Source organism: Phyllobates terribilis, unplaced genomic scaffold (genome assembly GCF_046119375.1).
Source record: "Phyllobates terribilis strain yellow unplaced genomic scaffold, ASM4611937v1 Scaffold_7__3_contigs__length_470593459, whole genome shotgun sequence".
Taxonomy (NCBI): domain Eukaryota; kingdom Metazoa; phylum Chordata; class Amphibia; order Anura; family Dendrobatidae; genus Phyllobates; species Phyllobates terribilis.
The window spans coordinates 146,539,161-146,827,518 of record NW_027362767.1 but is presented as its reverse complement, the minus strand read 5'-3'; the positions used below and the strand labels follow the sequence as shown (position 1 = coordinate 146,827,518).

General features: G+C 48.9%; 4 protein-coding genes and 1 non-coding gene across 10 annotated transcripts; 2 read left to right on the top strand and 3 right to left on the bottom strand.

The window, feature by feature from the left end:
- Positions 1–17,330: 17,330 nt before the first annotated feature.
- Positions 17,331–20,841, bottom strand: TXNIP (thioredoxin interacting protein). Its single transcript, XM_073639411.1, has 8 exons — positions 20,425–20,841; positions 19,682–19,754; positions 19,432–19,579; positions 18,903–19,005; positions 18,539–18,795; positions 18,240–18,399; positions 17,962–18,113; positions 17,331–17,864 (listed from the first exon to the last, which is right to left on the bottom strand). The coding sequence occupies exons 1-8, from the start codon at positions 20,672–20,674 to the stop codon at positions 17,832–17,834; spliced, it is 1,176 nt and encodes a 391-aa protein (XP_073495512.1). The 5' UTR covers positions 20,675–20,841; the 3' UTR covers positions 17,331–17,831.
- Positions 20,842–63,500: 42,659 nt separating this feature from the next.
- Positions 63,501–88,576, bottom strand: HJV (hemojuvelin BMP co-receptor). Of its 3 annotated transcripts, none has more exons than XM_073639409.1 (4): positions 88,185–88,576; positions 68,588–68,732; positions 67,697–68,199; positions 63,501–66,673 (listed from the first exon to the last, which is right to left on the bottom strand). In XM_073639409.1, the coding sequence occupies exons 2-4, from the start codon at positions 68,676–68,678 to the stop codon at positions 66,053–66,055; spliced, it is 1,215 nt and encodes a 404-aa protein (XP_073495510.1). In that variant the 5' UTR covers positions 68,679–68,732; positions 88,185–88,576; the 3' UTR covers positions 63,501–66,052. The 3 variants fall into 3 exon arrangements, with proteins under 3 accessions (XP_073495510.1, XP_073495508.1, XP_073495511.1); XM_073639407.1 differs by lacking the exon at positions 88,185–88,576 and adding an exon at positions 75,345–75,946; XM_073639410.1 differs by lacking the exon at positions 88,185–88,576 and adding an exon at positions 75,386–75,946.
- A 2,322-nt stretch (positions 88,577–90,898) lies between these two features.
- LOC141154019 (uncharacterized) lies at positions 90,899–125,678 on the bottom strand. 3 transcript variants are annotated; one of them, XM_073639403.1, is made up of 37 exons: positions 125,449–125,678; positions 122,327–122,375; positions 122,136–122,210; positions 121,616–121,706; positions 121,140–121,276; positions 120,827–120,949; positions 120,259–120,328; positions 117,349–117,810; positions 117,202–117,241; positions 116,039–116,078; positions 115,922–115,966; positions 115,746–115,805; positions 115,213–115,365; positions 114,651–114,708; positions 106,188–106,289; positions 106,040–106,090; positions 105,097–105,192; positions 104,922–105,011; positions 104,735–104,833; positions 104,307–104,393; positions 104,111–104,230; positions 103,881–103,976; positions 103,455–103,571; positions 103,037–103,087; positions 102,796–102,867; positions 102,352–102,465; positions 102,156–102,251; positions 101,545–101,625; positions 95,395–95,478; positions 95,039–95,152; positions 94,747–94,842; positions 94,321–94,434; positions 93,496–93,591; positions 92,594–92,707; positions 92,374–92,451; positions 91,934–92,107; positions 90,899–91,083 (listed from the first exon to the last, which is right to left on the bottom strand). In XM_073639403.1, exons 1-36 carry the CDS (start codon positions 125,556–125,558, stop codon positions 91,962–91,964), a joined length of 3,627 nt encoding a protein of 1,208 aa, XP_073495504.1. In that variant the 5' UTR covers positions 125,559–125,678; the 3' UTR covers positions 90,899–91,083; positions 91,934–91,961. The 3 variants fall into 3 exon arrangements, with proteins under 3 accessions (XP_073495504.1, XP_073495505.1, XP_073495506.1); XM_073639404.1 differs by having other exon boundaries at positions 103,881–103,973; XM_073639405.1 differs by lacking the exon at positions 101,545–101,625.
- Positions 125,673–287,902, top strand: KHDC4 (KH domain containing 4, pre-mRNA splicing factor). 2 transcript variants are annotated; one of them, XM_073639406.1, is made up of 16 exons: positions 125,673–125,813; positions 130,892–131,807; positions 279,518–279,689; positions 281,101–281,350; positions 281,756–281,884; positions 281,967–282,043; positions 282,382–282,434; positions 282,507–282,670; positions 282,753–282,964; positions 283,198–283,258; positions 283,788–283,845; positions 284,213–284,472; positions 285,184–285,327; positions 285,683–285,795; positions 286,168–286,256; positions 286,731–287,902. In XM_073639406.1, the coding sequence occupies exons 3-16, from the start codon at positions 279,673–279,675 to the stop codon at positions 286,922–286,924; spliced, it is 1,821 nt and encodes a 606-aa protein (XP_073495507.1). In that variant the 5' UTR covers positions 125,673–125,813; positions 130,892–131,807; positions 279,518–279,672; the 3' UTR covers positions 286,925–287,902. The 2 variants fall into 2 exon arrangements, 1 of the variants encoding a protein (XP_073495507.1); XR_012247386.1 differs by lacking the exons at positions 125,673–125,813; positions 130,892–131,807 and having other exon boundaries at positions 279,536–279,689; positions 285,711–285,795; positions 286,731–286,790.
- LOC141155622 (small Cajal body-specific RNA 4) lies at positions 283,291–283,419 on the top strand. The gene has a single exon (XR_012247549.1).
- Positions 287,903–288,358: the final 456 nt, after the last annotated feature.

The following is a 288,358-nucleotide window of genomic DNA, read 5'->3' as shown; positions in this document are numbered from 1 at the left end:
AGAGGCTCTGCATGAGCTCTGCTCCAGAGGCGGGCCTAGCCAGGAGGCCTGAGCCTGAGAGGAGAGGGAGCAGGAAAGGCTCCAGGAACAAGAAGAGAAGGGACCCTAGGGGTACGGGCCGTGCAGCAAGCCACCCGTACGCCCGCTGCTATCAAGAGGTAGAGGGGTCAGGCCAGATAAGGGGAACCGGTCCCTCAACTAGCGGAGAAACAGCAAGGCTCAACTAGAAACCGGAGGCTGCAGCATTTCATGTACTGTAAGCCAAAGTCCACACCAGTCGCACTAAGAAGGTAGCCACATAGGACCCAGGGGATGAAAAACACGTCGCCCGCCAAGGCCCGAGGGTACCGGATAGAAGTGTCACTAGGTGTGAGGTGCAGGGAGAAGGCCAGAGAAAGGACACACAGAAGGGGGTCCTGCTAAGTACTCCGGAGCTATCTGGGGGTGGACTGAACCCCTCACTGAGTACGCACAGCACGACGGGGGAGATTGCTCTGGTACCTGTAATCTGGACTGCAACAACTGTGAGTAAAGGACCTGAGACTGCATCCCATTAACTCCGTGTTTATTACTGACTCCCTGCACAGCAATCACCATCATCCACACACACTGCCCTGAAGCTAACTCTTCCTGTGAGGAGTTATACCACCCGTGCTGCCAAACCATCAGCTTCAGAGGACTGTTCCGCAGCGGCGGCCTCATTAGCTGCACTCCACAGGTGGCGTAGTCAGACATTATAAACTCTATAAAACCTATAAATATAAATTAACCCTTGGACTGACCGCCCTGGGTCACGGACCGGGTCACCGCCACAGTGACTACAAACCCCCAGCATCTACCGGCCCGGCACCGGGTACCCCACGGCCCAGGGGGCACGTCACTCACATTACAAGTCAATTACCTTCTGCTGTGAGACATGACGAGAGCTTGATTGGTATTAAAATGTGCTAAAATCCAGGTACCATTGTCTTTTTCTGTGACAAAGAAGCCTGACCTAAGCATGGGCATGGCTGCTATCTTTGCACCTCCTATAGCTCTGCCTCTGAAGATCACTACGATACTTTTTTTTTTACATTGCTCACATTACAAGTCAATTACCTTTGCTATGAGGCCTGGCGAGGGCTGGACTGATTCTAAAATGCGTTTGACTTCAAATTCTAATAATGGACATTTCTCTGGTTGCAGTAATTGACCCTATGCAGTGGGGCAGTTCTTCTTAGGGTACGCTTTGTAAGGGGTTTCATAGAAGTTCTGCAGAGGATTCAATGTACTGTATACAAGCAAAGTCTGTGCACTGAGCTTTATACTTAAAAATAGAGCCTGAGTCACATGGCACCGGTCCAGCCAATCAGATCCAGCAGCTGAGCGATTATGTCAGCAGAAGACAAACCAGTTCCCATTTTGGTGTCACCTTTACTCCACTTTCAGCGGTGGCGGCGGCATGAAAAGGCAAGAAGAAAAGTTTCCACACCGCAGGCATAAAATTGATTCCTTTACTTCCTATACTATTTATACAAGTGCAAAAGTATTGGCAGTAAGCGGCTGAGTTACCTGCACTCTATCCTGAAATACTCTGTGCTGCTCATATAGTCTATTTCTTTCTCTATCTGTCCTGTCACAAGTCTCCATTCTCCTGACTAGGTCTGTAGCTACTCCACATTCACTGACAGCAAGCAGATAAACCTAGAGAGCCACTGTCATGGCTCAGGTAATAATAATGCTATTGTTGCTGCTGTAAATTTCAGCACTTTGCGCTCTGCATTCTGCACTGAGCCTTGGACTAGCAAAGTTCCCAGCGTGCTAGCGTGCTAGCGTGCTGCAGCACTTATCTCTGTAATGCAGCTCTGACTGGCTGCACTAGATAAGACGGGGATATTACGCTGCAGATGTGCTATGACTATGCCATGTGGCATGTTCTTACGTTTAAAGGGCCTGATCATTACATAAGAGCAAGATCACCACACTCCTCTCCTGACGTAATCTGTGCTGCTGTGAACTCTGCTCCTTCCACTTTCTATATTGACCTCTCACTTCTTTGCATCCCTAACATTGAAACAGGCCCTGGGGCAAATTGTTTAGCTCCCCGACTAAATTCATTTTGCTCCACCGGGCATATTCCTTCTGTTCAAAGCAAATTTGCTGTACTTCCCGGGCAAATTGCTTTTGATCTTCGGACAAATTCTTTTAGCTTCATGGGCAAATTCTTTTTGCTCCCCAGGCAATTTTGTTTTTTGCTCTTTGGTCAAATTATTTAGCTCTTCTGGCAATCTCTTACTTTGGGGATATCATACGGTGGGTATGGGAATGTACTGTGGAGACATCATACTCTGTGTTGGGGGGGATATACTGTGGGGACTTCATACTGTGTGTGGAGGGAATGTACTGTGGGGGCATCATACTGTGTGTGGAGGGAATGTACTGTGGGGACATCATACTGTGTGTGGAGGGAATGTACTGTGAGGACATCATACTGTGTGTGGAGGGAATGTACTGTGGGGACATCATACTGTGTGTGGAGGGAATGTACTGTGGGGACATCATACTGTGTGTGTGGAGGAATGTACTGTGGGGACATTATACTGTGTGTGGAGGGAATGTACTGTGGGGACATTATACTGTGTGTGGAGGGAATGTACTGTGGGGACATCATACTGTGTGTGGAGAGGGAATGTACTGTGGGGACATCATACTGTGTGTGTGGAGGGAATGTACTGTGGGGACATCATACTGTGTGTGGAGGGAATGTACTGTGGGGACATCATACTGTGTGTGGAGGGAATGTACTGTGGGGACATCATACTGTGTGTGGAGGGAATGTACTGTGGGGACATCATACTGTGTGTGTGGAGGAATGTACTGTGGGGACATTATACTGTGTGTGGAGGGAATGTACTGTGGGGACATTATACTGTGTGTGGAGGGAATGTACTGTGGGGACATCATACTGTGTGTGGGGGAATGTACTGTGGGGACATCATACTGTGTGTGGAGGGAATGTACTGTGGGGACATCATACTGTGTGTGGAGGGAATGTACTGTGGGGGCATCATACGGTGTGTGTGGAGTGAATGTACTGTGGGGGCATCATACTGTGTGTGGGGAGGAATGTACTGTGAGGACATCATACTGTGTGTGGAGGGAATGTACTGTGGGGACATCATACTGTGTGTGGAGGGAATGTACTGTGGGGACATTATACTGTGTGTGGGGGAATGTACTGTGGGGACATCATACTGTGTGTGGGGAGGAATGTACTGTGGGGACATCATACTGTGTGTGGGGGGAATGTACTGTGAGGACATCATACTGTGTGTGGAGGGAATGTACTGTGGGGACATCATACTGTGTGTGGAGGGAATGTACTGTGGGGACATTATACTGTGTGTGGGGGAATGTACTGTGGGGACATCATACTGTGTGTGGAGGGAATGTACTGTGGGGACATTATACTGTGTGTGGGGGAATGTACTGTGGGGACATCATACTGTGTGTGGGGAGGAATGTACTGTGGGGACATCATACTGTGTGTGGGGAGGGAATGTACTGTGGGGACATCATACTGTGTGTGGAAGGAATGTACTGTGGGGACATCATACTGTGTGTGGAGGGAATGTACTGTGGGGACATCATACTGTGTGTGGAGGGAATGTACTGTGGGGGCATCATACTGTGTGTGGAGGGAATGTACTGTGGGGACATCATACTGTGTGTGGGGGAATGTACTGTGGGGACATCATACTGTGTGTGGAGGGAATGTACTGTGGGGACATCATACTGTGTGTGGAGGGAATGTACTGTGGGGACATCATACTGTGTGTGTGGAGGAATGTACTGTGGGGACATTATACTGTGTGTGGAGGGAATGTACTGTGGGGACATTATACTGTGTGTGGAGGGAATGTACTGTGGGGACATCATACTGTGTGTGGGGGAATGTACTGTGGGGACATCATACTGTGTGTGGAGGGAATGTACTGTGGGGACATCATACTGTGTGTGGAGGGAATGTACTGTGGGGGCATCATACGGTGTGTGTGGAGTGAATGTACTGTGGGGGCATCATACTGTGTGTGGGGAGGAATGTACTGTGAGGACATCATACTGTGTGTGGAGGGAATGTACTGTGGGGACATCATACTGTGTGTGGAGGGAATGTACTGTGGGGACATTATACTGTGTGTGGGGGAATGTACTGTGGGGACATCATACTGTGTGTGGGGAGGAATGTACTGTGGGGACATCATACTGTGTGTGGGGGGAATGTACTGTGAGGACATCATACTGTGTGTGGAGGGAATGTACTGTGGGGACATTATACTGTGTGTGGGGGAATGTACTGTGGGGACATCATACTGTGTGTGGAGGGAATGTACTGTGGGGACATTATACTGTGTGTGGGGGAATGTACTGTGGGGACATCATACTGTGTGTGGGGAGGAATGTACTGTGGGGACATCATACTGTGTGTGGGGAGGGAATGTACTGTGGGGACATCATACTGTGTGTGGAAGGAATGTACTGTGGGGACATCATACTGTGTGTGGAGGGAATGTACTGTGGGGACATCATACTGTGTGTGGAGGGAATGTACTGTGGGGGCATCATACTGTGTGTGGGGGGAATGTACTGTGAGGACATCATACTGTGTGTGGAGGGAATGTACTGTGGGGACATTATACTGTGTGTGGGGGAATGTACTGTGGGGACATCATACTGTGTGTGGAGGGAATGTACTGTGGGGACATTATACTGTGTGTGGGGGAATGTACTGTGGGGACATCATACTGTGTGTGGAGGGAATGTACTGTGGGGACATCATACTGTGTGTGGGGGGAATGTACTGTGAGGACATCATACTGTGTGTGGAGGGAATGTACTGTGGGGACATTATACTGTGTGTGGAGGAATGTACTGTGGGGACATCATACTGTGTGTGGAGGAATGTACTGTGGGGACATTATACTGTGTGTGGAGGAATGTACTGTGAGGACATCATACTGTGTGTGGGGGAATGTACTGTGGGGACATCATACTGTGTGTGGAGGGAATGTACTGTGGGGACATCATACTGTGTGTGGAGGGAATGTACTGTGGGGGCATCATACTGTGTGTGGAGGGAATGTACTGTGGGGACATCATACTGTGTGTGGGGGAATGTACTGTGGGGACATCATACTGTGTGTGGAGGAATGTACTGTGGGGGCATCATACTGTGTGTGGAGGGAATGTACTGCGGGGACATCATACTGTGTGTGGAGGGAATGTACTGCGGGGACATCATACTGTGTGTGGAGGGAATGTACTGTGGGGACATTATACTGTGTGTGGGGGGAATGTACTGTGGGGACATCATACTGTGTGTGGAGGAATGTACTGTGGGGACATCATACTGTGTGTGGAGGAATGTACTGTGGGGGCATCATACTGTGTGTGGAGGGAATGTACTTGGGGGCATCATACTGTGTGTGGAGGGAATGTACTGTGGGGACATCATCTTGTGTGAGGGGAGTGTACTGTGGGGGCTTCATACTGTGTGTGTGAGAATGTACTTTGGGGCTAGAAAAAGGGTACTGTACTGTGTGGGGACACTAATGGGCCACACTGAGCAATATTTTTGTGTGGGCACATATAAAAGATTGGGCAAGGTTATGGTCCTGTCTTAGTATAAAATAGAAATCGCTGTGGCGCAATTTGCAGTAAGAATCCCTATTTCTTATCTTTCAGAGTTGAGAATAATACTTTTGAGAGTCAGATTTCAGGTTTTTCCTAGCAAAATTGGGACAAATTAGGTAGTATCTGGAATGGAAATGGGTGGCGCATTGCTAGAGGTCCGAGAGCTCACAGGGTACACAGAGCTGGAATCGGCCCATATCAATGGTCACTCTAGACCTTGTAATGCAGTAGTCATGGTTTGACATGTGGTTCGGTGTATTCATCTACCAGTTATATGATGTATTCTCCACAGTGTAGGATGAGATGTATGGCTTCGTTGCGTAACGCGTTGAGCGATACCAGGAGCTGCCCAGAAGGGCGTCCGGCCTTCCCTTGTAGGGCGATGATCCGGGCTCTGGTTACACTGTTGTAAACAAGTTCTCAGAAGTCCGATTCTCTCTCTCCTGTATCCTTTCATAGCGGCTGCTGGATTCCCGGAGACAGCTGCAGCTTCAGGAATCCATAAACAGCCTCCCGGAGAGGAGAGCACCATTCCTGCTGAGTGAACACCTTCAAATATACTTGTTTTTCTGCTTCCAAAATACACCTGCCCCTGCAAGCTCCAAAGCTGGAGGAGTAGAGGGCGGTGTGCCAAAGTCATCTTATTATAAGAAAGCCATAAATGACTGCAGCAACTGCTACCGGGGAGAGGACAATAGAGCCAGAGCTGCTAACATGGGACTATAGCGCAGTGTACTGCTGAGCCGGTGTATCTAAGCCTATCGAGAGTCATACATGTCTCCTAAGCCTATTATGTGTGATACTGCCTGTTGCCCTAGTGTAGCTAAGTTTTTAGTATGCAATACTGTGTGCTGAGCTGGGGGCATAGCTCCAGGGGGCACAGAAGTAACCATCACCCCTGAGCCCTGGTGCAAAAGTGGCCCCAAAATATCTTTTACCCCATAGGGTGATACAGCCTTGGAGAACAAGTTACATAAAGGTTAAAAAAAATCCAATAATCCAGAAAACTTTTCCGGCATGGTGTACTTTATTGCAGCAGACCTTCCGTCCGACGTGTTCTCCTTGTATAGATGTGCGCTGTCTAACATTGTGCACGGACCTCTCGTCTGACATTGTGCACGGACCATTCTGCAGTATTATACATAACGGCTCCTATGAGGGACGAGTCTGCAGGCATTGCACACAAACAATGGTATTTTCCACTGGTGAGCGTGCCCAGCGATGGTGAAATGAGATCCGGCTCTGGTAATGCAGGGAATGTCATTCTTAGGCCAGGACATGTCACGTTAGGTCACTTTGGGGTCTCTGTAACTTTCTGCACACATGTGGCTCCTTAGATAACCTGTGACATTGAGAAGTATAGAACAAATCATTTGTCATGTCTTGGCAGCCATTTTTTACGACGAGTGTCTGTCAAATGTAATATTGAACACTTAGCCAGCGTTTCTTACCCTATCATGTGTTAAAACCTGGAGGTCTGAACTGAAACATAAATTGATGTGCATTCAAAATGTAAATGCATGTTCACACAAGGCCACTAGACAAAGAAAAAACAAAGACAAGCAAAATACCCAAGTAACTGGAAGTAAATGGGTAAATCGCACAGTGCAAAAATAATAATAAATAATGAAGGGTATTTAGTTAACATAATTTTGATCAAAATAATGTAAAAGCTATCCCGCCACATCATGGCAACCCTTATGGGACAGTCCTAACTCTAATATTAAAACCTTACCATTTGTCAAGTGACGTACATATGGATAAGGGCAGAGAGACTGGATCCCTAGTATAAGCATAGGCCTGAGGCAGAATAAACATTTCAGCTCAGACAAAGGGCGGCCACACCCCTATATGTACTAAAGCACACTGAACTACAAAGAAAAAACCTAGAAGTCTGAACTGAAACATAAATTGATGTGCATGCAAAATGTAAATGCATGTTCACACAAGGCCACTAGACAAAGAAAAACCAAAGACAAGCAAAATACCCAAGTAACTGGAAGTAAATGGGTAAATCGCACAGTGCAAAAATAATAATAAATAATGAAGGGTATTTAGTTAACATAATTTTGATCAAAATAATGTAAAAGCTATCCTGCCACGTCACGGCAACCCTTATGGGACAGTCCTAACGCTAATATTAAAACCTTACCATTTGTCAAGTGACATACATATGGATAAGGGCAGAGAGACTGGATCCCTAGTATAAGCATAGACCTAAGGCAGAATAAACATTTCAGCTTAGACAAATGTTTATTCTGCCTCAGGTCTATGCTTCTACTAGGATAGCTTTTACATTATTTTTATCAAAATTATGTTAACTAAATACCCTTCATTATTTATTATTATTTTTGCACTGTGCGATTTACCCATTTACTTCCAGTTACTTGGGTATTTTGCTTGTCTTTGGTTTTTCCCTATCATGTGTTATAATATCTGCTGAGCCTGTGTATCTAAGCCCATCATGTATAAAAACTGGTGCGCCAGAGTAGCTAAACCTATAATATTTGATACAGCCTTGTTAGCTGATTTATAAAAGCCTACCGTATGTGATACTCTGCTGTATCTAAGCCTATCATGCATGACAGCACTGCAGGAGGCCAATATTCTGCAGTAGTGCTGAGTGCATAATTGAACATCATCATTTTTGAGTTTTGGAGAAGTCCCCGAGGGTCATTGCACTGACATTTTTGATATCAATGTACCCGACAATGGCGGTGAGGACATATCAACAGGGCAACCAAAAGGTAATGATTAAAGTGTAAGAGAGGAAGAAGGGATATGGATGAGGACAGTTGTTATCCAGGAAAAAGTGGCTGCCATGGCTAAAGATAATCATATTCCCATAATCCTGAAATCCAGATGCCTTTAGTGGTGGGAATATCAATAGGGGTGACCATAAGGTAACACAATATTAAGATTTGAGAGTCCTCAGTGGTTGATACCTTTTAATGGCTAACTAAAAAGTTAGCCATTAAAAGGTGTCAACCGCTGAAGACTCTCAAATCTTAATATTTTTCTATCTACTGGCTAACACTGTACAAAGATATACATTTTCCCTCTATCAAAAGGTAACAGTAATAATGATAGCGGGGAGCCCACGGTAGGGATCCCAGCATGATGGGTAAAACATCTCAGTCACAGCAGAGGATAATCCATCCATATAATCCCTAAACCCTGACATCTTCCAGCAGAAACAACAAAATGGGGATGAAGTGGCTCCGTCACGGATGAAAATAATTCATCAACATATCCACGTAATCCTGCCACCTGGACATCTTCAGTGCTGTAGGGGGGAAGTCCACAATCCACCATATGACAGATAAAACAATAGACACAAAGGTATCCAGTACCAACAGTCCTTTAAGAAAGTTTATCAAATCCAGACAACAGATCCCACAACTGTAGCACGTTTATCCAGTCCAGTTGGCAGTCGAGCTTTACTCAATAAGCCATTGATCCATCCATGGTCCAGGTCCTCAGACTAGATCCTATCCCACCGACGACATTCCACCAACTCCCCACTAAACATGTGGCTTCTTTTCTCCTTCACTGGGATCAACCCCCTGAAAGGGCAGAACTGCTCTCACCCTTCCCCCCAAAGCTAAGTGTGCATTAGTGGAGGTATTTTTCTCAGGTAGAACCCATCACCTGGGTCTGCACGTGAGACTCCCTGTGGTGACGGCTATGCCAGATCTACCTTCAACACTCACACAATGGGCTTAGTCACTGTTTGAACAATGGTTAGAGGCTCCTGAGATACTAATGAGATTACTGGAATGCTGGACACTTTACAAGGGAAATTAGTATACATACTGACGAGCAAGCAGAACAATAAAACAGCAAGAAATCACTAATAAAACACAACAATAAGATTGACGAAAATCGGTGCTCCATGTAAATGAGCAGCTCCTCACATCCAGTAACCTAATAGCCAAACATTTTCAGTGAGTAGGGGGCACCAATGGACAGACCAAAAGATACCGATGTTAGTGAGATCAGCGAATCTCAGGTAAGGGTGAGGATAGCCGGTATTGGGGATGCTGCTGCTTTGTCACGGCTGGAGATGATGTATCATCATATTTCTGTAACCTAATAGACATTTTCTGGAGGTAGGTAGTACCTATGGGAAGACCAAAAGGTACCAATTTTAGTGAAAATAGGGATGAGGGTTGCCGATATTGGGGAAGGAGCTCAACTGTAACTAGCCAATGGAAAAGTTTCCCTAACTTATCGGTGGCTTTCTGGATTAAAGATGAGAGTCCTGAGGGGGGTTATAATTATAATTGCAATTTCTAAGAGGATATGATGGAGGAAACGTAAAGCTATATTGTACAGGAAGACATTTACCCTCCCCTTGTGCGTGTATAATGACCTTAAACAAGCTGGCCATCACTTGTAGTAAAATGTAAAAAAAAAAAAAAAAAAAAATTGGGTTGCAGTAACTTTCATGTTCAGTGATTTTTGCTAATGCTGACAAATCAGAAACCCAATTCTATAGCAAGATCTTACCCCTTTTTCCTGGGACCCAATCTGTCACACAAAATGCTATGGCTATGAGTACGCCCTTGTATTTGGAGCTAGGAAAAAAACAAAAACGAAGGACTGTTGCGTAATACAGAGTATAGCGTGAGTCCCGGAGGCCCGTCAGCAGACGACGCTTGTAGATCGACTCAGAAAAGGTACAGTATATCTCTAGTGTGAGAGACGTTTCTGGAATGACGCCAATCCCACATGCCACAATGAAAAGGAACAGAGTCACTCCATTCAGAAAACATGTTTGCAGGTTGTTAAAGCCATTGCCAGGCGGTCCGCAGCTTTGTATCCTGCTGCGGTACAAGCGTCGCATTTAGCACAACAACGATAACAGAGAATATTCACAATAGTGTATAGAGGGGAAAAAGAACTGACTAAATGAAATCCTCAAGTGCTTGATGACTACAGATGGTGGGTGGATGGAAGGTATCTAGTTTATATTGGCTTGGTTTACAATATACATAACTAGTTCATGGAAAACAGACTTCACTAATGGATGTCGCAGGAAATACGAATAAACAATGTCTTCCCTGAAGTTCATTACATTGGTTTTTAAATATCACTTTTTCCAAGAGATTGGGGGAAAATGTCTAAATATTCTTGTTTTCAACTTGTCCTGGAGAACCCATGTAGACATGGAGTTGAAGAATCCAAAGTTTCATCCATGAAAAACACTGATAGTAGTTGGACGAGAAAGACTGATGTCTGAGTCAGCCCTTAGGAATCATTGGAAGAAAGCCTCTCTACAATTTTTGGACAATTTTGTAAAGGTAATTGAACACTCTCTGTACTACTGATGGACCAAAGCAGTTCACTAAACCATGAGCATTCAAGCTGTAGGTCAATTCAGAACTCTGCTCTGGACTTTTGTGAGAAGGAAACTATTTGGTGGGTGCAATTGAATCCATCACATCGCTACATCAAGTTTTTTTCAGGCAAAGATTTGAAAACTGTGCTGAGAAAAAAAAAAAGCCAAATTTCAATTCTTGGATGTGGATTCCTCTTGGAAACCATGTTAATCTTGACACTGAAGACAAAAGGCTGCAAAGAATGGAGTGGTGAAAAAAAATAAATAAAAAAAACTGTATAAGAGGTGATAAAGTGGAAAAAACACTTTGCAATAGACATAAGTATTTCTGACGTGATTCACCTCAACTAAAACTTCATACTCATACACCTTCAAAAGAGCACTTGTCACATACATACTCCGGCGGGCCGAGTGTGCATGAGTTTTAATGGAAATTTGAAGTACACCTTTGATGTTGGCTTATCTCCACTGTGAATAAAAAGATCTGGTGCTGAAATTCAACATGCACGATTCTCCTTTTCTTCTACATGATCTGTTAAGAGTATGTGCACCTTAATTCCTTCTTTGGGCTAAAACAGTCAATATGTAATTATGTCAGATCTAGTTGACTAATTAATCATACTGCTTAAACATCATTATCTTCACTCCAATTAAAAAACACCAAAGGTCTTGATCTAAAGTCTGCCATACACATCTAGTGTAGCCAAATTATGGTTCAGCCGATGGCCAGCTCTTCCAAAGAGTATTCGTTTGGCCACATGTTCCATTGTTCTCAATGAAAGAGCCATTGCCAGACATCTCTGGCGTCAGCTTAAAGCCCACGTCACAGTAAGCGAGATCGCTGCCGAGTCACAAGTTTTGTGACGCAACAGCGACCTCAGCAGCGATCTCGCTACGTTTGACACGTAGCAGCGACCATGTGCTAGGCAGAGGTAGCCTGACTGCCATTAAGTATGGAGATGAGATCCTCAGACCCCTTGTGAGACCATATACTGGTGTGGTTGGCCTTGGGTTCCTCCTAATGCAGGACAATGCCAGACCTCATGTGGCTGGAGTGTGTCAGCAGTTCCTGCAAGATGAAGGCATTGAAGCTATGGACTGGCCCGCCCGTTCCCCATACCTGAATCCGATTGAGCACATCTGGGACATCATGTCTCGCTCCATCCACCAACGTCACGTTGCACCACAGACTGTCCAGGAGTTGGCGGATGCTTTAGTCCAGGTCTGGGAGGAGATCTCACAGGAGACCATCCGCAACCTCATCAGGAGCATGCCCAGGCGTTGTAGGGAGGTCATACAGGCACGTGGAGGCCACACACAATACTGAGCCTCATCAGGAGCATGCCCAGGCATTGTAGGGAGGTCACACAGGCACATGGAGGCCACACACAATACTGAGCCTCATTTTGACTTGTTTTAAGGACATTACATCAAAGTTGGATCAGCCTGTAGTGTGTTTTTCCACTTTAATTTTGGGGGTGACTCCAAATCCAGGCCTCCATTGGTTAATAAATGTGATTTCCATTGATGATTTTTGTGTGATTTTGTTGTCAGCACATTCAACTTTGTACAGAACAAAGTATTCAATGAGAATATTTCATTCATTCAGATCTAGGATGTGTTATTTGAGTGTTCCCTTTATTTTTTTGAGCAGTGTACAATTAAAAGCGCAGAGGTCAGTATGCGGTTCAAACTGCATTATAGCCTCAATCCCCTGAGGACGCCAGTTGTCTGGTGAAACATGTTGGGGAGGCTTAGGATAGCTTTTTAATTGCATTAATCAGGAATGTGGATATGAAATGAATATAGTAGCCTAGGATAGTGTAGGTCCGTGGCCACACTAAGCTATATCTTGAATACAAGAGTGATTGTGACTATGGGATATGTTATGGGTCCGGATGGTGGAACCACTGTGCCGTGGTGCAAAGAGGGACCAGAGGGGCATAACTAAGTGCCTATCCGAATCGACCATGGCTACACGCCAGCTTAGTTGACTCCACAAGCCAAGGAGGGACCAGGAAGGTGGACCAGGTGCCACTCTGGGACCGACCTCGTGTGAAAGCAGACGACTCCCACGGGGCTGATAGCCAAAGCGGACTGGCACGACAGATGGGCAGACAGATGTGCACGGCTGGTAGGCAGGCGGACGGAGCTGACTGACGGCAGGCTGATTGGTAGGCACGGCTAATAAACAGGCTGGCGGGCACGGCAGATAGGAAAGCTGGCGGGCACAGCTGACAGACAGGCTGGCGAGCACGGCTGACAGACAGGCTGGCGGGCACAGCTGATAGACAGGCTGGCGGACAGCACTGGGTCCTGAGAGCTGGAGAGAGTGCTAGCACACAAACTTCAACATTTCACAGGCACCTCCATCTTGGAGGAGGTGCCTTATATAGGGGCAGTCCTCCGGCCGTTGGCCGGGGACTCTTTAGGACGGCGCACGCGGCCCCTTTAAGAGGGAGGGAGGACGCGTGAGCGCCCTAAGTATAGTGCCCGGGGATCTGCGTGCGGCGCGACACCCCGGGTGGATGCAGCGAGGGAGCCGGAGGACGCCGGACTGGGACAGCGGCGGTGAGGGGGTGCTACAGGATACCTCAGAGAGTGATGACTGATTGGTATCATCCTCTAGTTTGTTTGAACCACATACTGACCTCTGCGCTTTTAATTGTATATTCCTCTTAAATATTGTAAATAAAAGTTAAATTTTAATAGTCTTTAGTTAGGGATTATTTTGCCTTTGGCAATTTGATAATAATTGTATTTACCCTACACTGCCTTTTTTGAACATCACAGCTTGTCTTGTGTATTAAGATACACCATATGGATCTGTGAAAATCAAGTCATCAAATGGCCATAATACAGCGACAGTAAATATTTGCCTTTCATCTGCGTGTAGTAAAAGATGGCCCACAAGTGGAAAGCAATAGCACTGCCTCGGATCCATCACTTGGTAACACATCATCCTTTGATAATGATACTCCTGTATGTTATGGCTCAGCCATCTGGCTATCTCTTGCTTGCATTCAAAAATCACTTCTGTGAAGAAGAAAAAAAAAAAAAGAATTCTGGTGGATGGTAGTTAGTAACTTCCTTGGAAAAATGGGTCAAAGGTATGAATACAACTGGAGGCAACATCTTCATGAAATTGGATTATTTTCTTTAAGCCTGTGTTATCTTTTACTTACTGACCAAAAATATACGGATTTACATTTTTGACCCTCGTGTGGGACCAAAGCCCATTTTTAGTATAAAAGACAACAGATTTAACGGATTTATCAAGACCAAAGAGACAGGTGTCTACGGATTTACCAAGAGAGAGTTTTCTGGATGAACACCAGCTTTACCGTGCATTCAGTTGGTCATTTTAAAAACAGTCATTGTACTGGCTGCCCATACATTATAAGATCCAATTTAAATTGCTTGTTCTCACCCACAAAGCTCTCCACAGTGCAGCACCCCCCTACATCTTCTCCCTCATTTCTGTTTATTGGCCTACCTGTTCTCTATGCTCCGCAAGCTATTTTCGACTAACATCCGCACTAATTTGTACTTCCCACTCCCAGCTCCAAGACTTCTCCCGAGTTGCACCAATTCTTTGGAATGCTCTACCCCAAGAAATTAGGACAAACCACGACTTACACAGTTTTAGGCGTTCCCTAAAAACACATCTGTTTAGAGCGGCCTATCACATTCCCTAATCAAAGTCCTTTCATCTATAGCCCATTCACTATTATATAACCCATTCATTCATTCTCTGACCATAATTCCCCCTTAAACTCCACCGCACCCAAAAGCCCTACAAATATTGGATGGAGACTGCTCATGTAGCCTTTATCTATCCCCCATTTCCCCAAGATGGCCATACCATCATTGTAAATAAGCACGGGGACTGCCACCTCATTGTAGATTGTAAGCTCTTACGAGTAGAGGTCATCATTATTTTTGCTTTAAATTATTGTATTATATTTAACTATTTTACTTATGACTGCTGCATATGAACCTCTGAATTGTAAAGTGCTGCGGAATATTAAACAGGAAGATAGTGATTCCCATCCATTGAACTTCTCCCAAAAGGAGGGTGCGAAAGACCCTTTTTAGGTAAAAAATTAGAAGAGGAACAGCGCTATTAACCACCACGGACAAGATCAATATTGACACAATGGAAGAAAAAAAAAAAAAAAAACGCAGCAGGCCATCCACGGAAACATCCAAGATGAGGACACTGCATCTGATGAGCCTCACAGGAATGGTTGAGATGAGTAGTCTGGGATGACCTCTCCTCTGAAAGGTAGTCACTTGTTTGACTGGTAGGAGGTAGCCTTCTTGCTTCTGGAGGAGAGCGAATTTTCAACCGTATCCCCCCCCCCCCATGCACGACTGCTTGAAAATAAAGGCCCTTTGTATGTGAACTAATAATTAAACATTCTTGATCATTATCTGATGCAAACATGGCAGAATGTTTTCTTCGTCAGTGCATCTCCCTAGTGTTCGAAAGTTCTGCCTACAATACTTATTTTAAACGATTTTTGTCCCCATATGGTTTGCATTGCACCCAGCAAGCTGAAAATCGACTCATCTCATTATATTGACGATCGGTGCTAGCTACGGCCAGAAATCTGCTTGTACAATTCCGCTGTAAGTCTCTATCAACAACCTAATCTCTTCAGTAATTTGGTGACCGCCAGTTCCCCTGAGCCGAATTGTTAGAAGGGACAATTTTTCTTTAGTTTGGACAAGTTGATTGAAGCCAAGCGAACAAAAAATAGACAAAAAAAAATATAAAAATATGAAACCACCAGCTAAAATGCTGTCTTTGCTCTATATGGAGCGTATACTCCGAATACATCAGGTAAACCCCGAGGATCAGATCACCTGGATCTTTTAAATGCAGTGAGTGCTCCTATCCAGTGATAAATCATGGTCTACAGGCAAGTGTAGACCTATTCATTCCCCTCACCCATTATTTATTTTGCCATGACATTTTTCCAAAGATCGACAATTAAACTACAACTCCTGCATTGCCAGGCATCCAGCTAAGTTTTGTAATCGTTTCACAATTTCACCTTAAAAAAACTACATAGTGGAGTCCTATGGAAAACCATGATCTTGATCCGCTCGAGGCTACTCTAAAAAAATGCCTACAACTTTCTGCCAGATGAAGCGGCATAAACTTTAGTCCATGTTTTATTTGACTTAAGTCTGACTCTGATTATTCCACCCAGGGGGTAAATGTCAAATTTTTGATACACAAGAAACACTAGGTTTATTATATTGAAAACTTTTATTTAAAAATTAAAAAAAAGAACACCCAAAACTTGGGCCACAATACAAAATAGAATAAAACTCTTTAACAAATATACAAAAAAAAAAAAAACAACCCACAGTCAATTATACATAAATCTCTTCGGTGCAAGCATACAGTCAAGAAATAGTATACAAGAAGTCATATTACAGTACAAATACTATTTTTAAGTGCATTCTCGTAAGAATATGTAAATACTTAAAAGCAGGCAGACATCTGAACACATACAAAAAAAAAAAATAATTAGATAGGTAAAGATTTTTTTTTAAATTAACCAAGGAAACAAGGCAAGCATCGACGGTAGTTCACAATCATTTGCTTGGACATTGCTTGCCTTGAATCTCGGTAACCCATCCAAAACCAAAGTGCATAGAAAAAAAAATAATAAAGTATGGCTTTGAATTACACTGCAGCATTTTTTTTTATAAAGCCCTTTATGTATATATCCCCACTGCACTGCTAGGGGAAATTAACAGAATCCCTTTATTGCCAGAAAAAAAAAAAAAGTTTTCGGGAGTGTCACAGTTTGTGGTTACAAAAAGGCAAAGTAGAAAAGAAGCAGCAGTCCATTTTTGCTACCATAGGACAAAAACCGGTTGCATTGAAGAGACCTGGAAGACCTTCTTGATATAGCAACAGAATATGTCATAAAGTGTAGTGGTTGACTCTATCAGCCCTAAAGAATAATATGAACTAACACAGTTCAAAGACAAGTGCTTAAACGGAAAAATAAAAAGTATAACACTGCTTTACCTACAATACAAACACCTTTCCGAGACGATAAACTTAATGCTTGTTACATAACCATGCAGCACATAATCTTCTAGATTTTACTAACAGCAGTATACAAGTTGTGCTCAGGATTTCAAGCGAGCGCCATGATAACACCGAGATCAAGGAGACATCACAAAAAGAAATCTCTACATTCGACAGACCAAAATTCTTAGTCTATGTAACCTCTTTGTAACGGGAGTCTCAGTTGGAATGACATAATAAAAATGTGTATGAGGGAAAAAAAAAAAAGGCACCGAAAAACATAAGACATGGCAGATTTACACATTTTGCGCTTACTTCAATTGAAATACTTTGACTCAATATAAATATAGAAAAAAAAAAAAAAAGAAGTTGATCTTGAAACCAGTCATTATGAACAATGCTCGTTTGGTATCAAATCAGAACCTAAACACGGCTTTCAGTGAATGAACATGGTTTTTGGAGTGTCCTCTCTATCTGCTATATACCCACGCCAGCCCATGCGACGAGTGAGGCAGACCACAGCCCTATCCTTAAGACTTTGCATTGTGATGGCACACTTGAAAAGAAATAAAAAATTGGACAGTCTTTGGGTGGCAAGTCAGTCAAAAATTTGACTTTGCATCGTTTTCAGCTTCTTGAAACGAACCCCAAAAGGATAAGGCCATTGGATTTCGAGAGCAAAACTGCTCGTAGCAGTGCTTTATAATAAAGTTCGGAATAACTGGTGAGTAACCAGCCAAGTGCTTCTCTTTCTGTTTAATGAAGGCAGGTGTTCTTATTGGCATCAACCTGCAGGGTAGCAAAAAGAAAAGTTTTAAGATTATGTTCCATAATATCTAGAGGTGTAAAAAAATAAATAAAATGGATTTTAGATATGGATTCCTACCTCTGTGTAGGTTGGAGGTGGCATAAACTTGAACTCCGGTGCATACATGAAGATGGGACTGTCACAGACACTGTCAAACTCATCGATCAGAGGAGTTGTTGGGCTTTCTATCCTGTGGTCTTCAGGGATGATGTCCAAATAACATGGTGGTGCTATAATAAGAGAAAAGGTTTAGATGATGGCTCAACTCCAGGCCAAATACTAAAACTAGAAAGATAAAGAAAGGTTTTAAAGAAAAAAAAAAAAAAATATATATATATATATATATATATATGTACCTTCTGGAGTTCCAGGGATGTTCAATTCAACCCAGCTCATTTCAGAGCTTGCCTGACTAGCCATGCTGGAACTGCGGCTGTTAAGACCAGATGAACTGCTGCCGATGACGAGAGGCAAGTCAAGAATGACCTTCTTTGCTCCAGGAACACTGACATAGATCTGTAAATCAAGCAAAGATGTTGTATTAAATGTGTGGCCTTTAGTAATTATGTTTTTGTCTTGTTGTTTAGTAATTAAATTGTTTTGAGCTACAAGCTAAAACAACTACAAAAAAAAAAATAATTGAGGAACTACGTACCAGTAAAGAGTACTCCACACGCAGGATGTTGCACCCAAGGATGGATGGCTTTATCTTTGGTACACGGATGCTCTTCCCTCTCCAAGAGTCTGTCATTCCAGAGATTATGTGATTTCCTCTCACACTGCAGAGCTTCTGGGTGAAGACTTTGGTTAGGCCGTTGGCCAAATAGGTGTGCTTGGCGATAATGGCAGCTTTGGGGACAACAATACGAGAGCAGGTGTTCTCAAAGTCAGCAGAGATGCAGATTTCCTCGCCTGGAACAAATAGGGAAAAATATTATAACCAAGAATTTGAGGATAAGCTGTAATTGAGCTGTCCTACCCATGGTGGAATAATAATAAAACGGCAAGAGGCAACTCACCTTCACAAAATCCTTTGCGGTTAATACTGGCACTCATGGATATGTGTCCGTCAGGAATGAACAAGCAGGTCATCTTCTTGTGCTTCTTGCCAGAAATCGGAGACTGTAAGAGAAGGAAGTTTTGTTAGTTTAGGTTCACTAGCCCAGAAAACTAACACAACAGATGAGGGCTAATGATAATGACACTTTGACTTCTGCTGTTAATTTGCAACCAAAATTACTAAAGAATGTTAGCATTTAACCAGAGTAATCAGGTACCACGATTACAAGAGATTGCCTTCGATTCTGCACAACAGTGAATCCCAACTTGTGGCTCTCCAGCTGTTAGAGCATGCTGGGACTTGCAGATTTGGGGTGTCGGGGACAGGAGAGCCACATGTTAGGAATCAATGTTGTATACCATTCATAACTTGGAATATAAAGACTTGCTAAGGCAGTGCTATATCCATGAGAGACTCCTGAGGGGTTACTCATTTTATGAGACATCTGATGCAGAAGTCAACAAAGCCAATAGATATGTAAAACTTACCAATAAATCTGGAGTGTTAACGTCAACAAAGTCAACCACTTCGAACTTCTTTTGCACTTCCTGAGCAGGGTGTGATGGACGTTCGAGGAATGCCTTCACCCAATACTTTACGGATCCATACTTCCCTTTGAAGGTGGAGCCCAAAGGCCTAGAGGGAAAAAAAAAAATGGAGAAGCTGGATTAGTTCACCTGCATCATCTTCAACCTATTGGACCTACAGATCATCCTCCTGCTGCATAGGATAACTTACCCCTGAGGAAGTTCAAATCCAAATTTGTACTCATATTGATTGCCAGGTCTCAAGATTACGGAGCCATCAGAATCTGCAGAAAAATGGGGAGAAAAAAAAAATGCATTTGTAAAAATTATAGTATCATTAAAGAGCATCATATTATCTAATGGATCTAGATAAACCAGCTGGATCTTCATAGCATAAATTCTGCCAACGCAGCACTCATGTTCTGCCAACAGCCCCCGGATGACCCGTCTCATCACTGCATCAAGTTTCATATACAGTATGTAATACAGTATCTAATGCAACAAGCACGGCGTCTCCAGCCAAGACCTGCTGCTCGTACCGCTGCCACTGATGAGCGGCTGCGGAGTCAGTAATAGACAAAACCTAGCCCTCGTGTACAGGCAATCATTCAGTTTTGCAGCTTTATAATACTCTACTGCCTTTTTTTTTCACCAAAATACACTACTAATACAAGAACTGACTTATCGGAGATAGTGATGCTGGGTCTATGCATTAATATAAACCAAAATTACTACAGTCAACCATGCAATCATTCTCATCTAGCTGATGCGCAGTGCCTGATGCAGTACCATGCTAGTACTTGTAGTTCAACCATAGGGCAGTCTATGTCGTCAACACCAAAACAATCATTTGGTAGCACCGTAAAGCCCAATCAAAATGAATATGCGAAAAAAAACCCCCACAAATTATCGGTTTATAACCCCCCCTCGCCAAAATCTGTGGTCTGCTCTCACCAGTGGGCTGATCCTCCATGTGTAGGGTGTCCTCATATCTCAAGTACTCCATCTCCTGCTTGCAGTGTTGCGATCCAGTGGACCAAAGCACCTTGGCCACTCCGCAGGCTAGAAACTTGACGGCGGTCACCCTGGTGACCTCACAAACTTCCACCAACACCTTGCCCGTCACCTTCTCTCCTCCGCAGTAGACTTTCTCAGGGTCGGTGAAGACCACCTCAAAGCACTTGATTTTCTTGAAGACCACCATGCTGACTATTAATCAGATATGCGGTAGGGAACTAAAAAGTGGTTAGTTTTGGTTGTTGTTAAGATTAGTATCGTGGTTATTGTCTATGGCCACTAGGGCACATGAGCAGTACGCTCCTCATTCGCTGCTGCTTAAAGCACTTGTAAACAAGCATCCGGAAGACCCGCTTATATATCCGCCCCTCTCCAAGCCCCGCCCCGCCCACCATGTGCATCCAGGAGTGCGAGTCGTGCTCACCTCGTGTACAGCGCGCTCATTGGACAACGCAGTGTTGTTCCTCTAGTCCTCAACCAATGGGAAGCTGCGGAGCGCCGCGTGGACAGAGCGTGCAGGCTGCGGGAAGTCCGAGGTAGTAGGCGTGGCCTCCGTGCTCATTCCGCGAGTTGTTTGTGTGAGAGGAGGAGGCGGGAGAGTGTGGGAAAAAGCTGAGGTAAAATGATCTCCGTCCTGTCAGACTGACAAGTGTATGACAGGAATTCCGGCCAGCTCTCAGGTGGGAGCGTTGGTAGGGACCTGCTAAGGGAAGCTGGCAGGGGATTTTCACTCATAGGAGCTATTACTATGAGATGAAGTAAAAATAAAGGCATGTAGATTAGGCCAGGTTCACATTTGGTATTGGATTTTTAGTCACAGGAACCATTTAACTGAGAGAAAAAGACAAAAATGACGTGCAGTTTAGACCAAATGTGAATTTGGTGTTGGATTTTCACTCACAGGAGCCAATACTGTGAGAAAAAGACAAAAAACGAGGCGTAGTTTAGGCTTTGTTCACATCTAGCAGATTGGTTGCGCCTTGTGACTAATAACCTGTATGGTAAAAGGTTGCCGTCCACGAGAAAAATATTTTTTCTTTTGTGACAGAGCAAAGAATTTCACCATTTTCTTAATTATTTGACAGAAATGAAGAAAATTCGGAAATCGCAACTTAGTGACGTCAAGTTCTCATCGATCCTTCCACCTGTGACTTGGGATTCATACGCCATTCATGCAATGGATGAAGAAAAGTGCAGGCGGATGGACTTGGGAGGGGGGGGGATACACCTGATTCAGGTGTAGGGGAATTTTGGGTGCACCTTCAAGAAACTTGGGACAGATTCCTATTCAGAAGCGATGTGCTCAGGACAGATTCCTTTTCAGAAGTGATGTACTCAGGACAGATTCCTATTCGGAAGCGATGTACTCAGGACAGATTCCTTTTCAGAAGTGATGTACTCAGGACAGATTCCTATTCGGAGGCGATGTACTCAGGACAGATTCCTATTCGGAAGCGATGTGCTCAGGACAGATTCTTTTTCAGAAGTGATGTACTCAGGACAGATTCCTTTTCGGAAGCGATGTGCTCAGGACAGACTCCTTTTCGGAAGCGATGTGCTCAGGACAGACTCCTTTTCGGAAGCGATGTGCTCAGGACAGACTACTTTTCGGAAGCGATGTGCTCAGGACAGACTCCTTTTCGGAAGCGATGTGCTCAGGACAGACTCCTTTTCGGAAGCGATGTGCTCAGGACAGACTCCTTTTCGGAAGCGATGTGCTCAGGAAAGACTCTTTTTCGGAAGCGATGTGCTCAGGACAGACTCCTTTTCCGAAGTGATGTGCTCAGGACAGACTCCTTTTCCGAAGCGATGTACTCAGGACAGATTCCTATTCGGAAGCGATGTACTCAGGACAGATTCCTATTCGGAAGCGATGTGCTCAGGACAGATTCTTTTTCAGAAGTGATGTACTCAGGACAGATTCCTATTCGGAAGCGATGTACTCAGGACAGATTCCTATTCGGAAGCGATGTGCTCAGGACAGATTCCTTTTCAGAAGCGATGTACTCAGGACAGATTCCTATTCAGAAGCGATGTGCTCAGGACAGATTCCTATTCAGAAGCGATGTACTCAGGACAGATTCCTTTTCAGAAGCGATGTACTCAGGACAGATTCCTTTTCGGAAGCGATGTACTCAGGACAGATTCCTTTTCGGAAGCGATGTACTCAGGAAAAATTCCTTTTCGGAAGCGATGTGCTCAGGACAGACTTTTCAGAAGCGATGTGCTCAGGACAGATTCCTATTCGGAAGCGATGTGCTCAGGACAGATTCCTTTTCGGAAGCGACGTACTCAGGACAGATTCCTATTCGGAAGCGATGTGCGCAGGACAGATTCCTTTTCGGAAGCGATGTGCTCAGGACAGATTCCTTTTCGGAAGCGATGTGCTCAGGACAGACTCCTTTTCGGAAGCGATGTGCTCAGGACAGACTACTTTTCGGAAGCGATGTGCTCAGGACAGACTCCTTTTCGGAAGCGATGTGCTCAGGACAGACTCCTTTTCGGAAGCGATGTGCTCAGGACAGACTCCTTTTCGGAAGCGATGTGCTCAGGAAAGACTCTTTTTCGGAAGCGATGTGCTCAGGACAGACTCCTTTTCCGAAGCGATGTGCTCAGGACAGACTCCTTTTCCGAAGCGATGTACTCAGGACAGACTCCTTTTCCGAAGCGATGTACTCAGGACAGATTCCTATTCGGAAGCGATGTACTCAGGACAGATTCCTTTTCGGAAGCGATGTGCTCAGGACAGATTCCTTTTCGGAAGCGATGTGCTTAGGACAGACTCCTTTTCGGAAGCGATGTGCTCAGGACAGACTCCTTTTCGGAAGCGATGTGCTCAGGACAGACTCCTTTTCGGAAGCGATGTGCTCAGGACAGACTCCTTTTCGGAAGCGATGTGCTCAGGACAGACTCCTTTTCGGAAGCGATGTGCTCAGGACAGATTCCTTTTCGGAAGCTATATGCTCAGGACAGACTCCTTTTCGGAAACGATGTGCTCAGGACAGACTCCTTTTCGGAAGCGATGTGCTCAGGACAGACTCCTTTTCGGAAGCGATGTGCTCAGGACAGATTCCTTTTCGGAAGCGATGTGCTCAGGACAGATTCCTTTTCGGAAGCGATGTATTCAGAACAGATTCCTTTTCGGAAGCGACGTACTCAGGACAGATTCCTTTTCGGAAGCGACATGCTCCTTAGGTCTGAATTTTAGGGCATCCTGTGTTTTTATCATGGAATACTATGACATGTTTCTGAAGAAATCACAGTGAAAAATCTAAGTTGTTTCGGCTAAGTTCACATCTAATAAGATTGGTCACTCATTGTGATTATTAATCTATGCCGAAAATGGCAGCCATTCCAAGTGAATGGGAATTTTTTTGTGATGGAATGATGACTTTCTCTCTTCTGTTTCACAAATTTACTTCTTACGCCATTTTCTTAGACATTTCACTGAATTGAAGAAAATCAGGAAGTCTCAACTTTTTGCCACCCTGGTTCATTTATTTTGATGTCAAGCTATTAAAGAAGTTGTCCGGTACTTTTTTTAATGTATTCAGCATGTGGGCATAAGTATATTTGTAAATACCTTGTGTTGCTGATAATGCCTGTGAGTGGCGCTATTGGTGGCCGCTCACAGGCATCACGTGACACCGCGCTGACGTCACGACAAGTGAGGCGTGACTCAGCGCTGGGGTCCCCGCGGTGGCTGCTGGGTTGTGGGCGGGGTTATTCCCTGCATCACACCCAGCATCCACTCCGCACTTTCCCAAATGAATGGGGGGGAGAGGGAGAGCGCGCGGTGGATGCCGGGTGTGACGCAGGGGAATAACCCCGCCCACAACCCAGCAGCCACCGGTGTAACATGGAAGAGGGACCCTCGGCTGCAGCCTGGACTTGTGACATCAGCGGATGTCAGAGCCGGATGCAGCCGGGGGTCACGTGATGCAAAAAATAGTCACTATTAGGCCGTCTTCGCACATCTGTGTATCATGATCTGAGTATGGACTATGTACGGACTGGCCACGGGTCTCCTGACCTGGATGCAATGGTTTTGTACCCAGGTTGACCAAATTGAAGATTCGGTGAAGAAGTCGCAACTTGGTTTTCTTGCTCCCTCGTCCTTTTATTATGAAGTGACGGGGTGCTCAGTATTCTTACATCATGTCTTTGTATATCCAGTCCTCAAAAAAAAGTGATAGCATAGGCACTTAACTCATACTAGTTAGTATGGGTGAATATTCAGCGTGCTTTTGATAAACTCAATCATTTCTTCCATTTGGACTTCATGTGAACCTTTTCTTCATGAGAATTTCAAGACACCCTCTATTTATTAGATTATTTGCACAAATCCAAATGAATTTTACCAGCTGTGAGAACTAAGGAGTAACATTTCTCCGAGAGCGACATGTTAAACATGTCATGGTGAGGCGGACGTCTCTCACCCAGCCAAACCTGAACTTACACTTTGCACTGACGAGAGGCAGCACTCCGAAACACAGTGTCTGCAAATTGAGTTTCTGGTTCTGGCTTACATCCTAAGTCATGTGATAAGGCTCGTTAAAGGATCACTATTGACTTCTAGGATTGCTACTTCCTGTAGGTGGCACTACAGTTCTGGTCCTCTTCCTCTCTGAAGAGACAATTTGCACCATCTGTGAGAAACACACCGGTATTTCCCAGGTCATCCTTGTTGCGTCCATGAGGCATCTGTTTTTTTTTTCTAATCCATTTTTTTTGTCACTAACAAGGTGTGCTTGTTTCCAAGCCAATAAAAAGAAACCAATCCGTGAGACTCAGAAGCATGCGTGTTTCACGAATCCTCATTGACTTGCATGGCCAAGTCGGATCAGAATAGTATCTGCTCTGAGTCTCATGGATATCACAGTTGGATCCATGATCTTCACAGATGTGTGAATAGATTCATTCAATTCTGAGTCCGTCTTCTGTCCGATAATTCTTTCCGGACAGCACATGGACATTTCACACAAACGTGTGAATGCAGCCTTCAGGTTCATCCAACATTTTTGTAATGTGTACAGCTTTTTTGCGATTAGAAATTGATCTGTTTGTAATTATATCTATTGTTGTTTAGGATTGGGCAAAAATCTTTTTTCTTTGTGACCTGTTAAAAGCAGCCTAATAACTTTTTGGTAATATCACTAATGGTGAATGAAGCGAGCAGCAAGTCTGATCTGTCTGAAGTATCACTTCCCACTTTTATTCTATGGAATGGTTCTTGCTTAAGCTGCATCAGCGAAATATTGCTTTATTGCTATGATAGGATATTGCTTCAGTCTTTCAACGTGACATGAGGTCAAAACAACCATTCGTTTTTTTGGGAGTCATCGTTAGAACCACATGAGTGATTACTTTAGCTGTTTTGAGGGCTTATTTTGAGGCTAGTTCACTCTATATAGACTGTAGAAAAATTAAAATACAAGCTGATAATCAATACCATATAATAAATCTGATCAATAGGGTATTAAAAAAACACTGGTCAGTTTGATATACAGTGGGGAAAATAAGTATTTGATACACTGCTGATTTTGCAAGTTTTCCCACCAACAAAGAATGGAGAGGTCTGTAATTTTTATCGTATGTACACTTCAACTGTGAAAGAATCTTCAAAAAAAATCCTGAAATCACATTGTATGATTTTTAGATAATTATTTAGCATTTTATTGCATGAAATAAGTATTTGTTACAATAGAAAAACAGAACTTAATATTTGGTACAGAAACCTTTGTTTGCAATTACAGAGGTCAGTTTTTTCCTGTAGTTCTTGACCAAGTTTGCACACACTGCAGCAGGGATTTTGGCCCACTCCTCCATACAGATCTTCTCCAGATCTTTCATGTTTCGGGGCTGTCGCTGGGCAACACTGAGTTTCAGCTCCCTCCAAAGATTTTCTATTGGGTTCAGGTTTGGAGACTGGCAAGGCCACTCCAGGACATTGAAATGCTTTTACAGAGCCACTCCTTAGTTGCCCTGGCTGTGTGTTTCGGGTCATTGTCATGCTGGAAGACCCATCCATGACACATCTTCAATGCTCTTACTGAGGGAAGGAGATTGTTGGCTAAAATATCGCGATACATGACCCCATCCATCCTCCTTTAAATACGGTGCAGTCATCCTGTCCCCTTTGCAGAAAAGCACCTCCAAAGTATGAAGTTTCTCCCACCATGCTTCATGGTTGGGACAGTGTTCTTGGGGTTGTACTCATCCTTCTTCCTCCAAGCACGACGTGTAGAGTTGATACCAAAAAGTTCTATTTGGTGACCTTCTGCCATGCCTCCTCTGGATCATCCAGATGGTCATTGGCGAACTTCAAACTGGCCTGGACATGTGCTGGCGTGTGCAGGGGGACCTTGCATGCCCTCTAGGATTTTAATTCATGACAGCGTTTTGTGTTACTAATGGTAATGTTTGAGACTGTGGTCCCAGCTCTCTTCAGGTCCCAGCCTTGTTCAGGTCTACAATTTTGTCCCTTGTGTCCTTAGACAGCTCTTTGGTCTTGGCCATGGTGGAGAGGTGTCATGGGAGTGTCGCCACGAAGATCGTCGCGACTACACAGCCTGACTTCTCGCAGCTGAGTTTTTGGTGCTTTGTGTTTTTTGGTTGTGAGGGAGTTAATTCTCTCTCTGTGCTTGACGAGGCTCAGCCTTGCCCAGCTGCAGTTAATGCTGCAGTATTGGGATTCCTTCAAATACCTGCTGGTCTGATAAGGAAGTTGTCGGTGAAAGCATTTCTTGCAGACCTTCAGAGTGGATCGTTGTTTGGTGGAGTTCGGAGCGAGGAGTATGCGGTGTGGTTTGTTCCCTTCCTCCCTTTATCATTTATCTCCTAACCTGTTGTTGTTCCCTCTGTAATTGTGGTGTTAGTTTTTGTATGCAAGGTGGTTTTTGGTTTTCCCCTTGTACTGTCTCGTTTGTCTAGTACTGTGTTTTGGGCATTTTCTATCCTGTTCCCCATTGTTGTGATCGGGGTCCTTCTCAGGACTAGATTACTTAGGTTCAGGGATATTCAGGAGTTTAGGGTTACGCTGGCGGCCTGGACCTCTGTACCATTAACAGTACCTCCAGGTTGAGGGATTAGTCAGGGCCCCCGTCTAGGGTCAGCTCAGGTCCCTGACCCCCCTGTACGCTGAGACAGCGTGACAAGAGGTTGGAGTGTAATTGATTGAGTGTGTGGACAGTTAACGAGTTCAAACAGGTTCAATTAATACAGGTAATGAGTGCAGAGGGCTTCTTAAAGAAAAACTAACAGGTCTGTGAGAGCCAGAATTCTTGCTGGTTGTTAGGTGATCAAATACTTATTTCACGCAATAAAATGCAATTTAATTATTTAAAAATCATACAATGTGATTTTCTGTTTTTTTTATTTTTATTTTTAGATTCTGTCTCTCACAGGTGAAGTGTACCTACGATAAAAATTACAGACCTCTCCTTTCTTTGTAGGGGGGAAAACTTGCAAAATCGGCAGTGTATCAAATACTTATTTTCTCCACTGTACATATGTATATAATTTCCAGAAAAATCTGCACTATGGGAATATTTTGTTTGCCTCTTAGGTTGTACTGTGCAATATCTTGACATAAGAAATGAGAAAAACTGAAGCCACAGAGCATGTGCTATCCATTTGTGTGTTTTGGTTTACATGTCTGGTATGGAAGCTATTTTTGTAGAGTATTCCACTAATGCACAGACCGGGGTTAGCGTATCATTGTATTTTCATGGTTTTTACTATACTCTGTATAGTACATGTGTGGACAATGACAAGCGCATTATCAGGGAGACAAATTCATTTGTTTCTGACCACACTGAAAAATGAAGAGAGGGATTTATCAAGGGTATTGTATTAGGTTATTCTTGTAAAAAAGTTCCAAAAGTCCAAATGTTTGACTTTTTTTTTCTTTTTCACCGTTCTGATCTGTTATCTGGGCATGGTTAGCTATGCAAATACGATTTAATACAGATTTATGAACCACAAAAAAAAGTCACAAACTTACTCCAGTAAGAAGGTGGCGTAAATAATTGAAGAATGAGTTTTTGACTGGAGTGTTATATTTAAACATGCGTCAGATTTATCAGACATCTTTGATAAATTTGGCACATATAATGGCAATGCAGCCTCAATAATACACTGACACTGTGTGCATAGGGGCCTTATTTTTTACTGAAATGTTTAATCATTTATTTGATATTATATTCATTGAATATAAATTACTACTATATATGTACACAGATAAGGAAAAAAATATTATATGCTGTATATTGAAAGTATACATCTTATTCTCATTTTTGGGGTGTTTTTTTTTTTTTACAGGGCATTATCGGCAATATGCTTGCTCTATAAGGTAACAGATAATCTATTTTTTTTCTTGGAACACATTAGTTACTGATGACAGGGCAGTCATCCTATATGTTATAAGCTATAAGTACACCACACAAGTAGCCATATCAAGTGTGATGGTGATGACAGGTCGCAGGCTGGACTGATATGTTGGATGCATGTCCATGAAAAGCCCAGTAAATAAACTGACGGGAAAAAAAATAGTGCTGCGGTTTTAGTTTTTATTAACGGAATCCAATAAAATACTTCCTGAAGTATAATATTTACTGTAGCAGGGATGTCAAACTCAAATACACAGATGACCAAAATTAAAAGCTTGGACAAAGTCGCGGGTCAACCTTTTTCATATGGAAATAAACTTAAAGGAGTTGTCCCATGAACAAAGTACATTTTAATTAATAGATATTAGAATAAAATATTTGAATAATATAATAGGTTATGTAAGAGCAGTAAAAAGCATATGGCCCAATGGCCTAATTTACATATTTAATAAGAAAGGAAAAACCTTGAATAATACAGATAATAAATATGATGCCAACAAAAGTACCCCCAAACACCGTATGATACCCTCCCACAGTGAATTCCTCCACAGTACCATCCACACACACGGTATGATGAGCCTACTGTACCACCCTCCCTCAATCTGCCCGACAAAGAATGGTGACCCCATCACAATAAGATTCTCCAGCTCTAATCCGAACACAGCCCTCCATACAGTATAATGGCCACAAAAAGTGCGCAATACAGTATAATGGGCCCCACATAGTCCTTCATACAGTATAACGGGGTCTTGCATTGCTTTCCATACAGTATAATGGCCCCACAAGTACTCTATACAGTATAATGGCCAGAAAAAGTACTCCATACAGTATAATGGCCACAAAAAGTGCTTCATACAGTATTAGGCCCCACATAGTGCTCCATACAGTATAATGGCAACAAAAAGTGCTTCATACAGTATAATGGCCCCTCATAGTGCTCCATACAGTATAATGGCCCCACATAGTGCTCCATACAGTATAATGGCCCCACATAGTCCTCCATACAGTATAATGGGCCCCACATAGTCCTTCATACAGTATAATTGCCCCACATAGTCCTCCATAGAGTATAAATGCCCCACATAGTCCTCCATACAGTATAAGTGCCCGACATAGTCCTCCATACAGTATAATTGCCCCACATAGTGCTCCATGCAGTATAATGGCCCCACATAGTTTTCTGTACAATATAATGGCCACACATAGTGCTCCATGCAGTATAATGACCCCACATGGTCCTCCATACAGTATAATGGCCCCACATAGTCCTCCATACAGTATAATAGCTCCACATGGTCCTCCATACAGTATAATGGCCCCACATAGTCCTCCATATAGTATAATGGCCCCACATAGTCCTCCATACAGTATAATTGCCACACATAATCCTCCATACAGTATAATTGGCCCCACATAGTCCTCCATACAGTATAATGGCCCCACATAGTCCTCCATACAGTATAATGGCCCCACATAGTCCTCCATACAGTATAATAGCTCCACATGGTCCTCCATACAGTATAATAGCTCCACATAATCCTCCATACAGTATAATGGCCCCACATAGTCCTCCATATAGTATAATGGCCCCACATAGTCCTCCATACAGTATAATTGCCACACATAGTCCTCCATATAGTATAATAGCTCCACATGGTCCTCCATACAGTATAATGGCCCCACATAGTCCTCCATATAGTATAATGGCCCCACATAGTCCTCCATACAGTATAATTGCCACACATAGTCCTCCATACAGTATATTGGCCCCACATAATCCTTCATACAGTATAATTGCCCCACATAGTCCTCCATAGAGTATAAATGCCCCACATAGTCCTCCATACAGTATAAGTGCCCAACATAGTCCTCCATACAGTATAATTGCCCCACATAGTGCTCCATGCAGTATAATGGCCCCACATAGTTTTCTGTACAATATAATGGCCCCACATAGTGCTCCATGCAGTATAATGACCCCACATGGTCCTCCATACAGTATAATGGCCCCACATAGTCCTCCATACAGTATAATAGCTCCACGTGGTCCTCCATACAGTATAATGGCCCCACATAGTCCTCCATATAGTATAATGGCCCCACATAGTCCTCCATACAGTATAATTGCCACACATAATCCTCCATACAGTATAATTGGCCCCACATAGTCCTCCATACAGTATAATGGCCCCACATAGTCCTCCATACAGTATAATGGCCCCACATAGTCCTCCATACAGTATAATAGCTCCACATGGTCCTCCATACAGTATAATAGCTCCACATAATCCTCCATACAGTATAATGGCCCCACATAGTCCTCCATATAGTATAATGGCCCCACATAGTCCTCCATACAGTATAATTGTCACACATAATCCTCCATACAGTATAATGGCCCCACATAGTCCTCCATACAGTATAATGGCCCCACATAGTCCTCCATACAGTATAAAGGCCCCACATAGTCCTCCATACAGTATAATAGCTCCACATGGTCCTCCATACAGTATATTGGCCCCACATAATCCTCCATACAGTATAATGGGCCCCACATAGTCCTCCATGCAGTATAATGACCCCACATAATGCTCCATACAATATTATGGGCCCCACATAGTGCTCCATACAGTATAATGGGCTGCACATAGTGCCCCATACAGTATAATGGCCCCACATAGTCCTCCATACAGTGTAATGGGACCCACATAGTGCTCCATACAGTATAATGGGCCCGCATTAAAAAAAAAAAAAACCTCTGCCCGTTCCCCCACTGCTCCAGTCTCTTCAGGGTGTATTTATATCCTCTGTACATCTCAGTACAGTGGGCTCGCTGTAATAACGTCATCGTGCCCGCTGCGCTGAGACGTTGGATGCAGAGGGGGAATGATGGGAAAGGGAGCGTCAGCTAACGCTCCTTCTGCCATCATTGCTTTCAAGTGTATCGGCATCCTAAATATAGTTGAAAGTGCGATGCTGGATGGGAGACCCACCCGGTGTCGTGAGCCAAGTATATTCGAGGGACCTGCCCGGTGTCGCGGGCCAAATATATTCACCCTGCGGGCCAGGTTTGGCATATGTGCTATAGTACCTAAAGAAAGACCAATTACCCCAATGTGCATAATAATACGAACAAAGTGAAAGACACAAAATACATATAAAAATTACAATCTTTATTAGAATATAAAAAATGTATACAATAAAAAGGTGACACTGCACTTGTATTAGGAGAAAGAAGGGGTCAGCTCGATCATAATGTATCTCCACTAAGGTAAGTGTACATCCTGTGTATAGTGGGAATGCATATAATCAACCAAAGTGGTATTTTAATTACCAAAGTCGTTCAATCAAACAGTTCACAGTTCAATTAAGCATTACCAAGTGGACCTGATGAAGATCGTTCAGCCATCCGCAGCCTGGGGCATGTTTCACTTATTGCTTCATCAGTGGTTTTTTAATAATGGGTCAGATGCATGAATACTAATACTATAGTGTAACAACAGAACAGATAGCGCTCACACCAGGTAATGTGATGGCTATAAAATCCTAAAGCTGCAATTTTCATAGTTTTTTATGATTATTGTTAGCTGCCATAATGTGTCAGTATATGTAACATGATATTGAGAGGTACAATGAGCGCTGTTCTCGTAAAGGTGTGTTACTTGGTGAAAAGCCTGTAAATCTACATTGTAATCTCAAGAAGGTTTATGTGAGTTATTTTTTCATGTTCGGTTCCAGAAATAGACTGAAAATTGAAAGCAATACGTGACAATAAAAGCATACATCCAAAAAGGGGAATTTATTTGGAGTATTCATAATAGCAGTCATAATCTATGTTACAGTATATTTGTAGTACTATAGACACAGGTTGGTCCACAGGTCCAACAGTTAAAAAGACAATAATTTTTTTTTTTTATATTTTTAACCTGCACTGTCTAAGAGAGCTGAGATATAAGGAGCGTTGTCCTTTGCTGTTACATCCATCTATAACTTGTGTATGTATTAGTTTTCTGAGCCTTGCTTAAAGGTAACTTATTCCCCAGCGCAAGCACATAGGTGTTCAGGCCAAATCTGCTGGTCTGTACACCGCTCTGCTCCTGAGTATTTGTACCCCTGTCTTTGAGCGATTATCGGTGGTCTCAGGGCTTAGACACCCATCAATCAAAACTACTAAAAAGTAACTGCCAACATCCCAAAACTTCTTAACAAGTTTAGTTACCCCTGAAAATGTTTGTGCCAATTTTTGAAGTTATCATCTATACACAAAATAGAAGGCCAACCACTGGGAATCAGAAGAATAGGGCTCTGAAGAATGGAGATGAGGTTGAGCATGCGCACCTTCACTCCATTCATTCTGGAAATAGCCAAATACTGCACTCAGCTACCTAAGGCAGTCCTATGGCTCTCATCCCCCATCCAGCAATTGAGAAGTTATTCCCTATCTTATGAATAGGGTATAACTTCAAAAATTGGCGCAAAGCCTTTATGGGAATTTTCCAGTCTTGACAATGACTGTCCAACCTTCTATTTGGCTGCACTTTGCTTGATTTGCGGGATTGTCTCACCATAAGTAAGCATCGTTAGAGAGCCGCTTGTCCAACTCCTAATACCAGCTAATTTTTCAGGTGGGAAAATATGCTGCTGGAGATATGAAGGGGATCCTGAGGGTATAATGAAGGGGATCATGAGTGCAGGTCTGCAGAGTCTGATTTTGAGTCAATGGAGACAAAGTCGGTAGACGTGAGACCACTGCAGCTAATCACTGACTCTAGTGACGATGGGGCCAGTGTTTTGCTGGTGTGGGGACATGTCCATTTGGCCCAAGCAGGAAATACATAGGACCCAGGATACTGTACTTACTTGCATCTGTTTGAGAGATTTTTTTTTAAACCTTTTTATCTGCAACATATATTTAATAAACTGTTCCCAATCAATATGCTAAAAATTGCCTACAAAAATAAAAAAAATAGTTGTTTAAAAAATATCTGTAAAACATGCAATCAAGTAAAAAATAATGGTATATTTCCTCGCATTCATCGAAAAGATCTCTACCAGCCTCTCCCACCGTCCTGCCGTAATCTGTGTGCCGTCTGATGACCGCTCCCTCTTCCTGGTATTGAATTCACTCTTGATGACTTGTGAATTCCAGCATGCAGGATTGGTTCTACAGGCACGAAAATCCCCTCGCTTACAGAACGGGACTATTCTGACCATCCAAGTATTTATAACTCTTATCTAATGGTGGGCCTCCCTTGCAGCCTTAGTAAATTATTATGACAGGTAACATGAAGAAGATCCTGGATGGCTGCCAAAAGGTCTCACCAAATAAGGACCAGGCCTGTGCACACTATACCCATGTACACTAACAAACTGAGGGGATTTACAAGAAGTATCACCATTCAGAACATTTTTTTTCTGTGGTGAAATCGGTCAAAATTATTTGGGCCTTTTTTTCGTGGTACTAGTTAATTCCAGCCTTTATGTTGGAGAAGTTGGTGTGAACCTCAGACCAGTTCTTTCCTATTTTATTTGTCCGATCATCAGCGCGTGGTCTAAGTGTGTGGCTTCACTGTGATCCAGGCTATTAACTCCATATTTTCATATGTTCTGGTGGCATGTAGTATATCGTTGCCAACACCTTCCATACTGCACTTGTTTCTGTGTATCTTGATGTGATTTTCTTTTACTTTTATATATTGTAGTTTTCAGGGCTGAAATATGGCTACAACCACTGCATTGCACAGGTATTGAATGCTATCTGCTATCTATGGTGTTTTTCCATTCTGAGACTTACCATGAGGTTATATTTAGGAGGATTATGTATTGAGAACCTTCCAAACATCTCCCTCTGTACATGCAGCTAACATGAAAGATGATCTCCATCCTTCTATATATTTCATCGGCTATATGCTGAGTCATTGTGTATAATCAGATAGACCCTTTAAATGGTACCTCCAATGTGGTTGATATTCCCATATCCTGCCAGAAGTTATATCTGATGGCGAGAGGCTCTGCCAAAACGTGGCGTCCAGAACATGCACCACATAAGAGCTTTACTGGTGTCTTATATTGTTACGTCCATGACTAGGATTAAAAAAACACTATGGCATACAAGCCACACCAGTCACCGTGCAGCTCAAAATACCTCTCCAGCAGTGCAATACGTGTACATCGTGCAGCGATACCACGTCCTGAGCAGTGCAAAACAAGCACACAGTGCAGCACATAATACCTCCACAGCAGTGCAAAACAAGCACACAGTGCAGCACATAATACCTCCACAGCAGTGCAAAACAAGCACACAGTGTGGCACATAATAACTCCACAGCAGTGCAAAACAAGCACACAGTGTGGCACATAATACCTCCACAGCAGTGCAAAACAAGCACACAGTGCAGCACATAATACCTCCACAGAAGTGCAAAACAAGCACACAGTGCAGCACATAATACCTCCACAGAAGTGCAAAACAAGCACACAGTGCAGCACATAATACCTCCACAGCAGTGCAAAACAAGCACACAGTGCAGCACATAATACCTCCACAGCAGTGCAAAACAAGCACACAATGCGGCACATAATACCTCCACAGCAGTGCAAAACAAGCACACAGTGCAGCACATAATACCTCCACAGCAGTGCAAAACAAGCACACAGTGTGGCACATAATACCTTCACAGCAGTGCAAAACAAGCACACAGTGCAGCACATAATGTCTCCTCAGCAGTGCAAAACAAGCACACAGTGCAGTGGTAATACATCCTAAGATGTGAAAACAAGCGCACAGTGCAGCACATAATACCTCCCAAGTAGTGCAAAATAAGTATTTAGTACAGTACATAATGCGTCCACAATAGGGCAAAACATTTACATAGTGCTGCACAAAACACCTCCCCATCAGTGCAAAATATGTACACAGTGCAGCACAAAACACCTCCCCAGCAGTGCAAAACAAGTACTGCAGCGTCACTTAATGTTTCTGATTAGTGAAATGGACTGAACGAGGCCCAGGGAACCAAATTTGCGTTTAATATTTAGTCAACAGGATGCTCCAGTTTCATGTTCATGTTCGTCTCTCTGGTTTTGCTTTCCATTTTAAAGCATTGGAGATCATTTTAGCAGAACATCTGATCACTGTCTGCACTTCTTTATAAGTTTTACCCTCTCCAATCAACTTTTTAATCAAAGTACACTGTTCTTCTGAACAATGTCTCGAACGACCCATATTTCTCAGGCTTTCAAGGAGAAATGTATGTACAACATGTGCTGGCTTCACCCTTAAATAAGGGCCACCATGATTTCTTCACAGAATGATTGACCTCACTAATTGAACTCCACATTGCTATTATTTTGAGCACACCCCCTTACAATTAATTATTGAAATACACAGACTCAAAAACATGCAGCTCATGAATGCGAAGTCTGGTGGTTTTCTTAGAATCTACTGGTAAATTGTTTGACATGTGGTAATATCATTTATACCAAAAACAGTGATTAATCTAGTTAGTCATATTGGACTGCTATTATTTTGAACACTACTGTATAGTAACATAGTTTTAGTTTTTTAAGGTTGAAGGAAGACTAAGTCCATCTAGTTCAACCCATAGCCTAACATGTTGATCCAGAGGAAGGCAAAAAAACCCATGTGGCAAACACTAAGCTCCACATTGGGCAAAAAAATTCCTTCCCGACTCCATACGACAATCAGACTAGTTCCCTGAATCAACGCCCTATCAAGGAATCTAGTATATATAACCTGTAATATTATACTTTTCAAGAAAGGCATCCATGCCCTTCTTAAATGTTAGTAGTGAATCGCTTATTACAACATCATGCGGCAGAGAGCGCCATAGTCTCACTGCTCTTACAGTAAAGAATCCGCGTCTGTGATTATGATTAAACCTTCTTTCCTCCAGACGTAGAAGATGCCCCCTTGTCCCCGTCTCTGGCCTCAGAGTAAAAAGATCAGTAGAAAGGTCTTTGTACTGTCCCCTCATATACTTATACATAGTAATAAGATCACCCCTAAGCCTTCGTTTTTTCCAAACTAAATAACCCCAAGTGTAATAACCTGTCTTGGTATTGCAGACCCCCCAGTCTTGTAATAACCTTGGTCGCTCTTCTCTGCACCCGCTCTAGTTCAGCTATGTCTTTGTTATACACCGGAGACCAGAACTGTGCACAGTATTCTAAGTGTGGTCGCACTAGTGACTTTGTTTCCTATCACTGAGCCAATTCTTAATCCACTTACATCTATCCCCATTGTTCTCATTTTATGTATCAACCTTTTGTGTAGAACCTTATCAAAAGTTTTTGAAAAGTCCATATACACAACATCCACTGCATTTCCTTGGTCCAGTCCAGAACTTGCCTCCTCATAAAAGCTGATCAGATTAGTTTGACAGGAACGGTCCCTCGTAAACCCATGTTGATATTGGGTCATGAGGTTATTCTTCTTCAGATACTCTAGAATAGCATCTCTTAGGAAACCCTCCAGGATTTTACCCACAGTATAGGATAGGACAAATATATTGTGAGTCCCCCCCTAGGCACACGGACTGGTTGTCTAAGTGCAGGACCACTAGTGACGTCTGTGCCAGCACAAAAGACAACACAAAGTTGCTCCCGTACTGTGATAGGGACGATGCGTTGTTTTTCTGAGCAGTAGGTAAACATCCTCTGCTCTGCGTAGGTCCCAGAGATGCAGATCAGCTTCTTGTGGTTTGGACAAGGAACAGAAAACACTTCACAAGCTACTAAGTCTGCTGTAGGAGTGAGAGGGGAAACGTGAATCACAAGTGAATAAAGGAAACATAATCACCCCATAACACACAGCACAAAGTAATTAAAGGGATGGTGTAGTATATAAAATTCCTTTAAAAGATCAACCAATCATTTATTACTACTTGATGATTGGCAGATATCTGACTCCCAAACAATCCTGAAAATTATGTGGCTACTTTGATGGTGTATTGCTGCTGCCCTCACAGTTTTATCACTGCACACCAGTGCCTCGGACACCCAACTGTGCAGGGATAAAACTACAGCATGAGCCAGAAGTGTGTATGCAGCTGTCCATTTCATTTTTAGGAACAGAGGCTATACCCTTGAAGTGTTGAACTCTTTTCAGCACGTGATGAATACAGAGTAGAATGGAAACATCTCCTCCTCCAGCTAAGAACTGTTCTCTGCTCCTCCAGGAAACATTCTGCACATTGTTCTGTGCAGTAAACAGGATACAAACTGTTCTCAGTTTAGAAAACTTTGTAAGTAGAGTTTATGGGATAGTAGTCCGCTGGAAGGAGAATGAATTTACAGAATTATTTTAAGACGATTCTTATCAAAAGAAACATTGTCCTCGCGGATTATTATTTATTATTATAGCGCCATTTATTCCATGGCGCTTTACATGTGATTGGGATGTCACAAAATATAGCTTTACTATAAAATTAGTATAATTTTAGGCTCCTTTCGCACAGCGTTTTTGCCCACATTCATTGGTCTTGTCGGGGTTTATTTCCGGACCCACCTGCAAAATGGGATTAGGGCATATGCGCCGACTGGTCCATAGACTAAAATGGGGTCAACAGAGTCAACGTGTGCTCTGACGTGCATAATTTTCTGGAAAGTACGCCTACTGATGCAGTCTAATACGTCTGGGTGTCCGCTTCCAGTAGGCATATACACCTCTACTATGGAGTGTACTACGTCTGGGTGTTTGCTTCCAGTACAACGTGACTCTGTTGGCATCATTATATTCTATGGAGCTGTCGGCGCATACGTCTGAATCCAGTATTGGGGGAAGGTCCGGATGTAAGCCCCGACAGGACCAACAAACGTGGGCAAAAACGCTGTCTGAAAGGATCATAATCCTTTTTTCTGTTCACACTGGGCAGATACAGTCATAGCTGAAAGTGTTGGCACCATTGAAATTGTTCCAGAAAATGAAGTATTTCTCCCAGAAAATTATTGCTATTACACATATTTTGTTATACACATGCTTATTTCCTTTGTGTGACAGCACAAAAAAAACAGAGAAAGGCTATGGTCATACGTGGCTTTTTTGCTGCGTTTTTTTTCTGCACCAAAACCTGCTCTCTTGGCCGTGAAGTTACTGCCTCAAAAAAGCTGGTTTTCCTGAGATTTTGCTGCGGTTTTTACTGCGGTTTTGTCAGTGTTCATTTATCTCTTTTGCATGCTGATAACGTTTAGTGCCAAAATAAATAACCTGATTCAACTTTCTCAGGTTTTGGCACCAAAAACGCAGCAAAACCTGATACCTGCGTTTTTTCAGTATTTTTTCCACTACCCATTGATTTCAATGGGTGAATAACGCTGAAAGAAGGGACATGCTGCATTTTGCACAAAATACTGAGGACAAAAAATCCAAGGAGTATGCATGAGATTTCTGAAATCTCATTGACTTAGCTGGTACTGTAAAATGCAGGTAAAAATTTGCATAAAAAACACATAAAAAATACGCTGAAAAAATGCCATGTGTGAACCTAGCCAAAAAAAGGCAAATTGAACATACTTTCACGTACAACCCCCAAAATGGGCTGGAAAAAAAAATTGGCGGCACCTTCAACTTAATATTTGGTTGCACACCCTTTGGAATAAATATCCGCAATCAATCACTTCGCTTCCTATAATCATTAACAAGCTTCTTACACCTCTCAACTGGAATTTTGGACCACTCTTCTTTTGCAAACTACTGCGGGTCTCTCATATTTGAAGGCGGCTTCTCCCAACAGCAATTCTTTTCACAGGTGATCAATGGGATTTAGATTCGGACTCATTGCTGGCAGTTCAGAACTCACCAGCGCTTTGTTTCCATCCATTTCTGGGTGCTTCTTGAAGTATGTTTGGGGTCATTGTCCTGCTGGAAGACCCATGACCTAGGACGCAAACCCATCTTTTTAACACTGGGTACTACATTGGGACCCAAAATCATTTGCTAATCTTCAGATTTCATGATGCCTTGCACACAGTCAATACACCCAGTGCCAGATGAAGCTAAACAACCCCAAAACATCTTTGAACCTCCACCATATTTGACTGTAGGTACTGTGTTCTTTTCTCTGTAGGCCTCATTCCATTTTCAGTAAACAGAATGATGTGCTTTACCAAAAAGCTCTATCTTGGTCTCATCTGTCCAGAAGACGCTTTCCCAGAAGTTTTTTGGCTTACTCACGCATATTTTGGCAAACTGCAGTCTAGCTTTACTATGTCTCTGTGCCAGCAGTAGGGTTCTCCTGGGTCTCCTGCTATAGCGTTTCATTTCATTCAAATGTCGACAGATAGTTCACACTGATCCTGATGCACCCTGAGCCTGCAGGACAGCTTGAATTTGTTTTAACTTGATTGGGGCTGCTTATCCACCATTCGGACTGTCCTAAGTTGCAACCTTTCATCAATTTTTCTCTGCCTTTCACGTCCAGGGAGATTAGCTACAGTGCCATGAGTTGTAAACTTCTTGATTATGTTGCGCACCATGGACAAAGGATCATCAAGATCTCTGGAGATGGACTTGTAATTTTAAGATTGTTGATGTTTTTCAACTATTTTGGTTCTCAAGTCCTCAGACAGTTCTCTTCTCTTTCTGTTCTCCATGCTTAGTGTGGCACACACAGACACACAATGCAAAGATTGAGTCAACATCTCCCCTTTTTATCTGGTTTCATTTGAGTTTGAACGAGCGTCACATGCTTGAAACAAAGTTGTTTACCCACAATTTTGAAAAGTGCCAACAATTTTGTCCGGCCCCTTTTTGGGGTTTTGTGTGACATTATGTCCAATTTGCCTTTTTTTCTCTCATTTTTTGTGTTGTTCCAATACACACAAAGGAAATAAACATATGTATAACAAAACGTGTAATTGCAATCATTTTCTTGGTGAAATACTTCATTTTCTTGAACAGTTTCAATAGTTCCAGCACTTTCGGCCATGACTGTGCACCGTGAATTTGGAGCTTTGGATGCTTCCTTGACTGTCACCCTACAACAACAGTCGAAAGATCTGCATGAAAATCCACACAATTTGGTGCAGATTTCCCTGCCGAACCTTGCAAGTGGATGTCAAAGGCTTGACAAAGGAAGAAGGATAAAGAAGATTAAGACAACAGCACAGCAGAGTTGACTGGTCAATGTAGCAGAGCTGAGTAGGTCAGGGAACCCACACTAGTAATGTAACAGAGCCCAGCTATGTATCAGAGCTGAGTAGGTCAGGAGAATCACTGTAGTGATGTAGCATATTTGAGTAGGCTACATGACATAAGTAACAATGCAGCAGAATCCAGTAATGTAGCAGTGTTGAATAGTTCAGGGGACTCACTGTAATGATGTAGCAGAACCCAGCAATGGCAGAGCTCAGTGGAGGAGCAAAGCCGGGTATGTCAGGTAACTTACTGTAGGGACGTAGCAGTGCCTAGTTGAACAGCATAAACAATAATACATTCTACCGCCTGAGCAGGCCGAATCAGGGGACGTGATGCTGGCGATGGGACAGGGGAGTAAGAAATGTGTACAGATTAAGCTTTGCCTTCTGTTTTCAAGTTTGTCTACTTTGGGAAGTCCATTTCAAGTACCCCTTTACAGTACGTGCACTGGAGCAGAGACTGAGTGGAAAGTTTCTACATCCTCCACTAAAGCTCCTCAAAAACTTTGAGTTCTTGCTCAGTTTCTGCTCCAAAAACTCAGCAAAACAAGATTTTATGTGCACATAGCCTTAAAGTATTTATTAAGATCCCTTCACTGGATCAGCGAGTACCTACTAGGAGTGCCTCCTTGTTTGGAGGACCAGTTGTCTCTGTGAAACACATGAACAGTGATCTCAGTGTAGTGCTTCTTTTCCCCGGTGCAGGTGCTGGTGTGGAATTTAACTCCTTTTTAGGCCGCTTCCTCCTCCATATTACAGGTGATTGCTGTAAATCCCTGGTGATTGCTGTAAATCCCTGCAGTGGGACAACCTGTGATCAGCTTATATTTGGGAGATTTTTTTTAACCTAGAAGTGATTGGTCAAAGAGATGCATGGATAGTATCTCATTATATGTTGTTGTCTTTTAAAAAGTGCTCCTTCATGTTTTATGTTGTCATGTTTCTAAGCAGCATAGATTAATCATGTGTGAGATAGCTATTTGTTGCAAATATACAAACTGGAGATTTACTTTAAATTGTGAATTACACATTTACTTTTGAATATCTGTATAAAAATAAAGATTTTTTTTCCCATGCAATTTCACCTTTACTTGAAGCCAGGATGCAAAGTTTCAAGGTCAAAATATGAAGCGAAAAGGAAGTGAATACTACTACATAGAGCAACTGCTCCACCTTCTGGTAAATCTTGTTAGTACACTTGCAGTCCAGAAGAAAACCATGGATGACCTCTACATGCAATGAGGAGACATGTACCTTATAGAGAAGCCATGATGATAAATAGGTGAATGCTATGATGAGCTATAACCTCCATGGATTGGACTTGTTTCTCCAACACATCCCACAGATGAACAATCAGAGTGAGATCTGGGGAATTTGGAGACAAGTTATGACCTTTATCTCAGATCATTGCCCCATCCCACTTACTCAGCTCACTTGTTTTCTTTGCTTCTTGGTGCTATCTTTTCTCCAGATAAGTGTAAAGTGATGTAAAATGTGATGCATCAGACCAGGCCACTTTCTTCCATTTCTCTTTAGTACATTTCTGATGCCAATTGTAGGCACTTTTGGTGATGGACAGGGGACAGCATGGGTACTCTGACCAGTGTGCAACAAGCTGCGATGGTATGCATGTTCTCATAGAATCATAGAATGTTAGAGTTGGAAGGGACCTCCAGGGTCATCGTGTCAAACCCCCTGCTCAATGCAGGATTCACTAAACCATCTCAGACATGTCTGTCCAGCTTCTGTTTAAAGACTTCCATTGAAGGAGAACTCACCACCTCTTGTGGTAGCCTGATCCTCTCATTGATCACCCTCTCTGTCAAAAAGTTTTTCTAATATCTAATCTGTATCTGTCATGGGTGTGTCAGAAGTGACAGACAGTCACCCTGCAGTTGGTTGAAGGAGATCTCTTCCTTGGCATTACAGACAACTTCTTAGAAGCTGTATCTCTAGGACCCAGCGGCTACCTTCCTTTGGCTAATTAACACCCTGGCCTGGGTGTATAAATACCTGCTGTGTGCAAGAGGGAGGTGCCGGCGATATTCATTACTCCTTGTGAAGGCTTGAGCAAGAGCAGTACTTCTTCCTCTCTGGTGCTAGAGGACGTGTGTGCATCTCTCTGAAGTCGACTAAAGCTAAGCTATCTTCCCTTGTTTGTCCCCCCTTGTTGTCTTTAGTTGTCAATGGGGATTGACTATTTCTCATCCCCTCCCTTCCCTAGACTGAGCCCAATGCCAGGAAAGACAGGGCGAGGTACGCGTGCGGCGATTGGTGAAGAACCAATTTAGAGACGTATGTGGAGGCAGGGTGATATTAGATCAGTCTAGGAGGTCTCCACTCCCCCCTTTCCCACTTCCCTTTGTGTTGCACTTTGTCTTTCCCACACCTTGCGTGACATTATCGCTGGCCAAGCACACTTTGAAAAGGAAAAAAAACTGTCACTTTTTTTTTTCTTTTTGTGTTCCTGCGCGTGGACCTTTTTTTTTCCTTTCTCCCTTGGTATGTATTCAGTTGCAGAGCGGCTACACAGTCTGTCTCTGTGTTAGAACTCTCCTGTTAGGTTTTTTCTATCTTGCTGATCACATGACCTTTTTTGCCTATTTAATCCTGCTCCGCCCTCCTGGCCTTGCTGGACTTCATTGTAATTTCTACTCTTAAGTTAGCCTGGTGCTTAGTTTCCTTTCTCAGTCAGTTTAGCTAGGTCTTCGGACCTTTATGTTCTTTGTTGTGTGTTTGTCTTTTACTGCTACAATTTCTGCTAGGAGGTGTCCAACTTTATCCCAGTCCCTAGTTCTTGTAGGGATCCCTCCCTTGCCTCTATAGGTCTTCGTACAGACTAGCCGAGGACTTTAGCCGGTCTGATCGCAGGATCAGGTTCCCCGTTACATCGTAGGGATCTAGCTTAGTTCTATTGCAGGGACAGATCTCCTTTCTTTCCTTAGTGCTTGTAGCAGATCATAACACTCTGGAGGTGAATGACCTCCGCTGTGAGGTTCAGCAGCAGCATCAGCGGCTACAGGTCGCCAATGTGGGGGTCTCTGCAGGTAGGCCTGAACCCAATGTTGCCCTCCCGGACCGGTTTTCAGGAGGTAGGAACAAGTTTTTTTATTTTCAAGGAGGCCTGCAAACTGTATTTTAAACTTCGTCCTTACTCCTCCGAAAATGAGGAGCAACGGGTTGGAATTGTGATCTGTCTACTGCAGGGAGATCCTCAGTTGTGGGCGTTTTTTTTACCACAGGACTCGGTTTGTCTCCAGTCTGTGGATGGGGTTTTTCAGGGCTCTGGCCCTCATCTATGATGACCCTGACCAAGTCGCCTTGGCTGAGTCTAGGCTACACCGCCTTCAGCAGGGGAATCGGTCAGTGGAGACGTATAGTTCGGAATTCAGTAGATGGCAACGGATTCCAAATGGAATGACTCAGCCATTAAAAGTCAATTTTGTGAGGGGCTTACTGAAAGTTTGAAAGATGCCTTGGCAGTATATGACACCCCTCATCCCTTGGAGGCTGCCATGTCGTTGGCCATACGTCTTGATAGACGCCTTTGGGATAGACGGGAGAGACCACCTTCTCCGGGCCTTCTTGTCGGGGTTGTGTACCTTTGCCGGGGGAGCGGTCTGGCGGTGAATCAGTACTGTGGGAGGTGGAGGAACCCATGCAGTTGGGGGGTGTCTCTGCATCATACATCTCCCCGGAGATTCGCAAGAAAAAAGGCGTATTTTTTTTTGCGGGAAAAAGGGACATATTGTTGGGACCTGTCCTTCAATTCCTAAACAAAAGGAGACTCTTTAACTCTTGGTAGTCTGGAGTTGTATAAACAAGGGGTGCATTTGTTGCCAACCTGAAGTTCCCGCTTTGTCCTGACAGCAGATGTGGTGCTAGAGAGCAAAACTGAGAAAGTTTCTGTGTTTGTTGACAGTGGAGCCGGAGCCAGCATGGTTGATGCTTGGTTGATGCTGAGTTGGTGAAAACTCATGGTCTCGCTTGCTGTACTTTAGCTGAACCTATTTCCATCTTCACCATCGATGCGGCGCCACTTGCACAGAAAGCATTTACTCAGATTGTACATAATATAAAACTGAGGGTGGAGTCAGATCATTCTGAAATAATCACTTGCTATGTCCTGGACAATCTTCCCACACCTATTGTTTTGAGTATTCCTTGGCTTGTTAAACATAATCCGTCTGTGGATTGCAAAATCGGGGAAATTATTGAATGGGGAGATTACTGCCATGAGAACTGTTTAGATATTTTCCTTGCTACTGTCTCTACGGAAATATAACCTGCTTTTCTGTCTGGTTTTGAGGACGTTTTTTCTGAGAGGGGGTGTCAGGATTTGCCTCTTCATCGTGCATATGACTGTCCTATTAACCTGACCCCCAGAGCTAAACTACTGAAGTCCAGACTGTATAATCTTTCTGGCCCTGAGAGACAAGCCATGAAGGATTTCATTGCGGAAAGCCTGGAGAAGGGACATATTAGACCCTCATCTTCGCCTGTCATATCTCCAGTCAGCTAAACGTCTCAACCCTAGGCAAGCCAGATGGTTCCTGTTTTTTTACTAGGTTCAATTTTGTTGTCATTTTCTTTCCAGGGGTCAAAAATGTCAATGCTGATGCTTTGTCCTGGAGCTACCCTGGTGATGGTAACATTGAGAACCTTGCCCCAATATTACAGAAAGGGGTAGTCGTTTCGGCACTGTATCCTGAACTGGAGGGTGAGGTGTTGGAGGCTCAGGGGGACACCCCTGCCTCCTGCCCTCCAGGAAGGTTATTTGTACCAGCTAATCTGTGCCGCAAAGTAATTAAGGAACATCATAACTCTGTTCTTGCTGGGCATCCAGGTGGTAAGGCAACTGCGGACCTCCTCTCTCATCGTTTTTGGTGGCTGGGGTTGCATCTGGATGTGATTGAACACATAGCTGCTTGTAGTATTTGTGCGTGTTCTAAGGTTTCACATACCCGTCCGTCTGGTACTCTTCTTCCGCTACCCATCCCTAGTAAGCCACACTTGTCCATAGATTTTATTACTGACCGAGCGTGTCAATCAGAATTTGGAGACCTACCTCAGGTGTTTCATCTCCGAAAATCAGGAGGATTGGGCATCCTATTTACCGCTGGCAGAATTTGCCATTAATAATCATCGTCAAGAATCTACTGGCAGGTCACCGTTCTTCGGTGCAGATGGTTATCACCAACAGTTTGGTACCTTTAGTGGGGGAGGAGCTTCAGGAGTTCCCGAGGAGGAACGGTTTGCTTCTTCGCTCTCCTTGGTATGGCAGGGTGTTCTGAGTAATTTAAAGATCATGGAAGACAGGAATAAACGTATGGCTGACAGAAAACGCTTGCTAGGTCTGGACCTGAATTTGAATGACTTTATGTGGTTGTCTAACAGGAATATAAGATTGAAAGTTGCTTCTTGGAAGCTGGGACCTAGTTTTATTGGTCCCTATAAATAACCGCCGTCATTAACCCAGCAGCGTTTTGTCTTGAACTTCCTCAGGCCCTTAAGGTCCGCAACATGTTCCACAGGTCCTTACTCGAGCAGTATGTGGAACCTGTAGCGTCGGCGTCCCTGCCTCCTGCTAGGCAGGGACGCCGTTCCCCTCACCTCTCCGCTCCGTGCCCGGCGGCTTCCTCCCGCTCTGCTGGCAGCGCGCGCTGCTTCCCGGCCTGTGTGCTTAGGGCGCGCGCTCCCCCTCTCTTAAATGGGCCGCGTGCGCCGTCCTAAGGAGTCCCCGGCCAATGGCCGGAGGACCTCACCATATATAAGGCACCTCCTCCAAAATGGAGGTGCCCGAGCAATGTTGTTGCAAAGCCTTTCAACTCTGCTTCAGTCCCGTTACCAGATACCTGCCAGTTATCTGCCAGATCTCTGCTTGATACCTACCTGATTCCTGTCTATCTGCTTGCATTCCTGCGGTCCGACAGTCTGCCTTCCAACACCTGTCAGTCTGTCTATGGATCTGCCCGCCCGCTCACCTGGGAGCGCTCACCTGCTACCTGCCTGCTAGCCTACCTGGAGGCTCTGCCGTCACTTGCCGTGACCACCTGCCTGTCCAGAGACTCCTGCCCGCTCACCTGGGAGCGCTCACCTGCTACCTGCCTGCTAGCCTACCTGGAGGCTCTGCCGTCACTTGCCGTGACCACCTGCCTGTCCAGAGACTCTTGCCCGCTCACCTGGGAGCGCTCACCTGCTACCTGCCTGCTAGCCTATCTAGAGACTCTTTCCCTGCTGTCACTTGCCGTGACCACCTGCCTGTCTAGAGACTCTTATCCTGCTGTCACTTGCCGTGACCACCTGCCTGTCTAGAGACTCTTACCCTGCTGTCACTTGTCGTGACCATCCGCCTGTCAAGAGACTGTCCCCGTCACTTGCCGTGACCTCCTGCCCTTCTACCCAGAGACTGTCCCTGTCACTTGCCGTGACTACCTGCCCGCCTTCCCTGGGAGCCACCCGCTTCCTTACAAGGACTGCCCCTTTGTATAGTTGCTCAGAGGTTCCACCTCCCAGACCCGTTACAGAACCTCTTGAGTCCTCACCTCTGCCACCGCCCCCAGTAATGGTTGATGGTAATTTGGAGTTCAACATTTCGAGGATTGTAGATTCTTGTCTCCAACGTTGTTCTCTGCAATACTTGGTGCACTGGAAGGGCTATGGTCCAGAGGAGAGGATATGGGTTTCAGCATCAGAGGTGAGCTCTCCCAGGTTGGTTCGTTCGTTTCATACCTCTTGTCCTGAGAAACCCGGTCCTGAGTGTCCGGAGGCCACTCATAGAGGGGGGAGTACTTTCACGGGTGTGTCAGAAGTGACAGACAGTCACCCTGCAGTTGGTTGCAGGAGATCTCTTTGTTTAGCATTACAGACAACTTCTTAGAAGCTGTATCTCTAGGACCCAGTGGCTACCTTCCTCTGGCTAATTAACACCCTGGCCTGGGTGTATAAATACCTGCTTTGTGCAAGAGGGAGGGGCCGGCAATATTCATTACTCCTTGTGAAGGATTGAGCAAGAGCAGTACTTCTTCCTCTCTGGTGTGTAATGCATAGTACAGGTCCTGTGCACACAGAATGTCTGATCACATGACTGTGACATCAGCACAGGTCCTGTATGCATTGGAAGATATATAAACCCTGGTAGTTTTGAGACCGGGCGTGTAAGGCGTGAGGTCTGATCCCGTGTGGGACACTGCTAGAGTGTGAGGCCTATTGAAGCCTGAAAGGCGGAGACTGGATCCTTAGGTGTAAGCAATCCCAGTAGCCTTGGAGGGTCAGAGGCTTGGAAGGCAAGAGTCCTGGAAGGCAAAGGCTGGATGTGAGGTGAGACCACATACCAGTAGCCTTTGAAGGAACAAGGGCTGGAGACCCCCATCTGGGAAGCCGTAAAGCCACAGTGGTGGCAGAACAAGTCTGAAGCAGCTTAAACCCGGCAAAGGTGAAAGCACTGCTTGATGTGGACATTTCTATAAGTGACTTTGCTGGGGGCTGTAACTGGAGCCAAGTGGGCCTGTCTGCCACTTGAAAGGCTCCTGGACATTATATGTAATATGTCGGCGAGTTGGACTCGGTTATAGCAGTTATGATGTATAATAAACTGCTGGAGTGTGAAAACTGGAAAAACGTGGCTGGTGTGCTTTAATTGACCCGGTGCAGCGAGTATCCCCCAGTGGTGCAAGTGGTTGAGACCACTCTGCAGGACACCCGTGATGAAAATGGTGATCTCCGCAGAAAGACCCTAGGTCTGGAAGCTCAGGTGAAGGAGCTGCAGACGTTCTGTGATAATCTCCAGAGGGCAGAGACGTGCCTTAAGGAAAGAATCAGCAAAATGGTAGCTGAGCGGAAAAAGATGGAGGAGTCTATCGGAGAAGCCACGGACCAGGGCCAGGAGTTGGCCACTGGAGATGGGAGATATGAAGCAAATACCTCCTTGAATAATACGAGCTTGGATGATTCGGTGGATGTAAGAGCCGAGATCAAGGAGCTCAAGGAGTCGCTACAAGCCCATTTGAAGCAAGAGAAGCTTGAGAGACTGGCTGCTGAGAGGCGAATAGCTGAGCTAGAGGAAGAAGTTTTCGGGCTCAAAAGTCGCCTGGCAAAGTATCACTCAGGGAACAAGGCCTCCTTGGAGAAGGAAAAGTAAAAACAAGTTGCACTCACTCCCTTATACCATGAGAAGGTGGACCTGAGGAGAGTTAAGAGAGTGTTAACAGAAGATCAATATGAGATGGAAGTGGTCAAGACGAAAATTCTTGAAGTTGTAGCTGTGAGTCAGCTCAGGGGAAGCATACAGGGTGAAGAAGCTGGAAGTCAGTTGTCCCTGAAACCTGAGCTGGTTGATCGTCTGGAAACCACTGGTGAGACAGAAACGTCTCGGTACAAATGCCTCATAGATGTACCCAAGGATTTGAGAGAAGAGTGCACCAGTGCGTCCATGCATGAAGAGTTTAAGAAGGCCGTGGGAGCCTGTGAGGTGTACTCGACCTCAGATGCTAAACAGCTGGTGGTCCTGTCCACGACCGAAGTCACAGTGAAGAGGGTGGCGATCCTAAGTGACATACACTGGCGATGTATTCGCACAAAGTGGTTTCTCCGGTTGAAGACGGAACAAGCCGTTGCACAACTGGAGCTTATGAGAAAAGCTCACAGTCTGCGGGAAGAGGTCATCCGGGTGCCTCTGTCACGCTGTCTCTGTATACTGGAGGTAGGGGGCCTAAGCTGACCCTAAGCTGGGGCCCTGACTAATCCCTCAACCTGGAGGTACTGTTAAAGGTACAGAGGTCCAGGCCGCCAGCGTAACCCCTACCTCCTGAGGATCCCTGCACCTAAGTAATCTAGTCCTGAGAAGGACCCCGATCACAACAAAAGGGGACAAGTAATAATATGCCCACACACAGTACTTAGACGAACGAGACAGTACAAGGGAAAAACCAAAACCACCTTGCATACAAAAACTACACAACTACAACAGAGGGAACACCAACGGGAAAGGAGATAAATGATAAAGCGAGGAAGGGAAAAAACACTCCAAATACACTTATCTCTGAAACTCCAAATACCACGATCCGCTCTGTTAGTCTGCATGAAATGCTTTCACCGACACTTCCCTAACAGACCAGCAGGCATTTGAAGGAGTCTCACTACAGCAGCATTGATTGCAGCTGGGCGAGGCTGGACCTCGTCTAGCACAGAGAGAGAGAGAATTAACTCCCTCACTGCCGAAAAACACAAAGCACCAAAAAGTCAGCTGCGAGAAGTCAGGCTGTGTAATCGTGACGATCTTCGTGGCGACACACCCGTGACAGTACCCCCCCTTCTACGAGGGGCCTCCGGACCCTCAGGGCCAGGTTTATCCGGGTGAGTTGTGTGGAAGGCCCGAACTAATCGGTCTGCGTTAATATCCGACGCAGGAACCCACATCCTCTCCTCAGGACCATACCCTTTCCAATGAACCAGGTACTGAAGGGACCGGCGATTAAAGCGTGAATCGATGACCCTCGATACCTGGAACTCCAAGTTACCCTTGACCACCACTGGAGGGGGAGGTAAAGGTGACGGTACCACCGGCGCCACATACCTCTTAAGCAACGATCTGTGGAACACGTTGTGAATTTTAAACGTAGGGGGGAGGTCAAGACGGAATGCCACCGGATTAATAATAGAACTGATTCTGTACGGCCCGATGAACCTGGGACCCAGTTTCCAGGAGGGAACCTTAAGTTTTATATTCCTGGTAGACAACCATACCCGATCGTTCACACTTAGGTCCGGACCAGACACTCTCCTCCTATCAGCCATACGTTTGTATCGGTTCCCCATAGTATTCAGATTCTTCAGCACCCCTCTCCATACTGAAGCGAGTGATGAGGAAAATCGTTCCTCCTCAGGAACCCCCGAAGAGCCCCCCCTACTGAAAGTACAAAACTGGGGGTGAAAACCATATGCCCCAAAAAACGGGGACTTACCAGTGGACTCGCTCCGCCTATTATTAAAAGCAAACTCTGCCAGAGGTAAGAAAGAAGCCCAGTCCTCCTGATTCTCTGACACAAAACACCGGAGATATGTCTCCAAGCTCTGGTTCATACGTTCCGTCTGACCATTGGTCTGAGGATGAAAAGCCGATGAGAACGACAAATGCATCCCCCGCCATGCACAAAACGCCTTCCAGAACTTGGACACAAACTGAGACCCCCGATCAGACACCACCTCGGAGGGTACCCCGTGAAGCCTCACAATCTCCCCAATGAACACCTGCGCAAGAGTTTTAGCATTAGGGAGAGCCGGAAGAGCGATAAAATGTGCCATCTTGCTGAACCTGTCCACTACAACGAGTATGACCGTTTTACCCGAAGACGGAGGGAGGTCCGTAATAAAGTCCATAGACAGATGAGTCCAAGGACGCTCTGGGATCTTCAAAGGTAAGAGGGCCCCAGACGGACGGGTATGTGAGGTCTTAGAGCGCGCACAAACCCCACAGGACGCGACAAAAGTTACCACCTCCTTATGTAAGTTAGGCCACCAAAACCGACGCGAGAGGAGATCCACATTTGCTCTACTCCCCGGGTGTCCTGCAAAAACTGAGTTATGGTGTGCCTCGATCACCTTTTGTCGCAACTGATCTGGAACAAACAGTCTCCCCAGAGGTCCAACAGGGGCGTCCCCCTGAGCCTCCAATACCTCCTCCTCCAGCTCAGAGCATACTGCCGAAACCACCACCCCCTCCTGAAGGATAGGAATCGGGTCGTCCGTATTCCCGGCCCCAGGGAAACTACGAGATAAGGCATCCGCCTTTACATTTTTTGACCCAGGACGATATGTAACGACAAAATTAAACCTGGTAAAAAACAATGACCACCTAGCTTGTCTGGGATTCAGACGTTTCGCGGACTCCAGATATAGCAGGTTCTTGTGATCGGTGATGACGGTGACCGGATGGACTGCCCCCTCCAAAAAATGGCGCCACTCCTCAAAAGCTAACTTAATGGCCAAGAGTTCCCTATTGCCGACATCGTAATTCCTCTCAGCGGACGACAATTTCTTAGAGAAAAAGGCGCACGGATGCCACTTACCAGGGGACGAACCTTGTGACAATACTGCTCCCACCCCTACCTCGGAAGCGTCTACCTCTACAATGAATGGCTGTGACGCATCAGGTTGAATGAGTATGGGTGCCGAGGCAAAACATTTTTTCAAGGAGGAGAATGCTTGACAAGCCTTGTCAGACCACCTAGAAAAATCCGTCCCCTTTTTAGTCATGTCTGTGAGAGGCTTAACCATGGACGAGAAATTACGAATGAACTTCCGGTAATAATTAGCAAACCCCAGGAAACGTTGTAGTGCCTTAAGATTCTCAGGCCGATCCCACTCAAGAACTGCCCGCACTTTCCCAGGGTCCATACGAAAACCGGACGCTGAAACCAGGAAGCCTAAAAACTGGAGTTCCTGTACGGCGAACACACACTTTTCCCATTTGGCATACAGTTTATTATCCCGCAAGATCTGTAACACCTGCCTAACGTGCTCCTGATGAGACACCAGATCCGGCGAGTAAATTAAGATATCATCCAGATATATGACAACAAACTGTCCCACCAGGCGGCGAAAAATGTCATTAACAAAGTGTTGGAACACCGCCGGGGCATTAGTCACACCGAATGGCATGACAAGGTTCTCATAATGCCCCTCCGGAGTGTTAAACGCCGTCTTCCACTCATCCCCCTCCTTCATCCTAATCAGATTGTACGCCCCCCTGAGATCCAACTTAGAGAACCATTTGGCGCCCACGATCTGATTAAAGAGATCGGGAATAAGTGGGAGCGGATACGGATCTCGGACCGTAATCCGATTAAGTTCACGGAAATCCAGGCAAGGGCGTAGGCCTCCATCTTTCTTCTTAACAAAGAAGAACCCCGCAGCCACCGGTGAAGATGAAGGTCTAATATGCCCCTTAGCCAGACTTTCTGAAATATAATCCTTCATGGTCTGCCTCTCAGGACCAGAAAGGTTATACAACCTAGCTTTAGGTAACTTGGCCTCAGGGAGCAGTTTTACAGAACAGTCATACTCGCGATGAGGAGGTAGTTCCTGGCACCCTTTCTCCGAGAATACATCCTCAAAGTCCGCCAGAAATGGAGGTAAGACCCAAGGAGTAACCGCACCGATGACCGTGTTCATGCAGTTTTTATTACAGAATTTTCTCCATTGGCTTATCTCTCTGGTTTGCCAATTAATAACCAGGTTATGCTTAGTTAACCAAGGAAGGCCCAACACTATAGGAGTGGGAAGACCCTCCAACACGTAGCAAGACAACAGTTCTTTATGTATCGCCCCCACTTGAAGTTTTACGTCATGCACAGCTTGCAAAAAACTTCCCTGACCGAGAGGCCTGGCATCGATCGAGAATATGGGGATGGGTTTAGCCAACTCACTCAATCGCATACCTTGAACCCGGGCAAACCGAGCATCAACCAGATTAGCCCCGGCCCCACTATCCAGAAGAACAGATATCCTCTCAGTTCTCGTACCCACCACCACCTCCGCCGGTACGAGAAACTGAGACGAACCTAGGGACGAAATACCTACTCCCAGATTGCCGTCCACCACACAACCTGGGATCAACAGTTTTCCGACGACTCTTCACTCTGCAAGGGACGGGATGGACACCCCCCAATAAAATGTCCCTTTCTCCCGCAGAAGAAACACCTTCCTGTCTTATGGCGCACCACCGGTCCCCTCCCCCGAAATGATGTCCCTCCTAATTGCATAGGATCCTCTGGACTGACCAGGGGAACCACCATATGAGGGGACCTTGTAGGAGGTGGAGTCATCACAGGGGGTAGAGTTATCCCGCACCTCTCCCGAAGCCGTCTGTCAACGCGAATAGCAAGGGCCATAGCGGCTTCCAGTGACGCGGGAGAGTCATACTGTGCCAACACATCCTGTAATTTGTCGGATAAACCATGACAAAACTGGCTCCTAAGAGCCGGGTCATTCCACTGGGTGTCCGTGGCCCACCTACGGAACTCCGAACAGAATTCCTCCGCCGGACGATCTCCCTGCTGGATCCTACGTAACTTAGACTCAGCAAGGGAGATCCGATCTGGGTCATCATATACGAGTCCCAGAGCAGCGAAAAACCTATCCACTGACTGGGGAGCCCGGGGGAAGAGAGAACGCCCAAGATTGTGGGTCCCCTTGTAGGAGCGAGATGACAATTCCCACCCTTTGTTCTTCACTCCCCGATGACCGAGGCCGCAGCCGAAAGTACAACTTGCATGCCTCCCGGAAAACAAAAAACTTGTCCCGCCCCCCAGTGAACCTGTCAGGGAGAGCTACTTTAGGTTCTGGTCCGGCTTGCTCCTGAGGATACAAAACCTTGGACCTAACGTCCGCCAGCTCCATAGACAAACTCTGCAACTGCCGAGCTAGACCGGCTACTGGATCCATGGTAGCTGGAGAAAAACTAAGTGGTCGGTGAAAATGTCACGCTGTCTCTGTATACTGGAGGTAGGGGGCCTAAGCTGACCCTAAGCTGGGGCCCTGACTAATCCCTCAACCTGGAGGTACTGTTAAAGGTACAGAGGTCCAGGCCGCCAGCGTAACCCCTACCTCCTGAGGATCCCTGCACCTAAGTAATCTAGTCCTGAGAAGGACCCCGATCACAACAAAAGGGGACAAGTAATAATATGCCCACACACAGTACTTAGACGAACGAGACAGTACAAGGGAAAAACCAAAACCACCTTGCATACAAAAACTACACAACTACAACAGAGGGAACACCAACGGGAAAGGAGATAAATGATAAAGCGAGGAAGGGAAAAAACACTCCAAATACACTTATCTCTGAAACTCCAAATACCACGATCCGCTCTGTTAGTCTGCATGAAATGCTTTCACCGACACTTCCCTAACAGACCAGCAGGCATTTGAAGGAGTCTCACTACAGCAGCATTGATTGCAGCTGGGCGAGGCTGGACCTCGTCTAGCACAGAGAGAGAGAGAATTAACTCCCTCACTGCCGAAAAACACAAAGCACCAAAAAGTCAGCTGCGAGAAGTCAGGCTGTGTAATCGTGACGATCTTCGTGGCGACACACCCGTGACAGCCTCATGTTCTGGTGAGAAAGCTCATTGGGAGAAATGGCCGAGCCATGCAGATGATGGTAAAGAAGTCTGGTGTGATGAGAGTAAGCAGTCCACGTGATCGACAGGACTGGATACCAGATGAAGACGGCATGGTGTCATTCTCCGCTGTAGGAACGGAAGAAAGTCTTGCATATATACGCATGCTGATGGAGTACCGAGTGACCTACCTGCGAGAGGTAGAACAGTTGAATCTCGCTAGACTGCGAGTGGAAAGACAGAATCGCCTGAGCGGCAGAAAGTTGCAGCCGTCTAGAAATTGTGAGACCAGACAGAAAGGGCCCCCTAAATAACAGAACAGCTACAGCTGAAGTTAGGGACCTTTCAAAATGTCCTGAGAGTAGTGGGCGTGGGTTTAGAGGTAGTGAGACCTCCAGAAACTCAGGTTTGAGTGGCCCATACAAACGACCCAATAGAGGACAAGACAGTACGGAGTCGAACCGGACCTTAGATACCAGGGCATGTGAGTCACACTGCTGTATTGACCGCTGGGATCGGGGTAGGTCTGACAAGGTTATAACTGACCGCTGGGAGCGGGAGAAGTCTGACAAGGTTATGACCCGGAAATGTGACTTGACGAAGTCGGTGACAATGACGGATGGTAGGTCCCTAAGGAATGGGCTAATGTCGATGACTAAGGTTCCAGGGGCTGAGTAGCGCAATTGTCAAGTACATGGTCTCTGTGTGAACTGGGGGTTATAATGTAATTGTGTTTATTGTGTGTTCAACCCCACAAGTTTGAACAGAGGGGGGGGGATATGTAATGCAGCGGCATTACGGTAATGGTCCAGGATGTGTTTTGGCTGACCATGTACCTCCCCCTCAGGTGAGTGGTCACATGACTGTGACATAGCACAGGTCCTGTGCACACAGAATGTCTGATCACATGACTGTGACATCAGCACAGGTCCTGTATGCATTGGAAGATATATAAACCCTGGTAGTTTTGAGACAGGGTGTGTAAGGCGTGAGGCGTGTTCCCGTGTGGAACACCTCTAGAGTGTGAGGCCTATTGAATCCTGAAAGGCAGAGGCTGGATCCTTAGGTGTAAGCAATCCCAGTAGCCTTAGAGGACCAGAGGCTTGGAAGGCAAGAGTCCTGGAAGGCAAAGGCTGGAGGTGAGGTGAGACCACATACCAGTAGCCTTTGAAGGAACGAGGGCTGGAGACCCCCATCTGGGAAGCCGTAAAGCCACAGTGGTGGCAGAACAAATCTGACTGAAGCAGCTAAAACCCGGCAAAAGTAAAAACACTGCTTGATGTGGACATTTCTATAAGTGACTTTTCTGGGGGCTGTAACTGGAGCCAAGTGGGCCTGTCTGCCACTTGAAAGGCTCCTGGACATTATATGTAATATGTCGGTGAGCCACTGAGTTGGACTCGGTTATAGCAGTTTTGATGTATAATAAACTGCTGGAGTGTGAAAACTGGAAAAACGTGGCTGGTGTGCTTTAATTGACCCGGTGCAGTGAGTATCCTCCAGTATGATGACTAGCGCTGCCTTACAGGTGCTAGAGGACGTGTGCGTGTTTGTCTGGAGTCAACTAGAGCTAAGCGATTTTCCCTTGTATGTCCCCCCTTGTTGTCTTTAGTGTTCAGTGGGGATCGACTAGCGCTTATCCCCTCCCTTCCCTAGCCTGAGCCTAACGCCAGGGAAAGACAGGGCGAGGTAAGCGTGCGGCGATTGGTGAAGAACCACTATAGAGATGTTAGTGGAGACAGGGTGACACTAGATCAGCCTAGGGGGTCTCCACTCCTTTCCCTAGAGTCTGGGCCCCCTTTCCTTCTTCCCTTTGTGTTGTACTTAGTCTTTCCCATACCTTGAGTGACAGTATCTTCTCCCATTCAGTTTCATCCCATTGCTTCTAGTCATTTTTTGTGCAAATGAGAATAAAGCTGATCATTCTACAGTGTGACAGCCCTTTAGATATTTGTAAACAGCTATTAAGTCTGCTCTCAGTCTTCTGTTTTGCAGATTAAACATTCCAAAATCCCCTAACTGTTCCTCATAGGACATTGTTTGTAGACCGGTCACCATCCGGGTAGCTCTTCTGAACTTGCTCCAGTTTTTTTATGTTTTTTTTTTTAGATGTGGTTCCCAGAACTGGACACAGTATTCCAGATGAGGTCTGACCAAAGAGGAGTAGAGGGGGATAATTACTTCACGTGATCTAGACTCTATGCTTCTGTTAGGCTGTGTGCCCAAGATGCAATTCCGCTGCAGAAACGCTTAAAAAATGCTTGGTAGAAGGCCTGCCATGTTCCCCAATGATAATCCGCATGTGCTATGCACATGCTGCGGAAATTTCCGCTGCGGATTATCATTGCGGAAAAAAACGCAGCACTACCAATTATTTTGCGGAAGCGCTGCGTTTTCGCTGCCATTGACTTGCATTGGAATGCATGGATTCCGCATCACTGCATCTGTAGATGCGCATTCCATGCGTTTCAATGTGCGGATGGTACCCGGGTCTGGAGGAGAGGAGACTCTCCTCCATACCCGGGTACCATAGAACCTGTAAAAGAAAGAATAAAATAAATATTATATTTACCTTCTGATGGCCCGCGGTGCGCTTGTCTTCGCTTGCCGGCAGATTGCGGTGGACTGAAGGACCTGTGCTGACGTCATTTAGTCATGTGATGGCAGGTCCTTCAGTGTACCGCGAGCTGCCGGCAAGCCAGGACGCATGGAATCAAGACTCCAGGGGCCATCAGTATAGATTTGTTTTTTTATTTTTTACCATTCTTTACTGTCACACTATATAAATCCATGCCGTTTGCATGGATTTATATAGTGTGACCAAGTTGTCAAGCACTTTCCAAGTGATGCTAAAAGCGCTTGTCAACCCGCATGCGGAAATGCATGTGAAGAACGCTTCACATCCGCATGTCCCTGGCTGAAAAAACGCATGTACAATCCGCATGCGTTTTTTTCTGCCAGGGAGATACAGAAATGCTCAGGAAAAAATCCGGAGCATTTCTGTATCATGGGCACATAGCCTTAATGCAGCCCAGAATCGTGTTTGCCTTTTTTGCTGCTGCATCACCCTGTTGACTCATGTTCAGATTGTGATCTATTAGTCATTTTGACAACCCAAGACCCAAGTCTTTTTGTGTTCTGGCACCTTTCTATCATAGCTACGATGCTTTACATTTTCTGACCCCTGTCTATCATAGCTGCGCTGCTTTTAGTGTTCTGGCACCTTTCTATCATAGCTGCGATGCTCTACATTTTCTGACCCCTTTCTATCATAGCTGCGCTGCTTTGTATCATAGCTGCATTGCTCTACATTTTCTGAACCCTTTTCTGTCATAGCTGCAATGTTCTAGCGCTTTTCTATCATAGCTACGATGCTTTTTGTGTTCTGGCACCTTTCTATCATAGCTGTGATGCTTTTCGTGCTCTGGCGTCTTAGTATCATAGCTGTGATGCTCTACATTTTCTGACCCCTTTCTGTCATAGCTGCGATGCTTTTCATGTTCTGGTACCTATCCATCATAGCTGCGATGCTTTTCGTGTTCTGGCACCTTTCTATCATAGCTGCACTGCTTTTAGTGTTCTGGCACCTTTCTATCATAGCTGTGATGCTCTACATTTTCTGACCCCTTTCTATCATAGCTGCGATGCTTTATATTTTCGGACCCCTTTCTATCATAGCTGCGCTGCTTTTAGTGTTCTGGCACCTTTCTATCATACCTGTAATGCTCTACATTTTCTGACCCCTTTCTATCATAGCTGCAATGCTTTTCGTGCTCTGGCACCTTTGTTTCACATCTGCAATGCTCTACATTTTCTGAACCCTTTTCTGTCATAGCTGCAATGTTTTTCGTGTTCTGGCACCTTTCTATCATAGCTGTGATGCTTTTTGTGTTCTGGCGCCTTTCTATCATAGCTGCGCTGCTTTTTTGCACCTTTGTATCATAGCTGCAATGCTCTACATTTTCTGAACCCTTATCTGTCATAGCTGCAACGTTTTCAATGTTCTGGCACCTTTCTATCATAGCTGCGATGCTTTTCGTGTTCTGGCACCTTTCTATCATAGCTGCGCTGCTTTTAGTGTTCTGGCACCTTTCTATCATAGCTGTGATGCTCTACATTTTCTGACCCCTTTCTATCATAGCTGCGCTGGTTTGTATCTTAGCTGCGTTGCTCTACATTTTCTGACCCCTTTCTGTCATAGCTGCAAGGTTTTTCGTGTTCTGGCAAGTTTCTATCATAGCTGCAATGCTTTACGTGTTCTAGCGCTTTTCTATCATAGCTACGATGCTTTTTGTGTTCTGGCACCTTTCTATCATAGCTGTGATGCTTTTCGTGCTCTGGCACCTTAGTATCATAGCTGTGATGCTCTACATTTTCTGACCCCTTTCTGTCATAGCTGCGATGCTTTTCATGTTCTGGTACCTTTCCATCATAGCTGCGATGCTTTTCGTGTTCGGGCACCTTTCTATCATAGCTGCACTGCTTTTAGTGTTCTGGCACCTTTCTCTCATAGCTGTGATGCTCTACATTTTCTGACCCCTTTCTATCATAGCTGCGATGCTTTACATTTTCTGACCCTTTTTTATCATAGCTGCTCTGCTTTTAGTGTTCTGGCACCTTTCTATCATACCTGTAATGCTCTACATTTTCTGACCCCTTTCTATCATAGCTGCAATGCTTTTCGTGCTCTGGCACCTTTGTATCATATCTGCGATGCTCTACATTTTCTGAACCCTTTTCTGTCATAGCTGCAATGTTTTTCATGTTCTGGCACCTTTCTATCATAGCTGTGATGCTTTTTGTGTTCTGGCACCTTTCTATCATAGCTGCACTGCTTTTTTGCACCTTTGTATCATAGCTGCAATGCTCTACATTTTCTGAACCCTTTTCTGTCATAGCTGCAATGTTTTTCATGTTCTGGCACCTTTCTATCATAGCTGTGATGCTTTTTGTGTTCTGGCACCTTTCTATCGTAGCTGTGATGCTTTTTGTGTTCTGGCACCTTTCTGTCATAGCTGCGCTGCTTTTTTGCACCTTTGTATCATAGTTGCTATGCTCTACATTTTCTAAACCCTTTTCTGTCATAGCTGCAATGTTTTTCATGTTCTGGCACCTTTCTATCATAGCTGCGATGCTTTTCATGTTCTGGCACCTTTCTATCATAGCTGTGATGCTTTTTGTGTTCTGGCACCTTTCTATCGTAGCTGTGATGCTTTTTGTGTTCTTTCACCTTTCTATCATAGCTGTGATGCTTTTTGTGTTCTGGCACCTTTCTATCATAGCTGTGATGCTTTGCGTGTTCTGGCACCTTTCTATCATAGCTGTGATGCTTTTCGTGTTCTGGCACCTTTCTATCATAGCTGCGCTGCTTTTAGTGTCCTAGCACCTTTCTATCATAGCTGTAATGCTCTACATTTTCTGACCCCTTTCTATCATAGCTGCAATGCTTTTCATGTTCTGGCACCTTTCTATCATAGCTGCGATGCTTTACATGTTCTGGCACCTTTCTATCACAGCTGCGATGCTTTTTGTGTTCTGGCACCTTTCTATCATAGCTGCGATGCTTTACATTTTCTGACCCCTGTCTATCATAGCTGCGCTGCTTTTAGTGTTCTGGCACCTTTCTATCATAGCTGTGATGCTCTACATTTTCTGACCCCTTTCTCTCATAGCTGCGCTGCTTTGTATCATAGCTGCGTTGCTCTACATTTTCTGACCCCTTTCTGTCATAGCTGCAAGGTTTTTCGTGTTCTGGCGAGTTTCTATCATAGCTGCAATGCTTTACGTGTTCTAGCACTTTTCTATCATAGCTACGATGCTTTTTGTGTTCTGGCACCTTTCTATCATAGCTGTGATGCTTTTCATGTTCTGGTACCTTTCCATCATAGCTGCAATGCTTTACATTTTCTGACCCCTTTCTATCATAGCTGCGCTGCTTTTAGTGTCCTGGCACCTTTCTATCATAGATGCGTTGCTCTACATTTTCTTACCCCTTTCTAGCATAGCTGCGATGCTTTTCGTGCTCTGGCACCTTAGTATCATAGCTGTGATGCTCTACATTTTCTGACCCCTTTCTGTCATAGCTGCGATGCTTTTCATGTTCTGGCACCTTTCTATCATAGCTGCACTGCTTTTAGTGTTCTGGCACCTTTCTATCATAGCTGCGATGCTTTACATTTTCTGACCCCTTTCTGTCATAGCTGCGCTGCTTTTAGTGTTCTGGCACCTTTTTATCATACCTGTAATGCTCTACATTTTCTGACCCCTTTCTATCATAGCTGCAATGCTTTTCGTGCTCTGGCACCTTTGTATCATATCTGCAATGCTCTACATTTTCTGACCCCTTTTCTGTCATACCTGCAATGTTTTTCATGTTCTGGCACCTTTCTATCATAGCTGCGATGCTTTTCGTGTTCTGGCACCTTTCTATCATAGCTGTGATGCTTTTTGTGTTCTGGCACCTTTCTATCGTAGCTGTGATGCTTTTTGTGTTCTGGCACCTTTCTATAATAGCTGCAATGCTTTTCATGTTCTGGCACCTTTCTATCGTAGCTGTGATGCTTTTTGTGTTCTGGCACCTTTCTATCATAGCTGCGATGCTTTGCTTTTTGTGTTCTGGCACCTTTCTATCATAGCTGTGATGCTTTTTGTGTTCTGGCACCTTTCCATCAGAGCTGTGATGTTTTTCGTGTTCTTGCACCTTTCTATCATAGCTGTGATGCTTTTTGTGTTCTGGCACCTTTCTATTATAGCTGTGATGCTCTACATTTTCTGACCCCTTTCTATCATAGCTGTGATGCTTTTCGTGTTCTGGCACCTTTCTATTATAGCTGTGATGCTTTTTGTGTTCTGGCACCTTTCTATCATAGCTGTGATGCTATATGTTTTCTGACCTCTTTCTATCATAGCTGCAAAGTTTTTTGTGTTCTGGCACCTTTCTATCATAGCTGCAATGCTTTTCGTGTTCTAGCACCTTTCTACCATAGCTGCGATGCTTTTCGTGTTCTGGCACCTTTCTATCATAGCTGCAATGCTTTTCGTGTTCTAGCACCTTTCTATCATAGCTGCAATGCTTTTCGTGTTCTAGCACCTTTCTATCATAGCTGCAATGCTTTTCGTGTTCTGGCACCTTTCTATCATAGCTGCAATGCTTTTCGTGTTCTGGCACCTTTCTATCATAGCTGCGATGCTTTTTGTGTTCTTGTACCTTTCTTTCATAGCTGTGATGCTTTTAGTGTTCTGGCACCTTTCTATTATAACTGCAAAGCAAAAGGCAAAGCAAAAGGCACATTTAAGCAGGCAGCAAAGACAGGCACTGGGGGCACCTGAGACACAGCATTTATATGAAAGACGGAAGTGCTATATACCTTGAGAGGAGTAAAAAATATGGGATTATGAAACAGAGACATTTTAGAGTGAGGCTTGGGTTAGAATTACTAAAGGGGCACATGGGACAGGCATTATAAGTAGCAATAAAAGGGGCAACTGAGACAGAGACACTCTAGGTGGAATATGAGGATGTGGAACTAAAAGAGGCACTTTGGGCAGATTCACTTTAGAGAGTATCTAAGGCACAATCACTCTAGAGAATCAATATGGAGCACCTGAGACACAGCATCAGGGGCAGAAAAACTGTAAGGGACACCTAGGGAAGGGGGAAATTAGGAACAAACATCTGTGACGGAGGTATTATAGGACAGCAGAAATTTTATTTGGGCATCTGGGACAAGCACTGTAAAAGACATTTAGGATAGATGCACAAGAAGGGGCACCCAGGACAGAGGCGCTATAGGTAAAATATGGGGCACTTGGGACAGAGTCACTATATAGAGTATCTGGGGCAGTCATCATAAGGGGCAACCACTATAGGGGGGCACCTGAGACAAAACATAAGGGGACACCTACTTTAGGAGACACTTGGGAAGAGGTAAAACAATAGATATGAGGCAGAGCAAGTTTAGGGCAGAAATAGTATAGGAGACTCTAGTCAGAAGCACAAAGAGGGGCACCTAGCACAGAGGCTTTTACTGGGCACTGGAAACAAAGAAAGTATAGATTTAATATTGGGAAGTGGATCCCGAAGGGGCACCTAAGTCAGAGACACTAAAGAGGGCAGGGGGGGCACAAACACTAAAGATGAAACCTGTATATCCGGGAACTACAGGAGAGCACCTGTCTCTGTAGGAGGTACTTATGGCAGAAGAGCTAGAGAATATGTAGGCATACACCTTTGCAGCAATTAGTTACGTTAAATAATGGCTGTCAGGAACATCCCCCTATTACAATAACATACTTTTAAAGGGCCGTCGTTACTAGTTCAACACAAATACATTCAGTCCAAACAGAGCAATGTGTTCCGTATATATATATTTATATTTCTCTGCATTTAAATATATTTAAGGTTATTTACCAACTAACACAAAATAATATATGTCCAGGAAAACATCTACATTTTTACAAAACTAGATTCCTCTTTTCACTCCGTCAATATATAAAAAACAGTTTGAAAATATAAGTAGTCTCTTTTAATATATTATAACTTTATAGATATTTTTCACCTATTTACAGAGTTACACAGGCTTGTTACTATCAGATCACCTGGACATTGCTGCCATCTTGTGGTCAATCGGCATATTACATAACAGATAACATTGTGAAACTGTACTCATGCAATTTCATCCCTCACAACTAGAATTGTATGAGTCAACCTCTCTTTGATGAATGTTATACAAGCTTTTTCCATTTTGAGTCAGACATAGCTAGCATGGTCAATATTTACTTCTATTGGCCTGCTTAACTTCTTTTGGACACCAAACGGAAACTGCAAATACAATGTGACTGTGCTGATGTTATAAAGCCTGTAACTTAATGATGTGTGAATTAGTGTGCACAAATCTGAAATCACAATCAAGCCAAGATTTTAATTTTGGACACCATTTGACACCTCTTGCCTTTGACAGATGTTAGAAGAAAAAAAATGATCCCCAAGCTTTCTAATCATATGCTACCTAATAACAATGAACACAATAATTGACGTTAAAGTAATTTGAATTTCAATTATTTAGAGAAACAGCTAAGCCCCATCCCTGAGGAGCCCAAGTTTCTCTTCAATCCTATTGGAACAGTAGAAATTCCACTAGAAGTCCTTATTTTTTCAAGCCTGTCTTACCAAAATGGGAACTGTTGTGGGTTAATACATCATTTGGACACTTCAGTAACACATTAAGGTGGTTTAGATAAGGGCAGTGGCATCTGGGTACAAGAGTCATAGTCACTATATATAACTGATATGAAATGTGAACACCGTTCTAAAGGGTTATTCATTTTAGCATCCAGTACATTGATAGCAACTAATCACAAAGCACCTTACATTCTTCTGGGTCAGGTGAGAAACTTATAGCTGTGACCTGATTGCTAAATTAGATCACATCTTTTTTGTCTGCTCTAGCTTTAAAAAAAAGAAGGCCTCCATTACAGCTCCTGTAATGTATTACTCAGTTTTCTCAGTCTCCATATCTGGCTAGTTACGCAGCAACACTAAACAAATATGTTACTTTATAACTAGGCAGGTGATGGCGGCCAAATTGGTTGTTACAAAAATGCATTTATAGGGGTGTTGTTGGTTTAGCAAATAATGAAAGTGGTTGAAGTGACGTCACAGTTACATTACATATTTCTTCATTATTTCATACTGATTTTGAGTTGTTTTTCGGTCCAAAATTACATGCTCTTTAATTTCCTAATTTACCTTTACAGTGATTAGAGCTCTGGTTATTTTTCTGAGACAGAGCTCCAAATCCTCCATAGACATACATATTAAATATTGAACTTTCTGGCTGCCACTAGAGGGCACTGTGGAGCTTGCAGCATACTGTTTGTACATTGAACTGAATTACAACCCCATGTTCACTGAGCTAACACTATTGATGGTGGCTGGTATCAATCATGGCGGGGGGGGGGGGGAGAATTGATAAAATTATTTATGTTACTTTTTGCCATTTAAAAAGTTGCACATTTTTGGCACAAAACTAAATTTGCAATAAAATTTGCAAACTTTTACTCTTCCCACCACATTTGAAAAATGATAAGATTCCTTAGACAGCTTCCTTTTTTTTACTGGAGGAGAGCTCATTTGCTTATTTTTTTTATTGTATGCCAGCTGGCAGTCTCCACAAGAAAAAACTCTAAATTGACAAGGAAGAACAAAGCTCTTAATAAATCTTGTGCATCAGGTGCAGCTCCAATAACAGAACTATTTCTGTCATATTTCAGGACAAATTTGTCAGACTTATGGGGGCCATTCACCTTTTAAAAAGTGGCCAAAGGAGTGAAAAGTCACAAATGTTAAAGAGGTTGTCCACTACTTTTACTTTGATGGCCTATCCTAAAGATAGGTCATCAATGTCTGATTGGTGGGGGTGTGACAGCTGGCGCCCCTCGATCAGCTGTCCTCGATGTCAGCGATGTCTGGAACTGCACAGCACAGCTCCGTCAACTCATTAGAAGTCTTTGGATAGATGATAACGTGTTTTCACTGGACAATCCTTTTAAAGAAATGTAGATTTAAAGATATTATGTTCCCTGAGGACATTTTGGTTAGGCTGAATTCGCATTTCTGCTGATTTCCAGACAGCAGTATATTGTGCGATATAAGGTAAGGTGACATGTTTAACCGAGAGCTAACCTGAATCCAAGGGCAAGCAGCAGCATTTTGAAATTGGTTCTGAATATAAATGAAGAAAATAACATAAAAAAAAGCTTTAAACCAGTCCAAAAACAACACAGTAACTTGTTCTTTTTTTGTGTGAAAAAGGTTGGAAAATACTTTCGATAGGCTGATTAATAGACAATACATTTTTCCAGATTGTTTTATATCCCTGACTCTTCATTTTGGAAGATTCAAGCAAGGTGATTTGTATTCCCAATGATAAAGAGTACAAGTAACAGACAGAGTGATGAAACTGATCCATTCTCCGCTTTGCTGAATATATGTAATGTTCCCGGTTCCGGGTGAAAGTCTCTGGCGTCTTCCAAGGCGTAGAAAGCTGAATCAGTCAAATTCGCATTTCCTGACACCATCAAGTCAAATACACAGGACTCAAAATACATGTCTTCTACGGCCAGTCTCTCCCGGCATAACAACCTGGCGCTCTCCATGTTAATAGAGTGAGTCCTCGTGATGTCTTTAGTCCTAGAGATCTGTTGGTTGGATGGACAGCCACCTACACAAAGCTGCAAGTCCTGCTCTTCCTGGAAAGCTTGAGAGATCTCCTCTGCCATGCGTAAGGAGAATGACAGCTGCCTGCCCAGCTGGCGCACACGGATTGTGGTGCCTATGTAAGCAGCGTGGATCTCTATGTACTTCCCAGGCTCCTTCTCATGAATGGTGAGGGTGCTGCCACCTGCTCTTCTGCCGCCATTGACAGAGCCATCATCGAAAGCCGCTGGAACGTGGCCCACTTCTGCCTGGTACACTTTTTGGTCAATGCACTGCTTCATGTTCTTGAAAATTATTGTTAGCTATGAAGACAAGACAATAAATGAAGCATTAAAGATGGCGCTATATTAAGAAAGTGACTGTATGTCACATGTTACCCCTGTATCTCTTGTTGTATTCAAACCTCTGTCCCATTAAAGTAACTTTTCAATCAAAACTAAAAATTTGACTCTTGTTCCCTGGGCCATCCCAAAAAATATCACAGCATTACAGATACCACAAATTTGTAGGGGGGATTTTGCTGGCTGTATTGGTGTTCCTCACAGAGACACATATTTATTAGTATAGTCTGTGCTGTATAGTCACACTATTTATTCATACACCATGGCAGCCTTATTTTTGTCTACTATACAGTACAGACCAAAAGTTTGGACACACCTTCTCATTTAAAGATTTTTCTGTATTTTTATGACTATGAAAATTGTACATTCACACTGAAGGCATCAGTGTAAGGGCTTTTTGACCGAGAACGAGACTGATGGGGTGCTACGCCAGATGACCTGGCCTCCATAGTCACCAGACCTGAACCCAATCGAGATGGTTTGAGGTGAGCTGGACCGCAGAGTGAAGGCAAAAGGGCCAACAAGTGCTAAGCATCTCTGGGAACTCCTTCAAGATTGTTGGAAGGCCATTTCCGGTGACTACCTCTTGAAGCTCATCAAGAGAATGCCAAGAGTGTGCAAAGCAGTCATCAAAGCAAAAGGTGGCTACTTTGAAGAACCTAGAATATAAGACATATTTTCAGTCGTTTCACACTTTTTTGTTAAGTATATAATTCCACATGTGTTAATTCATAGTTTTGATGCCTTCAGTGTGAATGTACTATTTTCATAGTCATGAAAATACAGAAAAATCTTAAAATGAGAAGGTGTGTCCAAACTTTTGGTCTGTACTGTATATGACCATTGTATATGACATGTGGAGTGTACATAATGGTTGCAGCTACTCCACTTGTTTTTCTAAAGACTTTGCACTACATTTCCATTGCCTGCCACCTTTTGGAAAAAATAATACTATAAACTGAACTTGGTAGCTATGAATTTTACCTTGCTTGTAACTGTAGCATTGGAGGAAAGGTGAAGGGGTGTGCTGGTTGCCTGGACAAACAGATATTCATTGTCAAGAAGAGGCCATGAGCCATTCACCTTACATGTCTGAAAGTCACCACTGAAAGTGCGCACATGGGGATCCCCGAAAACTCCACAGTGCAGGTACTTGGGATCAGTCTCGTGTTTTTCATGGTAGACCTTCTCATAATCACAAGCCTGTTTCACATGACTATCGGGAAGAGGCTGTGGTGGAGGCTGTCGTCTGGGAGGACTGGTAGGCCCCACCTTGGAGCAGTTGTGCTGAATCATACGATCCTCGATGATGTGAACTGCAGAGTGGTATACCAGGTCTCCTCGGCAAGTTCGAGCTGTGTTACGAGTGCACTGAGAATAGGCACGTAAGGCGTTGCAGCATACAGTGTTCTTGTTGGAGATCTTTGGATTCGATATGGCAGCAACATAGTCCGTGTTGCATTTCACAATTTTACACTGTGCGTCCACTGTACAAGGAAGAAAAGAATGCTCATTAGTGGGGGTTTCATCCCTGCATATGTACATAGAACGCAGTGGAAATGTGCCTATAAAGCTCTACCTGATAAACTTGGACTATGGCATGCATTAAGATACTCCACTTTATTTACGGAACAGTGAGTTATTTATCATGATGGTGCTGGGTCAGTGGTAGATTACAGCAAGCTAAAAAAGGGCAAATATCTTCCCGCATCCACGACCCTCCTAAGGACAATCATTATTTGAATACTGTATATCATAGTTTTCATCAAACCACCTTAATTCTACTTTTTGGACAAAGGAAAAACAGTCCATCAATTTGAGTAATTTATTTTACTTAATACAGTTTCTGTAAGTTAAAATTTCCAGCCCACCTACCTTGCTCCCAGAAAATTAGCAGAAGCACAGTCTTGAAGAAGACACTGTCTGTAGATCTTGAGAGATAACGTCTAGTGGTCGGCCTACCCATTCCAGTCCATTCAAATCTCCCGGGATGGTCACTCCTCACAGGTTCTTCCTCCACCTGGGACAATAAAGTTTTTTAGACTTATATCTAGAATCAATTTTTAAGGGAAATTTGTGAAAAAAAAACAACTATGGGCAAAGAGGTTTATAAGCTGGAACTATATGTGTATAGATTTCCTCTATCAGTGCCTTCACCACAGAGTTTCACATTACAGTTCCGAGACAGATAAAATAACCGACAATATTTTGCTATCTCCGATCAACATCTCAGTTTCCTAGCTCAATTTTCAGTTTCCGTGCCTGTTCGGCAACTTGGCAGTTTCTTTTTGTGATGGACCGCTTATGCCATGTATCCCTCGACTGGCAAATGTCCAAATTTTCAATAGCGACTGGCTGATTGCCCAAGCTGTCTCTAAGTGCCTCTTGAAGTTTAAGGAGGGTTGGTGGATAAATATGGGTGACGAAGTGGAGTCTTTCTCGTGGAGTCATAACGAGTGGTAAATTCTTTTTAAGGTGCTGGGATAATTTATCCTTGCCTTTACATAAGTAGACTGATAAGACCTCAACTTTTTAATATTTTTTATGTTTCTAAAATCCTCACATTTGTTTCCCAAATTTAATACTGTATTGATTTTTAGTTGTTTTCCAAAAATGTGACATCTGATAGGCTCTCCACTAATTCTGGGTCAAGATTTGACAAAACATTGAAGGAAAGGCTAACACCACTCCAACTCAATAAAAATACAAAACTCCCCCATATGTATTAGATGCTGAACTATCTTCTAGCCAACAACTATCTCCCTACCTCCCCTTTACACAGGACAGTTCAGCTCATCTGAGTGCTCCTACTGTATGTTCTCTATGAGAAAGCTGTTGCCAGAGGAGTCTTATCTTCCAATGAATAAAAGGATCATCCATTGAAATTCCAGTGGTTGGATCCTTCTCTCTTCTGACAGATGAACTGATGATTTCAGAAAGCCTCCATACCCATCGAATTCGGATGATACATCTGTTATTGTCAGGTTTGTCTGCCTTTATACTAATTACTGTAGAACTTTAAGCCCACATCTAATTACTGACATTCATTTTTGATCAACTCACAACACTAATGGTTCCCATAAACATTCAATGAAAGTGAACCAAATCCGCTGATTTTGGCGGTACAGTCTGTCTATCTAATGTGCATGGGTACCTATTGACTCTCCCACGACAATTGATGTTTGGGTAGATGAGGTTGACCGTGTTTCTCATGTTTGCCAATTGAAAGCACATAAATGGTCTTTCGATCCCGAAAAATAAGTGGATCAAGAGCAAGTAGCATGAGTGTGGTCAGCTCTTACCAATGATTGGGAGCAAGAGATCTAACAAAACACTCATTCGGCCAATTATAGGTCTGTGTTAATGAACATAAACTCTATAGATGTAAATGAGAGGGAAACTACTTCTCCAATTCCATGAAAACACATTACTATGAATAAACCTTGGAAGTCCATCACTGACGCTTTATGGACATCAAAGGTCCTTCAGCTTTGTGCACATCACAAACAATGAATATGATACACTATACATGCACTAAATGGAGCTCTTTAGGTCTCCATTTATCCGATAAAGGCCAAAAGAGTGTTCTCTTAATGTCTGTTGGGTGTTATGCATTGGCAAATGATCTGCTTATGTTATATAGCGTTATAACAGTACACATTGGATCTACAGTACAGACCAAAAGTTTGGACACACCTTCTCATTTAAAGATTTTTCTGTATTTTCATGACTATGAAAATTGTACATTCACACTGAAGGCATCAAAACTATGAATTAACACATGTGGAATTATATACTTAACAAAAAAGTGTGAAACAACTGACAATATGTCTTATATTCTAGGTTCTTCAAAGTAGCCATCTTTTGCTTTGATGACTGCTTTGCACACTCTTGGCATTCTCTTGATGAGCTTCAAGAGGTAGTCACCGGAAATGGTTTTCACTTCACAGGTGTGACCTGTCAGGTTTAATAAGTGGGATTTCTTGCCTTATAAATGGGGTTGGGACCATCAGTTGTGTTGTGCAGAAGTCAGGTGGATACACAGCTGATAGTCCTACTGAATAGACTGTTAGCTGCTTTTTTCTTGCCATAATACAAATTCTAAGTAAAGATAAACGAGTGGCCATCATTACTTTAAGAAATGAAGGTCAGTCAGTGTGAAAAATTGGGAAAACTTTGAAATTGTCCCCAAGTGCAGTTGCAAAAACCATCAAGCGCTACAAAGAAACTGGCTCACATGAGGCCAGCCCCAGGAAAGGAAGACCAAGAGTCACCTCTGCTTCTGAGGATAAGTTTATCCAAGTCACCAGCCTCAGAAATCGCAGGTTAACAGCAGCTCAGATTAGAGACCAGGTCAATGCCACAGAGTTCTAGCAGCAGACACATCTCTACAACAACTGTTAAGAGGAGACTTTGTGCAGCAGGCCTTCATGGTAAAATAGCTGCTAGGAAACCACAGATAAGGACAGGCAACAAGCAGAAGAAACTTGTTTGGGCTAAAGAACACAAGGAATGGACATTAGACCAGTGGAAATCTGTGCTTTGGTCTGATGAGTCCAAATTTGAGATCTTTGGTTCCAACCACCGTGTCTTTGTGCGACGCAGAAAAGGTGAACGGATGGACTCTACATGCCTGGTTCCCACCGTGAAGCATGGAGGAGGAGGTGTGATGGTGTGGGGGTGCTTTGCTGGTGACACTGTTGGGGATTTATTCAAAATTGAAGGCATACTGAACCAGCATGGCTACCACAGCATCTTGCAGCGGCATGCTATGCCATCCGGTTTGCGTTTAGTTGGACCATCATTTATTTTTCAACAGGACAATGACCCCAAACACACCTCCAGGCTGTGTAAGGGCTATTTGACCAAGAAGGAGAGTGATGGGGTGCTACGCCAGATGACCTGGCCTCCACAGTCACCAGACCTGAACCCAATCGAGATGGTTTGGGGTGAGCTGGACCGCAGAGTGAAGGCAAAAGTGCCAACAAGTGCTAAGCATCTCTGGGAACTCCTTCAAGATTGTTGGAAGACCATTTCCAGTGACTACCTCTTGAAGCTCATCAAGAGAATGCCAAGAGTGTGCAAAGCAGTCATCAAAGCAAAAGGTGGCTACTTTGAAGAACCTAGAATATAAGACATATTTTCAGTTGTTTCACACTTTTTTGTTAAGTATATAATTCCACATGTGTTAATTCATAGTTTTGATGCCTTCAGTGTGAATGTATAATTTTCATAGTCATGAAAGTACAGAAAAACCTTTAAATGAGAAGGTGTGTCCAAACTTTTGGTCTGTACTGTATATGTTAGGGAGTTGAGATTTGTATGCTCAGGACAAGTGTTTTAGGAATCACTGACCCATAGATTTCCCATAATATGGACAAAACGTTTTTTTAAGTCACTTCCAGGTTAGTGGTAAGACGCATATCTTGTTAGCAATTGTCCTGACACATCTGAAGTATTGGTGATACAACCATGCTGCATGTGTGCGTCATATGTGTCCTGCTTTAAATGGCCGAACTGCAATCTACCTCCCATCTGTCTCACTAGCTTAGGGTATTAACTGTGCCGTTTGGCCTGTCACGTAGAGGAATGCATTGCTAATACCGCTCAGCTGTGAAAGCTGCCTAGTGCACATGTTGTGCCCTTATGGGTGCGAAGCCTGGAGCGTATACACAGCACCACTTAGCAGGCCACAAGAAGCTGAAGTGACCGATGCAACAATACCACTGTCCTATATAGAAATTGGTGCTATCATTAGAGTCTTATGCAAAACCACATAATAGTGCTTGAAAATATTAGGAGCTAAGTTTTGCTCAAGCTGTTATAACTGTGGAGGATAGTAAGAGGCCCATTACCTTTTTAGCCCAGACCTCAAGCCCTCAGAGGGTCTTTTTTCATAGATAAGCTGCCTGTAATGAGAGCCAATCAGTGATTTAGGAAGAAGATCTGCGCCCCTTTACTTTCATGTTCATATAGCAGTGATTTGGAACGAGGGTTTGTACAAATGATCGTTTGTTCCCCTCCACTTATTTTTGGTGAAACAAAATTTTGTCACATTTGCTCAAATATCTGTCAGCTTTCAACTTCTTGTTTAAAGTTAGTGGGATACGTGGATGAGACAGAATCACTATATTGCCGACTGATTTATTAAAACTTGCGTCAGATATTGTGCCTGCGCTACATCTCAAGTTCTCCAAATTAAATAAAAATTGTACCACCTGAGGAAGATAGTTCACTATCGAAACGCGATGTGGAAAGGACTCATTAAATGTATTTTTTAGCCCTAAAAAAAAAATTTTCACCTCTAGTGTTCATTCTTCTAGCGCCCTATAGACCGCTTTTTTATTTAATTTGGACCACTTTCAGTCCCCCTTTGGGGGTTAGCGGCAGGAGCAGCTTCTAGTTAATCATTCTTAAATCCCCCCACTATAAAATTCCCCTTTGGCTGCTCAACTCAGGACCTGCGGCTGGGGGCTGCACTCTCCTAACTTTCAGGACCTGTGGTGATGCACATCTGATCCTGAGTCACGTGATCTGTGGACGGACACGTGGCCTGCAGTTTTGGAACCTGAAAGCGGTGAGCACGAGCGGCGGTCTGCAGCACACGGCACGTGGTGTGCCAAGCTACCTGTACCTTGCGGTGAGATGTGCCTGCTCCTTCCATCCTCACACTAACACCGGAGTTGTGCAGGGGTGCACAACTCCAATAGGTGAGTGGCCTTTTGGCTGTTTCCTTCACATCTACCTATCAGGTCCTTCACATAGCGCGCTTTTTCTCCCTTTCTCTTCCACATCTCAAGTTCTGGCACAATGATAGCTAACGATGCATCTTATCCCAGCTCCAGTTTCTCCTCACTTCCATCTCTATGCACTGTCCTGATCCTCATTTCTCTCTATCTTCTTAAGGTTACAAATGTTATTTTAGGTTAATCTCATTATTTTCACATTCTTTGGCACTGATCACATCCATTTGTTGACGTTCCAGCTGACACAATTTTGGGGTGACATCATTACTTTTTAGATTTTTTTGCTTGGAAAATCAAATAAAAGATTCCCACACATCTACCCCAGCGCCGGGCGAGCCTTTTACCATCAGCGCACAGCTCTACCATATAATCGCATGAATGCATTCCACTCATCTCACTATGCTCATCTCGTCCCAGCAAAGCAAATGTTGCAGATTTATGTCCAAACTCAGATGTTATAACTAGGAGAGGAAGAAAAAGTCATGTTCTTCCATCGGAAACATCTGTTCCCTCCTTCCCCCACCACTTTTTCAATATATCTCCATTTTTTTCACCTGCACTGGGGACTCAGAAGTTAAGCTCGCTTGCCTTAGACTTGTCTTGACCTCCTTCTAATATAAACCATTTGCTGCCATAACTTTCTATCCATCAAAGAGCTGAGGCCGGCTGCACTATGGGAAGAGGATGGAGATCAGAATATAAAGGATTAAAATTAGTGGCACCCTTTACGTCCACCTGCTGAACACTGGAGGCTCCACAGCTGGGAATAGGAGTTGTCTTGGCCAAACTCTTTTTCTGTCAAGCAAATTGCTCTCTGAAGACTTGGGAAGTATTTCCTTCCAGATCAACATGTGTCCAGATGTCGTGGATGTGGAAGGGGGAGACATCGCAGATGTATATTATCAAGAAAACACTGTGCTCTCTCATAATAGAGGCCTTGCTTACTTTGGGAGATGAAGAAGCTTACAAGACATGAGATTATGTAATCACCAGCAACCTTGTTTGCTCGTTAAACTCGTCATTTTTTGGAAGACAGACGGGGGATGAACTTGAGATCTTCAGGTCTGCTAAGTACAAAGTTACCAAGTTGCATTTTTGACCCAGAATTGTTATAGAAGTAGCAGAATTAATATAGTCATCTAATTCTTTCGACCAACCAAAAATCAAGCAGGCTTAGATTTTTTGGAGATTGTCACGCTTTGGTCATGTTAGGTCATGAGTCACAATGCCAACTATATCTCAGTGCAGCAGCACAATCAACATGCCTTCCTTTCAACCTCAAATCCAACAGATTTTGACTTTTTTTTTTTTACGATGGTCGCTCTATTGTCCTGTTAAGTTGTGAGGCGCAATGTGACCCATGACTTCATTTAACATCTTGGTCCACGTACCACATGTAGAATCACATCTCATCAGAGACCACCATGATATATTCATCTAAGTGGTCAGTTAAGCAGAATTATCTATGACCACCCCCCTTCCCTTTAAAAGCAAGGATTCAGTGCCACTTGGCACCATCTAACTATGTCATCCCTATGAAAAGCACAAAAAATCGTGTAGAAGACGATCCATTTCTCTGAAGCGCCAGAGGTTAATGTTTTCAAAGAGAATCACAATATTGTTGTAACAATGTAAACAATGTATCAACAGGAACCCTGGCTCTCTGCCAAGATCTATGGTTGTTAACGGAAAAGAGGGTGGGGACAGCTCGGAGGCCAGGTGAACCCCTTTAGATCACAAGGAGTCTCTTCAGCTGAAGCTTCAAGGCAACATTATTACAAGTAGAAGGCCACGACTTTCTAATAACTCGTCCATCATTATATTGAGTGAGAATTTCACATACCATGCATAAAACAATATTAGGAGACCTCCTTAAAGTATCTTACTTGAGCTTAGATGTTGTGGTAATCTTGTAGTGAACACTTACGAGGATGCTCTTTTTCTGATGTCCATATTGTGTAGTAATGTGTCCTCTGGCAAGTGTTGAGGTTGTAAAAACACAATCTCCGTCCACCTGAAATATATTTCAAAGACAGCCGGTGTTCATCCCCGGCTACTTTTTTTTCCCAGTCCTCCTTCATAGGAGTGATAATCCAGGACTTTCAAGAGCAGCTGTCTTTCTGTATCTACAAGGATTTCGAGAGCTTCAGTGGCTGTCAGGACTTTCTCTCTAAACCACACACAACCTTCACATAGAACAAATAATTGTATCAGCAGGAGAACCTGTCCAACGGTGTCCAATCTGTAATTGAAGAATAACACCAGTAGAAGTCCTAGAAGTGGTAGATCTTCATCTGTTGAGACTACAAGGGATATCACAGGGCTTCTTTTTGCAGTTGGCCACTTTTATGTGTTTTCAAAAATAATCAGCCCCGAAAAAAAAAATTCCTAATAAACAGGCTTTTAAAGTGCCTCACTCTGAAGTCATTGAGCAATAGCCATGCTTCCACCTCATACACAAAGCTAATGATCAACTGGTTCCCGGTATAGAAAGCAAAAGCCTTGATCTTTGTCAGTCCAGGCCTATGCCAACTCAAAGAAGTGGAAATGACTAGAACCCAGATTGGTCATATTATTATTAAACATAGTTGTGTAAAATGCCCAATGCAAATTCGGTAACGTGAACCCCCAGCTATTGTACAGTTGTCTTCTTATGTGGTTAAGAAGCTTGTGGGCCCCTCAAACACCCATCCCTGAGTGTAACTGCTTCTTCTGCATCATTTATAATTAGACCATACTTGCCAACTTCTTAAAATTCTTATTACAGAAGACAGATTAGGCTTTTAGATGTTGTGACTCAGAGTGACGGCAAAGAAAATATTGGGGTAGCACTGCTTTTTGTGAGCTTCCAGGAGGCTTCTCTAGTACTCGGGAGGTTTGCCAACTCTCTTGGAAGACCAGTAGGTATTCTTTTTTTCTGGGAGTTTCTCAGTCTTTCTGAGAGAATTGGCAAGTGTAAGTTAAGCCCCCATACACAATAAATAGCTGTAGCCTGAACGATTGGTTGTCCTACGGCTGTTTCCCGCGACTTCTCCATACATAGTAGCGCTTGCTTTGGCCAAGTGCCCCTGTGTTCTTGATTAGAGAGTCAGGCTATGTCCACACATCATGGTTTTTTCAGCGTTCATTTTCTGCAGCAAAACCTGATCTCTTGCCAGGAGGTTGTTCAGGAATTTTGTTGCTGCTATCTTGCTTTTTTGCGGTGCATTTTTTTCACTGTCCTTGTGGCTCTGTTATGCATGTACATAAAGTTCAGTAAAAAAAAAATCTCATTCTGGTTTAGGCGCAAAAAACGCTGAAAAAACGCGCTAAAAATGCAGGTGTCACGTTTTCAGCGTTTTTTTTTCACCACCCATTACTTCCAATGGGCAAAAAAACGCTGAAAGAGGTGACATGCTCAATTTTACAAAAAAACATGCAAAGCACAAAATCCTCAACAAAAAAAAAAATGATGTGTGTATGAGATTTCTTGAATCTCATAGACTTTGCTGGTACATCAAAACCCAGCTGAAAATTTGCATAAAAAAGCATCAAAAAACATGATGTGTGAACATAGCCTCAGATTCCTCTGATAGTGGCTTATCTCCCAGAGGATAAAAGGATCAGCCCTTGGAGTTCCAGTGTGCCTTCCCTGTCATCACCTCTCAGGGTGAGAGTCGGGAGGCCCCTCTACACATTAGACTGTTGACCTATCCCGTCAGACTTTAGTGTATGGGGGCCTTTAGACTCTTGATGACTTTATTTACAAGCCCATGATAGGTTAATGAGTTCCAACTGTGGGAAACGTGGCATTGTTAAGAGGTAGGGCTCATGGTTTTAAGGGTCATTTTTGTAACTTTGGTGGTTTCCTAACACATGTAGAAGTGTAATTGAAAATGTGGATCAAGAATAATATTTTGGTCAAGTTTGGTCAGACCTCCTGACCCTCAATATTTTACATATTTAATCCATGCTTGCCAATTCTCCTGAAACGTCTGGAAGGCTCGTAGAAAAAAGGGAGACTTGCCGTACTTTGGAAGAATTGGCACACGCCAAAACCTGCCATTCTTAAGCCCAATACTGAAATCCTCCATCATTAGAATACCCTCTACAATCAGGAGGCAGCAAATGAGGGATACCCTGTAAAAATGGAGCATAGATAGGGGTTGGGAATCTAGAGTCCTGTGAAGCCTACATCCTGTAGGTTTTTCTGGCCATTGTCATCCAGAGCGTGAGGTCGTGTGGTCATGATCTGCTCCGCTCCATCCTTTTTAGTACAAAAAGAGTAAATATGCGCTCTGAGAGGTACAGGTGCATCTCAATAAATTAGAATATCATCAAAAAGTTAATTTATTTCAGTTCTTCAATACAAAAAGTGAAGCTCATATATTATATAGAGTCATTACACACAGAGTGATCTATTTCACGTGTTCATTTCTGTTAATGCTGATGATTATGGCTTACAGCCAATGAAAACACAAAAGTCATTATCTCAGTAAATTAGAATACTTTATAACAACAGCTTGAAAAATGTTTTTAAAATTCAAAATGTTGTCCTACTGAAATGTATGTTCAGTAAATGCCCTCAATACTTGGTCGGGGCTCCTTTTGCATCAATTACTGCATCAATGCGGCAATGTGGCATGGAGGCGATCAGCCTGTGGCACTGCTGAGGTGTTATGGAAGCCCAGGTGGCTTTGATAGCAGCCTTCAGCTCGTCTGCATTGTTGGGTCTGGTGTCTCTCATCTTCCTCTTGACAATACCCCATAGATTCTCTATAATAGATTCTCTATGGGGTTAAGGTCAGGCGAGTTTGCTGGCCAATCAAGCACAGTGATACTGTTGTGTGTAAACCAGGTATTGGTACTTTTGGCAGTGTGGACAGGTGCCAAGTCTTGCTGGAGAATGACATTTCCATCTCCAAAAAGCTTGTCGGCAGAGGGAAGCATGAAGTGCTCTAAAATGTCCTGGTAGACGGCTGCTCTGACTTTGGTCTTGATAAAACACAGTGGACCTACACCAGCAGATGACATGGCTCCCCAAACCATCACTGATTGTGGACACTTCACACTAGACCTCCAGCAGCTTGGATTGTGGCCTCTCCACTCTTCCTCCAGACTCTGGACCTTGATTTCAAAATGAAATGCAAAATTTACTTTCATCTGAAAACAATACCTTGGACCACTGAGCAACAGTCCAGGTCTTTTTCTCCTTGGCCCAGGTAAGACGCTTCTGGCGTTGTCTATTGGTCATGAGTGGCTTGACACAAGGAATGCGACACTTGTAGCCCATGTCCTGGATACGTCTGTGTGTGGTGGCTCTTGAAGCAGTGACTCCAGCAGCAGTCCACTCCTAGTGAATCTCACCCAAATTTTTGAATGGCCTTTTCTTAACAATCCTTTCAAGGTTGACTTTATCCCAGTTGCTTGTGCACCTTTTTCTACCACACTTTTTCCTTCCACTCAACTTTCCATTAATATGCTTGGATACAGCACTCTGTAAACAGCCAGCTTCTTTAGCAATGACCTTTTGTGGCTTACCCTTCTTGTGGAGTGTGTCAATAACTGCCTTCTGGACATCTGTCAAGTCAGCAGTCTTCCCCATGATTGTGGAGCCTACTGAAACAGACCAAGGGACCTTTATAAACGCTTAGGAAACCTTTGCAGGTGTTTTTTGTTAATTATTCTAATTTACTGAGATAATGACTTTTGTGTTTTCATTGGCTGTAAGCCATAATCATCAACATTAACAGAAATAAACACGTGAAATAAATCACTCTGTGTGTAATGACTCTACATAATAGATCACTCTGTGTGTAATGACTCTATATAATAGATCCCTCTGTGTGTAATGACTCTATATAATAGATCCCTCTGTGTGTAATGACTCTATATAATATAGGAGTTTCACTTTTTGTATTGAAGAACTGAAATAAATTAACTTTTTGATGATATTCTAATTTAGTGAGATGCACCTGTATGTAGGACAAAACAGCATGGTATGAATCAACTCATCTTGACGTGTCACCATGAATGCCCTCTGGTTATTCCCCTAACCTCACGGTCTTCATGTAGCTAACCATTTTTGCATGTCTGGAGCCATCATGTGATCTCATAGTCATCTTGGATTCTTAGAAATGCATAGTCCCTGCTTTCTCCTCCCCTTGCCTGCTTTCTTCTTGTGACTCCTCCTTCATGTCGTCAACTGTCTTAGTACTCTACTAGAGTCTATTATATTATTAAACAGCCATAGTATTATATTCTAGTATTACCCACAATGCAGTTCCCCGATCTGCTTTTTAAAGTGTCTCTATGTTCCCACTGAGACCCGCACGCTGCCCTCCTGCTTACGTTTATTTTGGTAAAGCTCCAAGCCTGCACTAAATTTAGACTCTACTCCGGAGAGGGCCAATTAAAACATGCACCTGGCAGGCAGTCGTAGAAATAGCTGATGCGGCGGGCAATGCCTGTCCATGATGTAATTGAAACACAGGTTGAAATTTGTGGCAAATTTGCAACAAAATTGTCTGCAAAATTCGAATGTAATATTCTCGGATTTTGCTGTGGAAAAATCTACAGCAGGTATGAATGCACCTTGAAATCCACAGCGCAGATTTTTTTCACCACAGCGTGTACACACGTGGTCATAATTGTTGGCACCCCTCGTTTAATGAAAGAAAAAGCCACAATGGTCACAGAAATAACTTGAATCTGACAAAAGTAATAATAAAATAAAAATCTATGAAAATGAACAAACGAAAGTCAGACATTGCTTTTCCGCCCTGCTTCCACAGAATTTTCAAAAAAATTAAACTCACATAAAATCCACAATTTGTGCATTTACCATTTTCAATATCAATCCGCTACACTACAATTTTGCATAGAAGTATGCATAAAAAAACTTGCACAATGTAGTGCGCCTCTCGCCGCTTTGTAAAACCCATGGTGTTTGAACATAGCCTTAATAGTAGATATTAATTTTCTTGTGTAAATTCGGAGGGATTTTGTGAGGCTGTATTAGCACCAGGGGTGGACATATCGTCGGTGCAGCTACACTGGGACTCGTCGGAGAAGGGGTGCCTGCCGCCACCAGCGACTACTTCAGCTGGATGTGCGTCCAAGAACACACATTCATTAGAAATGTATTGCGGCGCAGGGAACTTGCCGGCTCCCTGCTCTACAATACACATCGCCGGCCAATCAGAGGCCAGCAGCTGACGACGGCGTGCCCGTGTTGGGGGGTGCATGGCAGTGACGTCATGGACCATGACGGGGACGCCGAAGTCAGCTGCCCGCTATAGAAGAGGACCCCGCGCATTGTGGGAGCGTTGGGGGAAGGTGAGTAGTATCGTTTATTTTTAATGTATTATAAAACGGCACATTGTACAAGGATGGGGGAAATATATACTGGGATGGGGCACATATACAGTGGGGAAAATAAGTATTTGATACACTGCTGATTTTCCAAGTTTTCCCACCTACAAAGAATGGAGAGTTCTGTAATTTTTATCGTAGGTACACTTTACCTGTGAGAGACAGAATCTTAAAAACAAAATCCAGAAAATCACGTTGTATGATTTTTTACATAATTAATTTACATTTTATTGCGTGAAATAAGAAATAAGAAGCATCCCTCCAAAGATTTTCTATTGGGGTCAGGCCTGGAGACTGGCTAGGCCACTCCAAGACCTTGAAATGCTTCTTACGGAGCCACTCCTTAGTTGCCCTCACCCCTTAGTTGCCATGGGTGTGTGTTTGGGGTCATTGTCATGCTGGAAGATCCAGCCATGACTCATCTTCAATGCTCTTACTGAGGGAAGGAGGTTGTTGGCCAAAGTCTTGTGATACATGACCCCATCCTCCCTTCAACATCGTGTAGTTGACTCGCCCAGGGGGAATATAGGGGACTCGGTACCGGGGCCTTTACCTTCTTGGGATGTCACGGCGGTCGGCTCCCGGGCCCGTACCCTGGGGTCACTCTTTAAAAGGGGTTTTGTTAACAGTTTTGTCTCGTGACGCCACCTGTGGCTCCTGGTAATGGGTACCAGCGCTGCTGCAGACCTCCGGGGGTGTTGGGATGGCAGCTGGGATGTTTCTGCTCCCCACAGGCGGAGCGGGCCCCCAGGGCAGGGTATATGGAAGGAATGCAGGTGAGAGGTGGCCCAGCCGGGCCAGGGGAGAATAACAGACACGCACACAGGCGGTTCGCTTCAGTACCTTTACTGGTGTAGACGGCAGGTACGGTCCAGGGTACTTGATAGGAAGGGTGCACTTCTGGACTCTCCCCAGTGAGCAGGTATAAGGCCTCCTGATCTGTTTCTTCCTCTCTCTAAAGCTTCTGGCCAGCCTGGAACTAGGCCTAGCTTCTGTACTCTTTCACTCTCCTCACCTGCATGCTTGGTGGTAAGAACTTTCTTCTGGCTACCACTATCCCTGGACACTGGGGCCTTCGTGGTTCCTAGTTCTTTAGATGATTGTAGCTTCAGGTTGACCAGGGGTCTAGAATCCTCCTGGTATACCGGTTGTCCCTACTGGGCTTAGAGGACCCGGTAGGCGTGGACCCGGTGTCCGGCTTGTGTTCTGGGGTGAGCCTAAGATGCTCCTCTGCCCCCAGAACTCCTCTCACTCTTCTCCTTGCCTCCGGCCCCACTCTAGGCCCCAAGGCTTGAGCACGTGCTTTAGGCCCTGGTTGTCCCTCAGCACAGCAGCCCACATGCTGCTTCTTCACTGATCTCAGTGCCAGCACACACTCTGCCTACCTAACTCCACCCTCCAGTATATATATCCCTAACAGGCCTCCCTCTGGTGGTATGAGGTGGAAGGGTGGAGGTGTCTGTTATGTAATGAGGGCCTCTTGTGGAGAAGTCCGTCCATGCACCCTTTTGGGTCATGTGGTACCTGTAATAGCAGGGTGCCACATAGTCATCCTGTCCCCTTTGCAGAAAAGCACCCCCAAAGTATAATGTTTCCCCTAAACATGCTTCACTGTTGGGACGATGTTCTTGGGGTTGTACTCATCCTTCTTCCTCCAAACATCGCGAGTGGAGTTGATATCAAAAAGTTCTATTTTGGTCTCATCTGACCACATGACCTTCTCCCATGCCTCTTCTGGATCATCCAGATGGCCATTGGCGAAATTCAAACGGGCCTGGACATGTGTTGGCGTGAGCATGAGGACCTTGTGTGACCTCCAGGATTTTTATCCATGACAGTGTTGTCGGTTACTAACAATAATGTTTGAGACTGTGGTCCCAGCTCTCTTCAGGTCATTGACCAGGTCCTCCCTTGTAGTTCTGGGCTGATTCCTGACATTTCTCAGAATCATCCTTACCCCACGAGGCGAAATCTTACATGGACCCCTAGACCGAGGAAGATTGACAGATCTTGTGTTTCTTCCATTTTCTAATAATTGTGCCATCAGTTGTTGCCTTCTCACCAAGCTGCTTGCCTATTGTCCTGTAGCCCATCCCAGCCTTGAGCAGGTCTACAATGTTCTCCCTGGTGTCCTTAGACAGCTCTTTGGTCTTGGCCATGGTGGAGAGGTTTGACTGTGATTGATTATGTGGATAGGTGTCTTTTATACAGGTAACGAGTTCAAACAGGTGCACTTAATACAGGTAATGAGTGCAGGGTAGGAGGGCTTCTTAAAGAAAAACTAACAGGTCTGTGAGAGGCAGAATTCTTGCAGGTTGTTAGGTGATCAAATACTTATTTTATGCAATAAATTGCTATTTAATTATTTAAGAATCATACAATGTGATTTTCTTGTTTTTTATTTTTAGATTCTATTTATGTATGGGGTAGTCCCTTATTATGTAGCGTCCTCTGTTATGTACAGTGCTGTCCCATTATTACATAGTATCATGTCTTGTTATATATGGCACCGTCCCTTACGTAGCATATTCTCATTATTTTTGGTATTCACATTGCCCTCTCTTTATTACATAGAGTCCTATCTTGTTAAATATAAAATAAAATGACTGCTGATGGAGAAGCATCTGACCAGAAGACCAGTCCATCATCCTCCGCCTTCAGAAATAAGCTTTCCTATGCTCCATCAGCCGTCATTTCAGTTTATAGCTAGCAAAAGAGGACGATATGTAATAAGGAACAGGGCACTATAAATAACAAAAACGACGAGAATCTGATATGTAAGGTACGGTGCTGTACATAACAAGAGAGGGCACTGTTTAATAGGGGACAGCAATATACATAATGAGAGGAGACTATGTAATAGATATATATATATTTATAGCTTGGTTGCCATTAAAGGAGGGGGCCCCAAACACATTTCTTGCACAGGGGCCCTAAGCTGACAGTGTCCGCCCCTGATTAGCACACATATAGTTCAAGCCTGCATCATCTAGGACTTTTATTGCAGTCCGCTCTGTCAGGTGGGAGCCGTAAACGAGAAATGATGTTCCTCACGTGTTGCCTGTTAATGGTGCACACATGTAATTAGACCGGCGAGGTGTCGGGGGATGGAGCGCATCTGACCGATGATTGATGTGATCTAGTAATATTTCTGCACGTAGAACGTAGGCCAAGGCTCTCCATGTACTAACTCCGGCCAGGTGCCGAGGAGCAGGGGGAGCGGCCATGTTGGATATGTCAACTCGAGCTCTAGGGAACAAGCTATGAAATGCATCACTAATCTGCTCGTATCAGGGCTGCTCGCAGCTGTTCAACAGGTTGAGCGCCCGAGGCCAAGTACTATATTAAATCGGCGCAGTGATATTTAGCTGCGTATATACATGGCGAGCTGTATTACAACTTTGTGGATTTCGAGGGCTCAGCTTGGATGTATCCTAGGGGCCGACGCTTCTTCAAAAACGTCCCAGACACTGGGCAATCCAGGCTATAACTGAACACCATTATTTAACTAGAATACAGAGATCTGTATTCTACCTATCTAATGGAGTTCACTTATACCCTGGATTGCCCAGTGTCTGGGACCCAGCACCTTCATACATTAATTGATTTCATTGGGCACTATGTACTTCCTTGGGCATCCTGTGATCAGCTCTTCATCCGTCTCTTCTTACAAAAAGTGGATTGTTCAAAGCGGAGAAGACCGAGAGTCAAGAGAGAATTTATTTGGTTTTGGACAGTCACTATTGGTTTCTCCCGCTTTACTAAAGAGGTCGTATGTAGGATCGAAGAGATTGTCATTGATCAGAAGTGACTGGAATACACTGGTTCTATACTGGACTGGTGATACCTCTCTGCTATCCTCTATACTGCGGAGGTGGGGGGGCAGGATTTTCCCATTCTGGATGGTGACTGTGTCGGTGTCACCTGTGTGTAGCACTCACTGTCTGCTGATTAGTCACCAACTGGACACGTTCACGTCAGTCATTGTCTTACCTTTCACTGGTAGTGACTCAAACTGGTTCTTGTACTAGGTGACCACGTCGGATATACACTCCTCAACATTGAAATTGTAACACCAAGAAGGAAAACTCATGAAATTATGAAGGATGGAGACATGTTAGAGATGAAGAAGAAATGGGAACAAAATTTTAAAAACATCTGGATTTCTTCAATATTGAGTATGAGCCACGTGCAGAAATCCCCACACTTCCAGGCTCGGCAGCTATCACTGAGGTTATTAATAGTTATCTAAGGAAGGTTCTGGCTACACTGAATATACTAAGGCAAATCATCAAGATCCTCTACTGGCAGCTTCTGTGTAATCACCGACCAAAAATGTCTCAGATGTGCTTGATGGGAGACAAGTCTAGATATGCTGCAGGCTATAGTAGAACGTGTAGACCATACAGGATACTCAAAGTAGCGTGAGCAACATGCAGCCCGGCGTTGTCATGTTGAAAAATGGCTCTTGAGACACTGGAGAACTGGCTGCACCACTGGTTCCATCATCAAATCAATGTAACACCGAGCTGCTGGTGCACCTGGAATGAAGACTATAGGGGTCAGGCTGCCTTACATTATGCCACCACACACCATAATCCCAAGAGCATGACTGGTGTGATATTCCCTCTTGAAGACCTCTTCATATCGGGCATTGCCCCGTGGTCTCCAGATGGAGACCGAGGGCTAGAATTGAGCATTAGAGACTGGAATGGAGGTCTGTCCTCTTCAGCAATAGGTCCTGCCTTTGCCTTTAATGCAATGTTAGTCGGAAATTGGTCTGGAGACCAAGTGGGCAACACCTTCACAGTGGAACGTCACTCCGGACCTACTCTGGGGATTATGATGTGTGGTGGTACAATATATGGTAACCGGACCCCACTAGTCTTCATGCCAGGCACACTAACAGCATAGCGCTACATTAAGTGAGTGGTACGGCCATTTCTCCAACACGACAACATCAGGCCACATGTTCATGATGCTTCTGTGAGCAACCTGCATGACCTAAACCTGCTACTATGGCCTCAGCGTCTCCAGACTTGTCTCCCATCGAGCACATCAGGGACGTCATTGTTCGGTGCTTACACAGGAGCTGCCAGCAGTGGATCTTGATGGTTTGCCAGTAGAACCTTCCTCAGATGGACTCAGTGATAGCAGCCGAGGCTGCACTAGAGATTTCTGCACGAGGCTCAGACTACCTACTGAATACATTGAGATGCTTTGAAAATGTTGTTTCCATTTTCCCGTCATTTACAGATCAGTAACATCTTCATCCTGTGATTTCCATCCCACGCACATTGCCCTTCCCAGTAGCAGCACGGTTTTTACTCCCCACTGCTGACCTTCTCTGTGCTGCCGAGAGACCCTGCTCCTCTCCATATCTGTACGTAACCTCCCACTTAATTCATTCACGTCCTCATCTGTCCACAATGCCTTATCCCCGGGAGTGAACAGATCACAGCCCCTTCACCAGCTCATTGCGCGCTACTGAAATACTCTGTGCTGTTGTAATACTTTTTCCATGGACTTTGACCTCTCTTGCCTTTATTTTCCTCACTGCTCCTGTCAGACCATGCTATCTTCATTAGCAATTATATGTATAGACCAGTCGCTACCTCCTTGCTCCATTCCTGAAATTCTCTGTGCTGCTTACCCATTGATTTGCCCAGATAAGTCTAGCAATGTCCGGCATCCTCTTATCACACCGCTGTGGGCCTGGCTTGTACCCCCTGTAACTCTCACCATCCACATCAAATCACGCAGAATTTAAATTTACCGCAGATTTCACCCTTCACGTTTTATACTGTCAAAAATTAACCAGTCCAGCAAAATGGTTGCCCCATGGCCTCCAGTCTACTGGAATTTAACGACGCCAGGTGGCTGCAGATTTGCCATCTTCCTTACAACTAAGTGCCATATTGTTTTGCAGTTCAGTGTGATCCATGTGTCACCCCTCTCGTAATGACTACTGTAATCAGTAGCCCCCGCCGGCCCAAAGACCAAACTGTCAAAAACAAATTCCTGCAATGTTACCACGCAGCTGCCAGGTCACCCTGAACGGCCAGACGCTACGATTCCTCTACAAAATAATTATAAACGCACACGGTCATGGATATCAGACTTGAAGACCCGACGGGCATTTACCCCAATCACCCTCAAATTCCCTTTCTCAATTCTGAATCGGTTGAGAAGGCAGATTTGTAAATGGAGCCGCATCGCTACAAACGGATAAAAAAAAATATTAAGCCATTTTTTGTTCTAACTGGGGGGGGTGCCCTTTGGGGGTTGAAGGTGCCCCTCGTGGTCCCAGCTGTTTTCTTGTTGCTTCCCAGCTTTCGTACAAATAGGGAGAAGAACAAAGTGTCTGGTGTGAGGGAAAATTCACAGCTTGGCCGACTGCGGTTTGATGGGCAGCTGGGGTAGACCGCACCACCCTGTGTGACATTCGAGCTGCCGGGCATTTCCATATGTCAAGGATAACAAATTCACAGCAAAACTCGAGAACTAACCTGCAGCAGAACTACAGATCCCAGCTGGATAAATGCAATTTTACATTTTTTTATTTTTTTTTTTCCATATAATAGTCCCTAAAATTAAAGTGCAATATCCAACAGAGCCCACAGTAGCAAAAACAAAATTTTACAATTACTATTAAATTTCAATTAAAAAAAAAAAAAAATGTACATCACAAATGACCTGATTTTTTTTTTCTATATGTAAATTCCAGGAGGTAAAAAAAAAAAAATAGGTGTTTGTACTAAAAGCTTTAGTTGTCTGCTATACAAGATCAAAATAATATTTCAAATTTAATGAAAAAAAATATATTTTTTTAAAATGTAAATCTGGTCAGAATAAATTTTGTTTAGGGATTTTTTTTAATGCAATATAAAGTCAGATGTATACAATTTATAGCTAAATGCAAAACAGAACATGGTGGAAATATAGTAAAATTATATACTATTTATTAAAATAATTTAAGACATTATGTATATATATATATATTTTTTTTTTAATAGATATATAATTTTATTTCTTTAATGTGTGGAAAAAAAAACTAACGCTAATGTATGTAGTATATATCTATACATATATGCACGTATATATATATATATATATATATGCACATTATATATATATATATATATATATATATATGCACATTATATATATATATATATATATGCACATTATATATATATATATATATATATATATATATATATATATATATATATACACACACACATATACATACACACACATACACACACAGGTTTTTTTCTGACAAAATTAAAAAACAAAGAATCTAAAATAAAAATAAAAAAAAGACCAATGTTTGATGTTGTCTTTGCAGACATGCGGAGGTCACTTACCTGGCGCAGCGCTCTCGGCCCGTAAGCTTCACTTGCCCATGACTCTTGCTTTGCCCTTGACTCATGTAGCCGCACTGCTGCAGGTGGCAGAGACTGCAATGGATCAAATCGGCATCTCGTCAGCCACCCTAACGTTGTACCCCAATACTTTAGTGGCAGAATGATATCCAATGATCCCACTGCACTTCTCTGCCCTCATTTAGGACCACCTATTTTTTTTTTTCTTTTAGGGTGGGTGCAGCTTGTGTCAGTCGGGCTCCGGAGACACCAGAGGGGAGATAAATCAGTGGACATTGGCACCTGCTCGTTGCTTGAACAACTGTGTTTGGCCCCCTCAGCGCTGCAGGCTCTGTGCATATGTTACTTGCAGGATGGAAGCAGTACAGTATAGGGTGTGTGTGTGAGAGAGAGAGGGAAGGGGGAGAGACTAAGGGGGTCTAAAAAAAGATTGAAACAGATGTAGGGGAAGCTCGCAAGCTCAATATATCAAGCCTTCCTGGAGCTTAGGCTAAAGTCATGTAAGTGACATTTCAGAAGGGGATGGAGCAAACGGAGGATGTGTGGTTACCGGGCACAGAATGTCAGCGCGGTTATATTTACGGTATAAACCACGTCACAGTTTTAAAGTGTCGCTCCACATAGAAACACAATTTAAAGGGAGTATGTCAGTAGGCGGAAATCTTTAAAGTGTGTCAGTAGATTTTTCCCCTAAAACTAGTAACTGTGCCAGCTTGTGCCCAAGTTGTCGGGGCACAGCCAGGCAAGTGCTATGGTTATTGTCACTAACCTCACCCTCCACCCTTGTCTTTAGTGACCACACCAGCGTTGTCAACTTCATTATTGGCTGTATTGAACTACTGCGCTGGTGTCATCAATCAGCGCTGAAGGCATTGTGTCTGCGGCGGTTTGAGTATCGAGAACTAGAGTTCTTGCCAGATTAGACCATCAACTGGGCTAGATGAAGTTGGTTTCCCCCTCTGGTGGGAAGTTAAATCTTAAGTGTCCAGTGGGCGGTCCCAAGCAGTTGCCACCAATCTCTTACTTCTGTCCTTTCCTTGGTGTTGATTGCTAACATATTAATACCGGGCTGCACTAACGTGGTCAATCAGCACCAAGAGGGAGGTGCCAAGGACGGTTTAGTGACACTAGAGAACATGCCTAGCTTGGGACCGCCCACTGGACACTTGGTATCTAATTTACATAGGCATTAAATGTTCATTTTCTCAGCAGCGATAAGTCGTTGAATTCACCCGTTGTTAATGGAACTTCCAGGCAGAATTTTGTGTTTCCTACTATTCTTGTGGATTTTTTTCCGCTCCTGCAGATCCCCCATCAGTTTCCAAAACATGAACTTTTCTCCCTGAACTGTGGCTCAAGAATCCTGATATTTTTGTAGTCTTGCACTAACAAGGTCCTTTCATCTCGCAGTATTTATATTCGGGCCCCCGCGCTCTCGCTCTGTAGCACCATTCATGGAATCTATTATTAGTATTTTCGGTTACAATTTTACACAAAAACATTAAAATATGTATTTAACGTGAAGATGACTTTACTTACTATAAACTCCATCATTGTATTAATGATGTGTCCATAGCTTACTATTTGCAGAGAGTGTGGATTCCCCCTTAAAGGGACATACATGATATCTGCAATGATAGGAAACTGGAAAATCATATGCAATGTTGTATATGGTGTTTATGTGGATTGCTGCTCATGTATAATCCTATTTATTACCTACTACTTTGTGAAATGTTTCATATTTGTGGGGTCACGTAGGTGGGTCCTCAACTTGAGACAGTTAAAATTTGACATATTAGAGTTGGTGCAATGGGATTTGCAGGACCCGGTCCATCGGCTATGTCGGTGGTCCGCTGATGGACAGGAGCCCCGAGAAACGCCTCTTAGGTGACGCCTGTCGTGGCTCTTCTCATTATCCGGCTTGGTGCGAAGTCTCATGTACATCACGCTGCAACGATGACTTTGCACCAGACCGGGTAATCAAAAGAAAAAGCCGTGGAAGCCGAGAGGTAAGGCTCCCATCCAGCAGCCACTAACTACTGGCCTGACTGACCGGGTCCTGCAAATAGATTCGCACAAACTCTAATATTTATAGCAAGTGACAGATATTATTTAAGAATTATCCTATGCCTTGAATATCAAGTACAGCAGTTTCTTGTCACTGTAGCATTAAAATTGGGTTTGTAACTGAGCAATACGACGGGTTTAACCTCCATTAGTCATACAAGGCTAACCTCAGCCCACAGATGGGTTTTCTACAATGAGCTGTGGTCTGGTACCAAGCCACAGAGACTGTGGTGATGGGGAGGATGGTGCACCCTCCTGTGCTGAATAGGAACCACAGGCAGTGCGGCAACCAAAAACTTCCCCTATCAGAGTAGGGAGCCCATGAATGACCTTGGGCTGAACATAAAGCCCACTCCACAAAACAGCAGCACTGCAGGGGTGGGTCTTCCAACATACGCATCCTCATTGGTGGAGCTACTTCTAAACCTGCCCCCGAGCAAGCAGTTTATGAATATTTGTATAATATCAGCAGCTTCACATATGTGAGGAGGTGGCAAATGAGTCAGGGGACATCGTGGTCTGTACTCGAGCTGGGATTGACGATCTGAACAAAGGCACCTAATAATACTATGAAGGTCACACGTTGTGCGCTATCCACTAGAAAGAAGTGACAGAAGGAACACAGCGGGTTTCAGTTCACACTTTACTGATGTTACATTCAACGATAACAGAATAAAAAGGAAAACCGAAAACTATAAACAAGTTACTGGTAATAAAATGAAGTTATAACGACAATTATGCAATGAGAAGACTCTATTCATGACGAAGTGTCGCTCCTAATAGCAAGTGCGCCCCCTGAACTTCATCACGTCATCTGTAAGGAAAAGATGGAAGTGAGGCGCAGACGTCAGTATGTAGTATGGGAGGGAGGAAGGAAAGAAACAGAGAAAGAAGGATAAGAAAAGAAACATGGAAGGAAGTGTGATGGAAGAGGTGAAAAAGGAAATAAAGAGAGGAAGAGCAGAAGAAAGGAGAAGTGAAGGGCGAGAAAAGGAAGGAAAAAGGGGAAGAAAGAAAGGGAGGAGAGGTAAAATGTATGAGAAAAGGGAGGAAGGAGGAAAAGAAAAAGGGAGACAGAAGGGTAAAACATGGAAGAGAAAGAATTGTACGAGGGGAAATAAGGAGGGATAGAAAATATCAGGAGAAACAAATTAAATGGAAGAGAGAAATGAAGGGAAAGTGGAAGAAAAGAGGGGAGGGATGAAGGCAGGACAGAAAAGGAGCAAAAATGTAGCCATAAGTAATAGGAGGGGACGAAATGGGGAAAAAGAAAAGGTGAATGAGTGACAAGGGCGAGAAAGGGAAAAAGGTATGCAAGAGGTGAAGAAATAGGAAGGTGGTAGAACACCAGCATGCAAGATGAAGGTAGAAAGAAGGAAAGTGGAACAAGAAAGAGGGAGGCAGAAAGAGGGAGGCAGAAAGAGGGGGAATAGAAAGGTAGCAAAAAGGAAGTGGGAAAAAGTAAAAAAAAGGTGAGGAAATGGGAAAATGTAAAACAAGGGAGAAGAGAAAAGGGGAGGTGAAGGAAAGTGGAAGAAAAGAGAGGGAGATGAAAGGGGAACAGGGAAATAAGGAGAGGGGATCACAAGCAGGGACCCCCTTCTCATGACGTCAAATAGACCTAATTGAGAGTATGAATTGGGGTGGTCTTCGCTGCCACTTACAGATACATTTGCCTGATCTGGGAAGGATTTAGGGCGGATTGGCTGTCCTGTTTTTGAGGATGCCAGCAGGGTAAACGCCGCGTTTAGCAGGAGCCTGGCTGGGCCATGTGCCTGGACGCCCGTCTGATGGGTACCCGGTAGAAGCAGCAGGCTGAGGCTGGCCACCTTGTGGTCCTGTAAAGTAATAACGAAATACAAGACTTAAGAACTAATATAAATCTATCACTTATTATCACACAAAACCTATCACATGTGATGTCTGAACCTCCTAATCCAAAACCCCAAAATCTTTCCTGCAGTTAAAGGAGTTTTTCCACCAAAGACATTGGGGATGTTTAATTAATAGTGTGGCACAGATTGCAAGAAAAGTGGCCACAGTGAAGGGTTGTGTCAGCAGCTTACTCCTCTCCCCATGCAAATCTGATAAGTCAGATACATACCAGGAGGTCTGTCCGTTCCAGCCCCATACGACCCACTGCTACTGTACTGGGACTGATACTGGTTTTGGGTGTACTGGTCTGTGACAAAATAAGTAAGTGATTATTTATATGTCTCCCACCATCATACAGACCCCACAATATCCACAATCCACCCACAGTGAATAACACGGACACCAAAGCCTTAAATCATGCACACAATAATAGTACATGTTAATAATACCGTCATATCTTCCCGTTCCCATCCCGGTAACTGGTCGCGCCTCATTATAGAAGCCCTGGTTTCCGGACGGTGGTCCGCTATTCCACGACATCGGCTTATAATCCTTTCGTTGATCTATGAAGATAAAAGCATACTACATGTCATATCACCAGCAAAGGAAATATATACAGCCACAGTCCATCAATATGGAATGGTGTCGGGGATCGCCCATAGACCTACACGGATGGATCAATGGATTTCTGATAGGTTTACCTGGAATCACTTCACTACAGTGACCCAATCCCTCCATCGAAGGGCTACTGGTGCGTAGGACTTCCTGTGCCGTCCTATGTTGCCCCCATTATACTTGGAAGCAACACAACAGCATGCGATGCTTCATACCACAATAAACATGGAGATACAGAAAAGGGGCAACATATTCAGGAAGTAGAGGTTCTAGCTTAAAGTGGTTTACTAGGACATCTATGACCTGAAACTAGAATAGGTCATTAATATTCGGCACCCTCAGCTGATCCTAAGCTCCACAGCTACTGGAAGGAAACTGTAAAGTACGCTCCATGCAAAAGGAAAAGTAAGGGGGGGAAGTAAGTTCGTATTCGCCATATTGTGGCTGTATTCAGGTACTGAAGATCAGCTCGTATTGAAGTAAATAAAAGCTAAAATGTCAGTACCGTGAACGGCCACTACACAGTGTATGGCGCTGTTGTGATCCGGCTCTTTACACTGTGCACATTCAACAGCCGCAGGACTTTGTAACAGATCAGTGGTGGTTACGGGTGTAGGACCCCAATAAATCTGATACAGCTGACCTATACTATAGCTTGGCTATCAGTATTGAAGTCCTTGACGACCACTAAAGCAATAAATCTGTCGGTTCTCTGATCCTGATGGTCAGTAATCACCTGGTCCTAATGGTGCTCGTGTCTTATCGAGGGATCCACTGTTTTCAGTCCAGGTACCGGGATACGAGTCATCCTGGTTATAATGATCGTCCACCTCTGTACACAAAGAATGAAAGAATTATAGCTGTCTCTGAGCTAGTGGGTGGAGGCTAGCTATAGATATCCTGAGTCATAGCTGCTCTGCAGTCTCTACGTAGCACCTGTTTAGAAGTAACATCGTCATGGTACTTGTTCTACAACAGTACTGAGCAGTGTTACTGTGAGCCCAGACCTGCTGCTGCTTTTACTAGAAAACAGCAGCATGGAGGACATTATTGAGCAGTATAGCTGTGACTCCATCACTCGGGTGCGATAAAACACTTAATAAAAAACAGCAACAGCATGGAATATATTATAACGCAGTATTGAAAACATTAAAGGTTATGTTGGTGCGCTGCCAGTAGAATTAGTGAGGATGTGGTAATTAAAAATAAACATCTTTTCTCTCTGAAGGAAAATATTATAAAAAGATCACTTATAACCCATTCCCAAAATTGGAATCTGACCTCAGTGATTTTTGAAAACCCTAAAATAAGAAGGCATTTATTTTTAGTTACCGCATCCTCACTAACTGTTCTGTCAGCGCACCAACATGAACCTCTAAATGTTTTTATATCTCCCTGATCTATTGCTGTACCATGGATATTGTTCGTTGCTGCGCCTCACCCCCGCCACTCCAAGTGCTATACCCTGCACCATTAGACTTCACAGCCATTTCAGCGCCACCATCCCCACCAATTCTTTGGAAAATGCAGTACTGAGCAGTGTTGCTGTGAATCCGGATACCTGAATATCTGTCTGCTTCTTGTCCCATGAAGGATTTTTGTTGATTACCAGGATTTGGATTGTCAAATCTAGAAGCAGAACTTTGCGAATTCTGACTGAAACGCATCTCAGAGCCTGTACAAAAACAAAAACACAGATTGAGTTAACAGAAGGGGTCCTCTGTTCATCATCTCTTGGTACGTGTCTCGCTCCTGACGACACTTCCTGTCCTACATTACGCGGAAAGTTCATTGATATGAATGAAAACTGTAATACTTCATTTCCCCTCTGCAGGCGCTGCAGGGATTTTTAACACTGCCACGTTTATCCACAGATTACAGCTGATCACTAGGAAAACCAGGGACACTATGTGATCAGATTATTTTTAAAGGACCCAGCTAGCCAGTGAAAAACCCTTGGTCTTCAATCCTAACAGTCAGTAATTACCTGCTCCTAATGGTGGTCTTGTGTTATCGTAGGATCCATTGTTGTCAGTTCGGGACCCGGGATACGGCTCATTCTGGCTGTAACGACCATCCGACTCTGCACGTGAAAAATGATAAAATCATAACCAAGGCCGGTCAAGTCTCACAGTAATCATATATAATCACCGACTGCGCAGTAAGAGATTGTGTCCCAGTGGCCAGACCGCCAGCGAGCAATAAGTTATCACCCATCCAAGTTGGCACCAAGCCTTTAAGGATATGGCTAATAAAAATCTCAGATATGTGTGAGATACCTAGATATCTGCCCGCTGTTTGCCCGACGATAGACCTCTGATCCTTAGAGGCATTCGGGTGGTCAAATCTGGAGACAGGAACTTGCTGAGTCTGACTGAAATGCGTTATGGGACCTGTAGAAAAATATTAAAGCGACAGTAGACGAGGCTCCGAAACATCCATGCAGCCTATACAGCAACTCTAGGTCTACAGTGATGCCAATACCTTATACCACATTGGGGGCACAAGGAGGTACAGAGGGACCACAACAAGCAATGAGGTCATCCCCATATTCAGATGGTTCGGGTGGGGTAGGCCTATATTAATCTAACATGTACGCACACATCTATATAGATAGATAGAGAGACACACATACCTGGTCCGGCTCGTGCACCCTCCACAGGTCCCCCCCTGGCATCAAAGCGGGGAGGCGGATTTTGGTTAAAACGATTGGCAGTGTCTATGGAGGAAAAAAATACAGGAGCATGTGACGTTCTCTCGATCGATGTGGTATCATTGTATGCTTCTATCCAACATAATAGAGGCATTTTGGCTGTCAGCAAAAAGCTTACGCATGTGGAATATACATTGAAAAGTATAGACTTTATTATTGAACTACTTGAGTTATTACTTAATAATAATTACTTTCTTTTTGGTAGTGATTATTATGTCCAAAGCCGCGGAACAGCAATGGGTGCCAGTATAGCACCAGCTTATGCCAATTTAATGATGTCCATGTTGGAGGAGGCCCTCGTCTATGTGTCACCCCACTTTGCCCATGTGCTCAGGTGGTGGCGATACATAGACGACGTCTTCCTCCTGTGGACTGGTACAACTCTTGAACTGAATCTGTTTCATGAGTTTTTAAACCATATGGATGATGATGCTACAAAATGTACTCTGGTTCAATTTCGAGTAAAAAAAAAATGATTGAATCGTTGCCTTACAGCCAGTTACTCCGAATTAAAAGAATTGTAAGTGATGAGACACTGTTAAAGCAAAATTATAAAATTATCATTTAGAAATTTTTACAGAGGAACTATACAAAAAAAACTCCTGAAAAAATGGGAAGATAAAGTCAACGCCTTAGATTGTGGAAGTCTTTTGGCGGCTGGGCCTGATAGGAATAGGGCATTAAACAGGATACCAGTATGTACGACATATTGTGAAAAGAGTGGCAAAACTGCTTGAACTATTAAAAAGCATTGGCAAATGTTAGACAATTGTATCCCTGAAGTTACACATTATAGTAATCCTCCACTATTTTCATTTAAACGTGCTAGGAATTTTACGGACAGGCTTGTACATGCGGATCTAGGACCTCTTAAGAGTTTGAAACCATCATCATTGACAGGAGCAAAAAGGACTGGGTGTTATCCTTGCCTAAATTGTGTTAATTGTACTAATCTTTTGAAAGGTAAATGTTTTTGCACATCCTGATTCCGGAAACAAAAATTTCAATTAATCATTATTATCTCATCTCAGCCTAAGACTTTGCATCATTCTTCAAGCAGAAGATTGACACCATCGGACAAAGCTTTTGCCTAAAGTCCCCACAGCCCCTCCTCATATCTACTCAACCCTCCTCCTCCAAAACCAGCTTCTCCACCATTACGGACAATCAACTTTCCTCTTTACTCTCCAAATCACACCACCACCTGGAAACTTGACCCAATCCCGTCCCACCTCATCCCTAACCTCATCATAGTCTTCATCCCAATCCTAACCCACCTTTTCAACCTGTCACTAACAACCGGTGTCTTCCCCTCATGCTTCAAACATGCCTCGATCACACCCATCCTCAAAAAGCCGTCCCCTGGACCCATCCTCTCCGTCTAGCTATAGCCCCATATCACTTCTTCCTTACGCCTCAAAACTGCTGGAACATGTCCATTTTGAACTGTCCTCCCACCTCTCCTCCTGCTCCCTATTTGACCGCTTATAATCTGGCTTCCGACCGCATCACTCCACTGAAACTGCCCTGACTAAAGTCACCAACGGCCTACTAACTACCAAATCCAAGTGACACTACTCTGTCCTCCTCCTCCTGGACCTGTCAAATGCCTTTGACACAGTGGACCATTCCCTCTTACTACTGACTCTCATCATCAAAGACTTGGCCCTATCTTGGATCTCCTTATATTTAACAGACCAGACATTCAGTGTCTCCCACTCACACACCACCTCCTCATCTCGTCCACTATCTGTCGGTGTCCCCCAAGGTTCAGTTCTAGGACCCCTGCTCTTCTCCATCTACACCTTCGGCCTGGGACAGCTCATAGAGTCTCATGGCTTTCAGTATCACCTCTATCCTGATGACACACAGATCTACCTCTCTGGACCAGATATCTCCTCCTTACTAACCAGAATCCCACAATGTCTGTCCGCTATTTCATCCTTCTTCTCTGACAGATTTCTAAAACTTAACATGGATAAAACTGAATTCATCATCTTTCCACCGTCTCACTCAACCCCCCCATCTGACCTATTTATCAACGTCAATGGCTGTTCACTCTCCCCAGTCCCACAAGCTCGGTGCCTCGGGGTAACCCTGGACTCTGATCTCTCCTTCAAACCACATATCCAAGCCCTTTCCACTTCCTGCCGACTCGGACTCAAAAATATCTCCTGGATCTGCACATTCCTCAACCATGAATCTGCAAAAACACTAGTGCTGCCCTCATCACCTCCCGCCTTGACTACTGCAACCTCCTGCTTTGTGGCCTCCCCTCTAACACTCTTGCACCCCTCCAATCTATCCTAAACTCTGCTGCTCGACTAATCCACCTGTCCCCCCGCTACTCCCCGCTTCTCCTCTCTGTCAATCCCTTCACTGGCTCCCCATTGCCCAGAGACTCCAGTTCAAAACCCTAACCTTGCCATACAAAGCCATCCACAACCTGTCTCCTCCATACATCTGTGACCTACAGTACAGACCAAAAGTTTGGACACACCTTCTCATTTAAAGATTTTTCTGTATTTTCATGACTATGAAATTTGTACATTCACACTGAAGGCATCAAAACTATGAATTAACACATGTGGAATTATATACTTAACAAAAAAGTGTGAAACAACTGAAAATATGTCTTATATTCCAGGTTCTTCAAAGTAGCCACCTTTTGCTTTGATGACTGCTTTGCACACTCTTGGCATTCTCTTGATGAGCTTCAAGATGTAGTCACCGGAAATGGTCTTCACTTCACAGGTGTGCCCTGTCAGGTTAATAAGTGGGATTTCTTGCCTTATAAATGGGGTTGGGACCATCAGTTGTGTTGTGCAGAAGTCAGGTGGATACACAGCTGATAGTCCTACTGAATAGACTGTTAGAATTTGTATTATGGCAAGAAAAAAGCAGCTAAGTAAAGAAAAACGAGTGGCCATCATTACTTTAAGAAATGAAGGTCAGTCAGTGCGAAAAATTGGGAAAACTTTGAAAGTGTCCCCAAGTGCAGTTGCAAAAACCATCAAGCGCTACAAAGAAACTGGCTCACATGAGGACCGCCCCAGGAAAGGAAGACCAAGAGTCACCTCTGCTTCTGAGGATAAGTTTATCCGAGTCACCAGCCTCAGAAATCGCAGGTTAACAGCAGCTCAGATTAGAGACCAGGTCAATGCCACACAGAGTTCTAGCAGCAGACACATCTCTACAACAACTGTTAAGAGGAGACTTTGTGCAGCAGGCCTTCATGGTAAAATAGCTGCTAGGAAACCACTGCTAAGGACAGGCAACAAGCAGAAGAGACTTGTTTGTGCTAAAGAACACAAGGAATGGACATTAGACCAGTGGAAATCTGTGCTTTGGTCTGAGGAGTCCAAATTTGAGATCTTTGGTTCCAACCACCGTGTCTTTGTGCGACACAGAAAAGGTGAACGGATGGACTCTACATGCCTGGTTCCCACCGTGAAGCATGGAGGAGGAGGTGTGATGGTGTGGGGGTGTTTTGCTGGTGACACTGTTGGGGATTTATTCAAAATTGAAGGCATACTGAACCAGCATGGCTACCACAGCATCTTGCAGCGGCATGCTATTCCATCTGGTTTGTGTTTAGTTGGACCATCATTTATTTTTCAACAGGACAATGACCCCAAACACACCTCCAGGCTGTGTAAGGGCTGTTTGACCAAGAAGGAGAGTGATAGGGTGCTACGCCAGATGACCTGGCCTCCACAGTCACCAGACCTGAACCCAATCGAGATGGTTTGGGGTGAGCTGGACCGCAGAGTGAAGGCAAAAGGGTCAACAAGTGCTAAGCATCTCTGGGAACTCCTTCAAGATTGTTGGAAGACCATTTCCGGTGACTACCTCTTGAAGCTCATCAAGAGAATGCCAAGAGTGTGCAAAGCAGTCATCAAAGCAAAAGGTGGCTACTTTGAAGAACCTAGAATATAGGACATATTGTCAGTTGTTTCACACTTTTTTGTTAAGTATATAATTCCACATGTGTTAATTCATAGTTTTGATGCCTTCAGTGTGAATGTACAATTTTCAGTCATGAAAATACAGAAAAATCTTTAAATGAGAAGCTGTGTCCAAACTTTTGGTCTGTACTGTAGTCTCCCGCTACAACACTGCACGCAACCTCCAATCCTCACAAGATTTCCTTCTCTACTTTCCTCTCATCTCCTCTTCCCACAATCACATACAAGATTTCTCCCGTGCATCCCCCCTACTCTGGAACTCTATACCCCAACATATCAGACTCTCGCCTACTGTTGAAACCTTCAAAAGGAACCTGAAGAACCACATCTTCCGACAAGCTTACAACCTGCAGTAACCACCGCTCCACGACCAGCTCTACCCTCACCTACTGTATCCTCAGCCTTCCTATGTAGATTGTGAGCCCTCGCGGGCAGGGTCCTCGCTCCTCCTGTACCAGTCGCCGACTTGTATTGTTCAACATTTATTGTAATTGTTTGTGCTATGTATACCCCTTTCACATGTAAAGCGCCATGGAACAAATGGTGCTATAATAAATAATTATAATAATAATTTAACATGTGATTCGGAATATGTTATATATTTATTGCAATGTCGCAGCAATTTGTTTTATGTGGGGAAAACGACATGGGATTTAAAAACTAGGCTTAATCATCATAGATAAGAAAAAAATGGATTTCCCGGTCTCAAAACATTTTGTCGAATGTGGCCATAGTGAAAAATGTAAAATTCAGGATTATTGATCATGTACCACCCTTGAGAAGAGGTGGGGATTGTGTAAAATTGTTAAAAATTAAGGAGTTACAATCAATTCATAGACTTGATACTTTGCGCCCTAAGGGACTGAATGTTGAATATAAAATCAATTTGGCAGCCTAATGATGTTGTGTCTCCTTTGATATACCTTGGATTGTTCTTCTCGTTCAAAATAGTCTAGATAGGATTTTTAACATGGATACTAATTGTCTCTATCTTTTTTTTTTTTCCTTTCCTTCTAGATTGGAAATATAGATATATATTTATGGCACGGGTCACATCAATATTACCACCTAATATAATATTTTTTTTTATAAATAAATACACATCTTTGTTGTTACCCATAAATAACACTCTGATGTTTAATTGTTCTTTCTGTGATACTAGTGTTATTAAAGGTTTTTATGCTGAAATAATTGGGTCCTGGATATATGCGGGCTTTAAATTCCATTAAAGGACTGGGTTGAGCAGTAGGCGCCTAAACGGGGAGTATGGCTCTGCAAAATCATTGTTGATATAGGTTTACCAGCCACAGCAAATGGGGGGATGTTACCTTGTCTAATAGTGGTGTGCTTGCCAAACTACCCTTGTACCAAAATCACCTAAATATTATGCTTTTGGGCTCCTTTAAATGGTGATGTTCAGAACATGTGCATGGGAGCGTTCTTATCAGCTTACTTACAGCCTTTGTAATGGACATCCATTACATCATTGAGCTTTATGGCGCATGCGCAGTTTGGATTAAGGTGTTGACCTTATCCAAGATGGTGCGGGAGTCCTATGACGCGCCTGGAGTCTGCGCATTGAGGTACTGACTCTTTCAAAGATGGCTCCGAGGGCAGGGACGTGCTGCCCGATTAAGTCACTGCCTGGTGTAACACGCTGACATGGGCTGCGTAATATACACGCTGCCGTTTGGGTGCGATGGCTTAATCATTTAATGGGGTGAGTCCTGCCATTTAAAGTATTTACACCTGTATATACTAATCAAAACGTTTCTAATGTATTGTGTGTAATCATGTTATATGTTCACAATAACACACACTTTATGGCACTGTAATCTGATAACTGTATGGAAATATAATGGTCTACACGACTTTACACAGCACTGTATTGTATAATGAATCTATGAATGATTGGATCTATAAAAAGCTGCTCTGGTCTGCTCTGCTTGAAAAAGGCTCACACTCGGAGCCGAAATGTCACATTTAGCCCTTATGGGCCATTAAAATCACTTATTTGATTTTTTTCTAAAGAGGAGTGCTGTCTTCATGTATGTATATATATCTATCACGGATTACCTATCTATCGATAGATATACACACATACCTGGTCCGGCTCCTGCACCATCCACAGGTCCCCTGGCATCAAAGCGGGAAGGCGGATTTTGGTTAAAACGATTGGCAGCGTCTATGGAGGAAAAAATACGGGCGCATGTGACGTTCTCACGCGGCAGGAGTTATAGGAGTGATGTTCCCATCAGCGGAGGTCCAAGCACTGCCACACCAGTAAGACGTAATAACAGTGGTGCCAGAAAAACCCTGCACATTGTTGGCTGCTGTTCACCGTCACCCTGCTTGGCCATATGGTCACCCACTATATTTAGTAGCCAACTATGCAGGTGTCCAAATAAAATAGCCAATCGGAGACTATGTTGCACTTTGTGAGGTAGTTTAAGCGATGATGCAGCAGAGCCGTGCAGATGCCGTCACTTGGTTGTTTAACACCCTTACATGCTATAGTCGGCATTTACTGCAGCATCCAAGCGATTTTAATAAAAGTAAGAGTCAGGTGTATGGCTACATGTATACTCTACATATGCCACCATAACGACATACCACAATATGGAGGCACAGTATGATGGGAATACAGATCCCAAATACGACCATGAGATATACCGGATCATCTGGCATGTCCTGACCGCGACTATCAGTAATCACCTGCTCCTAATGGTGGTCCTGCCTTATTGCGAGCTCCCGAGTTGTCAGTCCAGCTACCGGAATACAGGTCATCCTGGTTATAACGACCCTCCGACTCTAATCGAAGAATGACAGAATTATAACAGAGGCCGATCACATATCATCACCATCCCTGTGGTACAAATGGGGAGCATCTATCCCCACCCACCATGGATACCTGGATATCTGCTCGCTGCTTGTCCCATCAGAGACTTGGGGTCCTTTGGGGGATTCGTATTATCAAACCTGGATGCAGGAGGTCCCTGATTTTGACTGAAGCGCGTTTCAGAACCTGCACCACAAAAACACAGAAGTTACGAGACGATGGGAGGACGTGACATACTTCTACGTGTGCATGGGAATGGATGGCTGCAGCCATATTCTGCAATAGACACAAACACCATAGCACCTTAAAGGGATGGCCCACTATAACAATGCACAACCTAAGACAGGTGATGGCTGGGGTCGGACTACAGGGACCCAACCGATCACAAAGACAGCGCTCTCAGATCCCCCTTCTGAATGGACTATCTAAGGCATTGATGAGAGCAGTACAGCGCTGCACTTTATCAGGCAGCCCCTCAGGAAATTAATGGAGCAGTGGTCGTTCCTTCCACCGTACCTGCTCCTGCTCCATCCACAGGTCCCCTGTCAAAGCCGGAACGCGGATTTTGGTTAAAGCGAATAGAAGCGTCTATGGAGGAAAAATATATACAATGTCCAATGCAGGTGCAACATGTATACAGTTAATATGTGGCAGACTAGAAAAGCTGTGGGGGTCCTGCCCCTTACACATCAGGGGGCGGCACGTCACTTTACAATGGCACCATTACTAGTCTGCTACCATTATAATATAATGCTACCTTGAGGGCTTGGAGCAGCTTGTTGTTGAGGCTGGCTGGGATTCATGGGAGCTGGAAGTGTATAAAGAGATTGATGTTACTGTCAAATTGCAGAAATAAAACTACATGTGGAAACGATTCCTGTACGTAGTGGTGTATTACCATTGTCACCCACTAGGGGGAGCAAGAGGTATCAGCAAAGTGCAGAATATGAGACCAAGAGATTGTCCAACTGGACCACCTGTCTGTACCTCCTACTAGGGCATAAGGCAGTCATCGGGGGGTCCTGCTCTGTCAGGTGTAGGGAATAGTGGGCGTACCGCATAATGCCCAGAAGACAGGCGAAGCATACATCTGACTCCACTAATCAATATTGTGATCCTACAAACTGTTCTAGCATCATCGCTAGTGTGAATTAATAGTCATGATGTGAGATTACCTGGATATCCACCAGGTACTTGTCCCAAAAAAGGAGGTCTTCGTTCCTTAGAGGGGTCCTGATTAGTAAATCTTGACCCGGGAATCTCTGGATTCTGAGCATAACGCGTTGTAGGGCCTGGAAAAAAAACAAAAACATCAAGATTTGTTATAAAGATGACAGCAGATGTAATCCTCGTAAATGTACATGGGTCAGTATTGGTGTGTCCAGGCAGACTCAGGCAGTAGGTGAGGGGATCACTTCTTTATCTTTTTTTTCCAACTCATTCTCAGCCATTTATAAAAAATTATGTAACCTGCCGGCCAAGTCCAAGAGGGGCCGCTGCAGCGGCAGCTCTGCATCGTAATGAGGGAGGGGGGAGGATTTCAATTTACAAAACTGGATCTTACAATTGCAACCATCTGAGACCATTACTACGATAATTACCTGGAGCTCCCGGACCGGCTTGTTGGACTGGTGCAGTACTGGACCCCGGCAACTGCTGGTAACCGGGCACAGGATGGGACGGGCCGACGTTCTCTGCTGCCAAAACATAATCCGCATGTTACTGGAACATCCTTGTCAGCTGCAGGGTAGAACTACTGACGCACACCAGGGGGCGGTGAAGTAAGAACCCCTTCCTACCGCGGCCCTCGGAATAGCGTGATGCAGCATACCTGGATACCTGCCGGCTCCTTGTCCTGGGAGAGGCCGCTGTTCCTTAGAGGGATTTGGATTATCAAATCTGGGGCCAGGGATCTGCGGATTCTTACTTGGGTAGGTAGTAGATGCTGTGACTGTAGATAAAGAGACGGTATATAAATGTCACACTGGCATGTACACTCTATGGTCTGGGGATAATTATACAATTACCTGCTCCTTGGACCGGTCCGGTTCCTCCCACAGGAGCCCTGATGTTAAACTGAGGACTGGGTGTTGGGTTAGGATGATTAGCAGGGGCTACGGATGAGAAGAGAAACAGAAACATAGGACTAAGGCCCCATACACAACAGGGCAATGCCGGCCTAGTCTGGCCCCGGGCCCACTGGGGACCGTCGCGCGCAAGGGGGGCCCCCCGCCCTCCTGACCGTCGCGCGCAAGGGGGGCCCCCGCCCTCCAGAGATGATGATGTTGGGAAGAGAAGGATCAGACATGCTGAATTCCATTGCTCTGCTCAGCACCTGCCGGCCCAGTATAGCTGGTAGGAGTTAACACTTGTATGCGCCAAGTGGCATCAGCCATACCCCTCATTCTCATCTGCCCCGTGAATGATATACATGAGAAAATGACCATATAGTTACCTTGAGGTCTCAGGAAAATCTGCTGAAGTAGCTGCCCCACGCCAGCCATTAGTGCCTTCTGAGACGTGAGAGTTTGCTGGGTCGGGGTGACGTTCTGTGCTGCACACGGTATAAAATCTCAGCGTTATCGGGAGATCTGTATGTTCCCAGTATATGTACAGAAATCCCTTCATTACTATATTGTTACCTGCAGGTTTCTGGCCGGCATGTTGTACTGGTGCTTTACCCGCCACCAACGTCTTCTGGGAGCCGGGCACGAGCTGCGGAGCAGTGACTGCTGCAGACAGATTAAAAAAATCTCAGTGTTACAGTAAGATCTGTACAAGAATCTGTGTATCCCCCCAGAGGAATCCCTTCCTTACCTGGAGGTCTCTGAGTGGCTGGTGGCACCCCTGGTGGTATGCCGGCCACCAGCGCCTTCAGAAAGTTGGTCAGCTGCGGAGGCTGGTTAACTTTTTCTGTGGCAAGAAGGGTGTAAAATATATCTATGGCCACGGCCCCACTATCAGTATTCGGTCAGTATTTTTTCTCAGGAGTGGGAGCCAAAACCAGGAGTGGGTGATAAATGCAGAATTGGTGACTTGTTTCTATTATACCTTTTCTCTGATTGTTCCTCACCTGGTTTGGTCTCCCACTCCTGAGTAAAAATACTCAGCGAATACTGATAGTGGGGCCATGGCCTTAAAGGGGATTTCTGCGATTCAGAATATGTTCATGATAACAGGAAACATGATAATATACAAAAATTCCCTAGCACCTGTAATGTGCTGCACATCATTCATGTGACCGCTGCAGCCAATCAGTGACCTCAGTGATCATGTGCCATGCATGCCAACATTACAGCTGATGCCACAGATTGGCTGCTGCGGTCATGGGAATGATGTGAGAAACTGCAGGACCGATGGTCTCATAACCGTCAGCGTCTTCTCTACATACATATCACATCCCCACAATCACAACAAAGACCCCTGCTGACCATCTTTCTTGGAGCCTTACGACATTCTTGTAATGTGAGCCATTTAAAGGTTATTTCATGAATTAAAAGGATTCTGCTGTGTATTTGTGTTCACCTGGATGAGAAGACCCCTTTAACGGGATTTAAAAAAAAAAGGACAACTGAATTTTAGTGGGACCTTAAACTGTCAGCATATTGCACCCCCTACTGTAGTAATAAAGACCCCCTCTGTACAGAGAGGTGCGATATGCTGCATGTTATCGAATCAACTCCAACACACATTACTATTTTTATGCAATTTCAATTTTTTCTCCATAGATTGGCGTGCCCCTATCTTACTACATTGTTACCTGGAGGTCTCTGAGCGGATACAGGCAGCTGCTGCTGGGCGACCTGCTCCGCTGTAGAAATGATATAAAATGTAAGTTACTGGAGATTAGTACTGGGAGAACATGGAAGGGGATACGGTATATGTACAGCTTAATACTATACACTCACCAGAAGTTTTCTGAGCGGCTGCTTGAGTGTCTTTTCCAGTATCGGAGATGTGCTTCTTGTGGGACCCTGTCACTTCATGAAACAGCTTCAGCATCTCGGGTTCTGCAAAAATTTAAAGAAAAACAGAAAACCGATCGGTAGAAAATGATTATATATTTGGAGTCAGACGCTTCCCTGATGGTACTGTGATATACACAGCACAGTGGAAATGTTTTAGGCAGAAAAAAATACTGCCAAGTAAGAATGGTTTTAACAATAGAAGGGTTTCCATTTTGTTAATTGATAAAAAAAACAAAAAAAAACAAAAAACCTTATGTGAATGAACAAAAGAGAAAAACTAAATCAGATCAATATTTGCTCAACGCCCTTTCACTTCAAAACAGCATCAATTCTTCTCGCACAAAGTCAGGGCTTTCCTAGGATTTCATATGTATGTTGAAACACAGTCATAAATGAAACAGAAACCACTATGCAAAAGGTTTTAAACTGGGTGAGGAACAGAAAAACTCTACTAAAGTTGAGGTTTTGGAAGACAGTTTCATATCCTGGGTCATACACCCGTGCTCAGTCTTGCCATCAAACAAGACACAAGGTAGTTATACTGCATCAGCAAGGTGTCTCCCAGGAAAAAAAGATTTCACAGCAGACAGGTGTTTCCAGATATGCTGTTCAAGCTCATCTCGAAGAAACACCAAGAAAGGGGCAATGAGGAGGAAAGAAGATCAGTATTCGGCCAAAGTAATTTAGTGCAGCAGATGAAAGGCAAACAATGCTTACTTCCCTTTCGAAATCGGAAGATGTCCAGCACTGCCATCAGCTCAGAACTGGCAGCAACCAGTGGGACCAGCTGCTGTTCAGAGATGTGTGGCCAGAAGTGGTGTTTATGGAGGAATTGTAACACGAAAAGAGGCCAAGCGACTCAATGCACAAAAAGATAGGAACCAGGAGCAGAAAAACATCAGCAGGTGCTCTGGTCTGATGAGTGACAATGTGAAATATTTGGCTGTAATAGAAGGCAGTTTGTTACGGAATGGCTGGAAAGCAGCACAATAATGAGGGTCTGCAAGAACAGTGAAGCGTGCTGGAGGGTCCTGCAAGTTCAGCAAATGGAGTTGGGGATATGGCCAGGATTAATGGAGTCCTTAATGCTGAGAAGTACGGGCAGATACTTATTCATCATGTAATACAATCAGGGAGGCATAAGATTGGCTACAAATTTATTCTGCAACCAGAAAATGACCCCAGACATTTGATGATTATAAGCACAAGGAGTCCTGGGAGTGATGAGACCCCCACAGAGCACGATCTCATATCATCCAATCTGTCCGTCACCACATAAGGAGCACAAGCAACATCCACAGAAGATCTGTGGTGAATTCTCCAAGATTTTAATTTTATTTTGAAGGCAAAGGGCAGTCAACAAATATTGATGTGACTTAGTTTTCTCTTTTGCATTTTGTTACTTGATGTAAAACAGCAAAATCTTGATGACAGGTTCGCTTTAATAAGTAATCTACAGGCAGTGTCAGGTTGGCGCCGTTACACTGATTAAAATGATACCTGGGTTGATGAAATCCGTCTTGTGGTTGTTTAATCTGTGTTTGCAGTTTGGAGATCATGATATGCCTGTGTTCCAGGGCGGGCTTTCATTGGTGTTCTGTTCTGATATTAATCCTTGTGGCTTAAATGACAGGTCACTGATCCTTCACCTGCCTCTTATGTTAAATATTGGGCTTGCACTGTTCATATTGTGGTCTTTTAAAAAAAAAGGAAATTTTTGTGTACTCACCGTAAAATCTCTTTCTCTTAGCCTCTAATTAGGGGACACAGGACCTTGGGTGTTATGCTGCTGTCCACTAGGAGGCGACACTATGCATAATCTGAAAAAGATTAACTGTGGCTCCTCCCCTGCAGTATACACCCCTGGACGGCGTCAGCCATCTTCAGTTTTGTGCAAAAGCAGTAGGAGGAACGTAACATAGATAACATAACCATGCCTATGAAAAGGCAACTATATAAGAACTCATAGGAAAACCAATAGGAGAACTCAACTTAACGGCCCGGAAGGGCAACAGGGTGGGAGCTGTGTCCCCCAATTAGAGGCTAAGAGAAAGAGATTTTACGGTGAGTACACAAAAATCTCCTTTACTCTGTCGCCTCATTGGGGGACACAGGACCTTGGGACGTCCCAAAGCAGTTCCTGGGTGGGAAGCAATGGACGAATATTGTGTAGACGGGTCCCTATAATTAGGGTACTGCCGCCTGCAGAACACGTCTGCCCAGGCTCGCATCTGCTGAGGACTGGGTATGAACCCTGTAGTGTTTGGTAAACGTGTGTAGGCTGGTCCAGGTGGCTGCTTTACACACTTGTGCCGAAGCCTGGTGCCGAATGGCCCAGGAGGCCCTTACCGCACGTGTCGAATGTGCCGTAATACCTACTGGAAGAGGAGAATTTTTGAGGCGGTAGGCCTCTTGTATGGTGGATCTGATCCACCTGGCAAGGGTAGCTTTAGAAGCCAGCAGACCCTTGAGGCCACCTTCCAGAAGGAGGTAAAGAGAATCAGATTTCCGGAAGGGTGCAGTGCTAGACACATAGATACGCAATGCCCTGACAAGGTCAAGCGTATGGAAAGCCTTTTCCACTCTATGAACCGGAACCGGACAGAGGGATGGTAGCGAAATTTCTTCATTGAGATGGAAGTTGGACACAACCTTCGGAAGGAAGGATGGAACCGTAAGGAGGACTACCTTATCCTGGAAAAAAATCAGGAAGGGCTGTGTGCAGGAGAGTGCTGTGAGTTCAGACACCCTGCGTAGCGAGGTGATTGCCACGAGGAAAAAAAACACTTTCTGTGATAGAAGACTGAGTGGGACTTCCCTAAGGGATTCAAAGGGCGATTCCTGCAATGCAGTCAGCACCAGGTTGAGGTCCCACGTTTCTAGTTGTCGTCTGTAGGGGGGAACCAATCGGGAAACCCCCTGAAGAGTGTTCTTGCTTGCGGTTTGTGAGCAATGCACTTTTGAAAAAGCACTGAAAGAGCTGACACCTGGCTCTTAAGGGAGGCCAGGGATAGTCTGGCTTCCAGGCCCGATTGGAGAAAACCGAGTACCCTGGGTAGGTAATAGGGTAGTGGGGTTTGGTTACGAGATTCGCACCAGGTAAACAAGGCTTTCCAGGTACGGTAGTAAATCTTGGCCGAGGTTGGTTTTCGTGCTCTGATCATGGTTCCAATGACATCTGGCGAAAAACCTGCCTGGGTTAGAATCCAGGTCTCAATGGCCACGCCGTCAAATTGAGGCCCTCTAAGTTCTGGTGGTAGAACGGGCCTTGTGATAGAAGATCCGGGCGGTCGGGAAGACGCCAGGGAACGTCTCCTGTGAGTCGTACGATGTCGGCGTATCATGTACGCCTGGGCCAGTCCAGTGCAATTAGAATGGTTGGTTCTCCCTCGTGTTTTATCTTTCTCACCACTCTGGAAATCAGGGGGAGAGGTGGAAAAATGTACAGGAGCTGGAACTGGGTCCAGTCATGAACCAGGGCGTCCGCCGCTAGCGCTCGCAGGTCGCGTGATCTGGCCATGAAGTTGGGAGATTTTGGCATTGAGGTGAGACGCCATTAGGTCCACATAAGGAGTACCCCAACGATGGCAGATCTGTTGAAAGATTTCGGGATGGAGAGCCCACTCTCCCGAGTCTATTCCTTGCCTGCTGAGGAAGTCTGCTTCCCAGTTGTCTACACCCGGAATGGAGACCGCAGAGATAATGGAGTCCGTTTTTTTCTGCCCAGTGAAGAATGCGTGTCACTTCTTGCATCGCCCAGACACTGCGGGTCCCCCCTTGGTGATTGACATATGCCACGGCCGTCGCATTGTCCGACTGTACCCTGATGTGGGAGGCAGCCAGTAAGTGATGGAAGGCTCTTAACGCCAGGAGGATGGCACGAATTTCCAGAATGTTGATGGGCAAGGTTGCTTCCGCTGGGGACCACTTGCCCTGTGCTCTGTGGTGTAGGTGTACTGCACCCCAACCTGTCAGGCTTGCGTCGGTGGTCAGGACCTTCCATTGACCTGGGAGAAAAGATTTCCCTTTTGTTAGAGAGGTCCGGTTGATCCACCAGTGAAGGGACTTCCTGGTTGACAACGTCAGCTGGAACTTCCTGTCGAGAGAAGAAGGGTTCCTGTCCCATGACTTGAGAATGTCTAATTGGAGAGGTCTGAGGTGAAGTTGGGCAAATGGAACCGCTTCTATTGCCGCCACCATCCTGCCAAGGACTCTCATGGTAAACCGGAGAGATCGAGGGGGTTTGCTGAGAAGGGTGCGCACTCCTAAACGGAGAGGCAGTGCCTTGTCCTTGGGAAGGAGTATTAGACCCTTGGAGGTATTGAATAGCATTCCCAGGAATGTCAAAGACTGGTTTGGGGCCGGTGACGACTTTTGTAGGTTGACTAACCAGCCCAGGCGACTCAGAGTGTCGATCGTGATTGAGACACTGAGCTCGCATCGCAGTCCTTGAAGGTGGGAGCCTTGATGAGGAGATCGTCTAGGTATGGAATGACCACTATGCCTCTGGAGTGTGGGACGTGCATGGTGGCTGCCATGACTTTGGTAAACACTCTGGGGGTCGTGGCGAGTCCGAACGGGACAGCCATGAACTGGTAATGGTCCTGGTCGATTGCGAACCTGAGAAATCTCTGATGGGCAGGTGCAATCGGTATATGCAGGTATGCATCTTGTATGTCTATATTCTCCTTTTACCATGGATGCGATGATGGAATGAAGAGACTCCATACGGAAGTGACATACTCTTACATATTTGTTGAGCTGTTTTAGATCTAGTATGGGCCGTGCCCCACCTCCTTTCTTGGGGACTACGAATAGATTGGAGTAGAACCCCTGGAAGCACTCGGTTGTTGGGACACGTATTATGACACGTGCTTGAAGGAGCGAGGAGACCACTTGGTGAAAAGCTTTTTCTGGCGGTTTTGGGGGAACAGATATAAGGAATCTGTTTGGTGGGTTGGAAGTAAATTTTATTTTGTATCCTGAAGATACTAGTTCCCTGACCCACCTGTCTTCTGTAATAGGTAGCCAGACTTGATGAAAGAGTAAAAGTCGGCCGCCTACAGGTGGAGTGTCTTTTTGAGTCCGTGAGTCATGATGAGAAGAAATTTTTTGGATTTCCCTCTTTTTGATTTTGATTGGCCTGCATTTGACTGCCAGGTCTTGTCCGACTTTTGTGTCGATCTCGAGTCTTCCCTGCGTGTGAAGCGGCTGTTATTTTGTGCTGGACAAGAGACGGACCAGCCGGAAGAGTTCCGAAAGGATCGGAATCTAACTTGGTTACGCTTGTTATAATTGCGTTTGGGTTTCAGTTGGGGAAGAGAGGTACTCTTACCCCCAGTGGTGTTGGATATCATTGTGTCCAACCTTTCACCGAAAAGCCGACCACTGAGGTACGCAAGCTGCGTGAGTGACTTCTTAGAGGCTGCGTCCACTTTCCATTCACGCAGCTAAAGGATACGCCGAATAGTGATGGAGTGTGATATTGCCCCCGCTGCACCTCTTGCAGAATCCAGAGCTGCATGAAGCATGTAATCTGCCACAACTGGTATTTGAACTGCTTGTTCCGACAGTTCAGGGGCAGAAACTTGAAGGCCAGTTTGTACATTTTTTTTTTTCCCAAGCCAGTATGGCCTTGGCTGCCGAGACTGAAGCGAACGCGGGAGCTAGGGAGGCTCCTGTGATTTCGCAAATTGAACGAGCCATACTTTCTACCTGCCGGTCTGCTGCATCCCTGAGGGTTGAGCTATCTGGCAGTGAAAGAAGTGTCTGTGCTGCCAGCCGGGAGACTGGGGGGGTCCACAGCTGGTGGGTCTGTCCATTCTTTGAGGATAGATTTTAAATTCTGAATGATTCAAGAAAAACGTAGGCGGCTTCAGGGCTCCTTCAAATGAAATGTTATCTTGTGGTAAGTCCGGGGTCAGATCAGAGATATCCAGCACCCGATGTATGGACGAGATTATGTCCTCAACTAGCGCTGTATTGCTAGGTGGGCTTAGAGTTAGGGATCCATCAGTTTCTTTGTCTGAGTCGGAATCTTCTGACTCCTGTGTGTCACTAAGGTGTCTGCTAGGTGAATCAGAATGGAGTATTTCTCTGGATGGGGAATGGTGCGGAGAAATATAATCCCTGTCCCTGGTAGGGGACTGTCTAGAAGACCTGGGACTACGGTATCTGTCCCTAGACAGGGATAACAGTGTGCTGTGTGATGACGCAGATGAGCGTGACCTAAGGGTGCGCTTGCGTCCTGACCCTGACCTGGATGTGCCTGGGTCAGTATGTGGCTGAGTCAGACTTTCCCATTGCTGGGTAGTCTAGCAGAGGTATGGCTTTGCAGAGCCTGAATCAATTGTCGGTCATGTTATCTATGAACTGTGTCATAGATTGTGACATTTGAGTGGCCCATTCCACTGAAGGGTAGTAGGGGCTGCTTGGGACTCTGGCACAGTAGTCTGCGTACAATCCTTGCAATGCGGATATGCCGCTGGGAAGAGCATTACTGCAGGCTTCTCACCACTCTGGAAAAGCAGTCCTGCCTGGTTTTCTTAGACTTTGAGCCCGGCATAGTGCACCTGGAGTGGCTATGCAGGGGGGCTAACTGTGCAGAGGAGGATACAGAGTATTAAAAAATTCACAGCTGAGGGGTAACTCAAGCGGAGAACTTACCCCACCAATGTGCCCCTGTGAGCAGCGCTGAAAGAGCCTGGTCCTGTGCCTCCCCGGAGACCTGGCTGGCCTGTGAATGTCCTGCAGCAGGCCTGTGAATGTCCTGCAGCAGTAATGGCCGCCGTAACGCTTCTCCTGTATCCTGAGGTGAAGGAGAAGGGGTGCGGAGCCCTGCAAGGCCAGCAGTTTCTATGGGGATGCGCGCCCTGCAGCCTAGATCCGCCCCCTGTGTGACACCGCAGAGTGTCAAAATCGTCATCCGGGGGGGGGGCGGAGAATGGGCGGTAGCTTCGGCTAGGCCAAAACCGCGGTCTAAATTTATTTTCTATGCCCAAAAGGGCTCCAGGCCGGCGCGGTAGTCTGGGGGGGCGGATCAGAACCAGAACCCCCCGGATTGAAAGGCAGTGGGGGCATAAATGGAAGGGGGGCTCTGAAGAGAGTCCCCCTTAGGAGCTTTTAGGGAGAAAGCTGCCACAGGTGCAGAGCCTGTGAAGGCCTGTGCCTGTGTGTGCCATGGCTGCCTGCACTCACCCCAGCTCCTACAGGATCCCACAGACAGACTGGGGCTCCTGTATTGCTGCTGGTCCTCGGCTGCGGTGTGCTGGCTGGTGAGAGCTGCAGATGCTGCCGTCCAGGCCCTACCTGATGGTGTCTCAACCTAATACCCCCAGGGGGGATTAGGGAGGGTGCCGCTGTCACCGTCAGGGGGCTTTGTCCTCGCCTCAACTTCGGACCAAGACCGAGGGAATTGGGGAAGGAGGGGGGGGTTCTCAGCTTCGAGCTTGACCCGAGGGGCCGGAGAAGGAGCAGCATGGTGGTTACGCCACCTCAACTTCAACTGTGCACCCCATAGTAGGGGGCAGAGGAAGGAGCCATGCCGGGGGTCTCTTAAGAGACCCTCTTTTCTTCATCTGTAATCCCGTGCTGAAGCGAGGGACGAGTGAAGGTCTGAGGTGTGCCTCCTTGCGACACTAAGCAAAAACTGAAGATGGCTGACGCCGTCTAGGGGTGTATGCTGCAGGGGAGGAGCCACAGTTAATCTTTTTCAGATTATGCATAGTGTCGCCTCCTAGTGGACAGCAGCATACACCCAACGTCCTGTGTCCCCCAATGAGGCGACAGAGTAATAAAATTTAATTCCAGCAAAATGGCGCATGCGCAGTTACATCTATCGGCAAACGGGCGGGGCTCGCGGAGAATAACAGCATGTTGGAGCAAAAAAAAATAAATTTGGCTCCAGCAAAATGGCGGCAGCGCATGCGCAGTAGCCTCTTTCGGCAAGTGATACATGCTACTGCACATGCGCCATTTTGTGGGAGTTAAATAAAAAAATAAAATAAAATAAAAAACTACAATATGAACAGAGCAGTATTTAACATAGTAGGCAGGTCAGTGAAGGATCAGTGACCTGTCATTTAAATCACAATGATGAAGATAATGCCAGAGCACCACATAAAGCCCCGCCACAGGCCGCCCCGGAGCACTAGAATCTAATTATTTCCAAACCGCAATCAAAGATTAAACAACGACCACAGGACGGATTTCATCAACTCAGGTATCATTTTAATCAGTGTAACGGCGGCAACCTAACACTGCCTGTAGTTTACTTAGCACAATCCTGATGACAGGTTCGCTTTAACGCTCCTATTTTTGATTGTGCAAGGTCTCAAGTTTTCTGGCAACGTAGTCACCCTTATAACATGCGTCTCTCCCGCTGGGCCCAGTCTCTGTACTTACCGCTGATCTTTGTGCTGGATATCTTATCTTCTTTCCGCTTCTTCATTTCTTGAAATTTCTAGAATATAGAAGACAGGTGGTTATACAGGACCACGTGTGTGACCAGCAGCTCCATTCAGCTCCTCCAGGGACAGAGGAGAACCAAGAGACATCTGGCTCCATGGTACTGACGATCTGTGGGGATCTGTCACCGACTGAACAGTTATTACCTGTCCAGTGAACAAGTTTTGTACACTGGAATACTTCTTTAAGTGCCTCAGTGCAGGAAACGGGGCTGTCCTGGGCTTATAGGCTAGCACTGGGGACCCAAAGCTTTAGCCACAGCCCCAACATCTAGCTATGGCAATGCTTGGTATTACATCAGCGTTGAGCGGTGGCACCAGGCACGGTCACATCCATATGGTGCCCTTTGTAATGCTGATCGATGGGGGCCCCAACCCACCATACATTGATCTTGCAGCTACTCGTGAAGCCGGTGAGGAGCGATGAGGGAGGTGCACCAGCTATACAGGACCGGCCCCCTATTCAGGAAGTGCAGAGATGGTCACACAGGACAGAATACCTTCTTCTCATCTTCCAGCTTCTGCTTCTCCTGCTCTATCCACTTCTTCAGATCCTCCATCCGCGTCTTGTGACGGACCAAAGCATGAGACAAGGTCTTTATGGCCTCCAGGATGAACTGGACGTCTTCTTCATCTCCGACGTGGTAGCATTTCTAAGAGAAAGAAAAATCAGAAGATAAATCTCCGCACTTCTGTACTAGAACCGTGGACAGTTTTTGCTTTTGTGCTTCCTCCACCTATTCCAAGACCCATAACTTTGTTATTTTTCAGCAGACATCGCATTCCAGAGATTTTTTTTTTTCTTTTTGCAGGACGAGTTATAGTCTCGAATGACAACAATCATTTTACCATATAATGATGTAAAATGAAAAATTAAGTTTGTTTTTCTTTATTTTTTAAATAATGGAAGGGTGGCAATAACAAGAGCTTTTTATTTTAAACATTTAAAAACTTTTTTTTTTTTTTTTTCACTTTGAACTTTATTTTTAGCATAAAAGAGCTCAGCATCTCTTCATATAAGGTGAGGCCTTACCAGGAAATCAAACAGCTCCTCGTTACACCAGAAATCGTCCGGTTCACATTCGCTGAAGTCCTGTAGGAAAATATTAGAAACGTCACACTGTGGCGACATATAAACCAGCTTATATATATATATTATACACACACACAGGTCGGCTTTCATATACCGTACAGCCGTCAGTCACATACCATGCTGCACACTTCCATATCGCTGTCGGAGTCCTTGTCCTTGTCCTGAAAAACAAATAATAAGGTGAACGTGTCGCCGCTTTGGTGGTTTATTTAGGATTTCTCCTGGACGCTTACTGTCTTCTTCTTCTTTTTACTCAGGGGCAGATGGGCGCTGCTGTAAAAGAAATAACTCCATGAGTATTTTATACATTATATGGGGAAGCATTATGTCAGCTGCCTCTAAACAGAGCTGTATATTAGGCCACGGCCCCACTATCACTATTTGGTCAGTATTTTTTCTCAGGAGTGGGAGCCAAAACCAGGTGAGGAACAATCAGAGAAAAGGTATAATAGAAACAAGTCACCAATTCTGCATTTATCAACCACTCCTGGTTTTGGCTCCCATCCCTGAGAAAAAATACTGACCGAATACTGATAGTGGGGGCTGTGGCCTTAGGGAGAGTTGTTATGACATTAAAGGGTTAATCCATTGCACATGGGTACATTCACTCCTCTTTTTATTTTCCGAATTTCCAGAGGTGAATGGAAAGAGCAACACATGCACAACCATTTCTACATTCAACCCAGGGCCCCATTCTCCAGAGGGTTATGGGTCCCAGATGGGGGGGCCCCATGCCTACAAAGGAAGTGGACCGACCGGACAGACGCTGCTGCACATGCGCTGTTGAAGTGAATGGAGAGAGCTGCGCATGCACTGGGGGCCCCATGCTCAAGACAGGCGAGATGGGCAGTTTTACCATGAAGGGATGTCTCGTGGTCCCCACCTCACGGCTTGTAAGTGAGCACTTAGAGAAGCGCATGCGCTGGGCCATCAGTTTGCTTTTTTGGTAAATCGAAAATGGCTCTTCTACTTTCAGAAAGGTGATTGGAGGGAGCTGAACAGGAGATACCTAACTATTCACAGCAGCAAAATGGGGCCCACTATTAAAATTAGTGCGGGATCCAGAGGTGGGATGGGCACTTTTCTTTTGACCCCTGCTGCGCATCCTTATCTCCCCGAGCTGCGTTTTCAATGCAATCTTGCCATTTTCAGCACCAGGAAGCAAAATGCTACTGGCACCTGAGCCCATCAGACATTTATGGTATATTCAGATGATGTACTAAGCTAAGAAAAGAGGACAAGACAGGATCGAGCAGCCTGAACTGCACTGCATTACATGCAGGCTCCACAAATGTAGACCAAATACTGCACTAAGCCCAATAGTTGTAGCCATGTGTAAACCTAGCACATTGTTAACAGAAGCATCCTGCATTGATGTCATATCCTCATCACTAACCTGAATCCGCATAGATGTCCTATGTTGGCTGCCTTCAGTTCTATAAGGATACATGTAATCAGTAAAGTAGATAGTGACCAAGTATGTACAGAACGTCAGAGACCAGTGGCCACTTACAGAAACATTTCAGAAAGCAGATGAGCTTACCTCGAAAGGAGATGCCCCCCGAGGGCAACACGGACCGCACGTCAATATCGCCAGAGCTCTCTAAGTATCTGGATCTTTGACTACTATGCGCCTTACTGCGGCGATCTGGAGAACGGGTCCGCTTCCTACGATCTGATCTGGAGTCAGCAGCGGAGGAATCTTTCAGTAAGTTGAGTCGAGATGCAGAGCTACTGCCCTGACTTATGTTCCTGGCGTCAAAATCGTCCTCATGAAGCAGAGATTTCGGCAGGTCTTTACTGTCACGCCGAGATGAGGAATCGCGGTCACGACGCCTGGATCGATCGTCACGATCAGCATCTCGCTCTCGAGTTTTTAGCAGCTCTCTATACTTCTCTGCTCGGTCCCGGGCTCTTCTTGATCTACTATTCTCCTTGCTGTCATCCTTTTCTTCTTTTTTTTCATCTTTTTTCTTTTCCGGTTCTTTTTTAGAGGGAATATTGTCTGTGAGATTTAAGGATTGTACAGCATTAAAAAAAAAACAAAAAAAAAAAAAAAAAAAAACATAACTGCTTCCATAAACTGCACCACACCAGTTTTGCGGTTATTGCAATTGTGCTCCATTCAATTCACTAGAGCTGAGCTGCAATACCTCACACTGACAGGTGTGGCACTGTCCCAGCAACATCCTATGTAATCAACAGCGTTTCATTCGTCTGCAGTAAGGATGAGAACCTGAGGTCAATTGATCCTTTTAACTGTATTCTACAACACTGGTATTACAGTATATAGTACAAATTATGCTTCACCGGAGTATGTAGATCGCAGAGAAGGGTGATGGGGTGGGCTTCAGCAGCCCCCGAATGTCATGGCAACCCATCAGCACCCAAGAATCCAGGAGCAAGGAGGAGGACCGCTCCATGATAGAGGTCTATGTCATGAGGTGTAAAGGGGTTAAAGCATCATATACAGTGGCTTGCATTAGCATTTTTTTAAGGGTTTGCATCAGTTCATGTAAAGAACATGCCGACAACTGTGAACATTTTATTTATTTATTTTTAGTTTTCTTTTTATCGTGAAGCAAACAACAATTAGGACAAAAGAAAACTTCAGTGTGCATAACTATTCACCCCCCTAAAGTCAGTACTTTGTAGATCCTCCTTTTGTGTCTGCAAGTCGCTTTGGATAAGTCTCTATGAGCTTTCCACTTCTTGCCACTGGGATTTTTGCCCATTCCACAAGAAAAAAAACTTCTCCAGCTCCTTCAAGTTAGACGTTTCCTCTGGTGAACAGCAATCTTCAAGTCTGACCACAGATTCTCCATTGGATTAAGGTCTGGGCTGTGACTCGACCACTGCAAAACATTTATATGTTTCCCCTTAAACCACTCGAGTGCTACTTTTGCAGTATGTTTTGGGTCATTGTCTTGGAGGATGAACCTACTTCCCAGTCTCAAATCACTGACAGACTGAAACAGGTTTTACTCAAGAAAGTCCCTGTGTTTCGCACCATCCATCTTCCCCTCAACTCAACTAATTTCCCTGTCAATGCTACCTAAAAATGGTGTTCTTGGGGTGATGAATAACGTTTACCTTGGTGGCTGAAAAGTTAAATTTTGGCCTCATCTGACCACAGCACCTTGATCCATACATTTTGGGAGTGTCCCAAATGTCTTTTGGTAAACTCAAAACGAGCCTTACAATTTGTGTGCAAGTAAAGGCTTTTTTCAGCTCACTCTTCCAAAAAGGTCACCTCTACCGTGTACCGCTTATTGTGGTTGTATGGACAGATACTCCAGTCCCTGCTTGGGAACTCTGCAGCTCTTTCGGGGTTACCTTTGGTCTCTGTGCTACCTCTCTGATTCGTGCCCTACTTGCCGGGGTTGAGTTTTGGTGGTGCCCTCTCTTGGCTGGTTTGTTGTGGTACCATGTTCTTTCCATTTGATGATAATGGATTGGTTGGTGCTTTCTGGGGGAGGGGGGGGGGGGGGGGGGGAATCATCAGAGATTGGGACATTTTTTTTTTTTTTTTTTTTTTTTTTTTATAACCCAACCCTGACTTGTACTTCTCAACAACTTTGTCCCTGATTTGGTTGGAGATCTCCTTGGTCTTCATGGTGTTGTTTGGAGATCTCCTTGGTCTTCATGGTGTTTGGAGATCTCCTTGGTCTTCATGGTGTTGTTTGGAGATCTCCTTGGTCTTCATGGTGTTTGGTTAGTGGTGCCTCTTGTTAATGGTGTTGCAGCCTCTGTGGCCTTTCAGAAAAGGTAAAGTGTATATACTGACAGACATGTGACACTTAGATTGCACACAGGTGATGTTCTGTCACTAAGCATGGGACTTATGAAGGGAATTGATTGCACCGGAAAGCTTTAAGGGCTCCATAGCAAAGGGGTGAATACATATGCACATGGCAATTTTTCAGGGCTGTGGAGTCAACCGACTCGTAAAATATATAATAAATTGGGTTCAGTAGTTCAATGCAGTTTGTGGGGAATATTTTTTCATAAGAATTTGGGAAAGTTCTGAAATGTCCTATAAATGTCTGTCCTATTCCTGATCTAAGGGTCTGAACTTTTAGCTGAGATGAATCTGTGCTGCTGTAAATTTATCACTTACACATGACCAGGGTATGAGGGAGTCAGTGTCATGGAAATTGAGGAGTCGGAGGTTTGGCTTACTGACTCCACAGCTCTGCAATTTTTAGTTATTTGATCCCATAAATGTAATTTATGCCTATATTTTTCTCACTTCACCAACTTAGACTAATGCTGATGCATCACACAAAACGGGTTACAAAAATATTTAAAACATAGTATGTAATGTAACAGGTAAAAAGCCAAGGGAGGTGAATACTTTCGCAAGCCACTGTACATAACATATCAGGAGGTTTCACCATGAGGGAGTGCTTCTCCTAAGACCATTCTTTCCTCCCCCGGGTGGTTAACGTACCCACAAGATACATTTCCATATCACTGACTTCAGAGACGTTCGGCTTCGATGCGTAAACTTCCTCCACGACCTAAATGTAAAAATAAACACATACAAGGTATGAGACATCCTCCATCCTGCCCAAACCACACTGCAATCTATGCATGTTTGTTAACCCCTTCCTGATAGCAGGGATAATGGTTAAGCCCCCTCCATTTACAGCAGACACCATCATGCAGCTGCCGGGATTGGAGAGGACTCAGATTGTCACGACTTAACCCCTTAAATGCTGCAGTGAATAGCTGCCATGGCATCTAAGCAGTTACTCAGAGAAACATGGCTCCCTCTGTCACCCCATAAGCCTAATGGGTTGCCAGAGTAATTGGGGGCTTAAGGAAACCCCCCAGGCCTGCTTCTCAGTACTTTTATAAACGCCTAATACTATTGCAGAAGTACTGTCCTGTACCAGCAAACACATTACTAAAGTTGACAAAAATGTCACCAATTTCCTGAAGTGATATCTGGTATTGCAGAATTCTAGTTACAGGAGCACAACCCATGGACATCCCCTTTAAGACGTGTGGCTTACATTGATTTTCTTCCTTCCGTGCGTCTGCTCGATGGCGAGGGCGTGATTGGTTAATTTTCGGTAATGAACTTGTTGTTGGACTTCGTAACTGTCCTCGATCCCCATAATGGGATGATGCTTCGCCTGAAAGCAAAAAAAAACAAAATAACTCCACAAACAGAAACTGGAGTCATAAGGAGTTGGACACGACTCAGTGCAGAGGTCAGGGGCAGGGGCACCAGGGATTACTGCACAAATGCCCAGGATCGGTGGCATCAGATGGGAACACCGCTGGTACACTCCTTCGTGAGGAGTCCGTGCCGCTCGTACTTACCAGGTAATAAACCCGGTGCCGGATCCCCACAATGTGGAAGAAGATGGAGGCGACTCTGAAGGCGGATTGGCACAGTTTGCATTCGTACATGCGGACCCCTTGGCTATCCTCCGCATACTCATAGATGTACTCGAGGCCTGACAAAATAAATCCACCACAATATTACATGTAGCCATCATCTCCCCACAAGTTATACCTTACACACTGCTCTGTAAATACCCTCATAACTGAAGGAGCTACTAAGCTCAGTGATTGGCTGCAGCGGTGTTGTGAGCTGTCGACATGACATCATCGTTGATGATAAATGACTTATCGCTGGGTTCCGGCTGCCAAGACCCAAAGTTGGATGTAGTGGTGGTTGCACACAAGAGAAGCCATCAGGTGTCACACCGCCCCCTCCCAGTTATGCCCAGGAAGCCCCCATAGCAGTGTACACAAGCCCCATGGTGTGCAATGAGGGCTCCAGACTTTCTTACCGATTAAAGACTCCTTTTTGCCGGTTTCTGTGATCTGATCATTCAGCGTCTTGGACTTTCCCATATAAGACAGCTGTGTTCGCCTCACCCCCTGTAATGAAGTGGAATCATACTGTCCTCATACAGCACAGACCCAACAACCTGGCAGATTATCGAACCTTCCGAATTATCGGATCAGTAAAAAAGTGCTGAAAACTTAACACTTTCGTGACCAGAAGAATTTCCTCCTCTTCTTCCAGGAACCGTAACTTTTTTTTTGGTAAATTTTCCCCTGTGAGGACTTGTTTGTTTCCTGGACGAGCAGTCGCTCACTTTACTAGGATTTTTTCCCCCTCATCTTTCAGTAGGCGATACGTTAAAGTGAACGGCGACATTCAAAATTACAGCTCGTCCCGCAAGAAAAAAAACAAGCCCCCGTATGGAAAAATAAAAAAAAAAAAACTTCCGGTACTTGGAATAAAGGGGAGAAGAAGCTTTTACATTGGGTCTTCTGATGGGAAAATTTTGGGCTGTCGCTCACCATCATGAACTTGTGGAACTGCCCGTTGTAATGGGAGTCTTTCTCCTTGTTGTTCGTGAACTGCGCGTCGCAGAGCTGGAAAATACAGAGATAGGTAGAAGTGATGTATATAAGGGCCGGACCCCAGCAGATATCAGGGGCCACATGTAGGCCACCAGGAGAGGGCAGCACCGGGTAGCTGCGGTACTTACACGGCACTTATCGACGGCTCCCTCTTTGTCCTTGTCAGCCATGTTGGTTCTGCAATTTAAAGAGAGACGTGATGAACTGGACAGAACGTGTATGCCGCAATTACAACAAGTCTCATATAAGCTTAACCCCTTAACAACCCATGACGTACATCTTCCCCATAGTCTTCTAAGTACCATATGAGGCCGGCTCAGGACTGATAGACCTGCAGAAGGCCCATGTGACTGCCATCTTGGTGCCCCTGTGAAGCTCACCCATGGGCAGGCTCCAATACTAGGAACACCATGTCACTGTGTACTGCAATGCTGCGCTATAGGAGACTGAGCAGGTTCAAGTTCCCACTTGAAAATAAAGTAAAACATTTTTAAAAATGTATTTTAAAATATTAGAATAAAAAACATGTTTAAATAAATGTGTTCAAAAGTGAAGTTAAAAAAACAAACACGTTCTGTATTGTGTCAAAAAAAAAAAAATCATCAAAATATAAAAGTAATGAGAAAGAAATAAGAAAAATCAGAAGACAAATACTGTCAATCACCGCAATAAAAAATGATAAGGATGGGATAAGTATCCAAAGAGAGATAGGCAGGAGCGCAAGAAAAAGGCGGGGAGCACCGGGGGCCTGATGGAGACGGGGGAGCACCGGGGGCCTGATGGAGAGGGCCACCTACTGCCCAGCCAAAATATACTGTATGTGACCGGCAGAGCCACAAGAGGAGCCAGCCAATCACAAAGAAAGAAAATACAAATAAAGCAATAAAATACACTCATTAAAAATGTAAATAAAATAATAATAATAATAATATATAAATAATATAAAAAAAAAATCAAAACTAAAATATAAAAAAATAAAAAATGAAATAAAAAATTTAAATAAAATATATTTTAAAAATGTTTTATAAAATATTTTAAATCCTCTCCCAAAAAAACAAGAAGTTCCGCATCCCCGGTCGCTATATAGGAAGATCCGGCCTGTGAGACCCTGCCGCGCTCCACCGCGGGCCGAACTGACTGGATCATGTTAGGCTGTGTGCCCACTATGCACTTTTTAAGCGTTTCCGCAGCAGCAATTCCGCTGCAGAAACGCTTAAAAAAACGCATGGTAGAAGGCCTGCCATGTTCCCCAATAATAATCCGCATGTGCTGTGCACATGCTGCGGAAATTTCCGCAGCGGATTATCATTGTGGAAAAATCTGCAGCATTACCAATTATTTTGCGGAAGCGCTGCGTTTTTGCCGCCATTGACTTTCATTGGACCGCGTGACATCTGCATCACTGCATCTGTACATGCAGAATCCATGCGTTTCAATGTGCGGATGGTACCCAGGTCCGGAGGAGAGTCTCCTGTTCTCTAGACCTGGGTACCATTCTTTCGGTCACAGTATATAAATCCATGCCGTTTGATGGATTTATATAGTGTGACCAAGTTGTCAAGCACTTTCCAAGTGATGCTAAAATCGCTTGGAAAGCGCTTGTCAACCCGCATACGGAAATGCATGTGAAAAACGCTTCACATCCGCATGTCCCTGGCAGGAACAAAGCATGTACAATCCGCACGGACAATCCGCACGGACAATCCGCATGCGTTTTTTCTGCCAGGGAGATGCAAAAATGCTCAGGAAAAATCCTGAGCATTTCTGCATCGTGGGCACATAGCCTTAGCAGCATAAACGCTTGGGAAACGTTTGGTAATCCGCCTCCCATGGTCCCCAATGACAAGCCGCAATGTCAAGCCGCAATGTCAATGCCCATGCTGTAGATTTTTCTGCAGCATTTATGCTGCGCTCAAAAATCTGCAGCATGTCCAATAATTTTGTGGACACGCGGAGTAATTGTCGCCATTGACTTGCATTGAAACGCATATAATCTGTGTCAGAACACTTGTACACATGGATATCACACGGTTCAATGTGCGGATGGTACCCAGGTCTGGAGAAGAGGAGACTCTCATCCAGACCCGGGTACCATAGAAACTGTAAAAAAAAGAATTTAAAATAAAAAATAAAGTTTATACTCACCTTCTGATGTCCTCCCGGTGTTATCTCCGCTGTGTCCGGTGTGTTGGGCGGCTCATGCTGTTGTGAAGGACCTGCCATGACGTCACTGAGTCATGTAACCCATCACATGGCTCAATGACGTCACCGCAGGTCCTTCACACCACGGCGAGCATTGCAAGAGACAGTAAGAAGTAAGGAGCAGACCTAGCACCACACTAAATATTAATTATGTATTTGTGCCAATGTTCCCAAGAATGCAAGCAAGCATAAGAAAAAGACAAGGGGGATTGGGAAAAAACCAGAGCACCAAATACAATTGATAAATAGATATGAAGACACTAATGTACAAAAATATGCAAAATTTTATTAGTCTCAAAACACACTACATAGGACATTATTAAAAAACATACACAGGACAAAGGACAAAAAAAGAAAAAAAAAAATTCACCCAAACAAAAGAGAAATAATCAATAGATATGTCAAAAGGTGTATTACACAACTGTGCAAGGTAAATGTACTTCAATAACAATGGTACATAATTCCAAATATCGCTAAAATATATATGGCATGGTATAGGTAAATCAATTGGTAAGAGAGCATAATAGAAAATATCTATGCTCCACTATCGAGCCCACAAATAAATCAAGTATAAAGCAATGTAGGAATAAAGAGAGTACCAGAAAATAAAGATGCACAGAGAAAAGGAAAAAGTATAAATAACCTATGCGTTACGCCAAATGCTTATTGCTTCATCAGCATGGATTTATACAGTGTGACCTAGTTGTCAAGCACTTTCCAAGTGATGCTATCGCCTGGAAAGCGCTTGTCAATCTGCATGTACAATCTGCATACACAATCTGCATACACAATCTGCATACACAATCTGCATACACAATCTGCATACACAATCTGCATACACAATCTGCATACACAATCTGCATACACAATCTGCATGTACAATCTGCATGTACAATCTGCATGCGTTTTTTCTGCCAGGGAGATGCAGAAATGCTGCAGAAATTTTCTGCTTCATTTCTGCATCGTGGGCACATAGCCTTAAAAACAGGTAAACGTGAGCAAGAAAGCGGTTGCGGCCCAGCCATCCCGCACACAGCCCAGGCCTCACCTCACACCGGAGAGCGGAGTCTGCTCGGCCTCCTCGGCTTCCCGTAATACAGCCCTGCGACTACGCGCTACAGCAGACCTCCTGTAACGCCGCCGTTTTAGAGGAGACATTCCCGTAGGAACACATTGCTGTTAGACCCCGACAACATGGAGGACGTGCACACCGAGGGTAGCGTCTAGATTGGAGTTGATTTCTTGAGGGGGAGGAGTTATTTCATTCTATCATGACGTCACCGGAAGGGGCGGGGGCTTCTCAGTCCAGTGAACGCTATTCAATCGTGCAGCTGCAGCAGTGCGCACATTGTGCAGGGACAGGAGGACTGGTGATGAGGAGCTCGTGTTCAGCGTTGTGCTGTGAGGACTGAGGTGGGGAGAACTGACCATGTGAATAAATGCTGTGGAGGCATAAAGGGGGCTGGTGTGAGGGGGCATAGGATATGTAGAAGGGCATCCAGGGGGCTGTGTGGCTGGTGTGAGGAGGCATGGGGATATGTAGAAGGGTATCCAGGAGGATGCATGGCTGGTGTGAGGGGCATGGGGTATGTAGAAGGGTATCCAGGAGGATGCATGGCTGGTGTGAGGGGCATGGGGTATGTAGAAGGGCATCCAGGAGGATGCGTGGCTGGTGTGAGGGGGCATGGGGTATGTAGAAGGGTATCCAGGAGGATGCGTGGCTGGTGTGAGGGGGCATGAGGTATGTAGAAGGCCATCCAGGAGACTGTTTGGCTGGGGTGAGGGGGCATCTAGGGGGCTGCGTGGCCGGTGTGAGGGGGCATAGGATATTTAGAGGGGCATCCAGGGTGCTGGTGTGAAGAGGCATGGGATATGTACAGGGGCATCCAGGGGGCCTGTGTGAGGGGGCATTGGACATGTAGAGGGGCATCCAGGAGGCTGCATGGCTGGTGTGAGGGGGCATGGGATATGTAGAAGGGCATCCAGGAGGCTGCGTGGCTGGTGTGAGGGGGCATGGAGTATGTAGAAGGCTATCCAGGAGGCTGCGTGGCTGGTGTGAGGGGGCATGGGGTATGTAGAAGGGCATCCAGGAGGCTGCGTGGCTGGTGTGAGGGGGGCATGGGGTATGTAGAAGGGCATCCAGGAGGCTGCGTGGCTGGTGTGAGGGGGCATGGAGTATGTAGAAGGGTATCCAGGAGACTGCGTGGCTGGTGTGAGGGCACATCCAGGGGGCTGCGTGGCTGGTGTGAGGGGGCATGGGAAATGTAGAAGGGCATCTAGGGGGCTGTGTGGCTGGTGTGAGGGGCTTGGGGTATGCAGAGGGGCATCCAGGGAGCTGGTGTGAGGTGGCATGGGGTATGAGGACGGTGGCCGACACAACCTCCTTAAAGACGATAGCACGCCATTTTAAAATCTGTCATGGGAGAAATCCTAAAACATTTATGGTACGTGGTATCGATGTCATCCATAGTGGCATTAGGGGTGGAAATGTAAAAAAAACATGAGTCTATTGTTCTGTCTACTGGGATCAGCCCTTGGATGGGGGAAGGGTTCACACCCTCTAGATGCAACAAGAGATGTTGACCTAGGCCTGATTACATTACAGTCCATGAACACAGGCCAGGGGAGGGACATTCTGTTAGGCTGTGTGCCCACGATGCGTTTAAGCGTTTCCGCATCGGCAAAAACACTTAAACGCATGGTAGAAGGTCTGCCATGTTCCCCAATGATAATCCGTGCTGTGCACATGCTGCGGAAATTTCTGCTGCGGATTATCATTCCGGAAAAATACGCAGCATGTCCATTAATTTTGTGGACACTCAGCGTAATTGCCTGCATTGAAACGCATATTATCCATGTCAGCACATTTGCACACACGGATAATAAGCGTTTCTATGTGCGGATGGTACCCGGGTGTGGAGGACAGGAGACTCTCCTCCAGACCCGGGTACCATAGTACCTGTAAAAAAAAGAATAAAATAAAAAATATTATACTTACCTTCTGATGGCCCGCGGTGTCCTTGTCTTCACTTGCAGCGCGCTGTGGCCTGAAGGACCTGCGCTGACGTCACAGTCATGTGACTGGCAGGTCCATCAGTTTACCGCGAGCTGCCGGCAAGCCAGGACGGAGCGAAGCAAGACTGCGGGGGCCATCAGAAGGTAAGTATAGACTTATTTTTTACTATTCTTTTCGGTCACACTATATAAATCCATGCCGGTTGTATGGATTTATATAGTGTGACCAAGTTGACAAGCACTTTCCAAGTGATGCTAAAATCGCTTGGAAAGCGCTTGTCAACCCGCATGCGGAAATGCATGTGAAGAACGCTTCACATCCGCATGTCCCTGGCAGGAAAAACGCATGTACAATCCGCATGTACAATCCGCATGCGTTTTTTCTGCCAGGGAGATGCAGAAACTGAGCATTTCTGCATCGTGGGCCCATAGCCTTACACCCCTTAGGCTGTGTGCCCACGTTGCGGATTACAAGCGTATTTGATGCGGAATTTCCGCAGCGGAAACGCTTGTAAAACGCTTGTCAATCCGCCCCCCATGGTCCCCAATGAGAATCCGCAAGTTCTATGCCCATGCTGCGTATTTTTCCGCAGCGTTTATGCTGTGCTCAAAAATCCGCAGCATGTCCATTCATTTTGCGCTTCCGCATGCGGAATTGCCTTTTCAATGTAATAAAAAACGCAAGGCAATTCCGCATGCGTTTTTCTGGGCAAGGAGATGCGGAAATGAAGCGCAAATTTTCTGCTTCAATTCCGCAACGTAGGCACATAGCCTTACACTAAAGCAGTTACATTACATAGAGTACATGAACACAGGCTGGGGAGGGACACACTGTTAAGCCCCCATCACACATAGCGAGATCGCTGCTGTGTCACGGTTTTGGTGACGCAACAGCGACCTCACCAGCGATGTCGCTATGTGTGACACTTTGCAGCGATCAGGCCCCTGCTGTGAGGTCGCTGATCGCTGCAAGGTGTCCTGGACCATTTTTTGGTCGTTGCCCTCCCGCTGGTCAGCACACATCGCTGTGTGTGACCAGCGGGAGCAGCGTTCAGGCTGGTAACCATGGTAAACAACCGGTTACTAGGTGCGCGTGTGCCCCTAGTAACCCGATGTTTACCATGGTTACCAGCCTGCTCCTGCTTCAGCAGGCTGGTAACCAGGAGCAGGACATCGTGGAAAGATTCTTTCCACGATGTCACTGCTCCCCTGATCGTTGGTGAGCCTGCCTGTTTGACAGCTCACCAGCGACCACATAGCGACGCAGCAACGATCCCTGACAGGTCATATCGTTGTCGGGATCGTTGCAGCTTCGTTAAGTGTGACGGGGCCCTTAGTCATATTGGATAAAACATAAGTTGCTGAGGTTAGGACCAGCAGGGACCCCAATGTTACTTAGGAAAGACTATGTCCATGTTTAATAAAATAATGTTCACGTATGCATAGCACAGGTCTGTCCGTCCATTCATGGATTCTGTATGGGACTAATAAAAATAGGCCATCACAACACTCGGCTGTCACTTATGTACATAAATGCATACAAAATATTAATTACTCGAGCTAAATTGCAGCATTGTCGCCTTAAAGAACTCTGCACCTGATTAATGTCTTGATGAGAGGGCGGGGGTGAAGGACGCAGCGCCTCATTCATTAAGAGACATATTCATCAGACGCGTCTGATGACTGGACAGCGCCTCCATGCTATGCCACTGACTGGAGTAGGATTTGTAGCGACAACCGCTGCTCATGATGAAGTTGCCAAACAGCCGTCATCACAACCCTGCCCACTTTCCGATAAAAATGCCATTAGAAAGCAAAAAGTTGCAACATTTTTACATAGTCTTCAGCTGCATCCAAATGATACGATTGAGCATTTTATAACAGAATTCTGGAGTAAACACTATGATAAATAGGCTCCTATGGGTTTTGTTCTGTTTAAGCTGAGTTGATGCAGGTCTGTGCTATGACGTCAATTTAAGTTAAGAAACCCTTTTATCTACAGGTGCATCTCACTAAATTAGAATATCATCAAAAAGTTACTTTGTCAGTTCTTCAATACAAAAAGTGAAACTCATATTATATAGAGTCATTACACACAGAGTGATCTATTATATAGAGTCATTACACACAGAGGGATCTATTATATAGAGTCATTACACACAGAGGGATCTATTATATAGAGTCATTACACACAGAGGGATCTATTATATAGAGTCATTACACACAGAGGGATCTATTATATAGAGTCATTACACACAGAGGGATCTATTATATAGAGTCATTACACACAGAGGGATCTATTATATAGAGTCATTACACACAGAGGGATCTATTTCAAGTGTTTATTTCTGTTAATGTTGATGATTATGGTTTACAGCCAATGAAAACACAAACGTCATTATCTCAGTAAATTAGAATACTTTATAACAACAGCTTGAAAAATGTTTTTAAAATCTGAAATGTTGTCCTAGTGAAATGTATGTTCAGTAAATGCCCTCAATACTTGGTCGGGCTCCTTTTGCATCAATTACTGCATCAATGCGGCAATGTGGCATGGAGGCGATCAGCCTGTGGCCCTGCTGAGGTGTTATGGAAGCCCAGGTGGCTTTGATAGCAGCCTTCAGCTCGTCTGCATTTTTGGGTCTGGGGTCTCATCTTCCTCTTGACAATACCCCATAAATTCTCTATAATAGAGTCTCTATGGGGTTAAGGTCAGGCGAGTTTGCTGCCAATCAAGCACAGTGATACTGTTGTGTGTAAACCAGGTATTGGTACTTTTGGCCGTGTGGACTGGGGCCAAGTCCTGCTGGAGAATGACATTTCCATCTCCAAAAAGCTTGTCGGCAGAGGGAAGCATGAAGTGCTGTAAAATGTCCTGGTAGATGGCTGCGCTGACTTTGATCTTGATAAAACACAGTGGACCTGCACCAGCAGATGACATGGCTCCCCAAACCATCACTGATTGTGGAAACTTCACACTAGACCTCAAGCAGCTTGGATTGTGGCCTCTCCACTCTTCCTCCAGACTCTGGGACCTTGTGGAGTGTGTCAATGACTGCCTTCTGGACATCTGTCAAGTCAGCAGTCTTCCCCATGATTGTGGAGCCTACTGAAACAGACTAAGGGACCTTGTTAAATGCTTAGGTAGCCTTTGCCGGTGTTTTTTGTTAATTATTCTAATTTACTGAGATAATGGCTTTTGTGTTTTCATTGGCTGTAAGCCATAATCATCAACATTAACAGAAATAAACATGTGAAATAGATCCCTCTGTGTAATGACTCTATATAATATGAGTTTCACTTTTTGTATTGAAGAACTGAAATAAATTAACTTTTTGATGATATTCTAATTTAGTGAGATGCACCTGTATTATTAGAATTATCACACCAATACACCTGTTTTCTCATTTGCAAGATTTAAGTAAACCTTGTATGATATCTTTTTCATTTGTGAATGTCCTTATACTTTCAAGCAGAACCTCGACACCCCACAATGCAATAACCCATCGATCACTACAAGCCCTCCGTTTTCCATGGATATCCATATTATGGACTGTGTATACGTTTCTTATGCCTGAACTGCGCACCCCTCGGTGAAGACAGTGAGTTTTTTGGGGGCAGCTTATGGTCGTCTCAGGATATGAACACCCCCTGATCTGATTGAAAATATAACTGAAATAAAATGTTGAGAAAAATTTCAAATATCACGTTGACCCTTCAAGTCACCATCTTGTAAATCTTTATCACTTCTCCACAGAATAGGTGATTGGTCTGAAATCACTCAGGGTGTAAAGAGACTCTGTCATCACAGAATAACTAATCAAACCAATCGCAGCCCCTCAGTGTATCATGGCACCCTGTATTTTGATTGGCAGCTGTAGCTTTATAGACTCGAGTGGGGGTCTCAAACATTTGGCCACAGGGGCTGCTTCATGCAGGTCGCAGGCACCGTACACCTTGAGGATTGTGGCACGTCAGCACTTTTTCAGTGGAACATATTGCAGGCGCCGTGCACAGACAAGCTCTTTGCTCAGCTCTACCAATGCCAACTGTGGGTCAATCACAGGCCAGCAGCTAATGTCCGCGGGGGACCAGGATGGGAACAGTACTAGAAGATGAGGATCAGGATCCTGACATTACTGCAAAGAGACATTACTACAAAAAGGGGACCAGGATGGGAACAGTACTAGAAGATGAGGATCAGGATCCTGACATTACTGCAAAGAGACATTACTACAAAAAGGGGACCAGGATGGGAACAGTACTAGAAGATGAGGATCAGGATCCTGACATTACTGCAAAGAGACATTACTACAAAAAGGGGACCAGGAAGGGACACATTACTATGAGATAGGGAGCTGAATGGTGAGATTGCTACAAGAAGGGGACCAGGTAAGAGGATATTTCTACAAGATGGCCATGATGGGAGGACAATAAAACAAGATGAGGACCATGATGGGGGACATAAGCACAAGATAGGGACCATGATGGGGACATTACTACAAGATGTTGGCCAAAATTACTATATGGCGCTAATAGTAAGATTGTATTACAAAAAGGGGCTAAAATGTAAAAGAACACAAAAAAAAATCTAAATATTGGCTTACATTATTTAGTGCCAATAAAAATGTTTTTTGTTTTTTTTTAATAAATAAACTAAAATAAAGCCAGCAAAGTGCACACTTGTTATCGGTCATCTGTAATGACCCAAGCTATAAAATTATTATACCCCATAACAGAAAATAAATCTGCAAAAAATATTATAAACAAGTGATCAAAAGGTGTATACAACCCCTGGCAAAAATTCTGGAATCACCGGGCTCAGAGGATGTTCATTCAGTTGTTTAATGTTGTTGAAAAAAAAAGCAAATCACAGACATGGCACAAAAGTAAAGTCATTTCAAATGGCAACTCTATGGCTTTGAGAAATGCTAAAAGAAATCAAGATAAAAAATGTGGTACTCAGTAAGGGTAATATTTTTCAGACCAAGCAGAGGGAAAAGATTATGGAATCACTCAATTCTGAAGAAAAAATTATGGAATCATGAAAAACAAACACACAAAAGAACACTCCAATACATCACTAGTATTTTGTTGCACCACCTCTGACTTTAATAACAGCTTGCAGTCTCTGAGGCATGGACTTAATGAGTGACAAACAGTACTCTTCATCAATCTGGCTCCAACTTTCTCTGATTGCCAGATCAGCTTTGCAGGTTGGAGCCTTGTCATTGACCATTTTATTCAACTTCCACCAAAGATTTTCAATTGGATTGAGATCCGGACTATTTGCAGGCCATGACATTGACCTTATGTGTTTTCTTTCAAGGAATGTTTTCACAGTTTTTGCTCTATGGCAGGATGCATTATCATCTTGAAAAATGATGTCATCATCCCCAAACATCCTTTCAATTGATGGGATAAGAAAACTGTCCAAAATATCAATGTAAACTTGGGCATATATTGAAGATGTAATGACAGCCACCTCCCCAGTGCCTTTACCTGACATGCAGCCCCATATCATCAATGACTGTGGAAATTTGCATGTTCTCTTCATACAGTCATCTTTATAAATCTCATTGGAACGGCACCAAACAAGAGTTCCAGCATCATCACCTTGCCCAATGCAGATTCGCGATTCATCACTGAATATGACTTTCATCCAGTCATCCACAGTCCACGATTGCTTTTCCTTAGCCCATTGTAACCTTGTTTTTTTCGGTTTAGGTGTTAATGATGGCTTATGTTTAGCTTTTCTGTGTGTAAATCCCATTTCCTTTAGGCGGTTTCTTACAGTTCGGTCACAGACATTGACTCCAATTTCCTCCCATTCATTCCTCATTTGTTTTGTTTTGCATTTCCTGTTTTGGAGACATATTGCTTTAAGTTTCCGGTCTTGACGCTTTGATGTCTTCCTTGGTCTACCAGTATGTTTGCCTTTAACAACCTTCCCATGTTGTTTGTATTTGGTCCAGATTTTAGACACAGCTGACTGCGTGACGACTTACCTTCTTTTAAGAGTTTTATAATCCTCTCCTTTGTTTCAATTGACATCTCTCGTGTTGGAGCCATGATTCATGTCAGTCCACTTGGTGCAACAGCTCTCCAAGGTGTGATCACTCCTTTTTAGATGCAGACTAACGAGCAGATCTAATTTGATGCAGGTGTTAGTTTTGGAAATGAAAATTCACAGGGTGATTCCATAATTTTTTCCTCAGAATTGAGTGATTCCATAATTTTTTCCCTCAGCTTGGTCTGAAAAAAATTACCCTTACTGAGTACCACATTTTTAATCTTGATTTCTTTTAGTGTTTCTTAAAGCCCTAAAGTTGCCATTTGAAATGACTTTAGTTTTGTGCCATGTCTGTGATCTGCTTTTTTTCAACAACATTAAACAACTGAATGAACATCCTCCGAGCTCGGTGATTCCATAATTTTTGCCAGGGGTTGTAGAATGGAGTTTCTGTACAGAGGACGTCCTTATACACAGTACATTGTGCCCCCAAATCATTGACCTCAGTGCAGCAGCTCAATCTTGTCATCTCTGTACTGAGACATATAGATTGGAGTTGCTGCAGGGTGTTTTATTATTTCTTGTCAGACATTATACAAGATTACAGCCACAATTCATGAAGAAACAAATTTTGTATGCCAGTATTAATAAAAGGCGAGAGGTAGAAAGCTGGGCCACTTTTTTTTTTTGTTAAATTAAAAAATTAGTTTTTTTTTATATTATCACTTTTCATAGTTTAAAAACTTACACAAAGCTCTGATTGTTCATGTTTGACAAAATTTTATTTTTCTTGTCTGTCCACCAGTCCTGGTCAGCACCAGCATTTTGTAGAGCGGGTGGACATTATCATAATTTACATCACAAAAGTGGCAAAAATGATCACATAAATGTTGTCTAGCTCCGTCCACTCTTCAGAAATGTCGCTGCTGTGGCTGGGACTGATGGAAATACAGTAAAAGTCAAATTCGGGCAAAACTGAACTATCAGTGCTGTGTGTAATTATGTATGTCACAAAAAGTGACAATACATCCATCCATTTATAATTCCTATGCCACTAGATTGGAATCTATGAGGAGCTCCTGGAATTAACTCCATTGTGGAGGTTTCAGTCATGAGCCGTCTAGAGTGGATTTGATCCTATGAGGACATCGCTCCAGCAACTCCATTCTAGTCAGGTCAGCAATGAACTGTACAGAATAGAGGCTACAGGGAGATCATCTAAAAATCCACTCCGATGTAGACGGCTCACTAGTGAATCAGCTAGAATGGAGTTGCTAAAATGAGGTCCTCAAAAAAATGCACTCCGATCCAATGTTGTAAATTATGAGGACTTTTTCAGCTGCACTGTTACGTTTCTCCCCACGAGTCTCCGCCCACTCTCCGAAAATCTCAATTCCAGTCTCCTCAGCACGAAACTGTACAGAATGGAGTTGCTAAAAGAGGTCCACAAAAAATCCACTCAGATCTAGATGGCTCAATGGTGAATCAGCTAGAATAGAGTTACTAAAATGAGGTCCTCAAAAAATCCACTCCGATCTAGACGGCTCACTAGTGAATCAGCTAGAATGGAGTTACTAAAATGAGGTCCTCAAAAAATCCACTCCGATCTAGACGGCTCACTAGTGAATCAGCTAGAATGGAGTTACTAAAATTAGGTCCTCAAAAAATCCACTCCGATCCAATGTGGTAAATTATGAGGACTTTCTCAGCTGCGCTCGGTTACGTTTCTTCCCGCGAGGCTCCGCCCACTCTCCGAAAAACTCAATTCCAGTCACCTCAGCACGAAACTGTACAGAATGGAGTTGCTGAAAGAGGTCCACAAAAAATCCACTTCGATCTAGATGGCTCAATGGTGAATCAGCTAGAATAGAGTTACTAAAATGAGGTCCTCAAAAAATACACTCCAATTCTATGTTGTAAATTATGAGGACTCTGTCGGCTGCACTCTGTTATGTTTCTCCCAACGAGGCTACACCTACTCTTTGAAAAAGTCAATTCCAGTCACCTCAGCACCAAACTGTACAGATTGGAGGCTAAAGGGAGATCCTCAAAATACCCACTCCGATCTAGACGGCTCACTGATGAATCAGCTAGAATGGAGTTACTCAAATCAGGTCCTCAAAAAATCCACTCCAATACAATGTTGTAAATTATGAGGACTCTCTCGGCTGAGCTCTGTTACGTTTTTCCCCACGTAAAAAAACTAAACGATCAGCGCTGTGCTATTTATATTACAAAAAGCGATAATAAAATGCTAGTTTGATTAATCATGAAAAAAATACAATTTTGCCCTTTGGAAATACGTAATAAATATAACAGTTTGAGCAAGTACTTAAAAAATAAAAACATGAAATCATTACAATTATAAAGCTGATATATATCTACAATGTGTGTACATTCCAATTCCACTAAATTGGAGGCTATGAGGGTCCGGGAATCTGCTCCATTCTGGACATTGGAGGTGATTTTTTGAGGAACGTCACTGTAGAAACTGAACTGTCTAGAATGGAGAAGCTACAGAGAGATCATCAAAAGATCAACTCCAATCCAGTCACCTCACCAGTGATCAGCTAGAGTGGAGATGCTGGAATGAGGACCACAAAATATCCCCCCGATCCAGTCACCTCACCAGTGATCAGCTAGAGTGGAGATGCTGGAATGAGGACCACAAAATATCCCCCCGATCCAGTCACCTCACCAGTGATCAGCTAGAGTGGAGATGCTGGAATGAGGACCCCAAAATATCCCCCCGATCCAGTCACATCACCAGTGATCAGGTAGAGTGGAGATGCTGGAATGAGGACCCCAAAATATCCCCCCGATCCAGTCACCTCACTAGTGATCAGCTAGAGTGGAGATGCTGGAATGAGGACCCCAAAATATCCCCCCGATCCAGTCACCTCACCAGTGATCAGCTAGAGTGGAGATGCTGGAATGAGGTCCTTAAAATATCCCCCCCGATCCAGTCACCTCACCAGTGATCAGCTACAGTGGAGATGCTGGAATGAGGACCACAAAATATCCCCCTGATCCAGTCACGTCACCAGTGATCAGCTAGTGTGGAGATGCTGGAATGAGGTCCTCAAAATATCCCCCCGATCCAGTCACCTCACCAGTGATCAGCTAGAGTGGAGTTGCTGGAATGAGGACCACAAAATGTCCCCCCGATCCAGTCACCTCACCAGTGATCAGCTAGAGTGGAGATGCTGGAATGAGGACCACAAAATATCCCCCCGATCCAGTCACCTCACCAGTGATCAGGTAGAGTGGAGATGCTGGAATGAGGTCCTCAAAATATCCCCCCGATCCAGTCACCTCACCAGTGATCAGCTAGAGTGGAGATGCTGGAATGAGGACCACAAAATATCCCCCCGATCCAGTCACCTCACCAGTGATCATCTAGAGTGGAGATGCTGGAGTGAGGTCCTCAAAATATCCCCCCGATCCAGTCACCTCACCAGTGATCAGCTAGAGTGGAGTTGCTGGAATGGGACCACAAAATATCCCCCCTATCCAGTCACCTCACCAGTGATCAGCTAGAGTGGAGATGCTGGAATGAGGACCACAAAATATCCCCCCGATGCAGTCACCTCACCAGTGATCAGCTAGAGTGGAGATGCTGGAATGAGGACCCCAAAATATCACCCCGATCCAGTCACCTCACCAGTGATCAGCTAGAGTGGAGATGCTGGAATGAGGACCCCAAAATATCACCCCGATCCAGTCACCTCACCAGTGATCAGCTAGAGTGGAGATGCTGGAATGGGACCACAAAATATCCCCCCGATCCAGTCACCTTACCAGTGATCAGCTAGAGTGGAGATGCTGGAATGAGGACCCCAAAATATCCCCCCGATCCAGTCACCTCACCAGTGATCAGCTAGAGTGGAGATGCTGGAATGAGGACCACAAAATATCCCCCTGATCCAGTCACCTCACCAGTGATCAGGCAGAGTGGAGATGCTGGAATGAGGACCACAAAATATCCCCCCGATCCAGTCACCTCACCAGTGATCAGCTAGAGTGGAGATGCTGGAATGAGGACCACAAAATATCCCCCCGATCCAGTCACCTCACCAGTGATCAGCTAGAGTGGAGATGCTGGAATGACGACCCCAAAATATCCCCACGATCCAGTCACCTCACCAGTGATCAGCTAGAGTGGAGATGCTGGAATGAGGACCCCAAAATATCTCCCCGATCCAGTCACCTCACCAGTGATCAGCTAGAGTGGAGATGCTGGAATGAGGACCCCAAAATATCCCCCCGATCCAGTCACCTCACCAGTGATCAGCTAGAGTGGAGATGCTGGAATGAGGACCCCAAAATATCCCCCCGATCCAGTCACCTCACCAGTGATCAGCTAGAGTGGAGATGCTGGAATGAGGTCCTTAAAATATCCCCCCCGATCCAGTCACCTCACCAGTGATCAGCTACAGTGGAGATGCTGGAATGAGGACCACAAAATATCCCCCCGATGCAGTCACCTCACCAGTGATCAGCTAGAGTGGAGATGCTGGAATGAGGACCCCAAAATATCCCCCCGATCCAGTCACTTCACCAGTGATCAGGTAGAGTGGAGATGCTGGAATGGGACCACAAAATATCCCCCCTATCCAGTCACCTCACCAGTGATCAGCTAGAGTGGAGATGCTGGAATGAGGACCACAAAATATCCCCCCGATGCAGTCACCTCACCAGTGATCAGCTAGAGTGGAGATGCTGGAATGAGGACCCCAAAATATCACCCCGATCCAGTCACCTCACCAGTGATCAGCTAGAGTGGAGATGCTGGAATGGGACCACAAAATATCCCCCCGATCCAGTCACCTTACCAGTGATCAGCTAGAGTGGAGATGCTGGAATGAGGACCCCAAAATATCCCCCCGATCCAGTCACCTCACCAGTGATCAGCTAGAGTGGAGATGCTGGAATGAGGACCACAAAATATCCCCCTGATCCAGTCACCTCACCAGTGATCAGGCAGAGTGGAGATGCTGGAATGAGGACCACAAAATATCCCCCCGATCCAGTCACCTCACCAGTGATCAGCTAGAGTGGAGATGCTGGAATGAGGACCACAAAATATCCCCCCGATCCAGTCACCTCACCAGTGATCAGCTAGAGTGGAGATGCTGGAATGAGGACCCCAAAATATCCCCACGATCCAGTCACCTCACCAGTGATCAGCTAGAGTGGAGATGCTGGAATGAGGACCCCAAAATATCTCCCCGATCCAGTCACCTCACCAGTGATCAGCTAGAGTGGAGATGCTGGAATGAGGACCCCAAAATATCCCCCCGATCCAGTCACCTCACCAGTGATCAGCTAGAGTGGAGATGCTGGAATGAGGACCCCAAAATATCCCCCCGATCCAGTCACCTCACCAGTGATCAGCTAGAGTGGAGATGCTGGAATGAGGTCCTTAAAATATCCCCCCCGATCCAGTCACCTCACCAGTGATCAGCTACAGTGGAGATGCTGGAATGAGGACCACAAAATATCCCCCCGATGCAGTCACCTCACCAGTGATCAGCTAGAGTGGAGATGCTGGAATGAGGACCCCAAAATATCCCCCCGATCCAGTCACTTCACCAGTGATCAGGTAGAGTGGAGATGCTGGAATGAGGACCCCAAAATATCCCCCCGATCCAGTCACCTCACTAGTGATCAGCTAGAGTGGAGATGCTGGAATGAGAACCACAAAATATCCCCCCGATCCAGTCACCTCACCAGTGATCAGCTAGAGTGGAGATGCTGGAATGAGGTCCTTAAAATATCCCCCCGATCCAGTCACCTCACCAGTGATCAGCTAGAGTGGAGATGCTGGAATGAGGATCACAAAATATCCCCCCAATCCAGTCACCTCACCAGTGATCAGCTAGAGTGGAGATGCTGGAATGAGGTCCTCAAAATATCCCCCCGATCCAGTCACCTCACCAGTGATCAGCTAGAGTGGAGTTGCTGGAATGAGGTCTTCAAAATATCCCCCCTATCCAGTCACCTCACCAGTGATCAGCTAGAGTGGAGATGCTGGAATGAGGACCACAAAATATCCCCCCGATGCAGTCACCTCACCAGTGATCAGCTAGAGTGGACATGCTGGAATGAGGACCACAAAATATCCCCCCGATCCAGTCACCTCACCAGTGATCAGCTAGAGTGGAGATGCTGGAATGAGGACCCCAAAATATCCCCCCGATCCAGTCACCTCACCAGTGATCAGCTAGAGTGGAGATGCTGGAATGAGGACCACAAAATATCCCCCTGATCCAGTCACCTCACCAGTGATCAGGCAGAGTGGAGATGCTGGAATGAGGACCACAAAATATCCCCCCGATCCAGTCACCTCACCAGTGATCAGCTAGAGTGGAGATGCTGGAATGAGGACCACAAAATATCCCCCCGATCCAGTCACCTCACCAGTGATCAGCTAGAGTGGAGATGCTGGAATGAGGACCCCAAAATATCCCCACGATCCAGTCACCTCACCAGTGATCAGCTAGAGTGGAGATGCTGGAATGAGGACCCCAAAATATCTCCCCGATCCAGTCACCTCACCAGTGATCAGCTAGAGTGGAGATGCTGGAATGAGGACCCCAAAATATCCCCCCGATCCAGTCACCTCACCAGTGATCAGCTAGAGTGGAGATGCTGGAATGAGGACCCCAAAATATCCCCCCGATCCAGTCACCTCACCAGTGATCAGCTAGAGTGGAGATGCTGGAATGAGGTCCTTAAAATATCCCCCCCGATCCAGTCACCTCACCAGTGATCAGCTACAGTGGAGATGCTGGAATGAGGACCACAAAATATCCCCCCGATGCAGTCACCTCACCAGTGATCAGCTAGAGTGGAGATGCTGGAATGAGGACCCCAAAATATCCCCCCGATCCAGTCACTTCACCAGTGATCAGGTAGAGTGGAGATGCTGGAATGAGGACCCCAAAATATCCCCCCGATCCAGTCACCTCACTAGTGATCAGCTAGAGTGGAGATGCTGGAATGAGAACCACAAAATATCCCCCCGATCCAGTCACCTCACCAGTGATCAGCTAGAGTGGAGATGCTGGAATGAGGTCCTTAAAATATCCCCCCGATCCAGTCACCTCACCAGTGATCAGCTAGAGTGGAGATGCTGGAATGAGGATCACAAAATATCCCCCCAATCCAGTCACCTCACCAGTGATCAGCTAGAGTGGAGATGCTGGAATGAGGTCCTCAAAATATCCCCCCGATCCAGTCACCTCACCAGTGATCAGCTAGAGTGGAGTTGCTGGAATGAGGTCTTCAAAATATCCCCCCTATCCAGTCACCTCACCAGTGATCAGCTAGAGTGGAGATGCTGGAATGAGGACCACAAAATATCCCCCCGATGCAGTCACCTCACCAGTGATCAGCTAGAGTGGACATGCTGGAATGAGGACCACAAAATATCCCCCCGATCCAGTCACCTCACCAGTGATCAGCTAGAGTGGAGATGCTGGAATGAGGACCCCAAAATATCCCCCCGATCCAGTCACCTCACCAGTGATCAGCTAGAGTGGAGATGCTGGAATGAGGACCACAAAATATCCCCCCGATCCAGTCACCTCACCAGTGATCAGGCAGAGTGGAGATGCTGGAATGAGGACCACAAAATATCCCCCCGATCCAGTCACCTCACCAGTGATCAGCTAGAGTGGAGATGCTGGAATGAGGACCACAAAATATCCCCCCGATCCAGTCACCTCACCAGTGATCAGCTAGAGTGGAGATGCTGGAATGAGGACCCCAAAATATCCCCCCAATCCAGTCACCTCACCAGTGATCAGCTAGAGTGGAGATGCTGGAATGAGGACCCCAAAATATCTCCCCGATCCAGTCACCTCACCAGTGATCAGCTAGAGTGGAGATGCTGGAATGAGGACCCCAAAATATCCCCCCGATCCAGTCACCTCACCAGTGATCAGCTAGAGTGGAGATGCTGGAATGAGGACCCCAAAATATCCCCCCGATCCAGTCACCTCACCAGTGATCAGCTAGAGTGGAGATGCTGGAATGAGGTCCTTAAAATATCCCCCCCGATCCAGTCACCTCACCAGTGATCAGCTAGAGTGGAGATGCTGGAATGAGGACCACAAAATATCCCCCCGATCCAGTCACCTCACCAGTGATCAGCTAGAGTGGAGATGCTGGAATGAGGACCCCAAAATATCCCCCCGATCCAGTCACCTCACCAGTGATCAGCTAGAGTGGAGATGCTGGAATGAGGACCCCAAAATATCCCCCCGATCCAGTCACCTCACCAGTGATCAGCTAGAGTGGAGATGCTGGAATGATGACCCCAAAATATCCCCCCGATCCAGTCACCTCACCAGTGATCAGCTAGAGTGGAGATGCTGGAATGAGGTCCTTAAAATATCCCCCCCGATCCAGTCACCTCACCAGTGATCAGCTACAGTGGAGATGCTGGAATGAGGACCACAAAATATCCCCCCGATCCAGTCACCTCACCAGTGATCAGCTAGAGTGGAGATGCTGGAATGAGGTCCTCAAAATATCCCCCCGATCCAGTCACCTCACCAGTGATCAGCTAGAGTGGAGATGCTGGAATGAGGTCCTCAAAATATCCCCCCGATCCAGTCACCTCACCAGTGATCAGCTAGAGTGGAGATGCTGGAATGAGGACCACAAAATATCCCCCCGATGCAGTCACCTCACCAGTGATCAGCTAGAGTGGAGATGCTGGAATGAGGACCACAAAATATCCCCCCGATGCAGTCACCTCACCAGTGATCAGCTAGAGTGGAGATGCTGAAATGAGGACCCCAAAATATCCCCCCGATCCAGTCACCTCACCAGTGATCAGCTAGAGTGGAGATGCTGAAATGAGGACCCCAAAATATCCCCCCGATCCAGTCACCTCACCAGTGATCAGCTAGAGTGGAGTTGCTGGAATGAGGACCACAAAATATCCCCCCGATCCAGTCACCTCACCAGTGATCAGCTAGACTGGAGATGCTGGAGTGAGGTCCTCAAAATATCCCCCCGATCCAGTCACCTCACCAGTGATCAGCTAGAGTGGAGTTGCTGGAATGGGACCACAAAATATCCCCCCGATCCAGTCACCTCACCAGTGATCAGCTAGAGTGGAGATGCTGAAATGAGGACCACAAAATATCCCCCCGATGCAGTCACCTCACCAGTGATCAGCTAGAGTGGAGATGCTGGAATGAGGACCCCAAAATATCCCCACGATCCAGTCACCTCACCAGTGATCAGCTAGAGTGGAGATGCTGGAATGAGGACCCCAAAATATCTCCCCGATCCAGTCACCTCACCAGTGATCAGCTAGAGTGGAGATGCTGGAATGAGGACCCCAAAATATCCCCCCGATCCAGTCACCTCACCAGTGATCAGCTAGAGTGGAGATGCTGGAATGAGGACCCCAAAATATCCCCCCGATCCAGTCACCTCACCAGTGATCAGCTAGAGTGGAGATGCTGGAATGAGGTCCTTAAAATATCCCCCCCGATCCAGTCACCTCACCAGTGATCAGCTACAGTGGAGATGCTGGAATGAGGACCACAAAATATCCCCCCGATGCAGTCACCTCACCAGTGATCAGCTAGAGTGGAGATGCTGGAATGAGGACCCCAAAATATCCCCCCGATCCAGTCACCTCACCAGTGATCAGGTAGAGTGGAGATGCTGGAATGAGGACCCCAAAATATCCCCCCGATCCAGTCACCTCACTAGTGATCAGCTAGAGTGGAGATGCTGGAATGAGAACCACAAAATATCCCCCCGATCCAGTCACCTCACCAGTGATCAGCTAGAGTGGAGATGCTGGAATGAGGTCCTTAAAATATCCCCCCGATCCAGTCACCTCACCAGTGATCAGCTAGAGTGGAGATGCTGGAATGAGGATCACAAAATATCCCCCCAATCCAGTCACCTCACCAGTGATCAGCTAGAGTGGAGATGCTGGAATGAGGTCCTCAAAATATCCCCCCGATCCAGTCACCTCACCAGTGATCAGCTAGAGTGGAGTTGCTGGAATGAGGTCTTCAAAATATCCCCCCTATCCAGTCACCTCACCAGTGATCAGCTAGAGTGGAGATGCTGGAATGAGGACCACAAAATATCCCCCCGATGCAGTCACCTCACCAGTGATCAGCTAGAGTGGAGATGCTGGAATGAGGACCCCAAAATATCCCCCCGATCCAGTCACCTCACCAGTGATCAGCTAGAGTGGAGATGCTGGAATGAGGACCACAAAATATCCCCCCGATCCAGTCACCTCACCAGTGATCAGGCAGAGTGGAGATGCTGGAATGAGGACCCCAAAATATCCCCCCGATCCAGTCACCTCACCAGTGATCAGCTAGAGTGGAGATGCTGGAATGAGGACCACAAAATATCCCCCCCGATCCAGTCACCTCACCAGTGATCAGGCAGAGTGGAGATGCTAGAATGAGGACCACAAAATATCCCCCCGATCCAGTCACCTCACCAGTGATCAGCTAGAGTGGAGATGCTGGAATGAGGACCACAAAATATCCCCCCGATCCAGTCACCTCACCAGTGATCAGCTAGAGTGGAGATGCTGGAATGAGGACCCCAAAATATCCCCCCGATCCAGTCACCTCACCAGTGATCAGCTAGAGTGGAGATGCTGGAATGAGGACCACAAAATATCCCCCCGATCCAGTCACCTCACCAGTGATCAGGCAGAGTGGAGATGCTGGAATGAGGACCACAAAATATCCCCCCGATCCAGTCACCTCACCAGTGATCAGCTAGAGTGGAGATGCTGGAATGAGGACCACAAAATATCCCCCCGATCCAGTCACCTCACCAGTGATCAGCTAGAGTGGAGATGCTGGAATGAGGACCCCAAAATATCCCCCCAATCCAGTCACCTCACCAGTGATCAGCTAGAGTGGAGATGCTGGAATGAGGACCCCAAAATATCCCCCCGATCCAGTCACCTCACCAGTGATCAGCTAGAGTGGAGATGCTGGAATGAGGTCCTTAAAATATCCCCCCCGATCCAGTCACCTCACCAGTGATCAGCTACAGTGGAGATGCTGGAATGAGGACCACAAAATATCCCCCCGATGCAGTCACCTCACCAGTGATCAGCTAGAGTGGAGATGCTGGAATGAGGACCCCAAAATATCCCCCCGATCCAGTCACCTCACCAGTGATCAGGTAGAGTGGAGATGCTGGAATGAGGACCCCAAAATATCCCCCCGATCCAGTCACCTCACTAGTGATCAGCTAGAGTGGAGATGCTGGAATGAGAACCACAAAATATCCCCCCGATCCAGTCACCTCACCAGTGATCAGCTAGAGTGGAGATGCTGGAATGAGGTCCTTAAAATATCCCCCCGATCCAGTCACCTCACCAGTGATCAGCTAGAGTGGAGATGCTGGAATGAGGATCACAAAATATCCCCCCAATCCAGTCACCTCACCAGTGATCAGCTAGAGTGGAGATGCTGGAATGAGGTCCTCAAAATATCCCCCCGATCCAGTCACCTCACCAGTGATCAGCTAGAGTGGAGTTGCTGGAATGAGGTCTTCAAAATATCCCCCCTATCCAGTCACCTCACCAGTGATCAGCTAGAGTGGAGATGCTGGAATGAGGACCACAAAATATCCCCCCGATGCAGTCACCTCACCAGTGATCAGCTAGAGTGGAGATGCTGGAATGAGGACCCCAAAATATCCCCCCGATCCAGTCACCTCACCAGTGATCAGCTAGAGTGGAGATGCTGGAATGAGGACCACAAAATATCCCCCCGATCCAGTCACCTCACCAGTGATCAGGCAGAGTGGAGATGCTGGAATGAGGACCCCAAAATATCCCCCCGATCCAGTCACCTCACCAGTGATCAGCTAGAGTGGAGATGCTGGAATGAGGACCACAAAATATCCCCCCCGATCCAGTCACCTCACCAGTGATCAGGCAGAGTGGAGATGCTGGAATGAGGACCACAAAATATCCCCCCGATCCAGTCACCTCACCAGTGATCAGCTAGAGTGGAGATGCTGGAATGAGGACCACAAAATATCCCCCCGATCCAGTCACCTCACCAGTGATCAGCTAGAGTGGAGATGCTGGAATGAGGACCCCAAAATATCCCCCCGATCCAGTCACCTCACCAGTGATCAGCTAGAGTGGAGATGCTGGAATGAGGACCACAAAATATCCCCCCGATCCAGTCACCTCACCAGTGATCAGGCAGAGTGGAGATGCTGGAATGAGGACCACAAAATATCCCCCCGATCCAGTCACCTCACCAGTGATCAGCTAGAGTGGAGATGCTGGAATGAGGACCACAAAATATCCCCCCGATCCAGTCACCTCACCAGTGATCAGCTAGAGTGGAGATGCTGGAATGAGGACCCCAAAATATCCCCCCAATCCAGTCACCTCACCAGTGATTAGCTAGAGTGGAGATGCTGGAATGAGGACCCCAAAATATCTCCCCGATCCAGTCACCTCACCAGTGATCAGCTAGAGTGGAGATGCTGGAATGAGGACCCCAAAATATCCCCCCGATCCAGTCACCTCACCAGTGATCAGCTAGAGTGGAGATGCTGGAATGAGGACCCCAAAATATCCCCCCGATCCAGTCACCTCACCAGTGATCAGCTAGAGTGGAGATGCTGGAATGAGGTCCTTAAAATATCCCCCCCGATCCAGTCACCTCACCAGTGATCAGCTAGAGTGGAGATGCTGGAATGAGGACCACAAAATATCCCCCCGATCCAGTCACCTCACCAGTGATCAGCTAGAGTGGAGATGCTGGAATGAGGACCCCAAAATATCCCCCCGATCCAGTCACCTCACCAGTGATCAGCTAGAGTGGAGATGCTGGAATGAGGACCACAAAATATCCCCCCGATCCAGTCACCTCACCAGTGATCAGCTAGAGTGGAGATGCTGGAATGAGGACCCCAAAATATACCCCCAATCCAGTCACCTCACCAGTGATCAGCTAGAGTGGAGATGCTGGAATGAGGACCCCAAAATATCTCCCCGATCCAGTCACCTCACCAGTGATCAGCTAGAGTGGAGATGCTGGAATGAGGACCCCAAAATATCCCCCCGATCCAGTCACCTCACCAGTGATCAGCTAGAGTGGAGATGCTGGAATGAGGACCCCAAAATATCCCCCCGATCCAGTCACCTCACCAGTGATCAGCTAGAGTGGAGATGCTGGAATGAGGTCCTTAAAATATCCCCCCCGATCCAGTCACCTCACCAGTGATCAGCTAGAGTGGAGATGCTGGAATGAGGACCACAAAATATCCCCCCGATCCAGTCACCTCACCAGTGATCAGCTAGAGTGGAGATGCTGGAATGAGGACCCCAAAATATCCCCCCGATCCAGTCACCTCACCAGTGATCAGCTAGAGTGGAGATGCTGGAATGAGGACCCCAAAATATCCCCCCGATCCAGTCACCTCACCAGTGATCAGCTAGAGTGGAGATGCTGGAATGATGACCCCAAAATATCCCCCCGATCCAGTCACCTCACCAGTGATCAGCTAGAGTGGAGATGCTGGAATGAGGTCCTTAAAATATCCCCCCCGATCCAGTCACCTCACCAGTGATCAGCTACAGTGGAGATGCTGGAATGAGGACCACAAAATATCCCCCCGATCCAGTCACCTCACCAGTGATCAGCTAGAGTGGAGATGCTGGAATGAGGTCCTCAAAATATCCCCCCGATCCAGTCACCTCACCAGTGATCAGCTAGAGTGGAGTTGCTGGAATGAGGACCACAAAATATCCCCCCAATCCAGTCACCTCACCAGTGATCAGGTAGAGTGGAGATGCTGGAATGAGGTCCTCAAAATATCCCCCCGATCCAGTCACCTCACCAGTGATCAGCTAGAGTGGAGATGCTGGAATGAGGACCACAAAATATCCCCCCGATGCAGTCACTTCACCAGTGATCAGCTAGAGTGGAGATGCTGGAATGAGGACCACAAAATATCCCCCCGATGCAGTCACCTCACCAGTGATCAGCTAGAGTGGAGATGCTGAAATGAGGACCCCAAAATATCCCCCCGATCCAGTCACCTCACCAGTGATCAGCTAGAGTGGAGTTGCTGGAATGAGGACCACAAAATATCCCCCCGATCCAGTCACCTCACCAGTGATCAGCTAGACTGGAGATGCTGGAGTGAGGTCCTCAAAATATCCCCCCGATCCAGTCACCTCACCAGTGATCAGCTAGAGTGGAGATGCTGGAATGAGGTCCTCAAAATATCCCCCCGATCCAGTCACCTCACCAGTGATCAGCTAGAGTGGAGTTGCTGGAATGGGACCACAAAATATCCCCCGATCCAGTCACCTCACCAGTGATCAGCTAGAGTGGAGATGCTGGAATGAGGACCCCAAAATATCCCCCCGATCCAGTCACCTCAACAGTGATCAGCTAGAGTGGAGATGCTGGAATGAGGTCCTCAAAATATCCCCCCGATCCAGTCACCTCACCAGTGATCAGCTAGAGTGGAGTTGCTGGAATGAGGACCACAAAATATCCCCCCGATCCAGTCACCTCACCAGTGATCAGCTAGAGTGGAGATGCTGGAATGAGGACCACAAAATATCCCCCCGATCCAATCACCTCACCAGTGATCAGCTAGAGTGGAGATGCTGGAATGGGACCACAAAATATCCCTCCGATCCAGTCACCTCACCAGTGATCAGCTAGAGTGGAGATGCTGGAATGAGGACCACAAAATATCCCCCCGATGCAGTCACCTCACCAGTGATCAGCTACAGTGGAGATGCTGGAATGAGGACCCCAAAATATCCCCCCGATCCAGTCACCTCAGCAGTGATCAGCTAGAGTGGAGATGCTGGAATGGGACCACAAAATATCCCCCCGATCCAGTCACCTCACCAGTGATCAACTAGAGTGGAGATGCTGGAATGAGGACCCCAAAATATCCCCCCGATCCAGTCACCTCACCAGTGATCAGCTAGAGTGGAGATGCTGGAATGAGGACCACAAAATATCCCCCCGATCCAGTCACCTCACCAGTGATCAGGTAGAGTGGAGATGCTGGAATGAGGACCACAAAATATCCCCCCGATCCAGTCACCTCACCAGTGATCAGCTAGAGTGGAGATGCTGGAATGAGGACCACAAAATATCCCCCCGATCCAGTCACCTCACCAGTGATCAGGTAGAGTGCAGATGCTGGAATGAGGACCACAAAATATCCCCCCGATCCAGTCACCTCACCAGTGATCAGCTAGAGTGGAGATGCTGGAATGAGGACCCCAAAATATCCCCCCGATCCAGTCACCTCACCAGTGATCAGCTAGAGTGGAGATGCTGTAATGAGGACCACAAAATATCCCCCCGATCCAGTCACCTCACCAGTGATCAGCTAGAGTGGAGATGCTGGAATGAGGACCCTAAAATATCCCCCCGATCCAGTCACCTCACCAGTGATCAGCTAGAGTGGAGATGCTGGAATGAGGACCCCAAAATATCTCCCCGATCCAGTCACCTCACCAGTGATCAGCTAGAGTGGAGATGCTGGAATGAGGACCCCAAAATATCCCCCCGATCCAGTCACCTCACCTGTGATCAGCTAGAGTGGAGATGCTGGAATGAGGACCACAAAATATCCCCCCGATCCAGTCACCTCACCAGTGATCAGCTAGAGTGGAGATGCTGGAATGAGGACCCCAAAATGTCCCCCCGATCCAGTCACCTCACCAGTGATCAGCTAGAGTGGAGATGCTGGAAGGAGGTCCTTAAAATATCCCCCCCGATCCAGTCACCTCACCAGTGATCAGCTACAGTGGAGATGCTGGAATGAGGACCACAAAATATCCCCCCGATCCAGTCACCTCACCAGTGATCAGCTAGAGTGGAGATGCTGGAATGAGGTCCTCAAAATATCCCCCCGATCCAGTCACCTCACCAGTGATCAGCTAGAGTGGAGTTGCTGGAATGAGGACCACAAAATATACCCCCGATCCAGTCACCTCACCAGTGATCAGGTAGAGTGGAGATGCTGGAATGAGGTCCTCAAAATATCCCACCGATCCAGTCACCTCAACAGTGATCAGCTAGAGTGGAGATGCTGGAATGAGGACCAGAAAATATCCCCCCGATGCAGTCACCTCACCAGTGATCAGCTAGAGTGGAGATGCTGGAATGAGGACCACAAAATATCCCCCCGATGCAGTCACCTCACCAGTGATCAGCTAGAGTGGAGATGCTGAAATGAGGACCCCAAAATATCCCCCCGATCCAGTCACCTCACCAGTGATCAGCTAGAGTGGAGTTGCTGGAATGAGGACCACAAAATATCCCCCCGATCCAGTCACCTCACCAGTGATCAGCTAGAGTGGAGATGCTGGAGTGAGGTCCTCAAAATATCCCCCCGATCCAGTCACCTCACCAGTGATCAGCTAGAGTGGAGTTGCTGGAATGGGACCACAAAATATCCCCCCGATCCAGTCACCTCACCAGTGATCAGCTAGAGTGGAGATGCTGGAATGAGGACCACAAAATATCCCCCCGATGCAGTCACCTCACCAGTGATCAGCTAGAGTGGAGATGCTGGAATGAGGACCCCAAAATATCCCCCCGATCCAGTCACCTCACCAGTGATCAGCTAGAGTGGAGATGCTGGAATGGGACCACAAAATATCCCTCCGATCCAGTCACCTCACTAGTGATCAGCTAGAGTGGAGATGCTGGAATGAGGACCCCAAAATATCCCCCCGATCCAGTCACCTCACCAGTGATCAGCTAGAGTGGAGATGCTGGAATGAGGACCACAAAATATCCCCCCGATCCAGTCACCTCACCAGTGATCAGGTAGAGTGGAGATGCTGGAATGAGGACCACAAAATATCCCCCGATCCAGTCACCTCACCAGTGATCAGCTAGAGTGGAGTTGCTGGAATGGGACCACAAAATATCCCCCCGATCCAGTCACCTCACCAGTGATCAGCTAGAGTGGAGATGCTGGAATGAGGACCACAAAATATCCCCCCGATCCAGTCACCTCACCAGTGATCAGCTAGAGTGGAGATGCTGGAATGGGACCACAAAATATCCCCCCGATCCAGTTACCTCACCAGTGATCAGGTAGAGTGGAGATGCTGGAATGAGGACCACAAAATATCCCCCCGATCCAGTCACCTCACCAGTGATCAGCTAGAGTGGAGATGCTGGAATGAGGACCACAAAATATCCCTCGATCCAGTCACCTCACCAGTGATCAGCTAGAGTGGAGATGCTGGAATGAGCACCACAAAATATCCCCCCGATCCAGTCACCTCACCAGTGATCAGCTAGAGTGGAGATGCTGGAATGAGGACCACAAAATATCCCTCGATCCAGTCACCTCACCAGTGATCAGCTAGAGTGGAGATGCTGGAATGAGGACCCCAAAATATCCCCCCGATCCAGTCACCTCACCAGTGATCAGCTAGAGTGGAGATGCTGGAATGTGTAACGGGTCTGGGAGGCGGAATCTCTGGGCTACTATACAAGGGAGCGGTCCTTGTAAGGGAGCGGGTGGCGACCAGGCAGGCAGTCACAGCAGGTGACCGGGACAGTCTCTGGGTGTACGGGCAGGAGGTCACGGCAAGTGATCAGGGCAGTCTCTGGAAGAACGGGCTGGAGGTCACGGCAAGTGACCGGGGCAGTCTCTGGAAGAACGGGCTGGAGGTCACGGCAAGTGACCGGGGCAGTCTCTAGGTAAAGGGTAGGTACGACCTGTGATGGCTGAACCTCCAGGTAGGCTAGCAAGGCAGATGGAGGATGTGTGCTCCCAAGTGAGCAAGCGAGAGTCTCTGGAATAGCAGGTGGTCACAGCACGTGACGGCGGAGCCTCCAGGTAGGCAAGCAGGCAGGTAGCGGAGAAGCGCTCCCAGGTGAGCGGGCAAGAGTCTCTGGAATAGCTGGTGGTCCCAGCACGTGACAGTGGAACCCCCGGGCAGGCAAGCAGGCAGGTAGTGGAGAAGCGCTCCCAGGTGAGCGGGCAAGAGTCTGGAATAGCTGGTGGTCACAGCATGTGACAGCGGAGCCTCCGGGCAGGCAAGCAGGCAGGTAGCGGAGAAGCGCTCCCAGGTGAGCGGGCAAGCTGGTCCATAGACAGACTGACCGGAGTTGTAAGGCAGACCGTCGGACCTCAGGCAGGCAGGCAGGTAACAGGAAATCAGGCAGGATTAGGACAGCAAGCTGGCAGGAATCTGGCAGGTAACTGGCAGGTAACTGGCAACGGGACCTGAGGGCTGAAGCAGAGTAGAACGGTGCAACAACATTGCTCGGGCACCTCCATTTTGGAGGAGGTGCCTTATATATGGTAAAGTCCTCCGGCCATTGGCCGGGGACTCCTTAGGACGGCGCGTGCGGCCCCTTTAAGAGGGAGGGAGGGCGCGCGCGCGCGCCCTAAGCACAGTGGCCGGGAAGGAGCGCGCGCTGCCAGCAGAGCGGGAAAGGGACGCCGGGCACGGAGCAGAGCGGTGAGGGGAACAGCGTCCCTGCCTCGCAGAGGGCAGGGACGCCGGCACTACAGAAAGAGGTCCTCAAAATATCCCCCCGATCCAGTCACCTCACCAGTGATCAGCTAGAGTGGAGTTGCTGGAATGAGGACCACAAAATATCCCCCTGATCCAGTCACCTCACCAGTGATCAGCTAGAGTGGAGTTGCTAGAATGGGACCGCAAAATATCCCCCAGATCCAGTCACCTCACCAGTGATCAGCTAGAGTGGAGATGCTGGAATGAGGACCACAAAATATCCCCCCGATCCAGTCACCTCACCAGTGATCAGCTAGAGTGGAGATGCTGGAATGAGGACCACAAAATATCCCCCCGATCCAGTCACCTCACCAGTGATCAGCTAGAGTGGAGATGCTGGAATGAGGACCACAAAATATCCCCCCGATCCAGTCACCTCACCAGTGATCAGCTAGAGTGGAGATGCTGGAATGAGGACCACAAAATATCCCCCCGATCCAGTCACCTCACCAGTGATCAGCTAGAGTGGAGATGCTGGAATGAGGACCCCAAAATATCCCCGTGATCCAGTCACCTCACCAGTGATCAGCTAGAGTGGAGATGCTGGAATGAGGTCCTCAAAATATCCCCCCCGATCCAGTCACCTCACCAGTGATCAGCTAGAGTGGAGATGCTGGAATGAGGTGCTCAAAATATCCCCCCGATCCAGTCACCTCACCAGTGATCAGCTAGAGTGGAGATGCTGGAATGAGGTCCTCAAAATATCCCCCCGATCCAGTCACCTCACCAGTGATCAGCTAGAGTGGAGATGCTGGAATGAGGACCACAAAATATCCCCCCCGATCCAGTCACCTCACCAGTGATCAGGCAGAGTGGAGATGCTGGAATGAGGACCACAAAATATCCCCCCGATCCAGTCACCTCACCAGTGATCAGCTAGAGTGGAGATGCTGGAATGAGGACCACAAAATATCCCCCCGATCCAGTCACCTCACCAGTGATCAGCTAGAGTGGAGATGCTGGAATGAGGACCCCAAAATATCCCCCCGATCCAGTCACCTCACCAGTGATCAGCTAGAGTGGAGATGCTGGAATGAGGACCACAAAATATCCCCCCGATCCAGTCACCTCACCAGTGATCAGGCAGAGTGGAGATGCTGGAATGAGGACCACAAAATATCCCCCCGATCCAGTCACCTCACCAGTGATCAGCTAGAGTGGAGATGCTGGAATGAGGACCACAAAATATCCCCCCGATCCAGTCACCTCACCAGTGATCAGCTAGAGTGGAGATGCTGGAATGAGGACCCCAAAATATCCCCCCAATCCAGTCACCTCACCAGTGATCAGCTAGAGTGGAGATGCTGGAATGAGGACCCCAAAATATCTCCCCGATCCAGTCACCTCACCAGTGATCAGCTAGAGTGGAGATGCTGGAATGAGGACCCCAAAATATCCCCCCGATCCAGTCACCTCACCAGTGATCAGCTAGAGTGGAGATGCTGGAATGAGGACCCCAAAATATCCCCCCGATCCAGTCACCTCACCAGTGATCAGCTAGAGTGGAGATGCTGGAATGAGGTCCTTAAAATATCCCCCCCGATCCAGTCACCTCACCAGTGATCAGCTACAGTGGAGATGCTGGAATGAGGACCACAAAATATCCCCCCGATGCAGTCACCTCACCAGTGATCAGCTAGAGTGGAGATGCTGGAATGAGGACCCCAAAATATCCCCCCGATCCAGTCACCTCACCAGTGATCAGGTAGAGTGGAGATGCTGGAATGAGGACCCCAAAATATCCCCCCGATCCAGTCACCTCACTAGTGATCAGCTAGAGTGGAGATGCTGGAATGAGAACCACAAAATATCCCCCCGATCCAGTCACCTCACCAGTGATCAGCTAGAGTGGAGATGCTGGAATGAGGTCCTTAAAATATCCCCCCGATCCAGTCACCTCACCAGTGATCAGCTAGAGTGGAGATGCTGGAATGAGGATCACAAAATATCCCCCCAATCCAGTCACCTCACCAGTGATCAGCTAGAGTGGAGATGCTGGAATGAGGTCCTCAAAATATCCCCCCGATCCAGTCACCTCACCAGTGATCAGCTAGAGTGGAGTTGCTGGAATGAGGTCTTCAAAATATCCCCCCTATCCAGTCACCTCACCAGTGATCACCTAGAGTGGAGATGCTGGAATGAGGACCACAAAATATCCCCCCGATGCAGTCACCTCACCAGTGATCAGCTAGAGTGGAGATGCTGGAATGAGGACCCCAAAATATCCCCCCGATCCAGTCACCTCACCAGTGATCAGCTAGAGTGGAGATGCTGGAATGAGGACCACAAAATATCCCCCCGATCCAGTCACCTCACCAGTGATCAGGCAGAGTGGAGATGCTGGAATGAGGACCCCAAAATATCCCCCCGATCCAGTCACCTCACCAGTGATCAGCTAGAGTGGAGATGCTGGAATGAGGACCACAAAATATCCCCCCCGATCCAGTCACCTCACCAGTGATCAGGCAGAGTGGAGATGCTGGAATGAGGACCACAAAATATCCCCCCGATCCAGTCACCTCACCAGTGATCAGCTAGAGTGGAGATGCTGGAATGAGGACCACAAAATATCCCCCCGATCCAGTCACCTCACCAGTGATCAGCTAGAGTGGAGATGCTGGAATGAGGACCCCAAAATATCCCCCCGATCCAGTCACCTCACCAGTGATCAGCTAGAGTGGAGATGCTGGAATGAGGACCACAAAATATCCCCCCGATCCAGTCACCTCACCAGTGATCAGGCAGAGTGGAGATGCTGGAATGAGGACCACAAAATATCCCCCCGATCCAGTCACCTCACCAGTGATCAGCTAGAGTGGAGATGCTGGAATGAGGACCACAAAATATCCCCCCGATCCAGTCACCTCACCAGTGATCAGCTAGAGTGGAGATGCTGGAATGAGGACCCCAAAATATCCCCCCAATCCAGTCACCTCACCAGTGATCAGCTAGAGTGGAGATGCTGGAATGAGGACCCCAAAATATCTCCCCGATCCAGTCACCTCACCAGTGATCAGCTAGAGTGGAGATGCTGGAATGAGGACCCCAAAATATCCCCCCGATCCAGTCACCTCACCAGTGATCAGCTAGAGTGGAGATGCTGGAATGAGGACCCCAAAATATCCCCCCGATCCAGTCACCTCACCAGTGATCAGCTAGAGTGGAGATGCTGGAATGAGGTCCTTAAAATATCCCCCCCGATCCAGTCACCTCACCAGTGATCAGCTAGAGTGGAGATGCTGGAATGAGGACCACAAAATATCCCCCCGATCCAGTCACCTCACCAGTGATCAGCTAGAGTGGAGATGCTGGAATGAGGACCCCAAAATATCCCCCCGATCCAGTCACCTCACCAGTGATCAGCTAGAGTGGAGATGCTGGAATGAGGACCACAAAATATCCCCCCGATCCAGTCACCTCACCAGTGATCAGCTAGAGTGGAGATGCTGGAATGAGGACCCCAAAATATCCCCCCAATCCAGTCACCTCACCAGTGATCAGCTAGAGTGGAGATGCTGGAATGAGGACCCCAAAATATCTCCCCGATCCAGTCACCTCACCAGTGATCAGCTAGAGTGGAGATGCTGGAATGAGGACCCCAAAATATCCCCCCGATCCAGTCACCTCACCAGTGATCAGCTAGAGTGGAGATGCTGGAATGAGGACCCCAAAATATCCCCCCGATCCAGTCACCTCACCAGTGATCAGCTAGAGTGGAGATGCTGGAATGAGGTCCTTAAAATATCCCCCCCGATCCAGTCACCTCACCAGTGATCAGCTAGAGTGGAGATGCTGGAATGAGGACCACAAAATATCCCCCCGATCCAGTCACCTCACCAGTGATCAGCTAGAGTGGAGATGCTGGAATGAGGACCCCAAAATATCCCCCCGATCCAGTCACCTCACCAGTGATCAGCTAGAGTGGAGATGCTGGAATGAGGACCCCAAAATATCCCCCCGATCCAGTCACCTCACCAGTGATCAGCTAGAGTGGAGATGCTGGAATGATGACCCCAAAATATCCCCCCGATCCAGTCACCTCACCAGTGATCAGCTAGAGTGGAGATGCTGGAATGAGGTCCTTAAAATATCCCCCCCGATCCAGTCACCTCACCAGTGATCAGCTACAGTGGAGATGCTGGAATGAGGACCACAAAATATCCCCCCGATCCAGTCACCTCACCAGTGATCAGCTAGAGTGGAGATGCTGGAATGAGGTCCTCAAAATATCCCCCCGATCCAGTCACCTCACCAGTGATCAGCTAGAGTGGAGTTGCTGGAATGAGGACCACAAAATATCCCCCCAATCCAGTCACCTCACCAGTGATCAGGTAGAGTGGAGATGCTGGAATGAGGTCCTCAAAATATCCCCCCGATCCAGTCACCTCACCAGTGATCAGCTAGAGTGGAGATGCTGGAATGAGGACCACAAAATATCCCCCCGATGCAGTCACTTCACCAGTGATCAGCTAGAGTGGAGATGCTGGAATGAGGACCACAAAATATCCCCCCGATGCAGTCACCTCACCAGTGATCAGCTAGAGTGGAGATGCTGAAATGAGGACCCCAAAATATCCCCCCGATCCAGTCACCTCACCAGTGATCAGCTAGAGTGGAGTTGCTGGAATGAGGACCACAAAATATCCCCCCGATCCAGTCACCTCACCAGTGATCAGCTAGACTGGAGATGCTGGAGTGAGGTCCTCAAAATATCCCCCCGATCCAGTCACCTCACCAGTGATCAGCTAGAGTGGAGATGCTGGAATGAGGTCCTCAAAATATCCCCCCGATCCAGTCACCTCACCAGTGATCAGCTAGAGTGGAGTTGCTGGAATGGGACCACAAAATATCCCCCGATCCAGTCACCTCACCAGTGATCAGCTAGAGTGGAGATGCTGGAATGAGGACCCCAAAATATCCCCCCGATCCAGTCACCTCAACAGTGATCAGCTAGAGTGGAGATGCTGGAATGAGGTCCTCAAAATATCCCCCCGATCCAGTCACCTCACCAGTGATCAGCTAGAGTGGAGTTGCTGGAATGAGGACCACAAAATATCCCCCCGATCCAGTCACCTCACCAGTGATCAGCTAGAGTGGAGATGCTGGAATGAGGACCACAAAATATCCCCCCGATCCAATCACCTCACCAGTGATCAGCTAGAGTGGAGATGCTGGAATGGGACCACAAAATATCCCTCCGATCCAGTCACCTCACCAGTGATCAGCTAGAGTGGAGATGCTGGAATGAGGACCACAAAATATCCCCCCGATGCAGTCACCTCACCAGTGATCAGCTACAGTGGAGATGCTGGAATGAGGACCCCAAAATATCCCCCCGATCCAGTCACCTCAGCAGTGATCAGCTAGAGTGGAGATGCTGGAATGGGACCACAAAATATCCCCCCGATCCAGTCACCTCACCAGTGATCAACTAGAGTGGAGATGCTGGAATGAGGACCCCAAAATATCCCCCCGATCCAGTCACCTCACCAGTGATCAGCTAGAGTGGAGATGCTGGAATGAGGACCACAAAATATCCCCCCGATCCAGTCACCTCACCAGTGATCAGGTAGAGTGGAGATGCTGGAATGAGGACCACAAAATATCCCCCCGATCCAGTCACCTCACCAGTGATCAGCTAGAGTGGAGATGCTGGAATGAGGACCACAAAATATCCCCCCGATCCAGTCACCTCACCAGTGATCAGGTAGAGTGCAGATGCTGGAATGAGGACCACAAAATATCCCCCCGATCCAGTCACCTCACCAGTGATCAGCTAGAGTGGAGATGCTGGAATGAGGACCCCAAAATATCCCCCCGATCCAGTCACCTCACCAGTGATCAGCTAGAGTGGAGATGCTGTAATGAGGACCACAAAATATCCCCCCGATCCAGTCACCTCACCAGTGATCAGCTAGAGTGGAGATGCTGGAATGAGGACCCTAAAATATCCCCCCGATCCAGTCACCTCACCAGTGATCAGCTAGAGTGGAGATGCTGGAATGAGGACCCCAAAATATCTCCCCGATCCAGTCACCTCACCAGTGATCAGCTAGAGTGGAGATGCTGGAATGAGGACCCCAAAATATCCCCCCGATCCAGTCACCTCACCTGTGATCAGCTAGAGTGGAGATGCTGGAATGAGGACCACAAAATATCCCCCCGATCCAGTCACCTCACCAGTGATCAGCTAGAGTGGAGATGCTGGAATGAGGACCCCAAAATGTCCCCCCGATCCAGTCACCTCACCAGTGATCAGCTAGAGTGGAGATGCTGGAATGAGGTCCTTAAAATATCCCCCCCGATCCAGTCACCTCACCAGTGATCAGCTACAGTGGAGATGCTGGAATGAGGACCACAAAATATCCCCCCGATCCAGTCACCTCACCAGTGATCAGCTAGAGTGGAGATGCTGGAATGAGGTCCTCAAAATATCCCCCCGATCCAGTCACCTCACCAGTGATCAGCTAGAGTGGAGTTGCTGGAATGAGGACCACAAAATATACCCCCGATCCAGTCACCTCACCAGTGATCAGGTAGAGTGGAGATGCTGGAATGAGGTCCTCAAAATATCCCACCGATCCAGTCACCTCAACAGTGATCAGCTAGAGTGGAGATGCTGGAATGAGGACCAGAAAATATCCCCCCGATGCAGTCACCTCACCAGTGATCAGCTAGAGTGGAGATGCTGGAATGAGGACCACAAAATATCCCCCCGATGCAGTCACCTCACCAGTGATCAGCTAGAGTGGAGATGCTGAAATGAGGACCCCAAAATATCCCCCCGATCCAGTCACCTCACCAGTGATCAGCTAGAGTGGAGTTGCTGGAATGAGGACCACAAAATATCCCCCCGATCCAGTCACCTCACCAGTGATCAGCTAGAGTGGAGATGCTGGAGTGAGGTCCTCAAAATATCCCCCCGATCCAGTCACCTCACCAGTGATCAGCTAGAGTGGAGTTGCTGGAATGGGACCACAAAATATCCCCCCGATCCAGTCACCTCACCAGTGATCAGCTAGAGTGGAGATGCTGGAATGAGGACCACAAAATATCCCCCCGATGCAGTCACCTCACCAGTGATCAGCTAGAGTGGAGATGCTGGAATGAGGACCCCAAAATATCCCCCCGATCCAGTCACCTCACCAGTGATCAGCTAGAGTGGAGATGCTGGAATGGGACCACAAAATATCCCTCCGATCCAGTCACCTCACTAGTGATCAGCTAGAGTGGAGATGCTGGAATGAGGACCCCAAAATATCCCCCCGATCCAGTCACCTCACCAGTGATCAGCTAGAGTGGAGATGCTGGAATGAGGACCACAAAATATCCCCCCGATCCAGTCACCTCACCAGTGATCAGGTAGAGTGGAGATGCTGGAATGAGGACCACAAAATATCCCCCGATCCAGTCACCTCACCAGTGATCAGCTAGAGTGGAGTTGCTGGAATGGGACCACAAAATATCCCCCCGATCCAGTCACCTCACCAGTGATCAGCTAGAGTGGAGATGCTGGAATGAGGACCACAAAATATCCCCCCGATCCAGTCACCTCACCAGTGATCAGCTAGAGTGGAGATGCTGGAATGGGACCACAAAATATCCCCCCGATCCAGTTACCTCACCAGTGATCAGGTAGAGTGGAGATGCTGGAATGAGGACCACAAAATATCCCCCCGATCCAGTCACCTCACCAGTGATCAGCTAGAGTGGAGATGCTGGAATGAGGACCACAAAATATCCCTCGATCCAGTCACCTCACCAGTGATCAGCTAGAGTGGAGATGCTGGAATGAGCACCACAAAATATCCCCCCGATCCAGTCACCTCACCAGTGATCAGCTAGAGTGGAGATGCTGGAATGAGGACCACAAAATATCCCTCGATCCAGTCACCTCACCAGTGATCAGCTAGAGTGGAGATGCTGGAATGAGGACCCCAAAATATCCCCCCGATCCAGTCACCTCACCAGTGATCAGCTAGAGTGGAGATGCTGGAATGTGTAACGGGTCTGGGAGGCGGAATCTCTGGGCTACTATACAAGGGAGCGGTCCTTGTAAGGGAGCGGGTGGCGACCAGGCAGGCAGTCACAGCAGGTGACCGGGACAGTCTCTGGGTGTACGGGCAGGAGGTCACGGCAAGTGATCAGGGCAGTCTCTGGAAGAACGGGCTGGAGGTCACGGCAAGTGACCGGGGCAGTCTCTGGAAGAACGGGCTGGAGGTCACGGCAAGTGACCGGGGCAGTCTCTAGGTAAAGGGTAGGTACGACCTGTGATGGCTGAACCTCCAGGTAGGCTAGCAAGGCAGATGGAGGATGTGTGCTCCCAAGTGAGCAAGCGAGAGTCTCTGGAATAGCAGGTGGTCACAGCACGTGACGGCGGAGCCTCCAGGTAGGCAAGCAGGCAGGTAGCGGAGAAGCGCTCCCAGGTGAGCGGGCAAGAGTCTCTGGAATAGCTGGTGGTCCCAGCACGTGACAGTGGAACCCCCGGGCAGGCAAGCAGGCAGGTAGTGGAGAAGCGCTCCCAGGTGAGCGGGCAAGAGTCTGGAATAGCTGGTGGTCACAGCATGTGACAGCGGAGCCTCCGGGCAGGCAAGCAGGCAGGTAGCGGAGAAGCGCTCCCAGGTGAGCGGGCAAGCTGGTCCATAGACAGACTGACCGGAGTTGTAAGGCAGACCGTCGGACCTCAGGCAGGCAGGCAGGTAACAGGAAATCAGGCAGGATTAGGACAGCAAGCTGGCAGGAATCTGGCAGGTAACTGGCAGGTAACTGGCAACGGGACCTGAGGGCTGAAGCAGAGTAGAACGGTGCAACAACATTGCTCGGGCACCTCCATTTTGGAGGAGGTGCCTTATATATGGTAAAGTCCTCCGGCCATTGGCCGGGGACTCCTTAGGACGGCGCGTGCGGCCCCTTTAAGAGGGAGGGAGGGCGCGCGCGCGCGCCCTAAGCACAGTGGCCGGGAAGGAGCGCGCGCTGCCAGCAGAGCGGGAAAGGGACGCCGGGCACGGAGCAGAGCGGTGAGGGGAACAGCGTCCCTGCCTCGCAGAGGGCAGGGACGCCGGCACTACAGAAAGAGGTCCTCAAAATATCCCCCCGATCCAGTCACCTCACCAGTGATCAGCTAGAGTGGAGTTGCTGGAATGAGGACCACAAAATATCCCCCTGATCCAGTCACCTCACCAGTGATCAGCTAGAGTGGAGTTGCTAGAATGGGACCGCAAAATATCCCCCAGATCCAGTCACCTCACCAGTGATCAGCTAGAGTGGAGATGCTGGAATGAGGACCACAAAATATCCCCCCGATCCAGTCACCTCACCAGTGATCAGCTAGAGTGGAGATGCTGGAATGAGGACCACAAAATATCCCCCCGATCCAGTCACCTCACCAGTGATCAGCTAGAGTGGAGATGCTGGAATGAGGACCACAAAATATCCCCCCGATCCAGTCACCTCACCAGTGATCAGCTAGAGTGGAGATGCTGGAATGAGGACCACAAAATATCCCCCCGATCCAGTCACCTCACCAGTGATCAGCTAGAGTGGAGATGCTGGAATGAGGACCCCAAAATATCCCCGTGATCCAGTCACCTCACCAGTGATCAGCTAGAGTGGAGATGCTGGAATGAGGTCCTCAAAATATCCCCCCCGATCCAGTCACCTCACCAGTGATCAGCTAGAGTGGAGATGCTGGAATGAGGTGCTCAAAATATCCCCCCGATCCAGTCACCTCACCAGTGATCAGCTAGAGTGGAGATGCTGGAATGAGGTCCTCAAAATATCCCCCCGATCCAGTCACCTCACCAGTGATCAGCTAGAGTGGAGATGCTGGAATGAGGACCACAAAATATCCCCCCGATCCAGTCACCTCACCAGTGATCAGCTAGAGTGGAGATGCTGGAATGAGGTCCTCAAAATATCCCCCGATCCAGTCACCTCACCAGTGATCAGCTAGAGTGGAGTTGCTGGAATGGGACCACAAAATATCCCCCGATCCAGTCACCTCACCAGTGATCAGCTAGAGTGGAGATGCTGGAATGAGGACCCCAAAATATCCCCCCGATCCAGTCACCTCACCAGTGATCAGCTAGAGTGGAGATGCTGGAATGAGGTCCTCAAAATATCCCCCCGATCCAGTCACCTCACCAGTGATCAGCTAGAGTGGAGTTGCTGGAATGAGGACCACAAAATATCCCCCCGATCCAGTCACCTCACCAGTGATCAGCTAGAGTGGAGTTGCTAGAATGGGACCGCAAAATATCCCCCAGATCCAGTCACCTCACCAGTGATCAGCTAGAGTGGAGATGCTGGAATGAGGACCACAAAATATCCCCCCGATCCAGTCACCTCACCAGTGATCAGCTAGAGTGGAGATGCTGGAATGAGGACCACAAAATATCCCCCCGATCCAGTCACCTCACCAGTGATCAGCTAGAGTGGAGATGCTGGAATGAGGACCACAAAATATCCCCCCGATCCAGTCACCTCACCAGTGATCAGCTAGAGTGGAGATGCTGGAATGAGGACCACAAAATATCCCCCCGATCCAGTCACCTCACCAGTGATCAGCTAGAGTGGAGATGCTGGAATGAGGACCCCAAAATATCCCCGTGATCCAGTCACCTCACCAGTGATCAGCTAGAGTGGAGATGCTGGAATGAGGTCCTCAAAATATCCCCCCCGATCCAGTCACCTCACCAGTGATCAGCTAGAGTGGAGATGCTGGAATGAGGTGCTCAAAATATCCCCCCGATCCAGTCACCTCACCAGTGATCAGCTAGAGTGTAGATGCTGGAATGAGGTCCTCAAAATATCCCCCCGATCCAGTCACCTCACCAGTGATCAGCTAGAGTGGAGATGCTGGAATGAGGACCACAAAATATCCCCCCGATCCAGTCACCACACCAGTGATCAGCTAGAGTGGAGATGCTGGAATGAGGTCCTCAAAATATCCCCCGATCCAGTCACCTCACCAGTGATCAGCTAGAGTGGAGTTGCTGGAATGGGACCACAAAATATCCCCCGATCCAGTCACCTCACCAGTGATCAGCTAGAGTGGAGATGCTGGAATGAGGACCCCAAAATATCCCCCCGATCCAGTCACCTCACCAGTGATCAGCTAGAATGAGGTCCTCAAAATATCCCCCCGATCCAGTCACCTCACCAGTGATCAGCTAGAGTGGAGTTGCTGGAATGAGGACCACAAAATATCCCCCCGATCCAGTCACCTCACCAGTGATCAGCTAGAGTGGAGATGCTGGAATGAGGACCACAAAATATCCCCCCAATCCAATCACCTCACCAGTGATCAGCTAGAGTGGAGATGCTGGAATGGGACCACAAAATATCCCCCCGATCCAGTCACCTCACCAGTGATCAGCTAGAGTGGAGATGCTGGAATGAGGACCACAAAATATCCCCCCGATGCAGTCACCTCACCAGTGATCAGCTACAGTGGAGATGCTGGAATGAGGACCCCAAAATATCCCCCCGATCCAGTCACCTCAGCAGTGATCAGCTAGAGTGGAGATGCTGGAATGGGACCACAAAATATCCCCCCGATCCAGTCACCTCACCAGTGATCAACTAGAGTGGAGATGCTGGAATGAGGACCCCAAAATATCCCCCCGATCCAGTCACCTCACCAGTGATCAGCTAGAGTGGAGATGCTGGAATGAGGACCACAAAATATCCCCCCGATCCAGTCACCTCACCAGTGATCAGGTAGAGTGGAGATGCTGGAATGAGGACCACAAAATATCCCCCCGATCCAGTCACCTCACCAGTGATCAGCTAGAGTGGAGATGCTGGAATGAGGACCACAAAATATCCCCCCGATCCAGTCACCTCACCAGTGATCAGGTAGAGTGCAGATGCTGGAATGAGGACCACAAAATATCCCCCCGATCCAGTCACCTCACCAGTGATCAGCTAGAGTGGAGATGCTGGAATGAGGACCACAAAATATCCCCCCGATCCAGTCACCTCACCAGTGATCAGCTAGAGTGGAGATGCTGGAATGAGGACCCCAAAATATCCCCCCGATCCAGTCACCTCACCAGTGATCAGCTAGAGTGGAGATGCTGGAATGAGGACCCCAAAATATCCCCCCGATCCACTCACCTCACCAGTGATCAGCTAGAGTGGAGATGCTGGAATGAGGACCCCAAAATATCCCCCCGATCCAGTCACCTCACCAGTGATCAGCTAGAGTGGAGATGCTGGAATGAGGTCCTTAAAATATCCCCCCCGATCCAGTCACCTCACCAGTGATCAGCTAGAGTGGAGATGCTGTAATGAGGACCACAAAATATCCCCCCGATCCAGTCACCTCACCAGTGATCAGCTAGAGTGGAGATGCTGGAATGAGGACCCCAAAATATCCCCCCGATCCAGTCACCTCACCAGTGATCAGCTAGAGTGGAGATGCTGGAATGAGGACCCCAAAATATCTCCCCGATCCAGTCACCTCACCAGTGATCAGCTAGAGTGGAGATGCTGGAATGAGGACCCCAAAATATCCCCTCGATCCAGTCACCTCACCTGTGATCAGCTAGAGTGGAGATGCTGGAATGAGGACCCCAAAATGTCCCCCCGATCCAGTCACCTCACCAGTGATCAGCTAGAGTGGAGATGCTGGAATGAGGTCCTTAAAATATCCCCCCGATCCAGTCACCTCACCAGTGATCAGCTAGAGTGGAGATGCTGGAATGTGTAACAGGTCTGGGAGGCGGAACCTCTGGGCTACTATACAAGGGAGCGGTCCTTGTAAGGGAGCGGGTGGCGACCAGGCAGGCAGTCACAGCAGGTGACCGGGACAGTCTCTGGGTGTACGGGCAGGAGGTCACGGCAAGTGATCAGGGCAGTCTCTGGAAGAACGGGCTGGAGGTCACGGCAAGTGACCGGGGCAGTCTCTGGAAGAACGGGCTGGAGGTCACGGCAAGTGACCGGGGCAGTCTCTAGGTAAAGGGTAGGTACGACCTGTGATGGCTGAACCTCCAGGTAGGCTAGCAAGGCAGATGGAGGATGTGTGCTCCCAAGTGAGCAAGCGAGAGTCTCTGGAATAGCAGGTGGTCACAGCACGTGACGGCGGAGCCTCCAGGTAGGCAAGCAGGCAGGTAGCGGAGAAGCGCTCCCAGGTGAGCGGGCAAGAGTCTCTGGAATAGCTGGTGGTCCCAGCACGTGACAGCGGAACCCCCGGGCAGGCAAGCAGGCAGGTAGTGGAGAAGCGCTCCCAGGTGAGCGGGCAAGAGTCTGGAATAGCTGGTGGTCACAGCACGTGACAGCGGAGCCTCCGGGCAGGCAAGCAGGCAGGTAGCGGAGAAGCGCTCCCAGGTGGAGCGGGCAAGCTGGTCCATAGACAGACTGACCGGAGTTGTAAGGCAGACCGTCGGACCTCAGGCAAGCAGGCAGGTAGCTGATGTGCGCTCCCAGGTGAGCGGGCAAGTTGGTCCTTAGACAGACTGACCGGAGTTGTAAGGCAGACCGTCGGACCTCAGGCAGGCAGGCAGGTAACAGGAAATCAGGCAGGATTAGGACAGCAAGCTGGCAGGAATCTGGCAGGTAACTGGCAGGTAACTGGCAACGGGACCTGAGGGCTGAAGCAGAGTAGAACGGTGCAACAACATTGCTCGGGCACCTCCATTTTGGAGGAGGTGCCTTATATATGGTAAAGTCCTCCGGCCATTGGCCGGGGACTCCTTAGGACGGCGCGTGCGGCCCCTTTAAGAGGGAGGGAGGGCGCGCGCGCGCGCCCTAAGCACAGTGGCCGGGAAGGAGCGCGCGCTGCCAGCAGAGCGGGAAAGGGACGCCGGGCACGGAGCAGAGCGGTGAGGGGAACAGCGTCCCTGCCTCGCAGAGGGCAGGGACGCCGGCACTACAGAAAGAGGTCCTCAAAATATCCCCCCGATCCAGTCACCTCACCAGTGATCAGCTAGAGTGGAGTTGCTGGAATGAGGACCACAAAATATCCCCCTGATCCAGTCACCTCACCAGTGATCAGCTAGAGTGGAGATGCTGGAATGAGGACCACAAAATATCCCCCCGATCCAGTCACCTCACCAGTGATCAGCTAGAGTGGAGATGCTGGAATGAGGACCACAAAATATCCCCCCGATCCAGTCACCTCACCAGTGATCAGCTAGAGTGGAGATGCTGGAATGAGGACCACAAAATATCCCCCCGATCCAGTCACCTCACCAGTGATCAGCTAGAGTGGAGATGCTGGAATGAGGACCACAAAATATCCCCCCGATCCAGTCACCTCACCAGTGATCAGCTAGAGTGGAGATGCTGGAATGAGGACCACAAAATATCCCCCCGATCCAGTCACCTCACCAGTGATCAGCTAGAGTGGAGATGCTGGAATGAGGACCCCAAAATATCCCCGTGATCCAGTCACCTCACCAGTGATCAGCTAGAGTGGAGATGCTGGAATGAGGTCCTCAAAATATCCCCCCCGATCCAGTCACCTCACCAGTGATCAGCTAGAGTGGAGATGCTGGAATGAGGTGCTCAAAATATCCCCCCGATCCAGTCACCTCACCAGTGATCAGCTAGAGTGGAGATGCTGGAATGAGGTCCTCAAAATATCCCCCCGATCCAGTCACCTCACCAGTGATCAGCTAGAGTGGAGATGCTGGAATGAGGACCACAAAATATCCCCCCGATCCAGTCACCTCACCAGTGATCAGCTAGAGTGGAGATGCTGGAATGAGGTCCTCAAAATATCCCCCGATCCAGTCACCTCACCAGTGATCAGCTAGAGTGGAGTTGCTGGAATGGGACCACAAAATATCCCCCGATCCAGTCACCTCACCAGTGATCAGCTAGAGTGGAGATGCTGGAATGAGGACCCCAAAATATCCCCCCGATCCAGTCACCTCACCAGTGATCAGCTAGAGTGGAGATGCTGGAATGAGGTCCTCAAAATATCCCCCCGATCCACTCACCTCACCAGTGATCAGCTAGAGTGGAGTTGCTGGAATGAGGACCACAAAATATCCCCCCGATCCAGTCACCTCACCAGTGATCAGCTAGAGTGGAGTTGCTAGAATGGGACCGCAAAATATCCCCCAGATCCAGTCACCTCACCAGTGATCAGCTAGAGTGGAGATGCTGGAATGAGGACCACAAAATATCCCCCCGATCCAGTCACCTCACCAGTGATCAGCTAGAGTGGAGATGCTGGAATGAGGACCACAAAATATCCCCCCGATCCAGTCACCTCACCAGTGATCAGCTAGAGTGGAGATGCTGGAATGAGGACCACAAAATATCCCCCCGATCCAGTCACCTCACCAGTGATCAGCTAGAGTGGAGATGCTGGAATGAGGACCACAAAATATCCCCCCGATCCAGTCACCTCACCAGTGATCAGCTAGAGTGGAGATGCTGGAATGAGGACCCCAAAATATCCCCGTGATCCAGTCACCTCACCAGTGATCAGCTAGAGTGGAGATGCTGGAATGAGGTCCTCAAAATATCCCCCCCGATCCAGTCACCTCACCAGTGATCAGCTAGAGTGGAGATGCTGGAATGAGGTGCTCAAAATATCCCCCCGATCCAGTCACCTCACCAGTGATCAGCTAGAGTGTAGATGCTGGAATGAGGTCCTCAAAATATCCCCCCGATCCAGTCACCTCACCAGTGATCAGCTAGAGTGGAGATGCTGGAATGAGGACCACAAAATATCCCCCCGATCCAGTCACCTCACCAGTGATCAGCTAGAGTGGAGATGCTGGAATGAGGTCCTCAAAATATCCCCCGATCCAGTCACCTCACCAGTGATCAGCTAGACTGGAGTTGCTGGAATGGGACCACAAAATATCCCCCGATCCAGTCACCTCACCAGTGATCAGCTAGAGTGGAGATGCTGGAATGAGGACCCCAAAATATCCCCCCGATCCAGTCACCTCACCAGTGATCAGCTAGAGTGGAGATGCTGGAATGAGGTCCTCAAAATATCCCCCCGATCCAGTCACCTCACCAGTGATCAGCTAGAGTGGAGTTGCTGGAATGAGGACCACAAAATATCCCCCCGATCCAGTCACCTCACCAGTGATCAGCTAGAGTGGAGATGCTGGAATGAGGACCACAAAATATCCCCCCAATCCAATCACCTCACCAGTGATCAGCTAGAGTGGAGATGCTGGAATGGGACCACAAAATATCCCCCCGATCCAGTCACCTCACCAGTGATCAGCTAGAGTGGAGATGCTGGAATGAGGACCACAAAATATCCCCCCGATGCAGTCACCTCACCAGTGATCAGCTACAGTGGAGATGCTGGAATGAGGACCCCAAAATATCCCCCCGATCCAGTCACCTCAGCAGTGATCAGCTAGAGTGGAGATGCTGGAATGGGACCACAAAATATCCCCCCGATCCAGTCACCTCACCAGTGATCAACTAGAGTGGAGATGCTGGAATGAGGACCCCAAAATATCCCCCCGATCCAGTCACCTCACCAGTGATCAGCTAGAGTGGAGATGCTGGAATGAGGACCACAAAATATCCCCCCGATCCAGTCACCTCACCAGTGATCAGGTAGAGTGGAGATGCTGGAATGAGGACCACAAAATATCCCCCCGATCCAGTCACCTCACCAGTGATCAGCTAGAGTGGAGATGCTGGAATGAGGACCACAAAATATCCCCCCGATCCAGTCACCTCACCAGTGATCAGGTAGAGTGCAGATGCTGGAATGAGGACCACAAAATATCCCCCCGATCCAGTCACCTCACCAGTGATCAGCTAGAGTGGAGATGCTGGAATGAGGACCCCAAAATATCCCCCCGATCCAGTCACCTCACCAGTGATCAGCTAGAGTGGAGATGCTGGAATGAGGACCCCAAAATATCCCCCCGATCCAGTCACCTCACCAGTGATCAGCTAGAGTGGAGATGCTGGAATGAGGACCCCAAAATATCCCCCCGATCCACTCACCTCACCAGTGATCAGCTAGAGTGGAGATGCTGGAATGAGGACCCCAAAATATCCCCCCGATCCAGTCACCTCACCAGTGATCAGCTAGAGTGGAGATGCTGGAATGAGGTCCTTAAAATATCCCCCCCGATCCAGTCACCTCACCAGTGATCAGCTAGAGTGGAGATGCTGTAATGAGGACCACAAAATATCCCCCCGATCCAGTCACCTCACCAGTGATCAGCTAGAGTGGAGATGCTGGAATGAGGACCCCAAAATATCCCCCCGATCCAGTCACCTCACCAGTGATCAGCTAGAGTGGAGATGCTGGAATGAGGACCCCAAAATATCTCCCCGATCCAGTCACCTCACCAGTGATCAGCTAGAGTGGAGATGCTGGAATGAGGACCCCAAAATATCCCCCCGATCCAGTCACCTCACCTGTGATCAGCTAGAGTGGAGATGCTGGAATGAGGACCCCAAAATGTCCCCCCGATCCAGTCACCTCACCAGTGATCAGCTAGAGTGGAGATGCTGGAATGAGGTCCTTAAAATATCCCCCCCGATCCAGTCACCTCACCAGTGATCAGCTACAGTGGAGATGCTGGAATGAGGACCACAAAATATCCCCCCGATCCAGTCACCTCACCAGTGATCAGCTAGAGTGGAGATGCTGGAATGAGGTCCTCAAAATATCCCCCCGATCCAGTCACCTCACCAGTGATCAGCTAGAGTGGAGTTGCTGGAATGAGGACCACAAAATATCCCCCCGATCCAGTCACCTCACCAGTGATCAGGTAGAGTGGAGATGCTGGAATGAGGTCCTCAAAATATCCCACCGATCCAGTCACCTCACCAGTGATCAGCTAGAGTGGAGATGCTGGAATGAGGACCAGAAAATATCCCCCCGATGCAGTCACCTCACCAGTGATCAGCTAGAGTGGAGATGCTGGAATGAGGACCACAAAATATCCCCCCGATGCAGTCACCTCACCAGTGATCAGCTAGAGTGGAGATGCTGAAATGAGGACCCCAAAATATCCCCCCGATCCAGTCACCTCACCAGTGATCAGCTAGAGTGGAGTTGCTGGAATGAGGACCACAAAATATCCCCCCGATCCAGTCACCTCACCAGTGATCAGCTAGAGTGGAGATGCTGGAGTGAGGTCCTCAAAATATCCCCCCGATCCAGTCACCTCACCAGTGATCAGCTAGAGTGGAGTTGCTGGAATGGGACCACAAAATATCCCCCCGATCCAGTCACCTCACCAGTGATCAGCTAGAGTGGAGATGCTGGAATGAGGACCACAAAATATCCCCCCGATGCAGTCACCTCACCAGTGATCAGCTAGAGTGGAGATGCTGGAATGAGGACCCCAAAATATCCCCCCGATCCAGTCACCTCACCAGTGATCAGCTAGAGTGGAGATGCTGGAATGGGACCACAAAATATCCCCCCGATCCAGTCACCTCACTAGTGATCAGCTAGAGTGGAGATGCTGGAATGAGGACCCCAAAATATCCCCCCGATCCAGTCACCTCACCAGTGATCAGCTAGAGTGGAGATGCTGGAATGAGGACCACAAAATATCCCCCCGATCCAGTCACCTCACCAGTGATCAGGTAGAGTGGAGATGCTGGAATGAGGACCACAAAATATCCCCCGATCCAGTCACCTCACCAGTGATCAGCTAGAGTGGAGTTGCTGGAATGGGACCACAAAATATCCCCCCGATCCAGTCACCTCACCAGTGATCAGCTAGAGTGGAGATGCTGGAATGAGGACCACAAAATATCCCCCCGATCCAGTCACCTCACCAGTGATCAGCTAGAGTGGAGATGCTGGAATGGGACCACAAAATATCCCCCCGATCCAGTTACCTCACCAGTGATCAGGTAGAGTGGAGATGCTGGAATGAGGACCACAAAATATCCCCCCGATCCAGTCACCTCACCAGTGATCAGGTAGAGTGGAGATGCTGGAATGAGCACCACAAAATATCCCCCCGATCCAGTCACCTCACCAGTGATCAGTTAGAGTGGAGATGCTGGAATGAGGACCACAAAATATCCCCCGATCCAGTCACCTCACCAGTGATCAGCTAGAGTGGAGATGCTGGAATGAGGACCCCAAAATATCCCCCCGATCCAGTCACCTCACCAGTGATCAGCTAGAGTGGAGATGCTGGAATGTGTAACGGGTCTGGGAGGCGGAACCTCTGGGCTACTATACAAGGGAGCGGTCCTTGTAAGGGAGCGGGTGGCGACCAGGCAGGCAGTCACAGCAGGTGACCGGGACAGTCTCTGGGTGTACGGGCAGGAGGTCACGGCAAGTGATCAGGGCAGTCTCTGGAAGAACGGGCTGGAGGTCACGGCAAGTGACCGGGGCAGTCTCTGGAAGAACGGGCTGGAGGTCACGGCAAGTGACCGGGGCAGTCTCTAGGTAAAGGGTAGGTACGACCTGTGATGGCTGAACCTCCAGGTAGGCTAGCAAGGCAGATGGAGGATGTGTGCTCCCAAGTGAGCAAGCGAGAGTCTCTGGAATAGCAGGTGGTCACAGCACGTGACGGCGGAGCCTCCAGGTAGGCAAGCAGGCAGGTAGCGGAGAAGCGCTCCCAGGTGAGCGGGCAAGAGTCTCTGGAATAGCTGGTGGTCCCAGCACGTGACAGCGGAACCCCCGGGCAGGCAAGCAGGCAGGTAGTGGAGAAGCGCTCCCAGGTGAGCGGGCAAGAGTCTGGAATAGCTGGTGGTCACAGCACGTGACAGCGGAGCCTCCGGGCAGGCAAGCAGGCAGGTAGCGGAGAAGCGCTCCCAGGTGAGCGGGCAAGCTGGTCCATAGACAGACTGACCGGAGTTGTAAGGCAGACCGTCGGACCTCAGGCAAGCAGGCAGGTAGCTGATGTGTGCTCCCAGGTGAGCGGGCAAGTTGGTCCTTAGACAGACTGACCGGAGTTGTAAGGCAGACCGTCGGACCTCAGGCAGGCAGGTAACAGGAAATCAGGCAGGATTAGGACAGCAAGCTGGCAGGAATCTGGCAGGTAACTGGCAACGGGACCTGAGGGCTGAAGCAGAGTAGAACGGTGCAACAACATTGCTCGGGCACCTCCATTTTGGAGGAGGTGCCTTATATATGGTAAAGTCCTCCGGCCATTGGCCGGGGACTCCTTAGGACGGCGCGCGCGGCCCCTTTAAGAGGGAGGGAGGGCGCGCGCGCGCGCGCGCCCTAAGCACAGTGGCCGGGAAGGAGCGCGCGCTGCCAGCAGAGCGGGAGAGGGACGCCGGGCACGGAGCAGAGCGGTGAGGGGAACAGCGTCCCTGCCTAGCAGAGGGCAGGGACGCCGGCACTACAGTACCCCCCCCCCTTTAGGCCCCCCCTTTTTTAGGCCAGATAGAAATTTAGCTAGGATGAGAGGGGCATGGATGTTCTCCCGGGGCTCCCACGTTCTCTCCTCAGGACCAAACCCCTTCCAATCTACCAGAAAAAAGGTCTTTCCTCTTACCCTTTTGGTGGCAAGAATGTTCTCTACCTCAAACTCGTCCTCAGCAGAAACCGGAGCAGGAGGCGTACCTGTAGACTTGGAAAAAGAGTTAAGCACCACGGGTTTGAGGAGAGATACATGGAAGGAGTTAGGGATCCGTAAGTTGGCCGGGAGTTTCAATTTATAGGCCACCGGGTTGATCTGACTGATGACCTCCAGAGGACCGATGAACCGAGGCCCTAACTTGTAAGAAGGTATCTTGAGTCGGACATATTTAGATGAGAGCCAGACTTTATCTCCTGGACGAAATTGTGGAGGATCCAGGCGTTTTTTGTCAGCGTGTCTTTTCATACGCTCGGATGACAGAAGGAGTGCGGACCGGGTACTCTCCCATATGGAGGAAAATTTGCTAACGAGAGATTCCGCAGCCGGGTTGTCCACAGAGGTGGAGGTGGAGACAGGAAAAGGAATCCGAGGATGCTGACCGAAGACTACAAAAAACGGGGATTTGGAGGAGGATTCGCTCTCGTGATTATTATAAGAGAACTCGGCCCATGGTAGGAGATCCACCCAGTCAGAATGGTGGGCATTAACGAAGTGCCGGAGGTAACTGGTCAGGTTCTGATTGATCCGCTCCACTTGACCATTGGACTGTGGGTGGTAAGTGGAAGAGAAGTCCAGGGTGACGTCTAGTAGTTTACAAGTGGCTCTCCAGAAACGTGAGGTGAACTGTACCCCACGATCCGACACGATGTGGAGGGGCAGGCCATGAAGACGGAAGATGTGGCGGATAAAGTCTTTAGCCAGCTCGGGTGCAGACGGAAGGCCTGGCAGGGGAATAAAGTGAGCCATCTTGGAAAAGCAGTCAGCGACCACCCAAATGACCGTACAACCGGCAGAGACGGGGAGATCAGTTATAAAGTCCATTGCTATATGCTGCCAGGGGGCAGCAGGTACAGGAAGCTGGCAGATGTCTCGGGACTTTGTTGCGGGCGCAGGACACACAGGCAGAAACAAAGTCTATTATGTCCTTGTGCAGGGTAGGCCACCAATAGTGCCGGGCAATAAGCTGGAGGGTCTTTTTCTGACCGGCGTGGCCAGCTAGTTTAGACGAATGGCCCCAGTGTAGGATCTTCTCCCGATCAGGTACTGAAACAAACGTCTTACCGGGAGGGAGACGATTTAGACTCACGGGAGCCACCTGCATTACTCTGGCGGGATCGATGATATGTTTAGGTTCTTCCTCGAGATCGGACACCAGAAAGGATCGGGACAAGGCGTCTGCTTTGACGTTTTTGTCAGCCGGGCGAAAATGAAGAACAAAATCAAAGCGAGCAAAAAACAAGGACCACCGGGCTTGGCGCGGGTTAAGTCTCTGGGCATGCTGGAGGTAAGCCAAGTTCTTGTGGTCAGTGTAAATTATTACCGGATGAAGAGCCCCCTCGAGTAGGTAACGCCACTCCTCCAACGCCAGCTTGATGGCCAATAACTCTCGGTCTCCTATGGAATAGTTGCGCTCAGAAGAGGAGAAGAGTTTGGAGAAGAAGCCACAAGTTACCATTCTCCCGGAAGATGATTTTTGAGTAAGTACCGCTCCGGCTCCAGAGGAGGAGGCGTCAACTTCCAGGAAGAACTGCTTGTTGCCGTCCGGGCGATGCAGCACCGGGGCGGAAGAGAAGGCCTGTTTTAGGGAAAGAAAGGCCTCCTCTGCTTCGGGCGGCCACTCTTTGGGATTAGTACCCTTACGGGTGAGCGCGGAAATTGGGGCAGTCCGGGAAGAGAAGTGCGGGATGAAGAGGCAGTAATAGTTGGCGAAGCCCAGGAACCGTTGAATAGCCTTCAACCCCTCTGGTCGGGGCCATTTCTCGATGGCAGACAGTTTCTCAGGATCCATTTGTAGGCCGGTCTGAGAGATAATGTAGCCCAGAAACGGAAGCGAGGTCTGCTCAAAGAGGCACTTCTCATATTTAGCGTAGAGATGGTTCTGCCTGAGCCTGAGCAGGACCTGACGAACATCCCTCCGGTGAGTCTGGAGATCCGGAGAGAAGACCAAGATGTCGTCCAGGTACACCACTACGCAGGAGTAGAGAAGGTCCCGGAAGATGTCATTGACCAACTCTTGAAAGACGGCAAGAGCGTTACAGAGGCCAAAGGGCATTACCAGATATTCATAGTGGCCGTCCCGGGTGTTGAATGCCGTCTTCCATTCATCCCCCTGACGGATACGAACCAGGTTGTACGCCCCACGGAGGTCCAGTTTGGTGAAGATTCTAGCCCCCCTCAGACGATCAAATAACTCCGGAATGAGCGGAAGGGGGTACTTATTCTTCACCGTGATCTGGTTAAGGCCTCTATAGTCTATACAGGGACGGAGAGAGCCGTCCTTCTTTTTGACGAAAAAGAAGCCTGCTCCCGCCGGGAAGGTAGATTTCCGGATGAATCCCCTGGCCAGATTCTCCTCAATATATTCGGACATCGACCGGGTCTCAGCAGCGGATAATGGATAAATACGCCCACGGGGAGGAGAAGTACCAGGTAACAGGTCGATAGGGCAGTTGTATGGTCTATGAGGGGGTAGTGTCTCTGCCTCCTTTTTATTAAAGACATCAGCATAAGACCAATAAGGAATCGGAAGTCCAGGTAGATTAGCTGGGGTAGGAGAAGGACGGACGGGATGAACGGGAACCAGACAGGTCTTATGGCAGCCCTGTCCCCAGCGAAGGACTTCTCCGGTCTGCCAGTCAAGAACGGGTGCATGTTTCTGGAGCCAAGGTAGGCCTAGCAAGAGGGCGTGAGAGAGTCCAGGCAGAACATGGAAGGAGATACTTTCAGAATGCAGCATTCCCACCTGCAGAGTAATGGATTCGGTGATGAGTTGGATGGGGCGTGGTAAGAGCCCCCCATCCACGGCAGCAACAGACAAGGGTACAGCCAGAGGTTTGGTGGGGATGCGGTATTTCTCTACCAGGGACTGTGAAATAAGATTCCCGGCTGCTCCAGAGTCCAGTTGGGCTAGTGTCACACTGTCACAGAATACTGGAGGTAGGGGGCCTAAGCTGACCCTAAGCTGGGGCCCTGACTAATCCCTCATCCTGGAGGTACTGTTAAAGGTACAGAGGTCCAGGCCGCCAGCGTAACCCCTACCTTCTGAGGATCCCTGCACCTAAGTAATCTAGTCCTAAGAAGGACCCCGATCACAACAATAGGGAACCAGAAATAATATGCCCACACACAGTATTTAGACGAACGAGACAGTACAAGGGAAAAACCAAAACCACCTTGCATACAACTTCTAAACAACTACAACAGAGGGAACACCAACGGGAAAGGAGATAAATGATAAAGCGAGGAAAGGGAAAACACACTTCCAAATACACTTATCTCAGCAACTCCAGACACCACGATCCGCTCTGTCAGTCTGAATGAAAAGCTTTCACCGACACCTCCCAAACAGACCTGCAGGAATATAAAGGAGTCTCACTAAAGAAGCATTGATTGCAGCTGGGCGAGGCTGGACCTCAGCTAGCCCAGAGAGAGAGAGAATTAACTCCCACACTGCCGAGAAAACACAAAGCACCAACAAGTCAGCTGCGAGAAGTCAGGCTGTGTACTCGTGACGATCTTCGTGGCAACACACCCGTGACAGTACCCCCCCTTCTACGAGGGGCCTCTGGACCCTCAGGGCCAGGTTTATCCGGGTGAGTCGTGTGGAAGGCCCGAACTAATCGGTCTGCGTTAATATCCGACGCAGGAACCCACATCCTCTCCTCAGGACCATACCCCTTCCAATGAACCAAGTACTGAAGGGACCGGCGATTAAAGCGTGAATCAATGACCCTCGATACCTGGAACTCCAAGTTACCATTGACAACCACAGGAGGGGGAGGTAAAGGTGACGGTACCACCGGCGCCACATACCTCTTAAGCAATGATCTGTGAAACACGTTGTGAATTTTAAACGTAGGGGGGAGGTCAAGACGGAATGCCACCGGATTAATAACAGAACTGATTCTGTACGGCCCGATGAACCTGGGACCCAGTTTCCAGGAGGGAACCTTAAGTTTAATATTCCTGGTAGACAACCATACCCGATCGTTCACACTTAGGTCCGGACCAGACACTCTCCTCCTATCAGCCATACGTTTGTATCGGTTCCCCATAGTATTCAGATTCTTCAGCACCCCTCTCCATACTGAAGCGAGAGATGAGGAAAATCGTTCCTCCTCCGGAACCCCCGAAGAGCCCCCCCTACTGAAAGTACAAAACTGGGGGTGAAAACCATATGCCCCAAAAAACGGGGACTTACCAGTGGACTCGCTCCGCCTATTATTGAGAGCAAACTCTGCCAGAGGTAGGAAAGAAGCCCAGTCCTCCTGGTTCTCTGACACAAAACACCGAAGATATGTCTCCAAGCTCTGGTTCATACGTTCCGTCTGACCATTGGTCTGAGGATGAAAAGCCGACGAGAATGACAAATGCATCCCCCGCCGTGCACAAAACGCCTTCCAGAACTTGGACACAAACTGAGACCCCCGATCAGACACCACCTCGGAGGGTACCCCGTGAAGCCTCACAATCTCCCCAATGAACACCTGCGCAAGAGTTTTAGCATTAGGGAGAGCCGGAAGAGCGATAAAATGTGCCATCTTGCTGAACCTGTCCACTACAACGAGTATGACCGTTTTACCCGAAGACGGAGGGAGGTCAGTAATAAAGTCCATAGACAGATGAGTCCAAGGACGCTCCGGGATCTTCAAAGGTAAGAGGGCCCCAGACGGACGGGTATGTGAGGTCTTAGAGCGCGCACAAACCCCACAGGACGCGACAAAAGTTACCACCTCTTTATGTAAGTTAGGCCACCAAAACCGACGCGAGAGGAGATCCACAGTTGCTTTACTCCCCGGGTGTCCTGCAAAAACTGAGTTATGGTGTGCCTCGATCACCTTTTGTCGCAACTGATCTGGAACGAACAGTCTCCCCGGAGGTCCAACAGGGGCGTCTCCCTGAGCCTCCAATATCTCCTCCTCCAGCTCAGAGCATACTGCCGAAACCACCACCCCCTCCTGAAGAATAGGAATCGGGTCGTCCGTATTCCCGGCCCCAGGGAAACTACGAGATAAGGCACCCGCCTTTACATTTTTAGACCCAGGACGATATGTAACGACGAAATTAAACCTGGTAAAAAACAATGACCACCTAGCTTGTCTGGGATTCAGACGTTTAGCGGACTCCAGATATAGCAGGTTCTTGTGATCGGTGATGACGGTGACCGGATGAACTGCCCCCTCCAAAAAATGGCGCCACTCCTCAAAAGCTAACTTAATGGCCAAGAGTTCCCTATTGCCGACATCGTAATTCCTCTCAGCGGACGACAATTTTTTAGAGAAAAAGGCGCACGGATGCCACTTACCAGGGGACGAACCCTGTGACAATACTGCTCCCACCCCTACCTCGGAAGCGTCTACCTCTACAAAGAATGGCTGAGACGCATCAGGTTGAATGAGTATGGGTGCCGAGGCAAAACATTTTTTCAAGGAGGAGAATGCTTGACAAGCCTTGTCAGACCACCTAGAAAAATCCGTCCCCTTTTTAGTCATGTCTGTGAGAGGCTTAACCATGGACGAGAAATTACGAATGAACTTCCGGTAATAGTTAGCAAACCCCAGGAAACGTTGTAGTGCCTTAAGATTCTCCGGCCGATCCCACTCAAGAACTGCCCGCACTTTCCCAGGGTCCATACGAAAACCGGACGCTGAAACCAGGAAGCCTAAAAACTGGAGTTCCTGTACGGCGAACACACACTTTTCCCACTTGGCATACAGTTTATTATCCCGCAAGATCTGTAACACCTGTCTAACTGTGCTCCTGATGAGACACCAGATCCGGCGAGTAAATTAAGATATCATCCAGATATATGACAACAAACTGTCCCACCAGGTGGCGAAAAATATCATTAACAAAGTGTTGAAACACCGCCGGGGCATTAGTCAGACCGAATGGCATGACAAGGTTCTCATAATGCCCCTCCGGAGTGTTAAAAGCCGTCTTCCACTCATCCCCCTCCTTCATCCTAATCAGATTGTACGCCCCCCTGAGATCCAACTTAGAGAACCATTTGGCGCCCACGATCTGATTAAAGAGATCGGGAATAAGTGGGAGCGGATACGGATCTCGGACCGTAATCCGATTAAGTTCACGGAAATCCAGGCAAGGGCGTAGGCCTCCATCTTTCTTCTTAACAAAGAAGAACCCCGCGGCCACCGGAGAAGATGAAGGTCTAATATGCCCCTTAGCCAGACTTTCAGAAATATAATCCTTCATGGCCTGCCTCTCAGGACCAGAAAGATTATACAACCTAGCTTTAGGTAACTTGGCCTCAGGGAGCAGTTTTACAGAACAGTCATACACGCGATGAGGAGGTAGTTCCTGACACCCATTCTCCGAGAATACATCCTCAAAGTCCGCCAGAAATGGAGGTAAGACCCAAGGAGTAACCGCACCGATGACCGTGTTCATGCAGTTTTTATTACAGAATTTACTCCATTGGCTTATCTCTCTGGTTTGCCAATTAATAACCGGGTTATGCTTAGCTAACCAAGGAAGGCCCAACACTATAGGAGTGGGAAGACCCTCCAACACGTAGCAAGACAACAGTTCTTTATGTATTGCCCCCACTTGAAGTTTTACGCCATGCACAGCTTGCAAAAAACTTCCCTGACCGAGAGGTCTGGCATCGATCGAGAATATGGGGATGGGTTTAGCCAACTCACTCAATCGCATACCTTGAACCCGGGCAAACCGAGCATCAACCAGATTAGCCCCGGCCCCACTATCCAGAAGAACAGATATCCTCTCAGTTCTCGTACCCACCACCACCTCCGCCGGTACGAGAAACTGAGACGAACCTAGGGACGAAATACCTACTCCCAGATTGCCGTCCACCACACAACCTGGGATCAACAGTTTTTTCGACGACTCTTTACTCTGCAAGGGACGGGATGGACACCCCCCAATAAAATGTCCCTTTTTCCCGCAGAGAAAACACCTTCCTGTCTTATGGCGCACCACCGGTCCCCTTCCCCGAAATGATGTCCCTCCTAATTGCATAGGCTCCTCCGGACTGACCAGGGGAACCACCATATGAGGGGACCTTGTAGGAGGTGGAGACATTACAGGGGGTAGAGTTATCCCGCACCTCTCCCGAAGCCGTCTGTCAACGCGAATAGCAAGGGCCATAGCGGCTTCCAGTGACGCGGGAGAGTCATACTGTGCCAACACATCCTGTAATTTGTCGGATAAACCATGACAAAACTGGCTCCTAAGAGCCGGGTCATTCCACTGGGTGTCCGTGGCCCACCTACGGAACTCCGAACAGAATTCCTCCGCCGGACGATCTCCCTGCTGAATCCTACGTAACTTAGACTCAGCAAGGGAGATCCGATCTGGGTCATCATATACAAGTCCCAGAGCAGCGAAAAACCTATCCACAGACTGGAGAACCGGGGAGCTTGGGGGAAGAGAGAACGCCCAAGATTGTGGGTCCCCTTGTAGGAGCGAGATGACAATTCCCACCCTTTGTTCTTCACTGCCCGATGACCGAGGCCGCAGCCGAAAGTACAATTTGCATGCCTCCCGGAAAACAAAAAACTTGTCCCGCCCCCCAGTGAACCTGTCAGGGAGAGCTACTTTAGGTTCTGGTCCGGCTTGCTCCAGAGGATGCAAAACCTTGGACCTAACGTCCGCCAGCCCCATGGACAAACTCTGCAACTGCCGAGCTAGACCGGCTACTGGATCCATGGTAGCTGGAGAAAAACTAAGATGGTCGGTGAAAATGTCACACTGTCACAGAATACTGGAGGTAGGGGGCCTAAGCTGACCCTAAGCTGGGGCCCTGACTAATCCCTCATCCTGGAGGTACTGTTAAAGGTACAGAGGTCCAGGCCGCCAGCGTAACCCCTACCTTCTGAGGATCCCTGCACCTAAGTAATCTAGTCCTAAGAAGGACCCCGATCACAACAATAGGGAACCAGAAATAATATGCCCACACACAGTATTTAGACGAACGAGACAGTACAAGGGAAAAACCAAAACCACCTTGCATACAACTTCTAAACAACTACAACAGAGGGAACACCAACGGGAAAGGAGATAAATGATAAAGCGAGGAAAGGGAAAACACACTTCCAAATACACTTATCTCAGCAACTCCAGACACCACGATCCGCTCTGTCAGTCTGAATGAAAAGCTTTCACCGACACCTCCCAAACAGACCTGCAGGAATATAAAGGAGTCTCACTAAAGAAGCATTGATTGCAGCTGGGCGAGGCTGGACCTCAGCTAGCCCAGAGAGAGAGAGAATTAACTCCCACACTGCCGAGAAAACACAAAGCACCAACAAGTCAGCTGCGAGAAGTCAGGCTGTGTACTCGTGACGATCTTCGTGGCAACACACCCGTGACAGCTAGTTCGAAATAACGGTTCTCCCCGTAGACGATTGAAACTGACAACAGCAGGGATGGAGAGGATTTATTCTTGTCTAGGTGGACCTCTCTGAGCGAACCTAGACACAGGCGTTTCCCGACCTCTCCGGGCAGGCACGGATCCGGTGCTCCTTACTGCCACAGTAGAAGCAGGTCCCCTCGGCACGGCGTAAGTCCTGACGGGTCTTGACCATCTTGGTCTGGTCGACCTGCATAGGCTCAGGAGGGTGTACCTGGTTAGAGACAGAAGGAGTGACGGGTTTCTGAAAAGTAGGAGCTAGACGTGGTAACCTCCTCTCACGGGTGACCTCTCTGGCACGCTCCTGGAACCGTAGGTCAATCCGGGTGGCAAGAGTTATTAAGTCATCGAGAGTGGTAGGAATGTCCCGACCGGCAAGTTCATCTTTAATACGGCCGGACAGACCCTCCCAGAAGACGGAAACCAGAGCGTCGTTATCCCAGGCCAGCTCCGAGGCAAGGGTACGGAACCGTATGGCATATTGGCCCACGGTGAGACTTTCCTGACGGAGGCGTAGCAACGATGATGCGGATGAGGTCTTCCGTCCGGGTTCGTCGAAGACTTTCCGGAAGGCCGTGAGAAAAGCAGGCAAGTTGGACACCAGGGGGTCTCCTCTCTCCCATAGAGGATTTAGCCAGGCCACGGCCTCCCCGGTGAGATGGGACATGATGAATGCAATTTTGGCTCGGTCGGAGTTAAACTGGTGGGACAATAGTTCAAAGTGCAGGGTGCACTGATTTATGAAGCCCCGAGCCTGGGCTGAGTTGCCTCCGAAGCGAGGAGGTGCAGAAAGCCGAGGTCCGGGGTAGGATATCATGGTGTTAGTGGACAGCGGAGCTGCCGGATTGCGAGACATGGCACTGGCGGAGGTTGTTGGTGGAACAGTCAGAGTGTCCAGGCGAGTATTGACATTCCGCAGGTGACCCAGGATGGACTCCTGTTGGGACCTTTGACGGGACAGTTCATGACACAGGTCCGAGAGCGAGGGAGCTTGGGTGCCACCGGGTTCCATGGCCCGAGCAAACTGTAACGGGTCTGGGAGGCGGAACCTCTGGGCTACTATACAAGGGAGCGGTCCTTGTAAGGGAGCGGGTGGCGACCAGGCAGGCAGTCACAGCAGGTGACCGGGACAGTCTCTGGGTGTACGGGCAGGAGGTCACGGCAAGTGATCAGGGCAGTCTCTGGAAGAACGGGCTGGAGGTCACGGCAAGTGACCGGGGCAGTCTCTGGAAGAACGGGCTGGAGGTCACGGCAAGTGACCGGGGCAGTCTCTAGGTAAAGGGTAGGTACGACCTGTGATGGCTGAACCTCCAGGTAGGCTAGCAAGGCAGATGGAGGATGTGTGCTCCCAAGTGAGCAAGCGAGAGTCTCTGGAATAGCAGGTGGTCACAGCACGTGACGGCGGACCCTCCAGGTAGGCAAGCAGGCAGGTAGCGGAGAAGCGCTCCCAGGTGAGCGAGCAAGAGTCTCTGGAATAGCTGGTGGTCCCAGCACGTGACAGCGGAACCCCCGGGCAGGCAAGCAGGCAGGTAGTGGAGAAGCGCTCCCAGGTGAGCGGGCAAGAGTCTGGAATAGCTGGTGGTCACAGCACGTGACAGCGGAGCCTCCGGGCAGGCAAGCAGGCAGGTAGCGGAGAAGCGCTCCCAGGTGAGCGGGCAAGCTGGTCCATAGACAGACTGACCGGAGTTGTAAGGCAGACCGTCGGACCTCAGGCAAGCAGGCAGGTAGCTGATGTGCGCTCCCAGGTGAGCGGGCAAGTTGGTCCTTAGACAGACTGACCGGAGTTGTAAGGCAGACCGTCGGACCTCAGGCAGGCAGGCAGGTAACAGGAAATCAGGCAGGATTAGGACAGCAAGCTGGCAGGAATCTGGCAGGTAACTGGCAACGGGACCTGAGGGCTGAAGCAGAGTAGAACGGTGCAACAACATTGCTCGGGCACCTCCATTTTGGAGGAGGTGCCTTATATATGGTAAAGTCCTCCGGCCATTGGCCGGGGACTCCTTAGGACGGCGCGCGCGGCCCCTTTAAGAGGGAGGGAGGGAGGGCGCGCGCGCGCGCGCGCTAAGCACGGTGGCCGGGAAGGAGCGCGCGCTGCACGCAGAGCGGGAGAGGGACGCCGGGCACGGAGCAGAGCGGTGAGGGGAACAGCGTCCCTGCCTCGCAGAGGGCAGGGACGCCGGCACTACAGAAAGAGGTCCTCAAAATATCCCCCCGATCCAGTCACCTCACCAGTGATCAGCTAGAGTGGAGTTGCTGGAATGAGGACCACAAAATATCCCCCTGATCCAGTCACCTCACCAGTGATCAGCTAGAGTGGAGTTGCTAGAATGGGACCGCAAAATATCCCCCAGATCCAGTCACCTCACCAGTGATCAGCTAGAGTGGAGATGCTGGAATGAGGACCACAAAATATCCCCCCGATCCAGTCACCTCACCAGTGATCAGCTAGAGTGGAGATGCTGGAATGAGGACCACAAAATATCCCCCCGATCCAGTCACCTCACTAGTGATCAGCTAGAGTGGAGATGCTGGAATGAGGACCACAAAATATCCCCCCGATCCAGTCACCTCACCAGTGATCAGCTAGAGTGGAGATGCTGGAATGAGGACCACAAAATATCCCCCCGATCCAGTCACCTCACCAGTGATCAGCTAGAGTGGAGATGCTGGAATGAGGACCCCAAAATATCCCCGTGATCCAGTCACCTCACCAGTGATCAGCTAGAGTGGAGATGCTGGAATGAGGTCCTCAAAATATCCCCCCCGATCCAGTCACCTCACCAGTGATCAGCTAGAGTGGAGATGCTGGAATGAGGTGCTCAAAATATCCCCCCGATCCAGTCACCTCACCAGTGATCAGCTAGAGTGGAGATGCTGGAATGAGGTCCTCAAAATATCCCCCCGATCCAGTCACCTCACCAGTGATCAGCTAGAGTGGAGATGCTGGAATGAGGACCACAAAATATCCCCCCGATCCAGTCACCTCACCAGTGATCAGCTAGAGTGGAGATGCTGGAATGAGGTCCTCAAAATATCCCCCAGATCCAGTCACCTCACCAGTGATCAGCTAGAGTGGAGTTGCTGGAATGGGACCACAAAATATCCCCCGATCCAGTCACCTCACCAGTGATCAGCTAGAGTGGAGATGCTGGAATGAGGACCCCAAAATATCCCCCCGATCCAGTCACCTCACCAATGATCAGCTAGAGTGGAGATGCTGGAATGAGGTCCTCAAAATATCCCCCCGATCCAGTCACCTCACCAGTGATCAGCTAGAGTGGAGTTGCTGGAATGAGGACCACAAAATATCCCCCCGATCCAGTCACCTCACCAGTGATCAGCTAGAGTGGAGATGCTGGAATGAGGACCACAAAATATCCCCCCAATCCAATCACCTCACCAGTGATCAGCTAGAGTGGAGATGCTGGAATGGGACCACAAAATATCCCCCCGATCCAGTCACCTCACCAGTGATCAGCTAGGGTGGAGATGCTGGAATGAGGACCACAAAATATCCCCCCGATGCAGTCACCTCACCAGTGATCAGCTAGAGTGGAGATGCTGGAATGAGGACCCCAAAATATCCCCCCGATCCAGTCACCTCAGCAGTGATCAGCTAGAGTGGAGATGCTGGAATGGGACCACAAAATATCCCCCCGATCCAGTCACCTCACCAGTGATCAACTAGAGTGGAGATGCTGGAATGAGGACCCCAAAATATCCCCCCGATCCAGTCACCTCACCAGTGATCAGCTAGAGTGGAGATGCTGGAATGAGGACCACAAAATATCCCCCCGATCCAGTCACCTCACCAGTGATCAGGTAGAGTGGAGATGCTGGAATGAGGACCACAAAATATCCCCCCGATCCAGTCACCTCACCAGTGATCAGCTAGAGTGGAGATGCTGGAATGAGGACCACAAAATATCCCCCCGATCCAGTCACCTCACCAGTGATCAGGTAGAGTGGAGATGCTGGAATGAGGACCCCAAAATATCCCCCCGATCCAGTCACCTCACCAGTGATCAGCTAGAGTGGAGATGCTGGAATGAGGACCCCAAAATATCCCCCCGATCCAGTCACCTCACCAGTGATCAGCTAGAGTGGAGATGCTGGAATGAGGACCCCAAAATATCACCCGATCCAGTCACCTCACCAGTGATCAGCTAGAGTGGAGATGCTGGAATGAGGTCCTTAAAATATCCCCCCCGATCCAGTCACCTCACCAGTGATCAGCTACAGTGGAGATGCTGGAATGAGGACCACAAAATATGCCCCCGATCCAGTCACCTCACCAGTGATCAGCTAGAGTGGAGATGCTGGAATGAGGTCCTCAAAATATCCCCCCGATCCAGTCACCTCACCAGTGATCAGCTAGAGTGGAGTTGTTGGAATGAGGACCACAAAATATCCCCCCGATCCAGTCACCTCACCAGTGATCAGCTAGAGTGGAGATGCTGGAATGAGAACCACAAAATATCCCCCCGATCCAGTCACCTCACCAGTGATCAGGTAGAGTGGAGAAGCTGGAATGAGGTCCTCAAAATATCCCCCCAATCCAGTCACCTCACCAGTGATCAGCTAGAGTGGAGATGCTGGAATGAGGACCACAAAATATCCCCCCGATGCAGTCACCTCACCAGTGATCAGCTAGAGTGGAGATGCTGGAATGAGGTCCTCAAAATATCCCCCCCGATCCAGTCACCTCACCAGTGATCAGCTAGAGTGGAGATGCTGGAATGAGGACCACAAAATATCCCCCCGATCCAGTCACCTCACCAGTGATCAGCTAGAGTGGAGATGCTGGAATGAGGTCCTCAAAATATCCCCCCGATCCAGTCACCTCACCAGTGATCAGCTAGAGTGGAGATGCTGGAATGAGGACCACAAAATATCCCCCCGATCCAGTCACCTCACCAGTGATCAACTAGAGTGGAGATGCTGGAATGAGGTCCTCAAAATATCCCCCAGATCCAGTCACCTCACCAGTGATCAGCTAGAGTGGAGTTGCTGGAATGGGACCACAAAATATCCCCCGATCCAGTCACCTCACCAGTGATCAGCTAGAGTGGAGATGCTGGAATGAGGACCCCAAAATATCCCCCCGATCCAGTCACCTCACCAGTGATCAGCTAGGGTGGAGATGCTGGAATGAGGTCCTCAAAATATCCCCCCGATCCAGTCACCTCACCAGTGATCAGCTAGAGTGGAGTTGCTGGAATGAGGACCACAAAATATCCCCCCGATCCAGTCACCTCACCAGTGATCAGCTAGAGTGGAGATGCTGGAATGAGGACCACAAAATATCCCCCCAATCCAATCACCTCACCAGTGATCAGCTAGAGTGGAGATGCTGGAATGGGACCACAAAATATCCCCCCGATCCAGTCACCTCACCAGTGATCAGCTAGAGTGGAGATGCTGGAATGAGAACCCCAAAATATCCCCCCGATCCAGTCACCTCAGCAGTGATCAGCTAGAGTGGAGATGCTGGAATGGGACCACAAAATATCCCCCCGATCCAGTCACCTCACCAGTGATCAGCTAGAGTGGAGATGCTGGAATGAGGTCCTTAAAATATCCCCCCCGATCCAGTCACCTCACCAGTGATCAGCTACAGTGGAGATGCTGGAATGAGGACCACAAAATATGCCCCAGATCCAGTCACCTCACCAGTGATCAGCTAGAGTGGAGATGCTGGAATGAGGTCCTCAAAATATCCCCCCGATCCAGTCACCTCACCAGTGATCAGCTAGAGTGGAGTTGCTGGAATGAGGACCACAAAATATCCCCCCGATCCAGTCACCTCACCAGTGATCAGCTAGAGCGGAGATGCTGGAATGAGAACCACAAAATATCCCCCCGATCCAGTCACCTCACCAGTGATCAGGTAGAGTGGAGAAGCTGGAATGAGGTCCTCAAAATATCCCCCCGATCCAGTCACCTCACCAGTGATCAGCTAGAGTGGAGATGCTGGAATGAGGACCCCAAAATATCCCCCCGATTCAGTCACCTCACCAGTGATCAGCTAGAGTGGAGATGCTGGAATGAGGACCACAAAATATCCCCCCGATCCAGTCACCTCACCAGTGATCAGGTAGAGTGGAGATGCTGGAATGAGGACCACAAAATATCCCCCCGATCCAGTCACCTCACCAGTGATCAGCTAGAGTGGAGATGCTGGAATGAGGACCACAAAATATCCCCCCGATCCAGTCACCTCACCAGTGATCAGGTAGAGTGGAGATGCTGGAATGAGGACCCCAAAATATCCCCCCGATCCAGTCACCTCACCAGTGATCAGCTAGAGTGGAGATGCTGGATTGAGGACCACAAAATATCCCCCCGATCCAGTCACCTCACCAGTGATCAGGTAGAGTGGAGATGCTGGAATGAGGACCACAAAATATCCCCAGATCCAGTCACCTCACCAGTGATCAGCTAGAGTGGAGATGCTGGAATGAGGACCCCAAAATATCCTCCCGATCCAGTCACCTCACCAGTGATCAGCTAGAGTGGAGATGCTGGAATGAGGACCACAAAATATCCCCCCGATCCAGTCACCTCACCAGTGATCAGGTAGAGTGGAGATGCTGGAATGAGGACCACAAAATATCCCCCGATCCAGTCACCTCACCAGTGATCAGCTAGAGTGGAGATGCTGGAATGAGGACCCCAAAATATCCCCCCAATCCAGTCACCTCACCAGTGATCAGCTAGAGTGGAGATGCTGGAATGAGGACCCCAAAATATCCCCCCGATCCAGTCACCTCACCAGTGATCAGCTAGAGTGGAGATGCTGGAATGAGGTCCTCAAAATATCCCCCCGATCCAGTCACCTCACCAGTGATCAGCTAGAGTGTAGTTGCTGGAATGAGGACCACAAAATATCCCCCCGATCCAGTCACCTCACCAGTGATCAGCTAGAGTGGAGTTGCTGGAATGGGACCGCAAAATATCCCCCCGATCCAGTCACCTCACCAGTGATCATGTAGAGTGGAGATGCTGGAATGAGGACCACAAAATATCCCCCCGATCCAGTCACCTCACCAGTGATCAGCTAGAGAGGCGATGCTGGAATGAGGACCACAAAATATCCCCCCGATCCAGTCACTTCACCAGTGATCAGGTAGAGTGGAGATGCTGGAATGAGGACCCCAAAATATTCCCCCGATCCAGTCACCTCACCAGTGATCAGCTAGAGTGGAGATGCTGGAATGAGGTCCTCAAAATATCCCCCCCGATCCAGTCACCTCACCAGTGATCAGCTAGAGTGGAGATGCTGGAATGGGACCACAAAATATCCCCCCGATCCAGTCACCTCACCAGTGATCAGCTAGTGTGGAGATGCTGGAATGGGACCACAAAATATCCCCCAGATAGAGTCACCTCACCAGTGATCAGCTACAGTGGAGATGCTGGAATGAGGTCCTCAAAATATCCCCCCGATCCAGTCACCTCACCAGTGATCAGCTAGAGTGGAGATGCTGGAATGAGGACCACAAAATATCCCCCCGATCCAGTCACCTCACCAGTGATCAGGTAGAGTGGAGATGCTGGAATGAGGACCACAAAATATCCCCCCGATCCAGTCACCTCACCAGTGATCAGCTAGAGTGGCGATGCTGGAATGAGGACCCCAAAATATCCCCCCGATCCAGTTACCTCACCAGTGATCAGGTAGAGTGGAGATGCTGGAATGAGGACCCCAAAATATCCCCCCGATCCAGTCACCTCACCAGTGATCAGCTAGAGTGGAGATGCTGGAATGAGGTCCTCAAAATATCCCCCCCCGACCCAGTCACCTCACCAGTGATCAGCTAGAGTGGAGATGCTGGAATGGGACCACAAAATATCCCCCCAATCCAGTCACCTCACCAGTGATCAGCTAGAGTGGAGATGCTGGAATGAGGTCCTCAAAATATCTCCCCGATCCAGTCACCTCACCAGTGATCAGCTACAGTGGAGATGCTGGAATGAGGACCACAAAATATCCCCCCGATCCAGTCACCTCACCAGTGGTCAGGTAGAGTGGAGATGCTGGAATGAGGACCACAAAATATCCCCCCGATCCAGTCACCTCACCAGTCATCAGCTAGAGTGGCGATGCTGGAATGAGGACCACAAAATATCCCCCCGATCCAGTCACCTCACCAGTGATCAGCTAGAGTGGAGATGCTGGAATGAGGTCCTCAAAATATCCCCCCCGATCCAGTCACCTCACCAGTGATCAGCTAGAGTGGAGATGCTGGAATGGGACCACAAAATATCCCCCCGATCAAGTCACCTCACCAGTGATCAGGTAGAGTGGAGATGCTGGAATGAGGACCCCAAAATATCCCCCCGATCCAGTCAACTCACCAGTGATCAGCTAGAGTGGAGATGCTGGAATGAGTACCCCAAAATATCCCCCCGATCCAGTCACCTCACCAGTGATCAGCTAGAGTGAAGATGCTGGAATGAGGACCCCAAAATATCCCCCCGATCCAGTCACCTCACCAGTGATCAGCTAGAGTGGAGTTGCTGGAATGAGGACCACAAAATATCCCCCCGATCCAGTCACCTCACCAGTGATCAGCTAGAGTGGAGTTGCTGGAATGGGACCGCAAAATATCCCCCCGATCCAGTCACCTCACCAGTGATCAGCTAGAGTGGAGATGCTGGAATGAGGACCCCAAAATATCCCCCCGATCCAGTCACCTCACCAGTGATCAGCTAGAGTGCAGTTGCTGGAATGAGGACCACAAAATATCCCCCCGATCCAGTCACCTCACCAGTGATCAGGTAGAGTGGAGATGCTGGAATGAGGACCACAAAATATCCCCCCGATCCAGTCACCTCACCAGTGATCAGCTAAAGTGGCGATGCTGGAATGAGGACCACAAAATATCCCCCCGATCCAGTCACCTCACCAGTGATCAGGTAGAGTGGAGATGCTGGAATGAGGACCCCAAAATATCCCCCCGATCCAGTCATCTCACCAGTCATCAGCTAGAGTGGAGATGCTGGAATGTGGTCCTCAAAATATCCCCCCCGATCCAGTCACCTCACCAGTGATCAGCTAGAGTGGAGATGCTGGAATGGGACCACAAAATATCCCCCCGATGCAGTTACCTCACCAGTGATCAGCTAGTGTGGAGATGCTGGAATGGGACAACAAAATATCCCCCCGATCCAGTCACCTCACCAGTGATCAGCTACAGTGGAGATGCTGGAATGAGGTCCTCAAAATATCCCCCCGATCCAGTCACCTCACCAGTGATCAGCTAGAGTGGAGATGCTGGAATGAGGACCACAAAATATCCCCCCGATCCAGTCACCTCACCAGTGATCAGCTACAGTGGAGATGCTGGAATGAGGTCCTCAAAATATCCCCCCGATCCAGTCACCTCACCAGTGATCAGGTAGAGTGGAGATGCTGGAATGAGGACCACAAAATATTCCCCCGATCCAGTCACCTCACCAGTGATCAGCTAGAGTGGCGATGCTGGAATGAGGACCACAAAATATCCCCCCGATCCAGTTACCTCACCAGTGATCAGGTAGAGTGGAGATGCTGGAATGAGGACCCCAAAATATCCCCCCGATCCAGTCACCTCACCAGTGATCAGCTAGAGTGGAGATGCTGGAATGAGGTCCTCAAAATATCCCCCCCGACCCAGTCACCTCACCAGTGATCAGCTAGAGTGGAGATGCTGGAATGGGACCACAAAATATCCCCCCGATCCAGTCACCTCACCAGTGATCAGCTAGAGTGGAGATGCTGGAATGAGGTCCTCAAAATATCCCCCCCGACCCAGTCACCTCACCAGTGATCAGCTAGAGTGGAGATGCTGGAATGGGACCACAAAATATCCCCCCGATCCAGTCACCTCACCAGTGATCAGCTACAGTGGAGATGCTGGAATGAGGTCCTCAAAATATCCCCCCGATCCAGTCACCTCACCAGTGATCAGCTACAGTGGAGATGCTGGAATGAGGACCACAAAATATCCCCCCGATCCAGTCAACTCACCAGTGATCAGGTAGAGTGGAGATGCTGGAATGAGGACCACAAAATATCCCCCCGATCCAGTCACCTCACCAGTCATCAGCTAGAGTGGCGATGCTGGAATGAGGACCACAAAATATCCCCCCGATCCAGTCACCTCACCAGTGATCAGGTAGAGTGGAGATGCTGGAATGAGGACCCCAAAATATCCCCCCGATCCAGTCACCTCACCAGTGATCAGCTAGAGTGGAGATGCTGGAATCAGGTCCTCAAAATATCCCCCCCGATCCAGTCACCTCACCAGTGATCAGCTAGAGTGGAGATGCTGGAATGGGACCACAAAATATCCCCCCAATCCAGTCACCTCACCAGTGATCAGCTAGAGTGGAGATGCTGGAATGAGGACCACAAAATATCTCGCCGATCCAGTCACCTCACCAGTGATCAGCTAGAGTGGAGTTGCTGGAATGAGGACCACAAAATATCCCCCCGATCCAGTCTCCTCACCAGTGATCAGCTACAGTGGAGATGCTGGAATGAGGTCCTCAAAATATCCCCCCGATCCAGTCACCTCACCAGTGATCAGCTAGAGTGGAGATGCTGGAATGAGGACCCCAAAATATCCCCCCGATCCAGTCACCTCACCAGTGATCAGCTAGAGTGGAGATGCTGGAATGAGGACCACAAAATATCCCCCAGATCCAGTCACCTCACCAGTGATCAGCTAGAGTGGAGATGCTGGAATGAGGACCCCAAAATATCCCCCCGATCCAGTCACCTCACCAGTGATCAGCTAGAGTGGAGATGCTGGAATGAGGACCACAAAATATCCCCCCAATCCAGTCACTTCACCAGTGATCAGGTAGAGTGGAGATGCTGGAATGAGGACCCCAAAATATTCCCCCGATCCAGTCACCTCACCAGTGATCAGCTAGAGTGGAGATGCTGGAATGAGGTCCTCAAAATATCCCCCCCGATCCAGTCACCTCACCAGTGATCAGCTAGAGTGGAGATGCTGGAATGGGACCACAAAATATCCCCCCGATCCAGTCACCTCACCAGTGATCAGCTAGTGTGGAGATGCTGGAATGGGACCACAAAATATCCCCCAGATAGAGTCACCTCACCAGTGATCAGCTACAGTGGAGATGCTGGAATGAGGTCCTCAAAATATCCCCCCGATCCAGTCACCTCACCAGTGATCAGCTAGAGTGGAGATGCTGGAATGAGGACCACAAAATATCCCCCCGATCCAGTCACCTCACCAGTGATCAGGTAGAGTGGAGATGCTGGAATGAGGACCACAAAATATCCCCCCGATCCAGTCACCTCACCAGTGATCAGCTAGAGTGGCGATGCTGGAATGAGGACCCCAAAATATCCCCCCGATCCAGTTACCTCACCAGTGATCAGGTAGAGTGGAGATGCTGGAATGAGGACCCCAAAATATCCCCCCGATCCAGTCACCTCACCAGTGATCAGCTAGAGTGGAGATGCTGGAATGAGGTCCTCAAAATATCCCCCCCGACCCAGTCACCTCACCAGTGATCAGCTAGAGTGGAGATGCTGGAATGGGACCACAAAATATCCCCCCAATCCAGTCACCTCACCAGTGATCAGCTACAGTGGAGATGCTGGAATGAGGTCCTCAAAATATCTCCCCGATCCAGTCACCTCACCAGTGATCAGCTACAGTGGAGATGCTGGAATGAGGACCACAAAATATCCCCCCGATCCAGTCACCTCACCAGTGGTCAGGTAGAGTGGAGATGCTGGAATGAGGACCACAAAATATCCCCCCGATCCAGTCACCTCACCAGTCATCAGCTAGAGTGGCGATGCTGGAATGAGGACCACAAAATATCCCCTCGATCCAGTCACCTCACCAGTGATCAGCTAGAGTGGAGATGCTGGAATGAGGTCCTCAAAATATCCCCCCCGATCCAGTCACCTCACCAGTGATCAGCTAGAGTGGAGATGCTGGAATGGGACCACAAAATATCCCCCCGATCAAGTCACCTCACCAGTGATCAGGTAGAGTGGAGATGCTGGAATGAGGACCCCAAAATATCCCCCCGATCCAGTCAACTCACCAGTGATCAGCTAGAGTGGAGATGCTGGAATGAGTACCCCAAAATATCCCCCCGATCCAGTCACCTCACCAGTGATCAGCTAGAGTGAAAATGCTGGAATGAGGACCCCAAAATATCCCCCCGATCCAGTCACCTCACCAGTGATCAGCTAGAGTGGAGTTGCTGGAATGAGGACCACAAAATATCCCCCCGATCCAGTCACCTCACCAGTGATCAGCTAGAGTGGAGTTGCTGGAATGGGACCGCAAAATATCCCCCCGATCCAGTCACCTCACCAGTGATCAGCTAGAGTGGAGATGCTGGAATGAGGACCCCAAAATATCCCCCCGATCCAGTCACCTCACCAGTGATCAGCTAGAGTGCAGTTGCTGGAATGAGGACCACAAAATATCCCCCCGATCCAGTCACCTCACCAGTGATCAGGTAGAGTGGAGATGCTGGAGTGAGGACCACAAAATATCCCCCCGATCCAGTCACCTCACCAGTGATCAGCTAAAGTGGCGATGCTGGAATGAGGACCACAAAATATCCCCCCGATCCAGTCACCTCACCAGTGATCAGGTAGAGTGGAGATGCTGGAATGAGGACCCCAAAATATCCCCCCGATCCAGTCACCTCACCAGTCATCAGCTAGAGTGGAGATGCTGGAATGTGGTCCTCAAAATATCCCCCCCGATCCAGTCACCTCACCAGTGATCAGCTAGAGTGGAGATGCTGGAATGGGACCACAAAATATCCCCCCGATCCAGTTACCTCACCAGTGATCAGCTAGTGTGGAGATGCTGGAATGGGACAACAAAATATCCCCCCGATCCAGTCACCTCACCAGTGATCAGCTACAGTGGAGATGCTGGAATGAGGTCCTCAAAATATCCCCCCGATCCAGTCACCTCACCAGTGATCAGCTAGAGTGGAGATGCTGGAATGAGGACCACAAAATATCCCCCCGATCCAGTCACCTCACCAGTGATCAGCTACAGTGGAGATGCTGGAATGAGGTCCTCAAAATATCCCCCCGATCCAGTCACCTCACCAGTGATCAGGTAGAGTGGAGATGCTGGAATGAGGACCACAAAATATTCCCCCGATCCAGTCACCTCACCAGTGATCAGCTAGAGTGGCGATGCTGGAATGAGGACCACAAAATATCCCCCCGATCCAGTTAAATCACCAGTGATCAGGTAGAGTGGAGATGCTGGAATGAGGACCCCAAAATATCCCCCCGATCCAGTCACCTCACCAGTGATCAGCTAGAGTGGAGATGCTGGAATGAGGTCCTCAAAATATCCCCCCCGACCCAGTCACCTCACCAGTGATCAGCTAGAGTGGAGATGCTGGAATGGGACCACAAAATATCCCCCCGATCCAGTCACCTCACCAGTGATCAGCTAGAGTGGAGATGCTGGAATGAGGTCCTCAAAATATCCCCCCCGACCCAGTCACCTCACCAGTGATCAGCTAGAGTGGAGATGCTGGAATGGGACCACAAAATATCCCCCCGATCCAGTCACCTCACCAGTGATCAGCTACAGTGGAGATGCTGGAATGAGGTCCTCAAAATATCCCCCGGATCCAGTCACCTCACCAGTGATCAGCTAGAGTGGAGATGCTGGAATGAGGACCACAAAATATCCCCCCGATCCAGTCAACTCACCAGTGATCAGGTAGAGTGGAGATGCTGGAATGAGGACCACAAAATATCCCCCCGATCCAGTCACCTCACCAGTCATCAGCTAGAGTGGCGATGCTGGAATGAGGACCACAAAATATCCCCCCGATCCAGTCACCTCACCAGTGATCAGGTAGAGTGGAGATGCTGGAATGAGGACCCCAAAATATCCCCCCGATCCAGTCACCTCACCAGTGATCAGCTAGAGTGGAGATGCTGGAATTAGGTCCTCAAAATATCCCCCCCGATCCAGTCACCTCACCAGTGATCAGCTAGAGTGGAGATGCTGGAATGGGACCACAAAATATCCCCCCAATCCAGTCACCTCACCAGTGATCAGCTAGAGTGGAGATGCTGGAATGAGGACCACAAAATATCCCGCTGATCCAGTCACCTCACCAGTGATCAGCTAGAGTGGAGTTGCTGGAATGAGGACCACAAAATATCCCCCCGATCCAGTCTCCTCACCAGTGATCAGCTACAGTGGAGCTGCTGGAATGAGGTCCTCAAAATATCCCCCCGATCCAGTCACCTCACCAGTGATCAGCTAGAGTGGAGATGCTGGAATGAGGACCCCAAAATATCCCCCCGATCCAGTCACCTCACCAGTGATCAGCTAGAGTGGAGATGCTGGAATGAGGACCACAAAATATCCCCCAGATCCAGTCACCTCACCAGTGATCAGCTAGAGTGGAGATGCTGGAATGAGGACCACAAAATATCCCCCCGATCCAGTCACCTCACCAGTGATCAGCTAGAGTGGAGATGCTGGAATGAGGACCCCAAAATATCCCCCCAATCCAGTCACCTCACCAGTGATCAGCTAGAGTGGAGTTGCTGGAATGAGGACCACAAAATATCCCCCCGATCCAGTCACCTCACCAGTGATCAGCTAGAGTGGAGATGCTGGAATGAGGTCCTCAAAATATCCCCCCGATCCAGTCACCTCACCAGTGATCAGCTAGAGTGGAGATGCTGGAATGAGGACCACAAAATTTCCCCCCGATCCAGTCACCTCACCAGTGATCAGGTAGAGTGGAGATGCTGGAATGAGGTCCTCAAAATATCCCCCCCGACCCAGTCACCTCACCAGTGATCAGCTAGAGTGGAGATGCTGGAATGGGACCACAAAATATCCCCCCGATCCAGTCACCTCACCAGTGATCAGCTAGAGTGGAGATGCTGGAATGAGGACCCCAAAATATCCCCCAGATCCAGTCACCTCACCAGTGATCAGCTAGAGTGGAGATGCTGGAATGAGGATCACAAAATATCCCCCCGATCCAGTCACCTCACCAGTGATCAGGTAGAGTGGAGATGCTGGAATGAGGACCACAAAATATCCCCCCGATCCAGTCACCTCACCAGTCATCAGCTAGAGTGGCGATGCTGGAATGAGGACCACAAAATATCCCCCCGATCCAATCACCTCACCAGTGATCAGGTAGAGTGGAGATGCTGGAATGAGGACTCCAAAATATCCCCCCGATCCAGTCACCTCACCAGTGATCAGCTAGAGTGGAGATGCTGGAATGAGGTCCTCAAAATATCCCCCCCGATCCAGTCACCTCACCAGTGATCAGCTAGAGTGGAGATGCTGGAATGGGACCACAAAATATCCCCCCGATCAAGTCACCTCACCAGTGATCAGCTACAGTGGAGATGCTGGAATGAGGTCCTCAAAATATCCCCCCGATCCAGTCACCTCACCAGTGATCAGGTAGAGTGGAGATGCTGGAATGAGGTCCTCAAAATATCCCCCCCGATCCAGTCACCTCACCAGTGATCAGCTAGAGTGGAGATGCTGGAATGGGACCACAAAATATCCCCCCGATCCAGTCACCTCACCAGTGATCAGCTAGAGTGGAGTTGCTGGAATGAGGACCACAAAATATCCCCCCGATCCAGTCACCTCACCAGTGATCAGCTACAGTGGAGATGCTGGAATGAGGTCCTCAAAATATCCCCCCGATCCAGTCACCTCACCAGTGATCAGCTAGAGTGGAGATGCTGGAATGAGGACCCCAAAATATCCCCCAGATCCAGTCACCTCACCAGTGATCAGCTAGAGTGGAGATGCTGGAATGAGGACCACAAAATATCCCCCCGATCCAGTCACCTCACCAGTGATCAGCTAGAGTGGAGATGCTGGAATGAGGACCACAAAATATCCCCCCGATCCAGTCACCTCACCAGTGATCAGCTAGAGTGGAGATGCTGGAATGAGGACCCCAAAATATCCCCCCGATCCAGTCACCTCACCAGTGATCAGCTAGAGTGGAGTTCCTGGAATGAGGACCACAAAATATCCCCCCGATCCAGTCACCTCACCAGTGATCAGCTAGAGTGGAGATGCTGGAATGAGGACCCCAAAATATCCCCCCGATCCAGTCACCTCACCAGTGATCAGCTAGAGTGGAGATGCTGGAATGAGGACCACAAAATATCCCCCCGATCCAGTCACCTCACCAGTGATCAGCTAGAGTGGAGATGCTGGAATGAGGACCCCAAAATATCCCCCCGATCCAGTCACCTCACCAGTGATCAGCTAGAGTGGAGTTGCTGAAATGAGGACCCCAAAATATCCCCCCGATCCAGTCACCTCACCAGTGATCAGCTAGAGTGGAGATGCTGGAATGAGGACCCCAAAATATCCCCCCGATCCAGTCACCTCACCAGTGATCAGCTAGAGTGGAGATGCTGGAATGAGGACCACAAAATATCCCCCCGATCTAGTCACCTCACCAGTGATCAGCTAGAGTGGAGATGCTGGAATGAGGACCAAAAAATATCCCCCCGATCCAGTCACCTCACCAGTGATCAGCTAGAGTGGAGATGCTGGAATGAGGACCCCAAAATATCCCCCCGATCCAGTCACCTCACCAGTGATCAGCTAGAGTGGAGATGCTGGAATGGGACCACAAAATATCCCCCCGATCCAGTCACCTCACCAGTGATCAGCTAGAGTGGAGTTGCTGGAATGAGGACCACAAAATATCCCCCCGATCCAGTCACCTCACCAGTGATCAGCTACAGTGGAGATGCTGGAATGAGGACCACAAAATATCCCCCCGATCCAATCACCTCACCAGTGATCAGGTAGAGTGGAGATGCTGGAATGAGGACTCCAAAATATCCCCCCGATCCAGTCACCTCACCAGTGATCAGCTAGAGTGGAGATGCTGGAATGAGGTCCTCAAAATATCCCCCCCGATCCAGTCACCTCACCAGTGATCAGCTAGAGTGGAGATGCTGGAATGGGACCACAAAATATCCCCCCGATCAAGTCACCTCACCAGTGATCAGCTACAGTGGAGATGCTGGAATGAGGTCCTCAAAATATCCCCCCGATCCAGTCACCTCACCAGTGATCAGGTAGAGTGGAGATGCTGGAATGAGGTCCTCAAAATATCCCCCCCGATCCAGTCACCTCACCAGTGATCAGCTAGAGTGGAGATGCTGGAATGGGACCACAAAATATCCCCCCAATCCAGTCACCTCACCAGTGATCAGCTAGAGTGGAGTTGCTGGAATGAGGACCACAAAATATCCCCCCGATCCAGTCACCTCACCAGTGATCAGCTAGAGTGGAGATGCTGGAATGAGGTCCTCAAAATATCCCCCCCGATCCAGTCACCTCACCAGTGATCAGCTAGAGTGGAGATGCTGGAATGGGACCACAAAATATCCCCCCGATCAAGTCACCTCACCAGTGATCAGCTACAGTGGAGATGCTGGAATGAGGTCCTCAAAATATCCCCCCGATCCAGTCACCTCACCAGTGATCAGGTAGAGTGGAGATGCTGGAATGAGGTCCTCAAAATATCCCCCCCGATCCAGTCACCTCACCAGTGATCAGCTAGAGTGGAGATGCTGGAATGGGACCACAAAATATCCCCCCAATCCAGTCACCTCACCAGTGATCAGCTAGAGTGGAGTTGCTGGAATGAGGACCACAAAATATCCCCCCGATCCAGTCACCTCACCAGTGATCAGCTACAGTGGAGATGCTGGAATGAGGTCCTCAAAATATCCCCCCGATCCAGTCACCTCACCAGTGGTCAGCTAGAGTGGAGATGCTGGAATGAGGACCCCAAAATATCCCCCAGATCCAGTCACCTAACCAGTGATCAGCTAGAGTGGAGATGCTGGAATGAGGACCCCAAAATATCCCCCCGATCCAGTCACCTCACCAGTGATCAGCTAGAGTGGAGATGCTGGAATGAGGACCACAAAATATCCCCCCGATCCAGTCACCTCACCAGTGATCAGCTAGAGTGGAGATGCTGGAATGAGGACCCCAAAATATCCCCCCGATCCAGTCACCTCACCAGTGATCAGCTAGAGTGGAGTTCCTGGAATGAGGACCACAAAATATCCCCCCGATGCAGTCACCTCACCAGTGATCAGCTAGAGTGGAGATGCTGGAATGAGGACCCCAAAATATCCCCCCGATCCAGTCACCTCAGCAGTGATCAGCTAGAGTGGAGATGCTGGAATGGGACCACAAAATATCCCCCCGATCCAGTCACCTCACCAGTGATCAACTAGAGTGGAGATGCTGGAATGAGGACCCCAAAATATCCCCCCGATCCAGTCACCTCACCAGTGATCAGCTAGAGTGGAGATGCTGGAATGAGGACCACAAAATATCCCCCCGATCCAGTCACCTCACCAGTGATCAGGTAGAGTGGAGATGCTGGAATGAGGACCACAAAATATCCCCCCGATCCAGTCACCTCACCAGTGATCAGCTAGAGTGGAGATGCTGGAATGAGGACCACAAAATATCCCCCCGATCCAGTCACCTCACCAGTGATCAGGTAGAGTGGAGATGCTGGAATGAGGACCCCAAAATATCCCCCCGATCCAGTCACCTCACCAGTGATCAGCTAGAGTGGAGATGCTGGAATGAGGACCCCAAAATATCCCCCCGATCCAGTCACCTCACCAGTGATCAGCTAGAGTGGAGATGCTGGAATGAGGACCCCAAAATATCACCCGATCCAGTCACCTCACCAGTGATCAGCTAGAGTGGAGATGCTGGAATGAGGTCCTTAAAATATCCCCCCCGATCCAGTCACCTCACCAGTGATCAGCTACAGTGGAGATGCTGGAATGAGGACCACAAAATATGCCCCCGATCCAGTCACCTCACCAGTGATCAGCTAGAGTGGAGATGCTGGAATGAGGTCCTCAAAATATCCCCCCGATCCAGTCACCTCACCAGTGATCAGCTAGAGTGGAGTTGTTGGAATGAGGACCACAAAATATCCCCCCGATCCAGTCACCTCACCAGTGATCAGCTAGAGTGGAGATGCTGGAATGAGAACCACAAAATATCCCCCCGATCCAGTCACCTCACCAGTGATCAGGTAGAGTGGAGAAGCTGGAATGAGGTCCTCAAAATATCCCCCCAATCCAGTCACCTCACCAGTGATCAGCTAGAGTGGAGATGCTGGAATGAGGACCACAAAATATCCCCCCGATGCAGTCACCTCACCAGTGATCAGCTAGAGTGGAGATGCTGGAATGAGGTCCTCAAAATATCCCCCCCGATCCAGTCACCTCACCAGTGATCAGCTAGAGTGGAGATGCTGGAATGAGGACCACAAAATATCCCCCCGATCCAGTCACCTCACCAGTGATCAGCTAGAGTGGAGATGCTGGAATGAGGTCCTCAAAATATCCCCCCGATCCAGTCACCTCACCAGTGATCAGCTAGAGTGGAGATGCTGGAATGAGGACCACAAAATATCCCCCCGATCCAGTCACCTCACCAGTGATCAACTAGAGTGGAGATGCTGGAATGAGGTCCTCAAAATATCCCCCAGATCCAGTCACCTCACCAGTGATCAGCTAGAGTGGAGTTGCTGGAATGGGACCACAAAATATCCCCCGATCCAGTCACCTCACCAGTGATCAGCTAGAGTGGAGATGCTGGAATGAGGACCCCAAAATATCCCCCCGATCCAGTCACCTCACCAGTGATCAGCTAGAGTGGAGATGCTGGAATGAGGTCCTCAAAATATCCCCCCGATCCAGTCACCTCACCAGTGATCAGCTAGAGTGGAGTTGCTGGAATGAGGACCACAAAATATCCCCCCGATCCAGTCACCTCACCAGTGATCAGCTAGAGTGGAGATGCTGGAATGAGGACCACAAAATATCCCCCCAATCCAATCACCTCACCAGTGATCAGCTAGAGTGGAGATGCTGGAATGGGACCACAAAATATCCCCCCGATCCAGTCACCTCACCAGTGATCAGCTAGAGTGGAGATGCTGGAATGAGAACCACAAAATATCCCTCGATCCAGTCACCTCACCAGTGATCAGCTAGAGTGGAGATGCTGGAATGAGGACCACAAAATATCCCCCCGATCCAGTCACCTCACCAGTGATCAGCTAGAGTGGAGATGCTGGAATGAGGTCCTTAAAATATCCCCCCGATCCAGTCACCTCACCAGTGATCAGCTAGAGTGGAGATGCTGGAATGAGGATCACAAAATATCCCCCCAATCCAGTCACCTCACCAGTGATCAGCTAGAGTGGAGATGCTGGAATGAGGTCCTCAAAATATCCCCCCGATCCAGTCACCTCACCAGTGATCAGCTAGAGTGGAGTTGCTGGAATGAGGTCTTCAAAATATCCCCCCTATCCAGTCACCTCACCAGTGATCAGCTAGAGTGGAGATGCTGGAATGAGGACCACAAAATATCCCCCCGATGCAGTCACCTCACCAGTGATCAGCTAGAGTGGAGATGCTGGAATGAGGACCCCAAAATATCCCCCCGATCCAGTCACCTCACCAGTGATCAGCTAGAGTGGAGATGCTGGAATGAGGACCACAAAATATCCCCCCGATCCAGTCACCTCACCAGTGATCAGGCAGAGTGGAGATGCTGGAATGAGGACCACAAAATATCCCCCCGATCCAGTCACCTCACCAGTGATCAGCTAGATTGGAGATGCTGGAATGAGGACCACAAAATATCCCCCCGATCCAGTCACCTCACCAGTGATCAGCTAGAGTGGAGATGCTGGAATGAGGACCCCAAAATATCCCCCCGATCCAGTCACCTCACCAGTGATCAGCTAGAGTGGAGATGCTGGAATGAGGACCACAAAATATCCCCCCGATCCAGTCACCTCACCAGTGATCAGGCAGAGTGGAGATGCTGGAATGAGGACCACAAAATATCCCCCCGATCCAGTCACCTCACCAGTGATCAGCTAGAGTGGAGATGCTGGAATGAGGACCACAAAATATCCCCCCGATCCAGTCACCTCACCAGTGATCAGCTAGAGTGGAGATGCTGGAATGAGGACCCCAAAATATCCCCCCAATCCAGTCACCTCACCAGTGATCAGCTAGAGTGGAGATGCTGGAATGAGGACCCCAAAATATCTCCCCGATCCAGTCACCTCACCAGTGATCAGCTAGAGTGGAGATGCTGGAATGAGGACCCCAAAATATCCCCCCGATCCAGTCACCTCACCAGTGATCAGCTAGAGTGGAGATGCTGGAATGAGGACCCCAAAATATCCCCCCGATCCAGTCACCTCACCAGTGATCAGCTAGAGTGGAGATGCTGGAATGAGGTCCTTAAAATATCCCCCCCGATCCAGTCACCTCACCAGTGATCAGCTAGAGTGGAGATGCTGGAATGAGGACCACAAAATATCCCCCCGATCCAGTCACCTCACCAGTGATCAGCTAGAGTGGAGATGCTGGAATGAGGACCCCAAAATATCCCCCCGATCCAGTCACCTCACCAGTGATCAGCTAGAGTGGAGATGCTGGAATGAGGACCACAAAATATCCCCCCGATCCAGTCACCTCACCAGTGATCAGCTAGAGTGGAGATGCTGGAATGAGGACCCCAAAATATCCCCCCAATCCAGTCACCTCACCAGTGATCAGCTAGAGTGGAGATGCTGGAATGAGGACCCCAAAATATCTCCCCGATCCAGTCACCTCACCAGTGATCAGCTAGAGTGGAGATGCTGGAATGAGGACCCCAAAATATCCCCCCGATCCAGTCACCTCACCAGTGATCAGCTAGAGTGGAGATGCTGGAATGAGGACCCCAAAATATCCCCCCGATCCAGTCACCTCACCAGTGATCAGCTAGAGTGGAGATGCTGGAATGAGGTCCTTAAAATATCCCCCCCGATCCAGTCACCTCACCAGTGATCAGCTAGAGTGGAGATGCTGGAATGAGGACCACAAAATATCCCCCCGATCCAGTCACCTCACCAGTGATCAGCTAGAGTGGAGATGCTGGAATGAGGACCCCAAAATATCCCCCCGATCCAGTCACCTCACCAGTGATCAGCTAGAGTGGAGATGCTGGAATGAGGACCCCAAAATATCCCCCCGATCCAGTCACCTCACCAGTGATCAGCTAGAGTGGAGATGCTGGAATGATGACCCCAAAATATCCCCCCGATCCAGTCACCTCACCAGTGATCAGCTAGAGTGGAGATGCTGGAATGAGGTCCTTAAAATATCCCCCCCGATCCAGTCACCTCACCAGTGATCAGATACAGTGGAGATGCTGGAATGAGGACCACAAAATATCCCCCCGATCCAGTCACCTCACCAGTGATCAGCTAGAGTGGAGATGCTGGAATGAGGTCCTCAAAATATCCCCCCGATCCAGTCACCTCACCAGTGATCAGCTAGAGTGGAGTTGCTGGAATGAGGACCACAAAATATCCCCCCAATCCAGTCACCTCACCAGTGATCAGGTAGAGTGGAGATGCTGGAATGAGGTCCTCAAAATATCCCCCCGATCCAGTCACCTCACCAGTGATCAGCTAGAGTGGAGATGCTGGAATGAGGACCACAAAATATCCCCCCGATGCAGTCACCTCACCAGTGATCAGCTAGAGTGGAGATGCTGGAATGAGGACCACAAAATATCCCCCCGATGCAGTCACCTCACCAGTGATCAGCTAGAGTGGAGATGCTGAAATGAGGACCCCAAAATATCCCCCCGATCCAGTCACCTCACCAGTGATCAGCTAGAGTGGAGTTGCTGGAATGAGGACCACAAAATATCCCCCCGATCCAGTCACCTCACCAGTGATCAGCTAGACTGGAGATGCTGGAGTGAGGTCCTCAAAATATCCCCCCGATCCAGTCACCTCACCAGTGATCAGCTAGAGTGGAGATGCTGGAATGAGGTCCTCAAAATATCCCCCCGATCCAGTCACCTCACCAGTGATCAGCTAGAGTGGAGTTGCTGGAATGGGACCACAAAATATCCCCCGATCCAGTCACCTCACCAGTGATCAGCTAGAGTGGAGATGCTGGAATGAGGACCCCAAAATATCCCCCCGATCCAGTCACCTCAACAGTGATCAGCTAGAGTGGAGATGCTGGAATGAGGTCCTCAAAATATCCCCCCGATCCAGTCACCTCACCAGTGATCAGCTAGAGTGGAGTTGCTGGAATGAGGACCACAAAATATCCCCCCGATCCAGTCACCTCACCAGTGATCAGCTAGAGTGGAGATGCTGGAATGAGGACCACAAAATATCCCCCCGATCCAATCACCTCACCAGTGATCAGCTAGAGTGGAGATGCTGGAATGGGACCACAAAATATCCCTCCGATCCAGTCACCTCACCAGTGATCAGCTAGAGTGGAGATGCTGGAATGAGGACCACAAAATATCCCCCCGATGCAGTCACCTCACCAGTGATCAGCTACAGTGGAGATGCTGGAATGAGGACCCCAAAATATCCCCCCGATCCAGTCACCTCAGCAGTGATCAGCTAGAGTGGAGATGCTGGAATGGGACCACAAAATATCCCCCCGATCCAGTCACCTCACCAGTGATCAACTAGAGTGGAGATGCTGGAATGAGGACCCCAAAATATCCCCCCGATCCAGTCACCTCACCAGTGATCAGCTAGAGTGGAGATGCTGGAATGAGGACCACAAAATATCCCCCCGATCCAGTCACCTCACCAGTGATCAGGTAGAGTGGAGATGCTGGAATGAGGACCACAAAATATCCCCCCGATCCAGTCACCTCACCAGTGATCAGCTAGAGTGGAGATGCTGGAATGAGGACCACAAAATATCCCCCCGATCCAGTCACCTCACCAGTGATCAGGTAGAGTGCAGATGCTGGAATGAGGACCACAAAATATCCCCCCGATCCAGTCACCTCACCAGTGATCAGCTAGAGTGGAGATGCTGGAATGAGGACCCCAAAATATCCCCCCGATCCAGTCACCTCACCAGTGATCAGCTAGAGTGGAGATGCTGTAATGAGGACCACAAAATATCCCCCCGATCCAGTCACCTCACCAGTGATCAGCTAGAGTGGAGATGCTGGAATGAGGACCCTAAAATATCCCCCCGATCCAGTCACCTCACCAGTGATCAGCTAGAGTGGAGATGCTGGAATGAGGACCCCAAAATATCTCCCCGATCCAGTCACCTCACCAGTGATCAGCTAGAGTGGAGATGCTGGAATGAGGACCCCAAAATATCCCCCCGATCCAGTCACCTCACCTGTGATCAGCTAGAGTGGAGATGCTGGAATGAGGACCACAAAATATCCCCCCGATCCAGTCACCTCACCAGTGATCAGCTAGAGTGGAGATGCTGGAATGAGGACCCCAAAATGTCCCCCCGATCCAGTCACCTCACCAGTGATCAGCTAGAGTGGAGATGCTGGAATGAGGTCCTTAAAATATCCCCCCCGATCCAGTCACCTCACCAGTGATCAGCTACAGTGGAGATGCTGGAATGAGGACCACAAAATATCCCCCCGATCCAGTCACCTCACCAGTGATCAGCTAGAGTGGAGATGCTGGAATGAGGTCCTCAAAATATCCCCCCGATCCAGTCACCTCACCAGTGATCAGCTAGAGTGGAGTTGCTGGAATGAGGACCACAAAATATACCCCCGATCCAGTCACCTCACCAGTGATCAGGTAGAGTGGAGATGCTGGAATGAGGTCCTCAAAATATCCCACCGATCCAGTCACCTCAACAGTGATCAGCTAGAGTGGAGATGCTGGAATGAGGACCAGAAAATATCCCCCCGATGCAGTCACCTCACCAGTGATCAGCTAGAGTGGAGATGCTGGAATGAGGACCACAAAATATCCCCCCGATGCAGTCACCTCACCAGTGATCAGCTAGAGTGGAGATGCTGAAATGAGGACCCCAAAATATCCCCCCGATCCAGTCACCTCACCAGTGATCAGCTAGAGTGGAGTTGCTGGAATGAGGACCACAAAATATCCCCCCGATCCAGTCACCTCACCAGTGATCAGCTAGAGTGGAGATGCTGGAGTGAGGTCCTCAAAATATCCCCCCGATCCAGTCACCTCACCAGTGATCAGCTAGAGTGGAGTTGCTGGAATGGGACCACAAAATATCCCCCCGATCCAGTCACCTCACCAGTGATCAGCTAGAGTGGAGATGCTGGAATGAGGACCACAAAATATCCCCCCGATGCAGTCACCTCACCAGTGATCAGCTAGAGTGGAGATGCTGGAATGAGGACCCCAAAATATCCCCCCGATCCAGTCACCTCACCAGTGATCAGCTAGAGTGGAGATGCTGGAATGGGACCACAAAATATCCCTCCGATCCAGTCACCTCACTAGTGATCAGCTAGAGTGGAGATGCTGGAATGAGGACCCCAAAATATCCCCCCGATCCAGTCACCTCACCAGTGATCAGCTAGAGTGGAGATGCTGGAATGAGGACCACAAAATATCCCCCCGATCCAGTCACCTCACCAGTGATCAGGTAGAGTGGAGATGCTGGAATGAGGACCACAAAATATCCCCCGATCCAGTCACCTCACCAGTGATCAGCTAGAGTGGAGTTGCTGGAATGGGACCACAAAATATCCCCCCGATCCAGTCACCTCACCAGTGATCAGCTAGAGTGGAGATGCTGGAATGAGGACCACAAAATATCCCCCCGATCCAGTCACCTCACCAGTGATCAGCTAGAGTGGAGATGCTGGAATGGGACCACAAAATATCCCCCCGATCCAGTTACCTCACCAGTGATCAGGTAGAGTGGAGATGCTGGAATGAGGACCACAAAATATCCCCCCGATCCAGTCACCTCACCAGTGATCAGCTAGAGTGGAGATGCTGGAATGAGGACCACAAAATATCCCTCGATCCAGTCACCTCACCAGTGATCAGCTAGAGTGGAGATGCTGGAATGAGCACCACAAAATATCCCCCCGATCCAGTCACCTCACCAGTGATCAGCTAGAGTGGAGATGCTGGAATGAGGACCACAAAATATCCCTCGATCCAGTCACCTCACCAGTGATCAGCTAGAGTGGAGATGCTGGAATGAGGACCCCAAAATATCCCCCCGATCCAGTCACCTCACCAGTGATCAGCTAGAGTGGAGATGCTGGAATGTGTAACGGGTCTGGGAGGCGGAATCTCTGGGCTACTATACAAGGGAGCGGTCCTTGTAAGGGAGCGGGTGGCGACCAGGCAGGCAGTCACAGCAGGTGACCGGGACAGTCTCTGGGTGTACGGGCAGGAGGTCACGGCAAGTGATCAGGGCAGTCTCTGGAAGAACGGGCTGGAGGTCACGGCAAGTGACCGGGGCAGTCTCTGGAAGAACGGGCTGGAGGTCACGGCAAGTGACCGGGGCAGTCTCTAGGTAAAGGGTAGGTACGACCTGTGATGGCTGAACCTCCAGGTAGGCTAGCAAGGCAGATGGAGGATGTGTGCTCCCAAGTGAGCAAGCGAGAGTCTCTGGAATAGCAGGTGGTCACAGCACGTGACGGCGGAGCCTCCAGGTAGGCAAGCAGGCAGGTAGCGGAGAAGCGCTCCCAGGTGAGCGGGCAAGAGTCTCTGGAATAGCTGGTGGTCCCAGCACGTGACAGTGGAACCCCCGGGCAGGCAAGCAGGCAGGTAGTGGAGAAGCGCTCCCAGGTGAGCGGGCAAGAGTCTGGAATAGCTGGTGGTCACAGCATGTGACAGCGGAGCCTCCGGGCAGGCAAGCAGGCAGGTAGCGGAGAAGCGCTCCCAGGTGAGCGGGCAAGCTGGTCCATAGACAGACTGACCGGAGTTGTAAGGCAGACCGTCGGACCTCAGGCAGGCAGGCAGGTAACAGGAAATCAGGCAGGATTAGGACAGCAAGCTGGCAGGAATCTGGCAGGTAACTGGCAGGTAACTGGCAACGGGACCTGAGGGCTGAAGCAGAGTAGAACGGTGCAACAACATTGCTCGGGCACCTCCATTTTGGAGGAGGTGCCTTATATATGGTAAAGTCCTCCGGCCATTGGCCGGGGACTCCTTAGGACGGCGCGTGCGGCCCCTTTAAGAGGGAGGGAGGGCGCGCGCGCGCGCCCTAAGCACAGTGGCCGGGAAGGAGCGCGCGCTGCCAGCAGAGCGGGAAAGGGACGCCGGGCACGGAGCAGAGCGGTGAGGGGAACAGCGTCCCTGCCTCGCAGAGGGCAGGGACGCCGGCACTACAGAAAGAGGTCCTCAAAATATCCCCCCGATCCAGTCACCTCACCAGTGATCAGCTAGAGTGGAGTTGCTGGAATGAGGACCACAAAATATCCCCCTGATCCAGTCACCTCACCAGTGATCAGCTAGAGTGGAGTTGCTAGAATGGGACCGCAAAATATCCCCCAGATCCAGTCACCTCACCAGTGATCAGCTAGAGTGGAGATGCTGGAATGAGGACCACAAAATATCCCCCCGATCCAGTCACCTCACCAGTGATCAGCTAGAGTGGAGATGCTGGAATGAGGACCACAAAATATCCCCCCGATCCAGTCACCTCACCAGTGATCAGCTAGAGTGGAGATGCTGGAATGAGGACCACAAAATATCCCCCCGATCCAGTCACCTCACCAGTGATCAGCTAGAGTGGAGATGCTGGAATGAGGACCACAAAATATCCCCCCGATCCAGTCACCTCACCAGTGATCAGCTAGAGTGGAGATGCTGGAATGAGGACCCCAAAATATCCCCGTGATCCAGTCACCTCACCAGTGATCAGCTAGAGTGGAGATGCTGGAATGAGGTCCTCAAAATATCCCCCCCGATCCAGTCACCTCACCAGTGATCAGCTAGAGTGGAGATGCTGGAATGAGGTGCTCAAAATATCCCCCCGATCCAGTCACCTCACCAGTGATCAGCTAGAGTGGAGATGCTGGAATGAGGTCCTCAAAATATCCCCCCGATCCAGTCACCTCACCAGTGATCAGCTAGAGTGGAGATGCTGGAATGAGGACCACAAAATATCCCCCCGATCCAGTCACCTCACCAGTGATCAGCTAGAGTGGAGATGCTGGAATGAGGTCCTCAAAATATCCCCCGATCCAGTCACCTCACCAGTGATCAGCTAGAGTGGAGTTGCTGGAATGGGACCACAAAATATCCCCCGATCCAGTCACCTCACCAGTGATCAGCTAGAGTGGAGATGCTGGAATGAGGACCCCAAAATATCCCCCCGATCCAGTCACCTCACCAGTGATCAGCTAGAGTGGAGATGCTGGAATGAGGACCCCAAAATATCCCCCCGATCCAGTCACCTCACCAGTGATCAGCTAGAGTGGAGATGCTGTAATGAGGACCACAAAATATCCCCCCGATCCAGTCACCTCACCAGTGATCAGCTAGAGTGGAGATGCTGGAATGAGGACCCTAAAATATCCCCCCGATCCAGTCACCTCACCAGTGATCAGCTAGAGTGGAGATGCTGGAATGAGGACCCCAAAATATCTCCCCGATCCAGTCACCTCACCAGTGATCAGCTAGAGTGGAGATGCTGGAATGAGGACCCCAAAATATCCCCCCGATCCAGTCACCTCACCTGTGATCAGCTAGAGTGGAGATGCTGGAATGAGGACCACAAAATATCCCCCCGATCCAGTCACCTCACCAGTGATCAGCTAGAGTGGAGATGCTGGAATGAGGACCCCAAAATGTCCCCCCGATCCAGTCACCTCACCAGTGATCAGCTAGAGTGGAGATGCTGGAATGAGGTCCTTAAAATATCCCCCCCGATCCAGTCACCTCACCAGTGATCAGCTACAGTGGAGATGCTGGAATGAGGACCACAAAATATCCCCCCGATCCAGTCACCTCACCAGTGATCAGCTAGAGTGGAGATGCTGGAATGAGGTCCTCAAAATATCCCCCCGATCCAGTCACCTCACCAGTGATCAGCTAGAGTGGAGTTGCTGGAATGAGGACCACAAAATATACCCCCGATCCAGTCACCTCACCAGTGATCAGGTAGAGTGGAGATGCTGGAATGAGGTCCTCAAAATATCCCACCGATCCAGTCACCTCAACAGTGATCAGCTAGAGTGGAGATGCTGGAATGAGGACCAGAAAATATCCCCCCGATGCAGTCACCTCACCAGTGATCAGCTAGAGTGGAGATGCTGGAATGAGGACCACAAAATATCCCCCCGATGCAGTCACCTCACCAGTGATCAGCTAGAGTGGAGATGCTGAAATGAGGACCCCAAAATATCCCCCCGATCCAGTCACCTCACCAGTGATCAGCTAGAGTGGAGTTGCTGGAATGAGGACCACAAAATATCCCCCCGATCCAGTCACCTCACCAGTGATCAGCTAGAGTGGAGATGCTGGAGTGAGGTCCTCAAAATATCCCCCCGATCCAGTCACCTCACCAGTGATCAGCTAGAGTGGAGTTGCTGGAATGGGACCACAAAATATCCCCCCGATCCAGTCACCTCACCAGTGATCAGCTAGAGTGGAGATGCTGGAATGAGGACCACAAAATATCCCCCCGATGCAGTCACCTCACCAGTGATCAGCTAGAGTGGAGATGCTGGAATGAGGACCCCAAAATATCCCCCCGATCCAGTCACCTCACCAGTGATCAGCTAGAGTGGAGATGCTGGAATGGGACCACAAAATATCCCTCCGATCCAGTCACCTCACTAGTGATCAGCTAGAGTGGAGATGCTGGAATGAGGACCCCAAAATATCCCCCCGATCCAGTCACCTCACCAGTGATCAGCTAGAGTGGAGATGCTGGAATGAGGACCACAAAATATCCCCCCGATCCAGTCACCTCACCAGTGATCAGGTAGAGTGGAGATGCTGGAATGAGGACCACAAAATATCCCCCGATCCAGTCACCTCACCAGTGATCAGCTAGAGTGGAGTTGCTGGAATGGGACCACAAAATATCCCCCCGATCCAGTCACCTCACCAGTGATCAGCTAGAGTGGAGATGCTGGAATGAGGACCACAAAATATCCCCCCGATCCAGTCACCTCACCAGTGATCAGCTAGAGTGGAGATGCTGGAATGGGACCACAAAATATCCCCCCGATCCAGTTACCTCACCAGTGATCAGGTAGAGTGGAGATGCTGGAATGAGGACCACAAAATATCCCCCCGATCCAGTCACCTCACCAGTGATCAGCTAGAGTGGAGATGCTGGAATGAGGACCACAAAATATCCCTCGATCCAGTCACCTCACCAGTGATCAGCTAGAGTGGAGATGCTGGAATGAGCACCACAAAATATCCCCCCGATCCAGTCACCTCACCAGTGATCAGCTAGAGTGGAGATGCTGGAATGAGGACCACAAAATATCCCTCGATCCAGTCACCTCACCAGTGATCAGCTAGAGTGGAGATGCTGGAATGAGGACCCCAAAATATCCCCCCGATCCAGTCACCTCACCAGTGATCAGCTAGAGTGGAGATGCTGGAATGTGTAACGGGTCTGGGAGGCGGAATCTCTGGGCTACTATACAAGGGAGCGGTCCTTGTAAGGGAGCGGGTGGCGACCAGGCAGGCAGTCACAGCAGGTGACCGGGACAGTCTCTGGGTGTACGGGCAGGAGGTCACGGCAAGTGATCAGGGCAGTCTCTGGAAGAACGGGCTGGAGGTCACGGCAAGTGACCGGGGCAGTCTCTGGAAGAACGGGCTGGAGGTCACGGCAAGTGACCGGGGCAGTCTCTAGGTAAAGGGTAGGTACGACCTGTGATGGCTGAACCTCCAGGTAGGCTAGCAAGGCAGATGGAGGATGTGTGCTCCCAAGTGAGCAAGCGAGAGTCTCTGGAATAGCAGGTGGTCACAGCACGTGACGGCGGAGCCTCCAGGTAGGCAAGCAGGCAGGTAGCGGAGAAGCGCTCCCAGGTGAGCGGGCAAGAGTCTCTGGAATAGCTGGTGGTCCCAGCACGTGACAGTGGAACCCCCGGGCAGGCAAGCAGGCAGGTAGTGGAGAAGCGCTCCCAGGTGAGCGGGCAAGAGTCTGGAATAGCTGGTGGTCACAGCATGTGACAGCGGAGCCTCCGGGCAGGCAAGCAGGCAGGTAGCGGAGAAGCGCTCCCAGGTGAGCGGGCAAGCTGGTCCATAGACAGACTGACCGGAGTTGTAAGGCAGACCGTCGGACCTCAGGCAGGCAGGCAGGTAACAGGAAATCAGGCAGGATTAGGACAGCAAGCTGGCAGGAATCTGGCAGGTAACTGGCAGGTAACTGGCAACGGGACCTGAGGGCTGAAGCAGAGTAGAACGGTGCAACAACATTGCTCGGGCACCTCCATTTTGGAGGAGGTGCCTTATATATGGTAAAGTCCTCCGGCCATTGGCCGGGGACTCCTTAGGACGGCGCGTGCGGCCCCTTTAAGAGGGAGGGAGGGCGCGCGCGCGCGCCCTAAGCACAGTGGCCGGGAAGGAGCGCGCGCTGCCAGCAGAGCGGGAAAGGGACGCCGGGCACGGAGCAGAGCGGTGAGGGGAACAGCGTCCCTGCCTCGCAGAGGGCAGGGACGCCGGCACTACAGAAAGAGGTCCTCAAAATATCCCCCCGATCCAGTCACCTCACCAGTGATCAGCTAGAGTGGAGTTGCTGGAATGAGGACCACAAAATATCCCCCTGATCCAGTCACCTCACCAGTGATCAGCTAGAGTGGAGTTGCTAGAATGGGACCGCAAAATATCCCCCAGATCCAGTCACCTCACCAGTGATCAGCTAGAGTGGAGATGCTGGAATGAGGACCACAAAATATCCCCCCGATCCAGTCACCTCACCAGTGATCAGCTAGAGTGGAGATGCTGGAATGAGGACCACAAAATATCCCCCCGATCCAGTCACCTCACCAGTGATCAGCTAGAGTGGAGATGCTGGAATGAGGACCACAAAATATCCCCCCGATCCAGTCACCTCACCAGTGATCAGCTAGAGTGGAGATGCTGGAATGAGGACCACAAAATATCCCCCCGATCCAGTCACCTCACCAGTGATCAGCTAGAGTGGAGATGCTGGAATGAGGACCCCAAAATATCCCCGTGATCCAGTCACCTCACCAGTGATCAGCTAGAGTGGAGATGCTGGAATGAGGTCCTCAAAATATCCCCCCCGATCCAGTCACCTCACCAGTGATCAGCTAGAGTGGAGATGCTGGAATGAGGTGCTCAAAATATCCCCCCGATCCAGTCACCTCACCAGTGATCAGCTAGAGTGGAGATGCTGGAATGAGGTCCTCAAAATATCCCCCCGATCCAGTCACCTCACCAGTGATCAGCTAGAGTGGAGATGCTGGAATGAGGACCACAAAATATCCCCCCGATCCAGTCACCTCACCAGTGATCAGCTAGAGTGGAGATGCTGGAATGAGGTCCTCAAAATATCCCCCGATCCAGTCACCTCACCAGTGATCAGCTAGAGTGGAGTTGCTGGAATGGGACCACAAAATATCCCCCGATCCAGTCACCTCACCAGTGATCAGCTAGAGTGGAGATGCTGGAATGAGGACCCCAAAATATCCCCCCGATCCAGTCACCTCACCAGTGATCAGCTAGAGTGGAGATGCTGGAATGAGGTCCTCAAAATATCCCCCCGATCCAGTCACCTCACCAGTGATCAGCTAGAGTGGAGTTGCTGGAATGAGGACCACAAAATATCCCCCCGATCCAGTCACCTCACCAGTGATCAGCTAGAGTGGAGTTGCTAGAATGGGACCGCAAAATATCCCCCAGATCCAGTCACCTCACCAGTGATCAGCTAGAGTGGAGATGCTGGAATGAGGACCACAAAATATCCCCCCGATCCAGTCACCTCACCAGTGATCAGCTAGAGTGGAGATGCTGGAATGAGGACCACAAAATATCCCCCCGATCCAGTCACCTCACCAGTGATCAGCTAGAGTGGAGATGCTGGAATGAGGACCACAAAATATCCCCCCGATCCAGTCACCTCACCAGTGATCAGCTAGAGTGGAGATGCTGGAATGAGGACCACAAAATATCCCCCCGATCCAGTCACCTCACCAGTGATCAGCTAGAGTGGAGATGCTGGAATGAGGACCCCAAAATATCCCCGTGATCCAGTCACCTCACCAGTGATCAGCTAGAGTGGAGATGCTGGAATGAGGTCCTCAAAATATCCCCCCCGATCCAGTCACCTCACCAGTGATCAGCTAGAGTGGAGATGCTGGAATGAGGTGCTCAAAATATCCCCCCGATCCAGTCACCTCACCAGTGATCAGCTAGAGTGTAGATGCTGGAATGAGGTCCTCAAAATATCCCCCCGATCCAGTCACCTCACCAGTGATCAGCTAGAGTGGAGATGCTGGAATGAGGACCACAAAATATCCCCCCGATCCAGTCACCACACCAGTGATCAGCTAGAGTGGAGATGCTGGAATGAGGTCCTCAAAATATCCCCCGATCCAGTCACCTCACCAGTGATCAGCTAGAGTGGAGTTGCTGGAATGGGACCACAAAATATCCCCCGATCCAGTCACCTCACCAGTGATCAGCTAGAGTGGAGATGCTGGAATGAGGACCCCAAAATATCCCCCCGATCCAGTCACCTCACCAGTGATCAGCTAGAATGAGGTCCTCAAAATATCCCCCCGATCCAGTCACCTCACCAGTGATCAGCTAGAGTGGAGTTGCTGGAATGAGGACCACAAAATATCCCCCCGATCCAGTCACCTCACCAGTGATCAGCTAGAGTGGAGATGCTGGAATGAGGACCACAAAATATCCCCCCAATCCAATCACCTCACCAGTGATCAGCTAGAGTGGAGATGCTGGAATGGGACCACAAAATATCCCCCCGATCCAGTCACCTCACCAGTGATCAGCTAGAGTGGAGATGCTGGAATGAGGACCACAAAATATCCCCCCGATGCAGTCACCTCACCAGTGATCAGCTACAGTGGAGATGCTGGAATGAGGACCCCAAAATATCCCCCCGATCCAGTCACCTCAGCAGTGATCAGCTAGAGTGGAGATGCTGGAATGGGACCACAAAATATCCCCCCGATCCAGTCACCTCACCAGTGATCAACTAGAGTGGAGATGCTGGAATGAGGACCCCAAAATATCCCCCCGATCCAGTCACCTCACCAGTGATCAGCTAGAGTGGAGATGCTGGAATGAGGACCACAAAATATCCCCCCGATCCAGTCACCTCACCAGTGATCAGGTAGAGTGGAGATGCTGGAATGAGGACCACAAAATATCCCCCCGATCCAGTCACCTCACCAGTGATCAGCTAGAGTGGAGATGCTGGAATGAGGACCACAAAATATCCCCCCGATCCAGTCACCTCACCAGTGATCAGGTAGAGTGCAGATGCTGGAATGAGGACCACAAAATATCCCCCCGATCCAGTCACCTCACCAGTGATCAGCTAGAGTGGAGATGCTGGAATGAGGACCCCAAAATATCCCCCCGATCCAGTCACCTCACCAGTGATCAGCTAGAGTGGAGATGCTGGAATGAGGACCCCAAAATATCCCCCCGATCCAGTCACCTCACCAGTGATCAGCTAGAGTGGAGATGCTGGAATGAGGACCCCAAAATATCCCCCCGATCCACTCACCTCACCAGTGATCAGCTAGAGTGGAGATGCTGGAATGAGGACCCCAAAATATCCCCCCGATCCAGTCACCTCACCAGTGATCAGCTAGAGTGGAGATGCTGGAATGAGGTCCTTAAAATATCCCCCCCGATCCAGTCACCTCACCAGTGATCAGCTAGAGTGGAGATGCTGTAATGAGGACCACAAAATATCCCCCCGATCCAGTCACCTCACCAGTGATCAGCTAGAGTGGAGATGCTGGAATGAGGACCCCAAAATATCCCCCCGATCCAGTCACCTCACCAGTGATCAGCTAGAGTGGAGATGCTGGAATGAGGACCCCAAAATATCTCCCCGATCCAGTCACCTCACCAGTGATCAGCTAGAGTGGAGATGCTGGAATGAGGACCCCAAAATATCCCCCCGATCCAGTCACCTCACCTGTGATCAGCTAGAGTGGAGATGCTGGAATGAGGACCCCAAAATGTCCCCCCGATCCAGTCACCTCACCAGTGATCAGCTAGAGTGGAGATGCTGGAATGAGGTCCTTAAAATATCCCCCCCGATCCAGTCACCTCACCAGTGATCAGCTACAGTGGAGATGCTGGAATGAGGACCACAAAATATCCCCCCGATCCAGTCACCTCACCAGTGATCAGCTAGAGTGGAGATGCTGGAATGAGGTCCTCAAAATATCCCCCCGATCCAGTCACCTCACCAGTGATCAGCTAGAGTGGAGTTGCTGGAATGAGGACCACAAAATATCCCCCCGATCCAGTCACCTCACCAGTGATCAGGTAGAGTGGAGATGCTGGAATGAGGTCCTCAAAATATCCCACCGATCCAGTCACCTCACCAGTGATCAGCTAGAGTGGAGATGCTGGAATGAGGACCAGAAAATATCCCCCCGATGCAGTCACCTCACCAGTGATCAGCTAGAGTGGAGATGCTGGAATGAGGACCACAAAATATCCCCCCGATGCAGTCACCTCACCAGTGATCAGCTAGAGTGGAGATGCTGAAATGAGGACCCCAAAATATCCCCCCGATCCAGTCACCTCACCAGTGATCAGCTAGAGTGGAGTTGCTGGAATGAGGACCACAAAATATCCCCCCGATCCAGTCACCTCACCAGTGATCAGCTAGAGTGGAGATGCTGGAGTGAGGTCCTCAAAATATCCCCCCGATCCAGTCACCTCACCAGTGATCAGCTAGAGTGGAGTTGCTGGAATGGGACCACAAAATATCCCCCCGATCCAGTCACCTCACCAGTGATCAGCTAGAGTGGAGATGCTGGAATGAGGACCACAAAATATCCCCCCGATGCAGTCACCTCACCAGTGATCAGCTAGAGTGGAGATGCTGGAATGAGGACCCCAAAATATCCCCCCGATCCAGTCACCTCACCAGTGATCAGCTAGAGTGGAGATGCTGGAATGGGACCACAAAATATCCCCCCGATCCAGTCACCTCACTAGTGATCAGCTAGAGTGGAGATGCTGGAATGAGGACCCCAAAATATCCCCCCGATCCAGTCACCTCACCAGTGATCAGCTAGAGTGGAGATGCTGGAATGAGGACCACAAAATATCCCCCCGATCCAGTCACCTCACCAGTGATCAGGTAGAGTGGAGATGCTGGAATGAGGACCACAAAATATCCCCCGATCCAGTCACCTCACCAGTGATCAGCTAGAGTGGAGTTGCTGGAATGGGACCACAAAATATCCCCCCGATCCAGTCACCTCACCAGTGATCAGCTAGAGTGGAGATGCTGGAATGAGGACCACAAAATATCCCCCCGATCCAGTCACCTCACCAGTGATCAGCTAGAGTGGAGATGCTGGAATGGGACCACAAAATATCCCCCCGATCCAGTTACCTCACCAGTGATCAGGTAGAGTGGAGATGCTGGAATGAGGACCACAAAATATCCCCCCGATCCAGTCACCTCACCAGTGATCAGGTAGAGTGGAGATGCTGGAATGAGCACCACAAAATATCCCCCCGATCCAGTCACCTCACCAGTGATCAGTTAGAGTGGAGATGCTGGAATGAGGACCACAAAATATCCCCCGATCCAGTCACCTCACCAGTGATCAGCTAGAGTGGAGATGCTGGAATGAGGACCCCAAAATATCCCCCCGATCCAGTCACCTCACCAGTGATCAGCTAGAGTGGAGATGCTGGAATGTGTAACGGGTCTGGGAGGCGGAACCTCTGGGCTACTATACAAGGGAGCGGTCCTTGTAAGGGAGCGGGTGGCGACCAGGCAGGCAGTCACAGCAGGTGACCGGGACAGTCTCTGGGTGTACGGGCAGGAGGTCACGGCAAGTGATCAGGGCAGTCTCTGGAAGAACGGGCTGGAGGTCACGGCAAGTGACCGGGGCAGTCTCTGGAAGAACGGGCTGGAGGTCACGGCAAGTGACCGGGGCAGTCTCTAGGTAAAGGGTAGGTACGACCTGTGATGGCTGAACCTCCAGGTAGGCTAGCAAGGCAGATGGAGGATGTGTGCTCCCAAGTGAGCAAGCGAGAGTCTCTGGAATAGCAGGTGGTCACAGCACGTGACGGCGGAGCCTCCAGGTAGGCAAGCAGGCAGGTAGCGGAGAAGCGCTCCCAGGTGAGCGGGCAAGAGTCTCTGGAATAGCTGGTGGTCCCAGCACGTGACAGCGGAACCCCCGGGCAGGCAAGCAGGCAGGTAGTGGAGAAGCGCTCCCAGGTGAGCGGGCAAGAGTCTGGAATAGCTGGTGGTCACAGCACGTGACAGCGGAGCCTCCGGGCAGGCAAGCAGGCAGGTAGCGGAGAAGCGCTCCCAGGTGAGCGGGCAAGCTGGTCCATAGACAGACTGACCGGAGTTGTAAGGCAGACCGTCGGACCTCAGGCAAGCAGGCAGGTAGCTGATGTGTGCTCCCAGGTGAGCGGGCAAGTTGGTCCTTAGACAGACTGACCGGAGTTGTAAGGCAGACCGTCGGACCTCAGGCAGGCAGGTAACAGGAAATCAGGCAGGATTAGGACAGCAAGCTGGCAGGAATCTGGCAGGTAACTGGCAACGGGACCTGAGGGCTGAAGCAGAGTAGAACGGTGCAACAACATTGCTCGGGCACCTCCATTTTGGAGGAGGTGCCTTATATATGGTAAAGTCCTCCGGCCATTGGCCGGGGACTCCTTAGGACGGCGCGCGCGGCCCCTTTAAGAGGGAGGGAGGGCGCGCGCGCGCGCGCCCTAAGCACAGTGGCCGGGAAGGAGCGCGCGCTGCCAGCAGAGCGGGAGAGGGACGCCGGGCACGGAGCAGAGCGGTGAGGGGAACAGCGTCCCTGCCTAGCAGAGGGCAGGGACGCCGGCACTACAGTACCCCCCCCCCTTTAGGCCCCCCCTTTTTTAGGCCAGATAGAAATTTAGCTAGGATGAGAGGGGCATGGATGTTCTCCCGGGGCTCCCACGTTCTCTTCTCAGGACCAAACCCCTTCCAATCTACCAGAAAAAAGGTCTTTCCTCTTACCCTTTTGGTGGCAAGAATGTTCTCTACCTCAAACTCGTCCTCAGCAGAAACCGGAGCAGGAGGCGTACCTGTAGACTTGGAAAAAGAGTTAAGCACCACGGGTTTGAGGAGAGATACATGGAAGGAGTTAGGGATCCGTAAGTTGGCCGGGAGTTTCAATTTATAGGCCACCGGGTTGATCTGACTGATGACCTCCAGAGGACCGATGAACCGAGGCCCTAACTTGTAAGAAGGTATCTTGAGTCGGACATATTTAGATGAGAGCCAGACTTTATCTCCTGGACGAAATTGTGGAGGATCCAGGCGTTTTTTGTCAGCGTGTCTTTTCATACGCTCGGATGACAGAAGGAGTGCGGACCGGGTACTCTCCCATATGGAGGAAAATTTGCTAACGAGAGATTCCGCAGCCGGGTTGTCCACAGAGGTGGAGGTGGAGACAGGAAAAGGAATCCGAGGATGCTGACCGAAGACTACAAAAAACGGGGATTTGGAGGAGGATTCGCTCTCGTGATTATTATAAGAGAACTCGGCCCATGGTAGGAGATCCACCCAGTCAGAATGGTGGGCATTAACGAAGTGCCGGAGGTAACTGGTCAGGTTCTGATTGATCCGCTCCACTTGACCATTGGACTGTGGGTGGTAAGTGGAAGAGAAGTCCAGGGTGACGTCTAGTAGTTTACAAGTGGCTCTCCAGAAACGTGAGGTGAACTGTACCCCACGATCCGACACGATGTGGAGGGGCAGGCCATGAAGACGGAAGATGTGGCGGATAAAGTCTTTAGCCAGCTCGGGTGCAGACGGAAGGCCTGGCAGGGGAATAAAGTGAGCCATCTTGGAAAAGCAGTCAGCGACCACCCAAATGACCGTACAACCGGCAGAGACGGGGAGATCAGTTATAAAGTCCATTGCTATATGCTGCCAGGGGGCAGCAGGTACAGGAAGCTGGCAGATGTCTCGGGACTTTGTTGCGGGCGCAGGACACACAGGCAGAAACAAAGTCTATTATGTCCTTGTGCAGGGTAGGCCACCAATAGTGCCGGGCAATAAGCTGGAGGGTCTTTTTCTGACCGGCGTGGCCAGCTAGTTTAGACGAATGGCCCCAGTGTAGGATCTTCTCCCGATCAGGTACTGAAACAAACGTCTTACCGGGAGGGAGACGATTTAGACTCACGGGAGCCACCTGCATTACTCTGGCGGGATCGATGATATGTTTAGGTTCTTCCTCGAGATCGGACACCAGAAAGGATCGGGACAAGGCGTCTGCTTTGACGTTTTTGTCAGCCGGGCGAAAATGAAGAACAAAATCAAAGCGAGCAAAAAACAAGGACCACCGGGCTTGGCGCGGGTTAAGTCTCTGGGCATGCTGGAGGTAAGCCAAGTTCTTGTGGTCAGTGTAAATTATTACCGGATGAAGAGCCCCCTCGAGTAGGTAACGCCACTCCTCCAACGCCAGCTTGATGGCCAATAACTCTCGGTCTCCTATGGAATAGTTGCGCTCAGAAGAGGAGAAGAGTTTGGAGAAGAAGCCACAAGTTACCATTCTCCCGGAAGATGATTTTTGAGTAAGTACCGCTCCGGCTCCAGAGGAGGAGGCGTCAACTTCCAGGAAGAACTGCTTGTTGCCGTCCGGGCGATGCAGCACCGGGGCGGAAGAGAAGGCCTGTTTTAGGGAAAGAAAGGCCTCCTCTGCTTCGGGCGGCCACTCTTTGGGATTAGTACCCTTACGGGTGAGCGCGGAAATTGGGGCAGTCCGGGAAGAGAAGTGCGGGATGAAGAGGCAGTAATAGTTGGCGAAGCCCAGGAACCGTTGAATAGCCTTCAACCCCTCTGGTCGGGGCCATTTCTCGATGGCAGACAGTTTCTCAGGATCCATTTGTAGGCCGGTCTGAGAGATAATGTAGCCCAGAAACGGAAGCGAGGTCTGCTCAAAGAGGCACTTCTCATATTTAGCGTAGAGATGGTTCTGCCTGAGCCTGAGCAGGACCTGACGAACATCCCTCCGGTGAGTCTGGAGATCCGGAGAGAAGACCAAGATGTCGTCCAGGTACACCACTACGCAGGAGTAGAGAAGGTCCCGGAAGATGTCATTGACCAACTCTTGAAAGACGGCAAGAGCGTTACAGAGGCCAAAGGGCATTACCAGATATTCATAGTGGCCGTCCCGGGTGTTGAATGCCGTCTTCCATTCATCCCCCTGACGGATACGAACCAGGTTGTACGCCCCACGGAGGTCCAGTTTGGTGAAGATTCTAGCCCCCCTCAGACGATCAAATAACTCCGGAATGAGCGGAAGGGGGTACTTATTCTTCACCGTGATCTGGTTAAGGCCTCTATAGTCTATACAGGGACGGAGAGAGCCGTCCTTCTTTTTGACGAAAAAGAAGCCTGCTCCCGCCGGGAAGGTAGATTTCCGGATGAATCCCCTGGCCAGATTCTCCTCAATATATTCGGACATCGACCGGGTCTCAGCAGCGGATAATGGATAAATACGCCCACGGGGAGGAGAAGTACCAGGTAACAGGTCGATAGGGCAGTTGTATGGTCTATGAGGGGGTAGTGTCTCTGCCTCCTTTTTATTAAAGACATCAGCATAAGACCAATAAGGAATCGGAAGTCCAGGTAGATTAGCTGGGGTAGGAGAAGGACGGACGGGATGAACGGGAACCAGACAGGTCTTATGGCAGCCCTGTCCCCAGCGAAGGACTTCTCCGGTCTGCCAGTCAAGAACGGGTGCATGTTTCTGGAGCCAAGGTAGGCCTAGCAAGAGGGCGTGAGAGAGTCCAGGCAGAACATGGAAGGAGATACTTTCAGAATGCAGCATTCCCACCTGCAGAGTAATGGATTCGGTGATGAGTTGGATGGGGCGTGGTAAGAGCCCCCCATCCACGGCAGCAACAGACAAGGGTACAGCCAGAGGTTTGGTGGGGATGCGGTATTTCTCTACCAGGGACTGTGAAATAAGATTCCCGGCTGCTCCAGAGTCCAGTTGGGCTAGTGTCACACTGTCACAGAATACTGGAGGTAGGGGGCCTAAGCTGACCCTAAGCTGGGGCCCTGACTAATCCCTCATCCTGGAGGTACTGTTAAAGGTACAGAGGTCCAGGCCGCCAGCGTAACCCCTACCTTCTGAGGATCCCTGCACCTAAGTAATCTAGTCCTAAGAAGGACCCCGATCACAACAATAGGGAACCAGAAATAATATGCCCACACACAGTATTTAGACGAACGAGACAGTACAAGGGAAAAACCAAAACCACCTTGCATACAACTTCTAAACAACTACAACAGAGGGAACACCAACGGGAAAGGAGATAAATGATAAAGCGAGGAAAGGGAAAACACACTTCCAAATACACTTATCTCAGCAACTCCAGACACCACGATCCGCTCTGTCAGTCTGAATGAAAAGCTTTCACCGACACCTCCCAAACAGACCTGCAGGAATATAAAGGAGTCTCACTAAAGAAGCATTGATTGCAGCTGGGCGAGGCTGGACCTCAGCTAGCCCAGAGAGAGAGAGAATTAACTCCCACACTGCCGAGAAAACACAAAGCACCAACAAGTCAGCTGCGAGAAGTCAGGCTGTGTACTCGTGACGATCTTCGTGGCAACACACCCGTGACAGTACCCCCCCTTCTACGAGGGGCCTCTGGACCCTCAGGGCCAGGTTTATCCGGGTGAGTCGTGTGGAAGGCCCGAACTAATCGGTCTGCGTTAATATCCGACGCAGGAACCCACATCCTCTCCTCAGGACCATACCCCTTCCAATGAACCAAGTACTGAAGGGACCGGCGATTAAAGCGTGAATCAATGACCCTCGATACCTGGAACTCCAAGTTACCATTGACAACCACAGGAGGGGGAGGTAAAGGTGACGGTACCACCGGCGCCACATACCTCTTAAGCAATGATCTGTGAAACACGTTGTGAATTTTAAACGTAGGGGGGAGGTCAAGACGGAATGCCACCGGATTAATAACAGAACTGATTCTGTACGGCCCGATGAACCTGGGACCCAGTTTCCAGGAGGGAACCTTAAGTTTAATATTCCTGGTAGACAACCATACCCGATCGTTCACACTTAGGTCCGGACCAGACACTCTCCTCCTATCAGCCATACGTTTGTATCGGTTCCCCATAGTATTCAGATTCTTCAGCACCCCTCTCCATACTGAAGCGAGAGATGAGGAAAATCGTTCCTCCTCCGGAACCCCCGAAGAGCCCCCCCTACTGAAAGTACAAAACTGGGGGTGAAAACCATATGCCCCAAAAAACGGGGACTTACCAGTGGACTCGCTCCGCCTATTATTGAGAGCAAACTCTGCCAGAGGTAGGAAAGAAGCCCAGTCCTCCTGGTTCTCTGACACAAAACACCGAAGATATGTCTCCAAGCTCTGGTTCATACGTTCCGTCTGACCATTGGTCTGAGGATGAAAAGCCGACGAGAATGACAAATGCATCCCCCGCCGTGCACAAAACGCCTTCCAGAACTTGGACACAAACTGAGACCCCCGATCAGACACCACCTCGGAGGGTACCCCGTGAAGCCTCACAATCTCCCCAATGAACACCTGCGCAAGAGTTTTAGCATTAGGGAGAGCCGGAAGAGCGATAAAATGTGCCATCTTGCTGAACCTGTCCACTACAACGAGTATGACCGTTTTACCCGAAGACGGAGGGAGGTCAGTAATAAAGTCCATAGACAGATGAGTCCAAGGACGCTCCGGGATCTTCAAAGGTAAGAGGGCCCCAGACGGACGGGTATGTGAGGTCTTAGAGCGCGCACAAACCCCACAGGACGCGACAAAAGTTACCACCTCTTTATGTAAGTTAGGCCACCAAAACCGACGCGAGAGGAGATCCACAGTTGCTTTACTCCCCGGGTGTCCTGCAAAAACTGAGTTATGGTGTGCCTCGATCACCTTTTGTCGCAACTGATCTGGAACGAACAGTCTCCCCGGAGGTCCAACAGGGGCGTCTCCCTGAGCCTCCAATATCTCCTCCTCCAGCTCAGAGCATACTGCCGAAACCACCACCCCCTCCTGAAGAATAGGAATCGGGTCGTCCGTATTCCCGGCCCCAGGGAAACTACGAGATAAGGCATCCGCCTTTACATTTTTAGACCCAGGACGATATGTAACGACGAAATTAAACCTGGTAAAAAACAATGACCACCTAGCTTGTCTGGGATTCAGACGTTTAGCGGACTCCAGATATAGCAGGTTCTTGTGATCGGTGATGACGGTGACCGGATGAACTGCCCCCTCCAAAAAATGGCGCCACTCCTCAAAAGCTAACTTAATGGCCAAGAGTTCCCTATTGCCGACATCGTAATTCCTCTCAGCGGACGACAATTTTTTAGAGAAAAAGGCGCACGGATGCCACTTACCAGGGGACGAACCCTGTGACAATACTGCTCCCACCCCTACCTCGGAAGCGTCTACCTCTACAAAGAATGGCTGAGACGCATCAGGTTGAATGAGTATGGGTGCCGAGGCAAAACATTTTTTCAAGGAGGAGAATGCTTGACAAGCCTTGTCAGACCACCTAGAAAAATCCGTCCCCTTTTTAGTCATGTCTGTGAGAGGCTTAACCATGGACGAGAAATTACGAATGAACTTCCGGTAATAGTTAGCAAACCCCAGGAAACGTTGTAGTGCCTTAAGATTCTCCGGCCGATCCCACTCAAGAACTGCCCGCACTTTCCCAGGGTCCATACGAAAACCGGACGCTGAAACCAGGAAGCCTAAAAACTGGAGTTCCTGTACGGCGAACACACACTTTTCCCACTTGGCATACAGTTTATTATCCCGCAAGATCTGTAACACCTGTCTAACTGTGCTCCTGATGAGACACCAGATCCGGCGAGTAAATTAAGATATCATCCAGATATATGACAACAAACTGTCCCACCAGGTGGCGAAAAATATCATTAACAAAGTGTTGAAACACCGCCGGGGCATTAGTCAGACCGAATGGCATGACAAGGTTCTCATAATGCCCCTCCGGAGTGTTAAAAGCCGTCTTCCACTCATCCCCCTCCTTCATCCTAATCAGATTGTACGCCCCCCTGAGATCCAACTTAGAGAACCATTTGGCGCCCACGATCTGATTAAAGAGATCGGGAATAAGTGGGAGCGGATACGGATCTCGGACCGTAATCCGATTAAGTTCACGGAAATCCAGGCAAGGGCGTAGGCCTCCATCTTTCTTCTTAACAAAGAAGAACCCCGCGGCCACCGGAGAAGATGAAGGTCTAATATGCCCCTTAGCCAGACTTTCAGAAATATAATCCTTCATGGCCTGCCTCTCAGGACCAGAAAGATTATACAACCTAGCTTTAGGTAACTTGGCCTCAGGGAGCAGTTTTACAGAACAGTCATACACGCGATGAGGAGGTAGTTCCTGACACCCATTCTCCGAGAATACATCCTCAAAGTCCGCCAGAAATGGAGGTAAGACCCAAGGAGTAACCGCACCGATGACCGTGTTCATGCAGTTTTTATTACAGAATTTACTCCATTGGCTTATCTCTCTGGTTTGCCAATTAATAACCGGGTTATGCTTAGCTAACCAAGGAAGGCCCAACACTATAGGAGTGGGAAGACCCTCCAACACGTAGCAAGACAACAGTTCTTTATGTATTGCCCCCACTTGAAGTTTTACGCCATGCACAGCTTGCAAAAAACTTCCCTGACCGAGAGGTCTGGCATCGATCGAGAATATGGGGATGGGTTTAGCCAACTCACTCAATCGCATACCTTGAACCCGGGCAAACCGAGCATCAACCAGATTAGCCCCGGCCCCACTATCCAGAAGAACAGATATCCTCTCAGTTCTCGTACCCACCACCACCTCCGCCGGTACGAGAAACTGAGACGAACCTAGGGACGAAATACCTACTCCCAGATTGCCGTCCACCACACAACCTGGGATCAACAGTTTTTTCGACGACTCTTTACTCTGCAAGGGACGGGATGGACACCCCCCAATAAAATGTCCCTTTTTCCCGCAGAGAAAACACCTTCCTGTCTTATGGCGCACCACCGGTCCCCTTCCCCGAAATGATGTCCCTCCTAATTGCATAGGCTCCTCCGGACTGACCAGGGGAACCACCATATGAGGGGACCTTGTAGGAGGTGGAGACATTACAGGGGGTAGAGTTATCCCGCACCTCTCCCGAAGCCGTCTGTCAACGCGAATAGCAAGGGCCATAGCGGCTTCCAGTGACGCGGGAGAGTCATACTGTGCCAACACATCCTGTAATTTGTCGGATAAACCATGACAAAACTGGCTCCTAAGAGCCGGGTCATTCCACTGGGTGTCCGTGGCCCACCTACGGAACTCCGAACAGAATTCCTCCGCCGGACGATCTCCCTGCTGAATCCTACGTAACTTAGACTCAGCAAGGGAGATCCGATCTGGGTCATCATATACAAGTCCCAGAGCAGCGAAAAACCTATCCACAGACTGGAGAACCGGGGAGCTTGGGGGAAGAGAGAACGCCCAAGATTGTGGGTCCCCTTGTAGGAGCGAGATGACAATTCCCACCCTTTGTTCTTCACTGCCCGATGACCGAGGCCGCAGCCGAAAGTACAATTTGCATGCCTCCCGGAAAACAAAAAACTTGTCCCGCCCCCCAGTGAACCTGTCAGGGAGAGCTACTTTAGGTTCTGGTCCGGCTTGCTCCAGAGGATGCAAAACCTTGGACCTAACGTCCGCCAGCCCCATGGACAAACTCTGCAACTGCCGAGCTAGACCGGCTACTGGATCCATGGTAGCTGGAGAAAAACTAAGATGGTCGGTGAAAATGTCACACTGTCACAGAATACTGGAGGTAGGGGGCCTAAGCTGACCCTAAGCTGGGGCCCTGACTAATCCCTCATCCTGGAGGTACTGTTAAAGGTACAGAGGTCCAGGCCGCCAGCGTAACCCCTACCTTCTGAGGATCCCTGCACCTAAGTAATCTAGTCCTAAGAAGGACCCCGATCACAACAATAGGGAACCAGAAATAATATGCCCACACACAGTATTTAGACGAACGAGACAGTACAAGGGAAAAACCAAAACCACCTTGCATACAACTTCTAAACAACTACAACAGAGGGAACACCAACGGGAAAGGAGATAAATGATAAAGCGAGGAAAGGGAAAACACACTTCCAAATACACTTATCTCAGCAACTCCAGACACCACGATCCGCTCTGTCAGTCTGAATGAAAAGCTTTCACCGACACCTCCCAAACAGACCTGCAGGAATATAAAGGAGTCTCACTAAAGAAGCATTGATTGCAGCTGGGCGAGGCTGGACCTCAGCTAGCCCAGAGAGAGAGAGAATTAACTCCCACACTGCCGAGAAAACACAAAGCACCAACAAGTCAGCTGCGAGAAGTCAGGCTGTGTACTCGTGACGATCTTCGTGGCAACACACCCGTGACAGCTAGTTCGAAATAACGGTTCTCCCCGTAGACGATTGAAACTGACAACAGCAGGGATGGAGAGGATTTATTCTTGTCTAGGTGGACCTCTCTGAGCGAACCTAGACACAGGCGTTTCCCGACCTCTCCGGGCAGGCACGGATCCGGTGCTCCTTACTGCCACAGTAGAAGCAGGTCCCCTCGGCACGGCGTAAGTCCTGACGGGTCTTGACCATCTTGGTCTGGTCGACCTGCATAGGCTCAGGAGGGTGTACCTGGTTAGAGACAGAAGGAGTGACGGGTTTCTGAAAAGTAGGAGCTAGACGTGGTAACCTCCTCTCACGGGTGACCTCTCTGGCACGCTCCTGGAACCGTAGGTCAATCCGGGTGGCAAGAGTTATTAAGTCATCGAGAGTGGTAGGAATGTCCCGACCGGCAAGTTCATCTTTAATACGGCCGGACAGACCCTCCCAGAAGACGGAAACCAGAGCGTCGTTATCCCAGGCCAGCTCCGAGGCAAGGGTACGGAACCGTATGGCATATTGGCCCACGGGGAGACTTTCCTGACGGAGGCGTAGCAACGATGATGCGGATGAGGTCTTCCGTCCGGGTTCGTCGAAGACTTTCCGGAAGGCCGTGAGAAAAGCAGGCAAGTTGGACACCAGGGGGTCTCCTCTCTCCCATAGAGGATTTAGCCAGGCCACGGCCTCCCCGGTGAGATGGGACATGATGAATGCAATTTTGGCTCGGTCGGAGTTAAACTGGTGGGACAATAGTTCAAAGTGCAGGGTGCACTGATTTATGAAGCCCCGAGCCTGGGCTGAGTTGCCTCCGAAGCGAGGAGGTGCAGAAAGCCGAGGTCCGGGGTAGGATATCATGGTGTTAGTGGACAGCGGAGCTGCCGGATTGCGAGACATGGCACTGGCGGAGGTTGTTGGTGGAACAGTCAGAGTGTCCAGGCGAGTATTGACATTCCGCAGGTGACCCAGGATGGACTCCTGTTGGGACCTTTGACGGGACAGTTCATGACACAGGTCCGAGAGCGAGGGAGCTTGGGTGCCACCGGGTTCCATGGCCCGAGCAAACTGTAACGGGTCTGGGAGGCGGAACCTCTGGGCTACTATACAAGGGAGCGGTCCTTGTAAGGGAGCGGGTGGCGACCAGGCAGGCAGTCACAGCAGGTGACCGGGACAGTCTCTGGGTGTACGGGCAGGAGGTCACGGCAAGTGATCAGGGCAGTCTCTGGAAGAACGGGCTGGAGGTCACGGCAAGTGACCGGGGCAGTCTCTGGAAGAACGGGCTGGAGGTCACGGCAAGTGACCGGGGCAGTCTCTAGGTAAAGGGTAGGTACGACCTGTGATGGCTGAACCTCCAGGTAGGCTAGCAAGGCAGATGGAGGATGTGTGCTCCCAAGTGAGCAAGCGAGAGTCTCTGGAATAGCAGGTGGTCACAGCACGTGACGGCGGAGCCTCCAGGTAGGCAAGCAGGCAGGTAGCGGAGAAGCGCTCCCAGGTGAGCGAGCAAGAGTCTCTGGAATAGCTGGTGGTCCCAGCACGTGACAGCGGAACCCCCGGGCAGGCAAGCAGGCAGGTAGTGGAGAAGCGCTCCCAGGTGAGCGGGCAAGAGTCTGGAATAGCTGGTGGTCACAGCACGTGACAGCGGAGCCTCCGGGCAGGCAAGCAGGCAGGTAGCGGAGAAGCGCTCCCAGGTGAGCGGGCAAGCTGGTCCATAGACAGACTGACCGGAGTTGTAAGGCAGACCGTCGGACCTCAGGCAAGCAGGCAGGTAGCTGATGTGCGCTCCCAGGTGAGCGGGCAAGTTGGTCCTTAGACAGACTGACCGGAGTTGTAAGGCAGACCGTCGGACCTCAGGCAGGCAGGCAGGTAACAGGAAATCAGGCAGGATTAGGACAGCAAGCTGGCAGGAATCTGGCAGGTAACTGGCAATGGGACCTGAGGGCTGAAGCAGAGTAGAACGGTGCAACAACATTGCTCGGGCACCTCCATTTTGGAGGAGGTGCCTTATATATGGTAAAGTCCTCCGGCCATTGGCCGGGGACTCCTTAGGACGGCGCGCGCGGCCCCTTTAAGAGGGAGGGAGGGAGGGCGCGCGCGCGCGCGCGCTAAGCACGGTGGCCGGGAAGGAGCGCGCGCTGCCAGCAGAGCGGGAGAGGGACGCCGGGCACGGAGCAGAGCGGTGAGGGGAACAGCGTCCCTGCCTCGCAGAGGGCAGGGACGCCGGCACTACAGAAAGAGGTCCTCAAAATATCCCCCCGATCCAGTCACCTCACCAGTGATCAGCTAGAGTGGAGTTGCTGGAATGAGGACCACAAAATATCCCCCTGATCCAGTCACCTCACCAGTGATCAGCTAGAGTGGAGTTGCTAGAATGGGACCGCAAAATATCCCCCAGATCCAGTCACCTCACCAGTGATCAGCTAGAGTGGAGATGCTGGAATGAGGACCACAAAATATCCCCCCGATCCAGTCACCTCACCAGTGATCAGCTAGAGTGGAGATGCTGGAATGAGGACCACAAAATATCCCCCCGATCCAGTCACCTCACTAGTGATCAGCTAGAGTGGAGATGCTGGAATGAGGACCACAAAATATCCCCCCGATCCAGTCACCTCACCAGTGATCAGCTAGAGTGGAGATGCTGGAATGAGGACCACAAAATATCCCCCCGATCCAGTCACCTCACCAGTGATCAGCTAGAGTGGAGATGCTGGAATGAGGACCCCAAAATATCCCCGTGATCCAGTCACCTCACCAGTGATCAGCTAGAGTGGAGATGCTGGAATGAGGTCCTCAAAATATCCCCCCCGATCCAGTCACCTCACCAGTGATCAGCTAGAGTGGAGATGCTGGAATGAGGTGCTCAAAATATCCCCCCGATCCAGTCACCTCACCAGTGATCAGCTAGAGTGGAGATGCTGGAATGAGGTCCTCAAAATATCCCCCCGATCCAGTCACCTCACCAGTGATCAGCTAGAGTGGAGATGCTGGAATGAAGACCACAAAATATCCCCCCGATCCAGTCACCTCACCAGTGATCAGCTAGAGTGGAGATGCTGGAATGAGGTCCTCAAAATATCCCCCAGATCCAGTCACCTCACCAGTGATCAGCTAGAGTGGAGTTGCTGGAATGGGACCACAAAATATCCCCCGATCCAGTCACCTCACCAGTGATCAGCTAGAGTGGAGATGCTGGAATGAGGACCCCAAAATATCCCCCCGATCCAGTCACCTCACCAATGATCAGCTAGAGTGGAGATGCTGGAATGAGGTCCTCAAAATATCCCCCCGATCCAGTCACCTCACCAGTGATCAGCTAGAGTGGAGTTGCTGGAATGAGGACCACAAAATATCCCCCCGATCCAGTCACCTCACCAGTGATCAGCTAGAGTGGAGATGCTGGAATGAGGACCACAAAATATCCCCCCAATCCAATCACCTCACCAGTGATCAGCTAGAGTGGAGATGCTGGAATGGGACCACAAAATATCCCCCCGATCCAGTCACCTCACCAGTGATCAGCTAGGGTGGAGATGCTGGAATGAGGACCACAAAATATCCCCCCGATGCAGTCACCTCACCAGTGATCAGCTAGAGTGGAGATGCTGGAATGAGGACCCCAAAATATCCCCCCGATCCAGTCACCTCAGCAGTGATCAGCTAGAGTGGAGATGCTGGAATGGGACCACAAAATATCCCCCCGATCCAGTCACCTCACCAGTGATCAACTAGAGTGGAGATGCTGGAATGAGGACCCCAAAATATCCCCCCGATCCAGTCACCTCACCAGTGATCAGCTAGAGTGGAGATGCTGGAATGAGGACCACAAAATATCCCCCCGATCCAGTCACCTCACCAGTGATCAGGTAGAGTGGAGATGCTGGAATGAGGACCACAAAATATCCCCCCGATCCAGTCACCTCACCAGTGATCAGCTAGAGTGGAGATGCTGGAATGAGGACCACAAAATATCCCCCCGATCCAGTCACCTCACCAGTGATCAGGTAGAGTGGAGATGCTGGAATGAGGACCCCAAAATATCCCCCCGATCCAGTCACCTCACCAGTGATCAGCTAGAGTGGAGATGCTGGAATGAGGACCCCAAAATATCCCCCCGATCCAGTCACCTCACCAGTGATCAGCTAGAGTGGAGATGCTGGAATGAGGACCCCAAAATATCACCCGATCCAGTCACCTCACCAGTGATCAGCTAGAGTGGAGATGCTGGAATGAGGTCCTTAAAATATCCCCCCCGATCCAGTCACCTCACCAGTGATCAGCTACAGTGGAGATGCTGGAATGAGGACCACAAAATATGCCCCCGATCCAGTCACCTCACCAGTGATCAGCTAGAGTGGAGATGCTGGAATGAGGTCCTCAAAATATCCCCCCGATCCAGTCACCTCACCAGTGATCAGCTAGAGTGGAGTTGTTGGAATGAGGACCACAAAATATCCCCCCGATCCAGTCACCTCACCAGTGATCAGCTAGAGTGGAGATGCTGGAATGAGAACCACAAAATATCCCCCCGATCCAGTCACCTCACCAGTGATCAGGTAGAGTGGAGAAGCTGGAATGAGGTCCTCAAAATATCCCCCCAATCCAGTCACCTCACCAGTGATCAGCTAGAGTGGAGATGCTGGAATGAGGACCACAAAATATCCCCCCGATGCAGTCACCTCACCAGTGATCAGCTAGAGTGGAGATGCTGGAATGAGGTCCTCAAAATATCCCCCCCGATCCAGTCACCTCACCAGTGATCAGCTAGAGTGGAGATGCTGGAATGAGGACCACAAAATATCCCCCCGATCCAGTCACCTCACCAGTGATCAGCTAGAGTGGAGATGCTGGAATGAGGTCCTCAAAATATCCCCCCGATCCAGTCACCTCACCAGTGATCAGCTAGAGTGGAGATGCTGGAATGAGGACCACAAAATATCCCCCCGATCCAGTCACCTCACCAGTGATCAACTAGAGTGGAGATGCTGGAATGAGGTCCTCAAAATATCCCCCAGATCCAGTCACCTCACCAGTGATCAGCTAGAGTGGAGTTGCTGGAATGGGACCACAAAATATCCCCCGATCCAGTCACCTCACCAGTGATCAGCTAGAGTGGAGATGCTGGAATGAGGACCCCAAAATATCCCCCCGATCCAGTCACCTCACCAGTGATCAGCTAGAGTGGAGATGCTGGAATGAGGTCCTCAAAATATCCCCCCGATCCAGTCACCTCACCAGTGATCAGCTAGAGTGGAGTTGCTGGAATGAGGACCACAAAATATCCCCCCGATCCAGTCACCTCACCAGTGATCAGCTAGAGTGGAGATGCTGGAATGAGGACCACAAAATATCCCCCCAATCCAATCACCTCACCAGTGATCAGCTAGAGTGGAGATGCTGGAATGGGACCACAAAATATCCCCCCGATCCAGTCACCTCACCAGTGATCAGCTAGAGTGGAGATGCTGGAATGAGAACCCCAAAATATCCCCCCGATCCAGTCACCTCAGCAGTGATCAGCTAGAGTGGAGATGCTGGAATGGGACCACAAAATATCCCCCCGATCCAGTCACCTCACCAGTGATCAGCTAGAGTGGAGATGCTGGAATGAGGTCCTTAAAATATCCCCCCCGATCCAGTCACCTCACCAGTGATCAGCTACAGTGGAGATGCTGGAATGAGGACCACAAAATATGCCCCAGATCCAGTCACCTCACCAGTGATCAGCTAGAGTGGAGATGCTGGAATGAGGTCCTCAAAATATCCCCCCGATCCAGTCACCTCACCAGTGATCAGCTAGAGTGGAGTTGCTGGAATGAGGACCACAAAATATCCCCCCGATCCAGTCACCTCACCAGTGATCAGCTAGAGCGGAGATGCTGGAATGAGAACCACAAAATATCCCCCCGATCCAGTCACCTCACCAGTGATCAGGTAGAGTGGAGAAGCTGGAATGAGGTCCTCAAAATATCCCCCCGATCCAGTCACCTCACCAGTGATCAGCTAGAGTGGAGATGCTGGAATGAGGACCCCAAAATATCCCCCCGATTCAGTCACCTCACCAGTGATCAGCTAGAGTGGAGATGCTGGAATGAGGACCACAAAATATCCCCCCGATCCAGTCACCTCACCAGTGATCAGGTAGAGTGGAGATGCTGGAATGAGGACCACAAAATATCCCCCCGATCCAGTCACCTCACCAGTGATCAGCTAGAGTGGAGATGCTGGAATGAGGACCACAAAATATCCCCCCGATCCAGTCACCTCACCAGTGATCAGGTAGAGTGGAGATGCTGGAATGAGGACCCCAAAATATCCCCCCGATCCAGTCACCTCACCAGTGATCAGCTAGAGTGGAGATGCTGGATTGAGGACCACAAAATATCCCCCCGATCCAGTCACCTCACCAGTGATCAGGTAGAGTGGAGATGCTGGAATGAGGACCACAAAATATCCCCAGATCCAGTCACCTCACCAGTGATCAGCTAGAGTGGAGATGCTGGAATGAGGACCCCAAAATATCCTCCCGATCCAGTCACCTCACCAGTGATCAGCTAGAGTGGAGATGCTGGAATGAGGACCACAAAATATCCCCCCGATCCAGTCACCTCACCAGTGATCAGGTAGAGTGGAGATGCTGGAATGAGGACCACAAAATATCCCCCGATCCAGTCACCTCACCAGTGATCAGCTAGAGTGGAGATGCTGGAATGAGGACCCCAAAATATCCCCCCAATCCAGTCACCTCACCAGTGATCAGCTAGAGTGGAGATGCTGGAATGAGGACCCCAAAATATCCCCCCGATCCAGTCACCTCACCAGTGATCAGCTAGAGTGGAGATGCTGGAATGAGGTCCTCAAAATATCCCCCCGATCCAGTCACCTCACCAGTGATCAGCTAGAGTGTAGTTGCTGGAATGAGGACCACAAAATATCCCCCCGATCCAGTCACCTCACCAGTGATCAGCTAGAGTGGAGTTGCTGGAATGGGACCGCAAAATATCCCCCCGATCCAGTCACCTCACCAGTGATCATGTAGAGTGGAGATGCTGGAATGAGGACCACAAAATATCCCCCCGATCCAGTCACCTCACCAGTGATCAGCTAGAGAGGCGATGCTGGAATGAGGACCACAAAATATCCCCCCGATCCAGTCACTTCACCAGTGATCAGGTAGAGTGGAGATGCTGGAATGAGGACCCCAAAATATTCCCCCGATCCAGTCACCTCACCAGTGATCAGCTAGAGTGGAGATGCTGGAATGAGGTCCTCAAAATATCCCCCCCGATCCAGTCACCTCACCAGTGATCAGCTAGAGTGGAGATGCTGGAATGGGACCACAAAATATCCCCCCGATCCAGTCACCTCACCAGTGATCAGCTAGTGTGGAGATGCTGGAATGGGACCACAAAATATCCCCCAGATAGAGTCACCTCACCAGTGATCAGCTACAGTGGAGATGCTGGAATGAGGTCCTCAAAATATCCCCCCGATCCAGTCACCTCACCAGTGATCAGCTAGAGTGGAGATGCTGGAATGAGGACCACAAAATATCCCCCCGATCCAGTCACCTCACCAGTGATCAGGTAGAGTGGAGATGCTGGAATGAGGACCACAAAATATCCCCCCGATCCAGTCACCTCACCAGTGATCAGCTAGAGTGGCGATGCTGGAATGAGGACCCCAAAATATCCCCCCGATCCAGTTACCTCACCAGTGATCAGGTAGAGTGGAGATGCTGGAATGAGGACCCCAAAATATCCCCCCGATCCAGTCACCTCACCAGTGATCAGCTAGAGTGGAGATGCTGGAATGAGGTCCTCAAAATATCCCCCCCCGACCCAGTCACCTCACCAGTGATCAGCTAGAGTGGAGATGCTGGAATGGGACCACAAAATATCCCCCCAATCCAGTCACCTCACCAGTGATCAGCTAGAGTGGAGATGCTGGAATGAGGTCCTCAAAATATCTCCCCGATCCAGTCACCTCACCAGTGATCAGCTACAGTGGAGATGCTGGAATGAGGACCACAAAATATCCCCCCGATCCAGTCACCTCACCAGTGGTCAGGTAGAGTGGAGATGCTGGAATGAGGACCACAAAATATCCCCCCGATCCAGTCACCTCACCAGTCATCAGCTAGAGTGGCGATGCTGGAATGAGGACCACAAAATATCCCCCCGATCCAGTCACCTCACCAGTGATCAGCTAGAGTGGAGATGCTGGAATGAGGTCCTCAAAATATCCCCCCCGATCCAGTCACCTCACCAGTGATCAGCTAGAGTGGAGATGCTGGAATGGGACCACAAAATATCCCCCCGATCAAGTCACCTCACCAGTGATCAGGTAGAGTGGAGATGCTGGAATGAGGACCCCAAAATATCCCCCCGATCCAGTCAACTCACCAGTGATCAGCTAGAGTGGAGATGCTGGAATGAGTACCCCAAAATATCCCCCCGATCCAGTCACCTCACCAGTGATCAGCTAGAGTGAAGATGCTGGAATGAGGACCCCAAAATATCCCCCCGATCCAGTCACCTCACCAGTGATCAGCTAGAGTGGAGTTGCTGGAATGAGGACCACAAAATATCCCCCCGATCCAGTCACCTCACCAGTGATCAGCTAGAGTGGAGTTGCTGGAATGGGACCGCAAAATATCCCCCCGATCCAGTCACCTCACCAGTGATCAGCTAGAGTGGAGATGCTGGAATGAGGACCCCAAAATATCCCCCCGATCCAGTCACCTCACCAGTGATCAGCTAGAGTGCAGTTGCTGGAATGAGGACCACAAAATATCCCCCCGATCCAGTCACCTCACCAGTGATCAGGTAGAGTGGAGATGCTGGAATGAGGACCACAAAATATCCCCCCGATCCAGTCACCTCACCAGTGATCAGCTAAAGTGGCGATGCTGGAATGAGGACCACAAAATATCCCCCCGATCCAGTCACCTCACCAGTGATCAGGTAGAGTGGAGATGCTGGAATGAGGACCCCAAAATATCCCCCCGATCCAGTCATCTCACCAGTCATCAGCTAGAGTGGAGATGCTGGAATGTGGTCCTCAAAATATCCCCCCCGATCCAGTCACCTCACCAGTGATCAGCTAGAGTGGAGATGCTGGAATGGGACCACAAAATATCCCCCCGATGCAGTTACCTCACCAGTGATCAGCTAGTGTGGAGATGCTGGAATGGGACAACAAAATATCCCCCCGATCCAGTCACCTCACCAGTGATCAGCTACAGTGGAGATGCTGGAATGAGGTCCTCAAAATATCCCCCCGATCCAGTCACCTCACCAGTGATCAGCTAGAGTGGAGATGCTGGAATGAGGACCACAAAATATCCCCCCGATCCAGTCACCTCACCAGTGATCAGCTACAGTGGAGATGCTGGAATGAGGTCCTCAAAATATCCCCCCGATCCAGTCACCTCACCAGTGATCAGGTAGAGTGGAGATGCTGGAATGAGGACCACAAAATATTCCCCCGATCCAGTCACCTCACCAGTGATCAGCTAGAGTGGCGATGCTGGAATGAGGACCACAAAATATCCCCCCGATCCAGTTACCTCACCAGTGATCAGGTAGAGTGGAGATGCTGGAATGAGGACCCCAAAATATCCCCCCGATCCAGTCACCTCACCAGTGATCAGCTAGAGTGGAGATGCTGGAATGAGGTCCTCAAAATATCCCCCCCGACCCAGTCACCTCACCAGTGATCAGCTAGAGTGGAGATGCTGGAATGGGACCACAAAATATCCCCCCGATCCAGTCACCTCACCAGTGATCAGCTAGAGTGGAGATGCTGGAATGAGGTCCTCAAAATATCCCCCCCGACCCAGTCACCTCACCAGTGATCAGCTAGAGTGGAGATGCTGGAATGGGACCACAAAATATCCCCCCGATCCAGTCACCTCACCAGTGATCAGCTACAGTGGAGATGCTGGAATGAGGTCCTCAAAATATCCCCCCGATCCAGTCACCTCACCAGTGATCAGCTACAGTGGAGATGCTGGAATGAGGACCACAAAATATCCCCCCGATCCAGTCAACTCACCAGTGATCAGGTAGAGTGGAGATGCTGGAATGAGGACCACAAAATATCCCCCCGATCCAGTCACCTCACCAGTCATCAGCTAGAGTGGCGATGCTGGAATGAGGACCACAAAATATCCCCCCGATCCAGTCACCTCACCAGTGATCAGGTAGAGTGGAGATGCTGGAATGAGGACCCCAAAATATCCCCCCGATCCAGTCACCTCACCAGTGATCAGCTAGAGTGGAGATGCTGGAATCAGGTCCTCAAAATATCCCCCCCGATCCAGTCACCTCACCAGTGATCAGCTAGAGTGGAGATGCTGGAATGGGACCACAAAATATCCCCCCAATCCAGTCACCTCACCAGTGATCAGCTAGAGTGGAGATGCTGGAATGAGGACCACAAAATATCCCGCCGATCCAGTCACCTCACCAGTGATCAGCTAGAGTGGAGTTGCTGGAATGAGGACCACAAAATATCCCCCCGATCCAGTCTCCTCACCAGTGATCAGCTACAGTGGAGATGCTGGAATGAGGTCCTCAAAATATCCCCCCGATCCAGTCACCTCACCAGTGATCAGCTAGAGTGGAGATGCTGGAATGAGGACCTCAAAATATCCCCCCGATCCAGTCACCTCACCAGTGATCAGCTAGAGTGGAGATGCTGGAATGAGGACCACAAAATATCCCCCAGATCCAGTCACCTCACCAGTGATCAGCTAGAGTGGAGATGCTGGAATGAGGACCCCAAAATATCCCCCCGATCCAGTCACCTCACCAGTGATCAGCTAGAGTGGAGATGCTGGAATGAGGACCACAAAATATCCCCCCGATCCAGTCACTTCACCAGTGATCAGGTAGAGTGGAGATGCTGGAATGAGGACCCCAAAATATTCCCCCGATCCAGTCACCTCACCAGTGATCAGCTAGAGTGGAGATGCTGGAATGAGGTCCTCAAAATATCCCCCCCGATCCAGTCACCTCACCAGTGATCAGCTAGAGTGGAGATGCCGGAATGGGACCACAAAATATCCCCCCGATCCAGTCACCTCACCAGTGATCAGCTAGTGTGGAGATGCTGGAATGGGACCACAAAATATCCCCCAGATAGAGTCACCTCACCAGTGATCAGCTACAGTGGAGATGCTGGAATGAGGTCCTCAAAATATCCCCCCGATCCAGTCACCTCACCAGTGATCAGCTAGAGTGGAGATGCTGGAATGAGGACCACAAAATATCCCCCCGATCCAGTCACCTCACCAGTGATCAGGTAGAGTGGAGATGCTGGAATGAGGACCACAAAATATCCCCCCGATCCAGTCACCTCACCAGTGATCAGCTAGAGTGGCGATGCTGGAATGAGGACCCCAAAATATCCCCCCGATCCAGTTACCTCACCAGTGATCAGGTAGAGTGGAGATGCTGGAATGAGGACCCCAAAATATCCCCCCGATCCAGTCACCTCACCAGTGATCAGCTAGAGTGGAGATGCTGGAATGAGGTCCTCAAAATATCCCCCCCGACCCAGTCACCTCACCAGTGATCAGCTAGAGTGGAGATGCTGGAATGGGACCACAAAATATCCCCCCAATCCAGTCACCTCACCAGTGATCAGCTACAGTGGAGATGCTGGAATGAGGTCCTCAAAATATCTCCCCGATCCAGTCACCTCACCAGTGATCAGCTACAGTGGAGATGCTGGAATGAGGACCACAAAATATCCCCCCGATCCAGTCACCTCACCAGTGGTCAGGTAGAGTGGAGATGCTGGAATGAGGACCACAAAATATCCCCCCGATCCAGTCACCTCACCAGTCATCAGCTAGAGTGGCGATGCTGGAATGAGGACCACAAAATATCCCCCCGATCCAGTCACCTCACCAGTGATCAGCTAGAGTGGAGATGCTGGAATGAGGTCCTCAAAATATCCCCCCCGATCCAGTCACCTCACCAGTGATCAGCTAGAGTGGAGATGCTGGAATGGGACCACAAAATATCCCCCCGATCAAGTCACCTCACCAGTGATCAGGTAGAGTGGAGATGCTGGAATGAGGACCCCAAAATATCCCCCCGATCCAGTCAACTCACCAGTGATCAGCTAGAGTGGAGATGCTGGAATGAGTACCCCAAAATATCCCCCCGATCCAGTCACCTCACCAGTGATCAGCTAGAGTGAAAATGCTGGAATGAGGACCCCAAAATATCCCCCCGATCCAGTCACCTCACCAGTGATCAGCTAGAGTGGAGTTGCTGGAATGAGGACCACAAAATATCCCCCCGATCCAGTCACCTCACCAGTGATCAGCTAGAGTGGAGTTGCTGGAATGGGACCGCAAAATATCCCCCCGATCCAGTCACCTCACCAGTGATCAGCTAGAGTGGAGATGCTGGAATGAGGACCCCAAAATATCCCCCCGATCCAGTCACCTCACCAGTGATCAGCTAGAGTGCAGTTGCTGGAATGAGGACCACAAAATATCCCCCCGATCCAGTCACCTCACCAGTGATCAGGTAGAGTGGAGATGCTGGAATGAGGACCACAAAATATCCCCCCGATCCAGTCACCTCACCAGTGATCAGGTAGAGTGGAGATGCTGGAATGAGGACCCCAAAATATCCCCCCGATCCAGTCACCTCACCAGTCATCAGCTAGAGTGGAGATGCTGGAATGTGGTCCTCAAAATATCCCCCCCGATCCAGTCACCTCACCAGTGATCAGCTAGAGTGGAGATGCTGGAATGGGACCACAAAATATCCCCCCGATCCAGTTACCTCACCAGTGATCAGCTAGTGTGGAGATGCTGGAATGGGACAACAAAATATCCCCCCGATCCAGTCACCTCACCAGTGATCAGCTACAGTGGAGATGCTGGAATGAGGTCCTCAAAATATCCCCCCGATCCAGTCACCTCACCAGTGATCAGCTAGAGTGGAGATGCTGGAATGAGGACCACAAAATATCCCCCCGATCCAGTCACCTCACCAGTGATCAGCTACAGTGGAGATGCTGGAATGAGGTCCTCAAAATATCCCCCCGATCCAGTCACCTCACCAGTGATCAGGTAGAGTGGAGATGCTGGAATGAGGACCACAAAATATTCCCCCGATCCAGTCACCTCACCAGTGATCAGCTAGAGTGGCGATGCTGGAATGAGGACCACAAAATATCCCCCCGATCCAGTTAAATCACCAGTGATCAGGTAGAGTGGAGATGCTGGAATGAGGACCCCAAAATATCCCCCCGATCCAGTCACCTCACCAGTGATCAGCTAGAGTGGAGATGCTGGAATGAGGTCCTCAAAATATCCGCCCCGACCCAGTCACCTCACCAGTGATCAGCTAGAGTGGAGATGCTGGAATGGGACCACAAAATATCCCCCCGATCCAGTCACCTCACCAGTGATCAGCTAGAGTGGAGATGCTGGAATGAGGTCCTCAAAATATCCCCCCCGACCCAGTCACCTCACCAGTGATCAGCTAGAGTGGAGATGCTGGAATGGGACCACAAAATATCCCCCCGATCCAGTCACCTCACCAGTGATCAGCTACAGTGGAGATGCTGGAATGAGGTCCTCAAAATATCCCCCGGATCCAGTCACCTCACCAGTGATCAGCTAGAGTGGAGATGCTGGAATGAGGACCACAAAATATCCCCCCGATCCAGTCAACTCACCAGTGATCAGGTAGAGTGGAGATGCTGGAATGAGGACCACAAAATATCCCCCCGATCCAGTCACCTCACCAGTCATCAGCTAGAGTGGCGATGCTGGAATGAGGACCACAAAATATCCCCCCGATCCAGTCACCTCACCAGTGATCAGGTAGAGTGGAGATGCTGGAATGAGGACCCCAAAATATCCCCCCGATCCAGTCACCTCACCAGTGATCAGCTAGAGTGGAGATGCTGGAATTAGGTCCTCAAAATATCCCCCCCGATCCAGTCACCTCACCAGTGATCAGCTAGAGTGGAGATGCTGGAATGGGACCACAAAATATCCCCCCAATCCAGTCACCTCACCAGTGATCAGCTAGAGTGGAGATGCTGGAATGAGGACCACAAAATATCCCGCTGATCCAGTCACCTCACCAGTGATCAGCTAGAGTGGAGTTGCTGGAATGAGGACCACAAAATATCCCCCCGATCCAGTCTCCTCACCAGTGATCAGCTACAGTGGAGCTGCTGGAATGAGGTCCTCAAAATATCCCCCCGATCCAGTCACCTCACCAGTGATCAGCTAGAGTGGAGATGCTGGAATGAGGACCCCAAAATATCCCCCCGATCCAGTCACCTCACCAGTGATCAGCTAGAGTGGAGATGCTGGAATGAGGACCACAAAATATCCCCCAGATCCAGTCACCTCACCAGTGATCAGCTAGAGTGGAGATGCTGGAATGAGGACCACAAAATATCCCCCCGATCCAGTCACCTCACCAGTGATCAGCTAGAGTGGAGATGCTGGAATGAGGACCCCAAAATATCCCCCCAATCCAGTCACCTCACCAGTGATCAGCTAGAGTGGAGTTGCTGGAATGAGGACCACAAAATATCCCCCCGATCCAGTCACCTCACCAGTGATCAGCTAGAGTGGAGATGCTGGAATGAGGTCCTCAAAATATCCCCCCGATCCAGTCACCTCACCAGTGATCAGCTAGAGTGGAGATGCTGGAATGAGGACCACAAAATTTCCCCCCGATCCAGTCACCTCACCAGTGATCAGGTAGAGTGGAGATGCTGGAATGAGGTCCTCAAAATATCCCCCCCGACCCAGTCACCTCACCAGTGATCAGCTAGAGTGGAGATGCTGGAATGGGACCACAAAATATCCCCCCGATCCAGTCACCTCACCAGTGATCAGCTAGAGTGGAGATGCTGGAATGAGGACCCCAAAATATCCCCCAGATCCAGTCACCTCACCAGTGATCAGCTAGAGTGGAGATGCTGGAATGAGGATCACAAAATATCCCCCCGATCCAGTCACCTCACCAGTGATCAGGTAGAGTGGAGATGCTGGAATGAGGACCACAAAATATCCCCCCGATCCAGTCACCTCACCAGTCATCAGCTAGAGTGGCGATGCTGGAATGAGGACCACAAAATATCCCCCCGATCCAATCACCTCACCAGTGATCAGGTAGAGTGGAGATGCTGGAATGAGGACTCCAAAATATCCCCCCGATCCAGTCACCTCACCAGTGATCAGCTAGAGTGGAGATGCTGGAATGAGGTCCTCAAAATATCCCCCCCGATCCAGTCACCTCACCAGTGATCAGCTAGAGTGGAGATGCTGGAATGGGACCACAAAATATCCCCCCGATCAAGTCACCTCACCAGTGATCAGCTACAGTGGAGATGCTGGAATGAGGTCCTCAAAATATCCCCCCGATCCAGTCACCTCACCAGTGATCAGGTAGAGTGGAGATGCTGGAATGAGGTCCTCAAAATATCCCCCCCGATCCAGTCACCTCACCAGTGATCAGCTAGAGTGGAGATGCTGGAATGGGACCACAAAATATCCCCCCGATCCAGTCACCTCACCAGTGATCAGCTAGAGTGGAGTTGCTGGAATGAGGACCACAAAATATCCCCCCGATCCAGTCACCTCACCAGTGATCAGCTACAGTGGAGATGCTGGAATGAGGTCCTCAAAATATCCCCCCGATCCAGTCACCTCACCAGTGATCAGCTAGAGTGGAGATGCTGGAATGAGGACCCCAAAATATCCCCCAGATCCAGTCACCTCACCAGTGATCAGCTAGAGTGGAGATGCTGGAATGAGGACCACAAAATATCCCCCCGATCCAGTCACCTCACCAGTGATCAGCTAGAGTGGAGATGCTGGAATGAGGACCACAAAATATCCCCCCGATCCAGTCACCTCACCAGTGATCAGCTAGAGTGGAGATGCTGGAATGAGGACCCCAAAATATCCCCCCGATCCAGTCACCTCACCAGTGATCAGCTAGAGTGGAGTTCCTGGAATGAGGACCACAAAATATCCCCCCGATCCAGTCACCTCACCAGTGATCAGCTAGAGTGGAGATGCTGGAATGAGGACCCCAAAATATCCCCCCGATCCAGTCACCTCACCAGTGATCAGCTAGAGTGGAGATGCTGGAATGAGGACCACAAAATATCCCCCCGATCCAGTCACCTCACCAGTGATCAGCTAGAGTGGAGATGCTGGAATGAGGACCCCAAAATATCCCCCCGATCCAGTCACCTCACCAGTGATCAGCTAGAGTGGAGTTGCTGAAATGAGGACCCCAAAATATCCCCCCGATCCAGTCACCTCACCAGTGATCAGCTAGAGTGGAGATGCTGGAATGAGGACCCCAAAATATCCCCCCGATCCAGTCACCTCACCAGTGATCAGCTAGAGTGGAGATGCTGGAATGAGGACCACAAAATATCCCCCCGATCTAGTCACCTCACCAGTGATCAGCTAGAGTGGAGATGCTGGAATGAGGACCAAAAAATATCCCCCCGATCCAGTCACCTCACCAGTGATCAGCTAGAGTGGAGATGCTGGAATGAGGACCCCAAAATATCCCCCCGATCCAGTCACCTCACCAGTGATCAGCTAGAGTGGAGATGCTGGAATGGGACCACAAAATATCCCCCCGATCCAGTCACCTCACCAGTGATCAGCTAGAGTGGAGTTGCTGGAATGAGGACCACAAAATATCCCCCCGATCCAGTCACCTCACCAGTGATCAGCTACAGTGGAGATGCTGGAATGAGGACCACAAAATATCCCCCCGATCCAATCACCTCACCAGTGATCAGGTAGAGTGGAGATGCTGGAATGAGGACTCCAAAATATCCCCCCGATCCAGTCACCTCACCAGTGATCAGCTAGAGTGGAGATGCTGGAATGAGGTCCTCAAAATATCCCCCCCGATCCAGTCACCTCACCAGTGATCAGCTAGAGTGGAGATGCTGGAATGGGACCACAAAATATCCCCCCGATCAAGTCACCTCACCAGTGATCAGCTACAGTGGAGATGCTGGAATGAGGTCCTCAAAATATCCCCCCGATCCAGTCACCTCACCAGTGATCAGGTAGAGTGGAGATGCTGGAATGAGGTCCTCAAAATATCCCCCCCGATCCAGTCACCTCACCAGTGATCAGCTAGAGTGGAGATGCTGGAATGGGACCACAAAATATCCCCCCAATCCAGTCACCTCACCAGTGATCAGCTAGAGTGGAGTTGCTGGAATGAGGACCACAAAATATCCCCCCGATCCAGTCACCTCACCAGTGATCAGCTAGAGTGGAGATGCTGGAATGAGATCCTCAAAATATCCCCCCCGATCCAGTCACCTCACCAGTGATCAGCTAGAGTGGAGATGCTGGAATGGGACCACAAAATATCCCCCCGATCAAGTCACCTCACCAGTGATCAGCTACAGTGGAGATGCTGGAATGAGGTCCTCAAAATATCCCCCCGATCCAGTCACCTCACCAGTGATCAGGTAGAGTGGAGATGCTGGAATGAGGTCCTCAAAATATCCCCCCCGATCCAGTCACCTCACCAGTGATCAGCTAGAGTGGAGATGCTGGAATGGGACCACAAAATATCCCCCCAATCCAGTCACCTCACCAGTGATCAGCTAGAGTGGAGTTGCTGGAATGAGGACCACAAAATATCCCCCCGATCCAGTCACCTCACCAGTGATCAGCTACAGTGGAGATGCTGGAATGAGGTCCTCAAAATATCCCCCCGATCCAGTCACCTCACCAGTGGTCAGCTAGAGTGGAGATGCTGGAATGAGGACCCCAAAATATCCCCCAGATCCAGTCACCTAACCAGTGATCAGCTAGAGTGGAGATGCTGGAATGAGGACCCCAAAATATCCCCCCGATCCAGTCACCTCACCAGTGATCAGCTAGAGTGGAGATGCTGGAATGAGGACCACAAAATATCCCCCCGATCCAGTCACCTCACCAGTGATCAGCTAGAGTGGAGATGCTGGAATGAGGACCCCAAAATATCCCCCCGATCCAGTCACCTCACCAGTGATCAGCTAGAGTGGAGTTCCTGGAATGAGGACCACAAAATATCCCCCCGATGCAGTCACCTCACCAGTGATCAGCTAGAGTGGAGATGCTGGAATGAGGACCCCAAAATATCCCCCCGATCCAGTCACCTCAGCAGTGATCAGCTAGAGTGGAGATGTTGGAATGGGACCACAAAATATCCCCCCGATCCAGTCACCTCACCAGTGATCAACTAGAGTGGAGATGCTGGAATGAGGACCCCAAAATATCCCCCCGATCCAGTCACCTCACCAGTGATCAGCTAGAGTGGAGATGCTGGAATGAGGACCACAAAATATCCCCCCGATCCAGTCACCTCACCAGTGATCAGGTAGAGTGGAGATGCTGGAATGAGGACCACAAAATATCCCCCCGATCCAGTCACCTCACCAGTGATCAGCTAGAGTGGAGATGCTGGAATGAGGACCACAAAATATCCCCCCGATCCAGTCACCTCACCAGTGATCAGGTAGAGTGGAGATGCTGGAATGAGGACCCCAAAATATCCCCCCGATCCAGTCACCTCACCAGTGATCAGCTAGAGTGGAGATGCTGGAATGAGGACCCCAAAATATCCCCCCGATCCAGTCACCTCACCAGTGATCAGCTAGAGTGGAGATGCTGGAATGAGGACCCCAAAATATCACCCGATCCAGTCACCTCACCAGTGATCAGCTAGAGTGGAGATGCTGGAATGAGGTCCTTAAAATATCCCCCCCGATCCAGTCACCTCACCAGTGATCAGCTACAGTGGAGATGCTGGAATGAGGACCACAAAATATGCCCCCGATCCAGTCACCTCACCAGTGATCAGCTAGAGTGGAGATGCTGGAATGAGGTCCTCAAAATATCCCCCCGATCCAGTCACCTCACCAGTGATCAGCTAGAGTGGAGTTGTTGGAATGAGGACCACAAAATATCCCCCCGATCCAGTCACCTCACCAGTGATCAGCTAGAGTGGAGATGCTGGAATGAGAACCACAAAATATCCCCCCGATCCAGTCACCTCACCAGTGATCAGGTAGAGTGGAGAAGCTGGAATGAGGTCCTCAAAATATCCCCCCAATCCAGTCACCTCACCAGTGATCAGCTAGAGTGGAGATGCTGGAATGAGGACCACAAAATATCCCCCCGATGCAGTCACCTCACCAGTGATCAGCTAGAGTGGAGATGCTGGAATGAGGTCCTCAAAATATCCCCCCCGATCCAGTCACCTCACCAGTGATCAGCTAGAGTGGAGATGCTGGAATGAGGACCACAAAATATCCCCCCGATCCAGTCACCTCACCAGTGATCAGCTAGAGTGGAGATGCTGGAATGAGGTCCTCAAAATATCCCCCCGATCCAGTCACCTCACCAGTGATCAGCTAGAGTGGAGATGCTGGAATGAGGACCACAAAATATCCCCCCGATCCAGTCACCTCACCAGTGATCAACTAGAGTGGAGATGCTGGAATGAGGTCCTCAAAATATCCCCCAGATCCAGTCACCTCACCAGTGATCAGCTAGAGTGGAGTTGCTGGAATGGGACCACAAAATATCCCCCGATCCAGTCACCTCACCAGTGATCAGCTAGAGTGGAGATGCTGGAATGAGGACCCCAAAATATCCCCCCGATCCAGTCACCTCACCAGTGATCAGCTAGAGTGGAGATGCTGGAATGAGGTCCTCAAAATATCCCCCCGATCCAGTCACCTCACCAGTGATCAGCTAGAGTGGAGTTGCTGGAATGAGGACCACAAAATATCCCCCCGATCCAGTCACCTCACCAGTGATCAGCTAGAGTGGAGATGCTGGAATGAGGACCACAAAATATCCCCCCAATCCAATCACCTCACCAGTGATCAGCTAGAGTGGAGATGCTGGAATGGGACCACAAAATATCCCCCCGATCCAGTCACCTCACCAGTGATCAGCTAGAGTGGAGATGCTGGAATGAGAACCCCAAAATATCCCCCCGATCCAGTCACCTCAGCAGTGATCAGCTAGAGTGGAGATGCTGGAATGGGACCACAAAATATCCCCCCGATCCAGTCACCTCACCAGTGATCAGCTAGAGTGGAGATGCTGGAATGAGGTCCTTAAAATATCCCCCCCGATCCAGTCACCTCACCAGTGATCAGCTACAGTGGAGATGCTGGAATGAGGACCACAAAATATGCCCCAGATCCAGTCACCTCACCAGTGATCAGCTAGAGTGGAGATGCTGGAATGAGGTCCTCAAAATATCCCCCCGATCCAGTCACCTCACCAGTGATCAGCTAGAGTGGAGTTGCTGGAATGAGGACCACAAAATATCCCCCCGATCCAGTCACCTCACCAGTGATCAGCTAGAGCGGAGATGCTGGAATGAGAACCACAAAATATCCCCCCGATCCAGTCACCTCACCAGTGATCAGGTAGAGTGGAGAAGCTGGAATGAGGTCCTCAAAATATCCCCCCGATCCAGTCACCTCACCAGTGATCAGCTAGAGTGGAGATGCTGGAATGAGGACCCCAAAATATCCCCCCGATTCAGTCACCTCACCAGTGATCAGCTAGAGTGGAGATGCTGGAATGAGGACCACAAAATATCCCCCCGATCCAGTCACCTCACCAGTGATCAGGTAGAGTGGAGATGCTGGAATGAGGACCACAAAATATCCCCCCGATCCAGTCACCTCACCAGTGATCAGCTAGAGTGGAGATGCTGGAATGAGGACCACAAAATATCCCCCCGATCCAGTCACCTCACCAGTGATCAGGTAGAGTGGAGATGCTGGAATGAGGACCCCAAAATATCCCCCCGATCCAGTCACCTCACCAGTGATCAGCTAGAGTGGAGATGCTGGATTGAGGACCACAAAATATCCCCCCGATCCAGTCACCTCACCAGTGATCAGGTAGAGTGGAGATGCTGGAATGAGGACCACAAAATATCCCCAGATCCAGTCACCTCACCAGTGATCAGCTAGAGTGGAGATGCTGGAATGAGGACCCCAAAATATCCTCCCGATCCAGTCACCTCACCAGTGATCAGCTAGAGTGGAGATGCTGGAATGAGGACCACAAAATATCCCCCCGATCCAGTCACCTCACCAGTGATCAGGTAGAGTGGAGATGCTGGAATGAGGACCACAAAATATCCCCCGATCCAGTCACCTCACCAGTGATCAGCTAGAGTGGAGATGCTGGAATGAGGACCCCAAAATATCCCCCCAATCCAGTCACCTCACCAGTGATCAGCTAGAGTGGAGATGCTGGAATGAGGACCCCAAAATATCCCCCCGATCCAGTCACCTCACCAGTGATCAGCTAGAGTGGAGATGCTGGAATGAGGTCCTCAAAATATCCCCCCGATCCAGTCACCTCACCAGTGATCAGCTAGAGTGTAGTTGCTGGAATGAGGACCACAAAATATCCCCCCGATCCAGTCACCTCACCAGTGATCAGCTAGAGTGGAGTTGCTGGAATGGGACCGCAAAATATCCCCCCGATCCAGTCACCTCACCAGTGATCATGTAGAGTGGAGATGCTGGAATGAGGACCACAAAATATCCCCCCGATCCAGTCACCTCACCAGTGATCAGCTAGAGAGGCGATGCTGGAATGAGGACCACAAAATATCCCCCCGATCCAGTCACTTCACCAGTGATCAGGTAGAGTGGAGATGCTGGAATGAGGACCCCAAAATATTCCCCCGATCCAGTCACCTCACCAGTGATCAGCTAGAGTGGAGATGCTGGAATGAGGTCCTCAAAATATCCCCCCTGATCCAGTCACCTCACCAGTGATCAGCTAGAGTGGAGATGCTGGAATGGGACCACAAAATATCCCCCCGATCCAGTCACCTCACCAGTGATCAGCTAGTGTGGAGATGCTGGAATGGGACCACAAAATATCCCCCAGATAGAGTCACCTCACCAGTGATCAGCTACAGTGGAGATGCTGGAATGAGGTCCTCAAAATATCCCCCCGATCCAGTCACCTCACCAGTGATCAGCTAGAGTGGAGATGCTGGAATGAGGACCACAAAATATCCCCCCGATCCAGTCACCTCACCAGTGATCAGGTAGAGTGGAGATGCTGGAATGAGGACCACAAAATATCCCCCCGATCCAGTCACCTCACCAGTGATCAGCTAGAGTGGCGATGCTGGAATGAGGACCCCAAAATATCCCCCCGATCCAGTTACCTCACCAGTGATCAGGTAGAGTGGAGATGCTGGAATGAGGACCCCAAAATATCCCCCCGATCCAGTCACCTCACCAGTGATCAGCTAGAGTGGAGATGCTGGAATGAGGTCCTCAAAATATCCCCCCCCGACCCAGTCACCTCACCAGTGATCAGCTAGAGTGGAGATGCTGGAATGGGACCACAAAATATCCCCCCAATCCAGTCACCTCACCAGTGATCAGCTAGAGTGGAGATGCTGGAATGAGGTCCTCAAAATATCTCCCCGATCCAGTCACCTCACCAGTGATCAGCTACAGTGGAGATGCTGGAATGAGGACCACAAAATATCCCCCCGATCCAGTCACCTCACCAGTGGTCAGGTAGAGTGGAGATGCTGGAATGAGGACCACAAAATATCCCCCCGATCCAGTCACCTCACCAGTCATCAGCTAGAGTGGCGATGCTGGAATGAGGACCACAAAATATCCCCCCGATCCAGTCACCTCACCAGTGATCAGCTAGAGTGGAGATGCTGGAATGAGGTCCTCAAAATATCCCCCCCGATCCAGTCACCTCACCAGTGATCAGCTAGAGTGGAGATGCTGGAATGGGACCACAAAATATCCCCCCGATCAAGTCACCTCACCAGTGATCAGGTAGAGTGGAGATGCTGGAATGAGGACCCCAAAATATCCCCCCGATCCAGTCAACTCACCAGTGATCAGCTAGAGTGGAGATGCTGGAATGAGTACCCCAAAATATCCCCCCGATCCAGTCACCTCACCAGTGATCAGCTAGAGTGAAGATGCTGGAATGAGGACCCCAAAATATCCCCCCGATCCAGTCACCTCACCAGTGATCAGCTAGAGTGGAGTTGCTGGAATGAGGACCACAAAATATCCCCCCGATCCAGTCACCTCACCAGTGATCAGCTAGAGTGGAGTTGCTGGAATGGGACCGCAAAATATCCCCCCGATCCAGTCACCTCACCAGTGATCAGCTAGAGTGGAGATGCTGGAATGAGGACCCCAAAATATCCCCCCGATCCAGTCACCTCACCAGTGATCAGCTAGAGTGCAGTTGCTGGAATGAGGACCACAAAATATCCCCCCGATCCAGTCACCTCACCAGTGATCAGGTAGAGTGGAGATGCTGGAATGAGGACCACAAAATATCCCCCCGATCCAGTCACCTCACCAGTGATCAGCTAAAGTGGCGATGCTGGAATGAGGACCACAAAATATCCCCCCGATCCAGTCACCTCACCAGTGATCAGGTAGAGTGGAGATGCTGGAATGAGGACCCCAAAATATCCCCCCGATCCAGTCATCTCACCAGTCATCAGCTAGAGTGGAGATGCTGGAATGTGGTCCTCAAAATATCCCCCCCGATCCAGTCACCTCACCAGTGATCAGCTAGAGTGGAGATGCTGGAATGGGACCACAAAATATCCCCCCGATGCAGTTACCTCACCAGTGATCAGCTAGTGTGGAGATGCTGGAATGGGACAACAAAATATCCCCCCGATCCAGTCACCTCACCAGTGATCAGCTACAGTGGAGATGCTGGAATGAGGTCCTCAAAATATCCCCCCGATCCAGTCACCTCACCAGTGATCAGCTAGAGTGGAGATGCTGGAATGAGGACCACAAAATATCCCCCCGATCCAGTCACCTCACCAGTGATCAGCTACAGTGGAGATGCTGGAATGAGGTCCTCAAAATATCCCCCCGATCCAGTCACCTCACCAGTGATCAGGTAGAGTGGAGATGCTGGAATGAGGACCACAAAATATTCCCCCGATCCAGTCACCTCACCAGTGATCAGCTAGAGTGGCGATGCTGGAATGAGGACCACAAAATATCCCCCCGATCCAGTTACCTCACCAGTGATCAGGTAGAGTGGAGATGCTGGAATGAGGACCCCAAAATATCCCCCCGATCCAGTCACCTCACCAGTGATCAGCTAGAGTGGAGATGCTGGAATGAGGTCCTCAAAATATCCCCCCCGACCCAGTCACCTCACCAGTGATCAGCTAGAGTGGAGATGCTGGAATGGGACCACAAAATATCCCCCCGATCCAGTCACCTCACCAGTGATCAGCTAGAGTGGAGATGCTGGAATGAGGTCCTCAAAATATCCCCCCCGACCCAGTCACCTCACCAGTGATCAGCTAGAGTGGAGATGCTGGAATGGGACCACAAAATATCCCCCCGATCCAGTCACCTCACCAGTGATCAGCTACAGTGGAGATGCTGGAATGAGGTCCTCAAAATATCCCCCCGATCCAGTCACCTCACCAGTGATCAGCTACAGTGGAGATGCTGGAATGAGGACCACAAAATATCCCCCCGATCCAGTCAACTCACCAGTGATCAGGTAGAGTGGAGATGCTGGAATGAGGACCACAAAATATCCCCCCGATCCAGTCACCTCACCAGTCATCAGCTAGAGTGGCGATGCTGGAATGAGGACCACAAAATATCCCCCCGATCCAGTCACCTCACCAGTGATCAGGTAGAGTGGAGATGCTGGAATGAGGACCCCAAAATATCCCCCCGATCCAGTCACCTCACCAGTGATCAGCTAGAGTGGAGATGCTGGAATCAGGTCCTCAAAATATCCCCCCCGATCCAGTCACCTCACCAGTGATCAGCTAGAGTGGAGATGCTGGAATGGGACCACAAAATATCCCCCCAATCCAGTCACCTCACCAGTGATCAGCTAGAGTGGAGATGCTGGAATGAGGACCACAAAATATCCCGCCGATCCAGTCACCTCACCAGTGATCAGCTAGAGTGGAGTTGCTGGAATGAGGACCACAAAATATCCCCCCGATCCAGTCTCCTCACCAGTGATCAGCTACAGTGGAGATGCTGGAATGAGGTCCTCAAAATATCCCCCCGATCCAGTCACCTCACCAGTGATCAGCTAGAGTGGAGATGCTGGAATGAGGACCCCAAAATATCCCCCCGATCCAGTCACCTCACCAGTGATCAGCTAGAGTGGAGATGCTGGAATGAGGACCACAAAATATCCCCCAGATCCAGTCACCTCACCAGTGATCAGCTAGAGTGGAGATGCTGGAATGAGGACCCCAAAATATCCCCCCGATCCAGTCACCTCACCAGTGATCAGCTAGAGTGGAGATGCTGGAATGAGGACCACAAAATATCCCCCCGATCCAGTCACTTCACCAGTGATCAGGTAGAGTGGAGATGCTGGAATGAGGACCCCAAAATATTCCCCCGATCCAGTCACCTCACCAGTGATCAGCTAGAGTGGAGATGCTGGAATGAGGTCCTCAAAATATCCCCCCCGATCCAGTCACCTCACCAGTGATCAGCTAGAGTGGAGATGCTGGAATGGGACCACAAAATATCCCCCCGATCCAGTCACCTCACCAGTGATCAGCTAGTGTGGAGATGCTGGAATGGGACCACAAAATATCCCCCAGATAGAGTCACCTCACCAGTGATCAGCTACAGTGGAGATGCTGGAATGAGGTCCTCAAAATATCCCCCCGATCCAGTCACCTCACCAGTGATCAGCTAGAGTGGAGATGCTGGAATGAGGACCACAAAATATCCCCCCGATCCAGTCACCTCACCAGTGATCAGGTAGAGTGGAGATGCTGGAATGAGGACCACAAAATATCCCCCCGATCCAGTCACCTCACCAGTGATCAGCTAGAGTGGCGATGCTGGAATGAGGACCCCAAAATATCCCCCCGATCCAGTTACCTCACCAGTGATCAGGTAGAGTGGAGATGCTGGAATGAGGACCCCAAAATATCCCCCCGATCCAGTCACCTCACCAGTGATCAGCTAGAGTGGAGATGCTGGAATGAGGTCCTCAAAATATCCCCCCCGACCCAGTCACCTCACCAGTGATCAGCTAGAGTGGAGATGCTGGAATGGGACCACAAAATATCCCCCCAATCCAGTCACCTCACCAGTGATCAGCTACAGTGGAGATGCTGGAATGAGGTCCTCAAAATATCTCCCCGATCCAGTCACCTCACCAGTGATCAGCTACAGTGGAGATGCTGGAATGAGGACCACAAAATATCCCCCCGATCCAGTCACCTCACCAGTGGTCAGGTAGAGTGGAGATGCTGGAATGAGGACCACAAAATATCCCCCCGATCCAGTCACCTCACCAGTCATCAGCTAGAGTGGCGATGCTGGAATGAGGACCACAAAATATCCCCCCGATCCAGTCACCTCACCAGTGATCAGCTAGAGTGGAGATGCTGGAATGAGGTCCTCAAAATATCCCCCCCGATCCAGTCACCTCACCAGTGATCAGCTAGAGTGGAGATGCTGGAATGGGACCACAAAATATCCCCCCGATCAAGTCACCTCACCAGTGATCAGGTAGAGTGGAGATGCTGGAATGAGGACCCCAAAATATCCCCCCGATCCAGTCAACTCACCAGTGATCAGCTAGAGTGGAGATGCTGGAATGAGTACCCCAAAATATCCCCCCGATCCAGTCACCTCACCAGTGATCAGCTAGAGAGAAAATGCTGGAATGAGGACCCCAAAATATCCCCCCGATCCAGTCACCTCACCAGTGATCAGCTAGAGTGGAGTTGCTGGAATGAGGACCACAAAATATCCCCCCGATCCAGTCACCTCACCAGTGATCAGCTAGAGTGGAGTTGCTGGAATGGGACCGCAAAATATCCCCCCGATCCAGTCACCTCACCAGTGATCAGCTAGAGTGGAGATGCTGGAATGAGGACCCCAAAATATCCCCCCGATCCAGTCACCTCACCAGTGATCAGCTAGAGTGCAGTTGCTGGAATGAGGACCACAAAATATCCCCCCGATCCAGTCACCTCACCAGTGATCAGGTAGAGTGGAGATGCTGGAATGAGGACCACAAAATATCCCCCCGATCCAGTCACCTCACCAGTGATCAGCTAAAGTGGCGATGCTGGAATGAGGACCACAAAATATCCCCCCGATCCAGTCACCTCACCAGTGATCAGGTAGAGTGGAGATGCTGGAATGAGGACCCCAAAATATCCCCCCGATCCAGTCACCTCACCAGTCATCAGCTAGAGTGGAGATGCTGGAATGTGGTCCTCAAAATATCCCCCCCGATCCAGTCACCTCACCAGTGATCAGCTAGAGTGGAGATGCTGGAATGGGACCACAAAATATCCCCCCGATCCAGTTACCTCACCAGTGATCAGCTAGTGTGGAGATGCTGGAATGGGACAACAAAATATCCCCCCGATCCAGTCACCTCACCAGTGATCAGCTACAGTGGAGATGCTGGAATGAGGTCCTCAAAATATCCCCCCGATCCAGTCACCTCACCAGTGATCAGCTAGAGTGGAGATGCTGGAATGAGGACCACAAAATATCCCCCCGATCCAGTCACCTCACCAGTGATCAGCTACAGTGGAGATGCTGGAATGAGGTCCTCAAAATATCCCCCCGATCCAGTCACCTCACCAGTGATCAGGTAGAGTGGAGATGCTGGAATGAGGACCACAAAATATTCCCCCGATCCAGTCACCTCACCAGTGATCAGCTAGAGTGGCGATGCTGGAATGAGGACCACAAAATATCCCCCCGATCCAGTTAAATCACCAGTGATCAGGTAGAGTGGAGATGCTGGAATGAGGACCCCAAAATATCCCCCCGATCCAGTCACCTCACCAGTGATCAGCTAGAGTGGAGATGCTGGAATGAGGTCCTCAAAATATCCCCCCCGACCCAGTCACCTCACCAGTGATCAGCTAGAGTGGAGATGCTGGAATGGGACCACAAAATATCCCCCCGATCCAGTCACCTCACCAGTGATCAGCTAGAGTGGAGATGCTGGAATGAGGTCCTCAAAATATCCCCCCCGACCCAGTCACCTCACCAGTGATCAGCTAGAGTGGAGATGCTGGAATGGGACCACAAAATATCCCCCCGATCCAGTCACCTCACCAGTGATCAGCTACAGTGGAGATGCTGGAATGAGGTCCTCAAAATATCCCCCGGATCCAGTCACCTCACCAGTGATCAGCTAGAGTGGAGATGCTGGAATGAGGACCACAAAATATCCCCCCGATCCAGTCAACTCACCAGTGATCAGGTAGAGTGGAGATGCTGGAATGAGGACCACAAAATATCCCCCCGATCCAGTCACCTCACCAGTCATCAGCTAGAGTGGCGATGCTGGAATGAGGACCACAAAATATCCCCCCGATCCAGTCACCTCACCAGTGATCAGGTAGAGTGGAGATGCTGGAATGAGGACCCCAAAATATCCCCCCGATCCAGTCACCTCACCAGTGATCAGCTAGAGTGGAGATGCTGGAATTAGGTCCTCAAAATATCCCCCCCGATCCAGTCACCTCACCAGTGATCAGCTAGAGTGGAGATGCTGGAATGGGACCACAAAATATCCCCCCAATCCAGTCACCTCACCAGTGATCAGCTAGAGTGGAGATGCTGGAATGAGGACCACAAAATATCCCGCTGATCCAGTCACCTCACCAGTGATCAGCTAGAGTGGAGTTGCTGGAATGAGGACCACAAAATATCCCCCCGATCCAGTCTCCTCACCAGTGATCAGCTACAGTGGAGCTGCTGGAATGAGGTCCTCAAAATATCCCCCCGATCCAGTCACCTCACCAGTGATCAGCTAGAGTGGAGATGCTGGAATGAGGACCCCAAAATATCCCCCCGATCCAGTCACCTCACCAGTGATCAGCTAGAGTGGAGATGCTGGAATGAGGACCACAAAATATCCCCCAGATCCAGTCACCTCACCAGTGATCAGCTAGAGTGGAGATGCTGGAATGAGGACCACAAAATATCCCCCCGATCCAGTCACCTCACCAGTGATCAGCTAGAGTGGAGATGCTGGAATGAGGACCCCAAAATATCCCCCCAATCCAGTCACCTCACCAGTGATCAGCTAGAGTGGAGTTGCTGGAATGAGGACCACAAAATATCCCCCCGATCCAGTCACCTCACCAGTGATCAGCTAGAGTGGAGATGCTGGAATGAGGTCCTCAAAATATCCCCCCGATCCAGTCACCTCACCAGTGATCAGCTAGAGTGGAGATGCTGGAATGAGGACCACAAAATTTCCCCCCGATCCAGTCACCTCACCAGTGATCAGGTAGAGTGGAGATGCTGGAATGAGGTCCTCAAAATATCCCCCCCGACCCAGTCACCTCACCAGTGATCAGCTAGAGTGGAGATGCTGGAATGGGACCACAAAATATCCCCCCGATCCAGTCACCTCACCAGTGATCAGCTAGAGTGGAGATGCTGGAATGAGGACCCCAAAATATCCCCCAGATCCAGTCACCTCACCAGTGATCAGCTAGAGTGGAGATGCTGGAATGAGGATCACAAAATATCCCCCCGATCCAGTCACCTCACCAGTGATCAGGTAGAGTGGAGATGCTGGAATGAGGACCACAAAATATCCCCCCGATCCAGTCACCTCACCAGTCATCAGCTAGAGTGGCGATGCTGGAATGAGGACCACAAAATATCCCCCCGATCCAATCACCTCACCAGTGATCAGGTAGAGTGGAGATGCTGGAATGAGGACTCCAAAATATCCCCCCGATCCAGTCACCTCACCAGTGATCAGCTAGAGTGGAGATGCTGGAATGAGGTCCTCAAAATATCCCCCCCGATCCAGTCACCTCACCAGTGATCAGCTAGAGTGGAGATGCTGGAATGGGACCACAAAATATCCCCCCGATCAAGTCACCTCACCAGTGATCAGCTACAGTGGAGATGCTGGAATGAGGTCCTCAAAATATCCCCCCGATCCAGTCACCTCACCAGTGATCAGGTAGAGTGGAGATGCTGGAATGAGGTCCTCAAAATATCCCCCCCGATCCAGTCACCTCACCAGTGATCAGCTAGAGTGGAGATGCTGGAATGGGACCACAAAATATCCCCCCGATCCAGTCACCTCACCAGTGATCAGCTAGAGTGGAGTTGCTGGAATGAGGACCACAAAATATCCCCCCGATCCAGTCACCTCACCAGTGATCAGCTACAGTGGAGATGCTGGAATGAGGTCCTCAAAATATCCCCCCGATCCAGTCACCTCACCAGTGATCAGCTAGAGTGGAGATGCTGGAATGAGGACCCCAAAATATCCCCCAGATCCAGTCACCTCACCAGTGATCAGCTAGAGTGGAGATGCTGGAATGAGGACCACAAAATATCCCCCCGATCCAGTCACCTCACCAGTGATCAGCTAGAGTGGAGATGCTGGAATGAGGACCACAAAATATCCCCCCGATCCAGTCACCTCACCAGTGATCAGCTAGAGTGGAGATGCTGGAATGAGGACCCCAAAATATCCCCCCGATCCAGTCACCTCACCAGTGATCAGCTAGAGTGGAGTTCCTGGAATGAGGACCACAAAATATCCCCCCGATCCAGTCACCTCACCAGTGATCAGCTAGAGTGGAGATGCTGGAATGAGGACCCCAAAATATCCCCCCGATCCAGTCACCTCACCAGTGATCAGCTAGAGTGGAGATGCTGGAATGAGGACCACAAAATATCCCCCCGATCCAGTCACCTCACCAGTGATCAGCTAGAGTGGAGATGCTGGAATGAGGACCCCAAAATATCCCCCCGATCCAGTCACCTCACCAGTGATCAGCTAGAGTGGAGTTGCTGAAATGAGGACCCCAAAATATCCCCCCGATCCAGTCACCTCACCAGTGATCAGCTAGAGTGGAGATGCTGGAATGAGGACCCCAAAATATCCCCCCGATCCAGTCACCTCACCAGTGATCAGCTAGAGTGGAGATGCTGGAATGAGGACCACAAAATATCCCCCCGATCTAGTCACCTCACCAGTGATCAGCTAGAGTGGAGATGCTGGAATGAGGACCAAAAAATATCCCCCCGATCCAGTCACCTCACCAGTGATCAGCTAGAGTGGAGATGCTGGAATGAGGACCCCAAAATATCCCCCCGATCCAGTCACCTCACCAGTGATCAGCTAGAGTGGAGATGCTGGAATGGGACCACAAAATATCCCCCCGATCCAGTCACCTCACCAGTGATCAGCTAGAGTGGAGTTGCTGGAATGAGGACCACAAAATATCCCCCCGATCCAGTCAGCTCACCAGTGATCAGCTACAGTGGAGATGCTGGAATGAGGACCACAAAATATCCCCCCGATCCAATCACCTCACCAGTGATCAGGTAGAGTGGAGATGCTGGAATGAGGACTCCAAAATATCCCCCCGATCCAGTCACCTCACCAGTGATCAGCTAGAGTGGAGATGCTGGAATGAGGTCCTCAAAATATCCCCCCCGATCCAGTCACCTCACCAGTGATCAGCTAGAGTGGAGATGCTGGAATGGGACCACAAAATATCCCCCCGATCAAGTCACCTCACCAGTGATCAGCTACAGTGGAGATGCTGGAATGAGGTCCTCAAAATATCCCCCCGATCCAGTCACCTCACCAGTGATCAGGTAGAGTGGAGATGCTGGAATGAGGTCCTCAAAATATCCCCCCCGATCCAGTCACCTCACCAGTGATCAGCTAGAGTGGAGATGCTGGAATGGGACCACAAAATATCCCCCCAATCCAGTCACCTCACCAGTGATCAGCTAGAGTGGAGTTGCTGGAATGAGGACCACAAAATATCCCCCCGATCCAGTCACCTCACCAGTGATCAGCTAGAGTGGAGATGCTGGAATGAGGTCCTCAAAATATCCCCCCCGATCCAGTCACCTCACCAGTGATCAGCTAGAGTGGAGATGCTGGAATGGGACCACAAAATATCCCCCCGATCAAGTCACCTCACCAGTGATCAGCTACAGTGGAGATGCTGGAATGAGGTCCTCAAAATATCCCCCCGATCCAGTCACCTCACCAGTGATCAGGTAGAGTGGAGATGCTGGAATGAGGTCCTCAAAATATCCCCCCCGATCCAGTCACCTCACCAGTGATCAGCTAGAGTGGAGATGCTGGAATGGGACCACAAAATATCCCCCCAATCCAGTCACCTCACCAGTGATCAGCTAGAGTGGAGTTGCTGGAATGAGGACCACAAAATATCCCCCCGATCCAGTCACCTCACCAGTGATCAGCTACAGTGGAGATGCTGGAATGAGGTCCTCAAAATATCCCCCCGATCCAGTCACCTCACCAGTGGTCAGCTAGAGTGGAGATGCTGGAATGAGGACCCCAAAATATCCCCCAGATCCAGTCACCTAACCAGTGATCAGCTAGAGTGGAGATGCTGGAATGAGGACCCCAAAATATCCCCCCGATCCAGTCACCTCACCAGTGATCAGCTAGAGTGGAGATGCTGGAATGAGGACCACAAAATATCCCCCCGATCCAGTCACCTCACCAGTGATCAGCTAGAGTGGAGATGCTGGAATGAGGACCCCAAAATATCCCGCCGATCCAGTCACCTCACCAGTGATCAGCTAGAGTGGAGTTCCTGGAATGAGGACCACAAAATATCCCCCCGATCCAGTCACCTCACCAGTGATCAGCTAGAGTGGAGATGCTGGAATGAGGACCCCAAAATATCCCCCCGATCCAGTCACCTCACCAGTGATCAGCTAGAGTGGAGATGCTGGAATGAGGACCCCAAAATATCCCCCCGATCCAGTCACCTCACCAGTGATCAGCTAGAGTGAAGTTGCTGGAATGAGGACCCCAAAATATCCCCCCGATCCAGTCACCTCACCAGTGATCAGCTAGAGTGGAGATGCTGGAATGAGGACCCCAAAATATCCCCCCGATCCAGTCACCTCACCAGTGATCAGCTAGAGTGGAGATGCTGGAATGAGGACCACAAAATATCCCCCCGATCTAGTCACCTCACCAGTGATCAGCTAGAGTGGAGATGCTGGAATGAGGACCAAAAAATATCCCCCCGATCCAGTCACCTCACCAGTGATCAGCTAGAGTGGAGATGCTGGAATGAGGACCCCAAAATATCCCCCCGATCCAGTCACCTCACCAGTGATCAGCTAGAGTGGAGATGCTGGAATGAGGACCCCAAAATATCCCCCCGATCCAGTCACCTCACCAGTGATCAGCTAGAGTGGAGATGCTGGAATGAGGACCACAAAATATCCCCCCGATCTAGTCACCTCACCAGTGATCAGCTAGAGTGGAGATGCTGGAATGAGGACCAAAAAATATCCCCCCGATCCAGTCACCTCACCAGTGATCAGCTAGAGTGGAGATGCTGGAATGAGGACCCCAAAATATCCCCCCGATCCAGTCACCTCACCAGTGATCAGCTAGAGTGGAGATGCTGGAATGGGACCACAAAATATCCCCCCAATCCAGTCACCTCACCAGTGATCAGCTAGAGTGGAGTTGCTGGAATGAGGACCACAAAATATCCCCCCGATCCAGTCACCTCACCAGTGATCAGCTACAGTGGAGATGCTGGAATGAGGTCCTCAAAATATCCCCCCGATCCAGTCACCTCACCAGTTATCAGGTAGAGTGGAGATGCTGGAATGAGGTCCTCAAAATATCCCCCCCGATCCAGTCACCTCACCAGTGATCAGCTAGAGTGGAGATGCTGGAATGGGACCACAAAATATCCCCCCAATCCAGTCACCTCACCAGTGATCAGCTAGAGTGGAGTTGCTGGAATGAGGACCACAAAATATCCCCCCGATCCAGTCACCTCACCAGTGATCAGCTACAGTGGAGATGCTGGAATGAGGTCCTCAAAATATCCCCCCGATCCAGTCACCTCACCAGTGATCAGCTAGAGTGGAGATGCTGGAATGAGGACCCCAAAATATCGCCCCGATCCAGTCACCTCACCAGTGATCAGCTAGAGTGGAGATGCTGGAATGAGGACCACAAAATATCCCCCCGATCCAGTCACCTCACCAGTGATCAGCTAGAGTGGAGATGCTGGAATGAGGACCACAAAATATCCCCCCGATCCAGTCACCTCACCAGTGATCAGCTAGAGTGGAGATGCTGGAATGAGGACCCCAAAATATCCCCCCGATCCAGTCACCTCACCAGTGATCAGCTAGAGTGGAGTTCCTGGAATGAGGACCACAAAATATTCCCCCGATCCAGTCACCTCACCAGTGATCAGCTAGAGTGGAGATGCTGGAATGAGGACCCCAAAATATCCCCCCGATCCAGTCACCTCACCAGTGATCAGCTAGAGTGGAGATGCTGGAATGAGGACCACAAAATATCCCCCCGATCCAGTCACCTCACCAGTGATCAGCTAGAGTGGAGATGCTGGAATGAGGACCCCAAAATATCCCCCCGATCCAGTCACCTCACCAGTGATCAGCTAGAGTGGAGTTGCTGGAATGAGGACCCCAAAATATCCCCCCGATCCAGTCACCTCACCAGTGATCAGCTAGAGTGGAGATGCTGGAATGAGGACCCCAAAATATCCCCCCGATCCAGTCACCTCACCAGTGATCAGCTAGAGTGGAGATGCTGGAATGAGGACCACAAAATATCCCCCCGATCTAGTCACCTCACCAGTGATCAGCTAGAGTGGAGATGCTGGAATGAGGACCAAAAAATATCCCCCCGATCCAGTCACCTCACCAGTGATCAGCTAGAGTGGAGATGCTGGAATGAGGACCCCAAAATATCCCCCCAATCCAGTCACCTCACCAGTGATCAGCTAGAGTGGAGATGCTGGAATGAGGACCCCAAAATATCCCCCCGATCCAGTCACCTCACCAGTGATCAGCTAGAGTGGAGTTGCTGGAATGAGGACCACAAAATATCCCCCCGATCCAGTCACCTCACCAGTGATCAGCTAGAGTGGAGATGCTGGAATGAGGACCACAAAATATCCCCCCGATCCAGTCACCTCACCAGTGATCAGCTAGAGTGGAGATGCTGGAATGAGGACCACAAAATATCCCCCCGATCCAGTCACCTCACCAGTGATCAGCTAGAGTGGAGATGCTGGAATGAGGACCACAAAATATCCCCCCGATCCAGTCACCTCACCAGTGATCAGCTAGAGTGGAGATGCTGGAATGAGGACCCCAAAATATCCCCCCGATCCAGTCACCTCACCAGTGATCAGCTAGAGTGGAGTTGCTGGAATGAGGACCACAAAATATCCCCCCGATCCAGTCACCTCACCAGTGATCAGCTAGAGTGGAGATGCTGGAATGAGGACCCCAAAATATCCCCCCGATCCAGTCACCTCACCAGTGATCAGCTAGAGTGGAGATGCTGGAATGAGGACCACAAAATATCCCCCCGATCCAGTCACCTCACCAGTGATCAGCTAGAGTGGAGATGCTGGAATGAGGACCCCAAAATATCCCCCCGATCCAGTCACCTCACCAGTGATCAGCTAGAGTGGAGTTGCTGGAATGAGGACCACAAAATATCCCCCCGATCCAGTCACCTCACCAGTGATCAGCTAGAGTGGAGATGCTGGAATGAGGACCACAAAATATCCCCCCGATCCAGTCACCTCACCAGTGATCAGCTAGAGTGGAGATGCTGGAATTAGGACCACAAAATATCCCCCCGATCTAGTCACCTCACCAGTGATCAGCTAGAGTGGAGATGCTGGAATGGGACCACAAAAATATCCCCCCGATCCAGTCACCTCACCAGTGATCAGCTAGAGTGGAGATGCTGGAATGAGGACCCCAAAATATCCCCCCGATCCAGTCACCTCACCAGTGAATCAGCTAGAGGGGAGATGCTGGAATGAGGACCACAAAATATCCCCCCGATCCAGTCACCTCACCAGTGATCAGCTAGAGTGGAGATGCTGGAATGAGGACCACAAAATATCCCCCCGATCCAGTCACCTCACCAGTGATCAGCTAGAGTGGAGATGCTGGAATGAGGACCCCAAAATATCCCCCCGATCCAGTCACCTCACCAGTGATCAGCTAGAGTGGCGATGCTGGAATGAGGACCACAAAATATCCCCCCGATCCAGTTACCTCACCAGTGATCAGGTAGAGTGGAGATGCTGGAATGAGGACCCCAAAATATCCCCCCGATCCAGTCACCTCACCAGTGATCAGCTAGAGTGGAGATGCTGGAATGAGGTCCTCAAAATATCCCCCCCGACCCAGTCACCTCACCAGTGATCAGCTAGAGTGGAGATGCTGGAATGGGACCACAAAATATCCCCCCAATCCAGTCACCTCACCAGTGATCAGCTACAGTGGAGATGCTGGAATGAGGTCCTCAAAATATCTCCCCGATCCAGTCACCTCACCAGTGATCAGCTAGAGTGGAGATGCTGGAATGAGGACCACAAAATATCCCCCCGATCCAGTCACCTCACCAGTGATCAGGTAGAGTGGAGATGCTGGAATGAGGACCACAAAATATCCCCCCGATCCAGTCACCTCACCAGTCATCAGCTAAAGTGGCGATGCTGGAATGAGGACCACAAAATATCCCCCCGATCCAATCACCTCACCAGTGATCAGGTAGAGTGGAGATGCAGTAATGAGGACTCCAAAATATCCCCCCGATCCAGTCACCTCACCAGTGATCAGCTAGAGTGGAGATGCTGGAATGAGGTCCTCAAAATATCCCCCCCGATCCAGTCACCTCACCAGTGATCAGCTAGAGTGGAGATGCTGGAATGGGACCACAAAATATCCCCCCGATCAAGTCACCTCAACAGTGATCAGGTAGAGTGGAGATGCTGGAATGAGGACCCCAAAATATCCCCCCGATCCAGTCACCTCACCAGTGATCAGCTAGAGTGGAGATGCTGGAATGAGGACCCCAAAATATCCCCCCGATCCAGTCACCTCACCAGTGATCAGCTAGAGTGAAGATGCTGGAATGAGGACCCCAAAATATCCCCCCGATCCAGTCACCTCACCAGTGATCAGCTAGAGTGGAGTTGCTGGAATGAGGACCACAAAATATCCCCCCGATCCAGTCACCTCACCAGTGATCAGCTAGAGTGGAGTTGCTGGAATGGGACCGCAAAATATCCCCCCGATCCAGTCACCTCACCAGTGATCAGCTAGAGTGGAGATGCTGGAATGAGGACCCCAAAATATCCCCCCGATCCAGTCACCTCACCAGTGATCAGCTAGAGTGCAGTTGCTGGAATGAGGACCACAAAATATCCCCCCGATCCAGTCACCTCACCAGTGATCAGCTAGAGTGGAGATGCTGGAATGGGACCGCAAAATATCGCCCCGATCCAGTCACCTCACCAGTGATCAGCTAGAGTGGAGATGCTGGAATGAGGACCCCAAAATATCCCCCCGATCCAGTCACCTCACCAGTGATCAGCTAGAGTGCAGTTGCTGGAATGAGGACCACAAAATATCCCCCCGATCCAGTCACCTCACCAGTGATCAGGTAGAGTGGAGATGCTGGAATGAGGACCACAAAATATCCCCCCGATCCAGTCACCTCACCAGTGATCAGCTAGAGTGGCGATGCTGGAATGAGGACCACAAAATATCCCCCCGATCCAGTCACCTCACCAGTGATCAGGTAGAGTGGAGATGCTGGAATGAGGACCCCAAAATATCCCCCCGATCCAGTCACCTCACCAGTCATCAGCTAGAGTGGAGATGCTGGAATGAGGTCCTCAAAATATCCCCCCCGATCCAGTCACCTCACCAGTGATCAGCTACAGTGGAGATGCTGGAATGAGGTCCTCAAAATATCCCCCCGATCCAGTCACCTCACCAGTGATCAGGTAGAGTGGAGATGCTGGAATGAGGACCACAAAATATCCCCCCGATCCAGTCACCTCACCAGTGATCAGCTACAGTGGAGATGCTGGAATGAGGACCCCAAAATATCCCCCCGATCCAGTCACCTCACCAGTGATCAGCTAGAGTGAAGATGCTGGAATGAGGACCCCAAAATATCCCCCCGATCCAGTCACCTCACCAGTGATCAGCTAGAGTGGAGTTGCTGGAATGAGGACCACAAAATATCCCCCCGATCCAGTCACCTCACCAGTGATCAGCTAGAGTGGAGTTGCTGGAATGGGACCGCAAAATATCCCCCCGATCCAGTCACCTCACCAGTGATCAGCTAGAGTGGAGATGCCGGAATGGGACCGCAAAATATCGCCCCGATCCAGTCACCTCACCAGTGATCAGCTAGAGTGGAGATGCTGGAATGAGGACGCCAAAATATCCCCCCGATCCAGTCACCTCACCAGTGATCAGCTAGAGTGCAGTTGCTGGAATGAGGACCACAAAATATCCCCCCGATCCAGTCACCTCACCAGTGATCAGGTAGAGTGGAGATGCTGGAATGAGGACCACAAAATATCCCCCCGATCCAGTCACCTCACCAGTGATCAGCTAGAGTGGCGATGCTGGAATGAGGACCCCAAAATATCCCCCCGATCCAGTCACCTCACCAGTGATCAGGTAGAGTGGAGATGCTGGAATGAGGACCCCAAAATATCCCCCCGATCCAGTCACCTCACCAGTCATCAGCTAGAGTGGAGATGCTGGAATGAGGTCCTCAAAATATCCCCCCCGATCCAGTCACCTCACCAGTGATCAGCTACAGTGGAGATGCTGGAATGAGGTCCTCAAAATATCCCCCCGATCCAGTCACCTCACCAGTGATCAGGTAGAGTGGAGATGCTGGAATGAGGACCACAAAATATCCCCCCGATCCAGTCACCTCACCAGTGATCAGCTAGAGTGGCGATGCTGGAATGAGGACCACAAAATATCCCCCCGATCCAGTTACATCACCAGTGATCAGGTAGAGTGGAGATGCTGGAATGAGGACCCCAAAATATCCCCCCAATCCAGTCACCTCACCAGTGATCAGCTAGAGTGGAGATGCTGGAATGAGGTCCTCAAAATATCCCCCCCGACCCAGTCACCTCACCAGTGATCAGCTAGAGTGGAGATGCTGGAATGGGACCACAAAATATCCCCCCGATCCAGTCACCTCACCAGTGATCAGCTGCAGTGGAGATGCTGGAATGAGGTCCTCAAAATATCCCCCCGATCCAGTCACCTCACCAGTGATCAGCTAGAGTGGAGATGCTGGAATGAGGACCACAAAATATCCCCCCGATCCAGTCACCTCACCAGTGATCAGGTAGAGTGGAGATGCTGGAATGAGGACCACAAAATATCCCCCCGATCCAGTCACCTCCCCAGTCATCAGCTAGAGTGGCGATGCTGGAATGAGGACCACAAAATATCCCCCCGATCCAATCACCTCACCAGTGATCAGGTAGAGTGGAGATGCTGGAATGAGGACCCCAAAATATCCCCCCGATCCAGTCACCTCACCAGTGATCAGCTAGAGTGGAGATGCTGGAATGAGGTCCTCAAAATATCCCCCCCGATCCAGTCACCTCACCAGTGATCAGCTAGAGTGGAGATGCTGGAATGGGACCACAAAATATCCCCCCAATCCAGTCACCTCACCAGTGATCAGCTAGAGTGGAGTTGCTGGAATGAGGACCACAAAATATCCCGCCGATCCAGTCACCTCACCAGTGATCAGCTAGAGTGGAGTTGCTGGAATGAGGACCACAAAATATCCCCCCGATCCAGTCACCTCACCAGTGATCAGCTACAGTGGAGATGCTGGAATGAGGTCCTCAAAATATCCCCCCGATCCAGTCACCTCACCAGTGATCAGCTAGATTGGAGATGCTGGAATGAGGACCCCAAAATATCCCCCCGATCCAGTCACCTCACCAGTGATCAGCTAGAGTGGAGATGCTGGAATGAGGACCACAAAATATCCCCCCGATCCAGTCACCTCACCAGTGATCAGCTAGAGTGGAGATGCTGGAATGAGGACCACAAAATATCCCCCCGATCCAGTCACCTCACCAGTGATCAGCTAGAGTGGAGATGCTGGAATGAGGACCCCAAAATATCCCCCCGATCCAGTCACCTCACCAGTGATCAGCTAGAGTGGAGTTGCTGGAATGAGGACCACAAAATATCCCCCCGATCCAGTCACCTCACCAGTGATCAGCTAGAGTGGAGATGCTGGAATGAGGACCCCAAAATATCCCCCCGATCCAGTCACCTCACCAGTGTTCAGCTAGAGTGGAGATGCTGGAATGAGGACCACAAAATATCCCCCCCGATCAAGTCACCTCACCAGTGATCACCTAGAGTGGAGATACTGGAATGAGGACCCCAAAATATCCCCCCGATCCAGTCACCTCACCAGTGATCAGCTAGAGTGGAGATGCTGGAATGAGGCCCTCAAAATATCCCCCCCGACCCAGTCACCTCACCAGTGATCAGCTAGAGTGGAGATGCTGGAATGGGACCACAAAATATCCCCCCGATCCAGTCACCTCACCAGTGATCAGCTACAGTGGAGATGCTGGAATGAGGTCCTCAAAATATCCCCCCGATCCAGTCACCTCACCAGTGATCAGCTAGAGTGGAGATGCTGGAATGAGGACCACAAAATATCCCCCCGATCCAGTCACCTCACCAGTGATCAGGTAGAGTGGAGATGCTGGAATGAGGACCACAAAATATCCCCCCGATCCAGTCACCTCACCAGTCATCAGCTAGAGTGGCGATGCTGGAATGAGGACCCCAAAATATCCCCCCGATCCAATCACCTCACCAGTGATCAGGTAGAGTGGAGATGCTGGAATGAGGACCCCAAAATATCCCCCCGATCCAGTCACCTCACCAGTGACCAGCTAGAGTGGAGATGCTGGAATGAGGTCCTCAAAATATCCCCCCCGATCCAGTCACCTCACCAGTGATCAGCTAGAGTGGAGATGCTGGAATGGGACCACAAAATATCCCCCCGATCAAGTCACCTCACCAGTGATCAGCTACAGTGGAGATGCTGCAATGAGGTCCTCAAAATATCCCCCCGATCCAGTCACCTCACCAGTGATCAGTTAGAGTGGAGATGCTGGAATGAGGTCCTCAAAATATCCCCCCCGATCCAGTCACCTCACCAGTGATCAGCTAGAGTGGAGATGCTGGAATGGGACCACAAAATATCCCCCCAATCCAGTCACCTCACCAGTGATCAGCTAGAGTGGAGTTGCTGGAATGAGGACCACAAAATATCACGCCGATCCAGTCACCTCACCAGTGATCAGCTAGAGTGGAGTTGCTGGAATGAGGACCACAAAATATCCCCCCGATCCAGTCACCTCACCAGTGATCAGCTAGAGTGGAGATGCTGGAATGAGGACCCCAAAATATCCCCCCGATCCAGTCACCTCACCAGTGATCAGCTAGAGTGGAGATGCTGGAATGAGGACCACAAAATATCCCCCCGATCCAGTCACCTCACCAGTGATCAGCTAGAGTGGAGATGCTGGAATGAGGACCACAAAACATCCCCCCGATCCAGTCACCTCACCAGTGATCAGCTAGAGTGGAGATGCTGGAATGAGGACCCCAAAATATCCCCCCGATCCAGTCACCTCACCAGTGATCAGCTAGAGTGGAGTTGCTGGAATGAGGACCACAAAATATCCCCCCGATCCAGTCACCTCACCAGTGATCAGCTAGAGTGGAGATGCTGGAATGAGGACCACAAAATATCCCCCCGATCCAGTCACCTCACCAGTGATCAGCTAGAGTGGAGATGCTGGAATGAGGACCACAAAATATCCCCACGATCCAGTCACCTCACCAGTGATCAGCTAGAGTGGAGATGCTGGAATGAGGACCCCAAAATATCTCCCCGATCCAGTCACCTCACCAGTGATCAGCTAGAGTGAAGTTGCTGGAATGAGGACCACAAAATATCCCCCCCGACCCAGTCACCTCACCAGTGATCAGCTAGAGTGGAGATGCTGGAATGGGACCACAAAATATCCCCCCGATCCAGTCACCTCACCAGTGATCAGCTACAGTGGAGATGCTGAAATGAGGTTCTCAAAATATCCCCCCGATCCAGTCACCTCACCAGTGATCAGCTAGAGTGGAGATTCTGGAATGAGGACCACAAAATATCCCCCCCGATCCAGTCACCTCACCAGTGATCAGGTAGAGTGGAGATGCTGGAATGAGGACCACAAAATATCCCCCCGATCCAGTCACCTCACCAGTCATCAGCTAGAGTGGCGATGCTGGAATGAGGACCACAAAATATCCCCCCGATCCAATCACCTCACCAGTGATCAGGTAGAGTGGAGATGCTGGAATGAGGACCCCAAAATATCCCCCCGATCCAGTCACCTCACCAGTGACCACCTAGAGTGGAGATGCTGGAATGAGGTCCTCAAAATATCCCCCCCGATCCAGTCACCTCACCAGTGATCAGCTAGAGTGGAGATGCTGGAATGGGACCACAAAATATCCCCCCGATCAAGTCACCTCACCAGTGATCAGCTAGAGTGGAGTTGCTGGAATGAGGACCACAAAATATCCCGCCGATCCAGTCACCTCACCAGTGATCAGCTAGAGTGGAGTTGCTGGAATGAGGACCACAAAATATCCCCCCCGATCCAGTCACCTCACCAGTGATCAGCTAGAGTGGAGATGCTGGAATGAAGACCACAAAATATCCCCCCAATCCAGTCACCTCACCAGTGATCAGCTAGAGTGGAGATGCTGGAATGAAGACCACAAAATATCCCCCCAATCCAGTCACCTCACCAGTGATCAGCTAGAGTGGAGATGCTGGAATGAGGACCACAAAATATCCCCCCAATCCAGTCACCTCACCAGTGATCAGCTAGAGTGGAGATGCTGGAATGAGGACCACAAAATATCCCCCCGATCCAGTCACCGCACCAGTGATCAGCTAGAGTGGAGATGCTGGAATGAGGACCACAAAATATCCCCCCGATCCAGTCACCTCACCAGTGATCAGCTAGAGTGGAGATGCTGGAATGAGGAAACCAAAATATCCCCCCGATCCAGTCACCTCACCAGTGATCAGCTAGAGTGGAGATGCTGGAATGAGGACACCAAAATATCCCCCCGATCCAGTCACCTCACCAGTGATCAGCTAGAGTGGAGTTGCTGGAATGAGGACCACAAAATATCCCCCCGATCCAGTCACCTCACCAGTGATCAGCTAGAGTGGAGATGCTGGAATGAGGACCACAAAATATCCCCCCGATCCAGTCACCTCACCAGTGATCAGCTAGAGTGGAGATGCTGGAATGAGGACCACAAAATATCCCCCCGATCCAGTCACCTCACCAGTGATCAGCTAGAGTGGAGATGCTGGAATGAGGACCACAAAATATCCCCCCGATCCAGTCACCTCACCAGTGATCAGCTAGAGTGGAGTTGCTGGAATGAGGACCACAAAATATCCCCTCAATCCAGTCACCTCACCAGTGATCAGCTAGAGTGGAGATGCTGGAATGAGGACCACAAAATATCCCCCCGATCCAGTCACCTCACCAGTGATCAGCTAGAGTGGAGTTGCTGGAATGAGGACCACAAAATATCCCCCCGATCCAGTCACCTCACCAGTGATCAGCTAGAGTGGAGATGCTGGAATGAGGACCCCAAAATATCCCCCCGATCCAGTCACCTCACCAGTGATCAGCTAGAGTGGAGATGCTGGAATGAGGACCCCAAAATATCCCCCCGATCCAGTCACCTCACAAGTGATCAGCTAGAGTGGAGTTGCTGGAATGAGGACCACAAAATATCCCCCCGATCCAGTCACCTCACCAGTGATCAGCTAGAGTGGAGATGCTGGAATGAGGACCCCAAAATATCCCCCCGATCCAGTCACCTCACCAGTGATCAGCTAGAGTGGAGATGCTGGAATGAGGACCACAAAATATCCCCCCGATCCAGTCACCTCACCAGTGATCAGCTAGAGTGGAGATGCTGGAATGAGGACCCCAAAATATCCCCCCGATCCAGTCACCTCACCAGTGATCAGCTAGAGTGGAGTTGCTGGAATGAGGACCACAAAATATCCCCCCGATCCAGTCACCTCACCAGTGATCAGCTAGAGTGGAGATGCTGGAATGAGGACCCCAAAATATCCCCCCGATCCAGTCACCTCACCAGTGATCAGCTAGAGTGGAGATGCTGGAATGAGGACCACAAAATATCCCCCCGATCTAGTCACCTCACCAGTGATCAGCTAGAGTGGAGATGCTGAAATGAGGACCACAAAATATCCCCCCGATCCAGTCACCTCACCAGTGATCAGCTAGAGTGGAGTTGCTGGAATGAGGACCACAAAATATCCCCCCGATCCAGTCACCTCACCAGTGATCAGCTAGAGTGGAGATGCTGGAATGAGGACCCCAAAATACCCCCCCGATCCAGTCACCTCACCAGTGATCAGCTAGAGTGGAGTTGCTGGAATGAGGACCACAAAATATCCCCACGATCCAGTCACCTCACCAGTGATCAGCTAGAGTGGAGCTGCTGGAATGAGGACCCCAAAATATCCCCCCGATCCAGTCACCTCACCAGTGATCAGCTAGAGTGGAGTTGCTGGAATGAGGACCACAAAATATCCCCCCGATCCAGTCACCTCACCAGTGATCAGCTAGAGTGGAGATGCTGGAATGAGGACCACAAAATATCCCCCTGATCCAGTCACCTCACCAGTGATCAGCTAGAGTGGAGATGCTGGAATGAGGACCACAAAATATCCCCCCGATCCAGTCACTTCAGTAGTGATCAGCTAGAGTGGAGTTGCTGGAATGAGGACCACAAAATATCCCCCCGATCCAGTCACCTCACCAGTGATCAGCTAGAGTGGAGATGCTGGAATGAGGACCCCAAAATATCCCCCCGATCCAGTCACCTCACCAGTGATCAGCTAGAGTGGAGATGCTGGAATGAGGACCACAAAATATCCCCACGATCCAGTCACCTCACCAGTGATCAGGTAGAGTGGAGATGCTGGAATGAGGACCACAAAATATCCCCCCGATCCAGTCACTTCAGTAGTGATCAGCTAGAGTGGAGTTGCTGGAATGAGGACCACAAAATATCCCCCCGATCCAGTCACCTCACCAGTGATCAGCTAGAGTGGAGATGCTGGAATGAGGACCCCAAAATATCCCCCCGATCCAGTCACCTCACCAGTGATCAGCTAGAGTGGAGATGCTGGAATGAGGACCCCAAAATATCCCCCCGATCCAGTCACCTCACCAGTGATCAGCTAGAGTGGAGATGCTGGAATGAGGACCCCAAAATATCCCCCCGATCCAGTCACCTCACCAGTGATCAGCTAGAGTGGAGATGCTGGAATGACGACCCCAAAATATCCCCCCGATCCAGTCACCTCACCAGTGATCAGCTAGAGTGGAGATGCTGGAATGAGGACCCCAAAATATCCCCCCGATCCAGTCACCTCACCAGTGATCAGCTAGAGTGGAGATGCTGGAATGAGGACCCCAAAATATCCCCCCGATCCAGTCACCTCACCAGTGATCAGCTAGAGTGGAGATGCTGGAATGAGGACCCCAAAATATCCCCCCGATCCAGTCACCTCACCAGTGATCAGCTAGAGTGGAGATGCTGGAATGAGGACCCCAAAATATCCCCCCGATCCAGTCACCTCACCAGTGATCAGCTAGAGTGGAGATGCTGGAATGAGGACCCCAAAATATCCCCCCGATCCAGTCACCTCACCAGTGATCAGCTAGAGTGGAGATGCTGGAATGAGGACCCCAAAATATCCCCCCGATCCAGTCACCTCACCAGTGATCAGCTAGAGTGGAGATGCTGGAATGGGACCACAAAATATCCCCCCAATCCAGTCACCTCACCAGTGATCAGCTAGAGTGGAGTTGCTGGAATGAGGACCACAAAATATCCCGCCGATCCAGTCACCTCACCAGTGATCAGCTAGAGTGGAGTTGCTGGAATGAGGACCACAAAATATCCCCCCGATCCAGTCACCTCACCAGTGATCAGCTACAGTGGAGATGCTGGAATGAGGTCCTCAAAATATCCCCCCGATCCAGTCACCTCACCAGTGATCAGCTAGATTGGAGATGCTGGAATGAGGACCCCAAAATATCCCCCCGATCCAGTCACCTCACCAGTGATCAGCTAGAGTGGAGATGCTGGAATGAGGACCACAAAATATCCCCCCGATCCAGTCACCTCACCAGTGATCAGCTAGAGTGGAGATGCTGGAATGAGGACCACAAAATATCCCCCCGATCCAGTCACCTCACCAGTGATCAGCTAGAGTGGAGATGCTGGAATGAGGACCCCAAAATATCCCCCCGATCCAGTCACCTCACCAGTGATCAGCTAGAGTGGAGTTGCTGGAATGAGGACCACAAAATATCCCCCCGATCCAGTCACCTCACCAGTGATCAGCTAGAGTGGAGATGCTGGAATGAGGACCCCAAAATATCCCCCCGATCCAGTCACCTCACCAGTGTTCAGCTAGAGTGGAGATGCTGGAATGAGGACCACAAAATATCCCCCCCGATCAAGTCACCTCACCAGTGATCACCTAGAGTGGAGATACTGGAATGAGGACCCCAAAATATCCCCCCGATCCAGTCACCTCACCAGTGATCAGCTAGAGTGGAGATGCTGGAATGAGGCCCTCAAAATATCCCCCCCGACCCAGTCACCTCACCAGTGATCAGCTAGAGTGGAGATGCTGGAATGGGACCACAAAATATCCCCCCGATCCAGTCACCTCACCAGTGATCAGCTACAGTGGAGATGCTGGAATGAGGTCCTCAAAATATCCCCCCGATCCAGTCACCTCACCAGTGATCAGCTAGAGTGGAGATGCTGGAATGAGGACCACAAAATATCCCCCCGATCCAGTCACCTCACCAGTGATCAGGTAGAGTGGAGATGCTGGAATGAGGACCACAAAATATCCCCCCGATCCAGTCACCTCACCAGTCATCAGCTAGAGTGGCGATGCTGGAATGAGGACCCCAAAATATCCCCCCGATCCAATCACCTCACCAGTGATCAGGTAGAGTGGAGATGCTGGAATGAGGACCCCAAAATATCCCCCCGATCCAGTCACCTCACCAGTGACCAGCTAGAGTGGAGATGCTGGAATGAGGTCCTCAAAATATCCCCCCCGATCCAGTCACCTCACCAGTGATCAGCTAGAGTGGAGATGCTGGAATGGGACCACAAAATATCCCCCCGATCAAGTCACCTCACCAGTGATCAGCTACAGTGGAGATGCTGCAATGAGGTCCTCAAAATATCCCCCCGATCCAGTCACCTCACCAGTGATCAGCTAGAGTGGAGATGCTGGAATGAGGTCCTCAAAATATCCCCCCCGATCCAGTCACCTCACCAGTGATCAGCTAGAGTGGAGATGCTGGAATGGGACCACAAAATATCCCCCCAATCCAGTCACCTCACCAGTGATCAGCTAGAGTGGAGTTGCTGGAATGAGGACCACAAAATATCCCGCCGATCCAGTCACCTCACCAGTGATCAGCTAGAGTGGAGTTGCTGGAATGAGGACCACAAAATATCCCCCCGATCCAGTCACCTCACCAGTGATCAGCTAGAGTGGAGATGCTGGAATGAGGACCCCAAAATATCCCCCCGATCCAGTCACCTCACCAGTGATCAGCTAGAGTGGAGATGCTGGAATGAGGACCACAAAATATCCCCCCGATCCAGTCACCTCACCAGTGATCAGCTAGAGTGGAGATGCTGGAATGAGGACCACAAAACATCCCCCCGATCCAGTCACCTCACCAGTGATCAGCTAGAGTGGAGATGCTGGAATGAGGACCCCAAAATATCCCCCCGATCCAGTCACCTCACCAGTGATCAGCTAGAGTGGAGTTGCTGGAATGAGGACCACAAAATATCCCCCCGATCCAGTCACCTCACCAGTGATCAGCTAGAGTGGAGATGCTGGAATGAGGACCACAAAATATCCCCCCGATCCAGTCACCTCACCAGTGATCAGCTAGAGTGGAGATGCTGGAATGAGGACCACAAAATATCCCCACGATCCAGTCACCTCACCAGTGATCAGCTAGAGTGGAGATGCTGGAATGAGGACCCCAAAATATCTCCCCGATCCAGTCACCTCACCAGTGATCAGCTAGAGTGAAGTTGCTGGAATGAGGACCACAAAATATCCCCCCCGACCCAGTCACCTCACCAGTGATCAGCTAGAGTGGAGATGCTGGAATGGGACCACAAAATATCCCCCCGATCCAGTCACCTCACCAGTGATCAGCTACAGTGGAGATGCTGGAATGAGGTTCTCAAAATATCCCCCCGATCCAGTCACCTCACCAGTGATCAGCTAGAGTGGAGATGCTGGAATGAGGACCACAAAATATCCCCCCCGATCCAGTCACCTCACCAGTGATCAGGTAGAGTGGAGATGCTGGAATGAGGACCACAAAATATCCCCCCGATCCAGTCACCTCACCAGTCATCAGCTAGAGTGGCGATGCTGGAATGAGGACCACAAAATATCCCCCCGATCCAATCACCTCACCAGTGATCAGGTAGAGTGGAGATGCTGGAATGAGGACCCCAAAATATCCCCCCGATCCAGTCACCTCACCAGTGACCAGCTAGAGTGGAGATGCTGGAATGAGGTCCTCAAAATATCCCCCCCGATCCAGTCACCTCACCAGTGATCAACTAGAGTGGAGATGCTGGAATGGGACCACAAAATATCCCCCCGATCAAGTCACCTCACCAGTGATCAGCTAGAGTGGAGTTGCTGGAATGAGGACCACAAAATATCCCGCCGATCCAGTCACCTCACCAGTGATCAGCTAGAGTGGAGTTGCTGGAATGAGGACCACAAAATATCCCCCCCGATCCAGTCACCTCACCAGTGATCAGCTAGAGTGGAGATGCTGGAATGAAGACCACAAAATATCCCCCCAATCCAGTCACCTCACCAGTGATCAGCTAGAGTGGAGATGCTGGAATGAAGACCACAAAATATCCCCCCAATCCAGTCACCTCACCAGTGATCAGCTAGAGTGGAGATGCTGGAATGAGGACCACAAAATATCCCCCCGATCCAGTCACCTCACCAGTGATCAGCTAGAGTGGAGATGCTGGAATGAGGACCACAAAATATCCCCCCGATCCAGTCACCGCACCAGTGATCAGCTAGAGTGGAGATGCTGGAATGAGGACCACAAAATATCCCCCCGATCCAGTCACCTCACCAGTGATCAGCTAGAGTGGAGATGCTGGAATGAGGAAACCAAAATATCCCCCCGATCCAGTCACCTCACCAGTGATCAGCTAGAGTGGAGATGCTGGAATGAGGACACCAAAATATCCCCCCGATCCAGTCACCTCACCAGTGATCAGCTAGAGTGGAGTTGCTGGAATGAGGACCACAAAATATCCCCCCGATCCAGTCACCTCACCAGTGATCAGCTAGAGTGGAGATGCTGGAATGAGGACCACAAAATATCCCCCCGATCCAGTCACCTCACCAGTGATCAGCTAGAGTGGAGATGCTGGAATGAGGACCACAAAATATCCCCCCGATCCAGTCACCTCACCAGTGATCAGCTAGAGTGGAGATGCTGGAATGAGGACCACAAAATATCCCCCCGATCCAGTCACCTCACCAGTGATCAGCTAGAGTGGAGTTGCTGGAATGAGGACCACAAAATATCCCCTCAATCCAGTCACCTCACCAGTGATCAGCTAGAGTGGAGATGCTGGAATGAGGACCACAAAATATCCCCCCGATCCAGTCACCTCACCAGTGATCAGCTAGAGTGGAGTTGCTGGAATGAGGACCACAAAATATCCCCCCGATCCAGTCACCTCACCAGTGATCAGCTAGAGTGGAGATGCTGGAATGAGGACCCCAAAATATCCCCCCGATCCAGTCACCTCACCAGTGATCAGCTAGAGTGGAGATGCTGGAATGAGGACCCCAAAATATCCCCCCGATCCAGTCACCTCACAAGTGATCAGCTAGAGTGGAGTTGCTGGAATGAGGACCACAAAATATCCCCCCGATCCAGTCACCTCACCAGTGATCAGCTAGAGTGGAGATGCTGGAATGAGGACCCCAAAATATCCCCCCGATCCAGTCACCTCACCAGTGATCAGCTAGAGTGGAGATGCTGGAATGAGGACCACAAAATATCCCCCCGATCCAGTCACCTCACCAGTGATCAGCTAGAGTGGAGATGCTGGAATGAGGACCCCAAAATATCCCCCCGATCCAGTCACCTCACCAGTGATCAGCTAGAGTGGAGTTGCTGGAATGAGGACCACAAAATATCCCCCCGATCCAGTCACCTCACCAGTGATCAGCTAGAGTGGAGATGCTGGAATGAGGACCCCAAAATATCCCCCCGATCCAGTCACCTCACCAGTGATCAGCTAGAGTGGAGATGCTGGAATGAGGACCACAAAATATCCCCCCGATCTAGTCACCTCACCAGTGATCAGCTAGAGTGGAGATGCTGAAATGAGGACCACAAAATATCCCCCCGATCCAGTCACCTCACCAGTGATCAGCTAGAGTGGAGTTGCTGGAATGAGGACCACAAAATATCCCCCCGATCCAGTCACCTCACCAGTGATCAGCTAGAGTGGAGATGCTGGAATGAGGACCCCAAAATATCCCCCCGATCCAGTCACCTCACCAGTGATCAGCTAGAGTGGAGTTGCTGGAATGAGGACCACAAAATATCCCCACGATCCAGTCACCTCACCAGTGATCAGCTAGAGTGGAGCTGCTGGAATGAGGACCCCAAAATATCCCCCCGATCCAGTCACCTCACCAGTGATCAGCTAGAGTGGAGTTGCTGGAATGAGGACCACAAAATATCCCCCCGATCCAGTCACCTCACCAGTGATCAGCTAGAGTGGAGATGCTGGAATGAGGACCACAAAATATCCCCCTGATCCAGTCACCTCACCAGTGATCAGCTAGAGTGGAGATGCTGGAATGAGGACCACAAAATATCCCCCCGATCCAGTCACTTCAGTAGTGATCAGCTAGAGTGGAGTTGCTGGAATGAGGACCACAAAATATCCCCCCGATCCAGTCACCTCACCAGTGATCAGCTAGAGTGGAGATGCTGGAATGAGGACCCCAAAATATCCCCCCGATCCAGTCACCTCACCAGTGATCAGCTAGAGTGGAGATGCTGGAATGAGGACCACAAAATATCCCCACGATCCAGTCACCTCACCAGTGATCAGGTAGAGTGGAGATGCTGGAATGAGGACCACAAAATATCCCCCCGATCCAGTCACTTCAGTAGTGATCAGCTAGAGTGGAGTTGCTGGAATGAGGACCACAAAATATCCCTCCGATCCAGTCACCTCACCAGTGATCAGCTAGAGTGGAGATGCTGGAATGAGGACCCCAAAATATCCCCCCGATCCAGTCACCTCACCAGTGATCAGCTAGAGTGGAGATGCTGGAATGAGGACCCCAAAATATCCCCCCGATCCAGTCACCTCACCAGTGATCAGCTAGAGTGGAGATGCTGGAATGAGGACCCCAAAATATCCCCCCGATCCAGTCACCTCACCAGTGATCAGCTAGAGTGGAGATGCTGGAATGAGGACCCCAAAATATCCCCCCGATCCAGTCACCTCACCAGTGATCAGCTAGAGTGGAGATGCTGGAATGAGGACCCCAAAATATCCCCCCGATCCAGTCACTTCAGTAGTGATCAGGTAGAGTGGAGATGCTGGAATGGGACCACAAAATATCCACTCTGATCCAGTCACTTCAGTAGTGAGCCGTCTAGAGTGGAGCTGATAAAATGAGGCCTCAAAAAATCAACTCCGATCTAGATGGCTCACTGGTGAATCAGCTAGAATGGAGGTCCACAAATAATCAACTCCAAACTAGATGCAACCCACACCAAAGGGCTGCGCACTGCGGACGCGAGGAATGTCACGCTTTGATGACGTCATGGCCATGTGATTAGTCACATGAACAGATCTTTTTTTTATTTCCAATTATTTTCTTAGACACGCTGCAGTTACACCGTCTGACTGAGAGAGGGCGCCTGTACAACAGAAGGAGGAGCGCTGTAGAGCGTTGATGGGCGTGGCCTTTACAAAGACGTTGGTGCGTCGTGACGTCGTGGGAGGTCGTCGTAAAGACGGAGAGCGGAGCGGACGCCATGTCGGCGATGAGCGGGTGAGGCGCGGGCCGGTATTCGGGCGGCAAGGAGGGAACTGTCCGGTACTGGGGGAGGATCCCCGGGGAATGGCATGCTGATTAACCATTTCACTCCGGGGCTGCCTTTCCTCCCCAGAGCCATGACTTGTTTCCTCCCGTCTGTGTAGCTCTCATTATTACACTTGTGCGGTTGATCGGACGTTTTGCCGCTTTTATTGCATTGCTTTACATGCTTCACCCAAAAAAATCTCCTCTCTGGTGTGTGAGGTTATTTCTTCTTCACCATATGCTACAAATAACTGTAAGGCCACACGGGGGGTTAGGAGACTGAAGGGTTAGGGCGAGCGGAGCCGGAGGGTTAAGGGGCGCATGCAGGACGGGAAGGGTTAGGGGGATAGGGGCGCGCGGAGCGGGAAGGTTAAGGGGCGCATGCAGGACGGGAAGGGTTAGGGGGATAGGGGCGCACGGAGCGGGAAGGTTAAGGGGCGCATGCAGGACGGGAAGGGTTAGGGGGATAGGGGCGTGCGGAGCGGGAAGGTTAAGGGGCGCATGCAGGACAGGAAGGGTTAGGGGGATAGGGGCGCGCGGAGCGGGAAGGTTAAGGGGCGCATGCAGGACAGGAAGGGTTAGGGGGATAGGGGCGCATGCAGGACAGGAAGGGTTAGGGGGATAGGGGCGCATGCAGGACGGGAAGGGTTAGGGGGATAGGGGCGCATGCAGGAAGGGTTGGGGGGATAGGGGCGCGCTGAGCCGGAAGGTTAAGGGGCGCATGCAGGACTGGAGGGGTTAGGGGGATAGGGGTGTGCAGAGCCAGAAGGTTAAGGGGTGCATTTTGGATGGAAAGGGTTAGGGGGATAGGGGTGCGCGGAGCCGGAAGGTTAAGGGGCGCATGCAGGACGGAAAGGGTTAGGGGGATAGGGGTGCGCGGAGCCGGAAGGTTAAGGGGCACATGCAGGATGGGAAGGGTTAGTGGGATAGGGGTGCGCGTGGGGCCTGAGGGTTAAATGGAGTTAGGGGCACGGGGTTAGGGAGATAGGGGCGTGGGGGGGATAGGGGCTGGAGGGTGCGGGGGATGGGGTGTATTTGTGTTTCTTCTTACTGTTTGCACTCCTCCTCATGGGCCGATGTGATTACTCACACTGTAGTCCTACGGTATCTCCTCTCCATCCCACCCTTTACTGCCCACACGGATCAGCCACCCTCGAAGACAAGCTACACAGGATTAATCGGCAGTGATGGGAGCTCACTTTACTGCCTGCTGTAAGAGGCCGGTGTCGGCTGACCTGTAGATGGCAGATAAACAGAGAAGGGCACTTATGAAGCCTGGGCAGATATTCGGGGTGGCACGGGACTATGAGCATGCATATTGCGGGGTGTACTTGGGGTTTCGGGGCCGCACATTGTCTTGATTTATTTATTTTTTCTCTAGACGGAGAAGCAAATGGGACCAGCCGGGCCCTGCCACCGCTGCCAGCTTCCTCCTCCCTGGGGTGATGCCGGTGATCCCGCCCGTTGGTACGACTATGTTCATGCCTCCTGTAGAGGAAAAGCTGCCCATGTGCGAGACGGTCAGCGCACCCTCCGGGGCCCTGGATGCGGCAGCCGCTGTGGCCGCCAAGATCAACGCCATGCTGATGGCCAAGGGGAAGATCAAACCTGCCCAGAATACGCCAGACAAGGTGAGGGCTCCCCCTATGGCAGAAACCCATCACGGACTGGTGATTAATGGATCATAAGAGGAGGGGTCCTGTGACCCCCGAGGATCTGAAGTCGCTCATTCATGTGCTGCACCAATAGTTATTATAGACCATGAATGGGGCGGAGGTGCGCACCTCTGCGGTGTAACGGGACACAATACCCCCATTCTTCTCCTTTGGGGTCTCCTCAACCATCATACAGTTGTCACTTATCCTATCTGATAAATTTGGAGAGTACAGGGGTCAGTAGCTGTGATCAGTTCAGCAGCAACCAGAGCGAGCAGATTAACTACTTGAATGCCGGGTGCGGGTTGGCAGGACATGGCAGCGGGGGTTTGGTGATGTTACATCCTCGCCCTTACAGTGATGAAGGCATCTTCTTTCTAGGTTCCGGTCGCCGTTAAACCTCCAACCGCCACCAAAAGCAAAGACGACCTGGTAGTGGCCGAAGTGGAGATCAACGATGTGCCCCAGACCTGCCGGAATCTTCTGACCCGGGGACAGATGCAGGAAGAGGTGGGTACGCTGCTCTAGGATGTTTGTTGCTGCTGCGCTAATGGACAGTGACGAGAACAACCATTACCCTGTGCCCCCGCAGATCAGCCGACTGAGTGGAGCTGCTGTGTCCACAAGGGGGCGATACATGAGACCAGAGGAGAAAGCCAAAGGGCCTGGGTACGTATGGGCGGAGAAGGGCGCAGCTCTGGAGATACTGGGCCGATTAGTCCAACTGCTCTCACCTCTCACTACTTTTTGATGAGACAGATAATTGGTAAGACCAGGGTCACCTAATCAGTTGCCTTTGCTGATCTCTGGGTCTACACTCCCTGCTCTACATTTAAAGGGATATTTCAGAATTACAATATTTATGGCCTGACATCAATGGCTTTACCTTGCATGTAGACCGGGGGTATTGCACTCCCCTTGAAGATCAGTATTCTGATATTTGTAATGAGAACTTTGTCCTGTGGGGCCCACTTTTCATGTTACCCTCTGATCCTTCCTCCTGGCAGGGAACGGCCGATCTATCTCCACGTTCAGGGCCAGACCAGGGAGCTTGTGGACCGTAAGTGGCCTGTTCTGGTGACGCTCGGTGTGATATGTGCGGAGTGACCAGTAACGTTCTGTACCTCCTCAGGGGCAGTGAATATAATCAAGGAAGTCATCACCAATGGAGTCGTCAAAGCCGCCACCGGCTCCAGCCCCACCTTCAATGGAGCCACCGTGACCGTGTATCACCAATCGGCCCCCGTAACGCCTGTAGCCCCCGTGGCACCTCCCAAGCCACCATTCCAGTCTGGAGTATGTATTGCATCCAACTACAATACCCCACCTTAGAGGTAGGGCACGGAGAGATCAGCTTCTGTTCTTGCCCCCCTCGCAGTTGCACTACGTCCAGGACAAGCTGTTTGTGGGGCTGGAGCACGCCATGGTCACCTTCAACGTGAAGGAGAATGTGGAGGGGCCGGGCTGCTCTTACTTCCAGCACATCCAGTTGGAAACCGGCGCAAAAGTCTTCCTGAGGGGGAAAGGCTCGGGGTGTATCGAGCCCGCGTCCGGGCGGGAAGCTTTTGAGCCCATGTACATTTACATCAGGTTTGTCAAGTGTTTTTTATTTTGAAGGGGCCCCTCTGTATTGAAGAGGTGGTCCCATACCCGTCAGTTCTACATCAGGAGGTGAGTGGTGCTGAGGTCTCATCCTGGAAGGTTTGTGATTACGCAGCTTTCTGGGCACCGCTTACCTCCTGACACGTACACAAGGTTGCGTGGATATCAACGGGCTCCAGATAATGTGGATGTCTGAGTGTGGTGTCTCTTCACCTTCACAGCCACCCAAAACCCGAAGGCCTGGCAGCCGCCAAGAAGCTGTGCGAGAACCTCTTACAGACGGTAAGTGCCCAGACCTTGCACGTAGCCTCTAATATGGAGGGTGAAGAAAGCGGAGTCTTTCGAGTGAGGCTCTGCTGATACTGTCCTCCTATAGGAAAGTATGGTCCCAGAGCAGCCGTGCTACCAGGCAGAGTGAGGGCTGACTGCGCCATGCGACAGTACCCGTGGCTGGCCGCTGCCATGTCCACGTACTGATGTGGCCCCCCAGGGAGACCTGTGAATAGATTATTTTCATGTTCTCTCTCCTCGCCATCATTAGTTTGGGCATCATCTTGGTACCTGGTGGCCCCCGCTGACTCCGGAGTTAGCAGCAGGGCCTGGATACCTGGCCTGTAGTGAGCAGCGCGGGGCCTCGCACCATCAGGAGGTGGCTCGCCACCAGGAGTGGGAGCGCTAACTGCATGGCCGAGAGTGCGCTCCATCCCTGGCAGCTGCAGGACCCGCATCCATACACGGATATCGTGTCCATAAGAAATTTACCAGAGAAGACCGCCCCTTTAATGGAGTAAATATGACTTTCTGCCCTCAGGTCCATGCGGAGTATTCAAGGTTCATCAGTCAGATGACTTCAGCCGCTCCTCTGCCCGGTACGTCACCCCGGGGTCTGGACACCCGGCCGCCCCGCACTGCTGACCCCGGAGTATATTGGCTGCGACAGGTAGCGGTGGTGGGCACACCCCTCCTTGCCCCATACACACAGCCAATCCCGCCATCCTCGCTATAATGTTATACAACCTCCTTAAAGGGCTTGTCCAGGTTTGATAGGTCCCCATCAGTTCAAAACCTCCGCTTCCTGTCAGTGAATGGAGGCATTATTCTTACCTGGTCTGCCGGCCATCGTGACCTACAGCTGAAGGTCTGCGGTTCTGTCAGGTTATTCCGTCCTCTCAGCTGCGACTCCTGACTGACACCTTGTACCTGCACTAACACATTGTAACAAACTCACTTTTTCAGGATATGCCCAGCCCACACCGATGTCTACCATACCCATCCAGCCGCCATACTATGCAACAAATGGCTACCAGGCGGGGTTCACTGTGGGTCCACCCATCCTGCCACAGCAACCGGTGCAAGTGCCATATGTAGTGCCCACACCCATGAGCAGCTCAGTGCCTCCAGTACCTGCTGTCGTACCCACTATGCCCGCTCCTGTACCCACTGTACCAACGCGGTATCCAATCTCACAAGTGCAACCACCAGTGACCTCTATTCCAGTAAGTGACTGCACCAGCAGAATAGTGAGTGCAGCTCTGGAGTGTAATACAGGATGTAACTCAGGACCAGTAATGTAATGTATATGCACAGTGACTGCAGCAGCAGAATAGTGAGTACAGCTCTGGAGTATAATACAGGATGTAATTCAGGATCAGTACAGGATCAGTAATGTATGTACACAGTGACTGCACCAGCAGAATAGTGAGTGCAGCTCTGGAGTATAATACAGGATGTAATTCAGGATCAGTACAGGATCAGTAATGTATGTACACAGTGACTGCACCAGCAGAATAGTGAGTGCAGCTCTGGAGTATAATACAGGATGTAACTCAGGATCAGTACATGATCAGTAGTGTATGTACACAGTGACTGCACCAGCAGAATAGTGAGTGCAGCTCTGGAGTATAATACAGGATGTAACTCAGGATCAGTACAGGACCAGTAATGTATGTACACAGTGACTGCACCAGCAGAATAGTGAGTGCAGCTCTGGGGTATAATACAGGATGTAACTCAGGATCAGTAATGTAATGTATGTACACAGTGACTGCACCAGCAGAATAGTGAGTGCAGCTCTGGAGTATAATACAGGATGTAACTCAGGATCAGTAATGTATGTATACAGTGACTGCACCAGCAGAATAGTGAGTGCAGCTCTGGAGTATAATACAGGATGTAACTGTATTCCTTTTTCTCTTCCTCTCCTTCAGGCTCCTATTCCTTATGCTGCGCCTGTTCTTTGTAAATCCGCCACTACACCCCTTTCAGTACCCAACTTATCCCTTCAAGGTCAGAAGAGGCGTTTCACAGAGGAGCTTCCTGAGGAACAAGACTCTCATCTGCTGGGTTACCAGGTGCTTTAACGCCTCCATATTTCCTCTGCTTCCTCCCTGTGCCCATTGCTCTACACTCACTGACCTCCGTGGCTTTCAGCTGATTTTGGTGGGGGACGTTGTGGCAGTTTTTCCCCTGCAGCATCACCTGGCAGCCCAACCTCCTTTAGCCCCAGTCATTGGGATGATAGCGGGGGTCACAGTAGGGGGTCTTCTCTGTAATAGCATGGAGATGCCAGGCTGGTGCAGTTAGTGCAGTCCTGGGGTGGGGATCTCTGGGTGGCTCGGTCACCTGCGCCCCGTGCTGCTGCAGTAGGAGACGGCACTGCTTCTGTAGGATTGCTAATAATGCCACTGTGTATCTTTCTGCTCATAGCATGGACCCATTCATATGACTAATTTAGGTACAGGCTTCCCGGGCCAGAACAAGATGGACTCTCCTGCCGCTAAACCTGACCCCACGGCCTGCAAGGAGCGAGAGAGGGACAGGTGAGAACAGCAGGCTTAGAGGGGCGGTGACATGGTACTGCATGGGCTTCATCTAGTGCTCCAATATTAGGAGTTAGTGTGGTCCGCAGTCGCTGGGGTAGTAAAGTTACTATTTACCAGCCCTATCCGGCAATACTCGTCCATAAGGCAGTGTGCTATATTCCGGGGCTGTGGAGTTGGTAAGCTAATTGTCCGACTCTTCAATTTCCCTGACTCCACAGCCCGGCTAGATTCACCAGTGTGCCGTTCAAGGACCGTGAATATTACACATGTGCTGAACAGTTCATTAGACAATGATTGATCTGTAAAATTAGGGTAGTGGATCCCAACGGGGAATGATGGATCACATAATATGTCTGTTAACCCCCGCAGGCAGCTGATGCCCCCGCCAGGTTTGCGAATGTCCACGCAGAGGAGCCCAGAGGAGCGCGGCAGCGTGCGGAGCTATGAGGGTGCAGATGGTGAGTGTTGAGCCCCCCGGTAGGTGGTACCCCTGCTCCCCGCCAGCTCTCAGCCTTCTCCCCGGATTCTCCAGGCTGCCGGTGTGAAGTCTCCTTTGACTTGAGCCGGCCCTGTGTATATTATGCTGCCCCTGCCGCCCGTCATACAGCAGCGGGCAAGGGGCAGCTTGGTGCAGAGTTTGTCGTCATCTCTAACTGCATATTTTTGTATTTTTTTGTGTCTTCTTTTTTTTTTTTTCTCCATTTTTCTCTTCTCTTCCATGACCGTGGACCGCGTGCCTGCGCTGTGCTTGACCCGTCGCGTGACCCGCCCGGGGGGAAACCTCACAAATCTCCCACATGGTTCCCGACTAATGTGTTTATTTCCCCTGAATTAACGGACGCGGGTATTTTCTCTCTGGCTCTGTCCTTCTCCCTCCTTTTTTGTTCCCCTCCCCCTCTTTGGCTCTTGTTCCGTTTTTTTACTTTTTCCAGATTCTCCCGTCAAGAAGATGAAGGCTGATAAAACTTTCGGTCTGGTAGCGTACGCCGGAGACTCGTCTGACGAGGAGGAGGAGCACAGGGGGCACAAGAGTTCGGGTTCCTTCTCTCCGGGGTGGAATGTAGGGTACCAGTATCCCGCCTCCCAGCAGCGGGCCAAACAGATGCCTTTCTGGATGGCACCGTAGAGCGTCGGGCACATCCCGCTCTACGAGGGCCTGTAGCAATAATTCGGCATGTGTGTACACCACCTACTCACGTGTCAGACTTCATAAGCAGGAGCAGGTAAAGAGATGACAACAGGATCCATCTTTCCCTCCCCATCTAGTCATGTCCTGCCCCTCTGTTCTTACTGTTGGGCTCAGCCCTTGTACCTGATCCTTGTAGAGCACGGATCAGGGGCGTTTGGCACGCCACTATTGTGACACTACAGTTCCCAGCATGCCCTGATCACCTTGCTGTCAGGCTTGTTGGGAGTTGTCAGCATTACAGTGCTGTTTGGCTGCATAGTCTCAGGGAGACTATGAACCTTATTCCTCTTGGCAGCCGCCGGGTCGGAATAAAGATAATTTTCTCCCTGTAACCGTGCGTTCAGTAAAGTGGTCGGACAGCATTGTAACGCTGATTACCTGCAGCTTGTAAGGGTTTGGGGACATGACTGGGTCCCTGTATAGCAGCATTACTATCCCATAAAGTGAAGGCACGCTTGTGAGGGTCATTTTATGTCTATTGGGGTCTTCCACCAATCCTGAGTTCACATATTAGCACAGCGACGCAGCACCGCTTCCACTTCACTCTCAGGCTCGGCGAGGACGTAACCAGTGATGACCCATTTTTTTCTGGCTCAGAAAACCCATTTAAAATGGTAAATTAATCATAAACTTGGTAGATTCTCCTTTTTTTTTTTATAGCTGTACTGTTGAGTCTTCAGTTGTTAAAGGGGTATCTCAGCTTGGCTCAATTGCACCTCAGTATGTGCCATAACATTAATACTGGATGGGTCACTTAGATGACATATTGTTGGCACTCTCCCTTACTGATTTGGATGGGAGTGGAAGTAGAATATCCCTTTTTAAATTAAGAAAAATATTTAGATTTGAGAGTCCTCAGTGTTTGATGCCTTTTAATGGCTAACTGAAAAGATGGTAACAAATTGCAAGCTTTCGAAACTACTCAGGCCTCTTCATCAGGCATAGTATAACACAAAATCTGAAGAGTCACATATTTATATACAGCAAGACACAGAAATAATGGAATAGATGAGACAAGTGACGTAAAGCAGAAGTATTACTATAGGAGAGGGATACACAGTTGTGGCTGTTAATATTGAAATAGTTCATAGATAAGGCGTGTGAAAGTTTTATTATCCTGTGATTAACCACTTAACCCCCGGGGACGTATTAGTACGCATATTTGCGTACCCTCCGTTCAGTGAGGGCTGCTGCGCTGAGCCCTCACTGAACCGAGCACATGTCAGCTGATTCTTACAGCTGACATGTGCCCGCAACAGCCGCGGGTGGAATCGCGATCCACCCGCGGCTGTTAACCAGTTAAATGCTGCTGTCAATCTCCGACAGCAGCATTTAACGCGCGCTTCCGGGTAGCGCGTCATAAGCCCCGCC

What these genes read in the sequence shown, in the direction of transcription:
- TXNIP (XM_073639411.1), bottom strand. Translation starts at nt 20,674, where the DNA reads ATGGTGGTCTTCAAGAAAATCAAGTGCTTTGAGGTGGTCTTCACCGAC. An exon ending in GGATTTGAACTTCCTCAGGG is followed by an intron (nt 19,580 to 19,681) that starts GTAAGTTATCCT and finishes TTTTCCCTCTAG; the next exon opens with GCCTTTGGGCTCCACCTTCA. An exon ending in CATCCCTGGAACTCCAGAAG is followed by an intron (nt 18,114 to 18,239) that starts GTACATATATAT and finishes CTCTTATTATAG; the next exon opens with CACCACCATGTTATTTGGAC.
- HJV (XM_073639409.1), bottom strand. Translation starts at nt 68,678, where the DNA reads ATGGGTAGGCCGACCACTAGACGTTATCTCTCAAGATCTACAGACAGT. An exon ending in GCTAATTTTCTGGGAGCAAG is followed by an intron (nt 68,200 to 68,587) that starts GTAGGTGGGCTG and finishes TTCCTTGTACAG; the next exon opens with TGGACGCACAGTGTAAAATT. An exon ending in ATGCTACAGTTACAAGCAAG is followed by an intron (nt 66,674 to 67,696) that starts GTAAAATTCATA and finishes TTGTCTTCATAG; the next exon opens with CTAACAATAATTTTCAAGAA.
- LOC141154019 (XM_073639403.1), bottom strand. Translation starts at nt 125,558, where the DNA reads ATGTCTCCTCTAAAACGGCGGCGTTACAGGAGGTCTGCTGTAGCGCGT. An exon ending in GATTTTCCTGAGACCTCAAG is followed by an intron (nt 104,394 to 104,734) that starts GTAACTATATGG and finishes TCTCATCCGTAG; the next exon opens with CCCCTGCTAATCATCCTAAC. An exon ending in AAGACCACCATTAGGAGCAG is followed by an intron (nt 94,435 to 94,746) that starts GTAATTACTGAC and finishes GTTTTTGTACAG; the next exon opens with GCTCTGAGATGCGTTTCAGT.
- KHDC4 (XM_073639406.1), top strand. An exon ending in CCCAGAATACGCCAGACAAG is followed by an intron (nt 281,351 to 281,755) that starts GTGAGGGCTCCC and finishes TCTTCTTTCTAG; the next exon opens with GTTCCGGTCGCCGTTAAACC. An exon ending in GCGAGAACCTCTTACAGACG is followed by an intron (nt 283,259 to 283,787) that starts GTAAGTGCCCAG and finishes TTCTGCCCTCAG; the next exon opens with GTCCATGCGGAGTATTCAAG.